General features: G+C 39.0%; 4 protein-coding genes across 10 annotated transcripts in view; 1 reads left to right on the top strand and 3 right to left on the bottom strand.

The window, feature by feature from the left end:
- Positions 1-2,778: 2,778 nt before the first annotated feature.
- FBXL22 (F-box and leucine rich repeat protein 22) lies at positions 2,779-10,138 on the bottom strand. The gene is made up of 2 exons (XM_072613413.1): positions 7,381-10,138; positions 2,779-5,467 (listed from the first exon to the last, which is right to left on the bottom strand). Exons 1-2 carry the CDS (start codon positions 7,713-7,715, stop codon positions 5,131-5,133), a joined length of 672 nt encoding a protein of 223 aa, XP_072469514.1. The 5' UTR covers positions 7,716-10,138; the 3' UTR covers positions 2,779-5,130.
- Positions 10,139-10,238: 100 nt separating this feature from the next.
- Positions 10,239-124,790, bottom strand: USP3 (ubiquitin specific peptidase 3). Of its 6 annotated transcripts, none has more exons than XM_072613292.1 (15): positions 124,409-124,790; positions 74,457-74,517; positions 65,195-65,326; positions 56,643-56,726; positions 52,371-52,452; positions 46,793-46,875; positions 45,747-45,860; positions 45,115-45,228; positions 32,937-33,083; positions 30,252-30,358; positions 30,029-30,109; positions 23,237-23,355; positions 19,569-19,682; positions 19,323-19,390; positions 10,239-13,634 (listed from the first exon to the last, which is right to left on the bottom strand). In XM_072613292.1, exons 1-15 carry the CDS (start codon positions 124,497-124,499, stop codon positions 13,469-13,471), a joined length of 1,563 nt encoding a protein of 520 aa, XP_072469393.1. In that variant the 5' UTR covers positions 124,500-124,790; the 3' UTR covers positions 10,239-13,468. The 6 variants fall into 6 exon arrangements, with proteins under 6 accessions (XP_072469393.1, XP_072469399.1, XP_072469389.1 ...); XM_072613298.1 differs by lacking the exon at positions 124,409-124,790 and adding an exon at positions 120,805-123,722; XM_072613288.1 differs by lacking the exon at positions 124,409-124,790 and adding an exon at positions 89,120-99,068.
- A 14,211-nt stretch (positions 124,791-139,001) lies between these two features.
- The window catches only part of CA12 (carbonic anhydrase 12), a 250,157-nt gene continuing 145,365 nt past the window's right edge, over positions 139,002-243,793 (top strand). The window contains exons 1-2 of the mRNA XM_072613395.1: positions 139,002-143,162; positions 146,953-147,053. The gene's annotated coding sequence lies outside the window, so the exon portion shown is untranslated. The remainder of the gene's footprint in view (positions 143,163-146,952; positions 147,054-243,793) is intronic.
- LOC140506336 (inter-alpha-trypsin inhibitor-like) overlaps positions 150,893-243,793 on the bottom strand; it is a 98,778-nt gene continuing 5,877 nt past the window's right edge. Inside the window, exons 2-5 of one of the 2 annotated variants that reach the window (XM_072613438.1) lie at positions 209,376-209,567; positions 174,536-174,709; positions 160,377-160,422; positions 150,893-152,388 (exon numbers count right to left, since the gene is read on the bottom strand). In XM_072613438.1, the coding sequence (XP_072469539.1) occupies positions 160,382-160,422; positions 174,536-174,709; positions 209,376-209,567 (407 nt within the window). In that variant the 3' untranslated portion in view covers positions 150,893-152,388; positions 160,377-160,381. Of the gene's footprint in view, positions 152,389-158,162; positions 158,251-160,376; positions 160,423-174,535; positions 174,710-209,375; positions 209,568-243,793 lie in introns of those variants that run through there. The other variant, XM_072613427.1, reaches the window with a different exon arrangement.

The raw sequence follows: 243,793 nt of genomic DNA, 5'->3' as shown, positions 1-243,793 counted from the left end.
ACTGTCTTTATCTCACAAACAGATTCTGGCTGGGTACTTTACAATTATTTGTGAAGTAGGGGTGCTTAACGATTCTTCATAAGTTTGGTTAAATTTTCCTGTGAAGCCATTAAGACCAGGAGTTGTTGGTGTGTGTTTCATTTTTCTTGGATACTTCCTTTTTAGCTGGATGTACTTCCTTTTCTGAGATTGGGTTGTTTCTATTTGAGATCTCTGTGTGGTCTTCTGATAGTTTGGTATTTTATATTTTTGGAAACGTTCCTCTATTTCTTTCGTGTTCTCTGTTTTGTTGGGATATACTTGGGCATAACATGTTCGGGTTATTCTCTTTATTCCGGTTCGGCTGTGATCTCGCCTTGCACGTTTGCTATTTATTGACTTAAGGGCTATCAATTTTATTAGTCTTTTCAAAGCACTAGCTTTTAGTTTTATTTATTATTTGTTATTTCTGTGGCTTGTTTTGTTCCCCTACATTTAACTTTTCCTCTTCTGTGTTTATAATATAAGCTTTCAGGGCCTTTTTAGGGAAGGGCCACTACCACCCTGGAGAAAAAACAATAGAGGTTTTCTTTTTCTTGAATAAGCAATGTTTTTAAAAAGTGATAAGTGTAAATGAAAAGGATGCTGGACTTGATCACGATGCTTAAATCAGCAAATTTTTATAGTCAGAAGTTCTGAATCTTTAAAAAATGGCTCTCCTAGTTATCTGGGTGATTTTAAGTCATTTTCTAAAAATGGAATTTAGGTCCATTTTTTTAAACTTGGTTATCTATCTCCTATTTGCAGAGCACATAGTAGGTGCTTAATATTCATTTAGTGAATTGAGGGGTACACTGGGCAGCATCGTTGAGTGAATTTATTGAAGGTGGCATAAGTGAGTTACATCATGGATTAAAATAGAGCCACTGGGTAATGACACTGCCTTACGGAAACAGCAGGTCAAAGTTCCGAACAATGAATTGGCTGCTAAATGAGGCCTACATGCAAAGTGAAATGTTTAAAAAAAAAAAGATGCTTTTCCTGTTGTTTGAAAAAGCGCTGGGGCCAGAGACCGTCAACACTAAGCAGCCTCCAGGCTGCATGGTTGGGGGTGCTTGGTTGCAGTTGTTTTTGATGGCGGTTAAATGTTTAACAAGAAGAACACCTCCTGGAATGTCTGTTTGAAGCAGCAGGAGAAAATGAAATACTTGCAAGTCATCTCTCCAGGGCACTGAAGTGTGAACCGTGGAAAACGCAAACAGGAAGACTCCGTAATACTGGCTGGAACGGAGTCAGCCCCTCCCCTGATCCAGGCCCAGGAACCAGTGAGGCTTAGTTTGTGGGGCAGCAGCATCCAGAAAACTGTCCTGTCCTGTTGGAGGAGGCTGATGAGTCAGGCTTCCTGAGCAGGAGAACCCAGCAGAGGTGTGGGCAGCAGGCCAGGGAGAGAGGCCATCTGGCCATGCTGGAGCAGCTAGGAGAGATGCTCCCAGGAGCACCTGGCCGGGCTGGGCCTCTGGGGAGGGGAGAGGAGTCTGGGAAGCTGCACATTCGCTGGAAGTTGTAGAAAACTGTTTAAATCTGGGGTGGCAGGGATGATGCCATAAGAAAACGGCATAGTGGCATTCAAAGGCAAATGTAATTGGTTTGGTTTTTTTGAAATCTGACGTGGCCCTTACTTCTGTTTGCTCAGAGGATTCTGGCCTCAGATTTCCTCAGCTGTATAATGACGGGGTCAGAGCCCTAGCGTTATTTTTTCATAAGATGTGACATAATGCATTATGAACAGTAGTTGTTTAACACGGTCTGCATACATACCGTTGTGTAACATACTAAACTTGTTTGCCTTTAAATACCACTTATGCAACACCCTCCCCCATGTGTGTAATTAAAGTTTAAAATTACACAAGGACCTTAGAAAGGTCCTGTAATTATTATCTATATTTATAGATCATACTTTTGTAGCTACATAATTATATGTGTGCAAACATTCAGACCAGTCACTGGGAACTAATGATTTTATGTCATTTGCTGACTCCAAATAGCCCAGAGGAAGCTTAAAGCCTTGCAAGTCGTCAGTGAATGAAGGTGGGGTGTCCTTTGGTAGCCAAATATCCTTTCCAAAATTTATGGTTGTGCTTTTTTCCCCTTTGATTCTGGTCTCACCTGTTAGTATGAATTTGTGGATGATGTAATAAGTCTCTGCTAATGTGGAATAATTCCACTGCAGATGATTTCACAATCCATTGTGTGCTTGCCCTCCCCCATCTTCAGTTGCCCCAAACTAGGTGAAGACGAGGTTGGGGGTGAGGGGTGATTGAAACCAGTCCCAATGCCAGCTACTGCTAACTGCTTGTTAAATGCATGTTGCTACCTCTGAGTGAAACAGGTAGGTTAGTGATACTGCCAGGCTAAAAGCATGGTTATGTTCCCTAGAGCTCAGTGATCTATATCCTAGTAATGAAATTCATATCTATCCATGTGTATAAGGTGTCCCAAAAGTCTTAGTGTAGTTGTGAGTTAAGACTTAAAATTGCGCTAAGACTTTTGGGACATTGCATTTACACACCTACAGTATATATTTATGTACGTGTGCAGCATATAACAAACATTATGAAAGTACCATAGAAAGATAGAAGTGGTATAATCTTTTTTAATCGGTGGGGGAAATGACAACGAGAGAGTCTTAGAGATTGGCTCCTGATTTTGGAATTGAAATAGGTGTGCGCCCCACCCCACCCCCCACTGATATATGAAAATCCAGGTTTACAGGAAAGAGAAATGAGATCAGATTGCACAAAGAGTTGCCAAAGGATTTATTTTTAAACTGGACCCCCTTCATGTGTTTAAAGATGATTTTCAATTTATAAAACTAGGAAAGAACATGGTTTTTATATAGAGTAAGCTCCAGAAGGAGAAGGGAGAATGGATGTAGCCCAGAAATACATAACCTATAGTACTGGAGGGTAGGTTGGATAGGGGAACCAGATTAAAATATAAGTGGGAAATAATTAACAAAGTAAATACAGTAAAACACGAGTAACATTACATTTTACAACTAAGTTAGTATGTGTGGTCAGCAAGGGGCCTTGTGTAAGGGCTGGTGGCCTCTGTTTCTATTGGACTTGAGCACCATGGCTGTGGCTCCATCACCTTTGCAGGATCATTAAGAAAATCTGACCAGCTCAAGTCCTCAGAAATGGGCAAGGTGAATCCATCTTGAATCACTTATCAGTGGAAGAAGGAAGCTGGATGCTTATGTCACCTAGGTTCCCTTTTGAACCCATCACCAAATTGGTCCCATTCTTTATAGTGGGAGTAAGGAAAAAATGGGGAGAAACAACGTGTGTTCCCTCTAGGCTCCTGGGCTTTGCCAGACTCCCTAAACTGTCTGTGTGGATCAGTTGGTTTCCTTGGTCACTAAACAACTTGAGGAGAAAGCCCCTACCACATGTCAGGAACTGTGCTAAGTGCTTTGTACAGATATCTCATTCCATCCTCACAACAATCGTAGCAGGGAAGGTGCTGTTACTGTCTTCACTTTACAACTGAGAAAACTGAAGCAAGCCGAGGTTGAGTGAGTGACTCAGGACCACAGCTAATAAGTATGTGAAGTCACATCTGAACTCAGAGCTTCCTCACGTCAGCACAGCTGATCTTTCCAGTGTGTCACCAGCTGTCTCTACAGGAAGGACAGAAAGCAGTTCAATGCAGAACACACAGAAGATATTACTGATTCAAATTTGATTAAATTTAGGGATCCATCAGCTGCTGTCATTAGGATTTTTTTTTTCCCCTACAGAGCTTGTGAACTGATTCCTGGACTAATCATTTGTAAAGAGAATCTTTGTAAAAGAAGCACTCCCAGACTTCTGAAACTTAAGAAAACGAGTTGATGTTTTTTAGGGGGTCAAGCAGAGTTTCTGAATCTGTAACCATAGCAGCCATTTAAAAATCTCATTTAGTTGGTCTGGGGCTGGATTCCTGCTGATTGTCTAATAGCACTTTGCTACTACAGCGTGATCCAGCAGAGCCGGAGGGGACACAGGTTAAGAGTAACAACAGGAAATCTGTACAGCTGAGGTGTAGATCTCCCTTTCCCCACTGCCACCCCCATCCCACCCCCAGCCTTGGAAATGATGAGCAGGAATTTCTGTTGATGGCCAGTGAAGGGCACCCATAAGGTTTGGGCTTTGGAACTGGCAGGCTGCTTAGAGTTGCATTCTCCTGCCTGTCCAAGATTCCTGAAAGCTAGATACATGGTACCATCATCTGCACCAGCGGGGGGAGTGGGGTTGGGTTCTGGTGAATTGAGACATGGGGTAGTTTTAAGAAATAATTGTGGGATGACCTTGAGAATTATGGATAGTATTAGTACTTGACTGGTCAGGAAACATGTATTATAATTCCAGCCTCACCAAAATGTGGTGGAAGCTTTAGGCCTTCACTCTGGGTCAATTTTCTTATCTCTATAATCTCTTCCTCCTACCTCATGTGGACGGGTCATTCTAAACTGTCTCAGTTTCTTCCTCTGTAAAAGGGGATACTGATACCTTGAGATGATAGGTAAAGCTTTGCAAGTTTTAAAATGCCGTGCATGCTGATTTTTATGGGAAATGGCACTTTTCATCTTGGAATTGCTCTGGAAAAGAAATCAGATCAGAGTATAAAACTGAGCAGCCAAGCACAGCACTTTCATAACCCTCATACACAATTAATCTTAGGGTGCAAATTAAGAAGGAAATCGCACTGTTCAAGTTGGAAGGGACCTCAGAGACCATCTAGTTGAAAAGTCTTGCTTTATAGATGAAAGAATTTCAGGACTCTGAGGTTAGGACTTGCCAGCTAGTGTGGTGTCATGGGAGGGAATGTGCCATCTTCTAGCACCTCCAGCAGCGTTCTGAGCCGGGTTCAGGTGGATCTGCTCTTGGCTCCAGCTAAGTAAGCCATCACAGCAAAAGGGATGCCTTTTGGCATCATTTTCTCACTTCTTATTCCACATGGAAAATGTCACAGCTGTTCTGGCAGAAACTTGCCTAGAACATGACTTCAGAACTGCCAATAAGAACATAGAGGCCAGGGTCAGAGGTCACCACTCAACACACTTGTATCCTGAAGGGGAGTTGAACTCCAGCCTTGTGCCTCCAGTTGTCAGAGTTTTCTGGCTGCCCTGTTCTGGGTTAGCTTTCCCCCAGGGAGCATGTCTGGGATCATGTCTGCACTCCTCTCTGCTTTCAGAACCAGCCAAGGGCATTGGTCTCGGACCCGTCGCAGCCCTGCTCGGCTCACGTTTCGACAGAAGTCTACGTGAAGGGTCCTCAGTGAACGCCCATGAGCAGTCACGGCAGCCAGTGTTCGGTTGGTGATGCGAACACAGTTTTCCAGTTTAAGGGTCTGGAGGTTGGGACAGCTCTGGAGCAGCAGTGCCATGCATTCGTCGGTGACGTGGCCACAGCCCGAGAGCGTCAAGGACAGGAGGTTGGGGCACCTGAAAGACAGTGAAAGCTTGGTTGGGGAAAGCGAAAACAAGTCAGATCAGACGGCCTTCTGCACCGCACTGAACAACTGGAACTACTTGTTTTTGCCAGAAAGTGGAGGGTGCTCCCCTCCAACCTGGGAAAGACAAAGTTACTGAAGCAGCTAGCAGGACCCTAGGCCTCCTTCGCTGAGGCTTTCTTGCATTTGTTGGTTTATGCTGCTTTAAAACCGGTTCTTTCTGAACAATGGGAAGTAATTTCTCCCTTAATAAAATGAGATTTATCAGTTATCCTCACTCAGAATGTTCCTGGACCCACCAGTAGGAACAAAATTGTAAAACACAAAGTTATTTCCCCTCTCTCTATAGGGTCCTTCCCTGTCCCCTTAAATCCGTATGGAAGGATCAGATGGTGTAGGGGAGAGAATTAATATCACCCCCCAGCTTGGCTCGCCAGGTGTACTGGTTGGAGAATGAGCTGTTGCACCGGAAGGCGCTTCCTTCCAGAGAACTCGTCCAGCTGCTCGCCTGCACATGGCATTGTTTCTGACAGGGCCTGCTGAGTTCTGCTGCCTGCATCCTGATCCGCTTCCATGTGTAGATAAAATGGATCAGGCTTTGTTCCTTCATGCTAACCCTAAGAATGCAGCAAACTGCAGATACACCCCCTGCCTCGAACCCATTTTTTTTTAAATAGGTAGAGTTTGTCTGTTCCTTGTTTACTGCTAAACATTTTAAAAGGTGGCGCTCATACATGCCCATCTGTGTCCTCATCAGCTGAAGTTGCTGACCAGAGATGGATTCAGGACATGTTCTGCTTCTCCTCTCCCTTTCTAGACTGATTTAATGTTTTCAAGGAGAAAGGCACAGGAGCTGACATTTTCTCATCCTGTAATTTAGCTAGGACAAACAGTAAATTTAACCTGCATGACAACAATACAGTCTCCCCTGCAATGAACAGCTGGGTTAAGTTTTTTAAAACAAGGTTAAAGGTTTTATTTTGCCTCTGGGTGGAGGGAAATGGGCAAGCCCATGGCTGCTTTGGTCAGATACATAACTTGGTGATCTCCAGGCTCTTGGAGGTGTTTGAATTTCCACACGGGCATTTGCCACATGAGACAAATTGCTTTGAGATGATCCCTTTAGTCTCAAAATCAGTAAAGGTTTGTATTTTTCAGGCTGTCTATAGCCCAAACGGTAAGGGGAGAGTTAGCTGGTTACATGCTGCGTTTGTCAAGCTTTTTCTTCATATAGGAAACGTAACATGTCCCAAGTGAGTAAAAGCAGCCCAGGTTTATTTGAAGGCACTTGGTTTCATGCTAGTTTTCTCTCATCTGACTCTCTGGATGCCACACTGGGCTAACTTGATTGACGGTGACATTTGAGGGTCATAGTTCTCCCTAGAACATAAGCCCAGTGCGTAACACAGGCTTGCCCATCTTTATGTGCAGTTGATTTCTCAAGTGTATCCTATCCACAAAGCTGTTTTTCCATAGTTACTTATGCTGTCTGTGCCCATTTTCTGATTTCGCCCCTGTAATATTGGCCTTGTTACTTTTTACCAAATGGTAGCTGAGGGTTTCCTTTAAGTCCCCCTTTTTAGAAAGAGAAAGTCTGATAGTTCTTGGTATGGAAAAACATATGTTCACAATTTATGACAGCTGCAACCCAAGTCTGCCCTGTATGTCTGAGGCCGCTTGCCCTGGTTGTTGAGGCCTAACCAGCAACAGGCCAGATGCTTTTCCTGTAGAATTGGAGATTTTTCATTAATTTTAAACAAAAAAACCACCTCAACCAATCTCTCTAGGTCACTTTGGAAGGTGATGGTGGCCCTCGAGGTCTCTTCTGCAAGCTCTTAGAGATTTGTTGCCAACATTTAAGGTTAGAGTTACCAGCAGACAAGTGATCAACCACACTCCACCTACCTGCTGCAAACTTTCACTAAAAAGTCAGTGGCAAGGTGCTCGTGAGTGCTGCAAACACCTTTCTGCAAGGCATTTTTCATCCAGTCTTCTACGTTGCACACCTTTACTTGGCTCGAATGCCAGCAGATCGATAAGCATCTCAAAGCAGGGCTCAAGAGGAAGTTGTCTTTTTTCAGTTCCATGAGAGAATTAAAATGTAGCAGCGGCCAGAGCAAAGGATCAAGAAACACATCCCACAAGTGAGAGCAAGTCTTTGCTAAATTCTTCCTGCTGTCCTTGTCCAGGAAGGAAAATAAATGTAAAAGACATTCCCGGTTGAGCTGAGTTATGTGCATGGTAGGAACAAATGCACTGTTAGGGAAGAGAAGCCTGTGTCTGCCCAGCCGTGCTAAAACGAGTCTGGGGGGCCTGACCTACCTCCTTCTGGGGCCAGGGCTGGTGGACATATATGGTTGAGGAATGGTGTTTATTTTTGGCCAACAACTGGTGTTGAAGGGAGGGTGTGTGTGTGTGTGTGTGTGTGTGTGTGTGTGTGTGTGTGGTGTGTGGTGAGTGCGTGTAAGTAAGCAACAGGGAAAACCCAGACTTCATCAGACAACCTGTGAGAGCAGTTTGCATTCAAAAAGCCTAGCAGATCTGCTAAATAAAGCTAAAGTATTTTTTTTCCTTAAAAGGGATTTTTTTTTTTTAACCAACAATCATGTAACAGAGATCAATCTTTGTTACATCAGCGCTCCGGTAAGAAGCTCTCGATAGATGGGGCTCTCCAAATGCACTCTGATTAGCTCTGAAATGGCCAGGGTTGTATTTATAAATATTAAGAATGCTTGGAGGCTGGGAATATCGGGTAGCGCTTAAATAATTTCATTCACATCCTTAAAAGGAAAAAGTTTGTCCTACGCAGAACAGAGCAGAAGATTTCTATTTTTAGAACTGTTGCCCCAATCTGTTAAAGAACCAGTAATTGTTTCCCCTCCTTTCCATCCTGCTTTTACAGAGACTGACAGGTTCCAGGTCAGTTCCAGACTGCTCCTATTAACACTCCATTACAGCAAACAGGTTGTCTTTGGTTTTTAGGTTTATTTTTAGCCCAACTGATACAGAAAAGTGGCTCGTCTCTTGACACATACACTGCATTAGCTTGAGAACACTGGATTTTCTCTCGTGTTTATAAATAGTTGGTGTGACCCGGCACACTGTCATTTCCCAGGGGCCACATCCAGTACAGTGGGGGGTTTCGTGGCACACATTTGTTCAGTGAACGAATGTTATGATCATTTCGCTCTTTCTGATGTGAACAAGCGACAGATTAGTGACTGTACTATTGGATTTGAGGACAGGAACAATATTCAGATCTTACGTACAGGATGACTGCGTCTCATAGGTAAGTCATTCACTTCTCCGATCCCAAGTTCTCCACTCTGTCAAATGAGGAGCATACATCTTGAGGTGTTACCCCAAGAGCCACTGAAGCATTTTGGTGCATGGTGCAGTTCAAGGGGAAAGGATTTGAGTAAAGAAAGGCCTTCCCTATCTTGTTAGCTTGGGCCTCAGGAATCTTGCCTGAGTCCTGAGCAGCAAGGAAGGCGGTAATGATGGCCATTAAGTGTCAGATAAACAGAACTCTAGTTATCTAGTCTCTTATCTAACTGGACTTCTTCCCCTTGGAAAGTAGGCTGTGAGGCCACCAGCTTGATGGAGTCATACTGTGCTAAGTGCTTTACAATGTGGAATTCTCACAACCCCCCTTGAGGTAGGGGCTGTTATCATCCCCATTTTACAGTTGAGGAAACTGAGGCAAGCAAAGGTTAATTGACTTGGACAGGGTCACCTGGCCAAGCGTCTGAGGTCAGATTTGAACTCTGCTCTTCCTGATCCAAGGCCAGTAGACATTTACGGTACAGGTAAAGCTATAAGTTTATTTAGACACACACATCCAAAACTATCATAAATAGTGTTTAAATGTCAAATTTTACTTTATGTCCTTACATGGCTTATCCTCTAGAACTAACTAGGAATGTCTGTCTTCTGTCCCCAGCCCAGTGTATCTGAGTACTATGTTAAACAGAACAAAAGGACTCTCTCAGAAGCCCTTTTCTGCTAACCTTTCCTCTCTCTAGTCACTTGATGAATAACTTACTGTACATCCCCAGCCCCTTCTGTGAACACATCTGTGGTTGGCTCTTGCATAGTAAAGGCTTAGGATTCAATGTAAAATGACTGAAAGGGGTCAGAAAGAAGCAGAACTATTCCCAAGTATTTCTCTGTGATGGGGGAGGGTAAGGTAGGAAGACAGTGAGTTTATTTTTACCATTCTCCAAAAACGAAGGCAATTGTGCTCCCCTACCTGGAGAGCTGACACAAACTGACCTTGAAAAAGGCATTTTTCAGTTTGAGAGAAGAAAAATTATTTTGCTTATTAGTAAATAACCATACAGCAAGCCGGGATGCTGACGGCTCAATACAAGGTTTAAATACATCTTAACAGGTAGTTGTCACCACAGTGCAGAGCACTGCACTTGGGAGTTAGGAAGACCTGAGTTCAAGTCCAGCCTCAGACACTTACTGTGTGAACCCTGGGCAAGTCACTGAAATTGTCTGCTGTGGTCCCCTCACCTCCAAAATGGGGATGATGAAAGCACCCACCTTTCCAGGGTGGATCCTTGTCAAGCCCTAGAGAAAAGCTTACTCTTAACGAGGCACCTCTCTTCTCCCTCCATACTGGGTACGTTGTCCCAGCAGAGCTGTAACTGCACAGGGAGCCAGCATCATGGAAGGCATTCAAAGAGCAGAGTAATTATGAGCAAAATATCATAGCTGGTTCCACTCAAAGGTGCTAAAAATTATTAAAAGTCAAAGAAAAGAGACCAGATCTTTAATGATACTTTTCCATAAAACATCTCAAGTTGGCAAAGAAGAAAAAGAATCAAAGTACAACTTAAAAGGAGAGATTATTCACACAGTGAAATGATTTTTTTTTCTGCATTACACAAGCTAGATTTGAATGGCAAACAATGACCACAGCACCACATGACTGGAGGGCTTCTAGCGTGTCAGCAGTAGAGCTGACAAGACAAGCCCACTTGGTGAGATACAGAGACGCTGGAATGAAGCATGACCATGGCATAGAAGTCTTCGCCTTCCTGGGCTGTGTGTGGCCGCTCCCAGCACCAGCAGCACACTGTAGGGACACACCTTGCCCTGGGGATGGGCTGACCAGAGAGGTTCCATCCTTCCTGGGTGCACCTGGCTGCCTCAGCTGGTCAGGGCATCTGCACATGTGGCATCCGCCACCAGAGCTGTGAAAGCCAGTCCCACGCAACCCTTAAGTAGTTTAGGGGAAGGAGGAGGGATGAGGAATACGGAAAAGGGAGATATGTACATTAGAACAATGAGACCAAAAGGACACATAGGTTCAAGAAATGAATACGCCCCAATGCCAGGCCCAGAGGCGACTTAGGCTTTAACACTCAGAGAGGGACAGGACACTTTACTGGTTCAATCGTCAGTTACATCTGTCATCGCTACACACTGAGCAGAATACAGTGGATAAGTAAAGTTTTCTCCATCATGGAGAGAGATCTGTGCTGCCACCAACAGACTGTTGGTTTCATACGTCTGTGATTGCAGTGGGAGGATGTTGGCGTTTTCTTCTCCAAAGGAGGCATGTATCTCGATGCATCAGGCCCTGTGGGTAGCGGGTGTTTTCTAGCCAGAGGCCATGTATACATAGAGGAGACAACATGGCACCAAAAGAGAAAAAAAAGTCCAGAAGGAGAACAGAAAACAGAATCAGCTTTTCAAATAATGGTGACAAAGATTACAAGTACAAAGCAGGCACATTTACATCACTGGTGTGTTCGACTGTGCAGCTCAATCTGCTGTCTGATTAACCCCGAATGTTTCGATCCCCCTTTCCGAAAAGCCTTCATGATAAAATCTAAAATGTGTGAAGAGACATTAAACAGCAGCAGCCTCCCGCCAACACTGTTACACACCTTGCCACAGAATCGTGTGTGATTTACGGCTGCTTTCCTCCGGCAGAAGGAAGGCTGCCGAAGCCCTTACGTTCAGTTTGAGTGATTAGAAACAGCTATTTTAATGACAAACAACAAGAAAGCAAGTATCTAATTCAAAGCCACAGACGACTTTATTCATCGTCCCACTGGTGAAGCACAATAAAGTCACTCTGCTTTTTCTGTCTCCAAAGGGGCCCGAAGGTTCAGCCAGGGGTATCTCGTATTTATGCACAATTAAGCCACAATGTGAAAGAGCTGCATTTCTCCACAAACCACCATTTTCCCTTTTTTCCTTCCAAACTCCACCTAAGTTTCAGGGAGGCCGGCCATGGGATCTCTTTCAGGAACGACATTTTTATACGTTGGATTAAGGTTTGCTGCTTTTATTTTTAAGTGTTTATCTGGCAAATGTGGTTAAACTAGGACAAGAAGTGTTAATACTGAAACGGGAATGTTGTCCCAGTGTCTGTTTCTGGCAGTTTCAAATACATGACTGGAACAAGCTCACTGCATAGTGACATCTTCGCAACATTTCAAAGGCTCCTTTTATTTATCAGACATCATTCCTAAGGAGTCTGTTTGGCTGGAATTATGTTCAATCCTTCATTACAACCTTTAGAAATGAAAAAAATAAAGCAAAAAAAGCACTAGAACAAGGGATGAAAAAACTGATACGATGTTAACATATACGAGCTCGTTTCCGATTCTCCCTTCTCCGCGTACTCAAGCGGCCTCCTCTCTTCCAGCCTCTAAATTATCTAGTAATAGAAATAATGCCCTTGAATTGCAGGGGATACCTATAGAATTGGCATAGCTACTGTTGGAACTGGAATCTAAAATTCAATTCCAAAGAGTTAAGATCTAAGGGCCTCCATTTCCTCTTCTTCCCCCCTAGAAAACAATTTTAAACAAGAGCTGTTGACCTTGGGAACAGAATTTCTCTTCCTATACAATCCAATAAAGAAGCACATTTCCAATTTGACCACAAAGGTCTTGATACGATGTCAACGAGAGCTATTAAAGTTCTGGGTTCTAAAAATCATAATACCCTTTTCCACACTTCAATAAGTGATATGCAAAGCCTCAGAAGCTCAGCTTTGATAATCAGCATTTCAACCCAACTATCACATATAAGCACAGATATTGGAAAATAGGACTGAACCACGAGTCCTGTTCCTAGAAGGATCGGAGGACAGCTTGAGCAGGCAGAGGGCTGGCTAGCTCTTTACCTAAATGCCAACGACAAGACTCACTCTGCGCATCCCAAATTAACCTGGAGGACTTCTTCAAATATTAACTGAGAAAGGACGATTCACTTCCAAGGCAACTGAACTTAGTTTCTAATGCCTCGCTACCTGAATCTGCAGGCCAGATTCGAAACCAGCAATTATTTAAAGTTAATGCTAAAAAACAGCAGCCTTCGTATTCACTGATGCCAGCATTATCTTTGTTAATGATGCAACCTTTTTCCTCTTCTGTAGGCAAAGAATGACTGTTCAGGTCGCTGGTGGATTCATGGGACAGAGGAATATATGCAAGCACAGTCCTTGATTTACAGGGTCCAGCTGATCTACATGACAGCTGTGAAAAGGCAGCAGGAATTTCCATTGCTCTTCAAAAAAATGAACACGTTTCTCTTGCCTGCTACATATGATGATAATAAAAATGCCTGATGTAAATGTGCCTTACGAAAGTGAGAATTGAAAACATTAATATCAAAAGTCCAATATAACTAAAATTCATAAAACTATATGTATATGTATACATATACATATGTATATATAAACACACACACATACATTATATACATACATATATGTATGTATATAATGTATGTGTGTGTGTTACCACAACTAAAGCAGCAAATCAAAATGTCTGCTGGGGTTTTCTGGTAAAACTAAAAAAAAGTTAGTTTGTGTCCAAGTCAAACGCTACCACTGACAATGAAATGAAACCCACGATAGGAAGCTGAAAAGTGCACAATGAAATAAAGTCTTGGATCAAGTATTTGTGGAAAATTGGAAATGTTTTGTCCGATGGACGTGGTAAAGGGCGCTGAAGGAGGAGGATCAGAGCTTCTCGGAGCCAGAGCGGGCCTGGCGCTCCACGTAGAAGAGGATGTAGGCCTTGGCCTTCACCACGGTCTCCTCATCGGTCAGCGTTACAGTGCTGTCATTGAAATGGAACCAGCGACCTTCATGAGTTGCATAAGCCGTGTAATGTCCAGAACCGACACTGTAAACAAGAGGAAGAAGGAGGATTAGTGGAAGTACACAAAATGGAAATCCAGTCCAACTCTCATTTTATTGAGAGTGCCCACTACATGGCAAGTGCTATTCATACAATAAAAACGAAATAGCTCCTGCCCTCACAAAGCTTATTCTCTGAAAAGAAACAAGTATGCAGATTAAACAACACAGGCACAGACACCCAAAAGTCATTTTTGGAGGGAAGAGGGGAGAACCCTGTGCTTTGAAGAAAGCGAGGAAATAGCAGAGGTGGCAGTGCCTGAGAAAAGCATCCCTCATACTGTAGGAGAGGAGAGAGAGCCTGTGCCAGTACAGATATCATGGAGGGGGAAGTAGGCCAGTTTGACTGAAATGTGGAGCGTGCGAGGGTAATAAAGTGCAATTGGTTTGAGAAAATAGATTGGAATCAGATTTTTGAAGGCTTTAAATGCCAGAGGAGTTTGCATTTTATCCTACAGGCAACAGGGAGTCAGCTTATAGCTGTGCAGAAGATAGATCAGGGAGCAGACATGAGAGGCATGAAAGACCCTTAGGATGTCTTCGCAATGGTCAAGCTGGGAGAGTGAAGGGAACAGGGACAGATAAAAGAGAGATTATGAAAGTAGAATCTCCAGGGCCAGGACTCGATGAGCTCAGGAGAGTGAAGAAGTTGAAGAGCTGAGAATGGCTACAAGGCTGTGAACCCAGATGACCTAAAGGTGCTGCCCTCAATGGAAACAAGAAATGACGAGAATGAAGTCGACTGTGAGGAGAAGGGAATGGTTTTGGACATGGTAAGTAGAAGAGGTCTACAAAACATTCAGCCTCTGAATGTCTGAATGATAGCTCTGTCCAGAGCTATCCTTTACTCATGTGACCAGCACATCTTTTTTTTGCTCATACATTTCTTTAATGACATACTCGATGCTGTTCCCCTTCTAATTTGCTTGTTTGTAATGTGCTATATAGCCTGCATGTAAACATGGCTGTCCATTTTTCCAGGTCCCTTGGGTGATTCTCAGTTTCAATTCAGAAATTACAGTTCCCCAGAGCTAGCCACACAATGCCATCAGAAAAATAATGTTATAGAAAAGATGGGTCTTTGTTTTAAGGAAGAAGTCTGAGATCATTAAATCTAGCAATTTCCTGAAAGCAAACCAGCTCATTCCCCTTTTCATGTTCAGTTCTGGGACTAATTTGTGTATATGTAGTTTCTCCAAATACACATATTTGTGTGTGTGTGTGTGTGTGTTCATCCTTCGTTGCAAAGAAGACCATGCCATCAGAGAAATAATGACATGACTCTTGCACTTGACTTTGTTTTGAGTGAGGGAGGGCTGTGCAAGGTCATCCATCAGCCTCACTTCTCCTCCAGAGCCATCTGAATCCAGTGACCAGATATTCATCAGGATGACTGGAGATGACCCAGGATGAGGCAAGTGGGGTTAAGTGACTTGCCCAAGGTCACACAGCTAGTGAGTGTCAAGTGTCTGAGGTGAGATTTGAACTCAGGCCTCCTGACTCCTGCACTGGTGCTCTATCCACTGCACCACCTAGCTGCCCCAACAATAACAAGAACAGCAGCCGCCACTCATATTCATATAATGCTTTAAATTTTACCAAACTGCTTTCCTCAAAACCATCCTCTTTTGAAGTTTGAATACCATACTACATAGAGTATACATAAAATAGAGATCAGAGAGATGAACTTTCCAAAGGACACATCAAATAAAGCTGGAACTTGAATCCAAGTCTCCTGACTTTTAAAACAATGCTATTTCCTATCTTTTTAAAAAAATTAACTGACATCTATTTTCTCTCCTCACTACTCACTGGGTAAAAAGAAGAAAACCACAAATTTTTGTAACAAATAAGCATAGTCAATTAAAACAAACTCCCTCAGTGTATTATTTTGTAAAGGGGGATCTCATTCTGCGCCCTGAGTCCATCCCTTGTGTCAGCATGATTCATCACTGATATTTTGCAATCATGGATGGTCATTATATCTTCAAAATTATGAACATATACACACACACATGCAGATATATACATTTATAACTGCATCTCATTGCCTGGACCATGTCGTTCTCCATTCACTTGACGTTTTCTAGGGGGAGAGGTCAGTCAAATGGTTCAGGGTGATTACAGATCTCATCTGTCAGGTTCTGCGGCAGTACACTGTTTGATGTGACCAACATCGTATGTCACACCTCAACAGGAGCACCCGGGAGAGTTAATGGTGGACTGCCTCCATGATAACAGCGAACTTGCTCTTAGCAAGCAGATGTTTCTTTATTTCTTACTGGATATGTTAAAATTGAGACACTAATAATCAGAGGATCAAACAAATTTATCACTGTTGTATATTTCAAGGAATCTTACATTTGAACAGTTCCACATGCAACATTTTGTTGCGAGAGCATTTAAAGCAGTATGATGCTGTAATGACTCCATTTTTTTTGGTGAATAAACAATAAGCACAGAAGGAACTCCTGTATTGACTAGTTTTTTCAGTCAGTTACGTGATGGCAGATGTATGGTCTAGTATGTTTGATCCCTGGCAAAAGCCTGCCTCCTCCCATTCAGAAATCTCATCCAGGATGCACCTGCTGTGTGCGTAGGGTCTCATAAATAATTTTACACAGAGAAGAAAAGGATGATTTGTAGTTTTTGATCTCTTAGTAACTTTTTTCATAATAAGGAGGTCTAAGATTCTTTCCACACTTTTTGGTATCATTCTCTCCTTCAGAGACCTTAGGAATTGTATTGTACCCTCAAAATTCTCATAATTGTGTCCCATCTGCAAGGACTTCATCTGAGTAGATTTGGCTTAGCCCAACTGCTTTTTCCATCTTTGTTTTCTTTGGTGCCATTTTCATTTCCTTTAGAAGTGTAACTGGGGCTGGGATGTTAGAGTCTAAATGGGATGATTCTACTATTTTTTAGTTCCTTATTGAAATCTTGGCACTTCTTTTCCACCTTTTGCCTGTTTTTCTCTCCTTTCATTTTCATCTTTCAATGCCCTTGGGACAAGTGTGTTCAGCTGCATTCTTGCTGTGCTTTCTTTACACTAGTTTTCACCTCTACTGCTTCTATCTTATGAAATGTTACTATCTGCTCTCTCTTCCACCATCCTTCATAAGATTTTTTAAACAAATTTATAAATTAAACTAATGTTGTCTTTGGGTGCCTTGCCTTTCTGGTTGGCCAAGAAATACAGTATTTGCTAACAGGCTCTTTTAAAGCTCTTCTGGTCTCTCAAATGATTTATATTTGTTAAATATCCTTATAAAATGGTAATCTCTGTCAGTATCCTTTCTTCCAACCACTTTTTATCACCAATATAACCTGCTGAAATAGGTCAGGTTTTGACTATTTTAACTGCATGCCATAGCTTCTCTCCCTCTGATTTTTATTCCTTCTTCCAAATATTTTCATTTTTGCTCTAAACAATTGAGTTGTTTGAGTGTAAAAAGATTATAGGGCAGCTAGATGGCATGGTGGAACGAGTGCCAGGCCAGAATCAGGATTCAGACACTAGCTGTGTGTGACCCTGGGCAAGCCACTTAATCCTGTTTGCCTCAGTTTTCTCATCTGTCAAGAGAGCTGGAGAAGGAAAAAGCAAATAACTCAAGTGTCTCCGCCAACAAATGAGATCATGAATAATCAGACATGACAGAAAAATTACTGAACGACAAGCAGATTCAGCGACCCCCATATAATTTATAATTTCTTATCTGTTAAAATGTAATTGGTTTCCTTTTTTTCAGTTACTTGCTGCTCTCCACGTCTAGTACGTTCACAATGTACAGACGGTCAAAGAAGTTTCAGTAAAAAGTTGTATTGGCTTAAAGAACGAGGACCTCTGGGAGGACTTGCATTACACACAAAGCAGATTCTACGTCTTTGGCCTTCCTTGGTCCGTACTCTTGAATGTAAAGTAGGGAGAAGTGTGGTACAATGGAAAGGGAATTTAAAGGTAATACTCTACAGAAGACATACTTCTGAAAGAAACTTACGCCTATTTTAAAATCTGAACTTCACCAACCCTCCCCTCAAAATGAGCGTTTCTATATACAAAAGAGAACAAAAAAAAGTCTTTTATGTGAAATCATCAATTTATCATGTATAGCTTTTTCAAAAGAATATAACAAGTTTGACATTACCTTTAAGGCTGCCTGCTAGTCTGTTTTCCTTTTGGAATTTTCTTCTGTACTCTTAGGCATTTTTTTAAAAAAAGCTTCCATGATCCTTTTTTTTTTTTCTTTTTTGGCATCACTACCCCAAACTTTTCTCTACCTTCAAATACCCTCCCCAAATGGAAGAACAACAAAGCCTCTGTGGCAAATAAAAACAGGCAAGCAAATGTACATGTGGGTCAGGTTCAAAAACGTGTCTCATTCTACAACTGGTGTTTGTTTATATAACATGACTGACTGAAAGAGGTAGAGAACACAAGATCTCACTATGCTATATTTTTATTATTAAATTTTTTTTATTTGGTAGCACAAAATGGCACCTTGAAGGCTCTCTTTCCCACTTATACATCAAAGTGCATATTTTTTTAATGTGAAAGGTATTATCAAGTTCTTTGTAGAATTTCTGATCCCCTCATCGTCTCTTAGCACATTAGCTACAAGTATTTTCTTTTCTCAAATACTTATCATTAGGTAATAGTTTCTGAATAAAATATAAGAAATGAAAAACACAAGGGGACTAAATAGCCTATGAGTGGTCTCTCACATCCCTGGATGATGCTCAGTAGAACCTGTCATGCCTTATTTCCCTCTCGCAGGACTTGGGAGCCGTTCTTCCATTTAGCTACAGCTGCCTGCTGTCTTTGGCTTCCTTCCTAGCAAGGATGCCATGATTATTACAGTTTGATTCCTCCAGTAATTTACCCTTGTGTTGGTCACTGGACAAAGCTGTGGAGAGATGATTTAAAGGTATCTGACTCTTAGTACCCTTTGTCAGTTTTCTGTCACTGCAGAAGTGGAATGTTCTGCACAGGACTGAGGATCATGCTAAAGGATGTTTGTTGGTTACAAACATTGCAATGGACAAAGGGTTCATCACAAGTGGTCAGCAAGCTGGTGAGGAGCTACTAAGTCCGTAGCTTGGCTGAAAGCAAACATAGTCTGTCAGGACTATATTTTTTAAAAATCTAAACCAAAACAGAGATGGAAAGGAATTTCAGAAAAGTGAAGCTGTCAGAGAGGCCATCTTCTATCACAAGTAACTTTTATAGTTTTCCAGCTGCAATTTAAGGGGAAAGTAAATTCTATTTTGATGAAGCAAAGAATAATGCAAGCTACAAAACCAAACCTGTTCTGAGTCTACTCTTCATTTCTTGTTAGAGAACACTGCAAGCTGTAACGTCCTTTCACTGTAAGCTGGTAAGGTGGGAAATTATAACTTTGACTCAATCAGTAAGCATTTTATTTAGCATCTACTATGTGCCAGGCACTGTTAGGCCCTAGGGATACGAAGACACAAGATGCTTACGGACGCCTGGGGAAGTCCATGTACATGTACAAAATAAATAAGAGGTGGTTTAAGAAGGGAAGGTAATTAGAATTGGGGAGCATCAGAAAAGGCTGCAAAGTGGGGGAAAAATCGACATTCATGTAACACAAACTTTTCATGTGTCTAAGTTCTGTGGGCATATCCAATAACAAAAAGTCCCAAAACTCACCCTGAACCATGATGCACAACAACCGCAGCAAGGTCATAAAGGCAGCTTTCTGGGCCACTATTCTCAGGCTTTAAAACAAGGGAGAGAAAACACATGCTTAGGACTCAACTGCCATCAGTAATAAAACAATATGATAGCTATCAACCTCAACCCCAACTTTAGAGTGAGATCACTGCTGTAAAAACAAACAGACAAACAAACCTAGTGGTATTTTAACATAGGTCTTTCTGAAGTTAGTCATCTTACCTCTAATAAGTAGCATTTCATATCTAGGCCTCTCAGAGGAAATTCTACATAGGTATCGACCTTGTTTCTTAGATACGCTGTCCAATGAAATCTTTTCAAGTGTAAGCATAGCACCTGAATGACAAAATGGGAGGAAAAAATGACATATTTGTCCATGAACATTTCATTCACCTTTCTTGAAAAATCCATTGCCTAGTGCTGATATTATAAGAGCTAAGAAGCTTTATTGGGGGTGGAGCCAAGATGGCAGAGTAAAACACCTGTAAAAAATGACAAAACAAATTCTAGAGCAGCAGAAGCCACAAAATGACAGAGTGAAACAGATTTCCAGCCCAGACATCCTGAAAGGCCAACAGGAAAGGTCTACTGCACCAGGCTCAGAGTGGAACGTAGCCCACCCTGGGCCCCACACCATGGAGAGGACTGGAGCGGGCTTCAGGGTGCCGCATCACAGGTGGCAGCTGCAGTTCCCAGATTTCTCACCCCACAAACGCCAACGACAGCTTCAAAGATCTGTAAGAAAGCTCTTTCACCTGGGTGAGAGAGGAGCTTGGTCAGGCCCCAGCTCTGGCCCCAGGGCAGTATGTCCACTTTTGGAGCCCTCTGCCTAAAGACCCTAGGAGAATCGAGCTGCTGATCTGGCTGGCAGTCCTGGGGTGAAGAGCAGCATTGATGCTGGCATGGTGGAGCTGGTGGTGTCTGTGGAGAGGGAGCCCTACTCGCAGTTCCAGGGCAGAAAAGATGCCTGTGGTTTCTCACAGACAAGAGCACAGGCCAACTCTTCTCCTTTGATTGTGCCACCTTGGAGAAACTGAGAACTTACAGGTCCCTAGAGGTATCTCATAGAACAGCTGAACAAAACCTCTGAAACCTAGTGTAGTATAACCTACACTTGACAAAGGACTCAAAAGTCAAGTAACTGGCTGGGAAAATGGCCAAAAAAGAGAAAAAAATAAGACTACATAAAGAGAAAAAAAATAAAACTATATAAGACTACTTTCTTGGTGAAAAGGTATTTTCTTCCATCCTTCTAGATGAGGAAGAACAAAGCATTCCATCTGAGGAAGACATAAAAGACAAGGTTTCTACAGCCAAAACCTCCCCCCAAAAAATATGCAATGGTCTCAGGCCATGGAAGAACTCAAAAAGGATTTTGAAAATCAAGCAAGGGAGATGGAAGAAAAATTGGGAAGAGAAATGAGAGAGATGCAAGAAAAGCATGAAAAGCAAGTCAACAGCTTGCTAAAGAAGACCCCAAAAAATACTGAAGAAAATAACACCTTTAAAAATAGGCTAATAACCCAAATGGCAAAAGAGGTCCAAAAAGCCAATGAGGAGAAGAATGCTTTAAAAAGCAGAATTGGTCACATGGAAAAGGAGGTCCAAAAGCTCACTGAAGAAAACAGTTCTTTAAAAATTACAATGGAACAGATGGAGGCTAATGACTTTATGAGGAACCAAGAAATAATAATACAAAACCAAACGAATGAAAAAATAGAAGACAATGTGAAATATCTCACTGAAAAACAACTGACCTGGAAAATAGATTCAGGAGAGACAACTTAAAAATTATTGGTCTACCTGAAAACCATGATCAAAAAAAGAGCCTAGACATCATCTTCCAAGAAATTATCAAGGCAAACTGCCCTGATAGTCTAGACCCAGGGGGTAAAATAGAAGTGGAAAGAATTCACCTACCACCTTCTGAAAGAGATCACAAAAGGAAAACTCCTGGGAACATTGTGGCCAAATTCCAGAGTTCCCAGGTCAAGGAGAAAATATTACAAGCAGCCAGAAAGACACAATTCAAGTACTGGGGAAATATAATCGGGATAACACAGGATTTAGCAACTTCTACACTAGGTGATCGAAGGGCTTGGAATACGATATTCCAGAGGTCAAAGGAGATAGGATTAAAACCAAGAATGACCTATCCAGCAAAACTGAGTATAATACTTCAGGGGAAAAAAATGGAACTTCAATGAAATAGAGGACTTCCAAACATTCTTGTTGAAAAGACCAGAGCTGAAGAGACAATTTGACTTTCAAATACAAGAATCAAGAGAAACAAGAAAGAGAAGCCTTAAGGAACTCATTAAAGTTGAACTGTTTACTTTCCTACATAGAAAGAGGCTATTTGTAACTCATGAGACCTTTCTCAGTATTAGGGAGTCAGAGGAAACATATATGTGTGTGTGTGTGTGTAGGTGTATATGTATATGTACGTATGTGTATGTTATATACGTGTAGGTATGTATATGTACATGAGTGTATGTGTATATACACACACACACAGACAGAGGACACAGGGTGAGCTGAATATGAAAGGAGAATCCCTAAAAAAAATAAAATTTACTGTTGAATGGAATGTGTGTATGTTCATCCTTCATTGCCAAGGAAGACCATGCCATCAGAGAAATAACGACATGACTTGCACTTGACTTTGTTTTGAATGAGGGAGGGCTGTGCAGGTCACCACTCCTCCTCCAGAGCCATCTGAATCCAGTGACCAGACATTCATCAGGATGACTGGAGATGACCCTGGATGAGGTGACTGGGGTTAAGTGACTTGCCCAAGGTCACATAGCTAGTGAGTGTCAAGTGTCTGAGGTGAGATTTGAACTCAGGTCCTCCTAACTCCTGCACTGGTGCTCTATCCACTGCACCACCTAGCTGTTGAATGGAATGTACTAGGAGTAAGAGAAAGGAACAGGTAGAATGTAGCAGATCATCTCACATAAAAGAGGGAAGAAAGAGCTTTTACAATGGAGGGGAGGAGGGCAGAGATGAAAGGAAATAATTGAGCCTTACTCTCATGGAATTTGGCTTAAGGAGGAATAACACACACTCCATTGGATATTGAAATCTATTTTACTCTGCAGGAAGGCAAGAGGGAAGTGGATAGGAGTGGGAAGATAAAAGAAGGGACAGCAAACTGGGGAAAGGGATAATCAGAAGCAAACACTATTGTGGGAGGACAGGACAAGGGAGAGAATGGAATAAATGGAGAGGAGGACAGGACAGAGGGAAATGTGGTTAGTTTTTTACAACATAACTACTATGGAAGTGCTTTGCATTGTTACACATGTATGACCTATATTGAATTGCTTGTTTTCTCAATGACAGTGGGTGGGGAGGGAGGGAGAGAATATGGAACTCAAAGCTTTGATAATAAATGTTAAAATTTGTTTTAGCATGCAACTGGAAATTAAGCTATACAGGCAATGGAGTACAGAAATCTAGTTTGCCCTACAGAAAAACAGAGGGGAAGGGGGATGGAAGAAGGGTGGGTAATAGAAGGGAGGACATACTGGAGGAAGGGGTAGATGAGGTACATGCTGTCTCGAGGTGGGGGTGGGGAGAGATGGGGAGAAAATTTTGAATTCAAATTCTTGTGGATGTGAATGCTGAGAAGTGAAAAATAAATTACATATTAAACACAAAACAAAAAGCTTTATCTACGACTCTCATCAGTTTCTTTCTGCCAGTTTTTAGTATTTCCTGCACATGCTGTGGGGGTGCATAGCTTTGACTGAAAACTCTGAAGGCCAATTCTGAACATCTTCCAAAACTGAGCTTATGTTAAAAGCAAGATATTTTAAAATTAACTTTGGGCTGACAGTTTGAGTGCTCTCCTTTGTGAAATTTCATGAAACACTAGTATTCACCTTTGGTAATTTCTGAATCCAAAATTTTTTGGTAGATTTCTGCTTCTTTTTGCATTTGTGGCACATATAAAGTTCTGTCTCATCAAGTTCTTCCAAATCTGTAAAACTACGAAGACAATCTAAAAAGAAATTGATTTTAAAAATGTTAAAATGTTAAAACATTTTGGTGCTTTTCACAAAGACAATATCTGCACATTTCTAAAAACAATTAGTCATGCCTTGAGCCTAAGTTCCCCTTTATTTTTATGGTAAACTCCAAGTTTAATTCCATTAATAAGCTGTATTATTGAAGGAGATAGCTATCACCCCATTTTATCACCCCTGGAGGACAAGGGTGCTTGGTCCCATGCCTTTACGCAGCGGAGTGGTGTAGAATTCAAACTGGGGGCCACATGCTGATTCAGAAAACCTTAAGGGAACATTATTTATGTTAAACATTTCCCAATTACTTCTTTGCGTGGCGTGAGCCTGACTAAGGACTTTTACGGGTTGATGAGTTGGACACAACTAACTTAAGGTCACAGTTTGTCCAAGTAGCACAGAGAGGTTTGTCAATTTTTAAAAATGTAAAAATTTTTTTTGTAAAAATCTTTTTTCTATTGACCCCTTTTGATTTTCAATATCACTTTTGTTTCTTTTTTATCTCTGACTTTGTTTTTCAACTGACAAGCATTTTTTCCTCTTCCTCCCAACCTCTGCCTCACCAATTTGAAGAGAAAACAGGACAAAAACACCTATCGAACAAATATGCATAGTCAAGAAAAACAAATTCCCACACTGTCCATGTCCAAAAATGTATGTCTTATTCTCCATCCTGAATCCATCACTGCACTGACGGGAGGTGGACGGCATAGATTATCGTTAGCTCTCCGGAAATACTCATGTTTGGATATTACTGACAAATGACACCTGGGACCTACAGTTCTTGCTTAGGGGAACTCCTTACAGAAATCACTGAATAGGCATATTCAAATTTCCTGAAGCTGTATTTCATCTCTTCAAAATTATAAACAAGACGTCTTAATTTTAAAAGCCCCCCCTTCCTACTTCTCCTGCCTACCTTTTGCCCACCCTGCTAGGTAAAGCTCAGTTCAATTCTCACTTCTTCATAAAGCTTTCAGAACAACAGTGTTTTTCCTCCTTCTAAATGTACTTGTTGTCAGTGCCATTCATACTTTAGTTTTTCTTTTTTTTACTACATTATGGTGTCTCCTGGTATTAATCTGAAGCTATTTCACATCAGGGTGTGCGTGACTTGTCTCTCTAATTTTATAATCTCCACCTAGGTAAGAATTTGGTGTTATTTCTTTGATACTTAGTTAGCACCACACTAAATACTATTTGAACACATAGTAGATGCTCAACAAATTTTAAATATTCTTGAATACAGTTACTTTCCTCATTAGGGGAGCTTCAGAAATGCTAACTATCCCTCTTCAGAATGAATGACAACCACCACCACTAACAACAACACAAGCCCACTTAACCTACTCCAATCCCTGTTCTTCCTCTGTTAACTCGTTATCTAAACGCTGCGGCCTCGTACCTACGGCAAGGTACAAAAAAGGGCAGACAGCAAAAAGGAGCACATTGGTTACAATTACCTTAAGTGGGAAGTCTGGCACAGAACTTAGATGGATGGAAAACTGAGGCAAAAGGAAAAGGAACACACCTTTCCAAAATTCCTTTACAGTAGTGGAAACCAACTGATGGATTTTAAAGAATCCTCCTAACACTCACTGTTCCTTTTCCCATCTCAAACATTTGTCCTTCAAACATAATGTAAAACTAGTTTTCAAAAAACAAGAATATTTTCACAGGAAATTTAAGCGATTATTTTCGAATTCAATGGCATTATAAATTTTAACTGCTTAATTTTTTTCTGACCCTAAATAGTACTAAGTTTTTCATGTGAAGGCTGATGCATATGTTGTAAAGAATAAGCAAACTGCAACTTCTGATCTCACAGGTCAAGTCAAGTCATTATCAATAAATGATACTGGACAATGCCGTGGTTTCATTTTTCTTTTCTCGTGTCACGAATTAATAGTATGTGAATTGGGTGGAGGGAGGGAGGAAAAAAGATTTTGGGTAATTGGAGAAAAAATTAAGAATACAGATTAACAATAATTAACAATATTAAAAAGAAAAGAAAATGCCCGGCACTCTAATATGAATAAAGTGGTTTTCAGCTGCTGGAGACCAGGGGTCATGGGTTACACTTTCTTTGTACAAACTCAAAATGTCATAGGTACAATAACTGCAGATCTTGTGCTGCCTTGCGACATTTCAAAATTGTCTGGTATTGTTATTTAAATCTTCTCAATGAAACTGTAAAGTTCTTTGGGGGGGCAGAAACAATTTTTCTTTCTCTCTCATCTAACCTACTGCTTTATATACACAGTAGGTGCTAAATAAATATTTGTTGATTTCTGGGCACACAGTAGGTTCTCTCCATGCTTCTTTCCTCTGGGTTCAACCCCAAGGATTTTCTGAAGACTGCCTTTAGAAAAATTAGAAATACTGGCTCCTGCATTTCTATTGGGATGGTAACATTGAATGTACATTTATTGGCTCTAAATTCAGCATTTAACTAGACAATTTTAAAAATATCTTATTTTTAGTGCTACAGTTTTAACATAACCAGCATTCCCAAATATCTCTCTCCTCCTTCCCATTCCTTTGTAATAAGAACTAAATCAAGGATACAAATTTAAAGACATAAAATCAGATAAAGTTCCCCATAAGCCAAATGTTGATAATCTATACTGACAGACTTCTATGGGACAAAACTAATTTAAAAAGTCCTACTTTTCTTTGGAATTAATTATGTAACTTTGGAAAGATATATCTGCTTTTTAAATTTCACTTTGCTTAATACTAAAATGAGTTTGCAATTTCTGAGCATACTGACTAGCCTTTTATGGCAAAATGGCAGAAAAACCCATTTGCTACAGTTAATCCACAAAATGGATAATTCAGCTTCAGATAGTCAAGAGATGACTGTGTTTAATTAAATCCCATTTGAAAATTATTATAAGACTAGCATTCAGGGCTTCACTCCTACTCTTAAAAAAAAAAAAAAGGAAAGAAATGTGTGCGAACTCATATCTGTGCATATGCGCTGCATTTTAAGATTTACAAAATGTTTTCTTCACCACAGCCCTGAGAGCTACGGCGTCTAAGCAACACTACTCGTCTCATTTTACAGATGAGAAACCCAAAGGCCAACCTGAAGGTCAGAGAAGTGACTTGCCCTAGATAAAGAATTCTAATCAAATAAAAAAGTGAATAAAATTCTGACTCCAAGTTCAGTCCTTTTCCTATTATTCCACATATTACTCATCTCCTAATAAACCTTCATTTAGCCAATTTACATCTGCTAGCCTACAAACTTCCTGAAGCAGCTCTCAATGAGACAGCATTCTTGGCGACAACGTAAATCTCAGATTTCTTGTTTTCTCTTTTGTCTCGGGGCATAAACAGCGATGATGACGTAACACTGGCTTCTCAGACGAGTCCCTAACCACTTTTATGCTTTGTGTACTGAGGCTGAGATCAGATGAGTAACTGTTGCATCATGTACAAAGTTGGGCCTTGGGGGAGGGAGGAAATTATGTAAGGATAAAAACAGAATTCTGCAAGTCAATATTGACTATATCCCAAAAATTGTGCCATGAGTTGAGGACAGAACAAAAGTTCCATATTTGAAACAACTTTCTCTTGAATTTCTTTCCCCAGACAAATACAAGGGGAATGACTGCTACATGACACAAGTTTCATTAAGATTCCAATCTGATGATCAATGTTGATGATTATCAACAGCATAAAATCAACCAGCACAAGAATGGACAAGGGAATTAGCATTTCTAAAACACCTACTGTGCGCCAGGCACTATGCTAAGCATTTTAGAAGTATTACCTCATGTGATCCTCACAATCATCCTGCCAGGCAGATGCTGCTGTTATCCCCACTTTACAATTGAGGGAACTAAGGCAAGCAGAGTTTAAGTCACTTGCCAAGGGTCACACAGCTACTAAGTATCTGAGGTTAAATATGAGCTTCTGTCTTCTTGATTTAGGGCAGTACTCTGTGCCATCTAACTGAAAATTATTTTCCCAGGTCTTCTCAGGCCATATCAAGGATCGCAGATTTGGACCTTGAAGGAAACTTCTAGGTCTTTTAGTCCAACCTCCCAGAACTGAGGAAACAGGTGGCAGGTTCTCTTGTTGCACCACATGACGTCCCAACAAAAGCTACCCACATAACCTGGGGCAGGTCACTAAATTTCGATGGCCCTTAGTTTTCTTAAATGTAAAAAAAGGGCTTGTTTCAGAGAAACTGTAAGGTCCTTTCCAGCTCTAATCTATGATCTGTTCCATTTTTCCTTTTATTGACCTATTATTTCTATCTGTTGTGTAAAATCTGTGAAGAAGGTCATTCATATGCCTAATCAATTAGCAAATAATTATTGGACACATGGGGACCATCTAGACATATGTATATATATATTATATATAATATATACACATATATGTCTATATGTATGCACATATAGACATATATATGAGAAATAGTTCCTTTTTTACAAAGTACTTAAGATCTCTTTTGGGGATAGATGATACACACACACGCAGTATTAGAACGAATGAACAAACTGATTTATCAATGGCACTGCCAGTTGGGTGGTACCAGAACGCTCATCCCTTCCCTACTGAGAACACTTAAGAACTTTTCCCTTCCTCATCCACCTTGTTGCTTCCTCTGGAACCTCAGCAATCTTGGATGCATTGCTATGCCAAAGAAAGGAGAAGAGAGAGACCATCCACACTTGTAATGCACTGGAGTACTGCTGAAGTCTCATGGTGGAACTCTGCTGTTACATGCGGTAGTCATGTTCCATGGTACTATAAGGTATGATACCTTAAGATCACAACCACCATTTAGGAAATGGTTGCCATATGGAAGATGCATTTCAAGTTCCCAACTGATCATATGACCCTTCTGGTTAACTGGGGGCTGCCCATATATAATAAAACCCTAAACTGCAATCTTACATAGAAAACTGCATTACTTAAAATCTTCAGCCAAATTTATCACTGAAGTCCTAAATTTTGTTTTTTATCTGCTTTAAGATAGAATCAAACAAAGCTTGTGCTAGATCACGGAAAGACCTAGAAATCACTTTTTTGTTCTACATCAGGGAATAAAAACCTGAAATGTGATTTAAATGAGTTTTGTGAAATTTGTTTCCTTTAAAATACCCTTACCACCCACCTCCCCAAAAACAGAAACGAAAGATTTTTTCCACGGTACATATATTCAGTATACATAAGAATATTTTAAACTAAAGCTCTTTTTCCCCTCTTCTGCTAGGCAGAGGTGTACCCTGCAGATGGTGATATAAGGAATAAGGGTAAAACACCAATTAAACATGGTTACATATGTAGCTGTTTTGGCTTCAGTTCTCATACTAGTCAGGCACTGAAATAGTCTTAGGAAATTACCTTAGTAATATTTTGCTACTTAGTTAGCAGCATGACTAAAAGTTTTTCTTTCTTTTAAAAAGTGTCTGAACTACCTTCTCTCCCCTCCTTGCACTGGTATAGGACCAGAGGTGTGGAACATTGCCCCTACTGTCAAGAAACAATTTACACACTGGTTCGTTTTTCTCAGGGGCCTCTGAGCTGTTCTTTCTTTTATACTCTGTTACAAGGAAAGGCTCTCTAGGGAGGGAAGACAAGAGGGACATACTTGGAAATAAGCGACACAAAAACAAAAGATCAAACTTTACGTATGCGTGTCCTGTAACACAGGGGCAGGTAGGTGGCACAGTGGATAGAGTGCCAGGCCCGGAGACAGGAAGACCATATTCAAATCTGGCCTCAGACATTAGTTGTGTGACCCTGGGCAAGTCACTTAACCCTGCTTGCCTCAGGTCCCTTATCTGTAAAACAAGCTCGAGAAGGAAATGGCAAACCACTACAGTACCTCTGCCCAGAAAACCCCAAATGGGGTCACCCAGAGTCAGACAACTGAAACAACTGAACAACGACATCCTATAACATGTGGAAGTAAATAAATAATGTGTTCTCTAATTTCCTTCCTACAAAGGAAAATAAAAATTTTCACTCTCAATTTCTAGGCAAGTTGGACTGAATTCTGTTTTCTCAAAACGACCTGCATTCTAGGATTTGTGTTCATTCTGTCTTTACTCATGCCATCCCCTAGAGCTATGCTGTCATCTCCTCCTAAACTGTTCAATCCCCACCTAACCTTATTACAGGAAACTATCCCTCTCTCAAGTACTGATGCTGCCGTACTGAACCTCCCCCTCACGAGTCTCTTTTTGGCTATCTAGTATACTTATCTGTTATTGTGTATTATAACTTTCTATGTATGTATCTTCTCCTTGTACTATATGTAAGCTCAATGAGGCTGGCATTCTTACCTATATTTTGTAACTTTCCCAGCATACAAAACAGGCATTTTAAAATGTTTCCTGAATATATATTGTTACATTTTAGCTGGAAAACCAGTTTGGTTACTAACCTTAAATTTTAAAGGCTGTGTCTTCTCAGTAACAAGAAGAGAAGGGAAAATATTTCAGGATATGGTAAAATAAACATATAAATTGGGCTTTGTGGAGGCACAAGAACCTGGCTCTGAAAACAGTCATATTAACCAAGAAGCCCCAAAGGTTAAAAGAATGCAAGAAACAAAACACATTTTAGCATGGTCATACACAATACAAATCCAGGGAGACTTCCAAACAACAGAAGAGTCCTTACCTCGGAGTGAACACAATGGCCCATTTTCTTGGTTCTTAGTACGCTTGTTTCTAAACTGACTGGGAATATCTAATGAAAGGTCTTAAAACAGGGAAAAATTAGTTAAAATCACATTGGCTTAATCACTATTTTAAAAAAAAAATCATCATTTTGATGGTTTCTTTGAAAATATTTCAACATTTTTATCACAAAAATAAAGCATAAATACCCAAATATATCTTACCAAGAAATGGATCAAACTTTCTAGATTCTGTCCCACATATTAAGCAGTTAACTTCATTTTGAAGAATGCCTCCAAATATAGCTGTGACAACAGTAGATGCTCCATTTCTAAAGAAAATCACCATGTGGGAAAATATTTTAATCACAATGTCTATATTTTTTTTGATAGCACTAAACCATTAATAAACATTTTTTTAAAGATTCTTTTAAAACAAGTTTTTCCACTGATGATGGTTGTGTATTTTTTTTAAAGTTCTAGAAGAGGAATGAAGGGAGCAAAGTTCCATGAAAGATTTTCATTAGGCACAATCAAGGCTAAGCCATTCTTACTGATGTCACAAACTAAACTTTAATTCTGGGGAGTATTGTCTATAAAAAGTTTGTTTCCCTTTCTGTTTTGAGGACAATAATGAGTGACTTCAGACATGGTAAAGCCTACAAAAAGAACCTTTAAGAGTCTTCAGTTCTGACATTAAAAATTGCAAATTGTATTTTAAAAAACTAACCGTTTTTGATACTTCAAAATCTGAGATATATGAGAGAATCTAGAAGGTATAATGTTCATTCTGCCTTACGGTTTAATTTCTGTAAGATTCAGAGTGAGGATTTAAAAAAATAAATTCTTAACTATTAATAAAGATATTAGAAAAGGAGAAATAGAAAAAATTTAAATCATCATCCTTTTCTGTTGCTACTATAACACCATGTTTGCTTTAAGAATCAAGTCAATTGTATTTTACTGTCAATTTAAACTAGCTACTGTTCTTCCCCTTCAAAGACTCTTCAGAGGTTAGAATAATATCTACATTCTAGCTCCAAATTATATTAGATTCATGTAGCGTCACTAAGTTTTAGTTCACCACGATTTCAGACACCATTCAAACAGAAAAATCAGGATATGCTCTTCATACAAATGAGCGCAAAAATGTGATTTTAAAAACGACTACTTTTAAGTAGCGCTCCTTCCACCCGTAGGAGGACACAACAGATCATGGCTTCTGCGCACAAAGTGTGTCCTATTGACTTAAAATAAATGCGTGTTAATGAGCGATGCATTCCTTAATCAGTAATAAGGCCGTGCCTTACAGCTGTGTGTTTAAATGCACTATACGGTGTACTATTACGAAGTAAAAGAGCTATGTCCACTTTCAAGACAGCTGTAGCAACCTCAGGGAATAGTACAACAAGCAGATTCAGCTTCTTGCACATTTTATGTGCCATGTTTTAATGTATTTTAGTTAATATTAAAAAAAACTACAACATGAAACATAAAAAGCATCAGGAGAATGCAACAGAAAAGCAGCACTGTTTTGTGAGAGAATTTATTGGAGAATGGTTCGTCCACTGCAAAATTATTATATTCAGTGAGGTGACAGGATAGAGGTCCTTCACTGTCTGCTCATCTGTGCCTCAGGTAGCTGACTGAATAACACTATACTGAAGTTTCATGATGTCAGCCAGGAGTTTCTTGAAAGAAATATATTAACAGTTATAAATTACAACAGTTCAGGCAACAATATGAAAGCAGGACGTATCTACAGGTTTCCTATGTAAAATAAACATACTATATTGTATGTAAAACACATGAGCTATATTATATGTCATATCATTGTTCTTTGTACACAAATATGCTGCTTTAAAATATATCGTTCATTTTTCCACACTCAACAAAACTCTGAATGTAATATCGTTGGGAGTAGATAAGTCACCGGCACCTTCTTTTCTAAACTAGAATCTGAGTTGGGGGAACAGTGCACCTATGTATAACAGACTATAAAGATCTATACTGGATCCATTCCTACAGGACAGGTGGCCACAGGAGGGTGAAAGTGGACAGAGGAACCCTACTTTAACATTAAAAACAAACAAACAAACAAAAAAACAACCTAGCTACACTCACTAATAAGATCCAGAGAACGCTAAGTGGGCAAGACTACAGTCACACCTATATACAACTTACCTTTCTTTCTCTGACGAGTTTAACTTGTAATCCCCTTTCCTGCACAGATCAGGACTGACAAAAGTCTCAAAAATTACAACATAAGAGGAGACTGCACATTGACCAAAATCCAGGCTGAAATGACTGTAAACATCCCTGCCTAAAGCAAAATAAATGTTTTGGTCTCAGTGCAGGTTTCAGTCTATTAGAAATTACATGGGAAAACAATTCAAAATTTTTTCATGTTATGGGGCAAGAAACACTTCTGAAAACTTACTGATGCTTCAAGGTTAATTAGGGAATGAACAAAAACGTTTTAGGCAAATTCAAGTTCCAAAATTGCTCAAGCTCATGTTTCAAGTAGAAGTACAACTGGTTTGGGTAGACTAAAAAAAAAAAAAAATCCATCCCCCCCAATTATCTTCACTATCATTTGAGAACTATTTATAAAAGATCAACAAAAACTGAATATATCCTATACTTTTTCTAATTTTCAAACAATTTTTTACTGAATTTCATTTAAAACTCTCAGAATAACTAAGGACAAATCCAATATTATTGTGTTCAAATGCAAGAAAAAGCATGATTACTTTGGTATGTTACTTGTAAAGAATTTAAATAAGAAATATGTGTAAAGTTTAAGCTAAACATTAACATTTTGAAATATAAAATACCACCAGCATCGTATTAACATAAAGCCCTCCCATGAAACCACATAAAAAAACCATAAACAAATAAAAGTCTTACATGCAACATTTGTTACTTGCAGAAAGACTAGAATTCTCTTGCAGAATTACTGATCGAGAAACTCCATTGAAGCCTCCCTGGAGTTCCAAGTGTAGATGGTCCAAAAGATAACGCATAAATTCATGGGCATCCTGCTGCTGATAACCCCTTAAAGGAAACAAAAATGTCTGATGAATGTGGGGACTTCACATGCCCTCATCAGTCAAGTGATGGGCAAAGCAGGTTCTACATCCCAAATCAAAATGGTTTCACTACAAGAGTAAATTTTTTTGTCTCAATTTCATATCTTATCCTATCACATTAAATTCTAAAACACTACCATGGGTGACAGGGAATTTTTAAACTAATGGCTAAAAGTGAAGGAGGCTGGTTTAACCTTTAAATTCTGACAACAGAATCTTTAAAAAATGCTAGAGCCAAGAGTTTCTCTAAGTCTGTAAAGACATCCCAAATAATGATACAGAAAACCTTAAAACTGCTTTCACTCATACAATGAAATCTTCCTCTGATGATATGTATTAATACATGACTAAAAAGACATACACAACGCCTTTCATACATGCTCTCTCACCGTAGTAAAGAAAATGTTCTTACACTAAAAAAGATCGCTTGGCAACTAATGAATACTGGTGGCAAATAAAAATAATAATAAAATGAAAATTAGAAAGCAATAAAATTTTAGAAAGCTATCTGAGTTAGAAACCACTATGTCTCTAATGTATATAATATTTTAATGAATTCTGGAGAGTAAAGACTTAGTGTAGCATATTACCTGATTCACTTTGTAACACAGAATTTTGTTTGGTCTGGTTCTAAATGTCTTAAATGATAAAACTTTCAGTAGTTTTCTTATTTTAAAAATTTTAAAGTTATCTATTCTATATTCTATATAAATATATCTACTAATATATATAAAGATACCTATTAAATTCCATAACCAATATTTCTTTTTTTTTTTACGTAACTTTTAACATTTATTTTCACAAAGTTTTGGGTTACAAATTTTCTCCCCTTTTATCCTCTCCCCCCCCCAAACCCAAGCATTCTAATTGCCCCTGTGACCAATCTGCTCTCCCTTCTATCCTCCCTCTCTGCCCTTGTCTCCGTCTTCTCTTTTGTCCTGTAGGGCCAGATAGCTTTCTTTACCCCTTAACCTGTATTTCTTATTTCCTAGTGGTAAGAACATTACAGTTGATCCTAACACTTTGAGTTTCAACTTCTTTAGCTCCCTCCCTCTCCACCCCTTCCCTCTGGAGGACAAGCAATTCAATATAGGCCAAATCTGTGTAGTTTTGCAAATGATTTCCATACTAGTTGTGTTGTATAGGACTAATTATATTTCCCTCCATCCTATCCTGTCCCCCATTACTTCTATTCTCTTATGATCCTTTCCCTCCCCATGAGTGTCGACCTCGGATTGCATTCTCCTCCCCATGCCCTCCCCTCTATCGTCCCCCCCACCCTGCTTGTGCCCTTGTCCCCCACTCTCCTGTATTGTGAGATAGATTTTCCTGTCAAAATGAGTGTGCATTTTGTTCTTTCCTTTAGTGGAATGTGATGAGAGTAGACCTCATGATTTTCTCTCGCCTCCCCTCTTTATCCCTCCACTAATAAGTCTTTTCTTGCCTCTTTTATGAGAGATAATTTGCCCCATTCAATTTCTCCCTTTCTCCTCCCAATATTTCTCTCTCACTGCTTGATTTCATTTTTTTTTTTTTAAGATATGATCCCATCCTCTTCAATTCACTCTGTGCACTCTGTCTCTATGTATGTGTGTGTGTGTGCATGTGTGTGTGTGTACTCCCACCAAGTACCCAGATACTGAAATGTTTCAAGAGTTACAAATATCGTCTTTCCATGTAGGAATGTAAACAGTTCAACTTTAGTAAGTCCCTTATGACTTCTCTTTGCTGTTCACCTTTTCATGGTTCTCTTCATTCTTGTGTTTGAAAGTCAAATTTTCTTTTCAGCTCTGGTCTTTTCATCAAGAAAACCTGAAAATCCTCCATTTCATTGAAAGACCATTTTTTCTCCTGAAGTATTATACTCAGTTTTGCTGGGTAGGTGATTCTTGGTTTTAGTCCTAGTTCCTTTGACTTCTGGAATATCCTATTCCGTTCCCTTCGATCCCTTAATGTAGAGGGTGCTAGATCTTGTGTTATCCTGATTGTATTTCCACAATACTTGAATTGTTTCTTTCTAGCTGCTTGCAATATTTTCTCTTTGACCTGGGAATTCTGGAATTTGGCCACAATGCTCCTAGGAGTTTCTCTTTTTGGATCTCTTTCATGCGGTGTTCTGTGGATTCCTTGAATATTTATTTTCCCCTCTGGTTCTAGAATCTCAGGGCAGTTTTCCTTGATAATTTCATGGAAGATGATGTCTAGGCTCTTCTTTTGATCATGGTTTTCAGGTAGTCCCAGAATTTTTACATTGTCTCTCCTGAATCTATTTTCCAGGTCAGTTGTTTTTCCAATAAGATATTTCACATTATCTTCCATTTTTCCAATCTTCTCGCTATGTTCTATGATATCTGTCTTTCTCACAAAGTCCTTAGCGTCCATCTGTGCCATTCTAGTTTTGAAAGAACTATTTTCTTCAGTGAGCTTTTGCATCTCCTTTTCCATTTGGCTAATTCTGCTTTTGAAAGCATTCTTCTCCTCATTGGCCTTTTGAACCTCTTTTGCCAATTGAGTTAGGCTAGTTTTCAAGGTGTTAATTTCTTCAACATTTTTTTGGTTCTCCTTTAGCAGGGAGCTGATCTGCTTTTCATGCTTCTCTTTCATCCCTCTCATTTCTCTTCCCAGTTTTTCCTCCACCTCTCTAACTTGATTTTCAAAATTCTTTTTGAGCTCTTCCATGGCCTGAGCCCATTGGGTGGGCTGGGACACAGAATCCTTGATTTCTGTGTCTTTGTCTGATGGTAAGCATTGTTCTTCCTCATCAGAAAGGAAGGGAGGAAATGTCTGTTCTCCAAGAAAGTATCCATTAATAGTTTTATTTCTTTTCCCTTTTCTGGGCATTCTCCCCAGCCAGTGACTTGACCTCTGAATATTCTCCTCACACCCACCTCACCTCCTGGTCCTCCCAGCCAGCGTTTGGGGACTGGGATTCAAATGCTGCTTCCCGCCTTAGGGCTTTTGGCGGGGGCAGGGCTGCTATTCAGCGTGAGAATTAAGTTCAGATGGTCAGGTCGGGGCAGGGCCGCCTCTCAGGCTCAGTTCCCTCAGGGGGTTTATGTACAGACCTTCCACAATGGATCCAGGCTCCTGCCTGCTTGGGGAGCCCCTGTCCACAGCCGCCTCTCAGCTTCTATCTCCCGGGGGGGCCCAAGCCATGGGGGCACCCCACTCCCCTCTCGACCCGCCAAAGAGACTCTCTCACCGATCCCCGTCACCTGTGGGTGGAGGGGCTTGTGCCGCCGCTGGAGATCCCGTCCCTGAAGCCTGCTCGGATCTGTACCTCTCGGAGCCGCGGCCGCTGCAGGTCTGGGCTGGGCTCCGCGTCTGCAGCGCGACGGACCTTTTGCGAGAGAGGTTTCCAGGTCCCTCTGTGGGTGGAGGGACCCGCGTGGCCGCTGGAGATCCCGTCCCCGAAGCCCGCTCGGATCTTTTCCTCTCGGTGCCGCGGCCGCTGCAGGGCTGCCCTGTGCTCCCAGACCCGGCGCCCAGTCCGCAGCGCGAAGGACCCCCTGAGAGAGGTTTGCAGGTCTCTCCGGAACAGAAATCTCCCTCGCTCCAATATTCTGTGGCCTCTGGGTGCAGAATTCACCGTGAGTTGATCCCCTCTAGCCGTTCTGTGGGTTGTGGGTTCGGAGCTATGTGTATGTGCGTCTTTCTACTCCGCCATCTTGGCTCCGCCCCCCATAACCAATATTTCTTACCAAAAAATTTCTGAGTATTTATTTTCCCCACTCAATTCCTAAATTCCATGTTTAATTTTGTTAATTACGCTAAATAAGTTCCCTATTCCATAATCAGTCATCATTATTCATTTGCCAACTGTTACCTTGACACTTCCCCTAAACTTTTTCATTTACAGTTAATTCACTCTGAACTTATGAGGAAATAGAAAAAAATTATAAAAAAGTAAACTCTGTATACTCTACTGATGTGCTTGTTAGCTGATTAAGTGGAAGGCAGTCTAATGTTTGTACTACCTAAAAAGCTCAAATGGCTGTATAAAAAAACTGTTCTGTGCTATTTTAAGAACACACCTCAGTTACCATCTGCTAAGACTCATCATACTATCAACCATATTTTAATTTTATTTTGTCTTTAGATCAATTTGCATTTATTATTTATAAATGTTCTTTCTTTTAAATAGTGTAAAGTTGCTCTTAAAAGCATAATGTGTTTTTTATACAGTTTTCCCATTAAATTTCCTTTCCTCACATAAAAATCATTTATATTTTACTTTTTTTCCTTGTCATCTAAAAGGTGATAGCATTGGAGAACAGAACCACTCTGTTCTTCTATAAAAGTCAATTAATACTTGAGTTTACTTTAGTTTATGTAATTTCATCAGAATATACAAACATTACCCATTTTTCTCTAGGTGTTGTTGAACTACGCTAGTAACTTTGGGGGGATGTGGTGACAATCCAAGGAGCCATTTACAGTAATATAATATTGATAAGCGAAAATCTGAATAAGACCCCTAGCACACTGGGGAGATTCAACCAGTATCTCTTAAAATACTATACCAACAAACCTCCCAATTCCACCTGGGTAATTTTCTAATTAGGTTTCTGTCAAGACTTTCCAAATGCTCAATTACATTTTCAGAAGGGGAAAGGAAGGAAGGGAAGGGACATAAGGAAGGCTTACAATAAGAGGAAAGGGAAAGTTTTCCTTCTTCAATGATAATGTTTCCTATGTAAACAGTCGTTGCTATGTCATCCATGGAACTACTTGTCAACCACTGATAGAATGGATTTTGAGGAAAACAACAGATATCTTTAAAATAAAACCAGAATTCAGGCCCACAGGAAACAAAGAGGATGGAAACTCAGTGGGGTTGGAGTTTTAATCACTTTACTACTTCTAATTGTTTTCAGCTTCCAAGTCTCATGCTCTATAGGCCTCACAGTTTCCTCACTGACAATAAGAATTCAATCAGTAAATCTATCTCATGAGAGACACTAAAAATAGTCACTATAAAAAACTTCACACCTAAATAAGGCTAGAATAGCAATAACACTATTATGTTCCTCCTGAGGAGGAAAAGCTAAGTGTAAGAGGTATATAGCTGAAATGTGTGGGAGAAGGAAGGGCAAAAGTATTGTCTTTTCACATCTGATTCTTGAAACAGAAAGAATCCACTTAAGACAAAGAACTTTGCTGATACCAAAAACTATTAACTTTTATTTTCTAGAATGTGACAGGTAAATTAAAGTATCAAGACAAACACCATGAAGTCTAGACACACACAGGCACTTGTGTGACATCACAACATGCACAACAGTGGCATGTACCTGTGCACTATTCTCCATGTGTTACAATATCAGTACATAATCTGTAAAATGGCAAAGACCGACAAGGACAATGATATGCCTGTGTAAGAGCAAGCTGTCACTCTAGAACAAACGTTCCGAAATATCTGGGATGTGCTCAGAATTTCAGTTTTGTTAAAGGTACGAGAAAGCTTTAACATTTACAAAACAGTTCTGATTACTTTGAAAACAGTGACAAAACCAACATGGCTTAGCTCATTTTTTCCAAGGAACACAAAATTCAAAGTGAACTTGGTTCACACATATGGAAAAATAGTGAATTAAAGTGTTTAAGTTGAAAATGTCTAAAAATCTAAGCTACCAGAATCTTGTATAATTATATTTTTAAAATTCCTTTTTCTAACAGAGAGCAGTATCCAAAAAAAGCCTTCTGGATAAAAAATATACATGATACACCTAATAATGGCCTACGTAACATCCTACACAAAAAATAATTAGCAAACATATGGATTAGATTTCAACCACTCAACTGGTTGAATTCATTCACTTATATTCCATTTTACGTGCTGGCATGCTTTTCATTAAACAGCATGGTCAAGATAGTGTAGAAGGAAGTAATACAGTGAGACTCTCTCCAAACAGAGCTAGAAAGCGAACCAAATTGAATCATGATGGGGAAATCCAAGACAAAGTCACAGTAAGTCCTTTTTCTGGCTCTATTCTGCAAAGAAAAACAGAAGTCTTCACAGACACTGAGGACAGTTCTGGCCAGAGCAGAAGTCCTAGATTCCTCATATCAGGGAACTTCAACAAGCACAGGTACCAACTGGCAGCTTGGATGCCCATTACCCAGCTGTAGGTCATAAATCCTGGGCCAACTAACAAAAGGACCTGGTTCCTTGGAAAGGAGGCCCAGGATGGTGTACTGAGAAAGAAGCAAGCAGCAGTGGTGTGCCTCTGAAGCCTTGAGAGGAACAGCCAAAGTAGGAATCCCAGACACAAAGGCATCTTATGGTTCTGCCCCTCTGAACCAGCAGTTTCCTAGCTGACTGACAAGGGCTGAGCCCAGCAGCAGTCTACTGCTGTTCAGACCAGTGGGGGCATCAATCGGGCTTTAGACCCCTTTGGAAGTGCTACACACTTACAGGTCCAGTTTCCCAGCCTGAGCTATCCCTGAGATCCTGGAATAACACAACATTCAATACAGCAAGAAAGCAGCAACAGAACCAGTCTAGACTTTCCCTCTAGAAGTGAACATCCAAGCTCTAACAGCAAGTTAGAAAATAATTTTTAAGAATGAGCAAAAAAAAAAAAGAAGAAGAAGAAGAAGAAGAATCTCACCATGAAAAGCTATTATTGAGACAGGGATGCTCAAAACACAAACACACAAGGAAAAAATTGCTCCAAAACATCTATAAGCAAAGCTTCAAGGAAAACACAGCATGAACACAAATTTAACTGGAATTCCTAAAAGAGATGAAGAGTTAAAAAATACTTTAAAATGTTTCTGTCATTGAAATGAGAGCACAAAAAGGTCACCTTCTGAAGGAACTCAACCCAAGTGAAAACATCCAGCTACATATATGATAGCCCAAATCCAGACCTTCCACGCCAAAGAAAAAAATGCTGCATGAAGCCAGAAAAAGAAGAATTCAAACATCCAATTTATATAATTTAGCAGCCACCACTATCAGGAAATGGAGAATTTGGGATATCATGCTGCCAGAAACGCAAAGAATATGGACTTATGGCCAAGAATAACTTAACGAGGAAACCCAAATGTAATCTTAAAGGGGGGGGGGGGGGGGGGAGAATTGACAAAGTAAAAGAAGAGCATTCTAAGCATTCCTCCTGATGAAAATTTAAGAGATATGCAGGAACTCTGAAGTTTAAACATAGGAGTTTTGAGAAACATAAAAAAGTAAATCTGAATGATCAATGATAAAGAACTAAGCAGGGATAAACTGCTTACAGTCTAATACAGAGAAACAATACTTTGTCCCCACTGAACTCTCTCATCATCAGAGGTCAAAGACAGAGTCTAATTTGAAAATTCAAGAACGATTTTATTATATCTTGATGCTCTTAAGAAAAAAAATGGATCCCAATTGATAAATGGTCAAAGGATATGAACAGGCAATTTTCAGAGGAAGAAATTAAAGATATCTATCTATAGTCATGAAAATATACTCTAAATCACTTTTGATTAGAGAGACACAAATCAAAACAACTCTGAGGTACCACATCACCCCTATAAGATTGGCAAACATGACAGAACGGGAAAATGCTAAATGTTGGAGAGAATGTGGGAGAGTTGGAACACTAATTCATTGTTGGTGGAGCTGTGAGCTCATCTAACCATTCTGGAGACTGGTCTGGAACTATGCCCAAAGGACTACAAAAATGTACACACCCTTTGACCCAGCAATATTGCTATTAGGACTGTATCCCCGATCATAAAAATGGGAAAGGGTCCCACATGTACAAAAATATTTATAGCAGCTCTCTTTGTAGTTGCCAAAAAACTGGAAGTCAAGGGGATGCCCATCAATTGGGGAATAGCTGAATAAATTATGGTATATGAATGTAATGGAGTACTATTGCACCATAAGAAATGATGAACAAGAAGACTTCAGAGAGGCCTGGAAGGACTTATGTGATCTGATGCTGAGTGAAAGGAGCAGAACCAGGAGAACTTTGTACACAGCAAAGACCACAGTGAGCGAGAGTCTTTTCTGGTAGACTTGGAACTTCGTAATAATGCAAGAATTAAAAAAAAAAAAATCCCAATGGTTTTCTAAGGCAAAATGCCTTCCACACTCAGAGAAAGAAATATGGAAGTCATTCACAGAATGTAGCAGATCATTTGTGTGTGTGTGTATTATGTTTTGATTTGTTATATGATTTCTTCCATTTATTTTAGTTCATCTACATAGCATGACTACAGTGAAAGTGTATTCAATAGGAAAGTATATGTAGATCCTATATAGAACTGTATGCCGTTTTGGGGAGGGGGGGTGGGGGGTAGGTGTGGGGGGGGTTAAAATCTAAATTTTATGGTAGTGACTGTAGAACATTAAAAAAAATAAATAAAATTAAAAAAAAAAGAATGGAAAGAGAGAAGAATACACTTGGGAAAGAGGAGGGGCAGGTGGGGAGTGACTGATGCTTGAATCTCATACTTATCTGAACTGATCAAAGGAGGGAAGAATGCATGATTACAGCCAAGTAAGAAAAGACATAGGACGGGGAAACAGGAGAAGGAAGAACTGGTCAGTCAGCCAATGAACATTTATTAAGGGCCTGCCCTGTGCCAGGCACTGTGTTAAGCACTAGTCCTTGACCTTCAAGAAGAAGAGAAAACACAGAATAAGGAAGGAGAATGAAGGGGACAGGGTGGAGTGGAGGGAAAAAGCTGACTGGGGTGTGGTGAAGTCCAGGAGAGGGGCCTCAAGAAAGGAGATGCCTGAGCTGTTCTCTCCCCTTAAATGGAGGTTTGGAGTTGGTGGGAGGGTAGTTTAAGAGGGAGATTAATCCAAAGCAAAACAGACTCTAAAGAAAATCAAAAAATATTTATTGCTCTTCTTGAGGTAGCAAAGAATGGGAATCTTGGGGTGCCCACAGATTAGGGAATGGCTGAACAAGTTATGGTAGGTAAATGTGATGGGGTACTACTGCGCCATAAGAAATGATAAGAGAGAAGTTTCAGAGAAAACGGGAAAGATTTCTATGAACTGATGCAGGAGTGAACAAAACTGGAGGAAGTTTATGCAGTGTGAAGAAAATGGTAAAGACAAACATCTGTGAAAGAACCAACCACGATGTCAAGAGGGTCACAGACGGAACCTGCTGCCCACCTCCAGACAGAGATGAAGGGCTAAGTGCAGAGTAAGAGGTATTGTTTTTTTTGGACAAGATCAATGTGGAAATTTGTTTTACTTGATTAGACATGTCTGTATACATGTTCTTTCTCTCTTAGTTGGGGGTGAGAAAGAGAAGGCCGACTTTTGCTCATTTAGAAAACAAAATGTCATTGTAATGCAAAAACAAACTCCTGAGCAAAAATACAAGTTAGAAATAATGAAGTACAAGTGGTAATAGAAAGTATTCCCTAAGTCAATGCAGGGTTAAGCTATTGAAACTTAAAACCTGCATTAAGATTGGGAAAACTCCATACAGGTGCTGAGGGCTGGATTTTTTGTCGTTGCTGTTAAAGTGGATCTTGAAGGAAAGTAAGGACCTGAGTTGGGAGACTGGAGGTGTGAATTTAAAACAAGGCAAACAGAATAAGCTAAGACACTGAGGCAGAAAATATGGGTTAAGAACTAGTAAGAAGCTCAGTTTAGAGCAGCAAAGGGACCCAAATAATGAGAAATGTGAATGGACAGACACTGGGGAAGGGCTTAGGGGCGGAAGGGTGAGGAGGAGTGACCTCAGAGGTCCTTAAAAACACCAGCCTGAAAAATTCTGGTGTCATTCAAACAATGACAAGGAAACTCAAGTAGATTCTTGAGCAGTGAACTGATGCGATAAAAACCTTGGGAGAAAATTACCCAGGGAGCTGGATATTAGTGACTGATGAGATACTAGAGAGACACCAACCGGATAATCATTTTGGTGGCTCTTATTTCTAAAGCTGTTGGCATTTCAAAGTGAAGAGTGTTTATTTTAAATAAAACTGTTTTCATTTTTCTACACATATGTTGGATTTTGTAGACTTTGCAAATTAAACCAAGGCATCAACTTCCCCAAACATTTCATATGCTAATTGAGGCAAAAGCTACTACTTATTGTCCAGAGGGAAATGTAAGTAGAAATATAATTCATTAATAACTTGTTACTTGTGTTTCCTTCTGTAGAGACTAACGACATCCCTAAAATTCTTCTGGGACAAATGTGGCGAGATCTTTTTAGAAAACCCTACTACATTAAAGATAAAGTTTCACCAAGCTTTCTCCAAGGACAACTGAAAAAGAGATAACAGATAGGACCAGGAGAACCAAGTAAAAACCTGGCTCAGAAAACATAAGCTTTCTGCTTTCACCAGGCATTAAGGAAATTCACCAACTTTACCCTAGCATGCACAGAGCTCTCTTATCAAATGTTTCTCTTTACCTTCACATAGCTAAGTCATGTTCATACACTGGAACTATACAAACAAATATCAATCTTGAAAACCATATCCACCAAGCTTTTTCTCACCTGAAGAGCTGAGCCACAGGAAGATGCAGGGGGGAAGCAAGTTTCTACAGAAGACACCAGGCTGTGTCAGTTCCACGGCTGGTGGCCCTCACTCAATGAATATGAACACATTTTTGTTGGAATATATGGTGTAAAACAACACACGGTTAACATATGGAGAAAATGCTAACCTTTGGGGCAAATTATTTAGATGATTCCAATAATCTGTGTGTAAATTCCTTTAGAGACGACAGGCTTTGGAATCTTGGTACAAAGATGACAGCAAATCTAAAACAGCAAGTTTCTACTCTCAGTCTGTCGTTTATTAAGTAGGAAATCTGTACAAAATTAAGTTCTCTCAGATTAAAGTTCAAGAAGCATGATATCTGAAAGATTTCCCATAAAAACAAAGACCTAATAGTTGCTAATAAATTCAGCGGTCGCTAAGTAAAACTGGTACCAGACATTTGGGTCATGTAGAATCAAGGCAAGGATTTCAATATTCAACAACTTATATTTAGCCCACAGTGAGGAAATGAGGCAGAATGTGTGAAGAAGTTTCCCAACAATGTCTGTTTTTTTAGGAAGGAGGAAGACACACTATTCATTAAAAACCTAAAGAGTAATGTGTCTTCAAAATAAGATGAATAAATCCAGGAGAAAATGGCCATACTTTGTGAATAACAAACATGAAGTACTGAAAATGTCAGTCCAAATCTATTCTTGAATACTTCTGGGAAAAAGAGGTTGGATTTATCTGTGACAGTGAAAATATAAATTCTGAGTGTATTGGACTGTGCAATACTATACTAATGCTTTTTGCCCATTGTTTGAATCTGATGAATGAAAATTCCTTCATTCTCAGATTTCACCTGAAACACATGCTATGTCTGCCAAGAAATACATACAGGCAACCTCCACAGGTTCCCTTTCTCAAAAGTAGTGCAAGCACAAGTATTGTGCCACATTGTAGAGTTTCAATACTACATACACAATGCAATACAACTTAATAAATTCTAACTGATTTCCAGTAAAGACCAAATTTTATAAAATTTACTGACAGCATTTCTTTTGGTTCTGGACTCATAAAATAATTGAAGATCATTTATAATGTATAGACCTCTCATTATCATTTAACAAATGCTACGTTAAAGCACTGAGTTTCATCCAATGTATTTCTTCTCAGTTGAAGACTGTTTTAAAAAATAGCCCCTATTTATAAATACCCAAATTCAATAAAATGTTTGCCCTTAAAAAAAAAAAAATCAGTGCTTCCCTGCAACAAACACAAATCATGTTTAACTATGTTACTGAATCAGATAAAATTTGTTCTTTTAAGTAAATTTAATTTTTGCTTACATCGAGAAATAAAAGTACACTCCTAAAAATGGATTAACTTCTTGACTGAGGACACCACTTAGACTTACGTTATTTCTTCAGGTTACATGAAGGTTTTAGGAACTAATAACTTCCAAAAGTGACAGATGCACATGACTGGTTTTTATAATGGTTTAATTCTTACTTTTATTAAGCAGCACTTACCTAAAATTCGGCATGATTTTCCAAACAACATAAAATAAGGATTCTGGGCTGAATGCAGTCTGGCTACCTTGCCACAAAGCACACAATGTTTTTCTGAACTCCTCTACCAAGGAACTAGAAAAGCAGGAAAGAAAAAGAAACGATATCATTACCTCTAAAAACACTGTTTTTCATCTAAAATTTCTACAAAAACAACAGGGAAATAAAAACAATAAAACCAAAACCTCCACATCCTACCTGTTTTCCTTTAACTATACTGGGTATGGGGTGCTTTCTCATATCTCTACTTTAGGGCCAAGTTTGGTCATAATTTCACAGCATTAAGTTTTGATTATTTTTTAAAGCCATGAGCTTTCTATTTATTACAATTGCCAATTTATAATTCAAATATTGCCAAACCCTCTGCAGAGTGGGAAATCCATTTTGCCTAAAAATAATGAAAGCATCACCCACTGAACAGTTGTTAAATGTTGTAAAATACATGTGACTGCTTGCTCTTTGGACACACTGAGCAGCGACACTTTGAACATTTCAATTGCGCCTATTAGTTTATACACTACACAAAAAGCATTACTACAAGTCATTTTTTCCTCTCTGCTAAAGCCAGAAAGAACATATTCCTATTAACTCACACATTGTTATCCCCTTGGCTCCTGGTGTGATAAGTCCGCCTCCCTGCTGTTTTCCCATTTCGTAATTCCACAGCTGGAAGTTCTTTGAAATAACAGCAAAACTGCTGAATATTACTGTTTTAAAAGCAAAGGCAAGGAGAAAAAACTGGTATGAGAAAAGAAACAACAAAAGCCTGAGCAAAAAAGCAAGTAGTGCACAATTTATACTTGACATTTGGAAATGTCTCTCCCCACCTCAGAAATGCATATAATGCAACTATTTTTCAATCAAAGCTTTACGTTTCTTTTTTAACAGTACGAAACAAAGAGCAGTGGGAGGAGTATTTCCCTGAGATGAACACACAAACTAAAAGGAAACAAAGTTTTAAAACACTTTTCTTCTATTTTTAAAATATCATCACCTATTCGATCACTCTTCAGTTTTTCCATCACAGAAACAATCACATTTTATCTTCTACTTTGCTTTTTTAAAAAAAGCTTTAATAACGGTACTTTTCAACCTCTGGAGTGGATGTTCAGCACAGCAGCACAGAGCATCCGCAAGGCTCCTTCCATGAAACTACATTTTATGTGCAACTGATTTAAACAGAGTAATTTCTTCAGCGTCTGACCCCCTAAGGTTAAAGGCCCGTCGGCCAGCAGTGTTAGAGTACCGTAAGTAATTATGTTTACGTCACACACCCGTCAGAGAGGGGAGCAGAGTGGTGAACACGATTTCTTCCCCAGTGGGATTATACACAGTGGGCTATCCTAGGGGAAGTTGAGATCATTTTTAAAGTTAGAGGTTTAAAATTCCTCAAACATCAAATGATTTCTTCCCATGTTCTCAGCATGATGCTTACTGGTTTCCTTTTGTCACTATATTCCTTCTAATTTAGGACAGAAAGCACTGCTCTGGCAATTCTCTACATATTCATGAGACACATATGGGCCAACAAGATACTAAAGCCTGCCACCTGCACACAACTTCTCCAAGTTCCTGTTGGACACAATGGGGAGATACAGGATTGTTAAGGCACCAGGTCAGACTCTGACTTTGATGTTACCTGAGTGACTGAAGAATAGCGTTCATAAAGCACGTGTTCCCCAGATTCCGAAGGCCCGTAGCACAAAGGGCGGTGGTGCTTCCCTGCAAATTGGAAGTGAATGGCGCACAGTCAGTGGGAGAGAGCAGTAACTGCAAGTGATGACCAACTGTTCCACACCACAATCCTCTCATTTAAAATAATGATCAGAAATTAACTTTCCTGTCCAGGAAATTTTTGTCAAGGCAAACTTTTTTCTCTCTTCTCATGTAAGCAGTACTGTATTTTTCCAAATTACCAATTAAAACTATGGAAAAACACTTTCCATAGTTTGGAGAGATTCTCTAAGATGAATCTGTTCAACTTCACAGACAAAAAGACCTTAATATTAAACTATTTACAGTTCCTCTGAATTATCCCCTGCTCTTTGCTTTTGTACGTACATGATTACATAGTTGTAAATCAGGCTATACTACTACTGCATGTTGTTTTTTCCTAGCATTATTTCATACATACATCTCTAGGCATCCCCATACCTGTCAATTTTAATAGCCATACAACATCCCATAGTACTATTTTATCATTGTCAATTTAATCAATCTCAATTGTTGGATAGTGTTTTTTTCATAATTTTAAGCAACAATACATACATCTGTACAAATCACCTGGCTTGCTTTTAAAACACAACATAACCAAAAGCAGAATTGCCAGGTCTAAGGCTATGACCTTTTTTTTTTTTTTTTAACAACTATTTCATATCACAAAATTTCTCTCCTAAAATAAACATCTACTACCACTCATGATATGTAACTATCTATTTCTTCATATCATTAATATTTTGTTTTTATTACTTTGATATATTTTCTCTCCACAAAATTCAACTCCAATGTTTTATCATAGTACTGGAGGTCACTCTGTGTTTTCAAAGCCTATACCGTGATGCACAAGCTCTAGTAAGTCTACTATGCTGAAAAAACTTTGGGGATGGTCCCAGTGACTCTGTACTTTCTGAGAATCAGTCTAGGTAAGGTGAGGCATTATCAGCTGTAGGTATAATGAATCTTTTGGCTTTTAACCCTTAACCACAAAGTAACCACATGGCCCATTCTAGAAAATGTCATACTTAATCTTAATGATCACCTCCTTCCCTTTATAAATGCTCACAAACTAGCTCTTGGTAATATGTAACCAAAATGTCAGGTGGCATTCCTGAAACCCTCTACTCTTGGTAACAGAACCAGGTTTGACCTTGGGAAATGTCTCTCTAATAATAACACAGTTTGTGTTTTGTCCTCACTTAGATAAAGATGGACACAACTGAATTTGGTTCATTTCTGTATTTGAATCAGTTCATATGAAAGCATACACAACTCATAAATGTTTGATTATAATGAGAATGGAACTGATTTCTGAGTCATAAGCAAGGTAATAGGTTACTGTGTTTCATTAGCCTAGCCTGTTTCCCATATATGACATTCTATCTCCCACCTGTTTTTGAATGTTCTCCTCCTTGCATTTGTGTCTTGGAATCTCCCTAGTTCTGTTCAGGGTTCAAATCCTATGCCACCTTCAATATGAGGATTTTCCAAATCACATCAGTTTTTAATGTTATTCTTCTGCCAATCACTCTGCATTTACTTATTAGTATATCTACTGCTTCCTGCCAGTAGGATGAAAGCTCCTTAATGGCTGAAGATCTTTTAGTAATCTCAGTGCCAAGTGGAGAGTCTTAATAAATGCTTATTGAATTGAGTTGAATTCCTTATTACAGGGTGGGTGGAGGAGGAGAGGGTAGTAGTAGAGGAAAGTCTCTACCAATGCAAATGAGCTAACGTTCTGCAACTTATAGACTTAAAGAGTTGCCTGGGGCTTTGAAATGTTAAGTGACTTGCCCAAGGACACCCATTCAGTATTTATCTACCAGGATTGGAATCCTGGTCTTAATGACTTGAGGCTAGCTATCTAATGATTATATGATACAGCATCAGGCAATCACATAAGTATAAGGAAAAAAAAAAGACTGGGAGTCAGAAGACACAGGTTTGAATCCTGACTCTTATTTAGAAGCACAGGGTTTTAGAGCTGGAAGGGCCCCAAAAGCCATCTGGGCCAGTCCCTTACTCTAGAGAGAACCTTTCAAGTACCAAAACAATGTGGTCATCTTTATTATAATTCAACTTTCCAACAGGAACCAAAGCATAGCTTTCTATTTAGTCATGTTCCCTTTATTTGTCCTACTGTGCTTTTTAAATTGCCCTTAAATACACTTAATTTGTCCTAAATTAACCAAGTATTTAACATTTTTGCCACTATTACAAATAAAATCTTTTTTCATTCCACTTGTGGGACTATACCATAATAATATAATTGACTTTATGGGCTTTTCTCTAAGACTCTAAAATCTACGAAGGCAAGGTTATGTTTGATTTTTCCACTTATCTCTTGGCATTAGCAGGTACTCAATATATTGTGCTGAATGAATGAATTCAATCAAAATCTTCTATCTTAGAACACTGCAAAGATCACAAATTACTACTAGCAAACTTTCTGGTTGATTTCTAAGTACAAAATAATATCAGAAAAAAAGGTTAATGGAAATATAATATTACCTAAGTGCAGAAGGGTAATATAGCAAAGAGGTGCTGGATAGCTTCTTGCAGTACTATGGTCTTTGGAAATGAATGTTTTACAATCCAAAAGGGCAGGGAAGGCGTCACAAGCAAAGAGAAGATCATGCTTCAAGGCACAGTGCTTAGGCTGCTTGAGAGATTACCAACATCAGTGTTTCAGTCCCTAAGGATTAAGGCAGGGAATGAAGGGTAGAGAAAATCTAGGAACTAATTACTGAAGTCACTGAGCAAGTTAAGGGGAAGTGCCAACAGCTGGTAAAAGAGAGCCGCAAGGATAATGAAAGAAGAATATGGAGGTATGGGGACAGAGAACCTATCTAGGTAAGCAGAAGGATCTGTAGAAAAAAGAGTGGCCTCTAGTCAATAGGGTTACAAAGGACCTAGTATCATGAGAGAAAAGCCAAACTTCCACTAAACAGAGGTAGGAGAATTGTTCACAATAAGCGCAAGGGTTCCCAAGGCCACAATGGAATTGGCTGAGCTGAACTAGAATAAAACTAGGAAGAGTAGAAGTGATAAATGATGAGGATAGGTTGAGGATTTTAAAGGCTATCATATAAGCATGCTGCTTAAAACTTAAACAGTGAGACGATATGGACCATATGGACCAAAACTGGAGAACTAGCACAACAGAAACAGATGCTCTTGAAAGAATAAGCTGATAAAACTTTGCAGAAATGTTCAGAGAATTGGCTGACTTTATTTCTGTAAAGAGTTTTTGGTGGCTGAATTCATACAGTTCCTCTATGTATCTTGATAAGTGGATTTCCAAGTATTTTATGCAGTCCATAATCTTTTAAATGGAATTTATCTATTCCTATTGAATCTTGCTGGTAATATGTGCGTATTTATTTTACATCCTGCAACCGTAATTGATTCAAATAATTTTAAGTTGATTCCCTAGGGTTCTCTAAGCAAACTATTATATAACCTACAATAAGAAACTTTTTTCTTTGCCTATGCTTATTTCTCATTTTCTACTTATTATCTTATTAATGTGGCTGCCATTTCTAGTCTGTATCAAACAGCAGTGGTGACAAAAGACAGTCTTATTTTACCTCTTGCTCCTACTGAAAAGGTCACAGGTTTACTGTTATTACATATAAACAGAGTCAATAGTCAAGGGCTCTTGGTTTTAGATATATACTACTATGTTAAGGGAAAGGTTAATTTATTCCTGTTTTTTAGTTTGTTTTCTTTCCTTTAAAAAAGCCAAACAGAATTGGTTGTAGTTTGTCAAAAGTTTACTCTGTATTTATTGATATTATCATGACTTTTGACCAGCCCTGAATTCCTAGTATACATCCAACCTCATCATAGTTTATATCTGTGATATTTTGTTAATGTCATTTTGCTAATATTTTATTTAGAAGTTTTGCATCAGTGTCAATTAGAAATACTGGTTCATAGTTTTCTTTGATTGTCCTTGTTTTAGGTAAAAAAGACCATAATTGTTTTATAGAGGATATTTAGTAGGGTCTCTTCTTTTTCTATTTTTGCAAACAGTTTGTATAATACTGAAATAAGATTTTCTTCAAATATTTCATAGAATTCACTTGTAAATCCACTTGATTTTTTATTTCCTTTTGGAGTTAATTTGTGGCTTACTCAATTTATTTCCCCAGATCAAGGTGTTTAGATTCTGTTTCTTCTTCTGTTAATCTGGGTATTTTATGTCTTTGTGAGTAATCATTTATTTCACTTAAAGTGTTGGTTTTATTGACATGCAGTTGGGCAAATAATGCTCTTTCCATTAAACAAATCTACATTCACTTTAGAGCATAACACTGGGGGAAAATTATTATTAATCTGAGTTTTCTGAAGAATTATAATACTTAGTTTTTTTCTACCATCAATGGAAGGTCCTGAAATAATAAAGTTAAAGAACTAAGCTAAAACTTTGAAGAATTGTATCCAAACTCAAAATCTTATAAAAGTGAATGTTGAAAACTATCTTTACATGTAATTGGAAAAAATAAATTACTATTCAGTGGGGGAAAAATAAAATTATGGTATTTCCACCTTACAAAAAAGCCTTGTAAGAAGTGTTTTTAATAGTATCTCATTTTTCAGAGCACCACTGTAAAAAGATAGCGTTGAAGCAGGCCACTTGAACTTCAACTGACTGAGAAATACAAGAAAGGAGGTGCTTAGAACACTTATGACCTCGAAGTGAATCTGGAACATTGTAATTTAAGTTTAACTCCAAATCAAGTTCATTTCCTACTAAACTACAGCTTCTTGCTACTCAGATCCCTTAATATAAGTAATCAAGTATAATAAGTTTTCATTTAAGTATGACTGTCAGCACTCCACAAATTTTGGAAATTTGTTATGCATAGTTACTATGGTGTGGATAACCTTCCTGATCCAGACTTTGAGAGGTAAGGTAAAGAATAGGGAAAACAAAGGTCTGTAACAACAATGCTATACGAATGTATAGCATAGAACCATACAACATACAAACAAGTTTTCAAGCTTCTTTGGGTCGCAAACATTTTATGGAGTGAGTTAGGGCAAACTTATGCCCTATGAGACAAGGAAACAAGACTCAATGACATTAAATGACTTTCCCAAAAGTTTTAGGTTATTAAATGGTGAAGTTACTACAACTAGATTTCCTGACTCAAATGTTCTTCCACTTACTTGTCTTTCTAGTTTGGGTAAGTACATAGTTAGTGAGAACCTTGATTTGCAGATTCCACTCTGTCCTCTCAGGGAGGTTCTAGGGCCCCTGGATCTCACATCTATGGGTAGAATCTCACTTCCTTAGCCTCTCCTCAACTTCTTACTCTTCTTCATTAGCATTTGCATAGCTCCAAAGAGCCTTGTTGGAATGAACTAAAAATCCAGCCTTGGATTTTTACAGGAATCTTCAAGAAGTAAATTGCAATTTTAGAACTGTATCAAAGTAACAGCTAAATTATACCAACTAACTCTGATTTCAGAACAAAGTTTTAACTACTTACGTTTACTTTTAACAACTTGCTGTTTAGAGATGAGTTTTCCAAAAGTTTCCTTTTCCTATGTCTGTCCGCTGTAAAAGCTGAACTATAGAGAAATAAATTAAATATTACTATAAAACCTAAACAAAATGGATTAAAGTTTTTTAAATAATTATTTTATTTGTTTTCAGTGTTCTATAATCACCTACATATAGCTTAGATTTTTTTCTCCTCCCTCCCCCTTATTTCCCCTCCCTCCAGGAGACGACTTGCAATCTTATATAGGTTCTACATATACATTCCTATTAAATACAATTTCACCCAGTCATGTTGAATATAAGAATTAAAATGAATGGGAGAAACCATAAAACAAAACGTAACACAAAAGAAAATGGTCTGCTTCATTCTGCAATCCAATTCCACAGTTCTTTCTCTGGATGTGGAAGGCATTTTGCCTCAAAAGTCCATTGAGAATTTTTTAGGTCCTTGCATTGCTATGAAGGAATAAGTCAACCAGAAAAATTCCTCGTACACTGTGGTTGTTACTGTGTACAAAGATCTCCTGGTTCTGCTCCTTTCACTCACCATCAGTTCATATGAGTCTTTCCAGGCCTCTTTGAAGTTTTCCTGTTCATCATTTCTTATAGCACAATAGTATTAAAATGGATTAAGGTTTTAAAGACACCCAAGTACTTGACTGGCACTCCAGAGTTGGGTCTACATTTCCACATCCACCCAACCTCGGAGTATGAAATAACTCCAGAGCTACATTTAGCTTGAAATTCTTCTCTCCTGATCCTCTTCCCCTACCCCTTTTCCCTGTACCCCACTGAATGTCACAGACTTCCATCTCCCACAATATTCACTCTTCTTGCATTGGAGGGATCTGAACATAAAAAGGTTGGGGTACACTAGGCTAATATTTTTCAGGAGTCTTAAGTTTTTAGTCCAGAATATGCTACTCCTTGCTTTAACAGATGGGTTTGAAACTGATAGTAAATATTTGTCTTAAAACAAATAATACCTTCCTGAAGAATTTATGCAAAATGAAGTGGGGGTTATCCTAAAGTAAATATAAATTAGCATCAAAGTTCTCAGCTAAGCTAACTCAACTTTTTGCTAGATAAAAGGAATGGTTTACATGGAATTTATCCAAGAGCGATTCCTCATCTTTGAAGGTATTCAAATGTCAAAAATCACTTTTAAGTTACTATGTACATGGCTTACCAACTTTCAGAAATAAGCTAGAGTAAGCTAACGCTGACTACTGGTGTACAATTGTCCCTTCTCTCTTAAAAAAGTCGATACTATTTGTTATTCTGTATCCAGTCAATTTCTGTAGAATAACTACATAAATAATAATATTATAGATTCTAGTGATATCTAGGCAAGTACTACAGGGCTTAAAAACATGACCAGAAAGGATTATATCAGAATTGTGGGGATTCTTTGCCTCTTTTTGTTTTGTCTTTTTAAATATAAGATCTATTTCCACTTTATCATACAGGATAAAGTGACTATTATTATTGACCACATTTTTTAAAAATATGGATCAATGGAGAATAAGATAAAAATAAGAATTCATTGTGTTTATACATAAACTATATGCATTAGGAAAGCTATAATTCTATAACTAGTTCATAAGAATTATGTGACCCTAAATGTTTAAAACAAGAGACACTATGCCACCCCCCAAACATCTTTTAAAATATGCAGTTATACCCACCGTGCAGTGTCAGGTTTTTAACCACTAATTATATGGTGTGTGTGCGTGTGTATGCACGTGTGTGTGTGCGCGTGCATGTGTGTGTGCGCGTGCATGTGTGTGTGTGCACGTATGTGTGTGTGTGTAAATCACTGCCATAATTCTCACATATAAAAATGGAAGATTAGTAGACAAGGAAGTGCATCAGCAACATGATACTGAAGTTCGTTTTTTTTTTTAAGGTAAATAAAACATATCTGTCTAAAATGTTAAGAACAACTTGGTAACTCTCTAACAAAAAATGTTCATAATCTTTACTGGTTGAATTTTGGGATCTAAAACTAAGAAACAGAAAGATTACTCAAGCTTACATATAAAAATATTTTAAAAGACAGGAGCTTGATCCACATAAAGAACAAAGGAGATACTATTTAATACACCTAAAAACAGACTATAAACTCCTTGAGTCTAGGGCTTATTTCCCTTCTGTTGTGGTATCCTCAGTTTTAAGTTTCTGGCATGTAGTGGGTGTTTAATAAATGCCTATTGACTGACCTTGTTTTATTTCGCTTATTTAAAATGACCTACACTCTAATGCTAGCGTAAGTGACTCCTGAATGTTGTTCAAAGACTTCTTTGACCTCTAAGGCTGTTTCTACAAGGAGGGAACAAACAATGAAGCGAATGACCAATGCAGCTGAAGTAATCGAACGGTGGACTTCACGGGTGACCGTATCAGACTGCAGGCTGGCTGGGCTTTCTAAGGCACTTCTAATATTTACATCTATTTTTTTGGGGGGTCAAAGTTTCTTTGCTTTTACAGTGTCACACAGATTCTACTTGATTCTCTTTCCTCTCAAAAAGATCACTAAAAATGTAAAAGTCATCCCGCATTTCACAACAATCCTGCGGAACAGATACCGTAAGTATTACTTACAAGAGGATGGTAAGAGAGGCAGGTTTATACCCAGACCCCACCTGCAGCCAAGCTGAAAACTTTCCACTAAGCCATGCCACCTTTCTGAGCTGCAGAACCAATCTAAAATTTCATTTTTAAAAATTCAGTTAGATTTTATTTTCCACTGCAGATGCGAATCTATCTTGATAAAGTTCAAGTATCATAGTACAGTCGAAAGAGCAATAAACTTGGGAGTTAGTTTGAATTCCATCTTTGCCACTTATTACTTGTGCCTTTCTAGCTTCCCTGGGCTGTAGTTTCCTCATTTGTAGGGTTGGGAGTGAAGAGAGGATCTTCTAGATCTACATTTTTTACAACCCCCCAATACAACACACCTACAATAATGGTTATCTACCCTTGCGAAAAAAGCCCCTGAGACTTTTTTCATCTTCTAAAGTGGGGGGGGGGGGGGGGGAAATGACAATCCAATCCAACAAGCACTTATTAAGCACTTGAAAGGTACTGCTAGGCTCTAACAAAGGGTATTGAGGAAGTCCATGGGACTGTTCACTTGCTGAAATAATCTTGAAGTGAAAAGAAAAAGTGATCTTTCCACTGACATTTTTAACACTTTAATCAGGTTACATTTGTTTCACTTTTCTTTTCCTTCAAGAAAAATAACATAAAAAGATTATGATATAATAGCTATCCGCTAATTTCAGAAAGAATAACGGCAAAGCAAAATATTTATCGTGCCGTTAACTCCTCCAGAAAATTCTAAAACAAAAACAGTAACATTATCCATCACCCAGGTCTCACAGTTATCTTGCACAGAATAAACTGTAGGAAAAGCCAATGATTTTGGTGTATGCGTGTGGTGTAGGGTACGTAGGCTCCGTAGGCTCCACGTTCTTGAAAACAGAGCTTATTGCTAAATTCCCTATAAACTAAATACTGAACCATCTAAAAAGTGACAGTTGTGTCTATCACACCGTAAACATCAATGTAACGTATTCCTTGGAAGAAAGACTCCAAAGAGAACAAATCAGTGAATACATTTTAATGCCAAAATTTGAGTTTTAAGGTTTTGTTTTTGTTCATCTATTTTAGAAAACAACAAAAAAAATACTGAAAAGTATCGGCCTGAACCACTTGCACAAAGATAATTCCAGTTTACATATTCTCTGTCAGTGGTTTTGTAAAACCCTCTTCAGGGGTGTCCTTTCCTTTACCCACCCTCCTTGACCTGCTCCTCTGAAATAACTGTCTGCAGTGGTTGCCCACAGCTGGATAAGCAATAAGACAATGTGAACTAACAGATGTATAACTTACACACCAATGAACACCATTATAGAGATAAGAATCTTGGCTTCTAGAAATTTTCAGAGATTTAAATATTTTAATTACCCTGAAATATATTCGTGATATTCAAAAATGGAAAAAAGCCATTTTAAATTAAATTCCTCTACATCAGTGGGTGTCAAACTCGAAAAGAAACGGGGGTCACTAAATAAAATGTGGATTCCTAAAGGTCACATGTTGGCTTTGAAAACTACATATTAACATTATCTATGTTCTGTTGTATTTTTACTCATTTTGTTAAATTTTTCCCAATTACATTTTAATCTCATTCAGACCCATTAAGGGTCAGTTTTTCACCATTCAATTTTTCCCCCGTTTGTATATTACTTACTTTTCCAAGTTCTGTAAGTGTTCTCTGACTTTCTGTACCAGTCCTAGCTTGGTATCATTTACCACAAAATCATCACAGCGATAACTGCAAGGAAAAATATTAATCAGTGTATGTTAGAAACCCATAATAATGAAATCATTCAAAGGTTTAGCTACTGCCAAGATGATCACGTTTTTGTGGGTACTTACTGTGAGTGGTCAGTTATCAGAGCAGAATTGGAACCTAATGGAATGCTTTATGAATACTAAATACACAGCTATCTTACGGAGGTCCCCTCACATTTTTCTACATATATAGGCCACAGTTTTGTTACAGTGCCTACAATTCCTCTTTCTAAAATGAAACATGACATGTTTTTAATTTTTTTTTAAAATTCTCTTAATAAAAGAAAAATGTAGCAAAAAGCACAAGTCCTATTCAAGTTACTTCAAACCTAAAGTTACCAAATGTGATTATATTGTATATAATTTAAATAAAGAGATGGAAGAGTCCTTAAATGAACAAGGAAGGAATCACACATTTTAATAACTTCCAGTAAGATTTAAATAGAAAAGTATAATTAGAACATGCACAAAAAGTTTTCAAATAAATTTTAACTGAAAAAATTAATGTTTCTGGGGGAAAGAGGAGTTATACCAATAACTAGGAATTATCTTTCTCTCTGAAGTATTAACCCTTAGAAGAAATGTGTGAAAAAATGTCTGTCACTCTAAGAAATGGATAACTACCTTGAAAGAAGGAAATGTTTTTGCAAAGTCATTCTATAAGCAAATAATGTGAGAAATCATATATAACAATTTCATCACTAATGCTGTAATAACGAACAAATTTTTGTTCCAGGACAAAGCCAATATGAACAAAAATAACTTTCAAAGTGATACCAAAACATCTTTCCAAGTACACAGGAATCACGTATAATCAACCATTTATTATAACCAGTGCAGAATAACGAATAACCCTGTCATTCCTAGCTAACAAACTTTGGAAGCATTATAGTTTTACAGAACTCTAAGAACCTTTCAAAGTCAATAAATAATTATTGAACACCTACTGCCCTGCACTGTACTAAGTGCTCGAGCCAACTACAATGACAACTGCCAAAGGAAGCCTTTTCTACCTTCTTCCCCTTCTCTCCCCCTCATCAGCAATGACTTTTCCAGCCATATCACTGTATTTGGACCTTTCGAATGCACTTACGTCTTACTCTGCATTACAAGTACTTTGTATGTGTAATATTTGTCACTAGACTGAAAATTCCATGAAGGCAGAATGAGATCTGATCTTATCTAAACTTTGTCTTTTCCAAGGCTGAACATAAAATGCAGGTGTTTAATAAATGTCAGTGAATTCAAATGTATCTCATGTTCCTGAAATTGGTCAAAATAAAAGGAGACACAATAGTGGGGCAGGGATAGGAAATGGACCTGTGCTTTCATTGATATAAGGAACTCCTGGAAAAAATTCCCTCCAGAATTTCAAGCTGACACTACTGGCAGAAATATCCAACAAATGTAACTAATCTATTAATAAAGAATCATTAAATATTTTCTTCTGAAATATTCAAGAAATAAGATGGTGTTTTTTTTAAACAAACTTTTGTAGTGTGGGACTATAGTCCCAATACAAACTATGTATTTACAAGCAGTAACCTTAGGCAAATTATTCAACACTTTAATTTCTAGACCTTTGAAATGGAAATTATGATATTTGCCCTTTTAAAAAAATGCCTATTCTTATTGATAATTATGCTTAGATTCAACTGATGCTATCCAACAACCTTTTAAAATCTTTTTTATATTTTCTTTTTATTAAAATAATATTTTTTCCAATTGTATGTAAAAACAAATTTAAACATTTGTTTTTAAAATTTTGAATTGCAAAGTCTTTCCCTCCCCTGGACTTTAACCCCTCCCTGGGACAGCAAGCAATTTTGTATAAGTTACACATGTGCAATCTTAGAAAACATATTTCCGTATTAGTCATGTTGTGAAAGAAAACACAGGATTCCCCCCCCCCAAAAAAGTGAAAAATAGCATGCTTTGATCTGCATTCAGATTTCATCAGTCCTTTTTCTGGATGTGGATATTATTTTGGAGTTACATGTCTTTGATCGCTGTACTGCTGAGAATAGTTAAGACTAAGTTGTTCACAGACAATCATCATACATTATTGCTTTTACTATGTACAATGTTCTCCTGCTACGGCTCACTTCACTTCGCATCAGTTTATGTACGTCTTCTCAAGTTTTTCTGAAAACATCCTGCCTCTTTACCTGTCTCAAGGGAAAAACAATCATTTTTTCTTATTTTTTTGTCATTCTACTGGGTATATGGTGTCATCTTAGGTTCATCCTGATGCGCATTTTTCTAATCACTAAAGAATTTGACAACTTTTTAATGTGGTTATTAACAGTCTGCATTTTCTCCTTCAAATACTACTTTTTCCTAATCCTTGATCACAACACTGGCGAGTACAGATTAGATTTATAGATATGTATGAATTATTGCTTAATTTTTGCTGATATATTGTTTCAACATAACAGATTTTCCAATAATCACACAAATCTTCAAAGAACTTTCACTCAAGACAAATTAAGTAAAAACCATAACTGGATAATTAGAACTGAGAATACCTGTCATTCTCCAACATGCAGAGTGCATGTGCTTTAACTTTAATAGTGCAATATGTGTCCTTCTGTTTCACCTGAGTTCTGTTGTTTTCAGCATTATGTTTTTTTACGCTGCTGTAGAGGCAGAAAGTAGGGACATGTAGAATTTAAGATGCCTCCCAGACTCCAGGCTGAAATATTCAGTAAGTAGTTTGGTGATCTGGGATTAGAATTTGGGAGACTAGGAATGAGTGAACATTTATGAGGCACTTACCATGTGTCAAGTATCGTGTTAACTGCTGTGGAAACAAATGCAAAAAGCAGGAACTTCCTAACAACTTATCTACCTCATTGAGAGGTAGATCATCATCCAGCTCCCACATACCTACTCCAGTAAAACCCTGAGCTGAAGTTCATTTCAGACTAAATAATGATCAAGAAATCCCATGAGAAAATGTGTTAAGTTACTTCTTCCAATCCAGTACTCTAAAAGTCAGCCAGAAGGCCACAGACAACAGGAAAAAGGAGGTCCCACTAACAAAGCCAATACACAAGGCAGAATCCAAGCAAGACTACAGACAGACATGGGTAACCAAGGGGAAAGGATTCCTCTAAGAAGGCCTCAGGATGGTCAGAAAGCCTGGAAAGGTGGGCAAGAGGCTGAGGGGTGAAGAGAGTGGCTAACACTGAGCAGTATGGTGCTGTAGTGCTAAGAACAACACCCCACAAGTCCAGGGGCTCTGAGGACCTTAACGCTGTTCACATAGACCAAAACAAGGCCCCAAAAACCTAGTCTTTTATAAACCCTGACCACATAAAGGTTATTATTGTATTCCATCCTCTAACTAGACCATTCACCATCCCTTGTATATGCCCAATGCTTTGTTTCCTTTATGCCTAATCTCCCACTAAAACCTGTTTTTGAAAGCCTAGTTATCCTAGATACCCCCATTGCTATCTACAGGAAAACTGTGATACTGTATTTGTCTTTGCAATCCAAACGTACAACTTTCTATTCAGATTCCACTCATATCCTCTGAGGTGGAATCCAGAATACCTCTCCGTCTTCTCAAGTTCAGCCTCACTTGCAGTAGGATGCCTTTGCTACAGATACATCTCCTCCTTAGGAACCCGTGTCATCTTTCTGGGATATTTAGACACAAGACATGAATATTTTCAGTAGAAAAATTCTAGAAATTACTGAAAATGTCCATCCTTCATGATTATAAAAAAAAGGAGGTGAACATTTCCCTGGTGCTTCTTTATTTGTGACATCAGAGATAAAGAAGCAATTAAATATGCCTAAGAAAGCCTGTCCCACTTTACAAACCCACAGCCTTTGCCTTTCTCATTGAGCTGGCCTGGTGGGCAACTGATGGCTAGGAGGAACGAGGGAGCTGGCCTTTTTATAGAACCAGCATGGAGATTATGGTCTAGTTACGTTATGTTCCCTAGTTCTACATTTCTTCTCTGCACCACACTGGAAGTCCTGGTTCACTGATGTACCCTCTCTGTCCCAGAATATCAATTCAACTGGCAATAAATACGTATCAGTATTTGAAGTATGGCAGACACACATATGAAAACAAAACAGTTCCTTCCCTTCAGCAGCTTATATTCTACTAGAGGAAAGTAATATACATACAAGTTAATACAAATTTGCAGAAGGTAATTATGGGATCTGTGGTAGGAGTGGACTAACTTAAAGCTTTCCGTTTTGTGACTATAAGGTAGTAAAAGCCTACTGTTTTATAAAAGAATTTACTGGCCATTCTGACTTTTTTTTTTTTAACGAAACCTCCTTTTTGATCTCAAAGCTAGAACAAAGTAGAACATATCTCCTAGCAGGAAAAAATTTTAAAATCTCTTTGCTTTGAACATAAGCCCTTATACCTCTCTTAAGCTACTATGTTCCAGTCTGTATTATAATTATCACATAGCTATTTGTAGAATATTACACATTTTTACATGTCTTTTTTTTCTCCCCTGTTGTAGTCTCAACCTCATAAAGACAGAGAGATCTTAATTATTTTTGTGTTCTCCCCAGCACCTAATAATGCTAAACATATAGTAAGCACTTAGTAAGTGGTTGTTCAAAAGTCTACTTCTTGCTCTCTATCCCTACCAATGTTATTCTATCCTTAGGTTATTTCCCATTAACCATTTCATCCTTTCTCCCCTTCAGTCCAATACTCAAATTCCTGCCTTAATCACCCGCTGCCACCTACAGCAAAATTATGGGGCTAATAATACAGAGAGCGAACACTTATTAATAAATGCTTGTTTAATTGAAATGAAAGGTCTCCACTACTCTTTATTCTTTCATCTCCATTCATCATTACTTTCAGTTACATATATCTTCTGCTTTGTTCTATTTGTTCTCAGACTTTTCTCTAACATAACACCCTTTACACATGTCACAGAGCATACTGACAAATCCATGGCCAAACGTACACAAAAATCATACAACCACAATCTGATAAACCATTTTCCTCCCATTTGTTTCAGGTTCAGCGTTAAACAATCTATTACGCCAAAATTACCTGACCATATAAAAAAAATCATCAGTTTTACTGGTCTACATTATACGTCCCTCTAGTCTCTATTTGTCTATCTGCCTTTTTTCATTATTTTGTTTATTCCTTAGACCTACCATTCGTAGGTCAGTGGTCACCCATGGGCATTCTTAACCTTAGAAACACTAACACTGAGCTCTGTCAGACTGACTGCCTTTGAAACCTTTATCGCTCACTTCCAATTTGGGTTATTAGATTCTATTCATTCCATTTAAGAACATTTCAATTCAAAACTATTTAAACTAGTTTCAAGTAGATTTCACTAGAAAATGTCTTTACAATGTTCTCCCCTGTATTATCCTCTATCCTTAACTCAAAAAATATATTGAGATAATAGCTCTCACATAAATTTGATTTAACTCCAAAATAAGGGCAGTTTTGATAGAAGAGTCTCCTAACCAGGGTGCCAGGCAAGTAGCTGGGCTTCTACCTCAGACCTGCTAGTAGAAGCTTATTAATGAGTAAATTTTTTCAATTCAATAAGCATTTATGAAGTTCCTCCTATGCGGCAGGCTCTATGCTAGGGGCAGAGGATATAAAGAAAAAAAAATCAAACTGTTCCTAGAGTAAGGGATTCCAAGAGAAGGTAACGAGGGGACATTCCAGGCATCAGGACAGCCTGTGAACAGGAACAGAAGTGAGAGAAAGAATGTCATGTCAGTCAGTCTACCTGGAACACATAGCATATAATGAAGAGTAATATGAAATCAGTCTGGAAAAAGAGGCATTATTGTAAATGGCTTTAAATGGCAAACTCGAGGGGAAAGGGAGCCACCAAAGTTTCTTGAGCAAGGGAATGAGAGAATCTCTGAATTGGAAAGGACCTTAAAGACCATCGAATCTGGTCTGAACTCGAACAGGAAGAACCTCTATAACAGCTGCCATTAGTAGCTATCCATGCAGGCTTGCGAGCAGATTCACTGTCTCTTGAGGCAGCCTACTCCACTTCTGGCTCTCTGTAATCATTAGAGAATTTCTCCTTACAACAAGTTATTCCGCCTCTCTGACCTCCACCCATTGCTCCTCATTCTGCCTTCTGGCACCAAGGACAAGTCTGCTTCTTAGGTACAACATGAATTAGACTGAGTCTCTGAGTTCCGTAAAAGCTTTAAAAATAAAATGAAATTTTTTTATGATAGAAAAGTTTCTTTTAAATAAATTTTAAATATATACCATCTTTGCTGGCTGAGTTTTAATAAGTTGAGGTAGTTTTCTTTACTTTTTTACAAGTAGACAGATTTGCTATATATGTCTGTTTAGTATTTGTAAGGTGTAAGTATATACATATATATGTGTATATATATATATACATATACACATATATAAGTATATAGGGATACCAAAGCACACAGAATAGAAGAAAAGGTTTTCTAAATCATCCCAAGACATGTTCAGTTAGTGCCAAATTCTCATTTAAAATAGAGTAAACAACTGGTGACTTTCCCAGCCCTTCTCTGCTTCAGGAAACATCTGAGAGACACAGATCTTTTGTGATTCTCCCGATTTCTATATATTAAAATCTGTAGAAGTTCTAGCTAACTAACTCAAGCAGATGAAAGGGAGCAATTTTTCCTGTTTTAAATTTTTACACAGTGAAAATTTGTTTCATTAAAAACATCATTAAATGTAGGGCGGGGGAAAGGTCTTAATATTCCCTGAAAAATCTCAGAAACCTAAGAAATGTTTGACTTTACTGCTTGTCAATTCTGTTAGAATAGGGAACTTTCAAAACAGAGAAATTTCTTTTTCTGGGTCACACAGTGAGAAGCTAAAAAATATTCCCAAATGATCTTTCTATTTATTAAAAATAAGGAATAATAATCACCCTTGGCCTGAAATTATATTTTAGTAAAGTTGTTTTTAAAAAATATATTGTCTATCAAATTCAGTTTGATTGGCTTTAGTCAGCATGTTAGATAGAACTGTATAGCACACTTCCAAAAAGAAGACAATTGTGGGTACTGATTCTTATATTCTAATGGCTTCATAATAGACCTGGAAATGTGAATTTGGTAAGTTAGAAAGGAAATTGTTAAAGTGTAAAATTCCCAAACAAATTTAAGAGGATTTTTCAATGCTGAAAGAAGACAAAATGTCCTGTTTGTATTTTAGATTGCAGAACACATAATGCTAAAAAAATAGGTTACTCTATGTATAACAAATAGAGAAAAGTTTAAAATTTCAAAGTACTTTTTTTCAGGCAGCAGAGGTGTTTAAAATTTAAAGAAGAATGTCCTGGTTACAAATTAGGCAACTAAGAAAAATTAGGAATATACCTCTGCAGGAAAAAAAAAAAACTATATCCTTTATTAAAGATGCTAAGAACTAGATCACTAGCTGAAAATGAAAGTTATTTATATAAGTGGACCACCTGTGTTGCAAAATGTGCTTAAAAGAAGTCCAAACAAACCAAAAATACTTATAAACTACTGTTTTGGTTTTTAAATTAAAGGATTCTACATCTATAGCGGTTTATCTGTTTTATCACTGAAACAGTAGGTCAGGAGTCGGTAAATAAAAATTTACTACAGTTGTTCTTAAAAAGTTTTATTTCTTTCACTTTTTAAAATGGTTTCATAAAATAACTATTTGGAGTCTCAACAACAACTTTCTTCCTACTAAACTTAATGGAAGATGATCCCATTACACAGATGTTGTAAACTCTAAAAAGGTGTTTAAATTTTTTTTAAAGAATAGCCTTTGAGAACTCTATCAACTTAAGGTTTCTATGATTCTAAAGGAATAAATTTACTCACATCCCAAAATACTTCTCATTCCATGAAGGAAAGACCAACTGAACTTGGGAGTCCAAAGATCCGACATTTCAGTGCCACATACGAAGGTTAAGTAACACAAAACTTTAATTACTTGAAATTACACCTAGTAGACGTAGACCGTTACACATAACTTGTGTTCTAAACCACCTGGCGAGATGAGCAGATGGTCGTTTTTGAAGAAACAGCTCTACATTACATGAGCAAAGCAAGTATTTACTGTAAGCTCCCTGAGGGCAGAAAATGAAAGTAGTTAGTCTCAGCATCTTCAGGCACAGACTGATGTTCCAAAACTTGGGGAGGATATGTGACTTTCTTAATGTTACCAAAGCTTTGAGAGCAATAAAGAAAATCAAGTCCAATCAACAGTAAAGTTTGTATGTGCTGGAGTGGGGCGAGGAATGGGGAGGAAGGAAGAGAATGGGTGAAATGGACCTTTACTGGCTACGTATTCCTTAGCAAAAATGCTAGAGGAAGCATGATTTTGGCAGCAGCTGGTTCGGTCCAGTACTGGTGGATCCATGGCTGAGAACCCTTGAACTTTTATATGTATACACAGACAAGTACATGTTGTGCTAAGAAACACTGACTTACCAGTATGTGCTGTAACTACTGCAATCCATGCACACAGTGTGTTGAACTTTCTCTTGCTTTTCTGTTTTCTTGTGGTTGGTTAAGGGAATCTGTGCATCTTCATAATGTTTTTTTGCATGACCATTGACATACCTTAAAAAATATAGTAATGAGAATGCACTTTAATCTAAGTATGCCCTTAAAAAGTTTATGTATTTATCTCTCCTAATAAAATTAAACCACACTAATCAAAACATTACGAAGAGAAATAAAGCAGTTGTCCAAGTATAAAATAAGTTTTATATATACTACTTCTTGTATTTATCTATTGCAATAATAAACAATCATCTACAATTAAGGACAGGTTATTTAACAAGGCATTACCTTTAAGATAGTGCCACAGATATCAATTATTCATTTTTTGACAAGATTAGCAAAGATGACATTATTGTTTATTAATACCCTGAATTTTGACTTCTACATCCAAGACAGACTGTTACTAGGAAAGACTCTGTCAAATGAAATAACTTAGTTACCTCACTAGGAAAATGTAAAACAAATGGCATTCAGGAAAAGAGAAACAGAACAACACAAGAAACAATGAAGGATGAAAGAAAAGGAAGAAAGGGAGGAAAAAAGTGCCTTATGTGCACGACAACAGTCAACGTAAGCAGCAGCTTGTGAGAGACGGAGTAAATAAATAAGGGCCAGACTAGGAGGGGGGACGGCGTTCCCACTCTTCTTGATGGCTATGTACCACGCAGTTTCAATTCTTTAATTTGAAGGCTGTGGATTCTCAGAAATATCTATATTCTAATACATTTTTAAAAAGCATTACAAAACTAAATACAAATTAATTTAGGAAAAGCTTCAGTAAATTTAATGCCTTACATGAGTGAATGGACAAGACAGTGTAACGGAAAGAGTGGCTAGATGAAATGGAGAGGCCTTAACACCTGTGACCACAGGCAAGTCACAAGTTCTCTGAGCTTTAATTTTTCTCCTCTCCAGAATGAGAAAATACCTGTAGTCATCATCTTCAATAATGTTTTGATGATCAAATGATATGCACATAAAACACAAACTCTGCAGTGCCACATAAATGGGACTATAACATTGATAACCACACATTAATTACATTCATACACTATTTCAGTTCTTCAACACAGGTTTAGCGGTTTTCAGCTTGTATAACTACCATAATAAACACAGTAGAATGGATACGGTTAAGACTTATATGTAAACAGTCAATAATAAATGACCACGTTCACTCATGACTTGATCTCAAAAAGGGCACAATTTGAAACAACAAAAAAGTTCAAAAAATTCAATCACTGACATCAGTGGAATTGTGGCGATCCTTAAAAATGAATTTCTTGTGTGTGAAAACAAACTAGATTGTACCAAAATTAGGCCTATTTGAAAAGTGAAGAGTTCCAGGCACACACATTTCATGCTGAGGATAAGCATGTGCGTGCACGCTCATATATCTCTTTTAAAAAATCACCAGAAATCAGGCCCAGCTCTTAATCTGGGGATTTTGAAAACCATACTCAACAGACAGGCCACAGGAAGAGGGAAAGAACAGTTTCTTCCCTGGTTTTGAACTACCAAGATTTCCAAGCCTGCCAGAGAAAAAAGGGAAGAAGCAGCTCCTCTTTTCATAGTGGTAAACGCAAACAATATCTAAGGTTGAAAAGACCATCTGAGGACATAACTTTTTCTGTTCACATAATCTTCAAAATGCATTAATTTACCCCAAATTAAATGACATAAATGACCCAATGACCAGTCATCTTTTCTCAGGGGTGGGGGAGAGGGATGTACACACATGTATCCTACACTCTATAAAAAAGAAACTAACAATTATTACATAATCACTCAACATTCAAATGCATCTGTGATCTCATCAATTTACAGGTTCCCTCCAAAAATCTGCGATGCAGATTGCAACCCATCCTTTATGACTTTCATCCATGACCTCTTAAAAGTTCACAGACGCTGAGACTCTTCTTGCTGTCTGTCATCCTCTCTCACCGCACAAACAACTGTGTCCTCTCTTTCTGCCATCCAATTCTTTGACGACGTTCATTCACCTGTGCTTTCGTTCAGTCACTCACTGGTAACATGCTGCGGCCTGCTCACACCCACCATGCACCGTACACTGCCCTTTGTGAGACACTCATCTTTAGTTCTCCAGAGGAATGGTGTTACAAAGATGAAAAAATGTTTGTACTAAAAAGGTGGACCTCTGCGTTACTGGAACGTTGAGGTCAGTAAAGAGGTTTTGTAATGTCCAGTAATTCATCCTACTCTCCGCCTCCTATTAATCCATTAATTCCCCAGATCTACATAATTATTGGACAAAGTCTATAAGGTATCTATTCATGTGTATGTTAAAAGCTGGGCAATAGACATCCACTCCTCCATTTGGTCTTTCCTGTATGTAGAGACAAGTCGAAATTCTTTCAGTGAAAGCAAATCTCTTCCAAAAAGCTTGGGGCACAGCCACAAGATCTCACCACTCACAGGGAATCCCTTCTTGAGCTGAATTTTGAACCGGATCTTGTACTTCACAGAAACAAACATTTTTTGGCAAGCATATATCTTGTTTTATGTCTCATCAATGAATACTATCTATCAGAGTCATTATACAGCATTATTTCTACTGTTAAAGTCTTCCATGGAATCTCAAAATATCTAGATACACGAAAGGAAGACAACAAGCTGTAAAAGATGGCTTGCTCTGAAAGAAAGATTGTAACGAGGCATTTTCTACTGAGGCAATGCTTTTTTTTTTTTTTCCAACAATCAAACAATAAGAACTATGGGATCTTATATTCTCTACAATTCAGTCAAGTGTAAAATGGTAAATATGGAGCCTCCTGCTGAACATCATTTTTGAAAGTCTGATTGTTCACCACCCTCTTTAAGGACGCCCTCAATTCATGCACAGATAAGAGAGCAGGCATATAGGTTAGTAACTGATGTTTCCTAGATCACCTTTTCTTAGAATCAACAAGGTCTGAGACTTTCTCCATGTTTTTGGTATCCCTTACCTTACAATGCTTTCAGAATTCATCTCCAGCACTGATGTCCTCTATATAGACTTGATTCAATTCAGCTACTTTGCTTTGCTTTCACTGAAAGACCAATTTTCCCCTGAAGTATTATACTCAGTTTTGCTGGGTAGGTGATTCTTGGTTTTAGTCCTAGTTCCTTTGACTTCTGGAATATCCTATTCCATGCCCTTCGATCCCTTAACGTAGAGGCTGCTAGATCTTGTGTTATCCTGATTGTATTTCCACAATACTTGAATTGTTTCTTTCTAGCTGCTTGCAATATTTTCTCCTTGACCTGGGAACTCTGGAATTTGGCCACAATGTTCCTAGGAGTTTCTCTTTTTGGATCTCTTTCAGGTGGTGTTCTGTGGATTCCTTGAATATTTATTTTGCCCTCTGGTTCTAGAATCTCAGGGCAGTTTTCCTTGATAATTTCATGAAAGATGATGTCTAGGCTCTTTTTTTGATCATGGCTTTCAGGCAGTCCCATAATTTTTAAATTGTCTTCTCCTGGATCTATTATCCAGGTCAGTTGTTTTTCCAATGAGATATTTCACATTATCTTCCATTTTTCCATTCTTTTGGTTTTGTTTTGTGATATCTTGCTTTCTCACAAAGTCATTAGCCTCCATCTGTGCCATTATAATTTTGAAAGAACTATTTTCTTCAGTGAGCTTTTGAATCTCCTTTTCCATCAGGCTAATCCTGCTTTTGAAAGCATTCTTCTCCTCATTGGCTTCTTGAACCTCTTTTGCCAATTGAGTTATCCTATTTTTCAAGGTGTTATTTTCTTCAGCATTTTTTTGGGTCTCCTTTAGCAGGGAGCTGATCTGCTTTTCATGCTTCTCCCTCATCCCTCTCATTTCTCTTCCCAGCTTTTCCTCTACCTCTCTAACTTGATTTTCAAAATTCTTTTTGAGCTCTTCCATGGCCTGAGCCCATTGGGTGGGCTGGGACACAGAAGCCTTGCCTTCTGTGTCTTTGCCTGATGGTAAGCATTGTTCTTCCTCATCAGAAAGGCAGGGAGGAAATGCCTGTTCACCTAGAAAGTAACCTTCTATAGTCTTATTTCTTTTCCCTTTTCTGGGCATTTTCCCAGCCAGTGACTTGACCTCTGAATATTCTCCTCACACCCACCTCGCCTCCTGATCCTCCCAGCCAGTACTTGGGGTCTGAGATTCAAATGCTGCTTCCAGCCTCAGGGCTTTTGGCGGGGGCAGGGCTGCTATTCAGTGTGAGATTAAGTTCAGGTGGTCAGGTCGGGGCAGGGCTGCCTCTCAGGCTCAGTTCCCTCAAGGGGTTTATGCACAGACCTTCAACAATGGATCCAGGCTCCCGCCTGCTTGGGGAGCCCCAGTCTGCCACCTTCCCTCAGCTTCTGCCTCCCGAGGGGGCTCGAGCCATGGGGGCACCCCACTTCCCTCTCGACCCGCCAAAGAGACTCTCTCACCGACCCCCATCACCTGTGGATGGAGGGACTTGTGCGGCCACTGGAGATCCCGTCCCTGAAGCCTGCTCGGGTCTGTTCCTCTTGGTGCCGTGGCCGCAGCAGGTCTGGGCTGGGCTGGGCTCCGCGTCTGCAGCGCGACGGACCTTTTGCGAGAGGTTTGCAGATCCCTCTGGAACAGAAATCTCCTTTGCTCCACTGTTCTGTGGCCTCACTGCTCCAGAATTCGCCGTGAGTTACTTTATACCGATGTTGTATGGGTTGTGGGTTCTGAGCTACGTGTATTTGTGTTTTTCTACTCCGCCATCTTGGCTCCGCCCCTTTTGCTTTGCTTTCAATGAAGCTACATCTTCATTCTCTTTAGTGCCATTTATACTTGCTGTAAAGACCTTAGTTATTGTGATATTGGGGTCAAAATGTAGTGGTTTCACTATCCTTGCTGGAGAAAAGTTTGCTGTTATTTTGGAGAACCTGGGTTCCCATTTTGAAAAATATTTTAGATTTTCTTCTCATTTTCATCCTTGCATGCTCTTAAAAGGTCATTACTTATCTAGATATTTTGCAAAATTTTCTTCACACAAGTTTTACCTCCACTGCTTCTCTGATTTGAGATGAAATTTCTCATAACTATTTTTCATCATTCTTTATAAAATTTTGTAGTTGAGGGGATATTCTAACCTAAAACTGCTTTGACAATCATCTCTACATTTAGAAAGTCAAATGGATACTGAATATGCCATTTGATGGGTTTGTTCATTTTGGCTTATTAATTTCTGGATGAAATTATTTTCAAAAGCTTCCTTAAATAATTCAAGGTTAAATCTTTTTAACTATATGCAATATTTTTTCTCATACTATTCTATCATCTTATTTATTATAAATGCTAATCTAAGTTCTTAGCACAGACAGCTGTCTCAGAGTTAATTCTGACATCCATAAATAAACTTTTCTGTTAAAACGTAGCTGATTTCATTCTTTGTGGTGAGGTCTGACGCTCAAAAATGTTCAGTGTCTACCAATTACTTTTCCTTTTTAATAAATTTATTATTTATTTTAAATGTCTATTTAAAAAAACTTTTGAGCTCTTAGTTCTCCCTCCTTTCCTTTTCCACCTATTGAGAAAGCAAGCAATGTGATATCAGTTATAACATGGGAAATCATGCAAAACATATTTCCATAACAGCCACATTGCCAAAAAAACAGAAGTGAAAAAATAATGCTTCCATTTTTACTTCGACTTCATCAATTCTCTCTTTGGAGGTCGACGGCATTTTTCATCATTGGTCCTTTGGAATTGCCAAATCTTACTGGAGTCGTTTTTGGTATAGATGCATATGACCTCTGTATAATCTGAAGGTCTTTGCTTCTGTCATTTCTTCCCCCTGATCACACTTGCCCTCATATTTCTCTCAATACTCAACTTTTCCCAACTTTGCATGGAAGTTGCCAAGTACTAGGGTGAAGATTGATTTGATCTGGAGGATCTAATTAAGTTCTAGAATTATTTTCCATTTCATCTTCAGCAGTTGCTGATGGAATATAAATTGTAATTAATATTATGTTTGACTTTTTGCAAATACTAATCATTGTTAAGGCAACATGTAATGCTCAAATGTTCCAAGAAATAATATTGCTTGCTGCTTTGGACATTTAATAAAACCCACTCCACTGACTCATTTATTTGACTTTCCAAAGAGTTAACTGTGAGGTATCCTTCCTTCTGGTTTCATTTATAAGAATGTAAAGACTAATCTAACAGCCAATAGTAATAGCTACTATTTAGATACCACTGCAAGATTTTCAAAATCCTTCACATGTATTTCTATCCTATATCAGATATCTTTCTATCCTCATGACAACCCTCGGAGGGCAGGTCCTTTTATTATCCCCATTTTACAGAAGACAAAAGTGGGTAAGTGGCTAGACCAAGGTGACGTACCTGGTATCTGAAGCTGGATTTGAACTCAGATTTTCTGAGTTTAGGTCCAATACTTTATACATTGAGCCTCCTAGCTGCCTCTTGTGGTATAATAATTCAGTTTCCACAGCAGCACATAAACACATTAACAGACAAGGAATTCTTGAGTACCAAGGGTCAAATTGATGCTTACTGGCCAACTAAGAACTGTGATTCTTAGCACCCTATGCCTCATTTCCTATACTCTGTCACTGAGGAATAAGAAGAAAGAGGCCACATAGACTAAATGCTATTTTTAAAATATTTTCCTTGTTTCATGAAAGCCAAAAAACTTGCATTAATCAGGTGGCTAGTCTATTAGTGATGTACCTCCCTGTGTAATTAGGCTGGTCCTCAGAAAACAGTCTGTTCCTGGGACCATATTACATAAATATTGACACAAATAACCCAAAGATTCATTCCAGGAAGCAACTTCCAAAGCTTATAGAGTTGGTATTGGATCTAGCCCAATCTCTTATATTTACCATATTTCACAGTACAGTAATATAATGAAAATTGATATTCATAATAATGGATCTTAGGCACCACAAGATGCTAAAGTTACCTCTTGAACTGAAAGAGAAAAATGTGTTATGGTTTCATAAATTTTTTTATATTTGAAAACTGATTGCTCATTCATTTGTGTACCTGTATCTAATTCAATTAATACCCCATTCCCCAACTGTTCTGAATAGAAAATTAGTCAAAATAATAACAACATGAGCACCATTCTTGCTTCAACAACTAACATATCTGGCAAGTCAGGGGAGTTTAAAATGACCGAATATTTAGAAGACATCTTTTCTAACTTTCCCCCCTACATCACAGAATAGATCACCTCCTCCAATTTCTTCATTCACAGATGTATAAACTAAGACCTAGAAAGGTAAAGTGACTTCCTGAATGAGCCGGGAGAACTAAACTTGACCTGGGGAATCCAAATCCAAGATTCTTTCCACTACACCTAACCCATTATTTCAATTATTAGTAACTTTTTTTTTGCCTTGAACCATACCATGAAACCAGATTAAAAAACCCTCAACACTCCTCTCCCATTAAATCAATACATACATAACCTTATGTACAAGATCACACAAATACTAATACTAAAATCTCCTAATGACTCCCAGTAGAAAGTCTGTTCTAAGTCTTCATATACTTTATGTTCTTTATAATGTATCAGCTTAACGTGCTCTATATTTTAACAACTTCTAAGCATAAAAAGCACAGTATGGGGGCTTGCACAATGAAAGACAAGGAAGCAATCAGTTGTTCAAAATGATGATTGTGAATAGTCATTTTACCAATATGGAATAACCTTCTTAATTTAATTAATCAAACATCTCTGTAATAATGTAGTTTCTAAATTGTTAAGCTGTGTATAAACTGAAGGAGCCCACCTGCAGAGACCAGAAGTTTTCAAATTAATTCTTCCATATCTTACTTATGGAATGTGTTGCCACTTGCTTTAAGAACTTTAATCTCTCCGATTTGGGATCCAAATGGGGCTTGTCTGGCTTTTCACTGGAATATGAATTCCATGATTCAAGATTTTAAATTGCTGAGCACTATGAGACAACTGAACAAAACTATATAAATTTTAGAGTATTATAATTCTCACCTCTCAAAATCTAGGAAAGAGAGGAAGCTGTCTCTTCAAGTGCAGAATTTAAATGCTTCTACTTTTCTTCTTTTTTGTATTAAATGTTATCTGTACAAAGTATTTGCAGATTTCCCAAATCCTAAAGATTTCAAAATCACAACAGCCAGTTAAGAGATGCATTAATATTTTCAAATGTACTCCAAATGTACATTTTAAAAATGTTTATTTCCAGGTTGACATTTTTAAAAGCAAAACCAAACTCAATAAAACTACTGCTTGTGTATTATAAGGATTTTATGACAACAGCAAGCCTATTACTAACAGCGTAAAAATACGATTTCTCATCTCCTGAAGCAATTAGCTTCCCAAATAAATTTAAAGTTGATTTTCTAAGCTATAGTATTACATGCAAAAATAGCAGTACCACACTGTTACAATGCTAAAAAAGAAAAATAGCATTTAATAGAGTCTGATGGGGAGAAATGCTATTTAAGTAGTTGCCATGTTTACAGCTGGAATTTGAGGCCAAAAATCCCTGGAAAAATCCAGGGAGAATGGCTGTGATTAGGGCTTGAAACTTTTTAAATTGAACCAACTGGAAACAGTTATCCATAGAGCAATATTTGGGAAATCTCTGACAAGGACTCATTACGTTCTTCATAGTAAGATATTATGCTCAAGAATGTGCATGTAAAATATTTTGTAAATCTAAAAGAATCATCTAGAGAAGTGTCCAACCAGGGTTATTACCAGATTTCTTCCTGAAATGACTAATACAAAGCAGTTTTAGACATCCAAATTTCTCAATCCTCCTTCTATTTTTCCACAGTAAGACATCAGGATCTAAAGCAAAAATATATGTGAAGAGCTTCAAAAACCTAAAGTGACTATCTAAATGTCCACTACGATCACTACTAAATGTTTCTTCAGATGCCTTAACAGAAATCAAACTTTAAACATTTACATTTCTCTCTTTTTTCTAGTTTTATTAAAAATAAAACACTGCTAATTAGCCTTTATGATCAAAGAACATTTCAGAATGAAGCCATATTCTCTCACCACTTTTCAACTACTTACAATAGTGAAGAATTTTATTTTGGGAAAAAATTGGAAGGTTATTATACATTGAGATTAAACTGTACAAAACAGCACAATACACATAAAACCTTGACAAAAAGGAAAAAACGGTGTAGTAGTAACAGTTTAGTACCTACCTTCCACAATGAACACTTGAACAAGTTAAACAGACCCATGGGCTTTTGTTGGACCGGCACACTATTAAAAGACAAAAAAAGAAAAACATACAAATATACCAACTGAAACATGTATTTTTCAAATTCCTGACTTATTTACAAAATATACTCTATGACTGTGGGCAGCTAGAAGGTGCAGATGAAGTAGCAGTCTTGCAGTCAGGAGGACCTGAGCTCAAAGGCAGCGTCAGACAGTTGTGCGATCCTGGAGAAGTCACTTACCCCTCTTTGCCTCAGTCCCTCATCTGTAAAATGAGCTAGAGAAGGAAATGGTAAAGCACTCCAGTATCTTTGCCATGAAAACCTAACAATTTGATCCCAGGAACCCAAATTTAATATTCTTTGGAATGAGGTAACAAAGAGTTGGACACAACGGATTGACTAAACAACAAATTCTATGATTGAATTACATGAATACAGAATGGCCACTTAATTTTACAGTAGCATAAAATGGTCACTTAAATTAAGGTATGTGGAAAGGAAGTCCATTTCAGCTACCGAGTCAAGCAAAAAAGAAGTTTCGTTAACATGGTTTTATCCCTCATTAACTCTTTCAATTGTTCCTTGCAGCAGAGCCCTGAAGACAAAATCATGTGATACTGATCTTGGGTCAGAGAACATGAGTTTGACTCTAACTTCAGTCAAGATGACTGACAGCACAGAAGCTCGTTTTCTTACATGTAAAAGAGAGGAGGGATTCTAATGCCACTTGGCTTTAAATCCCACCATCCTCACATTCTATCATTCTATTTGTGGTTTCCCCCCCACAGACAGAGTCATTTCTCTTCAAGGAAGGAAGGGGGTGGCAGCGGGGTAAAAAAAAGAAGTCAGAGATAGAGGCATAAGAAAAAGATTGAAGATTTCTGTCATATTTTCAAAGGTTATTTAAAGGCAGTACTCCATGATGACACAAGCTATCAGGTAGGAAATTAAGGCACAATGCTAAAGTTATTCCAATTTATTTATCTTTTGAACTGCACACTAAAAAAAAATGTAAAAAGTTCAAGATTCTATTTTGCTAAGAACATGATCAGTGTTAAGATAATCAAGGTTTTAGTGCAAAGTAAGGTGTGAAAATGATTCTGGAAGTCGGTAAAGACTTTTTTTTCTCAGCATTTAATTGTTCATTGCCAAAATACCTTCACCTATAGAGGCAGATGCAAGTGGTGCAGGAGATGGAGCGCTGGGCCTGGAGTCAGGAAGACTTGTATTCACGTGTGACCCTGGGCAAGTCCCTTGACCGGTTTGCCTCCGTTCCTTTGGCTATAAAATGAAGATGATACCAGCACATGCCTCCCAGGGCTGTTGTGAGGACCAAATGTGATCATATTTACCAAGCGCCTCACGGTGTCTGCCACATAGTAAGGGCTCACGAGATGCTCACTTTGTGCATTCTCTGCAGAAGGATCCTTCAAGACCAAGGATAGAAACTGAATACTACCAAAATGAGACTTACCTTATTCCTCTTTAAACAAGACTGGCCAAGGCCCACCTGATCGAGTTCTGTCTGGGACTTAGAAAGTCTTCTAGCACTTCAGTTGGTTCATTCTCATAGGAACATATTCACAGATGGAAACAATCCTCAGTTATTTTTCATTGCTACCTTCTACCTTGCTTGCACAAATATTGAAAGTTCCTCAAAACATACCAGAATAATAAAATTTTATCAAACAATGTTGCCCAAGTCCCTGCAAAAAATAACTCAAAACTAAGAGGGTGCCCATCGATTTCAGAATATCTAAACAAATAAGGGTATATGAATATAATGGAATATTATTATACTGTAAGAAATAATGAAAGTGAGGGGTTCAGATAAATCCAAGAGGACTTTTGAACTAATGTACTAGAAGAACAATTTATACAACGAATACCATACTATAAAATAAAACAGCCCTGATGAATTCACGACTCTGTGAAACTTGCTTCCTACCTCTTGACAGAGGTGTGAGGGTCTGGAAAATGAGAAATACATGTTTGGACAGATTTCATGTGTTTTTGCTTTTCCAGAGGTAAGCTTATTATTGGGGAGAACAACGACAGTGAGAATGATACCAAAAAGAGAAAAGAATGCCAGTGAAACATTAAAGAAATGCTGACTTCCTGCCAAGATCAGAAGGCAGACTGACCAGCTCTCACCTGTCTATTTCAACAAAATCTTAAATTTTTCACCAGACCACAACACAAGAGAGCAGCCAGAAGTCTTAAAGCAACAGGCAAAGGGAGGCTGACAGAAAAGCAAGGTGGCCTCTCAGTGTAACCAAGGTCTGCTCAGAGACACCTAAAGACTGCAAGACACTGTGTCCAGGATCCGTAAGAACAGAGTGCTCTCCCAACAAAGTCTCAGCGTGGGGGACCTTCAAACTTTAAGAAGCAATGGCAGCAGCAGGGCTCAGAAGAAATGCTAGACACAGGGGCTCTGAAGTGCTTAACATGATTCTGAGGTGCCACAGAGGACCTTAAAGAGGTAACACTCTGAAACTCAAAGATACAAAAGGGTCTAACCCCAGAAGGTGTGGAGTCCAGTCCTGGCATAAAGCCCCAATTCACAAAGCACAGTTGGAGAGATGAGTAAAGAAAGTATGATGTCAAAAATATTCCCAAGTTAAAGAGCCCCCCAAAGAAGGAGTGGGTAAAAATGTAACAATTGCAGATTCAAAGGAAAAATGGATTTTTTACAAAAACTATATGAATGCCCAAAGAAAGGAAGCAAAAGATACTTAAAATGACATCAAAGCTCTAGAGGAAAGAATCAGGACAATAAAGAGTTTAGAACAAAAAGTAGTCAATCTGATTCACCTAACAGACGAAACATAATCTATAACTCCATGACACTACAAGAAATATTAAAATAGGGAGGAGCCAAGATGGCGGAGTACAAAGACACACATACGCCAGATCCAAACCCTGTGAAGAAGAACTCCCAGCAAATTCTGGAGCAGCAGAAGCCACAGAACAACAGAGCAGAGGAGATTCTGTTCCAGAGAGACCTGAAGAACTGACACGAAAGGTCCATTGCACACTGGACCCGGAGCTAAGCCCAGCCCAGCCTTGGCCACGCGGTACCGAGAGGAGCAGATCCGAGCAGGCTTCAGGGACAGAATCTCCAGCAGCTGCACAGGTCCCTCCACCCACAGGTGTCAAAGGCCAGTGAGAGGGTCTTTTCAGCTAGCTGAGAGGGAAGCAGGGTGCGCCCATGACTCAGGCCCCCTCGGGAGGCAGCAGCAGAGGCAGCAGCAGACAGGAGCTCAGATCTATTGTTGAAGGTCTCTGCATAAACCCCCTGAGGGAACTAAGCCCCATGTGGTGGCCCTGCCCCCACCCCAGCAGCTGAACTTAATCTCACACTGAATAGTTCTCTTCATTCTTGTGTTTGAAAGTCAAATTTTCTTTTCAGCTCTGGTCTTTTCATCAAGAATGCTTGAAAGTCCTCTATTTCACTGAAAGACCATTTTTTCCCCTGAAGTATTATACTCAGTTTTGCTGGGTGGGTGATTCTTGGTTTTAGTCCTAGTTCCTTTGACTTCTGGAATATCCTATTCCACACCCTTCGATCCCTTAATGTAGAAGCTGCTAGATCTTGTGTTATCCTGATTGTATTTCCACAATACTTGAATTGATTCTTTCTAGCTGCTTGCAGTATTTTCTCCTTGACCTGGGAACTCTGGAATTTGGCCACAATGTTCCTAGGAGTTTCTCTTTTTGGATCTCTTTCAGGAGGTGATTGGTGAATTCTTTCAATATTTATTTTGCCCCCTGGGTCTAGAATCTCAGGGCAGTTTTCCTTGATAATTTCATGAAAGATGATGTCTAGGCTCTTTTTTTGATCATGGCTTTCAGGCAGTCCCATAATTTTTAAATTATCTCTCTTGGATCTATTTTCCAGGTCAGTTGTTTTTCCAATGAGATATTTCACATTATCTTCCATTTTTTCATTCTTTTGGTTTTGTTTTGTGATTTCTTGGTTTCTCATAAAGTCATTAGCCTCCATCTGTTCCATTCTAATTTTGAAAGAACTATTTTCTTCAGTGAGCTTTTGAACCTGCTTTTCCATTTGGCTAATTCTGCTTTTTAAAGCATTCTTCTCCTCATTGGCTTTTTGAACCTCTTTTGTCAATTGAGTTAGCCTATTTTTCAAGGTGCTATTTTCTTCAGCATTTTTTTGGGTCTCCTTTAGCAAGGTGTTGACCTGCTTCTCATGCTTTTCTTGCATCTCTCTCATTTCTCTTCCCAGTTTTTCCTCCACCTCTCTAACTTGATTTTCAAAATCTTTTTTGAGCTCTTCCATGGCCTGAGCCCATTGAATATTTATTCTGGATGTTTGGGATACAGAAGCCTTGATTTCTGTGTCTTCCCCTGATGGTAAGCCTTGTTCTTCCTCATCTGAAAGGATGGGAGGAGACATCTGTTCACCAAGAAAGCAACCTTCTATGGTCTTAATTTTTTTCCCTTTTCTGGGCATTTTCCCAGCCAGTGACTTGCCTTCTGAGTTTTCTTTCCACACCCACCACCCTAAATGCCCAGCCAGTGCTTGGGGTCTGAGATTCAAATGCTGCTTCCCAGCCTCAGGGCTTTCAGTGGGGGCAGGGCTGCTATTCAGTGTGAGATTAAGTTCAGGTGCTGGGGGGGGGGGGGCGGGGCGGGGCCGCCACAAGGGGCTTAGTTCCCTCAGGGGTTTTACGTGGAGACCTTCAACAATGGATCCAAGCTCCTGCCTGCTGTGGGAGCCCCTGTCCACTGCTGCCCCACTGCTGCCTCCTGAGGGGGCCTGAGTCATGGGCGCACCCTGCTTCCCTCTCGGCTAGCTGAAAAGACCCTCTCACTGGCCTTTGGCACCTGTGGGTGGAGGGACCTGTGCAGCTGCTGGAGATTCTGTCTCTGAAGCCTGCTCGGATCTGCTCCTTTCGGTGCCCCACGGCCAAGGCAGGGCTGGGCTCTGCTCCGGGTCTGGTGTGCGACAGATCTTTGGTGTCGGTTTTTCAGGGCTCTCTGGAACAGAAATTTCCTCCGCTCTGTTATTCTGTGGGCTTCTGCTGCTCCAGAATTTGTTGGAAATTCTTTACAGGTATTTTATGGGCTGTGGGTTTCAGAGCTAGCATATGTGTGTCTTTCTACTCCGCCATCTTGGCTCCTCCCCCCACTTTCAAGCATTCTTGATGAAAAGACCAGAGCTGAAAAGAAAATCTGACTTTCAAACACAAGAATGAAGAGAAGCATGAAAAGGTGAACAGCAAAGAGAAGTCATAAGGGACTTACCAAAGTTGAACTGTTTACATTCCTACATGGAAAGACAATATTTGTAACTCTTGAAACTTTTCAGTATCTGGGTAGTTGGTGGGATTACACACACACACACACAGACACACAGACACACAGACACACACACACACCACACAGAGTGAATTGAATAGGATGGGATCATATCTTTAAAAAATGAAATTAAGGGGTGAGAGAGAAATATATTGGGAGGAGAAAGGGAGAAACAGAATGGGGCAAATTATCTCTCATAAAAGAAGTAAGTAAAAGACTTTTTAGTGGAGAGAAGAAGAGGGGAGGTGAAAGAAAAACATGAAGTTTACTCTCATCACATTCCACTAAAGGAAGGAATAAAATGCACACTTATTTTGGTATAAAAACCTATCTTACAATACAGTAAAGTGGGAGAGAAGGATAAGCAGGGTCGGGGGGAGGATGGAAGGGAGGGCAATGGGAGGAGGGAGCAATCTGAAGTCAACACTCATGGAGAGGGACAGGATCAAAAGAGAATAGAAGTAATGGGGGACAGGATAGGATGGAGGGAAATATAGTTAGTCTTATACAACACAACTATTATGGAAGTCATTTGCAAAACTACACAGATTTGGCCTATATTGAATTGCTTGCCTTCCAAAGAGAATGGGTGGGGAGGGAGGGATGAAGAGAAGTTGGAACTCAAAGTTATAGGAACAACTGTCGAGTACTGTTCTTGCTACTAGGAAATAAGAAATACGGGTAATGGGGTACAGAAAGTTATATGGCCCTACAGGACAAAAGAAAAGATGGAGTCAAGGACAGAGAGGGATGATAGAAGAGAGGGCAGATTGGTGATAGGGGCAATTAGAATGCTTGGTGTTTTGGGGTGGGGGGAGGGGACAAATGGGGAGAAAATTTGGAACCCAAAATTTTGTGAAAATGAATGTTAAAAGTTAAATAAATAAATTGAAATAAAAAAAAAAGGAGAGTTCAAATAACAAGAATAGTTTTGGATAACAAAAAAAAACCTGGCAGGTTCTTTCATAAATAAGAAATCTTGGAATACAATATTCTAAAGAGATAGCTTACAACCAAGAATAACTTTCCCATGCAAAAGCTAAGTATAATGTTATAGAAAAGTGGACCTTGAATGGAATAAAAGCTTTTCAAATATTTCTAATAAAAAAATACATGAGCTGAGCTGGAATTTTTAAATGCAAACACAAGAATCCTGAGAAACCTAGAATGGTGAACTTATGGGAGCAATAAAAGGAGCTGCATGATGATGTGGTGCTAACATTCCCTTTGGAACCTTAATGTCTTCAAGAATGTTGAGGGAATCAAATAAAAAGAGGTTAGGTGTGTGGGAAGATTTCATTTTAGGGCCTGAAGAGGGAAAAAAATAGAAAATAAAAGGAATACACTAGTACAGTAAGGAGGAAGGAAAGGATACAATTTGTTGTTTCTCATAACTGGAGAGCATGAGAATATATGAACGTGGAGGACGGAGAGATAAGGAACCTCATTACTATGAATGTGAACAGGAGCACACACATACAGTTTAAATGTGGAAATGATCAAGGACATGGAGCTTAAAAGGGAGTAGTGATAGTTACAAGTAAAACAAACTTCCTGATCCTGAAGAAGGATTAAGAAGGAGGAAAAAAAGAGCTAGAATCCTAAAAGGTGGGGGAAGGAGTTGCCTCTTGAACAAACTGGGGAATGGCTGGGAAAACCTTGATATAGGAATGTAACATTATTGGGCTAACAAATAGCAAAAGATAACTTCCAAGAATCTTTGATAGCATGACCTGACATAGAATGAAGTGAGCATGACCAGGTGAATAATACAAAGACAGCAACGTCGTACAGAAGAACAACTTTGAAACAGACTTCAGAGTTTTGATCAATGCAAATACCAACCCCTGTCTCCCAGGAACCTATGAGGAGTCATGTCACCCATTTCCTGGTAAGTGATGGACACAAGGTACAGAAAGAGAAATGTGTTTTTGGATATGGTCACTGAGTCGGCTCATGCTGCATATTCCTTACAAGCTCATATTGGATCAGTCATAGTTGGACACACTGAAACCTGACTAGCACAGTGATGTCATTCTGGTCCTCTGAGAAGAAAGGACAACAACCATGTATGTTTACCTTTCTTTTTCTAAAACCATAAGCTCCCTGAGGGCAAGGACTGTCTTGCTTGCCTATATTAAGTATCCTCGGATCCTCTTCACAGTGCCTGCCATATAGTAAACAATAAATAAATGCCTTTTCATTCATTAATCAAAAAATAATAGCTGATTTTTAAATAGCATTCAATATTGTGCAAAGCACTTATAGATGCTTATAAATATTATCCCCATTTTACAGATTAAGAACACAAAATTCATCGAGACTGACTTGTCAATTCAGTCTTGAAACTAATAAAAAACCAAGGAGGGATTTGAATTCAGGTGTCCCTGAATCCATGTTTGCCTTTCAGTTGAAAATTGGATCAAAGCTTTAACCTAAAGGAATGAAGTCCCTACCATAAAAATTCAGGAATCAAAAAGACAAAAATGTGTTTTGCTTTTTGAAGAGTAAGAGGAGAGAATCTTAGGATCACAGATTTAGAGAAAAGTAAGGAAACTCAAACGTCAGTTAGCCCAGAGGCTTCTTAAACTTTTTTCCAATTGGGACCCCTGCAGGCACCCCATATGGGGTTGCAACCTACAGTTTAAGAAGCAGCGATCTACTAGCCCAGTCCCCTAATTTAGTAGATGAGGAGAGTAAGGCTCGGACAGGTGAAGTACCTTGCCTAAAAATCACTCAAGTATAAACTAGTGAGCGAAGGCCCTATGATTCTGGGTCCAGGTTGAGTCTATGACATCACCAGATGCACTGGCTATCATCCCTAAAATTACATCCCAACCCAACTTCCAGCACAGCGCTCTGCTGGCACCTAAAAAAGATTTTCTAAGTAAATGCTGTGTAGGGAAAGACCTCTTTTCACTTCTCTTTTCATATGAAGCCACACTTGGATCCAAAACCAGTTCCTTTGACTCAAAATCCAATGTTCTTTCCACTGACCAATGCTACTCCTTTCACCACCTCAGTACATAACTGTCCTTTCCTTTGAGTCACTCTCATTTCCCTTCTTGAATTGTCATTTTCCTGCAAGTGCAAAACTAGAACTCAATGCCCCATATAATGAAAAAGAAAGGGCATAAAACTCTTTGTAAGCCATAAAGGACTTTATAAAAGTCAGCTCTCTGTAGCTTAGAGGGAAATATACAGAGTTATCCTAGACACAAGAGGCAGATCTCACTTTCCCTTCAGAGTATTACAGGATCTTAGAGCTGGAAAAAGCTTTAGAGGTACAAGTTTTTCAATAATATCTTATCTATCTTTCCAGTCGCAAGGCCAAACTAAAACTAAAAATGTCACAAATGGATTCAAACACTCATGAAAGCTATTAGAAACACTGAATATGGTCAATGGTCAGCAATAAATTGTAATATGTAGGTAGAAGCTTTGGTACTGTGTCTTGAATGCTGATTCTGGAAACCCAGGCTGGCTCTACCCTGTGTAGAGAACATTAAACTGTCTCCTTTCTTTTAATCTGACCATTATTTTTATCCTTGGTTCTATTTCCCTCAAATCTCAAAACCTTCATCAGGGGTGGAGCCAAGATGGCGGAGTAGAAAGACGCACATACACATAGCTCCGAACCCACAACTCACAGAACGGCTAGAGGGGACCAACCCACCGTGAATTCTGCACCCAGAGGCCACGGAATATTGGAGCGAGGGAGATTTCTGTTCCGGAGAGACCTACAAACCTCACGCGGGGGGTCCTTCGCGCTGCGGACTGGGTGCTGGGACTGGGAGCTGAGTGCAGCCCTGCAGCGGCCGCGACACCGTGAGGAAAAGATCCGAGCGGGCTTCGGGGACGGGACCTCCAGCGACCATGCGGGTCCCTCCACCCACAGAGGGACCTGCAAACCTCTCGCAAAAGGTCCGTCGCGCTGCGGACGCGGAGCCCAGCCCAGACCTGCAGCGGCCGCGGCTCTGAGAGGTACAGATCCGAGCAGGCTTCAGAGACGGGAATCTCCAGTGGCGGCACAAGCCCCCCCACTCACAGGTGACGAGGGTCGGTGAGAGAGTCTCTTTGGTGGGTCGAGAGGGGAGTGGGGTGCCCCCATGGCTCGGGCCCCCCCGGGAGATAGAAGCTGAGAGGCGGCTGTGGACAGGGGCTCCCCAAGCAGGCGGGAGCCTGGATCCATTGTGGAAGGTCTGTGCATAAACCCCCTGAGGGACCTGGGCCTGAGAGGCAGCCCTGGCCCGACCTGACCACCTGAACTTAATTCTCACACTGAATAGCAGCCCTGCCCCCACCAAAAGCCCTAAGGCGGGAAACAGCATTTGAATCTCAGTCCCCAAACACTGGCTGGGAGGACCAGGAGGTGAGGTGGGTGTGAGGAGAATATTCAGAGGTCAAGCCACTGGCTGGGGAGAATGCCCAGGAAAGGGAAAAGAAATAAAACTATTGAAGGGTACTTTCTTGGAGAAAAGACACCTCCTCCCTTCCTTTCTGATGAGGAAGAACAATGCTTACCATCAGGCAAAGACACAGAAATCAAGGATTCTGTGTCCCAGCCCACCCAATGGGCTCAGGCCATGGAAGAGCTCAAAAAGAATTTTGAAAATCAAGTTAGAGAGGTGGAGGAAAAACTGGGAAGAGAAATGAGAGGGATGAAAGAGAAGCATGAAAAGCAGATCAGCTCCCTGCTAAAGGAGAACCAAAAAAATGTTGAAGAAATTAACACCTTGAAAACTAGCCTAACTCAATTGGCAAAAGAGGTTCAAAAGGCCAATGAGGAGAAGAATGCTTTCAAAAGCAGAATTAGCCAAATGGAAAAGGAGATGCAAAAGCTCACTGAAGAAAATAAGATCTTTCAAAACTGGAATGGCACAGATGGACGCTAAGGACTTTATGAGAAAGACAGATATCACAGAACATAGCGAGCAGATTCGAAAAATGGAAGATAATGTGAAATATCTTATTGGAAAAACAACTGACCTGGAAAATAGAATCAGGAGAGACAATGTAAAAATTCTGGGACTACCTGAAAACCATGATCAAAAGAAGAGCCTAGACATCATCTTCCATGAAATTATCAAGGAAAACTGCCCTGAGATTCTAGAACCAGAGGGGAAAATAAATATTCAAGGAATCCACAGAACACCACCTGAAAGAGATCCAAAAAGAGAAACTCCTAGGAGCATTGTGGCCAAATTCCAGAATTCCCAGGTGAAAGAGAAAATATTGCAAGCAGCTAGAAAGAAACAATTCAAGTATTGTGGAAATACAATCAGGATAACACAAGATCTAGCACCCTCTACATTAAGGGATCGAAGGGAATGGAATAGGATATTCCAGAAGTCAAAGGAACTAGGACTAAAACCAAGAATCACCTACCCAGCAAAACTGAGTATAATACTTCAGGAGAAAAAATGGTCTTTCAATGAAATAGAGGATTTTCAAATTTTCTTGATGAAAAGACCAGAGCTGAAAAGAAAATTTGACTTTCTAACACAAGAATGAAGAGAACCATGAAAAGGTGAACAGCAAAGAGAAGTCATAAGGGACTTACTAAAGTTGAACTGTTTACATTCCTACATGGAAAGACAATATTTGTAACTCTTGAAACATTTCAGTATCTGGGTACTGGGTGGGAGTACACACACACACACATGCACACACGCAAACATACATAGAGACAGAGTGCACAGAGGGAACTGAAGAGGATGGGATCATATCTCAAAAAAAAAAAAATGAAATCAAGCAGTGAGAGAGAAATATTGGGAGGAGAAAGGGAGAAGTTGAATGGGGCAAATTATCTCTCATAAAAGAGGCAAGCAAAAGACTTATTAGTGGAGGGATAAAGAGGGGAGGAAAGAGAAAAACATGAGGTCTACTCTCATCACATTCCACCAAAGGAAAGAATAAAATGCACACTCATTTTGATAGGAAAACCTATCTCATAATACAGGAGAGTGGGGGACAGGGGCACAAGCAGGCTGGGGGGGAGGATGGAGGGGAGGGCACGGGGAGGAGAATGCAATCCGAGGTTGACACTCATGAGGAGGGAAAGGATCATATGAGAATAGAAGTAATGGGGGACAGGATAGGATGGAGGGAAATATAGTTAGTCCTATACAATACAACTAGTATGGAAATCATTTGCAAAACTACACAGATTTGGCCTATATTGAATTGCTTGTCTTCCAAGGGGAAGGGGTGGAGAGGGAGGGAGCTAAAGATGTTGGAACTCAAAGTGTTAGGATCAAATGTAATGTTCTTACCACTGGGAAATAAGAAATACAGGTTAAGGGGTCAAGAAAGCTATCTGGCCCTACAGGACAAAAGAGAAGACGGAGACAAGGGCAGGGAGGGAGGATAGAGGGGAGAGCAGATTGGTCACAGGGGCAATTAGAATGCTTGGGATTGGGGGGGGGAGGGGATAAAAGGGGAGAAAATTTGTAACCCAAAATTTTGTGAAAATAAATGTTAAAAAACAAAACAAAACAAAAAAAACCTTCATCAGCCTTATCTCAATGTCCCCATTCCTAACTACTTCTAAGCCAGGTTATTCCAGTGGATATTGCTATTACCAGCAAGAAATGAAATTCTGGACTTTAGCTGAACCAGAACTGGAAGAACTGCCCTTATAGAAACACCAACAAAAGGTGATCGTTAGAAGGTGATTCCTTCCTGCTCTTAAAAAAAAATCACAGTCCTTCCTCAGAAGCTCCAAAATATATTCATGTTTCTTCTTTCTAAACTCCCATAGGTACACCCAATCACTCACTTAATATCAATAACTTGTAGAGTAATGGCTAGATGATTCATTAGACCTATCTCTCTCACCTTAAAGAACCTGATGCCAGCTGGGGAAAGGATATATAGATTTTAGTCAGGGTTTCTTAACCCTGGGTACAAGTCCACCCCTACAGTCTTTTTATAGACTTCAGGAGGAGTCCGTGAACTTGAATGGGAAAAAATACTTTTGTATTTCAATATATTTGGTTTCCTGTGTATTTTACACATTAAAACTTACTCTTAAAAGGGGTCCACGCAGGCTTTACCAGATTACCAAAATTAAGACTCCCTGATTTAAACTATACCAGACTAACAACAACAGGGTGTGTGTGTTCATCCTTCATTGCCAAAGAAGACCATGTCATCAGAGAAATAATGACATGACTTGCACTTGACTTTGTTTTGAGTGAGGGAGGGCTGTGCAGGTCACCAGCCTCACTTCTCCTCCAGAGTCATCTGAATCCAGCAACCAGATATTCATCAGGATGACTGGAGATGACCTAGGATGAGGCAATTAGGCTTAAGTGACTTGCCCAAGGTCACAAAGCTAGTGAGCGTGAAGTGTGTGAGGTGAGATTTGAACTCAGGCCTCCTGACTCCTGCACTGGTGCTCTACCCACTGCACCACCTAGCTGCCCCAACAATAACAAGTACAGCAGCCGCCATCCATATTGGTATAATGCTTTAAGTTTTATCAAACTGCTTTCCTCAAAACCATCCTCTTTTGAAGTTTGAATTCCATGCTACATGGAGTATAAATAAAACAGATCAGAGAGATGAACTTTCCAAAGGGCATAGCAAATAAAGCTGGAACTTGAATTCAGGTCTGCCTGACTTCCAAACCAATGTTATCTCTTATCTCTTAAAAAAAAAAATTAACTGAAATCTATTTTCTCTCTTTCCTACTACCCTACTCACTAGGTAAAAAGAAAAGAAAAAAAAACACAAATTTTTGTAACAAATAAGCATAGTCAATTAAAACAAACTCAGTGGTTGTATTTTGTAAAGGGGGATCTCATTCTGCACCCTGAGTCCATCACTTCTGTCAGCATGATTCATCACTGATATTTTGGAATCATGGATGGTCATTATATCTTCAAAATTATTCATATAATATTATTGTTACAAGCTGTTCTGTTGTTTTGCTCCCTTCTCTATCACTTAACAGAAGTCTATCTATACCTCTGAAATCATCTTTCCTTACTTCTTACAGTACAAAAAAGCTTTCCAGTACATTCATATATCATAGCCATTCTCAAATAGACAATCATCCCCTTAATTTCCAGTTTTTTGACACCACAAAAAGCTGGTATACCTTTGTACATATAAGACCTTTTCCTATTTCTTTAATATATTTCCTATTTCTTTAATTTTGGACATAAATGGTAATCTAAGTGTTATAGCTAGCTTAAAGGGCATATACTATTTGATAACTTTCTGTATCTAACTCCAAATTGTTTTCTAGAAGTTGTACTACTCACAAGTCCACCAAAGGTGTACTGATGTGCCTGTTTTCCCACAGCCTCTCCAATATTTGGTCAGATGACCAAAAAAAATGTTAAATATTGGCAATCTGATGGATAGGAGGCAGAACCTCAGAATTACCTTAATTTGCATTTTTCTGATTACTAGTGATTTGGAAGGTTTTTTTTATATGGCTGGGTAAAAGAAACCCATAGATAACCTGGGTTTCTTGCCTTGAAAACTATTTATATCCTTAGCCCATTTATCAGTTGCAGAATGACTCTCATTCTTGTAAATTTGACTCAACTCCTTATATATCTTAGAAAAAAGATTTTTATCAAAGAAATGTGCTGTAAAAACTTTCTCCCAGTTGTTTCCTTTTTACCCTTAGTTCTACTGTATTTATTTGTGCAAACATTTTTATATATTATGCAATTAAAATTATCCATTTTATATGATCAACATTATCCATTTTCTCTAATGTGATTTTCTTTATCCCTTATTTGGTCATGGACTTTTCTTACATACAAAGATCGGTAATTTTTTCCATGTTTCTCTAGTTAGTTTATGGTGTGACCTTTTCTGTCTGTCATATGTCCACGTCTTGCAGAAGGTATGATAAGGGGTCCAAATTTCCCAGCAATTTTTGTCAAACAGTGAATCTGCTCAATTTACTGCATCACACTCTCATCCTATAAAGGAGCAGTCTCTAAATTTTTTGATTGTACTCCTCTATTAGTGAAAAATTTGGGGAGTGCATCTTCAAGATAGTTTTATCTATAAATTATACATTGTACCAACATACTAAAATGTTATATGCATTACCAAATATACACAAAAAGGACAAGATAAAAATGAAATGAACAATATTTTATGTATCAAATTTTTTATTAATAGTTCAAAACCATTTTTGATTCAACTTAATTGAATGATAAAATATTGTTATCAATAATATTTTTAGAGAAAATAATATGATAATGCTTAATTATTTTTTAAGCATCACAGTGTATGTCTAGGAACGAGAGGAATCTGTAAATATTGTTAGTAATCATTCAGTTAACCTGATTGATGTGGCCAGCCAAGGAGGTGAATTCCTTCCTTCCTTTCTTTTTTCGAAGGTACTCTTCTGCTAACAGACGGCTGCAAGGGGAACAAACACTTATTAAGTGCCCTGTGTGCCAGACACTGTGCTAAATACTTTGCAAATAACATTGGATTTGGTCCTCACCACAACCCTGGAAGGTAGATGCCTATTACTGTCCCCATTTTACAGCAGAAGAAATGAAAGTGGTGAAAAGTTAAATGCCCACTAAGCGTCTGAGGCACAATCTGAGCTAGGGTCTTCCTGACTACAGGCCTAGACTCTATCTACTGCAAACACTAAATGACTCAAAAGATACATGATACAATAGATCGTAACAGTTCACATAACAGATTTTTGGCAAGATTCATATTTCTGAGTACTCACTACCACAATGCAAAAATGAATCGCCTCTTTCAACTTACCCTGATAGATGGTATCATGTTCAATTCATTTTTGAGTATTTTTGTCATATTTTTATATGGAACAGCAAGAAGGAACAAAGGGGAACGTTATAAGGAAACCAAGAAAGTCAGTTTGAATGGACTCTAGAGAATAAGAAGGAAAATAATGTGTAACAAGAACAATGTTCTGCAGCTAGTGCAGAAATGCCTTTTTTAAAATCACCTATTTAAAAAACCCTAAGTCACAGATTCTAAACATATTTGCTTTAAAAATTACTTCAAATTTTAATTAATTCAATTTTAAAAATTATTTTATAACAAAATATTTTTCATTAATAGATCACTGGGAGCTGGGGCAGACCACTGGATTATCTGCTTTAATAAATTTCACACATCACTCCATTAGTAGAAAGGCCTACATTATCATACCCTCATGTACACCTGGAAAACCTCTATGGAATACTTAAAGAAGGTAAAAGGGAGTGAGAAATAGAAGGAGGAGATAAGGACAAAATTAATATGAGTAGCAATATTGCTTTAAAGTTTAAAAAGCTATTTTATATCCTTTATCTCATTTGATCCCCACATTAATAATAGCTAGTTACTTATATAGCACTTGGAGGCTTGGGAAGCACTTTACGAATATTATCTTTTTTTATTCTCACAACAACCTTGGGAGGTAGGTACAATTATTTCCCCCGTTTTACAGATGAGAAAACAGAGATATATCATCAGCGTCTGAGACCACATCTGAACATCAATCCCATGAAGTAGATGAGGGAGTGGGGGACAGAGGGAGAGGGAGATTTTCAGTTCAACTATGGGAAGAATACTATCATGTGGTTTCTTCATTTCCCTCCGGCTCTCCCCACCTCACCCCCAGCCATCAGGCCTTCCCAAGGCTATCCTAGAACCCATCACAGATAGCCAGGTAGGAAGGCCTCACCATCAGGGAATACAGTACGTACTTGCCTGAACTGCTCAACAGCTCAGAAGGTCTGAATAAGACAGAGGTCAATGACTTCATTCCTTCTGATGAGTTGGCAAGGTCTATTTAGTATCTCCTGCCTCCTAAAACACCTTAGACCCCACCTTCTGCCCTGCCTCTGCATCCTACAGCCCCATGCACTATTACTTTAATTACTTAAGTAACATAAAGACCTCCAGGCCTTGGTATCCACCTGCAGGTGCACCCTTAAGACTTCCACGCCTTTACATCTAGCCCAGAAAAGATGAACTTTATTTTCTGTTACTTTCCCCAGCTATAGCATTAGATTCTTGAAAGTAAAGACTGTTTAACTTTTTCTATTTTTATCCCCATGGCTTAGGACAGCATTTAGTAAGTGCTTGATAAATACTTTTTCATTTATATTCACTAATATACACTCCCATAGGAACAAGTGGTAAGTTTATATGCTGATTAAAAAGTAAAAGTTTCAAAGTGAGTGCCATTATCATGATAAAAAAAATAAATAGGTTATAGGCATGATAGTTTTTGTTTAAAACTAAATAATTTTATGTGGCCCAGTCAATATCTCTAGCATTAAATAATAAATTAATTTTTTCTTTATTTGTCCCTAGGGCTTTGTGAACAGAGTATCACTTAGCTAAAAGCAAGCAGTGTATCTTACAGTCAAGTTTTACTATTTTGTTTAAATTTCAAATGACAATTTCAGATGCTACTTCATTTCTCCATCAGGTTTTGTTGGGTGCCCAAACTGATATTCACTGTGATATATGCAATACAATTTCTATCTGAATTATAGAGGTCCTGATTTTAAGAATTAATTTCTAACTTTGTATATCCGAATTAAAACTTTAAAATTTTTCCATTTCTCTATAATAACACAACTCAGACTTATATCACACTTTGATGTTTACAAAATAAATTATATGCTGTGAACAACATATGGTTTAGGACAGTGGTGCCAAACTCAAATAGAAATGAATCTCTGTGGGCTACTGACTTAGAAAATCACAAAGTAACCTTTATAACAATATAGAAAGAAGGTCCCTTAGGTGTGCTGGGTCTTGAAGGAGATGACTGACATGGGCAGTTCACTCAAACTAATGAGGAAACCAATATGGACAGTTTTGTTGGGTTGTTTTGTTTTGTTTTTAACACAAAATAATCCTCTTTAACTCCCATGCAATCAAGGAATTACTTAGGTTCTTCATATCAAACAAATGATTTTAGGGGCCAGAAGTGAATTACAGACAATATGAAGAACTGATGCACTCCTGTAAAATAATGCTAACAAAAAACAAATTATTCCAAAATGTGAATTTTCCCATTAACTTTTGTTAAAAAAGTGGACTGATAGTCCTACCAGAAAAAACCCCCCACAGCATTTTCATTAGATATTGTGGTTAAAGAATGAAGTAAAACCTTTTGAAAAACTCACAAAAATACACAGCTTTTTCTAGTAAAATATTATTAGCTGGTACATGAATGTAATGGAATACAATTATGCTGTAAGAAATGATGCAAAGTAAGCAGAGGTAAGAAAACAATATACAAAGAAGCTCCAATGGATATGGAAATGGACAACAAAACCACACAAAAAATTAAAAGTAAATATAACAAAACTATGAAAACCAAGTGGACTTGAAGGAAGAGATGTGAAAAACCATTTTTAATCTACCCTTCCATGGAGGTGGGAGGTTCGTGTTTTGGACTGTTTCAATCCATCAATCAGTGGTGCTGACTCTAAAAAACAGTACTTGTGGTATGAGATTGGTCTGGGAGGGAGGATGAAAGTGACACAGGGATGTTACAGTGATGAAATTATCAATAAGACAAAGTTAGGTGGTTCCCATGCCTCAGAACCCCTTATTTTCTCCCTCATCCTTTTTATGTTGAAATTTCTTACTGCTGCCTTCAAGATCAGATGGAAGTATCCCATCCTCCAAGATCTTTCCATCCCCCAAGCTGAATATGAACTCCCTTTCTCAAATTTTCCATTACCACAATGCCTAGACATCACTATATTTACCACAATCTTCCTCGTACCATAGTTCTTTGTATTACTAGCTTTTCCCTACTACTAGACTGTAAACTCCTTGAGGACAGGTTAACTGTAGTATTAAGAGTCAAAAAGACCTCTCTATAAAATGAGGGGTTGAAAATGACTGTGATGTGATAGTAAAGGATATCAATAAAACATATTACTTAAAAAACCAAAATGGTATAATAATGCTATACCAGTTAGGATGGAGGTGAGAGATACACTTGAGATAATCTATGTAAAGCATTTTGCAAAACTTTAATGCACTCTCTAGGTAGTTGCAGTAGTACAGCAAGAGCTGCAGCAGCAGCAGCGCTCAGTCCCAACAGAATTGCCAGAGGAGAGGAACGCTGCTGAGCAGTCACAAGGGAACAGCCGCCTTGGGGACAGTTTCAAGACAAAAAGCAATGCTAGCACTTGCAGCTGCATGGGACCATCCTACTTTTGAACAGATCTAAATGTTGGCCAGTTTTCCATGATATCAGGCCTAAATTTGCCTCCTTGCAATTTTTACTCATTTGTTCCTGTTTCTCTCTTCTAGGGCCAACAGGGGTTGAGGGGAGGGGTGTCAATCAAGCATTCCATCAACAAGTACTGCTTAATCATAATTCCATCTCTTCTCTTTCACAATGACTTGAAGACAGTTCTCCCGTTCCTCCAGAATCTTCTCTTCTCCAGGCTAAACGCTTCCCACAGTCTGGCTACTCACTTACATATGCTCCAGCTTATCAACGTATGTCTTAAATCGTGACACATAGTAGATAATACTCCAGATGAATTCTGATAACGGCAGAGGACAGTGAAACTACCACTTCACTATTACTGGAAGCTATTCCGATGTTATAACGCACCCCATTACAAGCTCATGTTTTTTTTCAGCTCTCACAACACAACGCTGATTCGGTTTCTTGATGTTTAGTCCTTTTTAGTTGTGTCCAACTCTTTGTAACCCATTGTTTGGAATTTTTTGGGGCAAAGACATTGGAGTGGTTCACCATTTCCTTCTCCAGCTCATTTTACTGAGGAGGAAATTGAGGCAAACAGAATCCTAAGTGACTTGCCCAAGGTTACACAGTTAGTAAGTCTCTGGGGACGTATTTGAATCCAGGTCTCCCTGACTCTGGGCCCCAACTCCATCCACTGATCTAAGCACAGAGGGTGATTGACAGTCTGCAGTCACCATGTCTCCCTCAACTTGTACTCGTGAAGTTTTTTTGCTTCCTAGTGCTTATAATACATCTATAAATTCGACAAGTACACTTTCTAGGCCTTTATTCAAGTCACTGATACACATGTTAAACTGCATAAGCCAGGTATAGATCCCTGAGGTATCTCACTGGAGCTCTCAAGCCAAACTGGCACTAAACCATCAACAACTACTCTTTCATTTTGGTCATCCAACCAGTTATGTCCATCTAACCTATCTGAATTTTCACCTAATCTATCTCTCTCCATCTTTACCATGTGAATAATGAGATATAATGTCAAAAATTTTCCTAAAATCGAGGATAAATACTATCTACGAATTTCCACTCATCTAGACTAGTAATTCTGTGAAAAAAAGAAATGGAATTAAGTCTTGCTGTAATAGGCAGGAACATTAGCCTTAAGTCAGAAAACTATTTTAGTTACACCTGCCACTAATTAATTAGCTCCCAAACTTCTTTGGGTTTCAGATTTTCTCTCTCATCTCTAAAATGAGGTCTTTAGACTAAAAGAACAAAATCAGGTGAAACTTCCAGTTCTGAAATTCTATGATTCTAACTTAGAATATAGATTCAAGAGAGAAGGGTAAAACCTGAACAAGAAAATCATATAAACTATTCTCCCAAACAGATTAAATTCTTCAGAGAATACTAAAACTTTTTTTTTAAGAGAGGGGTGGGTTATCCAGTTAGACTGAAGAATGTTTCATAAATTCCATACATAGACTTTATATCCCCACACAACAATTAATCTTACATTTTAATATTGTAAATAAGAAAACATGCTACAATAGTAAAACAGGAACAGTGAGAAACAGAACTTAAAAAATAGGGATACTCATTATATTACGAATAAACTCAAAGACACTAACAAAAAAGTACTAAAACAACCATCTTATTTAAAATGACATCATAATGGTAGTATAAATCAACATTAAATATTATAGCTCCATGGCTTTAAAAAGGCAAGGTTAATAATAAGGTTATGTTTTATAAAAGGGTTATTCAAGTGGCACTTCAAATGAGAAGTGATAAAATTGCTTTTCGCCATGAAATCTTTACAATTCTAAAAACGGCAACATGAACCTAAGAAGGGATACCTGCATTTCAAGAACAATGAAATTGCTTCACCCTCTAAACTGCTCATGACAAGAATTCATAAGTTTCACAGCCAAATCTACACATGAATAACAATTGTTGTTCCCAACCACAGGTGGTCAATAAGCAAAGATTTGGCAGGTCACTTTGGAACTGTTACTAATCCTTGGACTAGATATTCCAATATTTCCATCCATAATGGCTCAACTAAAAACTAAGACTGAGGACCTAATTTTGTTATCATCAACACCATAATGGATAAAAGACAGTGATATAATGGATGTTTCTCAAATCATATTCACCAGAATCTTAGGGTTTCCACCAAAATGTAACATTGGTAAGCAGATGAACAAGCATGTGTAGCACACTTGTCTACATTGTATTCCATGTAGGTAGGTAGTAATGTGCGCATTCAACTGATAGAGAACCACTAGTTGGATTTAGGGTGAAATTAATAATATAATAAAAAGCTAGCTTCTTACTGATCTAGAATCAATCACTGAATGTGACCAACAAAATAGGGCAAGTGACTGTACTTCTGGACAATTTGTTTGTGTTCTTAAGAATTCTGTAATTTTTTTTGTACCAATGTTCATAATAATTAGGTAGAAAAGAAAGATAGGAGAATAGGAGAAATTAGAAAGCCAAAATATATTTAATACCAAATTATTTCCAATTTCTTATTCTTATTTTTCCATCCAGTTAAACTCAGTGTGAATAAAAATAGTCACCAACTATCCTCCTAAACCTATTCACTCTTTCAACTTCACAATTTTATCAGTTGTATCTACACTGTTGACTCTTCAATTCAAACACTTATTAGGCACCTACTCTATGCAAAACAACTGTACTGATAAAGAACCATCAATTAAAATATTTGCCTGGGAGATCTTACAGTTGGGTGAAACAATAGAGGAAACCCCCCCCACACACACACACACCCCACACTGATGAGAGTAAAGGAACAATCCAGAAGAGCTGGTAACCTGAGGTGGACCTCAAAAGATGGTGATTCTTAAAAGACAGGGTGATTAACAATTGCATTTTCACCACTCTGATGAATACAATGACCAGTTGTACCTGTGATAGTGAAGCATGTCTCACATCTAAAGCAGGGTAAACAAATGTGAAATGAAGCAAACACTTGCAGAGATGGCTAACGGTTGATGTTTTGTTTGATAATCATCTGTCAAAAGGCAGAGTTTTTATTGAAAAGATGCGGTTACATGCATAGAAAAAAGCATCAGTAAATTTTTTTTTTGACTTTTAAAGAGTGAAGTATAAAAATAAAAAATTTTGGGTGGGTAGTGGTGGTGGTGCTTTGTGCTAATGTAGAAATAGGAGTCAGGAAGTCTTGTTCAAAGTTAGGAGACCAGTTTACTTGGAACACAAAGTACATGAATGGGAATAAACATGAAATGAAGTTAGGAAGGTAGGTTAGAGACAGAGAGAAACAGCATCATTTCTGAATTCCCATTCAGACATAAAAAATATTAGAGACAAATGTAGGAAAATATAAACCTAGCTCTCATAATTTTAAATGTGAATGGATTAAACAAGTCAACAAAAACACTGGATAAGAACACAAAACTCCACAATCCGTTGCTTGTAAGAAACACACCTAAAAAGATATACACAGAATAAAAATGATAGGCTAGAACAAGATTTACAATGCATCAGGTAAATTAAAAAACAAAACAAAACACCCAGGAAATTCAATCATGACATCAGACAGGCAAGATCAAAATACAAACTAAGAAAAAGACCACAAACTCAAAACTACTCCATTCAAAACTTCAAAAAAAAAAAAAAAGTGAACTAATATCAGGTCCAAAAAAGAATTCCTATTAGAATGCAAAAAGGATTTTAAAAACCAAATACGAGATGGAGAGAAAAAATTGGGGAAAGAAATGAAAGTGCTGCAAGAAAATCATGAAAAAAGAATCAACAACTTGGTAAAAGAGGCACAAGAAAAATACTGAAGAATATTAAAGAATAGAATAGGCCAAACGGCAAAAGAGGCAAAAAAAATCCACTGAAGAGTAGAACCCCTTAAAAAGGAGAATTGGAAAAAGATTAACAAAAATTCACTGAAGAATTCCTTTAAAAGCAAAATTGGTCCCCAAACTGATAAATGGTCAAAGGATATGAACAGGCAGTTTTCAGAGGAAGAAATGAAAGCTATCTATAGTCATATGAAAAAATGTTCTAAATCACTACTGATTAGAGAGAGGCAAACCAAAATAACTCTGAGATACCACATCACACCTACCAGATTGGCTAACATGACAAAACAGGAAAATGATGAATGCTGGAGAAGATGTGGGAGGAGAGTTGGAACATTAATTCATTGTTGGTGGAAAGCTGTGAGCTGATCCAACCATTCTGGACAGCAATCTGGAACTACGCCCAAAGGGCTACAAAAATATGCATACCCTTTGACCCAGTAATATCGCTTCTAGGACTGAATACCCAAGAGATCATAAAAATGGGAAAGGGTCCCACATGTACAAAAATATTTATAGCAGCTCTCTTTGTGATGGCCAAAAACTGGAAATCAAGGGGATGCCCATTAATTGGGGAATGGCTAAATAAATTGTGGTATTTGAATGTAATGGAATACTATTGTGCTATAAGAAATGATGAACAGGAAGACTTCAGAGAGACCTGGAAAGACTTATATGAACTGATGCTGAGCGAAAGGAGCAGAACCAGGAGAGCTATGTACATAGCGACAACCATAGTGTGTGAGGATTTTTTCTGGTAGAGTTAGAACTTCATTGCCTTGCAAGGACTTAAAAAATTCCCAATGACCTTTTAAGGCAAAATGCCTTCCACATCCAGAGAAAGAACTATGGAATTCAATTGCAGATTGTAGCAGATCATTTTCTTTTGTATTAACGTTTTGGTTTGTTATATGATTTCTCCCATTCATTTTAATTCTTCTATACAATATGACTATGGTGAAAATGTATTTAATAGGAATGTATGTGTAAGAACCTATATAAAACTGTAGGCTGTCTGGGGAGGAAGAGGGTAGGGAGGGGGAGAGAGAGAAAGAAAAAATCTGGGTTGTATGGTAGTGATTGTGGAACACTGAAAATAAATCAATTTTTAAAAATAAATTTACGAGAATAAAAACAGAATTGGCCAAATAGAAAAGGAGATACAAAAACTCACTGAAGAAAGTAATTCATTAAAAACAGAATTGGGCAAGTAGAAGCTAATGACTCCTTGAAACATCAAAAAACAATAAAAATCAAAAAAGAACGAAAAAATAAAAGAAAATGTGAAACATCTCACTGGAAAAACTACCCTGAAAAATAGACTGAGGGGAGATAATTTAAGAATATTCCTATTCAGCTGGACCAGCTGAAAGCCATGATCACAAAAAGAGCCTAAACATCATCTTTCAAGAAATTATCAAGGAAAAACTCCCTGATATCCTACAATCAAAGGGTAAAATGGAAACTGAAAGAATCCAATGATCACCTCTTGCAAGAGACTCCAAAATGACAACTCCCAGGAATGTTTTACTTTTTGTCATATTAGCCAATCTGATAGGTGGAGGTGGTGGTACCTACCTCAGACTTGTTTTAATTTGCATTTCTCTAATCAACAGTGATTTAGAGCATTTTTTCATATTACTGTTGATAACCTTAATTTCTTTGTCTGAAAACTACCTGTTCGTATTATACCATTTACCAATTGGGGAATTACTTGTATTCTTATAAATTTAACTCAGTTCTCTATATAGTTGAGAAATGAGGCCTTTATCAAGAAACTTGTTGGAGAAATTTTTTTTCAGCTATGACTACCGTGTATTTCCCTCCATTCTATTTTACTCATTTATCCTTCTCTTTCTGTCTCTCTGTCTCTTTCTGTCTCTCAGTCTCTTTCTGTCTCTCACCTTTTACCCTGTCCATCCTCAAAAGTGTTTTGTTTCTGCCTACAGTCTTCCCCAATTCACCCTCCCTTCTATCAGCATTCCCCACAGCTTCTCTTAGACCCTTACTCTCATACTTTCCTGCAGGGTAAGACAGACTTCTATATCCAGTTGAGTGTATATTCCCTCTTTGATCCAATTTTGATGAGAGTAAGTTTCGAGTGTTCCCCTCCTCACTTTTCCATCTTCCCCTACACTGTAAAAGCTTTTTCATGCCTCTTTATGGGGGATAATTTCCCCTATTTAACCTTTCCCTTCCTCCTTTTCCTAGTGCATCCCACTCCCCCCCCCCCTTCTTTTTTTTGGAGATGATTCCAACATAATTCATATCCATGCCCTCTCTCCATGTAAACTCCTTTTACTGCCATAATAATGATAAAATTCTTAGAAATTCCAAGTATCTGTACATCTTTAATATGGAAGCTGTTAAATCTTGGGTTACCCTGACAGTGGCTGCACAATATTTGAACTTTCTTTCTGACTGCTTCAAGAATTCATTTTGATCTAGGAGCTCTGGAATTTGTGATGACAAATATAGGAGCTGGTTTCTTGGGGAATAGTAAAATTGATAAATCATTAGGCACAGCTGATTTTTTCAAAAGGGAAAGGAAAACCAAATAATCAATAATGCAATGATAAAGACCAAGAGAGAGCATTCTAAACACGGAGAATGGCCAGGAAAAAAAACCCAAACAAACAAAAAACAAAACCTCTGAGTAGGGAGAATGAATATCATGTCCAAGGAACAGCAAATATATTAGTGTGGCCACAGTAAATGAAAGGGAACAAAGGGTAAGACTAGAAAGACAGAAAAGGGAAAGACTGAGAAATGCTTTAAATGACAAAGGGAGTTCATACTTGATCATGAAGGTTAAAGGTAGTTTTCTGAGTAGGGGGAAAACTGCTTTTTTAAAATAATCACTCTGGAAGTTAAACAGAGAATGGATTGGAATGAGGAGAGATTTGAGGTAGGAAGGCCAATCAGAGGCTACTGCAACAGTCCAGGCAAGAGGCTTTCACCAGGGTGGCAGCTGAGTTAAGTGTCAAGAAAGGAACATATATGGGAGACGCTATCAAGGTAGAAATGCAAGACTTGACAACAGATTGGATATGCAGGGTATGACTGGTATCAAAGATGAAAGGAAAGCTGCAAACCTGGCTGACTTTGGACAGAAATGGGAAAGTTGGAAAGAGGGGAGAGGACAATTGATAAGCATTTATCAGGTACCTACTATGTGCCAGCTATTGTGCTAAGCACTTTACAAATTATCCCATTTGATCTTCATAATAACTCAGCAGGGTAGATAGATGCTATTACTTTTCCATGTTACAGTTGAGGAAACTAGAGTAACTTGTCCAAGGTCACACAGGTAAAGTATCTGAGGTCACATTTTAATTCAAGTGTTTCTGACTCTAGGCCCAGTGCTACTATGCCACCTAGCTGCCTGCACGATTAAGTGGAGGAGTTGGGGTGAAAGATAGTAAATTTTGCTTCTGACATCTTAAGTGTGCTTACAGACATCTGATGTGAAATATGCAAAATGTAATTACTAATATGAGAGTGGAACTCAGGAGATTTTACAAGCGGATATATAGACTCTGCAATCATCTGCATAGAGATGATAACTGAATCACAAGAGCTGATGAAATCCCCAAGTGAGACAGTGTAGGGGAAGAAGAGAAAAGTATCCCCAGGATAGTAATTTAGTAAATCCACAGTCAGTGAACCCAACCTGAATGGTTCTCAAAAAAAGAACTGCAAATATTAACAAACATATCAAAGAACGTTCCAAGTCACTAATAAGAAGAAAAATGCAAATCAAAACAATGTTGAGGTTTCATCTCATACCAAGTAAATTGGCACAGACAACAAAATATGAAAATAATTAATGTTGGAGGGATTATGCAGAGACAGACACGCTAATCCATTGCTGATACAGCTCTGAAGTGGTCCGAACAATATAGAAAGCAATTTGGAATTATGCAAATACAGCGACTAAAGTGTCTATACCCTTTGACCCAGAAATTCCATTGCTGAGTATATTCCAAGGTGGTCACTAACAAAATGGAAGGTTCCATATATGGCAATAAGCATAAAAAAATGGATGTCCATCAATTTGAAGAATGACTAAATAAAATGTATATTTTAAGATAATAGAATATTATTGTGTTGTAAGAAATAATGAACATAGTGAATACAGAGAAACCTGGAAAGGTTACCATGAACTGATACAAAGTGAAGTAACAAGGCCAGGAAAACAACTATCACAATGACTTCAATCATATAAATGGAAAGAACCCCCACTCCAAAACAAGCAAAACTGAATACTGCAAAAGTATCAACAAACTTGGCCCCAAAGAGATGTGAAAAGCCACTCCCACACACACACACACCTTTGTATAGGTCATGAAGGTTGTGGAACACTATGTATAATTAAAACCTGGATTTGGTTTTTTTGATGGGCTGATTAAATTTTGCTTAATTTATCTCTCCTTTTATTTTTTAAATTCTTTGTTACATGGATGGCTTTCTGAGGGAAGAAAGGAAGAATACAGAGGGAGATTCAGATGATTAAAAAATAAAAGATATCAATAAATATCCATTATTTAAATTTTTTTTTTAAAGTATGGACACTCATTTAGAATAAGCAAAAGTCCAGGTTAATTTTTAGATAGCTGCTACAGTTTGTCACAAAACCTCAGCATGAGAAACTAGGAACCAGGTATGGAACTTCATTTCTTTCCAAAACTATAAGGTTAAAGTTTATTCTTGTTTCGTTCTACTTCCAATCCCACCCCTTAGCATACATAGCTAGAACTGGGATCTCTAGCCTATGAGGCCCTGTCTATGGGCCTCAACTCTAGATCTATGATCTTAGCCTCTAAGACCTCTTAAATCTCAAACTAGACATAATTTAATGGTCAGAAGCAAATGTTCCCGAAGATTTTAGATAGCTAAGGGTGCTCTTTGAATGATTAAATTTTGCTACTTATTAAAAAATAATGATCAAGACTAGATTTGTGATTTAATTGATATAGGGAATTTCCAAGTGAGGAAACTCCACCTACCAATGAAGGGTCAGCACCATCTCTGCATCTTAAAGACTTGGAGCACTGCCTAGAACACTTAGAAGTTATGACTTACCCGGGACCACAAAATCAGTACATGTCAGAGGTAGCACTTCTTGGGTAGAACTTAGCACACATGGGAAATCCCAAGTATTCCTTGATTTCAAGGGCTGTAAAAGCTACCTCCCCTGGACAAAAAAAACCAAAACTCAACAACCCAGTGTTTGATAAACTCAAAAATTAAAATTAACTACAAAATAAATCCCTATTTGATAAGAATTGCTGCAATAACTGGAAAGAAGATTGGCAAAAATTAGGCCTAGACCTACATATTATACTATATTCCACAATAAATTCAAAATGGATAAATGACATGAATATTAAAAATCATGCCATTAAAAAAAGAGAAGCAAATAATATAAATTTTACAATAGGTAGAGGATGAATTCTTAATCAAACATGAGATGATTACAAAGATAAAACAGACATTTCCAATTACATAAAACTGAAAAGCTTTCATGTAAAAAAAAATGCAACTAGAATAAGAAAAGCATTAAACTAAGAATCTTTTTTATCAAGTATCTGTGATAAATATTTGATATCCAAGATACGTATAGATACCTATCAAAAATAGAAGACCAAATGGATAAGTAGTCAAAGAATTTGAAAAAACAGCTCTCAAAAAAGAATTGTAAACTGTTAACAACCACAAGGAAGAAAGCTCCAAGTCACTAATAATGATAAATGCCAATCAAAACAAGCCTAAGGCCACGCTGTACCTCAGGCCACACTGAAGGGAGTTTATGAAAAATGGGCACATTAATGCATTGTTGGTGACGTATGAAATTAGTCCAACTCTTTGGAGAATGCAATTCGGAATTATGCAAATAAAATGACTAAAATGTTTCCTCTGACTCAAAAATTCATAGTTAAGCATACACAAGATCAATGACAAATATAAACCAAAACATTTTTAGCAATGTTTTTTGTATTAGTAAAGAAATGGAAACAAAGTGGATGTCCATCAATTGGAGAATAAACAAGCCATGGTTGTGTGATGGAATATTACTGCACTTTAAGAAAAGATAAAAATAATGAATACAGAGAAGCATATGAAGACATATGAATTCAAGAAAAGTGAAATAAGCAGAATCAGTAAGATATTCAAAATGACTACACTGTAAATGAGGGCAGAACAAAACAAATCAAAACAATACTATGAAATAATAATGACCAAGCACGGCCCCACAGAGAGAAACAAGAAGATACTTTCTGGCCTTCTTTGTACAAGTAGCAGATCAGGTTGGGGAATACTAGATTTTAAATATCAGTTGTGCTTAACTTTTTTTTCTTCCTCTTATTTTCTTTTCTATTGTAAAGGATAGATGTCAGGAAGAGAGGGGTTAACAGCTAAGATAATAAATAATGAGAACTGTAAGTTATATGGAAACAAAAGATATTGATAAAAAAAATTTTAAAGAGAAAAAAATACGATCAAAGATTCTGTTAGTGATTTTTACCTCTTTACACAGATTGCTCTACAACTCTCCATGACTCTTATACCTCTCAGAGAGCATAGACTGTTGTTTCTAAAACACTGTTACTGGATGGTCTGTTACTCTCATCATAAACCAAAAATTTCTGGGAAAGGTTCATATACCTCACAGGTCCTTAAAAAAGCCTCTCCATAGCAGGTCTTTGGCCAAAAAGAGTTTCAAAACTGTTCCAGAGTTTTGGCAGAAAACACTGAGTTTGGTGACCCTAGGAAAACCAAAAGCCTTGGTTACACCACATCTTTGTCTCCAACGCCTTCCACTTTTATTTAAAAAAAAAAGACAATCATTCACATACATAAGGTTTGCCCTCCTCAGAAGAGACAAAAGCACATGTGCCTCAGTCTGGCACAGAAAGCACACCTGAGCGTCGGGGAGGCCTGAGTTTAAATCTTCCTTCAGATACTCACCAGCACTCCAGGGAAGTCCCTTAACCTCCCAGTGTCTCATCTATAAAGTGTGTACAATAACAGCACCTACCTCTCAGGGTGCTGCCAGGACCAAACTGGACCACAGACGCAAAGCATTCTGCTAGCTTTAAAGTGCTATATAAATGCAGTTACTATGATTAGACCGTTAGAATTTCAAATGCATACACGTAAAGAAAAATACAAACCAGTCCAGCAGAACTGTAAATTCCTTTGGGGCACAGACTAATCTCTGTCTTCGTATACTCAAGTGTTTTAATCACAATGATTTGTATACAGTAAATGCATTTAATGTTTACTGAATTAAACATACCAGGAAAGAAAACGATTGCTGAGTTATAGTACTCTAGTTTTTCTTCTCATAGTTCTTTTGAAAAGGAATCTATAGCTAACTATTCCATATCACTATCTTTAATGCACTCTTGGTTCTAACTGAACTGGCTTTGATATTCCTAAATGCAACACTCAATTTTCTATCTCTGTCCTTTTACACTGGTTGTCACCCAACCCTAGAATGCACTCTAACTCCACCTTCAAAACTCAAGCACCACCTTCTACATGATGCCTTTTCTAACCTCCTCTAGCTGCTAGTTTTTCCCTTTTCCCCCGCCTACTGCACTGAAAAATCTTTCCTCTACGTTGTATATATGTTGTGTGTTTTGTATATGTGCATGTTTGCCTTCCTCAATAGAATCTGAGCTGCTTCTGAGCAGGGATTATTTTCACTTTTGCTTTGTAACCATAGTGCCTAACCTGGTGCCTAGCATATGGAAAGTATTTAATAAAAGCCTGATTGATTTTCACAGTAAAAGAAATAAATACACCTAAAAAATATACAGTAATACTAAATGTGGTAAAATACCAAATATTTTTAAGATTAGCCTAAATGAGTTAAGAAACGAATATGTTTAATTCTAGCAACTTAAGTATAAATTAAAATATACAAAAATAAGTGTACTTTTAAAGACAATTAATTTTAATATATCTAAAGGAAAAAGAAATATTTGAGGAAGAAAAAAAAGCATATTTGGGGTAGCCCTGAGCAATTTTCAGCAATTTGGCTGCTACTGAGTTAAAATATTGAAAAACTAAAAGTCAACAGGGTATGTAAACATATCTAAACTTCAGGAGATATTTCTAACAAAGGTGGATCTTAACTATTGTTTGCCAGTGTTAAGTCTCAAAATACACCATTGTAGTGCATCTTGTCCTTCTGGTACTCTATGGTGATTTTATATAACTACTGTTCAGTGTGTATACACAGAGTAACCCAAAAGTCTTAGTGAGCCTTTCAGGTATAAAGCTTATACGTCATAAAGCTGAAAGCCACACTGACTTTTGGAACATTCTGTACTTCATGGCACCTAAGGTCCACCTTACCTATGAACCATTAACCCTGGCCCCCACCCAGAGTCCCCAAAAAGCTCTTCTATATTCTAGGAACTATATTCTATTGGAACCCTCTCCAAATCATAGCTCATGAGTTGCCAATGATGTGTTTCCTTTTTACCAATTTTCCAGAGGAGACACAGGTTCAAAACAAAGGTATTCAATGAAATAGCATAAAAAATAAAATAACAGAACACACACACAAACAGACACACGTGCACACAATCTAAGTAGAAAAAGTGAGAATATGTTGGAATTATACAAATACACGCAGAATACACATATGGAGAATATATTTGTCAAGGAATTCACACAGGGACTTACACAAACAGGTAACACAAGTGATCAGAGCAGCGAGGGGCAATTCACACCTCTGAAGTTATTACTATGTTCTGGTGATGCTCCCACACGCTCACTGGTGAGCCTGCTTCCTGCTGCCCATGTTGCATGATGCAGATGGTCTTCAGCTAGTCAACCAAGAAATCAACAAGCTATTACTAAGTGCTCACTGTGTCAGGTACCGTGCTGACTACTGAGACACTAACACAAAAGTACAAGCTTCTGTCTTCAAAGTGCTTACATTCTACTTGGGAGATCCTAAGTGCATCTACACAAGTCGGTAAGTTGGGGAGAAAGTGCACTTGCACTTGGGGAGAAAAGGAGCCAAAAGAATCAGGAAAAACTGAAAGTAGCACGCCCACCATGCTAAGTTTTGAAGAAAATCGATTCCAAAAGGTGTAGTAAGGACTACACAGCACTTCCTGGAATACTGACTTGTTACTTACAGGCAGCATGGGTCAAAGGAGGATACAGAGAACAAGACCATCACAATTCTTCAGGGACTTTATTTTTCTTTAGGAAATCATGCTGTGCAAGCTCTTTCTTTATAATATTTTTGAATGTACTTGGTAGTTTGCTCAGATTGACAACTCTTTTCTTTAGTCACAGAGTTTTGCAGGAAAGTTTTTCTTTTGACTCAACTTCCTGATTTTCCTGGTATTGGGGTCCTGAAATGTCTGAGCTTTTGTCTTTTTATAGGGTGACAGCAGCATCTAAATTGAGCAGCAGAACTAACTCTTCATTCGAATGGTCCACAGTTGGCTGTGGGGGAGGATTTTCTGACAAACCTCCAAAGAGCATTGCCTGGGTCCATTTTTACCTGAAGGCAAAGGACAACTGGGAGGACCCAAGATCACCACTACAAAGGGCTGTCTCATTCCATACCCTTGCCCTCTTCCATTTTCTTTAGTTTCAGCTATGGGAACTCTAAAAGGGGTACAGCCTAGACTGACTCAGCAGCCACCTTTATCTAGAACGAGAGAAGCTCAGACCAATGACTGCATTAAAGGCTCCCAAGATCATTGACTGTCTCCTGGGTCATCCCAAGCCATCTTGACGTTTGTCCTGCAACTAGACCTGGATGACTCAGGAGGAGAGAACAAGGCTAACACTTCAATCCAATTCAAGGTATCACTTGAGATGCCATTGCTCCTCTTTGAAAATGAAGGACAAAGCAAGAGCAGATCAGACCACAGCCACTAGGCCACCCCTATAAGTTTTGTATTGTTGTAAAAAGTAAAATTATTGTAAAAAAGAGTTGTAAAATAGAATGACACCTAATCATTGTATTTTTACTTGCTTTGTTAAATATTTCCCAATTCAACGTATAATCTGGTTCAGCCCCACTGACACTTGGTGTGTTTGACACCTATGGTTCAGAACCTTCACCAAACCCGACTTTCTTTCCTCTTTACAAAAAAACTGTGAGAAGTCATCTCCAGAGCGAAGCAGAACAATTTCACTCCGCTGATTTTCCACCTTCAGTTTCTACTTCTTTGTCCACATCTTGATAGATATCCATCCATCTCAGCTCAAGACGGTATTCGTAAGCCTTAAAATGAGGTAATTAGACTATGGAGTGTGTAAGGGATCTTCCAGTTCTAAACTGATGCTACCATGATCTTCCTCTTACAGTCACTTCCTCATGCATTACAGTCTTCATAGGTTTCTGAATCACCGTCTTCCATTTGGCATCTAAAGCTTCTCACAAAAGTGATACCAATGCATTACTTCCTTTCACAAGCTCTTCCCTCCAGCCGGGTTAGTCCTCTTACTCTTCTTCATATATTATAACTCCATCTCCCTTCTCTGGGGCCTTTGCGATGGCTGTTCCTTATGCCCAGAATGAATTGTCTCACCTCTGCCTCTTTAGTTACCTTCAAGGTTCAGCTCCAGCACAGGTCCTTTTTTTTTACAAGAAGCCCTTCCTAATCTCTCTAGCTCCTACTGACTTACAATCAAATTATCTCCCATCTACTTTGTATAAACCTGTAGATGCATATATTGTCCCCCTTAACAGAATATAAATTCCTTGAGGGCATAGATTTCTTTTACATGTCTTTGTATTCTCAGTCCTAGGCACAAAGCAGATGATTAATAAGTATTTGTTTATTGATTCTTCTCCTCAAGGTTAACTATTTTTCAAGTGCTTATTTCATAAAGTAATCTCAATTTTTACCTCTTTATTTAGCACAGTTGTTAAAAAATTATTTTTCATTTGTTGATTCAAATTTTACTCTTTTACAGAGAGAATGATTATTCCTCCCAGGGACTTCTCCACATGCAAACACGAACATCTTGTAGCATTCCATCATTCTACTTTTCACCCAGCCACCTTTCCCATCTATCTGATCCTAGGCTGAGATGGCAAGGGCAAGCATGGTTGCCTCAGGCCCTTCCTCCAAACTCTCAGTCACTACAGCAGCCCAGCACTCAGAAGGAGTTGGAGAGAAGGACCTCCCTGGTTGCTCAATGGACTCTATGCATCCCATCTCCTCCACGGTTCCCACAGCGGCTTTGCCTCGCTTACCTCCAGTGCTCTTGCTGGATGCTGCCCCAACCCCTAGTTCATCTGTCCTTGCTGCCAGCAACAGTAGTGCCAGGCTTTTGAAGGGAGAGAGGGAAAATGAACTAGCTAGTAGTATTTGCTGTTGTAACAGACCTACCATCAGCAGCAACCTATTGTGTTGGGAGCAGGGATTATTTTCTTCCCATACCCCCACAGATGCACAGTTCTGAACCAATCTGATCCCTTCTTATCAAGAAATGCAAAACAGCTCTCACATTCTCCCACCCACTTAGTAGCAAATGCCCAGAAGTCACCCATCATCTGATAGATATGGTCTACAGAAGTGAGACACAAAGTTCTAATCCTATGGTGGAATGGAGCATATCACCAAAACAAGCTGTGCCTTTCCATAAGAAAGCACCCAACAGTGTTATGGAACCTAGAGAGTGCTCCAAAATGGTTGGGTTTCTTTTCGTGTCCTATTAATAATCATCCATTCCCGCTGCAACTCCAAATTCAATTTCTACTGTAGACAGAATCATTAGTATTCACTGAAGGTGTTTAATCCCACTAGAACTAAAGCAAAGTTGGAAAACAGTATCATTAACAGCTGTATCTGATGTAAGAAACTGGGATATATGCATAGGTTGCTAAGAATGCCTCTGACTTTGAGGTGCTTAGACATTCACCTCCCAGAAATGAGCCTTAATCTGAGAACACATGATCACTATGTCCCTTGGCAATCCTCAATAAAATGAGCTCTTAAGGACACACACAGTCACACTCATGCTGGACTCCTTCAAGAATTACTATAAAGTAGTCACTTTCAGCAGTCCTGTATAGATTTATGTAGAGTTTGGCAGAAGGGGATGTAGGGGTAGATAGGCAAAAAGACTATAATACCTATAATGACTATTCAGATAGTTATGATGCTACACAGAATTTTAAGTTTTTCTAAATTAGTTAAAGTTGTTCAATTTTACTTTACTTTTTTTTTTAGGGGGATAGGGAGGCAAGGTAATTGAGGTTAAGTGACTTGCCCAAGGTCACACAGTTAGTAAGTGTCAAGTGTCAGAGGTGACATTTGAACTCGGGTCCTCCTGTCTCCAGGGCCAGTGCTCTGCTCACTGTGCCACCTAGCTGCCCCAAGTTGTTCAATTTTTTAAAAAAATTAAGTTACCCGAGCATAAGTCAAGCACTTCAATAAACCTAGCACTAGGTTGGTTATGTCAATGGAAGATGAACCAAAAGGGAAAGCAAGCCAGTTAAAAAAAAAAAAGTTGCAGCACATTAACTGCAGCAATTCAAATGATCTTATAATTCTGTTTCTTTCATGTGCATACAAATCTAATTCAATTGACCACTTGTGGTTTGGTTCCCAGAGCTGAGTCAGACCCCACTGGCTTGCTTCCTTTCTGTTTACTCTGATAACAGTAACAATATTTTGCTCTGTTCATAAGAGAAGCTGAATCTGAGTAAGAATTTTTATTCAAGTAGTTTGATGCAAACAAGGATCCAGTGATGGTGAATCAATCTTTCAATCAAGAAATAAAGTACATTTTGGAGGGCACAGATATGCTATTAGAAAAGTGTCCTAAAATCTAGTGCAGAGCTAAATTTTTAGGATTTAAATCCTAATCTATCTAAACTATCGTGATTTTTCATAAGAAAAAACCAGCTAATATATTCATGATTTATTAACAAAGTTAATTCAAGTAAACTTATTTTAAAAATTCAAATTCCAATGTATGTGTTCCCCTGTAATATTTAAAACTGTAATATTCTGAGCCCAGTACCTGCCCACTCTTTGATCTCTATATGCAAAGAAATTAATTCTACAGAATGACTCACGTTTCTTTTTGGTGCTAGTCACTTAAAAATAAACCAAAAAGCTTGAATGGCTTATGGCCCAAAATGTGTCATCGTGTAGAACATAGCAAGTTCAAATGTCTACAAAGCAAAAAAGAGGGGGCATCTGGCCCTGCTGGCTTCCCACATGGTCATATATTTTAGTCCATGAGGTCTCCTATTGAGATGTTATTTTATTTTAAAATGTGAATAAACCAGTTTCTTCCCTCCCTCTCCCCCTAAAAAATAAAAAATTCCATCTGTCAATATTAAGAAATCTGACTCTTTAGTTACAGCTCAGGTACCACACAAGAGCTTGGTAGGTAGGACAAGAAGAAATGAAAGGTATCTATATTCCAATGCTTCTACCAAATAAATGCTTAGTAGTAAAGTTAGATAGGCTCACAAAAGAACTCAGATTGCAAATATATAAAGGCGCTGTAAGTACAAATCTAATTTAATCACTCCCACTTTAATCCTGGAGCAATATCCCTATTTCTTTAGCTTTGGTGTGATTAAACATCTGCAATAAATCTTAACGATTTTTTCAACTCTGGAAACTGAACATGGAGTTGCAGCAGAGATTATTATTAATAAGATAGAAAAGATTTTGAAGCACCCTATTCTAAATGTCCCATATCACTGCTGGGCATTATAGAAGGCACAGTTACTATTTTAGCAGTGTTCTCCATTTAAGTAAGACTTAGCCAGCTTAGAATTAATGTAAGGTTATTTCTGATATCCTCTTCCCTTTAGGAGACTAGTCACAGAGCCACAAGTAACCGGAAAAAGGGCCAGAAGTTTGAACAATTCTCAAGATTTCAAAAACTATTTCTCTACTACTCATAACACTGAATTTCCTGACTCCATGCCTTTGCCCAGACCATCCTCCATACCTGGAATGTAGTTCCTTCTCCCCTCCAATTCTTAGAATTCTTAAGTACCTCCTTCTATACGAAGCCTCTTCTGATACCCCAAGATGCCAGTACACTTCCCCAAATAACCTTAGATTCCTTCTGTATATACTTAATATGTTTTCTCCCTAAAGGAATTTAAATTCCTTGAGGACAGGATTGTTTCCCAGCACATAACAGTGTCAGACACATAACGGGTACTTAATAAAATTCTTGTTGACTGTTTCACCACCTATCATAAATAAAATGAATAAAGGTCTAATTTTACTCACAGATAGAAAAAGAAAGATGCAAGAGAGAGTGGGAGAAAATGGATCACTTTTAAAATGTATTTTCTTTGCAATATTGCCAACATCAAATATGATCCACCCCCTGCTGAGATAGTGCATGACATAAAGACAAACTACACCATATCTTTAATACTTCAAAGTAGTAACTGAGAACACAGTAAAAAAAAAAAAATAGCATTAAGGAAGTGCTCCTCCTAAATATCAGAGGTAAAGGTCTTAAGATAATCCCACTAATATCAGAAAATAACAGATTAATTGCTGCTATCTATAATTTAATTTCTGAATAATTTAAGGTATAATAAAAGCATATGTAAGGAAACAAAAATCAGACACTGCAGCACATTTACTGCATTTGTTGGCTTACTAGGAAATCTCAACCCTTTATAACCAGAAGTATTATTTCTTGAGAAAATGGAAACAAGTCATATATTTCAAACTCTACCCATAAAAGGTAATATATTCAACACTCCAGTGAAAATAGGCTCAAAGAACTGTTTTTGTTCCTTCTGTTGTTTCAATAAAATACTGAAATATAAGTTGTCATCATCAAAAATTACTATTTTCAAAAGTCGCAAATTTGTAATACTAGATAAAAATCATATACCTGAAGACATATTGAAAAAATAATGGTTCAGCAAAAAAACAAAAAAAACTAAAATGAAGCTGGTGGCACTGAAGTCCTCAGAGCTCAATGTTCATGGCATGAACACTGTCCTTTGGCAGATGTTGAAGAAACATTACATGATGTTCAAATTCAAATTCGCCAATATATCTGCCAAAATATTTCATTAACATACAGAGTAGTTTAAACAAAGTCAGTACACAAATCTGTTAAGTGAAAGGGTACTTTACGGTATAAAATAAAAATAAGTCAAACAATTAAGAAAATATACTACTTTCTTCTTCACGTTTTTTAAAAAGAATGTTACTACAAATAATAATCATCTATTATAAAACTAAAACTTTTTTCAAAAAGGAATTAATACATAATAATAAGTATTTTTAAAACCAAGGTAATACCTTAATGCATGACATCCAGTGAAATCTAGGGTAGAATTTCTAAATTCTTAGAAATCCCTTTAAAAATACTAAGACTTAAGATTCCCCAATCCAAACAATCAGAAATATACAAAGGAAAAGAAACAAGCAGCTATGATTTAAAAAGACACAATCTCAGCTATGAATAGTAGATTATGAAAAATAATGAAGAAAGCTTAATTAACATAAAAATAGTTCATATTTACATAGACCTTTAGTTTTACAAAGCAGCATTTTCCTCACAAGAGTCCCGTGATGATGGTTGTTTAAATATCATATTCATTTTGGAAATAAGTTCACTGAGCCTTAGTCCTCAAGTTAGTTGTCCACAATCATACTAACTATTAACTAGCAGAGTCAAGACTCAAATCTAAGGCTGCTGAGTGTTAAGTTCACTGTAATTCCCACTAAATGATGCTGCCTCTCAAATACAGGTGCCATGCATCTTGGAATTACTTTCAAGTATGTATCTTATCCTTTTCTCAGTAAGAAATTCAATAAATGAACTGTCTTTACTACTTACCTAGCATTAATTTTCAAACAAATATCTACAAAAACATCCTAAAAGACAAAACAAAAATCCTAGACAAAGTTTATTAAGCTAAAGCATTTTTAAAATACATACATACCAACCCATCTTAAAAATTAACTTTTAATTACCCACCTCAAGAGGATCTTGTAAAGTTTAACTAAAATCCAAGAAGTGTGTGTCTAGTTCAAAGACAAAGAATTAACACAGAGCTCAAATGAATGTTTCAATGACTAATTTTCAGCTTAATATTTTCCAAATTCTAAAATAAGCATTCATACCCTAAATTTTAGTGTAAATAACATATTACGCCATTTATTACATCATATAAAATTGTCATATTCTTTACTATTTAAGTACTATAATGAACTATTACAGGAAATACAATTGTAATAACTATACAGAAGCAGAGTGTCTTTTAGAAGCAAGGATTCAAAAGAGATTCTAGATCGCTGCAGGCAAAAGCCACATTTCTTCCTTTTTAGTGTTAGGACTCACTGAAGAGGAGAAACCTATCAATGAGGAAGAAGTTACCAGATAAAAGATCTCACAGCACAAAGAAAGAATTCAACTTCTTAAGTGGAAGGCAAAAGAAAAAATAGCTGACTAAACTCTATGCTCTTCTTACACAGGTGTAGTAAGGAGCCCCGTGTATCATGTACACACCACACTTGCCTGCAAGTCGGTAAACACAAACAAAATATACCTGAGACGGTGAAAAATGACTTACATAATGTTTCTATATCATCTACATTTCATAATATATTTTGTCTCTTACCCCTCCCTGAGAGTCACCCCCTATAACAAACAAAAAAGAGTAAGGGACAAAAACCAGTCCTTCAAACCTAAACAACACAAACGCCAAGCCTGGCATCATATGCAATGCTCCATGCAGACAGGTTTCCCAGCTCTCCAAGAGGGAGGAGGTGCATGAGCTCCGTAGCACAAGTTTTTGTTTTATTATTTTGTTGTTCTTTTCATTTACAATTTTGTTGTCCTTGGCTATATTGTTTTCCTGGCTCAATTTGTTTCACTTTGTATCAGCTTACATAAAGCTTCCTATGCTTTTCTGTATTCATCATATTCATCTTTCATTACAATCAAAAAGCCAACAAATATTTTAAGTACACACAAAAGTCATATAGTCAACATAAGGTAAGCTCAGAAGAGAGGTTACTATCAGCTAGAACGGAAGGGGATGAGTAAAGGCATCCTGCAGAAAAAGGTATTGCTTAAATTAAGTCCTGAAGGAAGCCTGGAAATTTCCAGGGGTGAGAAGAAAAAGAGTATTTTAGGCACAGAAGCCAGCCTGTACAAAAGCTCAGAGGCAGGAGATAACAGCATCATGTGCAAGAAACACAAGTGAGATTACAGCTAGAGAGCTGCAAGGTACCTCAGAGGCCATCGACTCCAACTCCCTCATTCTACCGAGGAGGTAAAGATAACTATGGGAGGCCGGCACAGCTTGACCACAAAGTACACTGGAGGAGCAAGATGCAAGAAAATTGGAAATGCAGGAAGAAGCTAGGTTGTGAAGAGTTTTAAATACCAGAGGGTTTTATATTGAATCCCAGAGGTAATGAAGAGCCAATGGAATTTCCTTAGCCAAGGAGTGACTAGGTAGAATTCTGTTGTAGGAAAATCCCTTTGGAAGCTCTGTGGAGAATGGAATGGGGAAAGCTTAGCAAGAGGGATTACAATAAAAACACTATGAAAATAGTCAAGGGGAGAAATGATGAAGACCTGATGATGGTGACCATATTAATGGAGAGAAATGGAATACAGGAAAGACATTGTGAAGGTAGAAATGACAAGATCTGGCAAGTGACTAGACATAAAGAGTGAATGGAGAACTCAAGGATGATACAGACTGCAAAGATGGATGACTGGAAGGAGGGTGATGTCCTAGATATAACAGCAAAGCTCTAAAGAGAGATTGGTTTGGGAAAGATGAGTTCTGTTCTTGTCATGTTAAGTTTAAGATCCCTATGAAACATCCAGTTTAAAATGTCCATTAGTCTGCTGGTGATGCAGGAATAATAGTCCACAATATCTATGTGCCACAGTTTGTTTAGCCATATCCAATGAAATAGAGTATCTATTGTTTCCAATTCTTTACTATTATTCTGTGATGCTGAAAATAATTTGGTTCAATGTACATGGGACCTTATTTTTATCAATGACATATTATGCCAAGTAGTGAAATCTATGAGTCAAAAGCTAATGTTATTTGTGATTTTTTTCAGCATAATTCCAAATTGCTTTCTAAAATGGCTGGACCATTTTAAAGCTCTATCAACAGACAATTTGGTTGCCTGTCTTTTTACAGTTCTTCCAAACATTAACTATTTCCATCTTTTGTCAAATTTGGCAGTGTGCTGGCTATGAAATAAAATCTCAGAGTTGTTTTGATTTGCATGTCTCTAATCTGTGATTTGGAGAAAAAAAACTTTCATATGGTTGCTAACAACATCCAATTCATTTGAGAACTAATTATTCATATACTTTGACCTCTTATCTATTAGAATAGCTTTTGGTCTTCTATATTTCTGTTAGCTATCTACATTATCTTGGATAAAAAAGCATTTAAAGCTTTACATGTTATCTGATTTGATCTTTATCAGAGAGATGATACAAAGATTTTCCCCCCAGCTTCCTTTTTTACAGCACTGATTTTGTTTATGCAAGCCTTTCCATTTCAGGTGACTGAAGTTATCTTTCTTTTGTGATGATGCCTTATCCCTTTTCTGGTTAAGGATTTGTCTCCATAGCTGTGAAAATTATGTGATCTGGTTCTTTACTAATTTTTCAATGGTATGACTGTTAATATTCAGAGCACATACCCATTTGGGGTTTATTGTAGTATATGATGTAAGAGGTTGGTCTAAGGCAGGTGTATTTAATCTTTTTTGTGCGTCATGGACACTTTTAAAAGACAGGTGAAGCTAACAGACCCCTTTTAAGACTAATGTTCTGTAATGGTTGTTGAAAATAAGGATGTAAATCTTTTTCCATCCAAATTCACAGGACCTCCCCTCCCCCCGAAATACATCAAAGCTCAGATTTAGAGCCCCTGGCTTAAGCTTAACTTTTTCCCCAAATGATTTCCAGTTTTTCCAGTAACTCCTGTAAAACAGAAGGTTCTTTTGTGAAATAATAGTCCTAATACCCAAACCGAGAAAGGATAAAGCAAAAAAAAAAAAAATCATACATCAATATTAGTGAAAATCAATTTTAAAATTTAAAACAAAACCTTGGCAAAAACACTATATACAGTATATCCAAAAATAGACTGCATATAAAACAAATTAATACCAGGGATTCAAGTATCATTCAACATTAGGATGAAAATCAACAATCATTTTAAAAACAAAAACATTCAAAACCATACGGTTGTAATAGATGCAGAAAAAGATTTCACCAAAGTACAATATTCAATTATACTAAAAACCTTACAAACAGAAGCACAGGATTTTTTTAAAAATAGACTAAAATATGCTATCTAAGTCTCCTACAATATGCAATTTGGAAACACAACAAGTTTTCCTAATAATATGAGAATAAAAGCAAGGATGCCTCCTTTCCTCAAAATTATTTAACACAATGCTAGAATTCTAACAGTAGCAATCAAGGAAAGAGGGTAAAGAATAGGCAAAAAGGCGAGAAAACCATCCCTATTTGCTGATGCCATGATGAATTACTTAGAAAATGCTGAAAAATAAGAAAATAATTGAGATGATATCTTCAGTAAAGTTAACAGGAAAAAGGAAAAAATCACTTGCATTCCTGTACATCAATAACAAAATCTAGGAAGAAGCAAAAGAAAGAAAACCCCCATTCAAAATAATCTTGTAATTATATACTAAAAATATCTGAGTGTCAAACATAACAAGACATATTCAAAACTTGTATAGATACAACTACAAAACTCTCTAAAGAAATAAAAAACAAATTAACTAGAGGAAAACATAGGGCTCATGTCTGGGCTGCACCAATGCAAGAAAAATGAAAACACTACCTAAATTTAGAAATTTAATGCTATTTCAAATTATCAAGAGTTATGGAGTTAAAACAACATAAAATCAGTAAATCTAGATATCAAGGGAAACGACAGTAATAAAGTAGAAATAATGAATAGGGCTCATTAGGTATCCAATACAAAGCAATCATGATCAAAACCATTTAGTAATGATTAAAAAATAGGTAGTGATGAAATGTTATACAGAAGCTAGAAAGCCAACCTTGAAGCCAGCAAGACTTGGCTGTGTGATCCTGGGCCAAGTCACTTATCTTTTTAATGCTCTAGACAATGAGAGACCATAAATTACAGAAAAGGTGCTGACCTCTACTGGGAAAGGGAGTTTTCTCACCTAGGAATTCCATACCAATGAAAACACTAGGTTTAGTCTATTTAAAAATAGAAAAGTATATCAATGAAACAGGATGGATGAGAAATCAGAAACAACGGAGCTGAATAAATTGGAAAGCAAAGTATTTTTAAATGAATTACTCTTTGCAAGAGGTTTCATACTCAAATAGAAGGAGATCTACACATCAAATTAGAAAACCACAAATTAACTTTATCTATATTGCACTATATTTTTATTTATTTTGTTAAACACTTTCCAATGACATTTTAATCTGGTTTGGGCTGCCCCCCTGAGTTTTGCAGATGCCTGCTGCAAAAACCTGCACGTTTGACACCTGTTTTAAAGTGTTAGAAGTTCAGTGTTTGATTTAATCATTTGCATTAGGTTCTTTTGACTTGCTACCACATTACCTGAAGTACACAATCTTTGACTAGCTTGTATTATCTTGATCTACTTTGAAAGCAGGAACTGGTTTTTGGCTTTCTTTGTATTCCCAACATTCAGCACAGGGCCTAGCACATATGTGTTTTTTAATATATGCTTATCAACTTAACTATAACTTGTCCATTTTAGCCTGTACATTTTAGCCTCATATCCATCTTAAAAATTTACTGGTGTTATTAATCAATAAAATGGGAAGGGGACTACAAAAAAAAGGAGACAATTGAAAATTTTACAATAACTTTACAATAATTGACTTCAAAGGTATTTTTTCTGTATGATTCCAAATACAGTACTTTAAATTCATAAAAAGGATAAGCACTGTTATTAAATGAACAAAGATTATTTTTCTTAAAGTCTCACAAAACTATAATTAAAATGAAATTATAAGTTAAGATCCAAGAGTTTTAAACCTTTAATTACTTTCACTGCCTAAGAAGGTTAGATAAATTTGACCTTTGTCTCAGTTTCACAATCTATAAAACAGGAAAAACTACAAGGGCAATAGTCAATTACATTACAGTGCTTTGAAGTTTTATGTTTTCCTCAGTTCTCTTCCTAACCTGTAAAATACTTTAACTGGAATGAGAAAAGCAATAAATATTGTAGATATCTATATGTTCAGAATCTATCTTTAAATTTTTGTTAGGAAGTCAAAGTTCATGTCATGTCCCAGAATTAAAAGACACCAGAATTCAAATGAAATGGATAATAGTTCTGGGCTAAAATGACATTTAAAGCAAACACAAAGGCTGTCAAATGGCACTGTTTATTGCATCCCAGAGCATCCTGAATGATGTGAAGATAAGCCAACCTACAGGTAAGATGAACAAACTGTTACTACTTGTTTTTAAGTACAGTTTCAGGATTCTCAAGCATAAATCAAAGTAAATGTCACTCATTCAAGAGAAACTCCAAAGCTATCAAGTCCCAGCTTGACAGCCTATCAAAGTACTTCCTTGCAAACTATGGAAATGTATTTATTACAAACTAAATTTTTTTCACCTCAAACAGCTACCTTATCCAAAGTCCATCCTACTGCCAAATGGAGTACAATACTTCATAAGAAAGCAATAAATTTATCAAAGGGGGTTAATAAAAAAAAGGAGAATATAAAAGAAAAGCTCTCAGAAAAACTTAAGAGGATTGGAAAATGACTATGTATTTCAAATAAATTGAAATTACTGACATTTGCTCTTCCTCAATGATCTAAACATCATGAAAAACGAAAAATCTCAAGCAAGTCAATTAACTCCTCTCTTTAAGTTTCCTGAACAAGTCAGTTTTTCATCTGTAAACTGATGGATTTGAAGAGGGTGATTTTAAACATTCCTTCCTGCTCCAAATATTATGATTCTGATGTTACTTATCAAGATTCATTCATAATATCCTTATAACTTACATAACAGCAGAATATGACATTTTGTTAATTTCAGCCTCATTCATGTGGCAATGGTTAAAATAAATTACATGTCACATGAACATAATGGATTATTTACTATGCTGTAAGAAAGAATGAAGAGAAACATGGGAAAATTTACATGTACTCATCCAAAATAAACTGAGCAGAACCATCAAAACAATACAGAAAGAACAAAACAAAACAAAAAAAGAACAAACACTGTATAATTATGATGATCAAGTCTGGCCCCCCAAAACAGAAAACTCAAGTCCCTTCCTTTTAGGATAAGCATGATAGTTCCCACTATGTTTGAGGCATTGTGGTAAGTGCTTTTTACAAATATTATCTCACTTGATCCTCACAACAACTCTTCCAGGCAGGAACTATTATCATCCCCATTTCACAGCAGAAGAAAACTGAAGGAGAGCCTGACTTGTGTAGGGTCACCCAGCTAACAATGTGTGAGGCCAGATTTGACCTCAAGTCTTACTGCCTCTAGGCCCATTCTCTATTCATTGCATCATCTAGCTGCTTCTTTGCAGAGGCAACTGTCTATCTAGAGGTGTGGAAAATTTCATATAATGTTAGATTTTTTTCTATGTATTGACTGATTTTGCTTATTTTTGCTCTCTTTCTCTTTTTTTTTTTTTTTTGGTGTTGTTATAAGGGATGGCTCTCTGGGAGGGGCATGATAAGGGACAGGAAGATATCTAAGTAACTTTTTTAAAAAAATCAATTTAAAACCTTCCTAATCTGTAAAATGGGCTAATAATACTTGTACTACTTACCTCACAAGGATGTTGAAAGGAAAAAGTTTCCTGAACCTTAATAAGTGTTATGGAAATGCAAGTTACTGTTATTCCTCTGGAAAATTTAAAAAAAAACAACAACATAGAAAATGTACTCAGCGATTTAAAAAAAAGTTACTAGCTTTCTGGTATTTTTTCTGTTTAGACTATATTGAACAGTTCAGTTAGAACATCATTTAGAAAATAATTTCTAACAAGTTTTCAACAGTTTTTTAAAGCAACAGAAACAGAGGCCTGGTACCTATTGTTGTTGAGTCATTAACAATTGTGTCCGACTCTCTGTGACCCATTCGGGATTTTCTTGGCAAAGCTACTAGAATGGTTTGCCATTTCCTTCTCTAGCTCTTTTTACATAGTGAGGAACTGAGGAAAACAGAGTAAAGTGGCTTGCCAGTTGGCTAAAGTCACTTGGCTAGTCACTGAGCTAATATGTGCCTGAGGCCAGATCTGAACGCACAAAAAAGAGTCTTCCTGATTCCAAAAGTGGTGCTCTATCCACTAAGTCATCTAGCTACCTTGCTACTTCTATCTTTTTCAAAGATGAAATGGGTATTTTGAAGGTAAGTTGGATAAGGCTTAAATATTTAAGATGAACAAAAATGCAAACAGCTTTAATGTAAAGCTAAAAAGACAATACTTAAGTTTTATTTTCTTAATTTTACATAAAGCAGGTCTCCAAAAAAGATCACCCATCTAGTTTTCCATGTCTTCATTCACATTTACCATATTTATCAAGCCCATCAACCCCCTTCATATTGCTGCATATAATAATGCATCAAATAAAAACAAAACAGATGACTTCAACAGGTCAAAAGGAATATATTTCATGCAAATGCCATAAACAGGTAAAAGGAACAATTTATTAAATTCCTTTTATACCCATTATCTTTTCAGCTCTAGACACGAGGGTTATTTGCCGAGCTGATTGGTGAATTAACAGCTTTGCAGATGGTCACTTGCTCACTGGCATGTCGAAGAATTTTAATTCACTTTACCCTTTATAGTACTGGCAGTGTCACACTAGGGGAAAAAGACAGGTGCAATATTTTGCAAGGAATTAGTTCTTTTGTAATTACCTGCAAGATAACGTCCATGTCAGCTCCAGAGGCAGTGATTCTGAACAACAGACTTGGAATCCGTCAAGGTCACAACTTGCTGGGTGACTTTAAACAAGTCATGTAACTTCTATGAAGCCCAGTTTTCTCAGCAGTAAAAGTGTAACAACAATACCTGACGTGAAAAGACTTGGACCTAGGTTCTGATTCCTGTTCTTCTCTACTGCCTGGGGAATTCTGGGCAAGTCACTTCCTCCAATCTTGCCTGAATCAGAAGATTTCTCAATCTCTTCTAAATCCCATGACGTTATTATGTAAGGTATTATTATTCCACCCAAAGTCTAGAGTCTTCAGCATAAATGATTGGTTTAAAATTAGAGCAAGACAGTGACATTTCATCTATGATGCATAAATAATTAATCCTATTATTTAGGATAGCAAGAAGGAAAAAAATTCTGCCCTACCTTCTGGAAGATGGGAAAACAGATGCTTTTCAACAGATTAAGTACTAAAACCTGAGGGGCAAATACAATGCAAAATAATCCATTATTCCATCGAGGTGATTTCTCATCTTGTTACCACCAAAAAAGCAAGAGTTGGCACTGTTTCTTCACATGAATGTCCTTTTCTAACACCGGCCACCAAAAAAACATATTACAGAATCTAAAGAATATACCTGATCAAAAGATGTCCCCAAAATCTCAAATTCAAGGAGAATAAGAAGCCACAAGTGTACTATATCACACCTTCTAACATTCTTCTTAAAAGTTACCTCTGTCAGGATACTTTAAAGTTCCTGCAATATAAAAAGTCCCCTCAGTTTTAACAGTCTTCATGACTTACACGTTTCAAAAGCTTTGCAAATTTCTATAAAGATACTATTGATATTATTAGCTACCAATCTCTGAACCTTGAACATTTCTCTGGGTCAAATATCTGACAAAAGGAAATTAAGTGTCCCTCAAATAATAAAAAGTATTGCATAATTACAGTCTAGCACTGTTTTACAGGGTGTGGCAAAAAGAATAATCCTTGGTTTTGAAGTATATACCCTAAAGATAATTACTATTTATATCATCCAACCCTGCAGAATTCAACAAAGTAGGTCTTGGGCCCTATTTAAAGTCTAAGAGGACATTTTTAAGAGTTTCCTTTATGAGACACTTCTCCTGCATGACCTCCAACGGTAATTTAATAGTAAGGCTCTGGGATAATATTACCTCTTATTGTTCCCATCCTATAAAAAAGGATTTTTCTTTCAATAAAGGCATAATTAGACACTCATCCAGCAATGGTACCTCAACGCATCAGGCAGCATGCACTCTACTCTCTCACTCTGACAGCTTACAAAGCAGAGAAATCCAAGATTTCTTATGTACAAATACAGTATCAAGATCTGACCATCTTAAAATAGTGAGATACTTAAGAATCCTATGATTCTATGACTCAAGGATTTCCTGAATTTAATTATTAATTTAACTGCTAATCACTGAAACAGGCAGAATCTTGTTAAAAACAACCAGATCAAGCTACAGCACCACTCTAGAACAACTAAAAGACAGAATGCTTGGGTGGGAAGCCTTAATTCGTTATTACAAAACAGTATGAGGAGCCATTTTTAAAGACAAAACATTTCATGGATCCCCATGTAGTATTCACTGTGTATAGGCTTTTTCTAAATGACAAAAAGCGATGCTAATTTCAATTCATTTTTTAAAACATAACAGCTAAAATACACATTTGGAAATGATATACATAATGTATTTTTTTTTACAGCCCTGCTATGTAGTCTAGAAATGATGTTTATTTTATTTTATAGATTTCCATGCCTCTTGTAATAAGTCCAATGGCTCAATGTTAAGAAACATTCGAATAGGAAAAAAAAAAATCCTAAAGTACTAACTTGCCAGGTTGGTTCTCCAGATCCAAGTAACAAGCAACACCATCAACAGTCTTTAAAACAGATGGAAGCAGATCCTGAGGCAAGATGTGAAGATGCTGTCCTACCTGGTGGCTAGAAACTACCCCTACTGCTCAACGTGCCTGCCAAATGTTACAAGTTTAGTCTTGTCCCAGCAAAAGAACACTTCCATTGAACACCTCTCTAAAGTTACATGACTTAGATACAGTGTTGCGATTTTGTTGCCCTCTCAAGAGAGGCTGCATTTTCTCTCTCTTTTCTATCCGCAAATTGAAATTTGGCTGGTCGAGATGCCACGGGCTCACTACGGCATTATCCGCTCCCTTCCACAATATCTCCCTTTTCAGGACTGAGTCTGTATTAAAATGCATTATTCGTCCTCACACTTGGTATGATTTCTTTGAAAAAAGGGTGACAAGTGTGAAAACTCTGTCCCCTTGGGTTAAGACTGTCTGAGCAAAGGTTGGTGTTCCTCAGGTTTGAATCCCAGGCTGGCAGTGTGACGTATGACAGGAGGGTGCTGGCCACCCGGGTCCGGATTCGGCCTCGGACACAGCCAAGGCACTGGGCCCGGCACGAGCGCCTCAGGGGGTCCTCTCAGCTCGGAGCCTAAGGAGGCTGAGCCCCCAGGTTTCAAGGCTAAATCTACATGTGTCCCCTTTTGTAAGCCCTAAAACACGCTAACCTGGGATCTTTACAGGGAAATCGGGTTTAACAAGAGCAAGCAGACTTGGGGCAAACAATGGGCTCCTCGGACCACGACGGTTCTCCTGCGCGGTGTGAGCAAGCCAACATTTTAAAATACAGTGTTTCGGAAGAAAAATAAACTTTAGGAAGGACTCTGCGTCCTCCACGACCGCGTCTCGTCAGAAATAAGGCCACTCCATTTAAGCTTCGCCGTTCTTCTGTGAACGCACCATCTCCTAAAGCGCACTCGGCGGTTTTGTTCCGAATCCGTCTTTTACACCTCGATGGCACACAAAGGCTGGAGCGGCACCGCCAGTGCCCTCCGCCAGGAAGCGGCCGGAGCAGACAATGAGGAAGGACCGCGGGCCCCCCACGTTTACAAAGCTGCCCCCCCCCCCCCCCCCCCCCGAGAAGAGACCAGGAGAAAGCGCCCGCCGGTTCTGAACTTCGGGGACGGTGCCCCTGGCCCCGGGCTGGGGCGGAAGCAGGCGAGCTCGGGGGGGGCCCTCACCCCAAGCGCCCGACAACACGGACCGTCCCACTGGCCGCTGCCACCAGGGCCGAGACAAAGCTGGGCTGGGGGAGGGGAAGGGGAGAGAGGAGAGAGGCGCCGGCCCCTCCTGCACGGGTCCGAGCGGCGCACGTGCGGTGCTCCCGCGGGGAGCGGGGAACAAGGGGGGACGGGAGGAGCCCGACGGACCGGGGTGGCGCAGGAAGGGCTCTGTCCAAACTCTGCAACCGGGGCCGGGGGGCCCAGCTACAAAGGAAAGGGGGGCCACGCGAGCACACGCCCCGACAGTCGGCTCCCCAGTCCGAGGGAGCGCCCCCAAGGCGAGTCCCCGCGCCTCCTCCCGCGGGCCGGGCCGAAACAAAGGAGGCTCGGCCTGGCCTGGGCCTGGCCGGGCTCCCCGCACCCACGCACCCACTTCCCCCACCCCGCGCGGGCCAGGCCCGGCCGAGCCGCGGCCTCGGGTGAAGGGAGAGCGAGCGGCCCGGGGCCGGCGGGGCGGCACTCACCGCTGCAGCACCAGGACGACGGGGAGCCGTTGGGGAACTTGGCCGAGTCCGGGACGATGCAGACGCTGGAGCCGAGGTGAGGGCACTCCATGGCCGGGGGAGGAAGCGGAGGCTCCGGGAGCTGGAGGGCCGGGGGCGGGGGAGGGGGCAGCGGCCGCGGGGCGGGCTCCGTTCCCTCTCCACCCGGCGCTCCGGAGGCGGTGGCGGCTGCGTCCCGCAGCTCTCCGCGTCAAAGACAACTGCGCGATCCGTCGCCGGGTTTTCCCACGCGCCCCGCTTGTCTTTCCGACGGCCCGCTCCGGAGGACGGGGAACTCCGAGCTCCGGGTTCTGGGAGCCGCTCCCACGGGGGCGGGGGCGGACGTGGACGGCGGGGCGGGCGAGGGGCCTCCACCCACTGCGCCCCGCCCTCCCTCCGCCCCACCCAGCTCCGCCCCTGCCCTGGCGTGAGCCCCCCCCGCGTACGTCAGAGTGCCGGGGGGCGGGGCTTGGGAGAGAGCTGCGGAAAAGTTATCCCCGCTCAGATCTCCTGGACCGGGGCTGTCGGGGCCCGACGTGGGCCCCACCTTGTCCCTCCTGTCGGGGCAGCGACCTGGCGTCCGGGTATCACCGCCCTGCCCATCGCGCCGGGACCGTGTTGGGGCCAAACTGCCGGGTCCTCGGGGGTCCCACCTCCTTATCCACGTACCCCGCCTTGGACCCTGGCCCGGCCCGGGCCTGTCCTCGAGCGGGGCGCCCCTTGGCACCTGCCCACCTGGCCCCCCTGGCTCGCCCGCCCCCCCCCGGTCCTCCTCCGTCTGTTCCCGTGTTGTCTCGGGTCTGGGCAGTGAGCCCGCTGGGAGCCGGAACCGCCTGGCCCCTCTTTGCACCCTCCCCCGCGCTGTCTGCGGTAGGCGCCCCTTAGAAGCGTAGGGACCTGGCCCAGAAGTCTCCCCAGCCGGGTGACAGCCCGATGCCATCCGGAGGCGCCCCCTAGAACTCCCGGATCCGCCAGGGCTGTGCGGCCCAGAGCGCTGACCCTGAGGAGGCTGCAGCGGGGTAGGTAGGTGGCAGCTGGGCCCAGGACCCTCAGGGGGGGAGAGGGCCTGGCTTTGCCACCAGGCTTGGCTGTGAGGTTAGGCTCTCCGTCCCAGGAGCGACGCTATTAAGCGATCCTCTTTAAATAGAGAGAGTCGCTGAAGTCTGTGGTGGACTCTAGTAACAGACGGAAAAGAAAAGAAGACCTGGAGGGTCTTAGAATCAGCAGAGACTGAAGTCCAGCTCCAGGGCCTTGAGGTGGCCACTCTTCCTGGTCTTATGTCCTCACCTGTGGGCTCTTCCAGGTACAAAGCTGTGAGAGGGAGCTCACTGTAAGGTGACAGGATAACTTTCCCCAAGGCCCCATGATTTTGGGGCCTGATGGATGGTGGTAGAATGTGGGTAGGTGGGGAAGAGGGAGGGAGGGGCGGTTAAGAGTACGAATGAGGGTAATCCAATGAGGGTAGCTCCTGTTATAGGAATGGTGAGGATGATACTTTCACGTGGATCTGTGGTTTGCAAAATGCTTTCCTCACAGAAATTCCCAAGGCAGGTTAGGCAGCTATCAATACTTATGTATTGCAGGTGAAAAAACTGAGGCCCAGAGAAATGACTTGCTTGTGGTCAGATGGCCAATTAAAAAGCATTTATGAATCATTTACTATGTGCCAAGCCCTGTGATCGATAGAAATGCACTGGAGCTAAGATTTGTTGGTAACTAGGAATTCTCTCTGGCAGAAGTAAGGAGGGGATGTATTTCAGGCATGAGGGGAAAGCCTATGCAAAGAGAGAGAGAAGGAATTTTCTGTGAAGAACATCCAGAAGGCCGGGTTTAGCTGGGCAGTAGAATGCACGAAGAAGAGTGAGAAGTAATTAGTTCGGAAAAGTATGTTGGAGAAAGGTGAGGAAAGGCTTTAAATGCCCAATAAAAGAGTTTGTATTTAAGTGCCGGGACAATGTGGAAACAACCAGTGGAGCTTATCAGACAGGGGAGTAGCATGATGAGAATGGAGCTTTAGGGATATGCACATAGGCTGCAGTGTGAAAAAAGAGAAGTAAAAAGTGGAAAGAGAGAAACTTAAGCATTGAAATGAGTTAAAAAGTGGTGGAAAAGAAATTCAGAGCTTTGAATGTTGATTCCAAGTCTAGTTAGTACACTTTCTATACAGTGGCGGTGTTTAAATTCTAGGCCAAGACAAATTATGCAAGGGTGTCGTTGTACACAATGAGGCTGGGCCCTCTGGGAGTGGCTATCAAAGTAGGAAGCTAATCCCACGAGGGCTTCTTAGACAGGACCAGAAGTGTAACTCCTTTGGGTAAGTAGTACATTTTTTTTTTTTTAAAAATCTTAATTTTTAGACTCAAAGACTTGGCTAGTTGTAAAAATAAGATTGACACATGAAACTAGAGGGAGGAGGGAGAAGGGAACAGATCTCGTGAAGACGGCAAGGGTGGGGGATTGGGTTGGTTGATTTACTGACTAATGTTGCAATCCTTTGGGTAAAAGGAGAAGAGGAAGAAAGGACAGGAAATGATTAACTAGAAGGGGGCTGTACACTAGTTAGAGTTGGGAATCTCCTTGGGGCTGCTGTTCCTGACTGCTCTTGACCTCTGAGCTGTGAATCCCCACCCCACTATGGCTTGCTTTAAGCCCCCTTCCTTCCCTCCCACCCCCTGATGAACATGGTGTGCGGCATTGATTCCTTCTCACATTTTTGTGACTGTTACTTGCCCTCTCTCTCCTCTCCCTCCCTCCCAAGTTCCTTGGGTTCTCAAAGTTAACCATATCTACTCAATAACTTGCCAGATTTTATCTTGCTTGTTAGAGGAAGTCATGGTTCTGTAGCAATAATGACAGAAAGTAAATGAACCACCCAGTACAGAGAGGGGGAGAAAGTAATAGAATATGTGACCTTTGCTGTCAATGTAGCATTCCCAAAGCAAGCTCCTTCACAGAGTGATCTCATGTACTCTGAATTCCTATTGCATGTATTTCCCCCTGAAGATTCACAGAATTTCAGAGTTGGAAGGAACCTCAGAGGACATAAAGTCTAACCTATATTTGAATTCTACAGTGTACCCCAAGGGGTCATTTAGTCTTTGCATGAAGATTTCCAACGTGTAGGAAGCCACTACTTCCAGAATTAGCCCATCCGACTCTTGGGTAGCACTTGTTGTGAGGAAAAAACAAAATTCACCTCTTTACAGCCGCCGTTCCCTCTGGGACCAAGCAGATCAAGTCTAATCTTATAAGAGCCCTTCAGATATGGGGATAGCTATTACTTCCCTCTTCCCCCCTCAAGCCTTTTCTAGGTAAATAACCCCAGTTCCTTCAAGCAGTTCTCATGTGGTAAGAACTCAAGCCTCCTTTCCATCCTGCTTGCCCTCTTTTGGATCCTCTCCAGCTTATCAATATCTTTTTTCAAAGTTGGTGCCTGAGACCCAGGTCTTCTACAAAAATAGTCACTTTCCTGTAATACTGTGGAGCCACAGTGAGTACGCAGAAAGTAGAAATTCTGAAGGGATGAACCACGTGGAGGACAAAGAAGTTTCCAGGGAGGAGGCAGAAAAGAGGAAGGTGAGCCAGCTGCAACAGTTGGAGGCCACTCAAGACTCCTGGCCAGAAGTGCCTGAGGCAAGCTGGAAGCAATGGAATGGCTTAAACCCCAGGGAGGGGGCCATGGGAAGCTCACAAGGCATGGGGTGATCTGGAGCAGTGAATGTCCTTGGGTTACTGGAGCTTCCCTTGTTGGTGCTGTGAGTCTCATGAAGGGACTGTGACCTAAACCACAGAGGAAGTGATGAAAATGATGGGATGCTCCACATAAGAGTTATTACTTGTAATCATTCCCTTTTCCCTCATACCTTGTAATAAAGTTGCTTTAAGTGTGGATGCCTAGGTAGCCTCTGTTGCTTACAGACAGTAAATTGAAAACTCCTAAGGGAGAGCTAAAGTGAACCGAATTCAGATGCTTCCACAAGTGACCGCTGCTTTGGGGGGTAAGGGAGGTGCCGTAAGAGGGTAATAATTATTGAGAAATTGCTCAGGTTGAACTCAGCTTCTTGTGAATCCAGAGCTACTTTCACAGTGGTATGGGCCATGGGTCCATCTACATATTCTCCTGCTAGAATAGAAGTTCCATAAGGATTCAGGGAACGTGTCTTAATAATTATTTTTAATCTCTGTTGACATTTAGCACAAAGTTTTGTCCACATCAGGATGCTGTTTGTTTAGGATGTTGAATGCTACTTTCCACACCATTCATTAGATAGTTAATCCTGGGTATTGCTTTGTGATATCTCTTCAATTGAATTGTTATTGAATTTTTTTATGTCCACAGAATCACCTATTTGAAACCAGAAAGGACCTCAAAACTAAACTAGCCCATCCCCTTCATTTTATACAAGAGGAAAATGAGACCACATGAGATGAAGGGGCTTCTTTAAATCACATTGCTATTAAATAGAAGAGCCAAGAGTTGAATCCATAGCCTCTGACTCTAGAGTCAGCACACTTCCTTTTGTTGTCTGGTTTTACCAAATGGGTTAAAAAATCCTGGAAGTCAGAACCAGATCTCCACATCTTGGTATCTCTATAATACTAGAGTAATATTTCATATTAATAGATTAAATGTCTATTTTTGATTGGTTGTTCTTCCAAAAAGCAGGTGAGCAGGTAGAAAACACTCTTGTGCCTTTCCTCCCTTACTCACCACCCTCCCCCTAAAAAAAAAAAAAAAAAAGACTTTACAGATACATTACACATTGTCATAAGAAAGGCTTAGGGTTACATTAAGAGAAGAATTCATTAGAACAATGGGTGAGCTAACGTGTAAAACCAGAGGTAGGTCAGGCAAGAGCACTCTGGGAAATCCTTTTTTCAGCAAGTAGCGTCTTTGGCGAGTTTAATCCAATGTTTGTTGTTCTTGGTCCAAATCCCTTTGGCCCTGAGAATTGCTAGCAAACATCGTGGTGCTCTCTGGTGGTGAGGAGTCAACCTCAAACCAAGTATAACGAAACTGCATAGCAGAAATGATTGACTCATCATGCCTGGGGGAAGAGTCTTGGAACACACGGCCTATCATTTACAACTGTGGAGGGGGAGGAGAGGAGGAATGGTTCTGGGCTGCAGACTTTGGCAGGGGCTTTGGGCTTTGTCTGTTTGTTTTAGTGGTTGGGTTGCACCAGTTAAGAGGGTAGGAATATGCATTTTAAACAAACAAACAAAAAGAGGGGGAAATTTCTATCATCAAGTATTTTAAGAATTTGGGGTAAGCCCTGTGTAATGGATGGGGGTAGAGAGAAGGGTAATGATGAAAAAGGGAGACCTGGAGTTTTCTATTTCTTCTCTGCACTCCTTGGCTTGCAGGTGTGCAGCCTCAAACTCTAGCCTTGCTTGGGCTGAGGGGGAAACTGAGTCACAGCAGCATTAAACTCGTGCAAGATTGATTGTTGCTACAAGCCAATTAAATCATTTGCAGTGAGAAATCTTTCTTCCCAACAGAGAAGCCAATTGGGAAAATAAATTTTGGTACCTAACTCAGTGCCTGGCCCAAAGTCATCAATTGATAACCTAATCCATTGTGCCTGGCACTGTGCTGGATGGGGATGCAAAGACAACAAATTAAATGATCCTTACATTCTAGCAGGGGAGACAACAAAGAGGCATTTATTAAATGTCTATTGAATGGAAGCATAGAGTGGATTGGTGAGCATATATCACTGCAGAGGTCTGATCATGTCACTCTCAGGTGCTCCTGACATCTGGTCTAAGTCCTCTCTATCTTCAGCCAGTCCTGGAAACAGATGAAACCAAAGTTATCTTCAAATTCCCAATTTTCATTGGTCAGTATTTACATCCAACGATCCTTCATGACTTTGGGAATTTACTTTGAATTCCCAGATGCCCGAGAGCCTTGGCCCAATTTACTAGAAAATACCCTACACTTAGAGCAATCCCTCAGAGCAGTCCCTCTTCTTTCTTTTCACATGGCCTTACTTTTTAATCCAGAATCCAGTTAGAGTCATCAAGTGGTGATGGTGGTTTGTTCAGTGCTGTACTATAACACCTGAAGAGCACAGGGACCTTGGAATGATTTCTGAATTATCAAAGAAATAATCCATTATGATTAGTGTAGGTGGTTTGTTTTGGTTTTTATTTTAAAGGTTCACTTGCCCATAAATTATCTCATTTGATCCTCAGAGCAATTCTGTGAGGTTGGTAGGACAGATATTATTTCCCTATTTTACTGATTGAAAAATAGTAGCTCAGGGAACTTATGAAAAGCAGTGTTACACAGTGACAGAAACATTCTTCTCATAGGGAGATTCCAGAGTGATGGCTTTCTGAATTTCAACAGGCTCTTTATCCAGGTTATAGACGTATATGGATTTAGACCTGGGAGGATGCTTAAAAGTGATGATGGTACAGTGGATAGGGAGCTAGTCCTAGAGTCAGGAAGACCTGGGTTTAAATCTGGCCTCAAACACTCACTAGCTGTGTGACCCTTGGCAAGTCACTTACCCTTGCTTGCCTCAGTTTCCTCATCTGTCAAATGAGCTGGAGAAGGAAATGACAAATCTCTTCTTTGCCATGAAGACCCCAAATGGAATCATGAAGTGTTAAACACAACTGAAGACTTGGTCTTACTTCCTACTCTGGTCAACTTCTCACTAACGGCATTGATGTGTGTTCGTCTTTCATTGCTGAAGAAGACCATGCCATCAGAGAAATGATGACATGACTTGCACTTGACTTTGTTTTGTTTTTTTTTTTGAGTCAGGGATGACTGTGCAGGTCACCAGCCTCACTTCTCCTCCAGAGCCATCTGAATCCAGTGACCAGATATTCATCAGGATGACTGGAGATGACCCAGGATGAGGCAAGTGGGGTTAACTGACTTGCCCAAGGTTACACAGCTAGTGAGTGTCAAGTGTCTGAGGTGAGATTTGAACTCGGGTCCTCCTGACTCCTGCACTGCTGCTCTATCCACTGCACCACCTAGCCGCCCCCAACTGCATTGATAACACTTTCTAAAATCACACCCTTACCCCACTTCCAGTTCTGGAACCATAATCAAATTCATTCTGCAACTTGAGAGGATGTCATTCTAATCACCTATAACTCCACGCAACTTCTCAACTTCTCAAATCAAAATCCTCCTCTCTGGCCACCACTCCCTTATATATGTTGTCTCCCTAGATTAAAATATAAGGGCCCTGAGGGTAGGGATTGTATTTGTTCTTGTATTTTATCCTCAGAACTTAGCATCATGCTTGGCACATAGTAATCACTTAATAAATGCTTTTAAATTTATTTTGTTCATTCATCATAGATTAGAGTTGGGAGGGACATTCAAGGTCATCTAAATCTTCATTCTACAGATGAGGAAACTGAGGTCCAAAAAAGATTAAGTGACTTGGCTAAGATCACACAGGTAATGTGACGGAGTCACAATCTGAACTGAGCTCCTCTGACTTCAAACATCTCATTTTACATATGGGGAAACTGAGACTCAGAGATTAAGTGACTTGTCCAAGTTGTATAATTGATGTGGATACAAAAGTGCTCTAAAGGTTGAGTTACCCTTTGCCTGGTTTATTCTCTAAAAAGACCCTAAAGTCTCTTGTTACAAAGGTGCCCTGAGGGTTGAGTTGCTCTTTCCCTGGTGCCCTAGTCTCCTCCCCTTGTCTTGAAATACCACAAAACTTCCCCTTATCCTGGACCATAAAATTCCTTGTCTCTTCTCCCCCCCTCCCATTCTGGCTCATAAGATTCCCTTTTCTCCCTTATCTTGGGTTATTCATTGTCCTCATCCCGTGTCCTTATCTTGCAAGACTTATCCAGTCCCTAAATCTCCAACCCCCATAAGAAACCCTAAAGTCGTCCTAGATGATTTTATGTCTGTGTAAGTCTGGTTCTTCTGGTATATCCAGGCCTTTGTTTAGCTCCTTGCTAAATCTCAGGCCCACTGCTTTTGCATCAATAAAGCTCCCATTGGCTACAGAGAAGGTCTAAGGGAATTCTTTCAAATCTGAACCAACTCTCCCAACTCTGACTTCAACACAATTATTAAACCAAACTAGAATTCAAACCCAAGTCCTCTAACTCCAAATTCCATGCTCTTTCCTCCATACTATGTTATCTTCCATGTCTAACAGGAGGGATTTGGATGAGATGACTTCCTAGGTCTCTTCCAGCCTCAAAGACTTATTCTTTGAGTCTCTGAATCTCTTAAATTTACTCAGTGAGTAAGTAGTGGGTCAGCTTAAACTAGAACCTCGGTCTCCTGAGCTCCCAGTTATTCCTGAGACTATCAGCCTTGAGGAATTGTCTTCAAGTCCCAGCTCTTCCCTTTACTAGACTTGGGCAAAGCATTTTGTAGTATGAATGTAAGTCTCCTTTCTGGGTACTATGAAGAATCTGTCCATGGGCCAATGTTCAGGCTCCTCTAGTTGGAACTACTCCTGGGAACCTTTACGTTTACTCCTCTCACTGTTTTCTAAATTTCCCTCATGACTCAACTCCGTAGAGGTTAGGGTATGTTGAAGAAGCAGACACTTGCATGAGTAAGAAGTTATGGCAATATGACTAATATGGAAATGGATTTTACATGATTGCACGTACTTAAACTACATCAAATTCCTTACTGTTTAGGGGGAAGAGTTGAGAGGAAGGGAGAGAATTTGGAATTCAAAATTTTATATAAAAAAAGAATGTTAAAAGTTGTCTTTACATTGCCACCAAGATAATTTTCTGTATTTAAACCACATTCCTAGCAAGTATAAGATGCACTTCTCAGCCTCTTCCCTCATGCTAATCTTTTCATTCTCCCCAATGATGAGCAAACATGACAGAATGTACTGTAGGAAACAAGGAAGTTCTGTTTCCACAGTTCTGGGCGATCCAGGGTTGTGACCTAGCCTGGTCAGGTTAGAGGTCAGTAACTTATGTGCACAGGCTTGATGAGCTGTTTGAGGAAAAACCTATGGGAGAGGAGAACGTGAAGTCATGTGGCACTGGATGGTAGGGCAGGAGGTTCAAAATTCAGGACACTATAAGAAGCTTCCACTATTCTGAATGCATTGCAGTCTTCCTATAACCTTTCTGGGAGGCTACCTGTCCACTCAGAGGGAATGGATGTGAAGATTAATAAAAGATTTCCCAAGTATTGTTCTTGTCTAAAGTGAGCGTATTTCTTGCAGTTGGGGGCTTGGTAGAGGGGCTCATTTCTCACATGTGCCATCTGAACAATTTGGGTCATTTCATAAAAACTTGTCAAAAATTCTTTCCACATAAGTAAATATCATAAAAAAACCTGTCTTTACATGTAATTGGAAAAAATAAAATACTATTTAAAAGAAGAAGAACTTATGGCAGTAGAGGCAACAAGAGGAGAAAGGGAGTAAATACTAAAGAACCTGGAACGTGGGGAGCCTCCTGGACAGTCTTGGCCCCTGAGCCAATTGATTTCCCAGGCTCAGAGTTGTAGCACTTAGCCCTTGCCCATCCTTCCTTCTCTGTACTTCAGTAGCAACCTTTTTCTCTATATGTCCTTATCCCTAAAATAAAAAAAAATAAATAAAATAAAAAAGAAGCCTCTCAATCCCAAAACTGCATGGTATCAACTCTGACTACTCACCTCCTTAGCTTCCTTTATGTCCCAATTCAAATCCCACCTTTTAGAGGAAATGTTACCCAACCACTCTTAATTCATGTACTTTTCCTCTGTTAATCATTTCATATTATTCTGCAAATCCTGTTGTCAAATGCTTTCAATGAGGATGAACGCTGCATCAAGGTCAAGTACCATACTAATAGTAAGTTCTTCAGTTTGAAAAGGTGACAAGCCAAGACCAAAGTGCAGGGAGAGTTGGTGCATGATTTTCTGTTTCAGATGATTGTGCACTCGATACAGCCTCTGAAACTGAGGTGAAACAAAGTATGGATCAATTCCCTGCTGCCTGTGCTAATTTTGGCCTAATGATCAACACTAAGAAAACACAGGTGCTCCATCAGCCACCACCACACCATCCATATGTGGAACCATCAGTTACAACAAATGGAGAAGTTTCGAATAAGTGAATAAGTTCGCTTACCTTGGTAGTGTACTTTCCAGCGATGTACACATTGACAATGACTAGCTCAGTGTTTGGGAGACTCCGAAGAAAAGTTTGGGAGAGCAGAGGTATTAGACTGACTACCAGACTGAAGGTCTACAGAGCCGTTGTGCTTACCTCATCGTTGTATGCTTTGAAACATGGACAGTCTACCAGCGCCATGCCAGGAAACTGAATCGCTTCCATTTGAACTGTCTTAGCAAGATTCTAAGGACCACCTGACAGGATAAGGTATCAAACACTGAGGTTCTTACTTGGACTAAACTTCCAAACACTCAAACTATGCTTCGGAGAACGCTTCTCTGATGGATTGGCCACGTTTGAATGCAAAATGTATGCTTGCCAAAAAGACTATTTTATGGAGAACTCACATGGGGCAGGCGATCACATGTTGTCAGAAGAAGTGATACAAGGACATTCTCAAGGTCTCTCTCAAGAACTTTGGATTTGATTGTGGGACATGGGAGACACTGTCATAGGACCACTCAGGATGGTGGGTCCACATCAGAAAAGGTACTGTGCTCTCTGAGTAAAGTAGAATTGAAACAGTCCAAAGGAAACATAGGATGTGCAGATTTGGAGTAACCACACCAAGTGTTCACATAGACTATCTGTGCCCAATCTGTGGTAGAGCATTCTGAGCTCATATTGGTCTGATCAGCCGCAGACATATACATCGAAACTTCACTGTATCATGGTGATGTCATTTTGGTCTTCTTCGAGAACCAAGGACTACAACCATTTATCCTGCATATATATTTGTATATATTTGTTTGCATGTTGTCTCCCCCATTAAATTGTAAGAAACTTGAGGGCAGGGACTGTCTTTTGTCTCTTTTTGTACCCCCTGAACTTAACACAGTGCCTGGCTGTGCTGAGTGTTTATTGAATTGAATTGAATGTTGAATCAACTTCTAAACCATTCTTTCAAACTATAGTTCCCCAGCCTTAGTGTTGCTTGTCATGATTTTATACCTGGAACCTAACTAAACTCAACCAAATATTAGCTCACTGGTCGATTTTTACAATCGCCATCCTTAAACTATTGGGAAGCCTGACTATATGCATATAAAAAAACTGCAATTTGACCCTAAGGCAAGGATTCTTAATTTTTTGTCTCCAGTGGATACCTTTGATAGTCTGGTAAAGCTTCTGGACCTCTTCTCAGAATAATGGTTGTTTTTGTTTTTTTTTAAACCATCATAATTAAAGTAAATACTAAATTTCATTTAGAGGGTAGAGAATATAAATAAGGATGTTATGTTTTTTCCATTCAAGTCCCTTGGGGTTCCATGGACTGTATGTTAAGAATCTCTGTCTCAAAGGGATTTGTGAGGCCCAAGAGAGGATTTTTAGAAAACTGAGGTGTTTTGCCAACTTTTAGATCTATAGGAAAAGTCAACAGGTGAGAAATACCCCTACTGGATGTTGTAGAACAGATAACACTAGATTGTGGATTTACCCTGACCCTACTTGGTGACATTAATAGAGATCTGCCTGAAGCTGAGAGGAATAGCTTTTGTCCCAGGATCTCATGCAAACTTTTATGTGAGGCCAGAAGTTCATGGGAACTGCACTGTAAAAGGGAGGCTTCAGAGTGGAGGCAACACAGGGAAATTGAACCACCATTTCTGCCCTACCCAGACTGGCCCCATGTCAGAAGAGAAACTTTTCCATTGGCTGAAGGGCTAGCTAGCCACATTACCTGGGAGCTGTGGGAAACTGCAGGCAGAGGCTATCTATTGGAGGTACGTAGCTAGAAAACATCAACTGGAAGATGAACCACACAAATGGCAGGGAGCAGTGGCCATGCCTGACTGGAAGCTGCAGTTGATACACAAGGCACCAACTGCTGACAGCCCTACCTAATGCAGGATTATAAATGACTGAAGCTGTAGAGATCTCTGATGCAGACTTGTTCTTGGGCAGTTCGCAAATCATCTTCCTCCTTGAATTTTGTGCAGTGTAGGCTTGCAAGCGGAGCTAGTGACAACATACTGGTTAATATCATTTACTGAAGTTCTCAGATTTTCTAGATAGGGATAATGAAGTGGAAAATCCCTTACAGGGTGCTGGGGCCCTTGTGCCTCTAGCATAAGGAGTAATTGTAGCCGTTTTGGGCTATCTCGATCAGATAAGTTTTCTAGATAGTTTCCTTCATTCTCCCAAAAGTGGGGGAGGAGATAAAAAGAAATATCACATATAATTAAAGTCTAAAGGGTAGCACAGGATAGAGAACCCATCTTAGAGGGAGAAAGACATTTGCCTATAGTTCTTACTACAAAACACTTAACCCCCCATGAACCTGTTTCCTCATGTATAAAATGGCTAAACTGAAAGAACTAAGTCAGTCCTAGGCAAGTCATTCCCCAAATGATAAATGATTGTCAGAGGATATGAAGAGGCAGTTTCCGAAAAAGAAATCAAAACTATCTATAGTCATGTGGAAAAAATTGATTAGAGAAATGCAAATTAAAACAACTGCGGTACTACCTCACAACCCTCAGATTGACTAATGTGATAGAAAAGGAAAATGACAAATGCTGGAGGGGATGCTCGAAAATTGGGACACTAAGCACTGTTTGTGGAGTTGTGAACTGATACAAACATTCTAGAGAGCAATTTGAAAAAAATGCCTAAAGAACTATAAGACTAACACACACACACACACACACACACACACACACACACACACACACACACACACACACACACACACACACACACACACACTGTGACCCAGCAATACCACTACTAGGTCTGTATCCTAAAGAGGCTTGGAAAGAAGGAAAAAGGACCTATATATACAGAAATATTAATAGCAGCTCTTTTTGTGTTGGCAATAAAAGAAAATGGAAATCAAGGGGATGCTTTTCAATTCAGGAATGACTGAACAAGTTGTGGTATATGATTGTGATGAAATACTGTTGTGCTTTATGAAATGACAAACAGGACTGTTTCAGAAAAACCTGGGAAAATTTACATGAACTAATACAAGGTGAAGGGAGCAGAACCAGCAGAACATTGTACATAGTAACAGGAATATTGTACAAAGGTGAATGATGTAACTGTTCTTGGTAATACAGTGATCCAACATAGTTGAGAAGGACCTAGGATGAAAGATGCTATCCATCTCCAGAGAAAGAACTGAAGGAGTCTGACTGCAGACTGATGTATACTTTTTAAATTTCCTTTATTTTTCTTGGGGTTTTTTTGGTGTGTTTCCTTTTGCAACATAACAAATACGGAAATATGTTTTGTGTGGTTGCACCTGGATAACCAATAGCAATTGCTTACCATCTCAGGGAGGAGGGAGGTGAAGGAGAGAACTGGGACTTAAAATTTTTTAAAGTGAATGTTAAAAATTGTTTTTACGTATAATTGGAAAAAATTTAAAAAAATTTAAATGGTTAGACTGGATGGTCTCTGAAATCCCTTCCAACTATAGAGCAAAGATCTTTCTAGAAGAAGTAGGCTCAAGTCCTGCCTCTGTCACATCCTAGCTGAGTGACCATAGGCAAATCACCTCATCTCTCCATGCCCTAGGCATCTTTCTGTAAGTTTTTGGGTGAGTTGTTAATTGGCATATGTGGAAAGAGCTTCCTGCATGAAAGAAATCCTAGATACTATATCACACCTATCAGATTGGCTAACATGACAAAACAGGAAAATGATAAATGCTGGAGAAGGTGTGGGAAAATTGGAACCCTAATGTATTGTTGGTGGAGTTGTGAACTGATCCAAACATGCTGGAGAGCAATTTGGAACCATGCCCAAAGGGTTATAAAACTGTGCATACCCTTTGACCCAGCACTAACACTTCTAGGTCCATATCCCAAAGAGATCTTACAAATAGGAAAAGGACCCACATGTACAAGAATATTTATAGCAGCTCTTTTTTGTGGAGCCCAAGAATTGGAAATTGAGGGGATGCCGGTTAGTTGGGGAATGGCTGAACAAGTTGTAGTATAGAAATGTAATGTGCCATGAGAAATGATGAGAAAAAACTGGAAATACTTATATGAACTGATGCTGAGTGAAATGAGCAGAACCAGGAGAACATTGTATACAGCAACAACAACAGTATATGGTGATGAACTTTGATAGACTTAGCTCTTCTCAGCAATGCAAGGATCTAAGACAATTCCGAAAGACTCACGATAGAAAATGCTGTCCACATCCAGAATAAGAACTATGGAATCTGAATACAGATTGAAGCATATTATTTGCTCTCTTTTTTGTTGTTGTTGTTTCTCTTTCTCATGGTTTCTCCCATTGGTTCTAATTCTTCTGTACAACATGGCTAATATAAAAGTAAGTTTGATATGAATGTACATGTTGAACCCATATCAATTTACATACCATCTTGGGGGAGAGGGAGGGCACAGATGGGGAGAAAATTTGGAACTCAATCTTATGGAGGAGACTGTTGAAAACTAAAACTAAATAAATAAAATTATATATAAAAAAATAAATCCTAGATCTGGACTTCTCTGACCTTCCCATCCCCCAGTAAAATGTATTATCTTAATACCTGTAATACAATGGCTCTTCCAAACTATACTCTTTGTATAGTCATTCCTTTCCATCATAGTCATTCTTTCTCATGTTCAAGTTATTTTTTTCTGGTAGCTAGCTCCCTCCATTAACAAATCCTTTGGGAACAAACCTCCTTTACAAGGAAACGGGCCTCCTGAGTCAGGTTTCAGTGGCGGTGTTCCCACTAGATACGCTAATGGCCCAGCAGCCATACAAGGCCGTACATGACAAAAATACTTCTGTGCACCGCTGGTCTTTGTTGGAGCAGAACTATAAGCAAATAGGGCGAGCCCTAGGCAAGATTGTGAAATCAGAAAATTTCTCTCTGACTCTTCCCTGTTTTCCTGTTCTGTAACCATTTCTCCTTTCAGGTGTTTGACCTTTCCCCAAATTTGACCTTGCCTTATTAAAACAAGAAAGACCCTGATGTCAGTCATTCCCACTTGTTGGTTGTGGGACTGACTTTAACCTTCCTTGATAAAACACACTTTTGGTATGGAGCACTTTATTCCTGCTGTTACTTTTCTTGAATTTCCCTTTAAGGGTTCTGTTTCTAATTTTGAAATTTGAGGCACCATCAAGGAAGACTGGTTAGGGTAAAAGGGCTTCTGAAATGGCAACGGACAACTTTATGGGTTAAATAAATTGGGTTTTATTAGGTTAACTGCAGTGGGGATGAGGGAAGGAGATAGAAGGGACTGACTGAAGTTTCTGCCCTGAGAAGGCTTTCTGTTCTTGACTGGGCCCAGTTTGGCTCCTTTCTCACATCATCTCCATCAATCCAACTCCACTCTTTTTCTCTCTTCCTCTTTTTTTTCTTACTTTCTCAAGACTGTCAGATCCTTATTTTATGTTTCCTAACGCCAATTTCATGAAAAGGTATTTTGCTGTACTCTAATTCTGAGAAAATCAATTGATCCACATAAGGTGACATTCAGATTAGCCAGAAATTTTCATTCCCCAAATATACTGAACTAAGAATTTCCAGAACTCATCAAATTCTACTATATTTCAAACGTGTTCTCCATTTGGGGGGAGGGGAATTCCCGTGCTGCATTTCCTGCCATCATTAGGAGCCAGAGAAAGCTGTGAAGTATGTAAGTAAATTGCCTGGGGTGGTTAACATAAAAGCATTTTACTTTAGCTACAGAAGCATCATCAAGCCCAAATGAAATGAAGGATGTAAAGTACTTTGCAAACCTTCAATCACTATATATAAATGTCAGTTATTATTTTTGTTACTGTTAGCCTTTAGTCACCAGGTCTTCTGTCTGGTGATGACTTCACTCTCTGAGCCTCCTACTGCATCCCTGCTGAGCTCAAATAAAGTTTATAGAGCAGTGCAGGGGGATGCTGGGAAATATTTAACAACTTCCCTGTCCAGAAAAAAAAATTATGTGGTCGGCATTATTAACACCTTCTTAAGTCTAGACAACCGATGAAACAAATAATCAAACAAAAAAATAAATCAAGCCCTGATTTTTTGAGATTGCCAGTTTCCCAGGTAAGTTTCTCAGTAATTGCCCATACCGAGTATTTAGCAATCTCTGTTTAGAGTTATGCCCCAGCACACCCTTGCTTAGGGTAGTCATTCTGTGAGGGGCACATTTGCAAAGTGAGCCATTGTGTTTTTTGGAGAAGACACCAGAATATGCCAAAGGGTGGCTGAAAAACCCTCTGAAAGAGATATTGAAAAAGCACCTGGTCCCTGGCCTTGCAATGACCAGGCTGTGAGGCATCTAGGAGAGACTGATCCAGCTGCCAACTAAAAGTCACTGAAAAAGCCTATAAATTTAGCAAGGGATAGTTGTTATAATCTCATGTGGTGGGAGTCTGATGTGGTAAGGAAAGAGGAGAAAATCCACCTGTTGGCAGTAAGGGTAGGAATCTCCTGATACTTGTTTTGGGTATGATTGGTTCACACTCAGAAGATTGAGTGGGTGAAGTTGAGATTTCAGACCAACCTGCCGCGGTAGAGTTTTAAAACGGACACTGTTAATTTCCTTTCTCCAGTAGTAAAAAGGCCATTTAACCCATGTAAATGAATGATCCTTTTGCAAGGTTGGGAAAGAGGTTAAAAACCTGCATGAATGAGGCCTTGGGCCTAACTAGTTATGAATCATAATGGTATTAAATCACACCCTTAGATAAAAATCCTAGGCAGAAACCCAAGAAAGCAACTCCAGGATTGTTTTCTAAGAATACACAGAGGATTGTGAGCAAATTGCCCAAGACTAGACCTTGGAGCTGTTTCTGCATACACAGTGGGAATGAACTATTCAGAATAACTCAAACTTGGAAGGCCACCTGGTGATTTTGACAGATAATGCACCACAAGTAAATGATCTAGCCTTACTCCAGAAGAGCACAGGAAGCACTGGTATTGCCTATGTCAGGGGCAAGCACGGTACTTCATAAATAAAGAGGTAAAACCATTTTCTACTTATAGAGGCAGCATAGTATAATTGAATGTACTTAGGTCTGGATGTCAGAGAAGCCCCAATCTGCTACTAAAAATATGACCCAGAGCAAGTCAATTAACTTCCTTCCCTGAGACTCAAGTTTCTTCATCCATAAAATTTAAAAGTTGGACCAGAGGATCTCGAAGGCATGTTTTTCCTTTAAACCTACAAATCTTCAGAGACATACAAGTTTACTTTGTGTAATAGGTAAGCCCACCCCCACAAACTTAGGCTGATTCTTTTCCTGTGACTGAAGGAAGCTGTCTCCCCAGGACTTGATTGACCCAGGAGGCTAAGGCTCAAACCACCTGCCTAGCCTATTGACTTAGCCTCCTGGTGTCCTCAGACAGTAAAGATGTAGCTTCCTGTTCACCTAAGGCATTAAAAAGTCTGGTCCACAGGGAGTTGGAGCCCTTTTGACTTGGCAGACATCCCAAGGACTCAGGAATCACCACACCCTGCCCTGCTAACCATATACGTTTCCATGTGGAGACGTGGGGGAAGCATCCACTTGGGCAGAGTGTTATGTCCTCGTCGAAAATCCTTTCTAACTAACTAAACCTTTTTTTTTTATTAGTTACATGAGTCACTAGTGGACCTAGGGTCCATGAACTTTTTTTTTTTAAGGTACTTTGGTCACTGGATTTCAATATAATTGCCTGACTTCCATTATTTTCTTAAGTATTGTATTTTTTAAGCATTAGAATTTTTTTCCTGAGGAGTCCATAGGTTTCACCAGAGTGCCAAAGGGGTCCATGATACCAAAATGGTTAAGAACCCCTATAATAGCGTTTCATTTCTCTAATACAGAATCTAAACTCTCAACGCACCTGCATTCATCCAGCCCTGCCCACTACACCTTTTAAGGGAAAAGAAGAAGGGAAATTAGCATGGTGTGATTATAATTTTAAAGCCATCAACACTAATAATCAATGTATTTATGGAATCAGAGGGATAATTACAAACATGTGTTGCAATTAAGTCATCAAGAAAATTCTAATGAGGCTGGTTGAAACTGTAAGTAGCAGGAAAAAATGCAATTTAATGCCATTGTCACCTAAAGAACAATAGCCGGAAAAGATATAAAAAAATCAAAACATCCATCTGCCTTTAGAGCCAAACAGCTGAGACTTGAACGTTTAAAATGGAGAATGTTTTACAATTCGCTTATAACAAAACCTCTACAAAGGAAATCTACATTTCCTAGAAGCATTTACCCATGTCTATGATGATCTCTGTTAGATTAAGATTTTCCCAATCTGCTCAAACTGATCTTTTCTATAATGTTAACGGTGCTGGGAATTCAGTGGAATGAACACAACATTAGCAGTCAGGAAACCTGGGTTGAAGTCTTTGTCCTGCTCTCTGGCATCAAGTTAAGTAGAAAGAGACCATTGGGCCAGATGGCTTTTGAAAGCTTTAACAAACATGTTCCTGGTCTTTTCTCTGATTAACTAGTGGTTACTGCTGCTGACCATTAGAGGGCAGAACTAGCTGCCTGATTTCTTCAAGGATGAAGACGCATTGATTTGTATTCCACGAATTCAGAATTCCATAGAATTTGGATATGGGCTAGACTGAAGTTTGCATTTGCACCAACTCCGAAAAAAGAATGTGGTAAGGAAACTGATAGTGTAAACAAAATTGCAGAAGGAGTATTTAGCCAATTTAAGAGAATCAGCTCTTTTCTAGGACCTCAGCAGCATCTGTTCCTATATTAGCAAGTAGTATGTTAATTATAAATGAATCTTCTTTATTTAGGCAAGCACTTTATTAGCTGTTAGTTCACATGACTGTATATGCAGCAAAATGTAGATTCACTGGGTTTGTACTCATCCTCATAATAGCTTGTATTTATAAAGAGCTTTAACTATGATATATGGGGAAACTGATTGGGGAATACAAAGTTTTAGTTAACAGTGAGTTTCAAAATAAAACCAAATCCTCTCATTTTGACCTTTGTTGTTTTCTTAAAATCTTTCCAAAATATGAGTCTACTTTCCTTCCAGGAAATGTAGGTTTTAGTCTTGGAATTCATTCAATATGTGACCTTAGGAAAGTCATCCTTTCTGGATTTTTGTGAAATAATGGTTGGATTGCATGATCTCTAAGGTCCAGTTCTGACATTGAATGAGATGTTGATTATACGAATCTTTATTTGATGACTGGAGTTCATTTAGTGCGTCAGTGTTACTACTCAGACATCTTTTATGAGTAGACAGTAGAGACATGGATGTAGAAGGTACAGGAAGTTTGGCATGTTGGGTACTGATTCAAGTGCCAGCCCTGGGCCAAAGTGGCAAGTGTCATGGGACATGGAGTTAGAAGTGGAATTGCCCTGAGAGGCCATCTAGAACAAACCTCTCACGTTACGGAGGAGGAAACAGAAACACAGAAGTTAAATAACTTACCCAAGGTCATACAGATAATGACAAGATCAGATTTGAACACAGTTCCTCTGATTCCAAATGTAGTCCTTAAGCCACTATTACTGTCATGGACTGCCATGCAAAAGGGAGCATGCACGATGGAATTTTGGAATGCAAGGTAAACAGTGAGTTTCTCTTGGAGGATGGGGAAGATGTTGGCTCAGGTAAACCTTACCCTACTGGCAACTCCCTTGGTTCTAATTCTATATACTTACTCTAATACAACAAACGTTTATTATGTGCAATAAGCTGGGAGCAGTATAAAGGTTGGATGAGACAGTTTCTATCCTCAGAGAATTTAGCCTCATTCAGAGATACAATCCCAATTTTGTTATAAGGCACATTACATGAAAACCTTCCTCTCTCTCCATACATTCTTCATACTACTGTCCACCAGTCAGTAAGAAAGCATTTATGAAGTACTTACTATGTGCCAGGCACCATGTGAAGCATGGGCAATTCAAACATGGTCCTTACCCTCAGGGAGCTAACATTTTGATGGGGAGACAACATGCAAATAATTATGTAAATGTGAGACATTTGCAGAGTACACATTCCTCTTAGAAGAAAGACACTGTTCACCCTACTGCCAGAATTATCTTTCTTACACATCGATCAGTCATTAATGTTTTTTGAATAAATGAATAAATTATGAGTGTATTCATGAGTTATAAATGCAAAGTGCTTTGTGAAGTCTGAGGAGTATTCCTAAACGTAACTTGGCTTCTTACTAGCAAGAGAAGAGAACACATGATATAGTTTTTGTTGCAGGTTATCAAATTGAACTTATGATGCAAATCAGTTTTGTGTGAATTTGGATGGTGTAAGCCTTTCCTAACTAGTTGGATTCTGGTTAACCAAAGACAGATTGGAAGCTATAAACTCTTTCCCCACAGGTAAGCAAGTGATGATTCAGGTAGGACTTAATTAGGCAAAAGATATCTTAGCAGAGACTTTTCTCAGCACTTAACACCAGGCCTGGCTCATAGTAAGTGCTAAGTAAATGCTTGTTGATTGATTGAATTAAAAGAAAGAACCTTCTGTGAATTATTCTAATATTCCTAGAGAAATGAACTGATTTGTCCAGAGTCATAAAGTCAGCTAGTGGCAAGGCAAAGACTTCCTTACTCACAAACATGTTCTTTTGCCACAATATCACATTGCCTTCCATATGTCCTATAGAAAGTTTGATACAGGAGTTGAAATTTGGGTGAATAAAAAAAGAAATCCAGTCCTCACTAAATCTATAAATTTTATCTTTGTTGTTTTTCAGTTTCAGTCATGTTTGACTCTTTGTGAACCCATTTGAGGTTCATCTTGGCAAGATGAAAAAACCAAGTCAAACAGGGTTAACTGACCTGCCCAGGGTCATGTCTGATATCTGATTTGAACTAAATAAATGTCAGATTTGAATTCAGTAAGAGGAATCTTCCTGATTCCAGGCTTGGCATTCGATCCGCTGTGCCACCTAGCTGTGCCATAAATTCTATCTAGACAAGGCTTAAGTTAGCTCATGAGACTGTCTTCCTAACTCTTAGAGTATAATTTCTCATTTCTCGTGTGGGTCTCTAGGAGGAGTATATCTGGAATTTTACACTTCAGGATACTAGGGTCTTGGCTTCATGAACCTGCTTTATTAAAGCAAAGCAGCCATTCTCCTAACTCTCCACCTTTATCACCTTACCCTCTCCTTGAAGGGATCAGTGTCTTTTTAAGTGCAGGAGAATGGGGTGAGATGAACAGTCCTAGAAGGTCAGATCTAGAAGAAAGAAGCCCTAACAATCTCCTTGTCAGATATGATGGTGTAAGATCTTTCATAGAGCTGGGATTGGATGGCGCTTTAAATATCATGTAGTCCAACCCATCCTCATTTTATAGATGAGGAAAGTAAGGCCAGAGAAGGTGACTTGTCCAAGGTCACACATAATGAGGGCAGAGCTCACACTTGAACCTGGGTCCTGTAGCTCCAAATGCACTCTTTCCATGGCACTGCACTGATTCTCAAGTTTGATAGTAATGCATTCCACCATATAGCCAGGGGTAGATCTCCTAAGAGGAATTTTTCAGGAAAAATTTGCCTGACTCAGGAGTTGAGAGGCAGGACTAATTGTGGTGAAAACGAGAGTGGGTCAGAGAAAGATTTTCACCAATGAGCAAAGAAGGGTGAAGACCAATGAGATAATAATAGATTATCAAATGATATATTGTTAAAATGGGGAGCCAAATGAGGGTGAAAGTTGAAATGTATACAAGTAACTCAGGGAAGATGAATGGTGTGACAGAGAGTGGGTCTTTAGGACAAGGGAGCTGCCGGGTGTCTGTGTGTGTTTAAGGTCTGCTAAACCCTTCGAATTGGTATTCATTCATCCATCCATCCATTCATTCATTCAGAAATTATTTATTGAGTACCTGAGACACTTTTCTCCAGACCTCAGTTTTCTGATATATAAAATAAGGAAGATTCTTCTAGATCAGAAATTCTTAAGCTGAGGTTCACAGACTAGCAGGGTATCCATGGATAGATTTCAGGGGATCTATGACCTAGGATGGGAAAATAATTCCATCTTTTTATTCCATTAACTTCTAATTGATATTTAACATTCTCTTTACTTATTTAACAATATTATTGAGAAGGAGTCCACAGGCTTCACCAGACTACCAAAGGAGTTCAGGACACAAAAAAGTTTAGATGATCTCTGATGTGTCTCTGTCTCTGTCTCTGGTTTCATGATTTTGTAGCATAGCTTTTCCTCTCCTGTCACTATTTCTGCCGAGGTTCTTAAATTTTCACTGGACAAATTCTCAGGAGTAAGAAATCCTTCCCAAGTCCTTCCTTCAGAGGAAATGGAAACAAAGACTGATAGGTCTTTACCATGCCCTTAGTGACTTTAGGAGAAAGGAAATTATCATCGCAAACAGTTCACATTTTAAACCTCTTCAATGACAGTCAACTTTTTGTTTGTTTGTTTTTTGACTAGCCTTCAAGACATTTTTCCAATCCTTCTCATACTTACCAGGGCAAGAGGGATGGACCATCTGATCACAGAGAGAATCAGCAGCCGTATGAAGTCCAACTTTTGTAAGGCGTATGTTTAATTTGTATTGATACATATTGTATTCATTTACTTCCTTCCCCCCAGGTCTGACCACTCTAATCTGGTAACAGAGGCTAATTTTCAGTGCTAGCAGACTGGGTGTGACTGTAAAAGTAAAAAAATGGCTATTTCTAGAATAAACACACCAAAAGTAACTAGAATGACAACAGACACATATAGTAGTTTAAGGATCACAGAGAGCATTACGTAGGTTGTCTCATGGAGGCCTCATAACCTCTCTGGGAGGGAGATACTTAAGTATTTTAGGTGATAATATTCATATTTTTAAAAATGAGGAAACTGGGGCTCCAAGAAATTAAATGACTTTCCCAGGGTTGCACAGCTAGGAAGTACCACAGGCAGGACTTGAAGCTGCAGCTCCTCAACTCCTTATCTAGCATTGTTAAACCTCAAAAGTAGTCACCTAGGGAGGCCGTATGTTCATGCCAGTGAGATATCTGGAAATTTCTTTTTGATACAACCTTCTGATTTGCAGATGTTCTTAACTTGGGGTCTGTAGGCAGATTTCAGAGGGTTGTGAATTTGGATGGGAAAAAAATTCCATTTTTATTTTTACTAATTCCTAATTGAAATATAGCATTTACTTTCATTGTAACTATTGTTGTGATACTGCTGACAGACTGTCAAAGAGGGCCATGAGACAAAAAAGGTTAAGAATCCTTGATTTAGCCTAGTTGATGAGTTGGCTTGCCACAGTCCTACAGCTAAGTAGGGAAAGAGGAGACCCTAGATCTCAGGTCTCCTCCTAGTACAGTGTTCTTTCCATGAAACAATGTAGCCTTCTCATGACATGGCATTTTGAACACACAGAGTAAGTGGTCTGCTCAATTTGGTGGAAATAACCTTGTTTAATCAAAAACAAATTTTCAGATTGATCACTTTCCTTTTTCTTACTTGGTTTACAATGTGTTAGGAGACAACAGATAAGAATAGGACTTGGGAAAATAAGATGCAAAGACAGGGACAGTCCAGCCCCAATTTTTTTATATAACCTTAAAAAATAATTTTTACATGAGTCATTTCTAGATATAGATTTAGTCACCCACCCAGATTCTTCAATGCAGTATGCTTTCTCTTATAACAAAAAAGAAGGAAAGCACTTAAGTAAAACCAGTTGACATAGTGGCCTTGTCTGACAGACTACGTGGCCACACCCATGCCCTACCTCTGAAAGGAAAGTGGGGTTGCATATTTCTTTTCTCTGACAGCCACAGTACATTTGATAGTTCCCTCACCAGCTCCTCAAGCCACATTTTTGCAGAGGAAATGAACAATGCTGACAACTACGGGTAACTGAGACTTCAGTATTCTTAATAATAATTGCTAATACTAATTTTTCATATATCACAGTCTTATTTTTTTCAAAGTTTGACCACATGCATCTTTTCATTTGATCCTCACCTCAACCCAAAGAGCTAGTAGAGACAGGTATTATTAACTTCATTTGATAGATAAGGAAACTGAGGCACAGAAAGATGAACTGACTCGCCAGAAGTGATGCTGTTAACAGCAGAGCCAGGACTAGGGGTCAGATCTCACCTGGTTTTCTCTAAAATATAGTAACAGACTCCAGGGTTTGAGACTAGTCCACCATCTTTCCCCTGCCCCTCACCCCACTATTTCCAAGACACTACTACCTCTTGAAACTGAGATATTAAGAGGTGACAGTCTAGATTATAAGTTAACTTATGAGTTTCTAACTTATTTATAATTTAAATTATAACTTAATTATAAGTTTCATGAAGGTAAGGACAGTATTTTATGCCCCTTGGTTTCACCCACAGGACCTATGAAGGTACTATATCCATAATACTTCAATATTTTGATGGACTGGTAATCTCAATGTGGGTATTCCTTCAAGTATAGTGCAGATCATAACCAATCTGCATCTTCTTATTTAATTTTTCAATGTATAAGAATTTATTTTCTCTCCTTTCCCCCAGCTTAAAAGAAAAACAAGACAAAACTATTATAACAAATCTCATGCCTTTTTCTGTACAATTTTAATCCATATCTTCCCATAGATCCTTTCCAGAGGGACTGCCCAACATACTTTGCCCAACTTTCCTCCAGAACCCTTGACTTCCCATAGATACAGTGTTGGATGCAGACTGTCTGACCGTTATCCTTTGTTCTCACTACATGACTGACCTTCATCCTTACTGATCCCCCATACTTAAATTTAAAAAAGTCTGACTTTTTTATTTGTGTATCATACTTCTTTTCTCATTCAGATTATGCTCCTTCTCCCACCCGATGGCCCTTCTGTAGTAATAAAGAAAAAAAATACTGCTCTTAAAAATATATATTCCATAAAAAAGCAAAAGCAGCCTATAAACTGATCACACACAGCAGTGGAGATAACATTCCATATACATAGACCCATGTCTCCAGCAAAAGGAGGGAGATGCAATTCCTTATCTCTCATCTGGGGTCAAAGTTGGCTATTATAATGGCAATAGAACTCAGTTCATCTCCTTTTCCAGTCATATCTGTCTTCTTTCTAATGACATCATACATAAATTCTCACAGGTAATATGCTGCTCCCTACCCACAAATTCCATGTGTCCCTTCATTGCCCCTTGAGAATTTTAAAGACATATAAAAGAAGTGCCTTGGAGAGACTAGAACATTTTTAGGCATCCTGTAACTGCTTTTAATTGGCTAACCCTGTGTTGAAGAGGAGGCTCTCTGATTGGTTGTAACGCCATTTAAAAAGACTCTTAGTTTCACCTATGTCATCTTTGCCTCAGTGCTCTTGAGTGACCTTGGCAAGCAGTGAAAGGAGTTGAGTCCATAGTCATGTAAGTACATCCTTCTAGACTTCAAATCTGTAGTCAACACAGCATCAGTGCCCTGAGGAGCAAGGAGTAACCCTTGGGAATGAACTCTGGGGTTCAAGCTTAGGAGTGGCCAGGATTCAGGTTCATCTTACAGTCATACCAACCACTTCTGGACATGAACTTCATAGGACTGATGCTATATAGAAAGTGAACTAAATTTTGTACCTGCTGCCTCAGAGACTGTGGTGCTTTAGGGAGAATTATGCCCCTGGAATGTTGGTGAAAATGCTTATACATTCGTTCTTGTTATATCTTTGAAGTAAATATCACTTGGTAGAAGCCAATTGACGTTAAATACTGAAGTGGAACTGGATGCCAGTTAGCAACCACAAAAAATGGAGAGAAGAGCCTGTGGGAATTTGAGCCGCTATATAGAAAAGAGACCTTTCCAGCCCTCTGAATCCCCTAGAGTCCTGATGGGGAGGTGAAGCAGCCTGGCCCCGAGAAAAGGGGACCAGAGCAACCCTATTACAAAGGTACTAAGGGACAGTCAAACATTTATTAAACATTTAATGCTAAGCACTTGGGATAAAAAGAAAGGCAAAAATTGTCCCTGCCCACAAGGAACATATGTTATAATGGCAGAGAAAACACATGCTCTTGCAAGGTGTTATCTTTTCCATGAAGCATTCCTGTCCTAGCAAGGGGATCTTCCTGAAGTATAGCTGCCATCCACTAAAGACCCAGCAGCTTTCAACCTCTTGGACTTGTACGATTTCCTGGAAGACCAAAATGTCCATGTTAGGCTCACCAGTCAGACATGTATGCTTAGGAAAGAAACTCAACACAGCAGCTGCAGCTGGGGCACTGGAATCCTTTCTCCAGCATCCCTAAGCTAGCGCATGGGGAGATCAGCCTCATTTCAGCAGTTTGCCATTTCTACCACCAGGAGGAGGCAGTAAAGAGTTCTGACATGCCAACAGGAGGAGAGAGGACAGAGAATGGACAGAAGGTAGGACTTCTTTTCTCCAAAATTTATTAATTTATTTGTTTTCAGTTTTCAACATTCACTTCCATAAGTTTTAAATTTTCTCCTCTTCCTCCCCAAGATGGCATGCAATCTTATATGGTCTCTACACATACATTCCTGTTAAATACATTTACATACCAGTCTTGTTGCATAGAAGAATTATAATGAATGAGAGAAACCATGAGAAAAACAAAACACAACACAACGAACCATAACAAAAAAGAGAACAGTCTGCTACATTCTGCATTCTGACTCCATAGTTCTTTCTCTGGATATGGAAGGCATTTTGCATCATGAGTCCTTTGGAAATGTTCTAGGTCCTTGCCTTGCTGCAGGTCAGAACCCTTATCTTTCCTCAGGGTTCACAGATACCAGTGTGCTTTTCCTCTTTAAATGCTTTGTATTTACTCATCTGTATGTATTAAAGGTTGTATACCATGACTAGCTAGGTGGGTCCTGAACTGCATGGTACTGATACTGTGTTAAATAGGAAGAATCTCCTGATTCTCCCATCATGTACTGTGATTTCTTGAGGCAAGACACTCCAACCCTCAGGTCTGGGCTTTTCTTTCCAGCTGCCCTCCATGCTTGGAATGCTCTTTCCCCTGGGCTCTGACTGTAGACCTTCCTGGCTTCCTTTAAGTCCCAATTAAAATTGCACCTTCTGTAGGAAACCTTCCCTAATCCTTCTTAAGGGGATTGCCTTCCCTCTGTTGGTTATTTCCTATTTATCACACACACACACATATGCATATGTATGTATACATGTGTGTATATATCTATTCATCTTGCTTTGCATATACTTATTTGCATGTTGTCTCCCTCATTAGACTGCAGGTTCTTTGAGCATAAGGACTGTCTTTTACCCTTTTGTTGCTTCTCCACTTAGCACAGTGCCTGGCACACAGTAGGTGCTTAATAAATGTTTGTTCATTAATTGATTTTGTGCTATGAACAAGAGAAAGTTTGAGAACTACTGGTAGATATTTTGTATCTCCCAAGGAGAGTACAAGCCTGTTTCTTTTTTGCCTTTGTATCCTCAACACCTAGTACATCCTAGGACACCTAATGACCTGTGCACAAGTAAATAGTTAATAAATGCTTTTTAAAATAAATGTTGTGAACTGAAGTTGTAGGGCTAGGACTTCTGGACCCAGATCTGACTCCAAGTCCAGCACTTCTAAACCATATGAAAGACTGATAAAAACTGAACTTCAATGCACATTTCAAAGGAAAAACTAGAAAAAATTATTTTAAAGAGAACATATAATGTATATTAGTGGTATCCAGGTATTTTGAATAATCAGCAAGGATTTAGTAAACACAATATGCAAAAATGTTCTCTGAAGCAAAATCTGGCACTCATAAAAATCTGAAAGAGCAGTATATTCACGTGTGATTAGCCTGAATACAAATTGCTTCTTTTTTCAGGTCAATTCAGCATACAGTAGTTGGATTTCTTTTCCTTGTCCATTCCTCTTCTCCCTTGGGGGAAAACAGATTACCCATTGATCATTGATATTGATTGCCCCATCATATTTTAATTTTTAGTCAGAGGTACCTTTTTTAAAAATGCTCAGGTCTCAATCATATTGGCCATTTTACATAAATGTCCCCAAAGCCAATAAATAACAGGAAATAAGATGATTCCTTCTTCAGGAGGAGTAAAAAATTCATAGATAGGATCATAGATCTAGAGTAGAGAGGAAATTTCAGAGATCATCTAGTCCAACCCCCCTCATTTTACAGAGAAAGAAACTGATGCCCATTGGGGTAAAGTGATTTGCCCAAGACTACACAGACAGTAAGTTTTGGAAGTGGACTTGAACCCAGGAAGTATGATTCTAGAGCCAGTGCTCCTGTTCCACACATAAGAGGGAATATTGTTAAAATGAAAGAGAGGAAACCTCTCTTTCTCTCCCTTCCTCCCTCTCTCTGTTTCTCTCTCTTTTCCTCCTTCCCTCCCTCTCTTGCTCTCTTTCTCTTTCCGTATTTCTCTTCCCTCTTTCAGTCTCTCTCTTACTCTATCTCAATCTCTCTCTCTTTCAAAAAAAAAAGCATTTTGTGGAGAAAACCTAATGGAGCCATAAAGCAAGGCTGAGTTTAACAGAAAGTCGTCTCCTGAGGATGCTTGTGTGAATAAAGCATCAGAGTTTGAATCGCGTGACTGCTGTGTTCAATTCTCTATTATTTGCTTCCTTTCATTTCTAATGGAGTTTTGCTTATATTTATGAAAATATATGAACTGCAAGGAAGGAGTCACTTATTCTGATCATATGTTTTTGCTTTCACACATCTCAGCAGATGACTTTGCTGCTGCTGACCAAAGATTTTTATGGCCTCTTTTCTTATCTATAATGAGGTAGCTGGAATGAAGGCAGACAGGCATAATTTTTTCCTAGAGAATTCCTACCAATATACTCTAGACAACAGTCTAGTGACTACTACTAATAATAGAGTACTAATCTCTTTATTCCTTGCCACTTATTGGTCTTTTTGTTTCAAGAATAGGGGGTTCACCAAGGGGCACAATGAACCCCCTCAGACTGAATTGTCACCAATGTTCTCTCCATACAAAGAGAAAAATGGCATTCCCCAAGCCTGGACAAACTACCTGAGAACGATTAGGACTTAACTTCAGATCAGATGAAAGAAAAGTCAACAGAGAGGAATTAGAGCAGGGAATTTCTGACTCCTTTACCTCAGGGGATTTATTTGAATCCTTTTTTCTGAGGTTCAAAGCTCACCAACACTCCAGATAGTGCAATATATGTATTAAAATATATAATAATATTGTATATATGTATAATAATATCTGGTATATATATATATATATATATATGTATATGTATAGGCTTTTAGTTTGCAGAACACTTTATAAACATCATGTCTTTTTGTCCTCGCAGTGGCCCTGGTGGGTAGTTGCCCTTATCATCCCCATTTTACAGATGGAGAAACGGAGGGACAAAGATGTTATTAAATGACTTGCCCAGGATCCCACAGCAGCAAATGTCTGAGGCTGGATTTGAACCCAGTTCTGCCTGAGTCTAGGTCAGTGCTGTGGTAGAACCAGTTCTAACTGGCTGGTGAGAGCACATTGTTAAATTCTCAACGTGAACATTTACACTTGGAGAAAACAGCAAATTCTGCAACTCTAGGCTAGATTTATTGTTTATTAATTATCTGGACTTAAGAAAGTGATAGAGGAAATATTAATACTACAGATTCAGTTTAAAGGTGTGTCCTGTCTTCATAGTTTTCTTTTTCTCTTCACAGAGCTGGTTTTTAAGCACTTACTCACATTTCTTCTAGCTCCCACATTCTATCCAGTGCACCTCTTAGCCAACATGTACAATAATAAATATAGAGTAGTAATGCTTACAAAGCATTACACATATTCTATCTCCTTATAACCCCTTGAGTTAGCTGTGACAGTTATTATTGTCCTCATTTGTAAATAAAACAACAGACTACAAGCTGTTTAGTGACTTGTCTATGGTTACACCATGAATGTGGGTTCAGAAATGAGCTTCAAATCCAGATTTTTCCTGAAACTAAATCCAGTGCATTTCCCGTTACCCCATGCTGCTATTCACATTTTTATATTCACAGTGTAAGACTGGATGCTTTTTCATTCTAGCATCTTCAGGTAACCAAAGATTCCACATCAATTACTTTTCTAGAGGCAAAGCTTTTGTCTTCAAGTGTAAACATCTTTTAAAAAATTTATTCATTGTGGCAGCAAGGTTCCTTACGTATAGGACAACTTCTTTGCCTTCTTAAATAGACTATATTGAATATAATTTAACGTTCAGGACTCAAGACCATCATTATGGATACCCATTATGTACTGTGATGTTCTCAGGAGTCATTGCCTTACGTAGGGCTGTTTGCCATCTGGGATAATGTAGTCCCAGATGACTTTCTGAGTTCTTGCACCCCTTTTAAAATGGAGATTCAGTTTTTTGCAGACACACTGCCAGCTATCCCCTATACCCAATTGCTTTCTAATTTCCTGCTTCAATTTGATTCCATAAATTTTTATAGAGCATCTACCTCATACAAAACACTTTGATAAAGCTGCTGCTTATCTACCAAGGGCTCATTAGACTTGTGTTTAAAATAAGAGTAAAAAAGTTTGGAATAAGCTTACTGCTCTTCTATGAGGAGACTCTATTCTATCTATTTTGGCTACTTAAGGGGCCTCAACATTTTTTCTTGCTTCTTAGTTTTCCCTTGTTTTTTGGATGGCTGAGTTTTGTTAGGTAGGTACTCTTCAGAAAAACCAGGTTCAGATTTGAAGCCTGTGTTTTTTAATACAACTATTCTAAGCCCCACCTATCCTTAGTCACTATCATCCTACCATCTGGGATTGTACCCTTAACGGTTCCATAAAAAAGGGAAATGAGTACAGACCAAAGGCAACCATTTGTTATGTAAATCTCCCTGTAGGGATTGTGGGTGCAGAGGTGCTAGGAATTATGGGGAGGGGGAAACCTCTTTTCTCTTCCCTCTTCATATTCCCATCACCTCCTTAGTTTTGCAATATCATTGTCTTACTATTTCCTAGGGCCCAACCTTTCTTTGTCCCGCAGTCCTCACTAGGGTACAGACTAGCAGAGGATTTTCAGGATATAGGGGTAGTATCTATACTTTGGGGCAGGGAGAGGGAGTACTTCAGTCCCTAAGATGTCTGTACCTGGTGCAAAGCCCATGAGACCTTGGGCTCTGGGTGTTAATAAATGAATTAAGCATAGTTTGTCAGTTTCCCAGCTTTCTCGGTTAGTCTTTTCCATCTAGGCTTTTCCTAATCAGTCAGTCAGTCAACTAGCAATTATTAATTATCTCCTTACTGTGTCAGGCATTGTGCTAATCCCACAGGATATAAAGAGAGGCAGAGTAATCCTTGTTCTCCAGGTGCTTATTTGGAAAATATTTTCATTTTAAGAATAAAGGTTCTATTTTAAAATGAAAAAGCATGTTTGTATTTGGCTAACTCTGCATTGCCACATATTAAAAGCAAAGCGTCGGCTTTTTACACATCTTTGTGAGCATTATTATCTTAATACTAAGGCTAATTTTTTTAAACACACAAGAGAAAAAGATACATACAGAAGATATTTCACATATGAGAAAATGAAAGTGCTTCAACCAGATGAAGATGTAAGCTGGCACTAGCTAATGCAGAAAGGAAATTGAAACTATTATCAGATGCAGGTTTAAATTGATTCCCTATTTTCTCAAGATGATAACTGGATAATCATAATGAGCTTTATTTACTACATATTTTCAAGTAGCTACATAAGCTTTTTAAAAAAGAATCAAACATGATAGTAATGACTTACATGTGCATAGCAGTTCTGGGTTTTCACATACAGTATCACATTTGATTCTTTCAAGAAGTATGTGAGGTAAGTAGGATGGGTAAAATTGTCCCCATTTTCCAGGGAAGTAAATTGAGGCTCAAGTTTTGATTACTTGGCTAGAAGTAGTGTAAGAGGCACTAGAACCTTTAGGTCAAGATGATGGGGGACGAACAGAGGCATTGTTAGACTATAGCAAATAGCACAGTGACCTGGAAAGTGTGTAGTAAGTTTGGAGCACAGAAAGCCATTGCTTATCTCTACTCCCAGAATCTCAGACTAACTTAGATCTAGCCTGGACATCAGGAGAAGGGTCATGCTGACTTTCCTCCTGCTTCTTAGAAGCTTCCAGGGTTCTGGATTCCAGTGCCTGGGAGGCACAGAATGGTAGCACTCAGCAGTCTTATATTGGGAACAAGATTTCCAGATTGGTTACTAGAGAAAATCAATAGGTATAATGCATGCTAAGACTTATAGGATCTTGGATTCAGTCTCAGGCTGCTTGGCATTGAAAAGCAGGTACATCCCCATGAGTGTTTGTACCCTAGTTACTGCCCCCACATTACTTCCATAATAAATGGTGATTCACAGGCATGTGGATGGAGCACAAGCTCTTTCTCTCTCAAAATCTCTTTGTTTCTGGATCTAATCAAAGTCTCTGTGTTAGGAACTGAGGATTCAGAAAAGAAAAAGATACAGTTCCTTCTCTCAAGGAGTTTATAGTCTATAGAAAAAAAATGTCAGACTTACAAGTAAGTGTGATACAAGGTATATAACAATAGGAGCAAAGGAGAGACACAGAAGGGGGGGACGAGGAAGAACATTTATTAAAGCCCTACATGTGCCAACACTGAGCCAACTGCTTTATGAATATTATTTCATTTGAGCCAGACAATGCATCTGGAGAAAATCTGAGGAATGGGGGACTACTTTTAACGTAAAAATCAGGAAGGCTTCATGTAAGAGAGCGCACCTGAGCTGGACCTTGAAAGCAGAGAGTTTCAACATGCAGAGACAAAGAGGGATAATGTAGTCCTAGGAAAATGCATGGAGACATGGAGATTGGGGAATGCAAGAGAGAATGGAGAAACAGCTAGTGTGTGCGTGTGTGTGTGTGTGTGTGTGTGTGTGTGTGTGTGTGAAATAAGGACAGAAAGATTAGGCAGGAAGAAAGATTATGGAAGACCTAAAATTCCAGTCTAGGGAGTTTGTATCTTATCCAGTAGTTAATAAGGACCCACTGAAGTTTTTTGAACAAGGGAGAGAAATGGTCAGATCTATTCATTGGAAGAACTACCTTGACACTGATGTGAAAGATATGTTAGAGAGGGAGGAGAATGGAGGTGGGGAGGCTACCCAGGAGGCTATTGCAATAGTCTAGGCCAGAGGTGATGAGGACCTGATCCGGTTTGGTGCCAGTGCAAATGGAAAGGAAAGAGGAGAGGGAAAAGTTGTGAGTAGAGAAAATGAAGGGAAGGACATTTTAGCTGTCATTCCTATCTCACCTCTGTTCTGTAATCATCAAGAAGATTCACCCTTAAGAGTCACACAATTCGTATATGACTGTATGAATAAAATGACATTGGATTTTGCAACATAGGGATCAAAGGTTGATTGGGGACATTGGAAGTTTAAGAGTGAAAGGGGATATCATGTTTTCAGAATGGACTGAAATCATCTCACTATTTTTTTTAAATATAGAATTGTTTTATAATTTTATGCCTTTGGACAACTTATTTTGTTTTTCATTTCTTCACCTGAAATGACAGATACCATGTCTCTTTTTTCTCCAAGCACTGAGCATACCTAGAATGCTACCTTCTCCTCTTCCCCTCCACAGTCAAGTCCTACCCAACCCCCCAGTGCTTTGTGGAATGACACTTTCCTTACTTTTTCTCCTTCTTTTTCTTCACGAAGACCATGGTCAGGGTCATAAGCAAAACAATCATTGACACACATCCTATGATGATTCCCACAATAAGTCCTATGGGAGGAAAGAAAGCACAATCAGTAGAAGGTGGCATAAATCTGACTACTCTTTGGTCTTTCAAGGGGTTGGGTCAGAACAGCTGGTTCTGGCTTCCTGAGGGAGCAGCTCTATTGATACTGATGTTGTAATTAAGATTGTAATTAAGCAAACCTGCCAGATTCAGAAGCATTGCAGGAGTGTTTGGTCTAAATTAGCAAGAAATGACGGAATGTTTCTTTGAGGAAATGAATTTGTAGTATTTCAAAGCACATATTACAATGACTCAGTTTAAGCTAATGAAGCATTATTTTGCAAAGGTCTTCTGGCAACCTGTGTTAATGAATAGCTTATTATGGCTCCACTTCTCTGAGTGTCATTTCCTTCTCTATTGTATGAGGGGAGGAGGTAAAACTAAATGATATCTGAGGTCCCTCCCAGTTCCAGTGTCCAAGATGTTTTTGTAATTTGCATGCTGATAGTTTTATTTAAATAGCTGCCTGAAGCAACTGAATTGGATTTGATCTATAAGGTTCTTTTCAGCTCTGGATGCAATAACCTTTAGAGCAGAGAGGGACCTTAGAAATTAGTACAACTCCCTGGGTATCAAAAAATAGAGGCAATTAGTACATATAATGGCAAAGAGCATTGAATTCTGAGCCACAGAAGCTCGGAGTTAAAAGGGACCTCAGACACCATCTTGTCTAACCTATTATCTAGACAAGAATCTCTAATATGTCAAAGCAGACAAGTGTTCATCCAGTTTTTGCTTGAAAACTTCTGGTAAATGGTACCCCAAACCTCCCCAGGCAGTTCAATTTACTTTGGATTCTCATTTGTTAAGGCTTTTTCTTTCTATCAAGCCTAAATTTACCTTTTTGTACCTTCCACCCACTGCTCCAACTTCTGCCAAACAAAACAAGTCAAATTGCTTTTTCCAATACCTGAACACATGCCTTTTCCTAGAACTTTTTTTTCTAGGCTAAGCATTCCTAGTTTCTTCAGCCAATATTGTGATCCTGTGCCATCCTCATTTCCCTTGCTCTCCAGCTTATCAACATTCTTCCTAAAATGTGGTACCTACAACCGAGCTCAAGACCCAGGTGTGATCTGACTAGAGAAGAATACAACTAGATTATCATCTGCCTAATGCCAACAGTATGCTTCTTTCGTGCAGTCTGGGGTCCCTTTAGCTTTTTTAGCTCAGCAGATAAATTGTGTGATTATGAAGACCTGCTTATTTTATTGTTGATACAGAACAAAACATGTACTTGAAGTCTTTGGGCAGGGAACCATTTCTAATTCAAGACGTTAATCATGGATTCTTCTGATACTAAACTAGAACAAAAATCCTTCACCAAAATAATATTTAAATTATTTTACAAAACTAGGCAGTTTATGTAGTCTGTTTTTATTTAGTGAAGATTACATAATATAATATATAATAATTGTTTACAAATAATTGACTCCTCTACCTTTTGAAGAATTTATGAATATCCTGTATCGAACAGTAGACCATAACATCTTGAGATGTTCCTCCTCCTTTTCTAGCTCAAAGCTTTCTTCTTCATCACTTATTCCTGGTGTAATACTGATTTTCCCTTCCTTCAATTCGATTTCTGCCTTTCCTATTATTCCCCAGATCTCCAGAGTTTCCTTCTTCATAAGCCCTTTTCCCTTTCTGCTTTTCATGTACAGCCTCCTCAGAGGGCAGTGGCTTTCTAGATAAAGAGAATGTGACTTTCCCAAGATCTCTGTGTGACTGAGTGGCAGAGGGAGAACCTGAACCCAGGTTTTCTGGTTCCAAGCCCATCACCATATCGTGAGGCCATGTTCAAAGTTAACTCTTCTTTCCCTCCATTTCCTCAGTCCTCATTCTCAACCCTGAGGACCCTGGCTTCTTAGCCCACACTCTGTTTAAACTATTCTATCTTTTAAATAGACCACACTTCTCTCCCCTAGTTTTCATGCTGTATTTTTCATTGACCCAGACTAAAACTTTCTTTCCCAATAAGAATGAGAATAATAACATGACACATTTCAACTGCCTTTGTGTTTCACTTACCTTTTGACCATCTTTTATTCTCTGGGTAATAGCCACTGGTAGGAGAAAGGAAAGAAATTAAAAAGCTATATTTCCTTACCAATGTTAATTTTTTTCATCCTCATCCCAGAACAGGCTGTTGTCAGCTGAAAGCAGACAAGCACACGTTAGTTGGGTTGTACAGTAAATGTCTCAAATTTTTGCTTGTTTCTTTGGGGAGACAGCAAAGCTTTATATGCGAACAGTCTAAAAACACTGAGATTCTTGAGTCTAGAGAGGTAGAGGCTAAGAAACGTCAGGACTGAAACAGCTAGACCATGGGGAGCATGGGAAAGACTGCTGGATTTGTAGTCCAAAAAACTGTCATTTCAAAGCTCAGCTCTGTTACCTATTACCTTGTGTGGTTGTGGAAAAGTCATTTAATCTCTTGGAGGCCTCAGTTTTGTCATCTATGGAATAAATGGGTTGGACTAGATCTTTGGTGCTAAACTCAAATAGAAGTAGGGGCCACTAATTCATATGTCTCTGGATGTCTCTGGACATAGTATACTGACAGTTTAAAAATGTAATATTACCTATATTTTATTGTATTTTTATTTATTTTGTTAAATACTTCTAAATCACATTTTAATCAGGCTCAAGCATTATTCAGGAATGTTGTGTTTGACATGTCTGGACTTCATAACCTCCTAAGTCCTGTGAATGGTCAAGGTAAAGTGAATCCAGGCTTGTTCAGTGTTCGCCAGAGAAACCTATTGAAACATGTAAGTTCCATAAAAGGAAGTAATTCACCCCCCCCACACCCCCTACTCCCATAAGAAGCTTATGGAACCAGTTACCCATAAGTGTTGGTAGATGTGAGAAATGTAAAAAAAAATTCAAAAAACATAATGCATTTACTATATGCAAGATACTTTGCTAAACCTAGGGATACAAAGACAACAACAGTCTTTGGGTCTCAAAAGGGTTTGGAGCCATTTCTCACTGAGAGTCATAAATGGTTCCTAAAAGAAGCTAGGGTACAGCAACCTTTGTGAATGAGTTCAGGGAGGGTTGTTGTACCCTCCTACAAAGTGGACTTTCAGGCTTCTGTTGGCAATAGTATCCTGGACTGGAAGGGAGGTTAAACTGGCTTTCCTACATCAAAATTCTTCCTTTCCTAGGGCAGCTAGATGGTGCAGTGGATAGAGCACCAGTGCAGGAGTCAGAAGGACCTGAGTTCAAATCTCACCTCAGACACTTGACACTCACTAGCTGTGTGACCTTGGGCAAGTCAGTTAACCCCACTTGCCTCATCCTGGGTCATCTCCAGTCATCCTGATGAATATCTGGTCACTGGATTCAGATGGCTCTGGAGGAGAAGTGAGGCTGGTGACCTGCACAGATTTCCCTCACTCAAAACAAAGATAAGTGCAAGTCATGTCATCATTTCTCTGATGGCGTGGTCTTTTTTGGCAACGAAGGATGAACACAGTTCTACCACGATTCTCATTGGCATTTAAAGCCCTTCAAAACCTGACCCCATTCTCCCTTTCTAGTCTTCTTACACTTGATTCCTCTTCTCATTCCTTATCATCCTGCTACATTGGCCTACTTACTATGGGTCATATGTGACTGTGAACATCTCCTTCGTCCTTCTGCACTGGCTGTCTCTGGAGCCTGGAATGCCCTACCTCTGCCCTTCCCCCTTCCTGCTTCCTTGGCCTCCTTCCTACCTTCTGTCTCTGCCCCCCACCCCCCCACTCCCATTGCTAGTGCCTTCTTTCTGAGATTAACTTCATTTACACTGTATGTATTTTAGATGTATATCACCCTATGATAATAATTAGCTTGTTTAAGCCTATAGAGAACATAATGGCCCCCAAGGTCCACATGGTTGTCTCCTCCACAGCTTTAGGGAGTTTCAGGTGAAAAGCTGTAAGTTCAGCCACAGTCCCTTTCAGTCTCTAGTTAGAAAAATTGCCAACTTTTAGGCTGAAGATGGGCCCTGTGCCTAAACTGACATTTATTTCTATCTCTAGTTAACCCCAGGCCTCTTTATGACTGAAGTGAAATTCAAATTACTGATACCTTTTGTTTTTATAACTTTTGATAAATTATAGTAGAGTATTTATGTTCACACACTCACACGCATATTTATTGATATATACCAGGAGGGGAAATTGAGGAAATAACAGATCTTTTTCTTTTTTCCAATATTTCCCTAAGTCTTCATGTTGGTTGGTGTACTGCTAGAATCATCCCAATTCTTCTGCTTCCAGATACTTCTTGAGCTAATGAATCCTCCTTGGTACCTTCTTTCTCTGCATAGCTCAGTCCTACCTTCACTTTGGTTTTTTATTGGTTGTCCCAGGGCTACTGGTTCTTGGCCCTGCTCTGTAGGATCCTGTTTCTTCGTCTCTATTTCTAATTCTTAGAATCTTTATCTGGTTCTGAGACACCACCTTCCTTTTGTACAAATACCTTAGGGCACAATGAACATGAATACAGACATGCATGGGAAGGCTCGTGAACTGATGCAAACTGAAGTAAACAGAAGCAGAAAAAACAGTATACACCATAGCTAAAACAGTGTAAATGGAAAGCACAATTATAACAGTCAGTCGGCAGGTATCTATTAGCTTCTTCTGTTATCCCGTCCACATTGTGACTTTCCCCATTTCCCCACTGCAGGTTTGATATGTCAGGGATCAGAAAAAGAAATTAAATCAGAATTTTGGGGGAGTTTTGTGGAAGCCACAGATGACATGCAAAAGCCAGCAAATGACACAGAACCTCTGACCAAATACTTAACCCAAATTTTACACTAAGGTACCGTAAATACCCCATAAAAGAACAAAAAATTAGATTTCTTATCTGGTATGAAGGAAGGGCCAAAAAATTTTGTGAGTGTTTTTCAGATCACGGGGGCACATTGTCACACCCCTAACATTTGAGATATGGAAAGGATAACTATATTATGTGTCAGGTATTGGAGATGCAAATATAATAAAGGAAACAATCCCTGCTCCCAAGGAAAAAAACAATCAAAAATACAAACTGAATAGTTGGAAGTTATAATGAAGGGAGGGGAGAAAAGGAAAAGGATTTATTAAATGCCCACCGTGTGCCAGGCTCTGTGCTAAGCACTTACCAAATATTAACAAATATTGTCTTATTTGGTGAAGCCTGGCTCCACAGAAGGAATAGGAGAAAACATCCCTTTCCCCAGCTCCTTTGCAGAAGTGCGGAGACTACAGGTATGGAACGATTTTCTTTCTCTTTTGTGTTATAGAAGATGGGCACTCTGAGAAGGGAGGATGAGGGACACATTGGGAAACGTAGGTGATATAAAAGCAAAAGATATCAATAAAATTGATTTAAAAAGGAATTGGGTACAAAAAGTGGGTAGAACATTTCTGGGGGGGATAATGACATGAACAAGGGACAAAGTATGTTCAGGGGAACAAAGAGTTATGAGGTGTTTTTTTTTAAATTTTCATCTATCTTATGCAATTAACTAGGCTGTTTAATTTATTCTAATGACAAGATTTTCACATTCTCACATGGGCATTGGGCCAAAAATTACCCAGAATGGCTGTTAATCCTTTTGCACGTGAATATGCAAATTTTTATATCCTCATTGGCAATTATTCAAGAAGCATCCGATTGTGTCTATTATGTGTGTTTGTGCATATGTGTGTGCATATAGGGACATATATGTGCCTATATATACTTACATACATTCTACATCTGATACATTTGTATTTCTAGCTTTATCACACATATCACGCTCAAGCACATCACCTCCTTTTTGTGAATAACACCCTAGGTTTCTTATCTATGGTGATTTCCAATAGAAGGGATTCATTTTATAGGCCCATAAAACATTGTTGTAAGACTCTGCCCTTTATTTCCTGATTCCCTTTGTTCTGACTTTGGTTTAGCTAAAGCCTACAGGCAAGAAAAAGAGACAGTGAGGAACAGAGAAGAAAAATCAGATGGGCTTATTTATTATTGAAAATTTGCTGAATTTTAAAGAAAAGTATATTTTTGTGAGTACTTAAAAATGTATTTGATTTGGAGAGAGCTATTATTTTAGAAAAATCTAATGATGTTTTAGGTCCAAGAAAAAATAAAAGGTTTCTTTAATTAAATATGGTAGAAGTTTCATTGGGGAGATAGCTTGGCATGGATGAAAGTGTACTGAATCTGGGGTCAAGACCAGGGTTCAAAAATCTATTTGTGATACTTGTTAGTCCAGTGATCATGGACAAGTCATGATAACTGGCATGTATATAGTGTTTTAAAATTTACAAAACACTTTACATATTTATATATGATATATAAATTATATAAAAATATCTCATTTACTTTGCACAAGGTGAAACAGGCACAATATTGTCCTCGTTTTACAAATGAAACTGAGGCTGAGAGATATAAAATGACTTGCCTACGATTTAGGCAGGATTTAAACTCAGAACTTTAAAAGTCCAGCACTGTAATTGTGCTATCTAGTGTCTTAAAGAATCATTTTTCTTCTCTGTTAAGGGGAGATGACTCACAGTACCTACCTCACAGTGTTATCTGAGAACCTTGAAAGTTACAAATCTGAACGACGTTTATGACAGGGTTTGTAATCATGTGAGTTTAGATAGGCGTTGGATCACATCCTGTGCCTTTACATGTAACCATACATGGTAAAAGCTTTCCCCAACATGGTTAGTTTACCAGATGGGATGAGGGCCAGTTATCCACATCAGCAGGCAGTTTGTTGGTTTCTTATTTCAACTGATTTAAACAGGTCCCACTTTAGACAAAAAGTACAACTTTGATAAGTAAAGATGAGATTTCTCAAGTGACTTATTTAAAAAGATATGCCCTATGTATATTTTAATAAATGATATTAACAGCTGACATTTATTTAGCCCTCATTTTCTGAGGTGCAGATTCTCCAAATACATAGCTTTGAGGAAAAGTATAGAAGCTGTGTGTGTGTGTGTTTGTGTTTGTGTGTGTTTGTGTGTGTGTGTGTGTGTGTGTGTGTGTGTGTGAGAGAGAGAGAGAGAGAGAGAGAGAGAGAGAGAGAGAGAGAGAGAGAGAGAAAGAGAGAGACAGAGAGAGAGAGAGAGATTGAGATTGTTTTGGGGAACATTCTAGGAAAGAGAAGGAAGATGGCCCAACTTTTTGGCACAAAGTTGGAGAAGGACAGATTTGTTCGCCATCTTGAGGGAGAAAAACATGAGGTCACCGTTTTCCTCCTCAGAACTTGTACTCAAAAAGACGATGAGAAACATTGGCAGCTACAGGAGGTAGCCCCCTCTGCTACAGACTGAACCTGGTTCAGATGAGGTATCCCTCAGAGAGCTTCTCTTCTAGGACTGAGCAGATGAGGAAGTACCACTGTCCAGCATTTGAGCAGGAAACCCCTCCCTCCTCCTGGCAGTCAGAATGTCACTGACTACTGTGATTGCCCTGTTTGTAACAATCAACTCTTCCTCCCCACCAAGTGTTTTGTCTTCCTTCTTTTGTTTTGATTCTCCCTGATACAGTAAAAGAAAAAAAAACTTATTTAGTGACCCATCTTGGGTAAATGATCATGGGAGGAGTGCTGGAGATGGGATGGGGGAGGCAAAGCTGGTCTGGAATCATTGCAATAGACTCAGTGCTCTGGTGGGGAAATAGCCCCTGGAGCTGCAGAAGCTGGGCTAAAAGATGGTCTGGGGAAAGGGCACTCACCCCCAGGGCCAGAGCCCATAGGGTTTTAAGCTGGCACAAGGTAGAAGGAAGAGAAAACAGTGACCCAGATAGTAATCTAAGCATCCAGCCCTCGATGGAACAGGAGTGATTGATAACCATACAGATGCAGGGATTGGCAGCAAATGACTCAGTTGTAAACTCCTGTATTCCGCTCTGGGCTCCACTTCTGACTCGTAGGCTTCTCTCTCCACCATTCACCACCAGCCTTCTCATGATAGGAGATCCCTCTGTCCCCGTGTCTGCTTCTTCTGGTCAGTTCCTCCCGGTTACCTCCATTTTAAGGAAGTACCCAGGCCAGCTATGGTCATGCCTTCATTTCTCTTCGGGCTCAGTTCCTGACTCTCTGGACTTCTTTCTCCACCATACCCCTCCTAGGCCAACAAGGTACCTCCTGCTCCATCCTTTTTAGGTTCTTTCTTCCCCCTTTAGGAGGTGAGCTCCTTAAGGGAAGGGACTGTCTTTTTTTTTGCTCCTGTTTATATGTTAGCTTAGCTCAGGTCTAGCACATTTTAAGTGGTTAATTATTGCTTGGGGCTTCCTGATCTGATTAAACTCCTTAGAGACAGGGACTTTACTTTTTCTTGTTTGTTTGTTTTTATTATTAGGGCCTTAGAAGCAGCTATGTAGGAGTGGGTAGAAAACAGAGTTCGTGTTCAGGAAGTTCTGAGTTCACTTTAAACATTACGTGCTTCAGGCAGCTTCCTAAGATTTGTCTACCAAGTCACAGAAGGATTGTTGACTTGCACTGGAGGGGAAATTCCTATCTTACATTTACTCCTCTGTGAATTCAGAGATCTTTTAAAAATTCCTGTATTCCAGTGTCTTGAACCCAGGAGGCTCTTAAGTAAAACATGTTTAATTGAATCAAATTAAAATGGAGGAGTCCTTTGGTGTCCAGGTCTTGGAATGAAGCCTGTAGTTTTCTAATTTAGAATCTTAATAAAACAGATTTAGAAGGCATATGGAGAAGCAGGCAAGGGCCAGATCCCAAATTTTCTTGCTGTTATTCACTCATTCAAGAGATGCAGTCTGGCTCTTCCAGACCCCATGGATCAGAGTATAGTAGGCTTGTCCAAGCTCATGTTCATTGTTTCCATGCCGCTATTTGTCCATCTCATCATCTGCTGTCCTCTTTTCCTTTTACCTTCCGTCTTTCCCAGTATCAGTCTTTTCTAATGAGTCTTGCCTTCTCATGTGACCAGAGTATTTAAGCTTCATCTTCAGTATTTGACCTTCCAATGAAGAGTCTGGATTAATTTCTTTAAGTATTGACTGACTGGATTTCCTTGCTGTCCAAAGGATTCTCAAAAGTCTTCTCCAGCACCACAATTCAAAAGCAATGATTCTACCTTGCTCAGCTTTCTTTATAGTCCAACTCTCACAGCCATACATTGCCACTGGAAAAACCATAACTTTGAACTATACAGACCTTTGTCAACAAGGGGATGTCTCAGTTTTTTAGCATGCTGTTCAGATTTGTTATAACTTTCCTTCCAAGGAGCAAGCATCTTTTAATTTCATGGCTACAGTCTCCATCCGCAGTGATCTTTGAAGCACAAGGATATAAAAATCTGACACTGCTTCCTTTTTTTTATCCCTCTATTTGCCAGGAAGTAATGGAACCAGTGGCCAAGGTTTTTTCAAGCCTCACAGAAGAAATGGAGTGTCAGGAGAAGTAAAATGTTACTAACCAACATTTAGTTAGAGTAAATTCCATTTACCTAGAATTTCTTCATGTTTAAAGTGCCTGGAACACTGCCATGTATCTGAGTGAGTGGGCATAGTGAATGTCAGCTGGGGAAGATGATGCATTTGGGTAATCAAGCTACATATGGCCATTCCAGCTGTAGTCTTTAAAATACCGTTGGGGCAGCACATTACGTTACTTATCCCCTAGTAACAACCATATTAGGCTGAAAATATGTTTTAGAATAAAATTAACTTCTTGTATTTTATTTAAATTGAATTTATGGTTGTAGTTAGGATTTTTTTTGTTAGCTTTTTGGGGTTGGAGTGGGGCGGGGTGGTGCAGATGTGACAGCTTATATGCTTTTGTATTCCACTTACCCTCAGACCAGGAGGCTAAACTGATTACTCTCATTTAAAAAAATGAATAATTTAATTTAAAATGTATTATTAAATACTAATACAGCCAACTAAGCTGGTTTATAAGTATTTACATTTGGGTTAATTAATTTCAACACATAAAATATCACCCTGACCATCTTCCTGGCATCTGCCTTGCCAACCTAGGGGCTCTCTGTCTTTATTGGTAGGTAAACTTACATAGCCCATGAAATCTACCTGACTCAGCCTAGCCCAGATCAGAGCATACTTCCTCACCCTAAAAGACCATTCTACCTGTGTAGCCCTTTCCACACTATTGGACAGCACCTTCTACAATTTCCATTTTAAGGAAGCCAGTTATATTCACTCCTTCATATGCATCAGGGCTATGCCCCTGACTCTCTAGGCTCCTTTTTTCCCCCACTATGTCCCTGAGCAAGTGCCTCTTTACAAGCTCTTCCCGGAGCACCACCTCTCCCCCCCTCAAGGTGATGCAGTAAATAAAGTGCCCAGCCTGGAGTTAGGAAGAGCTGGATTCAAATTTTACCTCTGATACTAGCTGTTTGACCCTGGGCAAGTCACTTAACCTCTGTTTCCCTCAGTATCCTCATCTGTAAAATTGGGAAAATAAGAACACCTCCCTCCCAGGGTTTCTGTGCGGATCAAATGAGATAATAATTATAAGGCACTTAGTTCCTAGAACATTCTTATTATTTCTAGCTTCCTTTTATGAGTTATCTTCTCTCAGAATATAAGCCTCTTGAGGGCAAAGACTATCTTTTTACTTGGATTTGTATTTCCAGTGCTGAGCGTAATAGTAGCTGTTAATAACTAACATAAAACACTTTACAGTTATTATCACTTTTGTTCCTCATGAGTCTGGGAGGTAGGAAATATCATTATCTCCCTTCACAGATGAGGAAACTGAGGTATACAGTGAGTAGTTAAGTGACTTGCCCAGTGTCACACCACTGGTAAGTATCTGAGGTTGGATTTGAACTTAGGTCTTCCTGACTCCAGGCCCAGCACTCAGTAGCACCTATTAGTCCTAGCATAGTTAGTAATTAATAAATGCTTGTTGATTTAACCTGACTATGCTTTCAAGCTAGCCATCTCCTTGCCATCCTCCCTGTATGCCATACACCTGCCCGATGCTTTTCTACCTCCTACTCTGAGAATTGTAACCATAATTATTCCCCAGCTCCCATTCACCTATATGTATTACTTCCCCTTATTAAAATATAATTGCCTTGAGACATAGTCTCACTTTTAAATTCACATTTCCAGTGCTTAGCAAAGGACTTGGAATATAGCAAATGCTTTGTGAATGGTTTTTCATATATTCACTTATTCCCAATAACTTCTCAGACATTCCCTCTTAAGTCCCTAGGAGGATTCCTTATCTATTCATTGTCATGCACTCTTCCTCCTGGGTCTTCCTCTTTCACAAAGGTTCTTCCAGATTTCTTTGTGTTCCTCACAGATCTGCCTGTTTGTAATCTCATTAGACCATTATTTTACATTACATTGATGCACGTGCCTGTTTTTGATCATTTAGGTTTCCGGTTATTTTTTAAATTATATACAACACTCGTGAAAGTCTTGACCTAGGTAACCTCCTTGTTCTTGAAAATGCTCTTCATTGTACATTCCCAATAACTTCATTATTGGGTTAAATGATACTATTCTTGTTTATACTTTTACTGCTTACAATCGTAGATCTCGAGCTAAAAGGGAAATTAGGGGCCGTATAGGCTAACTCCCTGGGCAGCTTCGTGGTGCAGTGTACAGAGCAAGAAGGCTGGAGTTAGGAAGACACAGGAATTCAGATCCAGCCTCAGACACTTCCTAGCTGTGTGACCCTGGGCAAGTCACTATACTCTTTCTCAGTCTCCTCATCTGTAAAATGAGTCAGAGAAGGAGATGACAAATCACTCCAGTATCATTACCAAGAAAACCCCAAATGGGGTCACAGTGAGTCATATATGACTGAAACAGTAACACACTTCTCTAGAGAAAGAACATTAAGGCAATTGGCAAATACCCTTCATTTCATGAGATAGATATCTCCCTCATTATCTCTCACTAAATTCTCCGGTCTCTAATATGTAGCTCTGTAGTCCAAAGATAAGGGACATCTTTAAAAAATTTTTTTTTAAGCTTAGAATATGTCCTTGCTCTTTTATTGATCTAGCTTTATGGTTAGCTCTTATTGAAGGAGTATGGCAGAGACATGGAGTGGAAGTCTGTAAGAAGTGAGTTCCAGTTCTGCCCGACTCTTACTATCTGTGTGACTGACCAAATCACTTAACCTTTCTGAGCCTTAGTCAACACTCCAAGACAAGGACTCTTGACTTTTTCTGTGTCATGGAGCCCTTTGGCAATCAAATGAAACCAGTGGACCTCCTTTCAGAATCATTTTCTTAAGTGTATAATAAAAAATATATAGGACCACAAAGGCAGCCAATTATATTGAAATATCGTTATCAAAATACATGTTTAAAAGGAAAACAGAAATTTCCTGGCTTAAGCACCCCTGTTCTAGGACCCTGCAGTGTCATAGGTAGGTTGTGGCCTGTAGGGAGAAAGAGTCTCCACACTGAAAAGACCATATAGAGCCTTAAACAGCTCTAAAAGCTAGATGCCACTTTTAGTCTTAGTCAGGGGCCACAGTCCCAGGCTCTGTTCCCTCAGCACAGTCCCAGGTTCTTGTTCCCTGGATGGATCCCTTGAGGATGTGCTTTGATCATCTGCCTTAACCATCAGAAGAGGCAATAGCGTCTATAGTTATCACACTTGAAGGAAGCAGGGAGACCACTACCTTCTGTTGCAAAAAACCCAGAGCCAAAACTAGATGACAGATGGGGCAAAACAATGCCAGCCTTGCCATTTGTGAAGCCTGTGCCATGTTTGAGAGAGGAGTCAAGTTATTCTCACAGATAAGGAAATAATCTGAGTGAAAGTGCATTCATAATAACTAGGGGGGAAATGAAAAAAGTATCAATAACCTCTTGCCCCAGTCCTTTATCAGCTCTGAGATCCTGGGCAAGTCGTGTAACCTTGTGAACCTCAGTTTCCTCATTAATAAAATGAGCAGATTGGATTTGATGGCCTCTTAAGTCCCTTCTAGCTCCGAAGCTCTACTTCTGTTGTCCTTAGCACAGCAAAATCTCCGAGGGTAGAGAACAGCATGGCCTGGAGAAACCATATCCAGATGCAACAAGTGTGTCTTCCTTTAGTCTGACCACATCAGGTTAGGCTTGTCAGACCTCAACATGTCATGTCCCCTGTGTGAGGGACAGCCCTGAGGTATTTGAAAAGAAAGATCATTTCTGCCTGGTGAAAACCTCTGAGGGATGAAAAATGCTGGAGTGTTTGCCAAACAAGACACATTAAAAAAGAAAAAACCTTAGTGTGCTTGAAAAATAGATTTCAGAAAAAAAAAAAAGCAAAACCAGCAAGAAAGAAAAGCCTAGCCAAAAAAACCCCAAAACTAGACCTTTGTAAGAAAAGGAAGCCTTGATAAGTATTTTAATAAATCCTGTCAAGTGAGGATTATGACAGCACAGTTTGAGGTCTGGCATGTGTTTGGAATTTTGAACAGGGCACATGTTTGATGTCTGTTCTTGGGCTGGAGAAAAGACATTAACATTGTGCATGATTAAAGCACAGTGAGTCACAGCCATTCTGCATTTTCATTGTTTAACTAGGCTCACTGGAAAGTGAGACAGCCTCCTGGTCAGGAAAACCTGGGTTTTAAACCACGACTGCCTAACGCTGCATCAGTTGGCTTACATATCGGCTGCCTGATCCTGGGCAAAGACGTTTATGCCCAAGACAGCTCTTAATTGGGAAATAGTTCGTCCTCTGTATTAATTCAGGGAGTTTCCCTATGGAAAGATTCTTATACTAGTGAAATCATAGTTCTGGACCAAAAAACCCCCCAAAACTAACAACTCCCCCACCAACAAACAAATAAAACCCTACCCACCTCCTCAAACAAAAATAAACGAGAGATGTAACATATTACATATGAGAAGGGGATTAAATGATTTGATCAAAGATCAGAAAAGGAAAAGGGCCAATCATTGATCAAGGCCTGGCTCCAGATGGTCAGCCTACTACTCTTTGGTACCCATGTAACATTGAGAGATTGAGGAAGATCCCTGGCATATAAAGTGGATCTCCTGTGGAGCTTTTATAGAAAGACATGGACAAGAGACTTAGACAATGAAGTATGAATGAGGTAGGGGCAACTAGGTGGATAGAGTGTGGACCTGGAATCCAAAGGACCTGAGTTCAAATCCAACCTAAGATTAGCTTACTGGCTGTGTGACCCTGAGCAAATCACTTAACTTCTCTTTGCCTCAGTTTTCTCATCTGTAGAACAGGGGAAATAATAGTACCTACCTTCCAGGGTTGTGGTGAGGATCCAATGAGATAATAATTGTGAAGTGCCTAGCATATAGTAAGTGCTGTATAAACACTGAAAGTCACATAAATTTTAGAGCCAAAAGGAGCTTGACAGATTCTTTAGTGCTGAGGTGTAAAACGCATGGTGGCATGCAGCCCAGAACACTCCTGAGTGCTGACCTAATCAGATTAAAATGTAACTGGGAAATGTCTTACAAAATGAATAAAAATGCAATACAACATAGATAATGTTAATATATGGTTTTCTAAGTCAGTATGCAGCCTGCAGAGGCTGTATACTAGCCCCTGCTTCTGTTTGAGCTTGACACCACTGCTCTGGCACATCCTCTTCACTTTACAGATGGATGAAATAGAACATTGATTTCTAAAATTCCAATTCAGTGCTCTGCCTATTACGATCACCCCCTCCCTTTGATGCCACAAGGATCTTACATTACATCACACACATAGTAAGTGCTTAATAAATGTTTGTTGCATTGAATTGGATCCTGGATAAATCTGACTCTAAATAAGCATCAAATGACATTCTTTGTTTTTACATTCGTCTCTGTTAACTAATCTGCTATTTCCTTCTTCTTAAAATTATGTTGCCTTTTCCCCATACAAAGCAGGAAATAATTTATTCCAAAAAGAGACAGAAATTTAATTTAAAATTATTTGGAAAATAGAGTCTATCGTGTATATGCGTTGGCCAAGGATAGTATTGCTAGGGCCATATCCCCAGGAGATCAAAGAAAGAGGGAAGGCCCTGGATGTATGAAAATATTTATAGCAGCTCTTTTTGTGGTGTCAAAAAAAAAAGGAAACCAATGGGGTGGAACATCATGGGCAGAACAAATTATGATACATGGATAGAATGGAATTCCATTGTGCTGGAAGAGACGTGAAATAGCTTCAGAGAAGCTCAGGAAGAATTGTGTGAATGAATGGATGAAGAGTGCAGTGAGCAGAACCAGAGCAACTTAGACTGTAACATCAACACTGTAAAAACAAACATTTCCAAGAATTTAAGGACTGGGAAACGCAATGACTAACCGTGATTCCAGAGGACAGATGAAGGAGAGCACTGACCGCTCATGACTAAAAGATGAAAAACTAACCCAGAAAGCAAGAAACACATTTTGTAATGTTCCAATGCAGTCATCTTCTCGACCCTCCTCTGAACTAATCTACTGGTGATGATGAAAATACAGTCATGCATCCTGCTGTAGGAATCGTCCATCTATCATTTGTTTTTAATGCAGTGAATGGGGGAAACAATTTTCAAGAGCTTAGATTCCCAAGAGGAAAGAAAATAATCACTTCACTAGTCATAATCTTCTTTATCCAAAGAGCCCATACTCCTGTCATGTGTTTGGTATATACTTGGGGTCAAATGGGCACACCTTTTGACTAAAGGTAATTTTTTTAAGTGTATAAAAGAAAAAAAAATCCTGAACTTTAGAATAAAGCAAAAATTCAAGTATAGTGTAACTGTTTAAGGCAACTGGTCTCCAAACAGATGAGTTAAGGCAGTCTTTTAAGAAATGCTTTAATAAATAGAAGACTTGTCTTCTTTACTTAGATGCTAGAGAATTGTACAGATTATCATTTTTCTCAAGGCCAACGATATGTGAAATGACAGGTGGTTTCATTTTTAATTTGTGGTCCAAAGAGGGGGTTGAACTTCATCAGAATAATAGTTACCCAAAAGAAATGGTAAAAAACCACACAGGTTACCAACTGCTGATGATGCTACAACTGAGACTAAGATGTCACTGACCCCTCCCTTACCTTCTACTCCCTAGAACGTTAGTTCATGCAGTGATGAACTCAGGAGGGGTCACTGCAATGGGTCTTCCCTGGCCTGGCATCACTCACCAACCTTACTCCTGTTTCTTTGAATTGTTCAGGCTTTTTTTGTTATCATGTTAAGCACATCTATGCTGTCCTTTTGTTTGCTGAATTGAATAGAAAAGTCATTTCTCCTCTCTGACTCATCTATCTTAATGTGAAGCTCCCCACATCCTTCCTCCTTACCTGCTTCTGGGGCACATCTCTGATAACACTCCCTTCTGGTGAGAAATCTGTTTCCATTTCCTACACACCCTCCATACAAGAACTTGAGACATTTCATCTTCAGGGGATCAAAGTACCACATTGTATAGGATGCCCTGCAGGATCCTGGATCTTTTTCCATTAGGCAAACTCTTTCTGTTCAAAGAAAAAAAAAGCATATATTAGAAGTTAGTTTGTGTGAAAATGAGGAAATTTAGAATCTACAGACACTATGAAGTTTTTCTAGTCTAATCCTCTCATTTTACAGATGAAAAAAATCAAAGCCCAGAATGAAGTAACTTGCCCATGGGGAATGGGAGAGTCAGGATTTGAATCCAGGCCCTCTGACCTTTTTTGGGGGGGAGGAAGAAATTGGGGTTAAATGACTTGTCCAGGGTTACACAGCAGGTATCTGAGGTCGGATTTTTGAACTCAGGTCCTCTTGACTCCAGGGCTGGTGCTCTATCCACTGTGCAACATAGCTGCCCCAAACATGAATGATCAGATTAGTGTGTTATGAAGCCGAGTAGGAGATAGGTAGAGATGGAGTTGGGGATGATCCAAGACAATATGGTCAAAATACTAAGTGGGCATTGGTTGATTTTGGAACTGTCAGTCCTTTTGAAATCACTTAACTTTCTCTTGCAAAATCCTTACCCTTGTCTGGGGGCCTATGGCCCCATAAATTGTATAACTCCTCCCACTCCCCCCATACACATTTTCTAACCTTTCCATTGAAATGCTCCCACCCAAGTCTGTCTTCCTCAACTGTCACGCATACTCTTTCCATCCCACTTATAAATGTACCTATCCTGCCACCTCTGTTCTCATAGGGTCCTGCTCGTGTTTGGCTATTTTGACAGACTAAATTTTCAATAGGGTAGTAGGAATCGTTAACAATGTCACAGTTACCTTCCCCAGTTAATTAGACTACATTTTGAAAAAGAGCTTTTATGTTTTAACCCAAAAGTGAAATTTTAATGATAAAAATTTGAATCATTGTGGCAAATCTGGCTGATGGATAATTTGGGGCAAAGGTCGTAACAAACAGTCAGCCATCTACTCTAATTGTGGCTGTTGCTACTTATTCCTGACACCACTGCAAAGTTGTGTTTACGAATGTATCCTGACATGAATCAGACATACATCTACCCTCATGATTCCCCAAATTACCTGTGACACTAAAATTATTTCACCTACAGAACTGCAAACTGAAATTCAAGGACACCCTTCAAAAGACCAAGCCCTGAAGCGTGACTCCCTTTTTCCTCTCTCTTGAATTCTGAGAGATGGAGATGGCACAAGTAATATAATTTTAGGAATAGTGACATTTGAAAATTTCCTTAGAAAAAGAATGTTCGCTTGCTGATTTTCTCAAGCTGCTTGATATCCTCTGACTGGGAAGTTCTGTCTAGATGAGAAGGCTAGAATGGAGAGAACTTCCCCCCACTAGCCTTTGTTAATGCTAAAACATTGAATGCGTGTCTGTGTCTCATGGAAGTCTCTTCTTCCACCTTCCTTACTCTGCTCACCACCTTCCTGCCATGCTCATTGATCCAGGGACAATGGCCTCCTAGCAGTTTCTTGAGCACAAAGCTCCTTAGCAGACTCCAGGCGGGTTCTCTCTCCTCAACTCTGCTTCCCAACTTCCCTCTATCTTCAAGTCACAGTTAAAATTCCAGGTGCCTTCTCATGTATTTGTTTGCTATTTATCATGCATATATCTTATTTGTATATAGTCATTTGCATTGTCTCCTCCTTTGGATGGTGAGCTCCTTAAAGACAGGGACTGTCTTTTGTCTTCATTTGCACCCCCAGGACATAGCACAGTTCCAGGCACACAGTTGGCACTTCATGAACTTATACTGACTGACTGATTAGGAAGAGACTAGATAAACTCAGAAGGCAGGACACTGGTATTATATTAAAAGTGGCTTCATAATATTAAAACCTTACTGGTTCTTTCTCTTTTTTCTTAATCATACTTAGAAATACACTTAGTAGTGGTTAGGGTGGAGTATGGAGGGGAGGGAGGGAAAGGGAGAAAAAAGAAATTTACATGATAACTTTGTTATACATTTTAAAGGAACAGCAAATTGTACATAACAGATCTGCAGTTTCATATGCAATCATCTTTTTCATTATACTGTGGTATAGAAATGGTTGTTTTATTCCATAAATTAAAAATAAAAAATATAACCGTTATTGATGGAGCTGTGAGTTGGTTCATCCATTCTGGAAAATTTTGAACTGTACTAGAAAAGTTGCTCAATTGTATATACCCTTTGACCCAGTGAACTCAGTGTTGGGCATAGATCTCAAGGACATCAAAGACAAGGGGGAAGGAATATGTAAAAAATATTTATAGTAGCAAAGAACTGGGAGGAAACTGGTGTCCATTGACTGGGGAAATGGCTGAACAAGCTTTGGAAAAAATGTTGAAAAAAAATGTAAGTAAGATCAATGCAATGACCAATCTTGGCTTCAGAGGACTGGAAACAGAACCTGCCCCTCTCTTGTCATGGAGGTGACGGACAGTACGGTATGGAGTGAGGTATATGTTGCCAGACATGGAAGATGTATTTTTTTTGTTTTTTGTTTTTGCTTAACTGTCCTTTTTACTACAAGGGAGGATTTTAGGAGGTGGGAGATTATTGGGAAATGACAGTGATTTTTAAAAAAAGCATTTGTTATGGGAACTGGCGTAAGCAGAGAGGGCCTCTGAAAACATCCCTCCACAAGGAGAGAGCTGGAGAACGTGCTTCCAGGAGAGTATGACGATATATAGTGGAAGTACCCTGGAGAAACTTGAGTTTACGTGGCAGAGATTCTATAACTGGTCCCAGCCCACTCACCTTGTGGTTAGGGGAACCATTTTTCAATTGGCTATTGAGGCATTCAGAAAAGCACTAGCAATCAGAACTGTGATCCTGTGAAAACAGGCCTCTGTCTTTCTCCTTCACCATTTTTTTCCTCTCTAGTTTTAAGTGAAGGTGATTAATTTGAATCCTATGAGTTTCCAAAGGTCAGAAGAATGAGCCCTGCCATCCCTGCACTAAGGTTTTATAGCCAACCCCGTCTTCATTTCCCAAGGAGCAAGGAGTGATTTTTCAGGAGTGACTTACTAGACTCAGGTGAGGAACAGCAGAGACAAGGATTTGGCTGGCAGTGGTGGATGCTTCATCTGGATGCAAACTTGGTGGGATCAGTGCTATGTGGGAACCATGCTAAGAGCGAATCTATTCCCCCTCTACGAACCCACTCCCCACACCCCACTGAGACTGACGTGGGACAAGGGAAAGTGAGTCCCTGAAGTATCAGAGGGAGGAAGAAATGTCTGTACTTTTGCTCTTGATTTATCTTTGAAATTAATACCCCTATGTGTAGAAGCTAATTTCAGTGAAGTGTACAAATGAAACTGCAAGGCCAGGCATCACAGGGACACACAGCCTGTGGAGACTTGAGCCGATGTAGTTGGGGAAATAATGCCCTCGGACCTCTTAGGGTACCCGAAGGACTCCAAGAAGAAATGTAGCAGTTTGGATCTAGAATACTGGGCCAGAAAGTGCTCACTTCATGTCAATGAGATACTCATTTTTAAAAAGGGAAGATTTCCTATTGTGTTTGTTCTACTGAAAACACTGAGTCAATGAAAAGATGAGTTTAGCTCCAAGTTTATTAAATATTATTTCGTTTCCTCAATAGATGATACAGAAAAGAGGAATAGATGTCTATGGCGACTGGACCACTAAGATTCAAATTTCAGGAACCTTATAACCAAGATGAACAGACAAGAGGTGAAGATAAATCTTTGCCTGCAGCTGGGGATGAGATGTAAGGTGCACTTGAGTGTTCCCTGGAGGAGCAGTAGCGATTATTGTTATAGGTAAGAAGACGACGAAACCCAAGAAGGATGGATGGTCAGAGAGCTGGCCTGCTTGGTGCTGGGACCAATAGTGAAACTGGCTAGGCAGGTAGAAATAGAAGAAACAGCCTCATTTTCTATTACTCTCGTTTATATTCTCTATTTGACAAACTGAACTTTGAGCTCTTCCCTGAATTCGATATGCCCCCTTCCATTTCCATGAACTTATAAAATTATCCTCCATGCCTGGAAGCCATTGCTGCCCATTTGCTTCTTAAATTCCTTATCTTTCTTCAGGGCTCACCTCCTTCATCCTCCTACTTTTTAGTATCTTCTCCATTTTCAAATATTGCTTGAGCTCTCTGTCTTGTCTCTTCTTTGCCTCTTTCATACCTTATCTCTCAATGAGATGAGATAATGTTATGTGTGGTGTTTTGTAAACCTTAAAGGCTATATAAATGCTAGATACTGCCACTGTAATCATGGGGGTTGGAGGTGTATGTGACTGGCCAGTGAGGGGCCAGTCCTGAGAGCATGCTGAAATTCACCCTTCCTGGTGGCTTAGAATAGAACATTCATAGATATTCCTTGCTTGGTTTCAATCCTTACATGGAACTTTGGGGAGTCAATTTCTGGCCATTTGTAACTGAGGGCCTAGAGGGCCTAGTACTGTGTGATGGCAAAGATTCCTCTGGTTATCTGAAAAGCTGGAAACACAGATAACTCAGGAACTACAGTGTTTATACAAAAGATTTAACCAATCTATTCTTCACCCTCTTCCTTGGAGGCTTTCACTTAAGGGGGACTTTTGTGAGCAGCAAGGTCACGAGGTGACCAGTGAGTTCAGGATGTCCTGAGTTCTTCAGAGGTTTCACTGGTAGTAAGAGCTGAATGGTGGCCCAAGAGTCCCTCGGAGCTGCCAAGGCAGAGTCTACAGTGGGACGATAGGTCTCTAAGAACAGATAGTGGAAAAATAGTACCAAGGAAAGTGGAAGCTTCAGGGATCATGATCCTTTGTGCTGAAGAGAAATTCTGGCTAATGGCACTGATCCACCGAACCCAGCAGAAAGTTATGCCTATAGGGAAGAACCTCACGAGGACTCCACAAGTGGGGAGAAGGAATTCTGGGTCAGGAGTCTGGAAGTGCCCGTGGCTACACGTATGCTTCACTCCCATTGGACTTTAGGTTTGAGTCCATTTTTCCCAGAGACCTTGACTGTTCAAGGGAAGACTGCACCCCCGCTTTGGGGAATGTTATATAATTTCTGTCTTCGTGATAGTTTCTTAGTAAATATCCATTTTGTAAAAACTAAATGATGCGAGTTGGTGGATTGATACTGAGGAAAATACCACCTAGCTCAGGAACTACAGTGTTAGAAATTATAACTGTCAAGGTTACTTCTCTAGGAAGGAATAATGTCTGCCAATCCAGGGATCTAACACGACAGTTTAAGTGAGAGTTGGGTGGGTAGCTCAAGAGGGGGTACTAAATTATTCTATGTCAATAGGCCATAGCCTACCAGTGAAATCTATGCTCCTTGAAGACAAAGAATGTTCAGGTTTGTTTGTTTTTATGTCCTTGTATTTCCAGTGTCTAACATAGTATCTTGTACGTAGTATGTGCTCAACAAGTGTTTGTAGAAATAAATTTAATGGAAAGGTTGTGGAGCAAGTAACATCTTAGATTTGCAGCTTGAAGAGGTCCAACTCTCAGTTTTACAGTTGAGGAAGAAGAGGCCCAGAAGGCTAAACAACTTATGAAGTAGTCACTGGGAGAACCAGGATTTGAATCCAGGTTCTCTGACTCCAAATCCAGTACTATTTTTTTTTTTTGGAGGAGGGAAGGCAAGGCAATTGGGGGTTAAGTGACTTGCCCAAGGTCACACAGCTAGTTAGTGTGTCAAATGTCTGAGGCTGAATTTGAATTCAGATCCTCCTGACTTGAGGGCTAACACTCTACTCACTGTGCCACCTAACTGCCCCTAAATCCAGCATTATTTGACTTTCTCTTGCTGACCTATCTTTGTCTCTGTTTCCCCCTATCCCCCAAAGGAAAGGGAGAAAAATAATGAGGAGGAGAGAAGGGGAACAGGACACAGTAGTGAAGAACATTGTATTGAGGAACGTTTAAGAGGAGGTATGTTGCAAGGTTGATGTAAGATAGCTGGTCACCTTGATACTAAACAGATACTTTCTTTGTCCTTTGCAACATTTTATCAGTCATTTAGCATCTTATGCTACCGCACTGCCAAACAGCTGGAATTAATTTTAGCTACTGAGAATATCAATCTTTTGTGGGGTCTTCTAGATACACTTTAAAATTCTATTATTTTTATGAATGGATAAAAAAATGAAAAAATTATTAAGCACTCATTATATGCCAAATGCAAGCAGAAAGAAAAACTGTCCTTGTTCTCAAATAGCTCACACTCCAAAAGGGAGACGCAACACATTCAGCCACGTTGTGAGTGGCAAAGCTCAGGAATCCTAAGGATGCGTAAGGTCGTCTGCCCACAGGAATGACCCACTACTGCTGGGCGTCAGAGGAGAAGAGCTAAGGATCATGGTGGGGGTGAGGTAAATGGGGACCAGTGTCCAGCCAGGAGGGGAAAAGGGGAAGGGGCCATTGATCAGAACTATGAGGGTAGGCTGTGGGATATGGAAGGGCAAAGGTGACCCCCTTATTATACTAATCACTGACCTGAATCTTTTCATAAAACCAAATGCTTTAGAAAGAAAGAGGCTTTCTCAGCCAAGAAACATGGCTATTTCAAGTTGATTAAAGGCTCCCTAAGTTATTTATACATTCTGGGACATCATCTCATCTCTGAATGCTTTTCATTTAGAGAATGAAAGGTGAAAGGAAAGAAAAAACCCACAAGAGTGACTCAAAGTTTATGGAATCAACAAGAGGTAACTCTTTTAAAGAAATGAACAGTGGGCCCATTGTGGATTTGTTCTCCCTAGTGATCCACCTCTAGGAGGCACCCTGACATAACGTACCATGCCATTTTCCTAAAGGCCTGTGGGAGGCCAGTTCACAACTCAGAGCCTGATAGAACTAGTAGAGTTGGAAGCACCCTTAGAAATCTAATCCAGCAGCCGTGTTTTCCAGATAAGAAAACTGAAGCCCAGAGAGGTTACGTGACTTTTCCAAGGTCATATCACTAGCTAAAAAAGCACTCAGGCTCTATACTGTCCCAGGTTTTATCGTGAGGCTTTCTTATTTGCTCTCCAGTTGGCACTCCCAGTTCTGGGGAAAATTCTGGAGAGGTATGGGCATAATGTGCCCTTAGCTGCCATTTTCTTTCTGTCTTCCTTACTTCTAACCAGGTGCATGTTCTCACACGTTCTTGCCTATAGGCTCTGTTCCATTCATACCCTGGAATTGGTTTCTGTCCTAGCAAGAAGCATATAAAAGGCTCCTGAGTGGCTTAGACTCTTGCCTCAGAATCTAAATCACCTTGGTTGCTGGTGTCTCAGTTCTCTCTCTCACCTTGGTCTGTGCCTTTATTTTCTATGAATCTCTTATTTCATGACCTGGCTGAGCTCTTGTTGGCTGCCATGTCTTTCACTTCATTATTGACATCCACTACTCCAGTATGAATAACTGATGCCCTTTCCTTGAACTCCAGTACTCAGAGGCACCCTGGACTTGTCTGGCCTACCAGTTTCTCGCTTGTTCCTTTGTCCAGTTTTGCGAATGAACCTTTACTAACCCAATCTCACTGCCATATCTCAGTGTCAGATGTTTACCCCATATCTACTCCTTATCCTCCCTTCCTCCAACCCAAGGCTGACACGTAGACCTTGAGTGTTTTTAAAAATTGCTTTTGACTCTCTATCTCAGAGGCAGGACCAAAGGTTAGGAAACCCATTTGACCTATCTACCAAAGCAGACCACACTGTCATTGGTGTACCCCTTTCTATGTAGCTCACAGGAACAGGCTACTGTGCTCATTCTTGTCTCTAAATATTCCCTTCCTACTTGGAATAGCTGTCTCTGTTCCTTACACTTAGCTAAAATCTACTCATTTTTTATAGTTCAGACCAAGTTTCCCCTTCACTGTGAAGCCTTCCCTGTGAAAAAAGTATCGAACAGGGAGTCAGAACATCTGCTTTTGTTTTTCCTCTGCCAGTAACTAGCTTTGTGACTTTGGGCGAGCCATTTAACTCTTGGGGTTTTCAGTTCCTCGTTTCTTCCAGTAACCAGAATCCTGGCCCAGATTAGAAATCCTCTTATTGTGTCTAGCCTTTGCTTTTTGCAATGCCACCAAGGGAGGACCAGTTTTCCTATTGATCTGTAGAATAATAGGATCTTAGAACCCAAAGAAAGCCTTTTGAGGTCAAACCCCAGTTAGGAATTGGTCAACTTGATCCCAGGACCTCTGTAGGGGCTAGGGCCCCAGGTCATATATGGGTGAGCAACATGAGGCCCAGAGAAATGAAGGGACTTACACAAGGTCACTGAGTTAGTAAGTAGAAGAGACAGCATTCAGACTCGTTGCTTTTGATCCTGCATCCTGTATCCTTTCTCCTGTATCATCTTCAGACCTCAGGTGTCCTTGAGAATTTTTGAGAGAACAGGTCATTTTAGTTTCAATAGGGGAAATGTCAGAAATCTCTGACTCCCTAAGGGAAGGCAAGGAATAGGTTACTAACAGTAGAAGCTTTGAGTGAAACAGGGAAGAAGGCAACTCTGCTGCTTTCACTCTTCTACCTGATTGGAATCCTGACAAACCACAAAGAGGGGAATGAGGCAAAGGGAGGTTCCATGTGCTGACTGCATCCGACTTGGCAGTTTACCAAGCAAATGTTTACCAGCACACCCTGATCCACTGGTTAATCTTTTCTGTATTTAGTTTAAATACCAAACAACTCTCTTAGGTAGGGTAGGGTACTTTGTCACCTTTAAGATCTGTCTAATAATTGTTGGACTGACTTTGACATTTCAAATAATGTTCAACCATTAGCTAGATTGGACAGACCCTGAAGTTGAGGGAGGGGAAAAATTAGAAGTGTTGAACTGCTTGTCTCAATGCCTACAGTTGCTAAATGACCTCGGAGGGAGAGCCGGGTGTGTTATTTCATCGTGGACAAGATCTTGTACTTGAAGTCAGACCAATTTAGGTCAAACATACTGGCAACGTTAACTAGCTGCATTGCTCTGGGCATGCCATTTAACCTCTTTGAGACTCTGTTTCTTCCCCTGTAATACATTTGGCACCTATCTGACAGAATTGTTGTGAGACTCAAATAATATAATGTGTATGAAAAGCCCTTTATAGTGCTAAAAATAGTAACTATGATGATGATTGTGGTGCAAGCAAGATATAATATCATGAATGAACTTTGGAGAAAAGGAGTAAAAGATGTCATTAAGGAATTATATGATAGGAAGAGAAGGTAGATTGATCCCTTGGCAAGAATGACAGGTGGTGGACAATCAGAGGGCTCCACCCTCCCTCTAGCGATGACAGAGGAAAGCAAAGAAGGCACCCAGTATGGTGGGCAGATCCACCAGAGGGAGAAGTATGGGAGGACTTGGGCAAGAGTTATATAGCATGGCTCAGGCACAACTGAACTACAGTCTACATCAATGGAGGAAATCCCTAAATATCATCAAGAGATCACACATCTATTGAGGTCATTGAAGATGAGGATGAGGATATATAGACTGAGTATTACTATATTAAATATTGTATCCTATATGTGATATGTGTATATGATAGTTTCTTCCTTGGTCCCCATGCACAGATGAAGGCCGTCCACTAGGGCTGCTGTTTGGCTGTGGGTCCAAGTATTGACAGATGTCCATGACATGTGATGTAGTGTTTCCAGAGAAGCAACTGGTGAGAAAAGGCAATGTAGAAGAAGTTAAAAGAAAGGGAAATCTGAAGGGAAAAATGCTCCAAGTGGTAAAAAATGTTAGTGTAGTTTTGACCTATGATTCAAACAGATGACAAGTTAAGAGTGGTTGATCATTGGGCTAGTTACAGGGTGACGTTTTCTTTTGGCCCCAGATATACTTAAAGACCGTTGAATAAATTACAGAGCTTTCTCCATCTTGTTAGTGGAAGAAGCCCCTTTTGCTGGCAAAATTACAAATTCTTAAAGTGCTGAAGTATGTTCATTTCATTCTTAACCTTACCATGGTACAACGGAAAAACACTGACTCTGAAGTTAGAGGACCTGGGTTCAGATCCTGTCTGCCTGTGTGATCTTTGGCCACTTCACCTTGGGTCACATTACTTCCCTTAGCTTCAGTTTCCACATAGGTAAAATGGAGAGGCTGGATTAGACAACCTCTTGCATCTTTGACTCTGCACAACAACAGCCTGAGAGGAATGATAGAGCATGGTGGGACACATGGATGCTGTTGAATTGTCCTTAGAAATTGAGACTCCAAAGCAGCAGTAGCCTAACTATGATAACGAAGGGTTCCTTCTAGAACAATTGTTCAATTTGCTTTTTAATCCCACGACTCTCCCATATACCTCTCGTCTGTCCTTCTATCTTTCTTCTTCTTCCTCTTTTTTCCTCTCCAAATTCCATTTTCTTCTCCTTTATTTTCCTCTTTTCTATTCTTTCCCCATGTGTTCCTAACCTGTCATCTAGTCAGAGCCCTCCTGGAGGGTACAGGTAATAGGGGCAACGATCTCCATCTGGTAATGAAAGAAAGATTTAAACATTTCAACAAAGGCAAAATGTTTGGGGGCAGTGACCCATTTGGAGATGTCTGAGCCTGAGCTTGGTAATTTTATCATCACAAAGATGTTTAGCAGCTATTGGGGGGCAGGTATACATTACTACAAAATTCCCACGTGTGGGCTGTTTATTTTATTTTTTAAATTTCGTTTTTTCTTTTGTTTTTACATTACTTTCATTTCATCACATATCTCTCTTAGTCCTCTTTCAGGAAGGTATCTCTTATAATAAAGAATTTAAGAGAGAAGGAGAAAATAAACAGTCCAGCAAAACTAACTGACAAGTCAGCTAAATGCACCATCATATGCTACGTTCCACATTCCTAGTCCCCTACCTTTGATCAAAAAGTGAGGAAAGTGCATTCTCATATATCAGCTTTGAGACCAAGCTTAGTCACTATAATTTCAAAGCATTTGGTTTCAATTTTGTTCTTGTTTCTTCTAGTGTAGACATTCTATAGACTGTTTTCCTCATTCTGCTTACTTTGTTTTGCATCAGTTCATGTAGATCTTTCCATACTTTTCTGTATTCTTCATATTCATTATTTCTTAATGAATAGTAACTTTCCATTACATTCATGTAACAACTTGTTTAATCATTTCCAAATCAATGGGTATCTTTACTTTGTTTCTAGTACTTTGACTACTTTGATATGACAAAAAGAGCTACTAGATATATCTTGGTATATGTGAGACCTTTATTCTTTAAAATAAATTTTTATTGGTACATTTTGTTTCACATCACCTAAATTTTCTCCTATATCCCTCTTTTTTACCTTTTCCAGAGAGCTACCCCATACAACAAAGAATTTATTTATAAGAAAAAGCGAAAAAATATTAGCTAAATTGATCAATTGTTCAGGAAAAAATCTGAGAACACATGGAAGTGTTCCATACCTTCGAATTCCCTCCCTCTACAAAGGAGTAGGGATGAGGTGTCTTTTCATTTCTCTTCTCTGAGACCACACTTGTTCTTTGTAATTTCACAACGTTTATTTTCTATTGTTCCATAGTCATTCTTTATCATCACTGTATATATTATTTTCTTGGCTCCACTTACTTTACTCTGTATCATGTAAGTCCTTCCATGCTTCTCTGGATTTATCATATTTGTTGATTCTTAAAGCACAGTAATGTTCCATTACATTCATGTATCAGAGTTTGTTTAGCCCTTTCCCAATAAATAGGAATCAACTTTAGTTCTAGTTCTTTGATTTGGCAAAAAGTGCTGCTATAACTATTTTGGTGTATAGGAGGCCTTTCTTTTTACCACTGACATCCATGAATACTTGCAATGGAGTCTTTAGGTCAAAGTATGTGAGCATTTTAGTCTATTTCTTTTTATTAATTCAATAGCTTTCTTAATTTCAATTTTATTAATCTCTCCTTTGGTTTTCAGTATTTCTAATTTGGTATTTACTTGGGGATTTTCAATTTGTTCTTTTTCTAGCTTTTTCAACTGCAAGCCTAAGTCATTGATCTCCTCTTTCTCTATTTTATTTATGTAAGCATTCAAAGATATAAAACTTCCCCTAATAACTGCTTTTGCAGTATCCCATAAGTTTTGGTATGTTGTCTCACTATTGTCATTCTCTTGAATGAAATTGTTGATTGTTTCTATGATTTCTTCTTTAACCCAACCCTTCTTTAGAATTAGATTATTTAGTTTCCAATTGATTTTTGGTTTCTCTTTCCATGGCCTTTTATTACATGTAATTTTTAATGCATTATGATCTGAAAAGGATGCATTGATTATCTCTACCTTTCTGCACTGGATTGTGAGATTTTTATGTCCTAGTACATGGTCAATTTTTGTAAATGTTCCATGTACTGCTGAGAAAAAGGTATATTCCTTTCTATTCCCATTTAATTTTCTCCAAAGATCTATCATATCTACCTTATCCAGAGTTTTATTTACCTCCTTAACCTCTTTCTTGTTTATTTTGAGGTTAGATTTATCGAGTTCAGAGAGGGGGAGGTTGAGGTCCCCCACTAGTATAGTTTTGCTATCAATTTCTTCCTTCAACTCCCCTGACCTCTCCTCTAAGAATTTGGATACTATACCACTTGGAGCATACATGTTTAGTAATGATATTGCTTCATTGTCTATGGTACCTTTTAGCAGGATATAGTTTCCATCCTTATCCCTTTTGATTAGATCTATTTCTGCTTTTGCTTTGTCTGAGATTAGGATTGCTACTCCTGCCTTTCTTACATGAGCTGAAGCACAATATATTCTGCTCCATCCTTTGACCTTTATCCTATGTGTATCCCCCCATTTCAAATGTGTTTCTTGTAAGCAGCATATTGTTGGATTATGGCTTTTAATCCATTCTGCTATCCGTCTCCGTTTTATGGGAGAGTTCATTCCATTCACATTCACAGTTATGATTACAATCTGTGTATTTCCCTCCAGCCTCTTTCCCACCATTTGTGCTTTTAGCTCTCCTGTCTCCCTTCCCCTCCTCAATAGTATTCACTTTTCTCCCCCTCCTCCTGCAGCCTTCCCATCCTTCTTTTAGCCCCCCTCCCTTTTACTCCCCTTTACTCTTATTGCTTCTTTCCTCCCTTTTAGCCACCCTCCCCTTTCTTCCCCCTTCCCCTCCTACTACCTATAGAGCTAGTTAGGATTATCTACTTAAGATTATTGTTCCCTCCTTTAAACAAATCAGATGAGAGTACCTCTCAAACAATGCTCATCTCCCTCCCCTCCTTCCCTCTACTATAGTTTTGTACTTCTTCCTGTGATATAATTTGCCATTTTCTGCTTCCCCCTTTTCACACCTCCTATTACAATCCCTTCTCATACTTAAATCATATTTTTGACATGACATCATTTACTTTATACCTGTTCCCTCTACATATATCCCTTTTATCATAATAGCTGCACAGTTCTCAAGATTAACAGGTATCATCTTCCCTTATAGGGAGGTAAACAGTTTGCCCTAATTGAGTAGCAAGTTTTTGTTTTTGTTTTTTCCCCCCTGTTTACCTTTTTATGATTCTCTGGAGACCTGCATTTGAAGATCAAATTGTCTATTGAGTTCTGGTGTTTTGATCAGGAAGCTCTGGAAATCCCTTATTTCGTTGAATGACTTTCTCCTTGCCTGAAATGTTATGCTGAACTTTGCTGGGTAGTTGATCCTTGGTTGAAGTCCCAACTCCTTTGCCTTATGGAATATTGGGTTCCAATTCTTTCGATCTTTTAATGTAGAAGCTGCAAGGTCCTGTGTGATCCTGACTGTATGTCCTTGATATTTGAATTGTTTCTTTCTGGCTTCTTGTAGTATTTTCTCCTTCACTTGATAGCTCTGGAATTTGGCAACTATATTTCTTGGGGTTTTGAGTTTGGGATCCCTTTCGGGAGGGGAACGGTGGATTCTTTAGATGACTGTTTTGCCCTCTGGGTCTAGTACTTCTGGGCAGTTTTCCTTGATGATTTCCTGGAAGATATTGTCCAGACTCTTTTCTTCATCATGGGTTTCTGGCAGGCCAATAATTCTTAAATTTTCTCTCCTGGATCTATTTTCCAGGTCAGTTGTTTTTCCAATTAAATATTTTACATTTTCTTCTATCTTTTCATTCTTTAGATTTTGTTTGACTGATTCTTGTTGCCTCATTGAGTCATTAGTTTCTACTTGCCCAATTCTAATCTTCATCGTATTGTTTTCTTCAGTTAACTTTTGCATCTCCTTTTCCATCTGACCAATTTTTCCCTTTAAGGAGCTATTTTCTCCATTTAATTTTTGTACTTCTTTTTCCATTCGACCAATTTTCCCAGTTAGGTTTTGTGTTTCCTTTTCCATTTGATCAATTTTCCCAATTAGGTTTTGGGTTTCCTTTTCCATTTGATTAACTCTTCCTTTTAGGGAATTATTCTCTCCAGTTAATTTTTGAACTTCCTTTTCCATTTGTTCAATTTTCCTTTTCAGAGTGATGTTCTCATCAGTGAATTCTTTTTTTATAGTTTTAAAATCATTGGCCAGTTTTTCTTTTATTTCCTTCTTCAGCTGTTCCAGGTAATCTAGTTGAGCTTGCGAGAAATTCATAGTCCCTTCTAAGGTTTCACATGGAAGTACAGTCCCAGCTCTGACCTCTTTGGTGTTTGTGTTTTGGTCCTTATCCCCATAGAAAGATTCTATGGTTTTTTCACTTTTCGTCTGCTTTTTCCGATTCATGATGTTGGCTGAGTGTTGTAGCTTCTGATTCTTTCGGTCCAAAGGTACAGCTCTTTGTGTTTAGCTGATGTGTGTCGAGGCTAAAAGCAGGTTTTTGTTTTTTGTTTCCCAGATCAACCCTGGGGTTAGCTTGTTAGGTGTGTGGGAGGGGTGGTCTGGTCTCAGATCTCCTCAGGTGACCAGAGGCAAAGGCAAGGTCAGGGGATGGTGATCCCAGCTTCCCTATTGTCTTCCCTTTTCCCCTGAAGGGCTGGGGCACGCCTAGATGCTAATGCGTGTTTCCGCCCCTCCTGGGGCTCGTCTCTGGCGCTGAGGCTTGCCTGGGTCTCAGTGCGAATTTTCTCTAGCCTGGGTCATCTGTCCTTCCAAATCGCCTCCACCACAGTAGGAAGAATCCCCCTTTGCTATTTTTCTAGCCTCTGGTGTTATGAGACTATTTGCCCCCTTCTGCTGTTCCCGCTGATCCAGGATTTATCTGGGGAAGAATTTTATGGTTCTTTCACGGTCATCAGGGGGGAGGAGAGAGCATTTACTGATCACTCCGCCATCCTGGCTCCTGGAAGTTCAAGTAGGTGACTTACTGAAGTTTAGTCTTCAGGCTGAAGGTTTCAAGGGCTGTTGCGCTGATATCTGGCGCTCAGCGGCTCTCACCGGCTTGGTTTGGCTTGTCTCCTGCTCCGCTGGTCTCGCCCGCCACTCTCGGGCTTCTCAGGTCCCTTCTGCCCTGCTGTGCTGACCGCACTGCGCTGTGCGCTGGGGGCTTACCCCTGCGGGACAGATCCTTCCCGTGGACCTTCCAGTCTAACCTGGGCTCCGAATCTGTCAAAGTCTGTCACCCACTGGATTCCACACCTCCAAAGTTTGGTCAGATTCTCCTTTCAGAGATATCCAGAGGAGTTTGTCCAGGAGCTTAGGTGAGTTGTTGCTTTCACTCCGCCATCTTGGCTCCGCCTGCTAGTCTATTTCTTTTTAACTGATTTCACTTGCATCAAGATGTTCAATGAGAAGAAAAAGGTGGGTCAGGGTATGATATGGTTTTTCCTGACTTGAACCATAGGGATGGGCCTGGGACTTGGAGTTTCTTAGGAATGGCCTTATCCCCAAGAGTACCCTAGTATTCCTACAGTCATGGAGGTAAGGCAGTTTAACCGTGAGGGCAGAAGGGCATCAGCTTCTGCCAATAACACCAAGATCACCATCACTCTCTTCCTCGCTTTGTGGCTGTAGGAAAGCTTATAAAAGGATAGTTAGACTAAGCTTTGGAGCTAGTATTCCTTAAACTGGCCTTCTCACTGTTGTTAGAGAACTGATTGTGTTGAAGTGTGAGAGAGCAAGAGAAAACCCGGTGAGAACTCACTGTGCCAAAGGACTTCAGTTCTGAAAATCTGGTTTCCTGAGTGACTTTTTCCCTAAGTGTCTATGTTTGTATTTCCCTATATTGCATGTAATTATGGGGAAAGTTTCCAACATTAGTCTATACTGTAAAGTTTTGGAAATCTCAAGCACAAGCTACATCTATGGGTTTGGGTAGGGATGCCTCTGAGTCACTTCTTTAATTTCCTGGGTGTGTCTCTATATCAGAGGTTATGGGACCCTGTTAATAGACTTCTAGGACCCTAAAGCATAACTCTTGCTAAGATCTTCTGGCTAACTCCAGGCTAACACTGAAAATCCCAATACCCCAAGCAATTTTTATTGAGCTTGTGTCAAATCTATATTGCTTCCTACTATAGGTCACTCACCATTCATTCAATGAATATAGAGTCAGGAAGATCTGAGTTCAAATCCAGTCACAGACACTTACTAGCTGTGTGACTTGGGCAAGTCACTTAACCCCTATTTGCCTCAGTTTCCTTTTCTGTAAAGTGGGGATAATAATAGGATCTACCTCTCAGTATTTTTGGGAGGAACAAATGAAACAATATTTGTAAAAAAAAAAGAAGCTTCTGGCACAGTACGTGGCACATGGTACATACTATATAAAAGTTATTATTATTATTAATTAATGGGAGATATAGCAGGAGATGCAAGGTGGAAGTAGATTGTGGAAGGCTAGGCTAAGGACTGTGAGTTTCCTGAAATAGACGTGATAACTTCATGTCAATGATAAACCTTCAACCTTCAAGGCTTGGCAGGCATTTTGGGGGAGTGTTGCTGTTTTCCTCTTTCTGCAGAAGTGAGCTTGCTTGCCTCCCAAGTTCATAATAACCAAGGATTGCTGCTCACTTAGGGACCAGCGACAGTTAAGTACCATCTGTCATTGCGCTGGCAGAGTAGGTCTTCCACTGAACAGCTGATTTGAAAAATCTCCATTACAGAGTGTAATCATTCCTGACAGGAAGCAATACGTTTCTGAGGATACAGTTACGGAGGCGTAGGAGGAATTGTATAAGTAAGCTCTCTTCCCTGTATCACCCATAACAAATGTTTCTGGTCAAGAAAATTAATCCAGTGATGTGGAAGTAAGAGGTAGCAGGCCCGGGGGAAAGCCTAGGGTAGCTTCTTATGCAAAGATTGCCAGAGCAGCGTTGATGGCACACAGCCCACTTAGCAGTTGCAAGGCAGATCTCTATCACTTGGAGTTGGCAAACCTTTTGGTATCATGTGATCTTTGCTTTAACATTTCAATACTTTAAAAATCTGTGGGACAGTAGAGAGAATACAGGGTTTGGAATAAGAGGGTCTGAGTTTAAATCCTGACTCTCTCATTTGCTGCCTATGTAATTTTGGGCAAAAGCTCACTTTGTTTCTCTAAGCCACATTTTTCTCATCTGTAAAATGGGAGAGAGGGTTGTACCAATGGGCCTCCAAGGTCCCTTTCCACTCTGTATCTGTGATTCTTTGATCCATGTGGGTATTCTCTCCACCAATGGATATGGCAACTCCTTGTATGCCTTAGATCATTTCACAAGTTATCTATCAAAGACAGATAGAATCAAAGATAGATCAAATAGTCGATCGGATGGCCAACCCTCTGATGATAGACTTCTCCAGAGTTAACTGGGCAATAACATAACAGACAGTAAATATATAGTCCACCTCTGTGTCTATATTGGAAACCTATCCATATTGGTAGGAACCTTTTTGTTTAAAAAAAGTCATTAAGCAATTCTCAAGCAAAGTGCTTTACACACACTTTTGCTTTAGATCCTCATAACAACCAAGTGAGGTAAATACTATAAGTGCTATTATCCTCATTTTACAAATGAAGCTCAGTGAGATTAAGTGCCTTGCCAAGGGTCACATAGCTACTGTGTCAAAAGCAGGATTCAAACTCATGTCTTCCATGTGCTCAGGCACATTCCCCACCTCATAGGATAGGTTCTTCAGAGGATGACTGCCCCAGATTCAAGGCATTCTCTGGGTTGGTACTCCTAAAAATATAACTCATGTGGTCCTTGACAGGAATATCAGATACATTAAATATATTTTTATTTAATAGTCAACCAGAGGACACAATTAGGCCAGAGCAAAAGCATTTAATAAAATGAAAGGGTAAGAAAAGTTCAGCATTCTACTTACTGTACCATTGCTACATTATACACACGTGCATATACGTATATATATTATATACATACAGACACACATACGTATATATAATACATATACAAATTTATAACGAATGGCAATACGGCAAACCTTGCTTGGCGCATAGTGTTTAATACATGTTTGTTGCCTGGCTGGCTGACTTTAGGCTGCTCCATATTCAGTGAGCCATGTGGAGGTAGTATCTAAAATGAATAATAAGGATAATAATACACATATTAAGAACACTGAGGTTAGAGATAAAGGTGATCAGAGTTGTATTAACATTTTTTCTCTTTAGAATCATAGAATTCTAGAAATAAGAGGGACCATCATTTTTTTTCATGTTCTTCCTTATCAAGGCCATGATAAATTAGTTGAAGATGGAAAGTGAATCTTCTTTGAATTCCTGCCTAGCACAAGGCCTAGTATTCTTGTGAGTACTCTGCAAATAATTTGTTACTGATTGGTTTATCAGCTTAATTAGCTAAAACTTTGGACGAGGGAATGAGATATAGGACAGAAATAAGTTATAGGAATAAAAGATATGGCTATGAGCATCCATGGGTGTAAGGCTTAACAACAAGGTGTCAGGTCAGAGGTATGTGTGTTCTAAAAAATTTTAATTGTGGAGTGAAGGGAAAGAAGGAACCAAGGAAGATTTCATGTATTTAGTTAGTTTGGTTAGGAACAAATCTGATTAAATTTAGAGTTGGATTATGTAACAAGCTCACCAGGAATATGTCTAAGAGCCCTCAAGATTAGTGGAAAAGAAAAGACTGCTCTTGATCCCGCTCCTTTAGGGTGATAATTTTCCTTTTTTTTTTTTTATGGCAAGAGTCTCTCCCCTCTCCAATCTATTTTCCACAGAGCTACCAAACTGATATTCCTGAAACACATTCCTAATTATATCATTCCCTACCCTTCCCCATCCCCAACTTCAGGCTCTTCATTAGTTCTTTATTATCTCCAAGATCCAATGTAAATCATCAGCCCCATGAGCTGGCTTCCTTCTGCCTTTCCAGTCTTATTTCACATTATTTCCCTTTACATAATCTTCTATTTCACACACACAAAGGATCATAGATAGCTCCTAGCACATGGCATTTCCTCTCTTAGCTGCATGTCTTTGTACAATTGATCCCTCATATCTGGAATGCACTTGCCTGGTCATCTTTGTTCCTGATTTCCTTCAAAGCATAGTTTATCTGTCACTTCTTACACAAGGACTTTCCTAATTCTCCAGTTATTAACACTTTTTTCCTTTGGAAATTATTTTGCATTAGTTATATGCAAACAGATTATATAATTATTATATAATGTTAAAATATATATTAATTATATTATATAATTATAATTCCATAATTGGATTATAATTTGATAATATAATGATATCATATATAATTATATAATATTGCATTCATGTAAAATAATAAATATGTTGGTATTTACTTCCTTTTTCATAGGACCAATCTCTACCAGTGTTCCTCCTGCCCCCACCTTTCCTGAGCATAGCTTAGACTAGAGTTTCCTTAAAGGATGACAAAGACCAGGACATGATTGACCCAGGTGGGGTGGGGATGGGCTTGGGTAAGGCTCAAACCTTGCCTCCGTCGACATAGCTTCCTGGTAGCTTCTGGCTGTGTGGATGTGACTTCCTGGTCACAACGCACATGGGGGTCAGTGCCTTGTGGATTTGGTGGATGTCTGAAGACAGAGCAAGTTACCACATCTGGCTCTCCTAAAAAGAAGTACTTCTGTATGGAGAGGGAATAATGGGATTTGCACATTTGCTGAAGCTAAATTGCATTGTATCCTTGTGGCATATCCTTGCCATGTTAGGGCTAAGTAAACTTCCTTTGGTTGACTGCTCAGTGACTTAGTAATGCCTCACTGAACCTGAACTAATAGGATGCCAGTGTGAGACCCACCCCCAATACTTGTATAATATGTTATCACTCCTCCACTCCCCCCCGCCCCGTCCCCATAGAATGTAACCTCTTTGAAGGCAGGGATTGTTTCATTTTTCATCTCTGTATCTCAAACACTTCAAAAATCTGGTGAATTGAACTTCAATAAGTTCATGAATTCTTCATGACCTAGAAATCTCTGAGGGGACTGAGACCTGGGAACCAGAGTCCTTTTCTATTCCCTCATCAGGAGAGAGAGACAATGGACCCATGGGATAGGATTAGAGGAGGGACATGGGACAGGAGTAAAGATTAATAGCAAGTAACATATTTCCTTCTACTGTAGGGCACAGTTCTGGTGACCTGAGGAAACAGGAAGACTTCCTCATTTTCCTAAGCCTGTTAACTTAGTTCAGTTAGTGTAGGGTGTGGAGGTGATGGTACCTGGACCAGAATCTTGGTTCCTAGGGGTCCCCACGACTCTAAATCTGCCACTGAATAGGATAAAACTCCTTCCTGATCCCCAATAACTCCTCCAGAAAAATGTAAGTTCCATGAAATCAGTCATTTAAGCACTTATTAAGCACCTATAAATTAGAGACTTTTTATCATTTAGTATTTGTATCCTCAGTGCTTGGCACAGTGCCTTCCACATGGTAGGTGCTCAACAAATTTTTCATGGTGTGAATTGGATTAGACAGCCACCCTTAAGGTTAAATGACAATTTAACATCAGCAGTCTCTGGAAACTGTAGGTACAGAGCTTATGGTAGGGAGTCTGTTTCTACTACTTTCCCACTGAGATGGCTCATGGGAGTCTATTTCTCTCAGTAGTATCAGTTATTTGTACAAAACCACAGATACTGAGATGGCTCATGGGAGTCTATTTCTCTCAGTAGTATCAGTTATTTGTACAAAACCACAGACACAAAACCTGCCAACGTGACAGGCTGCTAATCAAGTCTCTGGCTTTGAGTAACTCAAATTGCTATAAATCTTGTCACTCATCATTGATGGTGAAACAAAGTAGCTATAAATTTAGAACATGGCCCCTGCATCTGATGTTCAGTAACAGCAACAATGCTAAAGTATGTCACATAATATCTGTCGTGGAACTTGTGATAGAAAATGAAACAAAACCTCAAAAAGCAAACTTTTTTTAAACCCCTTTTGGTTATTCTAACATCAAAATCTAGCATTTCAATTTGAAAAATAACCGTGACCATAGCATCAAATCTAGAACTAGAAGGGACTTTGGGGGTCATCTAGTTCAACTCCCTTATTTTGTAGATGGAGGCCAGAGAAATTCAGTGACTTAAAGTCACAGTCAGCAGGTGGCAGTTTAAGATTCAGACTCAGATCCTGTGATTTCCAAGTTTGGCTCCCTTTCACCTCTTCAGTCATAATACTTTGTACTTAAAATGTTTATAGTGCTTCCACACTGATTCTGATCCTTCTGATAGCTCCATAGGGTGGATAGGAAAATTGTTGAATATAAAATTCCATCTTCATTTTACAGATGAGGAACAAACTGAGATTCAGGTGAAGTTTCCCATCAGGTCACATAGTAAATGACTATCCTGGACAAGAAGCTAGGTCTATCAACACCTAGTCCTTTGTTCTTTCCTTGGAAACTAATGTTTGACATGGCACATTCTTGAATACAAAATTATGGCAGCAGCATCCTTCTGATTTCTTTCTTATGAATTCAAACAAGGCAATCTTATAGAGCGCTGGACCGAAGACAAAATGCACAGTGAATGCGCATACCCAGATGTGGATGCTAACACATATAATTAGGTTTATGCCTTTTCCCCCTCTAGACATGGGATTCACCAAATGTCACATTCTTGCCTACACTAAACAATGGTGTTTGAAACCCAAACACCCACCTCGCTATTTTGCCACACTCCTCTGTTTGCAGTAAATCATGAAACTCTGGCCTCTGAGCTGCATGGAACCAAACTGGACCCCCTCATCATGAGGCACATGATAAATCACATCTGATGCTGTTGCCTCTGATTCCCCCAGGGAGTGTGGGAGACAGCAAACAGAAGCAAGTGTGCTGTTTGTGGCCAATTAACTCAGTTGGTAAGAGTGTGCTGATGAGGCCAAATTTCTGGGATCAATTCCATCCCCATTGGGTTGGCTACATTCATTTTGCTCCATGAACCCACACTGTGTGCATACCTAATCAGGGAGGTGTGCCACTGGTCCTGAGGAGGACTGTGGTAGTGGTGATTGTGGTTGGAAAAATACAAAACTAGCACACAAAGAGAAACATAATTCAAAGAATATGTAGATAGAAGGTAAACTTCTTTTTCATTTTTGTTTTTGGAGATACAGAATTTGCCACAGTACCTGGTTCGTAATAAGCATTTAATAATACTTAATGAATGAACATTGTGGGAATTTATTTTGCTGGACTATGCCTATTTGTAAGAAAAGTTTTATTTTTTTTTAGGTATTTAAAAAAATTGTTCTGTATGTGGGAGGTTTGAGAGGTACAGATTATAAATGCTAACAATTTTAGGCAAATACATTTATTTTTAAAAATTAAAAATGTTATTGATTGATGCCATTAGATAAGTAGTATTTCCTATGAATAAGAAGATGGTATTCTAATAAGGAGGTGGTATGTCTCATGTGTATTCTCCCCTAGTTTACATTGTCTGGAGTAGTACGTTCAGTTCTAGACACTGATAAGCTGGAAAGAGTTCAGAGAAGGGAAGCCAGGATGGTGAAGACACTGAAATTCATGCCTCATAAAAAGCACAAGGACGACTTGAAGGAATGGGATGTTTGGCTTAGAAAAGAGAAGATATGGGAAGGGAAGGACATGATGGCTGACTTAAAAAATTATTATCTGTTACATGGAAAAGGAGTTAGAGCAATGGGTATAAATTGCAAAGAGACAAATTTAAAACTGATGTGAGGGATAACCTGTTAATGATGAGAGCTGTCCAAAGATTGATTGGTGGTGGGTTCCCCCTTGTGGGAGGTCTTTAGACAAAGGCTGGATCATACTTTGTCAGTTATGTTGTATGTATGTCGGGGGAGTCAAGGGTACTGGTTGAACTCAATGGCCATGCAGGTCCTTTCCAGACAATGGTGTGTTGGAGTCAGCTGATACCTCTCAGGAGAGCTGACTTTTCAATTTTCATTGTGAGCATTCACACCTTGGAAATATGTAAATGCCACAAATCAGGACTTGTTTGGTGACTGTTCGGACTTAAGAAAGTGATGGAAAAAAAGGTAATGCAGATTAAACTTAAAAGTATACTGTGTATGATTTTTTTGTGAGGTTGATTAAATCTTGATTTTCTTTATTTATTAAATTCCATTAATTTATCTATTTATTAAATTTTTATCAGTACACTCCTATTTTCAATTCTGTGATTCTGGGAAGATAGACCACTTTGTGTTGTTGCTGGTTAGCCATGGTTAGACACTTTAAGGACAACAATTCCTTTTATTTTTTTTTTTTTGCCAGAGTCACTTCTTACTTTGGAGATGATAGGTTGATGTGGTGGTGTTTTTTCAAAACCATTTTAAGACACTTATCCTCTCTTACCAAGTTACTTTTCCTCTGAGGGCCTCACTTTCTCCAGATGTAAAATGTAGAGGTTGAGATAAGATGATCCCTAAGTTCTCTTCCAGCTCAGATCATCCATCAAGTGAATTTCCATATCTCACCCAGGAGAAGAGAGAGGTAAAAGGCATTCGAAGTGCCAGCAATTGCTTTTTAATGTCACTTTTTGAAGTGCTACCAAGGAGAAGTTTTCCTGTTAATCCATAGAACTAAAGAATTCTGAAGGACAAAGGGAGTTTAGAAATTATCTACTCCAAATCCCTTACTTTCCAGATGAGAAAACTGAGGCTCATAGAGGATAAGAGATGTACCCATAGGCCTAAAACTATTTAGCTGCAGTTGGAACTAGTATCCAGGTTTTCTGATTCCCAGTACAAAATATTCCTTTTATCATACTACAAATTCAGTTCAAGTGAATGCATTTTTTTAGTTTGCCAGTAATAAAAATCCAAGAATCTCTTGAATGTATTCAGAAGGAAGCAAATGTCTCCAAAAAGCTAGTGGCAGGCAGAGGTCTAGTTTCTGTTTCTCATACTGACCAGACTGGGCAAAGTAAGCTACAATTCTACTTGGAATCTGCCAATGTTAAGTTCCCTGGCCCCCAGGGAAGCCAAATAGAGATGCCTCACATTTCTTTAATATTAGTTACAGAACATCAAGGTGAATAGGGGTTCAATCAAACTGCTGCCTTTGTAGAATGTTTTTCAAAGACAGTCTCATGAAATAAGATAGGAGATGAGAAGAACTTAATGAATAAGACTTTGAAAGAGAACTTTTCCCCAATGAGAGCTGTATTCTAGGTTATATAACAGACTCCCAGAATGCTATTTCTTAAAATACCTTAAAAAACACCTTGCAGACAATGGAAGAATATCTGTCAGGGCAATGAAGCACAGTTACTGTGATTCCTTTCAGTTTTAACCATACAGGAAGAGACAAACATTCTACCCCCTAATGAGATCACATGGCAGAAATGGGACTGCTTCCTGGTTTTTCCTCTCCTCCATCACCAATTCTGAAAAGGGCTTCTGACTCTAACCATAATGTTTTCTTTTCTTCTCCCACACCATAATGTTGGGGGTGGGCTTTTTCCTGAAAGAACCAATTTCCCAAATCAACATTCATCTGGAGTGGTCTGGTTTGATTTCATTTCTGGATCAGGTGTTTGCCTTGGGGAAGTTCATCACCTGCCTGACACCATATTGCAAGTTATACCGGTGATATGGACCACACTACACCTCTGGATGCAAAAGAGTCATGCAGATAGTATTAGAATATAAAGTTATAAAGGACTGATTCCAAGGAAAACCTAATGCTATTCATGAAAATGGAATATTAAATTATACTACAAAGCAGTCACATCATGAAGCAGTAAGAGTTGTTTACCTTGAAGGGTGGCCTGTACTACGTTATCAAATGTTAATATTAAGCACCTAGGAGAATGGAGGAAAGATTTCCTTTGCTACAATATTGTTCATTGTCTGTTTGATAGCAATACTGGATGCAATTCTGATTCACAGAGGGTTTTTTATATTTTAAAGATCATTCATGTGTCTAAATATCTTGTGAAAATATTTTTTTCCACCTCTGACTTGTTTTTTTCTTTTACTTTTTTTCTAGACTCTAGTATTATGGGAGTTTTATCACTATAAATTAAATCTACTGCAGCACAAGGGCAGCTAGGGGGTACAGTGGATAGAGCATCAGTGCAGGAGTCAGGATGACCTGAGTTCAAATCTCACCTCAGACATTTGACACTAGCTGTGTCACCTTGGGCAAGTCACTTAACCCCAACTGCCTCATCCTGGGCCATCTCCAGTCATCCTGATGCATACCTGGTCACTGGATTCAGATGGCTCTGGAGGAGAAGTGAGGCTGGTGACCTGCACAGTCCTCCCTCACTCAAAACAAAGATAAGTGCAAGTCATGTCATTATTTCTCTGATGGCATGGTCTTCTTTGGCAACAAAGGACACAACACCGTAGCACAGTTTAGACGTTGTAAATGACTAAGAATTGTTTTATGAGCACATCTTTTGAACACTGCACATGAATGAGTATACTTTTTTTCATATCAGTAAAAGTACTGTACCAATGCTAGCTGGATATATTTAGTTGGATTACTAAGAGGATATTTACTTAGTAGTGAAATTGTTTTTGTATTTACAAAATTTTACCTGCAAAAAGTTCCTTACATTTAAAAAATTACTGTTTTTATTTATTTCTTTAACTTTTCAATAAGAAATGATAATTCTAAGTAACAGCTTAAAAAAAGACAGAATGCTCTCAGTTTCCCAGTAGGAACTACTAGCTGAGAGCCATAGTGTGGCATCCAGTTCTGCTATACAAGGAAGAGAATTATGAAAGCATCTTGTTTAGCGGCTTTTTTCCCTCTGTAGGCAGCTGGTAGCTCAGTAAACAGAGCACTGGGCCAGGATTCAGGAAGACTTGAGCTCCAAGGTCTCAGACACTAGCTGTGCGATCCCAGGCAAGTGACTTAATCTGTTTGCCTCAGTTTCTTCAACTATAAAATGGAAATAATAACAGCACCTAGCTCTTGGGTGCCCAGAGTCTCTTGACAAACTGTTTTTGCCAATTTATAGGAGACTCAGGTATACAAAGAGCCCTAACACTCTGCTGGGTTGTCTGAGTACCCTCTGCCCCATTCACTAGAGCTTGGAGCAAAAAATTGCTCCTCAAATCTCCATTGAAGGATAGCACTCAAACCAGCCATCCCTCCCATTTCCCTTAGGCTGCCCTCCTTCAGACTTCTCCATCATGTCCCCTTTCTCCGCCTTTCAGCTTCTTCTTTTTTTGTGTTGTCTTCCATGTTAGATTGTAAACTCTTTCAGGGCTCCTGTCTTTGTTCATATCATGTGCCAACTTTCACGAGTCCCCTGTCCTTATATTAGAAGTAGGCTTGACTAACAAATCCTATGAGTGACTTGTTATTCAGGTTCAATGTTAGGATGCAATGGGGCATTTGGAGGTCCTTCAACAGTCAATGGAAGGAACATTACTCGGCCACACAGGGAAAGGATCTTTAACAAAGAAACTCTAGCACTTGGCTCAGGTAGACAAGGCCCCCCTCATCTCTCGCTATAGATGCATCTGGTCAGAAGGCAAGGTCTTGGAACATCCTCAAATTTGGAGGGCCCCAGTTTCACATGGCTGTGCCTTTTATGCCCTTAGTTGAACAAGAATTCACATTAATACTGCCAGATGCTTTTGGGAAGCTGATGAAGGGAGGTGGAGCTTGTAATTTAGTCCTCTGTGCCAATCAAGCTCTGGTTACAGCTCTGTCTCTTTTCAGGTAAAAACTAAGCTAATTTGCTGGGGGTCAGAGTTAAAGATATTGCTCCCACAATTCCTTCTAACCCACACAAGTAGGTAACTATGACAATTAATCCTATGCCAGCTTTTGGTCACTGTCAGCCTTCAAGATAAAAGAATACGTGTAGGTTCTCTTAGGATGTGTATAAACTGTGTGCATGGAATCACTGTAAAAATGTGAAATGGTAGACAAAGTATTTTCCATTATCCCTTTAGGATACATCTTGGTGGTTATAAAAATGGTATAACTAAAATACAGGCTAAGTTGACATAAAGAATAAATGTCAAGTGTAGTCATTTAAAAAGTTACTCAACTTCCTGGACAGTATGCAAGGAGAAAAAAGCATATGACCAGAACAGCTTCAGAAGCTCTGTCAAACATTTATTGAGGGGCTACTGAATATTCAGTGTGCTGGGCAAGATGGGAGAGATCCAAGAGGCAGTATGGTGGAGTACTCAGCTTGAAGTCAAGAGACCGACTTACTCCCTGGGCAGTGTGACTAGGCAAACAATTTAACCTCTTCTGACCTCAGTTTTCTGATCTATAAGACAAAGATAATAATAACTGTATTTTACAAGACTGACTTGACCACATATTTGAGGGTCTAAGAAGATGCTGAAATCTGGGACAGATTGAGTGAAAGTTAACCCAGAGATTGTTATGGAGAATACTGTTAACCCAAGGATAGTTACAGGGAAGACATTATGTTGCCATAGATGGAGAAACCAATGCTTGGCGATAAGCAGATGCCAACGGGCCAGAAGTCTTTTGTTGCTGTGGTGGTGTAGGACCACCACAAGCAGACAGCTGTCCACTGATGTAGCTTAGCAACCTATCTCTTAGAGAGTTGTCTGGGGCAGTGAAGATTTAAGTGATTTGCCGATGGTCACAGAGTAGGTTTGTGGCAGAGGTAGATGGAGCATGGTTCTGGCACATCCTAAGTGGTGCTTATTAAATATTTGTTAGTGGTGTGATGAAATTGTGCCCAGATCTTGCTGACCCCAAGGCCAGTCCCCTACCCACTGAGCAACTGGCTCCCCCTAAAACCATAACTGCTGTCAAAGATAACTGCCTCCTCAGATTGAGGCCAAAGGTCAACGACAGTTTAATGGCAGAACTGGAGAAAAGTGCTCATAATTCCTGGGTTCGTTCTTGTGATGCAGCCATTAAGTTGTATTTCTAGCACACAATGTTTACAGAAATTTCATTCAGAGAGATCCCAGGCACACTAAGAAAGAGCCTGCAGCTATTTGATTTTCAGTGTGACAGGCACAAAGAGTTGGCATGTGATTAATTGCACCCACAGCTCTCTGCTTGCAGATGTCACCAGCCATGAGGATTGTATTTGGGAAGAACTGTATAATTACATACAGCTGTGGAAACAATCCAAGTACAATTGCCACATAGGAAGAAAGGCACCATAGTAAGTAAAGGTAGCTCTCTCCCATTAGAATGCGGACCCCTTGAGAGTAGAGATCTGCAACTCGGCACAGTGTCTAGAACAGGGTAAGAGTCTAATAAATGCTTGTTGACTGACTGACTGCTCCTTATCTTTATTATCATCAGACAAGGCGCGAATAAAGGACAATCAATATTCTTCCTACTGTTATTAGAATTTACATATCACAGCATTTCAGATGAAATTCAGACCTTAAGAGGAGAAAAGACACTGTGCCTGGACTCAGGTGGCCCTGCTATTCACTAGCTGTGCGACCTTAGATAAATCACCTTGGTCTTCTTATCTGTAAAATGGTGGTAGGATTGGTAATTGAACTGGATCATCCTTAACTCTTCTAGTCTGTGATTATGTGAAATAATAGGCGTGGATCCAACTCCAGAAAGGAATACATACATATACTTGTCTATATTTTTCTTTGTTTTGGGCCAGTCTTTTTCAGACTAGTAGACACAGCATCTAGTTAATGACACAACTTTATTGTCCATTATGACACCACTGGCTTTTCCTTTACTTTGTGGGATCCCATATTTAAGCCCTGACTTTGTTGCAAATAAGCATAAGGAAGTTGCTAACAATACCCATGAAGAAACAAGCCTGCACTGGCCTTGGCAGAGTGGGTTATGAAACAGATTTCAGTTTTTCTCCATATCCTTTTGACTGTCCTCCAAATGTCTAGTGATTATAAGCAAATAGGCATCACAGCAGATAGAATGCTGGATCTGAAGTCAAGAAGACTGAGTTCAAATGCAGGCTAAGATACTTGTTAGCTGTGTTCAGTCATTTTCCGTCATGTCTGACTCTTCATGAACCCACTTGGGTTTTGTTTTTTTTGTCAAAGATTCAGGAATGGTCTGTTATTTCCTTCTTCTGCTCATTTTACGGAAAAGAAAACCAAGACGAATAGGGTTAAGTGACTTGCCCAGGGTCACACAGCTAGTAAGTGTCTGAGACCAGATTTCAACTCAGGAAAATGAGTCTTCACTACTCCAGGCTTAGCACTTTATCCACTGTACCATCTAACTGCATCCTTGGGAAAATCATTTAAGTTTTATCTGCCTCAATTTCCTCAACTGTAAAATGGGGATGATTATAATAATAGCACATCTCTTCCCTTATTGCTTTAAGGCTCAAATGAGATAATAATTTTAAAGTGCTTTATAAATCTTTAAACTCTATAGAAATGTTAGCTATTATTATTGTGGGACAACCTAGTCTGGCCTGTCTTGTTCCACACTACTTTCCATCCTGTCTCCTGTCTTTCTCATGAAAACTTACTTATCTTTTGTCTTATTCCTTCAAGGCTCTCCTCTGTTACTTCATCAGATGAACAAGTTCATTCCAAGAGGGAGATAATAGCTTAATGTATGAACTCTCTCAGATAATCAGTCAGCAGTATTTATTAAGTGCTAAGTACTGGGGATACAGAGCTCTCTCTCTTCTCCTTCTTCTTCTTCTTCCTCCTCTATCTCTCTCTCCCCTTCCCCCTCTCTCATTCTCTCTCTCTTTTTCTGTCTCTCTCTCTCCCCTTCCTCTCTCTTTTTCTCTCTCTCTCCCCCTCTTTCTCTCCCCCCTCTCTCTCTTTCTTCCTCTCTCTCTCTCCCTCCTTCTCTCTCTCTCTCTCTCTCTCCCCCTCTCTCTCTTTCTTCCTCTCTCTCCCTCCTTCTCTCTCTCTCTCTCTCTCTCTCTCTCTCTCTCTCTCTCTCTCTCTCTCTCTCTCTCCCTCTCTCTCTTTCTTCCTCTCTCTCTCTCTCTCTCTCTCTCTCTCTCTCTCTCTCTCTCTCTCTCTCTCTCTCTCCTTTCCCCCCTCCTGCTCTCAAGGAATTTACACTTTATACTATGAGGCAACATGTACATATGTAAGTAAGCACAAAGTAATTATTTGCAAAATAAATATAAGATAAGGGAGGGGCCCAAGTAGCTGGTGTGGGAATAAGAAACCCTAGCATTGTGACAGGAGCCTTCATTGTCTTCAATCAAAGCAGTGACTAATGGAGGCAATTTTAGGTATGTTTTTGTTCAGCCATGTCCGACTCTTTGTGATCCCATTTGGGGTTTTCTTGGCAAAGATACTCAAGTGATTTGCCATCTCCTTCTCCACATCATTTTACAGATGAGGAAACTGAGGTAAAGTTAAGTGACTTGCCCAGGGTCATACATGTAGCAAGTGTCTAAGGCCAGCTTTGAACTGAGTGAAATGAGCCTTCCTGACTCAAGGCTAGCATTCTCCCTATTATGCTACCTAGTTGCCCCAACTTTAGGTATAATGTTATGCTATTAGAGAAGATGCTTTTGAGCTGGGGGCCTCTTTGGTCCTCTTCAAACACAGGCAACTGCCTATTCTGCCCATGAATATGGCCAGCCCAACTCTGGTATATTTAGTTTGAGAGAGTTAACCTACCGAGTTTCTGAGTAGGTGCATTCCAGCAGGAGTTCTTAAACTTTTTTTGTGTCATGGACTCCTTTTCCAGTCTAGTAAAGTCTAGGGACTCCATTTCAGGAAAATGTTTTTAAATGAATAAAACAAAATACATTGGATCTCCAAGGAAACCAATTATACTGAAATAGGTTTATCAATCAATCTATCTATCTATCTATCTATCTATCTATCTATCTATTTTAGAAAACAAGCTCATGGATCCCAGGTTAAGAACTCCTGCATTATAGCATCAAGCTTACGAATCTACTTTTTTCACTCCATCTCACTTCCTTGGTCTCCCTCCCTCTCACTCCAGCTACTAATAAAAAAGGGTTGAATTTTAAATGCCAACCTTTATGACAGCTGTGTACTTAAAAACCTTTGAAAACTCCTGTTTATAAGCACATCAACAATATACTTAAATGCTTAATAAGTGCATTATGCATTTAACCTCAGGTTAGATATGGACCTGTTATCATAAGCACATATTGCATTGTAATTGTGGGTTTTTATAAGATCACTTTGTGCTCATTCAAGCTGGGCATCCAACACTGTTGTTTCCAAGCCTGCATTTGCATAATTGGGGCCTGGGAATTTAAAGGAAACGTTGTATTTATTTTATGTTCTTACTTGGAGGGGTTTGGAATGTCTGTAATTCAGTTATTCTGTCTTTGGAAATGGGTAAGCTGATATTCCTTCCTTTGCAAATGGACAGTGAGGTGTTCTCTAACTAGGATGGTAGGATGCATGTTAAGTTCTCAGGGAAGGGCAGAAAGAAGACAGGGGCAGCAGCCCGTGTGATTAGTGGGAAAGGCAGCTAGAACTGGAGTGAGAGGACCTCAGTTCAAATCCCAACTAGCTCCTTAAGAGACCTCAGGCAAGATTAGTGAAGTCATTTATTAAGCATTTATTAAATAAACACCAGTGTGTGCCAGGCACTGATCTAAGTGATGGGGACACAAAGGACAGTAGAAGATAATCTTTGCTCTCAAGGAGTTCACCAGGCAGTGGGGAAGACACTATGCAAATAACTACGTATAAATAAGATATAGACAGGACAAATTGGAGATAATCTGAGAAAAGGCACTAGCATTAGTGGAGACAGGGAAGGCTTCTTACAGAAGATAGAACTGTAGGTGAGAAGGAAAGCAGCAAAGTCAGGAGGCAGAGAAGAGGAGAGAGAATTCCAGGCATGGGGAATCACCAATGAAAATGCATGGAGTCTTGTGAAAAGAACAGCAAGGAGGCCAGTATCACTAGATTAGTGAGTACGAGGAGGGTTTGAAGGTGTAAGAAGACTGGAAAGACAGGAGGGAGCCTGGTTATGAAGAGTTTTGAATGCCAAACAAGGATTTTATATTTGATCCCAGAAGTAATAGGGAACCACTGGAGTTTATTAAATGGGGATGGTCTCGGTGGGTGACATGGTCAGATCTGGGTTTTTGGAAGATCACTCTGATAGAATAGGGAAAGATTCAAAAGTAAAAGGGAAGTTTAGAAGAGGGACAGATTTTGAGGAGATGTAACAAGTTTGGTTTTGGACATGTTGAGTTTAAGATGTCTATGGAACATCCAATTTGAGATATCCAGTGAGACTGGAAGTCAGGACAGAGATTAGAGCTGGATAAAGAGATCTGAGAATCATTTACTTAGGGATGATAAGTGGATCCTTGGGAGCTGATGAGATCACCAAATACAACAGTATAGAGGGAAAAAGCAAGCGTGTCCAGGATGGAGTCTTTGAGAGATTCCCATGGTTAGCAGATGCAGCCTAGAGGAAGATCAAGTAAAAGAAACTGAGAAGGCATGGTCCAACAGGTAGGAGATGAACCAAGATTGAGCAGTGACATGAAAATCTAGAGAGATGAGAGTGCAGAGTAGGAGAAGGCTGCAGAGAAGTGAATACGAATGAGGATTGAGAAAGGCTGTTTGATTTGACATTTAAGAGGTCACTGGTAACTTTAGAGAGAGCAGTTTCATTTGAATGATAAGGTCCAGTCCAGACTTCAGGATTAAGAAGAGAATGAGAAGAAAGGAAGCAGAGGCATTGATTACTGATGGCCTTCTTGAGGAAATTAGCCTGGAAGGGGTGAAGAGACATAAATCTTTAGGATGATAACTAGTAGAAATGGATGGTTTACACCAAGTCACTTATTTTCTCTGGACCTCAATTACTCATCAGTAAAATAAGGAGGTTGCATTAAATGACTTTTAAAGTCCCTTCCAAATCAAAGTCTTTATAAATAGACATGAAGATTTAAGGGTCCTGACTTCTAATGACTTGCTCTCAGAATTTGACCACATCCTCTCTCTTGCTAGAAATCATTCTTTGATTCCCACGCCCAAGCCCAAATGTCTGGCTGACATGATACAAGGAAAAGAGTGCTGGATTTGAGTATGAATTCTGGCTCCACCGTTTATCACCAACATGAATTTGAGCAAGTCACCTTACCTTTCCTGTGACTCAGTTTTCTCATTTGTAATATTAAGGAAATTATACTAGATAATCACTAAAGTCTATTCTACTTCTATGCTCCTGCACTTCACAGTTTGGTATGGGAGCCACAAAGAGGTCCATTAGAATATCATCTTGTAAGAAGAGAAATTGCTTATGGCTAATATGGAAATCTAAATCTGTTTTGCATAACTTCACAGCTATAATCAATATCATATTGCTCGTCTTTTCAAGGGGTGGAGGAGAGGTGGGAGGGAGGGAAAGAGTTTGGAAATCAAAATTTTAAAAAATAAATGCTACATGTAATTGGGAATTATTTAGCAAAAATAAATAAAAATATATTGTAAAAATTAAAGAAGAAGAAAAGTTGCTGTTAGAATTAAAAGCCTCTTAAAATGCCTTGCCTCCTCCCTTCTATCTGTCTGAATCCTGCCCATCTTTCAAGAGCTTATTCAAGTTCTGCCCCCTCAGTTGAGACTTTTACATGAATTCCAGTCCACACTGAGCTCTCTTTTCTCTAAAGGCAAATGCCAGTGGCAGTTGGAGGTGACTCCTCCAGGCCTGTGAGAGCAAATTATTTAATTTTCACTGTTAGTATTTATACCCTAGGAATCAGCAAACCCTACAAGTTAGGGCTTAATTGATTGGGTTTTTTTCTGGTCTAGACTTAAGAAAATGATGGGAAACATAATAATGCAGATTAAACTTAAAAAGTGTATTGTGCCTATGCTTTTTTCAGTCAGTTGTAAAACATACCCCTCCCTATAGCCACACCCTCTTCTTTGCTTTTGACATATCACATACTACCTTGTAATATTTGCTTTGTATCATTTACACACACATGTACATATCCTATGCCCCCAAGGAGATTTCAAATTCCTTTAAAGTTTTCATTTATATTCTCTAGATCATGGCACAATTGCTGAGTTCATAGTAGGTGGTCAGTACATTAATGCCAAACTGAACTATGCCTAGATGACAATCAGGTGTTTACTTGCCCTATGATCTGAGAGGTGGGGACAAAGAAAGAGAACCTGTATTCTTTGTGTATTTTCAATAGATGAGGAAGGAACAGCAGTGCTGCCTGTCTGGAAATGATGAGTGCCTTGGAATCATGGGAATTTGTGTAATCTCCTTTATGGGAGTCATGCAGCCTGAGAGGAGCAATGAATTCTGCCAAGCCATCATAGGATTTAGAGGCAGAATGGACCTGGGAAATACTTTTGTCGAACAATTTTACATCCCAAATGAGGAAACTGAGCCCAAAGAGGTGGCCTGTGTAACATCATCAGAGCTGTAATTTGCATACCTGGACTTAGAAAACTGAGACCTCGATGTACCAAGGAAGAAGAAAAGAGATGCTAGATAACATGCTCAGCTTACCATCGTCAGGGTAGAGCACTTCCCCTAACGTAGAACAGTGCCTCATACACTGCATATCATTTAGAAAGCGGTTCTCATTCCCCCCTGAACCCTTGTACACGAATGGATGACATTGGTCTGTTGTTCGATTGTAGTAGAGTCGATATTCCGGCATAACTCCCATTTCTCCTTCATCCTTTGGGAGACTGCACTCTGTGAGAGACACACAGAAGACACATGATGATTTAAAGCTGGTCAATTTCATAAAATTATAGAATTTTTAATCCTAGAAAGGACCTCAGCACTCATCTGAAAGGCAGCATGACATAATTGATAGGACACTGTACTTAAGAGTCAGGAGACTTAGGTTTGAATCCTGCCTCAGACACTTGCTAGACACTATGGGAACATGTAAAAAGCTCTTAACTCTTTAAAACCCCAGAGTCCGTATTTTTAAAATTAGGATAATGCTTCAACCTCTTACAGGGTTGTAAAAACCACGCTTTACAGACCTTAAAGTACTATACAAATGTGAGTTATTATTATCTCATCCAGCCACTCATTTGGCAGATGAGGAAACAGGAGGAGAGAGCTATAACCTGAGGTTGCACAGCTTTCCTTGGGAGGGGATGTTGTCATCATTAGAGCAGGCTGAAGATTGCTACATTGGACAGTGCTCCAATACTTGGTCTTCAATAAAGCTGCTCAATAATTTATACTTTGTCAATCATTCAGTCACTCAAATATGACATCACCCTTTTCAAAGAATGGATATGTTCCTGTGGTGGAAAAAACTCTGATGACTAAGGGAGAGGCTATAATAATATAATACTTAAAAGCTTACAAGTATTTCATACATATTATCTCATTTGATTCAGGCAAAAACCCTATGAAGTAGGTACAGAAAGTATCCTCATTCTTAGAAAACAGATTGAAAGAGATGAAGTTCCTGAAAGACCATCTGAATCCAACAAAGCCAAAGGCAAATTCCATTGAAAAATGCCAGGTCATCTCTAAACACTTGCTTTTCCTTCCCATTCTTTAAAAGACTATTTTGCACACGACAGTTCATTAATAGTACAATGTTATCATCCTGGCTAGATACCATATTGTAATATGAGACACAATTCTTTCCTTTAAGGAGTTTACACTCTAGCCTACAAAATCATTTTTTGCAAATCTCTCATAGAATTAAAGAAATCTCAGAGTTGGAAAGGAGAGATATAACAGATATAAGAACAGATATAAGCCAGTCACAGAGAGTTCTTAGAGTTTCAGGAAAGATAGGAGAAGGGCAGCCAGTGTAGCCAGGCCATAGAGGGCTGATTCCAGAGCCACAGTGAGAGTCTAGCATCAGTTTGCCATGAGGTATCAGTTCTAATCCATTGTTATTAGAACAAAAGACAGGAATGTAAACAGTTCAACTTTTGTAAAGTCCCTTATGACTTCTCTTTGCTATTTACTTTTTCATGCTTCTCTTCATTCTTGTGTTTGAACGTCAAATTTTCTTTTCAGCTCTGGTCTTTTCATCAAGAATGCTTGAAAGTCCTCTATTTCATTGAAAGACCAATTTTTCCCCTGAAGTATTATACTCAGTTTTGCTGGGTGGGTGATTCTTGGTTTTAGTCCTAGTTCCTTTGACTTCTGGAATATCCTATTCCACGCCCTTTGATCTCTTAATGTGGAAGCTGCTAGATCTTGTGTTATCCTGATTGTATTTCCACAATACTTGAATTGTTTCTTTCTAGCTGCTTGCAATATTTTCTCCTTGATCTGGGAACTCTGGAATTTGGCCACAATGTTCCTAGGAGTTTCTCTTTTTGGATCTCTTTCAGGAGGTGATATGTGGATTCCTTGAATACTTATTTTGCCCTCTGGTTCTAGAATCTCAGGGCAGTTTTCCTTGATAATTTCATGAAAGATGATGTCTAGGCTCTTTTTTTGATCCTGGCTTTCAGGTAGGCCCATAATTTTTAAATTGTCTCTCCTGGATCTATTCTCCAGGTCAGTTGTTTTTCCAATGAGATATTTCACATTATCTTCCATTTTTTCATTCTTTTGGTTTTGTTTTGTTTCTCTCCTGGTGCTGTGGCTTTCTCCCACTATGGTACAGCAACAGAATGCTTATTACCTGTTTAAATTCCTTGTCATTTGTCTGTTTTAATTAAATTATTATGAGTGGGAACCTTACTCATTCCTAATTTAATGCCCTGATTAAAGTGTTCTCTCTTGTCCTTCTGACTGTAAGGAAGCTCTATGCTACAGCATGTGATTCCCACCTAGAATAAAAGTTACAGTGTAAAAAACTCCAAAGAACTGCTTTGGCTTATTAGACTAGACTGGCAGCCCACAGCCTTATGGAACTGGATTCAGATCAGTCTATAGGTTTGTTTAAAAGGAAATGTTTAGGCAGCCTCACTGCACGACACCTTTCATGTCCTAGATCCGTGGTGGGTTGTAGACCAAGGCCAGGATCCAGAGGCCAGAAACAACCTCCTTCACTTTCCATTCCAAAGCTAACAGAAGTGGTTTCTTAGGCTTAGCATGTCCATAACCACTGCTAGCTTTAGGACTCTCGGTCCCAGGTTCTGGCAACCTCTGCATGTCAGGTGTTTGGTGGTAGAGGTGGGAGCGTAGGAGGTGGTAGAAGAAGTTATTTTGTCATTTTACAGTGACTCTAAACACTAGTTACTTTTGTGTCATATTTAGATGAACTTAAAACAGTCAAAACTGTGACTCACTTTAGATCCTGAATAGCTCTAAATGCTCTGGGCCCCTGTCTGGGGCTATTTTGAATAGTATCTTTACATGATGAGAGGTAAAGACTGTGTTGGTGGATCACTCCAAACAAGCATTTTGGGAATCACCTCTCTTCCTGTGACTCTTGTTCAAAACTGCAGTGTTAAATGTCAGGGCTTTTTTCTCTTTTTAATTTCAAACAGGGGAAGGGAGAACAATGGGAGATACTGAGAAGATTTTTGTCTTATCTTCTTCATTCATTGATGTTCAATGATGAAATGGGAAGGAAAAGGGAAGGGAAAGTTGCAAGTGAGCAAAGATTTCCTGCAGGAAATAAGAAAACAAAGTGAAGTCAGATTGTCCCCTGGGAACCTCATATGCCATATGCATCAAGGAGACATGACTTTGCCTGAGGGCATACTCAGTTGCAAACTATTTCCTTCCCAATCTCGGTTTCACCATCAGGGCCAGCCCTGGGCGGGCCTGGGAAGCTGAAGTCTGGTGCTCTATCATGTCCCCTTTCTCCATCCCTCTACTCATTCCCAGGGGTTTCTTTTTCCTACTCATTCACTATTTTTCCATCATGCTGCCCGATATCCTCCACTGTAATATCGTTATGTATATCATTATACTACTCTTTACATGTTCGTGTATTCTATCCCATTGATGTAGTCTAGCCTGTTTCCACATGCCATTATTCTCCTTCTCCTCTTTCCCCATTCCTTGTTATATTCTGTTTTTAGCTAGATGTTATGAAAAATGGATCTCTAAGTTCTCTTCTGACTTTAAGGTCTATAATTTTGTGGAAAATCTTATGAGCTCAATAAATGAGTTCATACAGATGTGTGAATAATGACTGGACAATTGCATGTTGGGGATATAAATAGGGGAGGGATCCATAATTTTAATGGTATAAAGAGCTCTCAGGTGAGGAAACTCTTTTCAATGCAGGTCAGTACCTTCTCCACAACTTATAGGCTTCAAGAATTAGTTAATAGCATTCAACAGCTTAATTGAATGTTACTTGCTGAGAAACATGCTTGGTAACTCCAAGGAATGAAACTCTAATGATGGAATTTCAGAAAGTGTAACAAAATAGTTGGGAGAGATATTTTGGGGAAGATGGTTTTTTCCCATTCCTTAATTATTGCTAGTTGGCGTATACATAAGGACAGATCTGATCAAACTTGTAAGTAGTATTTGCTGTAACTCAGGTAATTTCAACAAACATTTATTAAGTGCTTCCTATATACAAGGTACTATGCTAATCTGCTGGCAATATAAGAGGAAAAAGGAAAACAGTTCATGTCCTCAATGAGCTTTTATTCTTCTGGTATATTGGGAGAATGCTGCAGATACAATTTATTTAGATCTTATCAGAACACTTGATAAAGTCTCTCATGTTATTGATGTATAAAAGACAGAAAGATGTGGGCTCTGTGGCAGTATAATTAAGTATAATTGGAAGTGGTTGAATATATGGACATGAAGAATACTTCTTAAAGGTTTGCTTACAACTGGGATGGAGGTCTCTATTGCAGAACCCCAGGGATGTGTGCTTGTGACTGTGTTGTCTAACATTTCTGTCAATGATTTGGATAAAAGAATAGATAGCATGCCTATCAACTTAGCCAATGACATGAAACTTAGAGGGAGGATTAACACTAGATGCCAGAGTCAAGTTCCAAAAAGACTGACTGCACAGAATGGTGAGTCAGTTCTAGTCAGATGAAATTTAAAAGAGAATAAGTATAGACTTATACTTGTGTTAAAAAAAATCTGCTGGGGGGAGAGAGAGCTAAACAGAGCTGCATTTGGAAAAGATCAAAAGGTTTTGGTGGGCTAAAAGCTCATTGAATCTAGAAGATATGGTATCTCCTCCTCCCCAGATAATGCCATTTTAGGCTACATTAGCTGAAGTATTGTTTCCAGGCATAAGGGAGGTGATAATTGTGCTACATCCTGTTCTATTTGGACCTTGTCTATAGTACTGTATTCACTGGGTATCACATTTCAGAAGGGACTTTGATAAGCTTCCGAGTATCCAAAAAGGGCAACCAAGATGGTGAAGGGCCCTGAAATCATGCCGTATGAGAACTGGTTGAAGGAGCTGGGGATGATTCATGCAGAGAAGAAGAAACTAAACAAGGATATGAGGACTGTGGTCAAGTATATGAAGGGTAATAAAGAATCGGACTTACTCAGATTGGCCCTCAGAGCCCAGAATTAGGCACCACATGAAAGTTAGAAAGAGGCAAGTTTAGGTTTGATGTAAGAAAAAGCTTGCTAGCAATTAGAACTGTCCTGAAGTGGAATGGGCTACGTGGGTAGTGGGTTCTCCTGGATGACAACATATCAAGGAGGTTTGCATTCTGGTACAGGGTAGAGCAGATGGGCCTCTGAGGTCTCTTCTAGCTCAGATTCTATAATACCATAACCTTCAAAAGGAGTTCTTTGTTTAGAGGAAGGGGAGGGAAACTTTTTTTTCCTGAATCACTGATCACTGACTTGTATGTGGGGAAATTAAAACATGGGCTATGCACAAATAAAAAGCGATGATCAAGAGTTGTGGTTGAGGTTTGGAAATTTACGTCCAATTATTCTGCCAAAGTAAATGTTGATCTGTTTTCTGCTTCCTCCACTATCAATACTCTCCCAGTACGTGACAGTAATAATACACTGCCTGGTCTGAAAGCATTATTAAAACAATTAAATCTGCTGTTATCAGAGATCTGTTGCCAAATACTTGCGAAAGATTGAATACAATTAAACAATGACCCATACACACTTCTTGGGGTCTGTGTTCCCTGTCTTGGTTTGAGAAGGTACAAGATCTGCAATATAGAGAGGGTATCTGGCAGATGAACAGCTTTTTTCCAAAGCTACAGAAGAACCTGCCTCTTTTAAGGAACAGTTAGGTTAGCCTATCTTAAAGCAGGTATATTGTGTTTAATCCAGGGAGACATGGTAATGTAGTGGAAAGGACCCTTGTTCTGGCATCGGTGCGCCTGGATTCAAATTCAAAAACTACTTATGTGACCTTTGGCAAATCCATTTCCCTGGACCTCAGTATCCTCATCTGTAAAATGGGGAGGGGGCCAGTGTTGAACTAGATGGCTCTGGGGTCCCTTCCAGCTTGAAATCTCTGATCCTTTCTGATCTCTGGGGCTCTTCATTTGAATCTGGCTTCTCTTAATAAATGCCCACTTGAAAAAAGTCCTCAGTTTTGGATAAAGATAGAATTCAATATTCAGTTGTCTAAAATAGACTCAGAAAATTCATAGGTATAAATACAACAACCAGAATATTCTGTCCAAAAAGGGGGAAAGAATGGAAACACTGATGGGAAAGCAAAGGGTAGTGTTCCCCTTGAGGACACGAGAGTTATTTGTGGGTACACCAAACATTCAGCATTAGAGACATCTGGGGAGAGTGGCTGCTAGCTCCTATCCTCAGCTGAAAACCTGGCTATAAACAGTAGCATTGGCTTTTTGGTTTTCTCCCTCTGTCCCTTTATAACCATGCCAAAGTACTCAGACGTGGCAAGTATAGTGATTTTCTGATGTATGACTATTATTTTGTTTCCATATACAGACCACCTGAATTCCTTGCATTTAATTTTCAGGCACCACTGGACGCTCTTCATTGTTTCTCAGAAATTGTACAGTCCTGGGATTACCTCTTGGAGCCTCTCTCTACCACATGTTTGGAATACCCACTTTTCTCTATGTAAACCAAACTCTATGACTCCTTCCCAGCTCTAAACAACCAATAGCTCTTCTCCTTGTCATACTATCATTTTTTAGCATGTGAACATTGGCTGCCTGTGACTAAAAGCTATTAGGTACCTGGAAGGCTGGCTCTCTAACTCTTCCCGTAATGTGTGCCCTGTGGTATTGGGAAGGAGGATTCGATAACATGCTTGGACCCTTGAGTTCTGCTCTCAGCTCTGACAAGAGACCTCTGGAAAGGTGGTTCTTGTTTTTCTGTTTTATCTTCCTCATTAATCGTGATACTGATACTTAAGTTGTTTTGAGGATCAAGTGAGATAGCCAATCCTCAAACAGCATGAATTCAAGGCACTTCAACATCCTGTTTGAGTATCCTCTGGATACTCTGCAGTTTGTCGGGTGGCTAGATAACAAAGTACTGGACTTGAAGCCAGGAAAACCTGGGTTTTAATCCTGCCTCAGACACTTATTAACTACAGGAGGTCATGTGATCTCTTTCCACCTTAGAGTTTCTTGAGCTACATCCTGGGTGAGGATTGTCAGGATCCAAGACCACCCTTCTCTTTTTACTATTAGGAGATACCCTGTTTTCCAGAGCTAAGACCCAACAAGCAAGCTGTGCCCTGAGCTTGGCGTAACAACAATCCTTTGTGCTCTCTTTCTGGATGAATGCTGTTGCAACTAAACCACAGAACTGATGGTCCCTGACCTTGGGCAAGCACCAACAGGCCCAGACGTGAATCCCTACTATGAAAGGACTTTTTGCTACTAGACAACCTTGCCTCATTGTTACTACACTATACCGTTTAATTCTTTATCTGGCCATGAATATACAGATCAAGGTTTAGCCCCACTGCCTCAGGTCTCCTACTAGAGGAGACCCTGACACATGTGCCTAATTTCTCTGCCCTAATAGAATAAAGAAAGTTTTTTTGCTTTTAACCTGTATAAGTTCATTGGTATTTTTGGAGTTAACAGCAGTTGTAAAATCTCTGTGAATCTTCAGTCATTTGTTACCAGAGTTAACAGGATCAAACAAGCTAACATACAGAACACTTCACAAACTTTAAAGCCCTATGCTAGCTATAACTATCCATTTTTTTTTCCTGAATTTCGGCCCCTAAAATTGAATACAATATTTCAGGTGTGGTCTGACGAGGGAATAATATAACAATCTTCTCATCTCCCTAGACCTGTTTGGTTTTAGGAATATTAAGTTAATAGTTATGTGCAATGCAGGTACCCTCCCTTCTACCTTTCCATATCCCTTTTATGTATTATCACCTTCCTTCATTAGAAGGTAAGCCCTTGGGACTTTAAAGAAAGTTACCCTTAAGGTGAGAGATCAAGATCCAGCAAAGGGGATTTAAAAGGATCAACTAGATCAGCAGGAGGAAAACCAGGAAAGAACAGCTTTATGAAAGACAAAGGAGGGGGAAGTAGCTAGTAGGAGGAGATAAACTGATTGTATCAGCAGGTGCAGAGAGATTAATGAGGATGAAGATGGAGAAAAAGTCATTGAATTTAGCCATTCAGAGATCATTGGTAACCTTAGAGAAATCAATTGTGGTAGAATGAAAACCAAGAAGCTAGGCTGAAAACAAAATGGTGGCATTGAGTGTAAAAAGGTATAAAAGATACAAGATAGCTTTAGGGTAAGTGGAAATGTCTTTGAAGGATGATTTGTAATCAGCAAGGAAGTAGCCAATGATAAGAGATAAGAGAGACAGATAGACATGTAGACAGAGACAGAGATAATGACAGAGACAGAGAGGTTCCAGAGAGGATTCCTGTTAGGGTCATGTTGGAGAAGATGGCCTCTGTGGTTCCTTCCAAATTAGAAATTCTGATTTTGAAAGAACTTTCACTTTTCACAAAGAACCTTGTATTAATTATAATTACTATCATATATATTTTGCCTCCTCTACAAAGCTTCTTAAGGGCAGAGACTATATCTTTTTTGTATCACCCATAACATGGTCAACTTCAAAAAGCCTTGGCTTTGGAATCAAAGGAACTGGGTTCGAATTATGGCTTTGTCACTTACTACCTGTGTCATTTCCCTCCCCTCAACCTGTGATTTTTTAATGTGATTCTCTAAAGCCCCAAATTCATCTGTGGCTTTGTCCAAAACCAGAATGGGAGATTTTAAGCATTAATGACAGTTGTTTGACCTTGAAATTAAGGCAGATATTTCTACAAATCTGGTGTCTGCTTATTTCACGTCAGCTCAAGATGACAAGACAACAGTTTTCACAGAGAATGATCATGAATTACTGGCAGGGGTGAGTGGCCAGAAGGTGGCCACTAGATCTTTCCCTATTTTGTTCTTTTCTTTTTTTTAATGATTAAATTTATTTATTCATTTTCAGTTTTCACCATTCACTTTTACAAGATGTTGAGTTCTAAAGTTTTTCCCTCTCCCTCCCTCCCCCCTTCCCCAAGATGGCCTACAATCTGATATTGGCTATACATGTACAGTCATATTACCTGTATAATCTTGAAGTGACTTAAGTTCTTTGGGCATTAGTTTGCTCATATGTTAAAGGAGGTGGTTGGACTACATGGCCTCTAAGGCCTCTTTCAGCTTTAAATGTATAATCCTTTCTCAGTATGTCATATACAGTAGGCATTCATCACATATTCATTGAATGAATGAGTTTGACAGAATGATCCTCCATCTATTCTTTTGGTTCCTACAGTTTGGAGACAGTTCTGCCTAGAAACAAATACTGGTTCTCGATATTACTTTTTTCAAGTGTCTGTGATTCGCAGAGCGGGTAGGGGTGGGGTGGAGTTTACTTTATATAGAATTCTTTCAGTCAGTCTTACACATATTAATTTAACATCAAATGACCATTTCAGCTCACCACATATTTCAAGCACAGGTTACAGGTGGTAATTTAACTGGAAAGCCAGAGACATTCTCATGATCATTCAGATCCATGCTAACCCTGAAATATTGTTTGCTGAAAACATGTGAGTAGTCAGTAATTTTATTTCAGACCAGAGTGATGATGACTAATGTGACTAGGCCTCAGCCTCTTCTTCTTGAAAATGAGGGGTTTATATTAAATGGATCACCAAGAACCATTTTAACTTCAAATTTTATATTCTATCCTATCTCAGCCTAGCCTAACCTAGCCTCTTCCCTCATTTTATTGGGAATTCCTGAGAATCATTTTGTTGGGTCAGGGTACCTAGAGACCAAGTGAAAAAATACTAAACAAATCAATCCATCTTTCTGGGTCTCAGCACCATGGTGGACTGATGAACAAGGAAGAATCTTTCATAGGGTCTAGGTGGACCAGCTTAATGGTTTTAATATAATATTAAAAGCTCTGTATTCTTGCACAAATTGGTGCTGATGCAGTTGAGTGAACAGGTAAGTGTGATAGATATTTTGTGTGAGACAAGCTTCTGTCATGTTCCTACACCCATTCTTCTCCTTCTTTTGGACTGCTACGTCTGCCTCCATTCCATGAGTCCTTTTGGTCCTCTGGACATTTTTGACCTATAAGCTTTTTGGCTTGACCCCAGCGTTACCTTCTCTTTATTCTATCATATCATCACTTGGAACACATCCCTTTACCCCTAAGCAAGCTCTGTCCTTCTAGGTCTGTTGATTTCTAGTAACCATTGCCATGTGCCTGCCTTATCACTGTAACTGGACACTGACTGCTTCTCTCTCGGTGACCTTGGCAAGTCACTTCCTGCTACTCTCTGACCTTGCACAATTCCTTGATTCTGCTACTATTGGAACTTGAGCAAGGCCCACCTGTTTTAAGTCTCAGTTTTGGAATCTGTAAAACAAGGGGGTTGATCTGAATTATGTTTAAGATTCCTTCTAATGTCTAGGGGATCCAATAATTTTGCCACATTCAAACACACAAACAAAACCAAAGTCCTGTCCTTGGTGCAGATTATAGCAGAGATAATTATCACCCTGTGGACCTTTATGCTGGGGGTTCTGGAATTATAGGCCCAGATGGATATGTCTCACCAAAGAATTGCCAGTCCTCTGCAGAGCTTTCAGGGCCTTGTGGGAGACAAATATTTTACAAAGTCAAGGTAGAAATATGACCTATAATCTCTGCCACATAAGCATTACAATGGTCCAATAAATCACAGTACCAATTCTAGTAGGCCAGATCTACTCATTGAGTTTTGAAATAGTTTCTGGAAAGGCACCATCTATAATGGTTCATTTGGTCCTCTGTCACTCCTCTTGGAGCCCTGATACTAGGAAGGGTGAGAAGTGGTGGCCCTGTCAACCCTGCAGAGCCCTGAAAGCCATTAGTATTTGTGACTTATATTCCTTACCCTTCATACTCAATTCACTGGACCAGCTAGACAGGCAACAGAAGGTTATACTCATCAAACTAGAGATCCAAAGCACATACAATCTAATCTAGATATAGAAAGATGACAAAGGAAAGACAACTTTCTCTACTCAGTGCAGGTTGTAGGAATACTAGATTAGGCCATTTGGTTTGTATGATGCTTTTCTAAGGTTTTCAGACATTCATGGAATTCCATATTTCAAGAGTTTCTGAACAAGAAAGTAGCAGTTTATTTTGATAATATTCTCATCTATTCCTTGCACCTTGTCTAATATTTGGAATTGGTCTAGGTGTTAGGACCTATATCTTCTAGGACATTTATGATCACTGGATATCTGGCAAGTCAAAAAAAGTGTCCATCTGAGAAGGAAGAAATGGAATTTCTGGAGCGTTGAAAAGGACAACTAGGAATATGCATTAATCCCTATAAGGCAGATACAATTATGTCTTCTCAAAGACATGTACTTTTGGCGCAGAGCCAAAATGACAGAGTAAAAGGATGGACCTGCACTAGCTCTCCCCATAACCCATAAAATACCTGTAAAAAATGACTCTAAGCAAATTCTAGAGCAGCAGAAGCCACAAAATGACAGTGAAAGAGATTTCCAGCCCAAGAGAGCCTGGAAGGCCGACAGAAAAGGTCTGTTGCACCAGGCTAGGAGCAGAGCACAGCCCAGCCTGGGCCATGCTGCATGGACAGGACTGGAGCAGGCTTCAGGGTGTGAAATCATGGCCCACAAATGTTAGTAAGAAAGTTCTTTCACCTGGGTGAGAGGGGAGTGTGGTCTAGCCCCAGCCCGAGCCCCAGAGCCAGCATTCGCTTTTAGAGCCCGTGGCCTAAACACCCTGGGGGAATTGAGCAGCTGATCTGAGTCTTGGAGTGAGGAAGAGTGTTGGCATGGTGGAGCTGGTGGTGGCTGTGGAGAGGGAATCCTACTCGCAGATCCTGGACAGAAGAGAATGATTTTGTTTGCTCACAGACCAAAGCACAGGCCACGACAGGAGTAAATTTATCTCCCTTGATTGTGCCACCTTGGAAGAACTGAGAACTTACAGGTCCCTAGAGTATACCCTCCACTTGACAAAGGACTCAAAAGTCAAGTAACTGGCTGGGAAAATGCCCAAAAAAGGAAATATAATAAGACTATAGAAGGTTACTTTCTTGATGAAAAGATATTTTCTTCCATCCTTTTGGATGAGGAACAACAAAGACACAGAGGAAGACACAAAAGTCAAGACTTCTACATCTAAAACCTCCAAAAATATACGCAATGGTCTCAGGTCATGGAAGAGCTCAAAAAGGATTTTGAAAATCACGTAAGAGAGGTGGAGGAAAAATTGGGAAGAGAAATGAGAGTGATGCAAGAAAATTATGAAAATCAAGTCAACAGCTTGCTAAAGGAGACCCAAAAAATGCTGAAGAAAATAACACCTTAAAAATAGATTAACCCAAATGCAAAAGAGGTCCAAAAAGCTAATGAGGGGAAGAATGCTTTATAAAGCAGAACTGGCCAAATGAAAAAGGATGTTCAAAAGTTCACTGAAGAAAATAGGTCTTTAAAAATTAGAATGGAGAAAATGGAAGCTAATGACTTTATGAGAAACCAAGAAATGATAAAACAAAACCAAAAGAATGAAAAAATAGAAGACAATGTGAAATGTCTCATTGGAAAAACAACTGACCTGGAAAATAGATCCAGGAGAGATAATTTAAAAATTATTGATCTACCTGAAAACCATGATCAAAAAAAGAGCTTAGACATCATCCAAAAAGTTATCAAGAAAAACTGCCCTGATATTCTAGACCCAGAGGGGAAAATAGAAATGGAAAGAATTCACCTATCAACTCCTGAAAGAGATCCCAAAAGAAAAACTCCTAGGAATATTGTAGCCAAATTCCAGAGTTCCCAGGTCAAGGAGAAAATATTACAAGCAGCCAGAAAGAAACAATTCAAGTATTGTGGAAATACAATCAGGATAACACAGAACTTAGAAGCTTCTACACTAAGGGATCAAAAAACTTGGAATATAATATTCTAGAGGTCAAAGGAGATAGGATTAAAACAAAGAATCACCTACCCAGCAAAACTGAGTATAATACTTCAGGGGAAAAATGGAATTTCAGTGAAATAGAGGAATTCTAAGTATTTCTTGTTGAAAAGACCAGAGCTGAATAGAAAATTTGACTTTCAAATACAAGAATCAAGAGAAACATGAAAAGGTAAACAGGAAAGAGAAAACATAAGGAACTCATTAAAGTTGAGCTGTTTACATTCCTACATGGAAAGTATGGGTATGTATGTATGTATACATTATATATGTGTAGGTATGTATATGTACATGGGCATATGTGTATATGTATATATTTATACATAGACAGAGGGTACAAGGTGAGCTGGATTTGAAGGAAGAATCCCTAAAAAAATAAAATTTACTGTTGAATGAAATGTACTGGGAGTAAGAGAAAGAGAGAGAGATAGGATGTAGCGAATCATCTCACATAAAAGAGGGAACAGAGAGGTTTTACAATGGAGGGGAAGAGGGGGGAAGATGAAAAGAAATAATTGAACTTTACTCTCATGGGATTTGGCTTAAGGAGGGAATAACACATACTCCATTGAATATGGAAATCTATTTACCCTGCAGAAACACAAAGGCAAATGGGATAAGAGAAGAAAGATAATAGAAGGGACAGAAAATTGGAGAAAGGGATAATCAGAAGCAAACACTATTATGGGAGGACAGGTCAAGAGAAAGAATAGAATAAGTGAAGGGCAGGATAGGGCAGAAGGAAATGTGGTTAGTCTTTTACAGCTTAACTATTATGGAAAGGCTTTGCATTGTTACACTGTATGACCTATATTGAATTGCTTGTTATCTCAATGAAGGTGGGTGGGGAGGGAGGGAGAGAATATGGAACTCAAAGTTTTAAGAATGAATGTTAAAAATTGTTTTAGTATGCAACAGGAAATTAAGCTATATAGGCAATGGAGTGTAGAAATTTATTTTGCCCTACAGGAAAATAGAGGGGAAGGGGGATGGAAGAAGGGTGAGTAATAGAAGGGAGGACAGACTGGAGGAAGGGGTAGATGGAATGCATGCTGTTCTGAGGTGAGTGGTGGAGAGAGATGGGGAGAAAATTTTGAATTCAAACTCTTGTGGAAGTGAATATTATGAACTGAAAAATAAATAAATTGTAGATTGAAAAAAAGCATGTACTTTTGCATGAACCATGTTTTCCACTCCCTGGATCTTCCCTGAAGTTACCCCAGGAACCACAGCTCCTGCTGTCAGTGACTACCTGGGAGGGTTCCAAGCTGACTTGTAATATGCCCTGGTAGCCAAAGTGGCATAGAAATATAAAAGCAACCATCATCATTTGGGGAGCCCTTAGGTTTAGAGGATTCAGGTCTGGCTGTCCTCCCCATTCCTATACATTTGTTGTCTCATCCATTAGACTGTAAACTCCTTAAGATGAGGGACTGCAGTGCTTTTCTATTTGTATCTTTAGCCCTTAAAACAGTGCTTTGAACATATTAAGTGTGTAATAAGTGCTTTTCTGTTCATTCATTCACTCACTGTGGCGAGACCATTGCATCAATAAAGTGTCTACAAGTAGTGCCTTGGCTTTGTAGAACACTGCTATTCCATCCCTAGGTTTTCTGCTCTGACAATGCCTCTCATCAACCTACTGCAAGATCCCAAGATATTTCCATTGGTCAATGAAAGCAAAAAGTACTGTTTAGTTCATCCAGTGTCCTATCTACTTGCTATTATGTTTTAGTTGGTTTCACTTTATCATTTCCTAGGTTCTGGGACACCTCAATCAGTGTGGCAAAGATCCTATTGTGAATATTGGGATTTGGAAGCTCAACGGATCAGCCAATATAAAAGGCCTTACTTCAGACCATACACTTTGCAGCCACTTGGACTCATTTGAACCCATTCAGATTGGATCTGATTGGAGCAGGCACAGTAATGCCTATACCAAGATTTTATTTTCTGCACTCCAAATTGACATATAACTCCCTCTTGAAAAAGGTCAGTTTCCAATAGGTTCATGTATGCTGCCCATCCTTGCCTCCCCCTTTCCTCCCCTACCCTCTCTCTCTGTTTCTGTCTCTCTTTCTCTAATCTTAAATTTCCTTCCATCAAGATGATTAGGTCATTCTACAGCCCACTGAGTAATTTTCATAAAAATATAAATCCCTGTCTACCCAAAACATGTCCTTTTGCATGAACCATGGTTTTTACTCCCTGGTTCTTTCTTGAAGTCTTCCTATGTGTGATAGGACCAATATTTACCAGAGTTCTCTCTTCCTCTCTGCCCCCCTTCCCCATATGTGTTAAGCTAGGTTTTCCCTAAAAGTCTACAAAGCTAAAACTTGATTGGCCTGGAGTGGGGCAAAGTTCAAGCAGTACTTCCTTCAACATAGCTTCCTGGTAGGCTTTAGCTGTATGACATGGCTTTCTGGTTACTTAAGGGCATAAAAGGTCCACCCGTATGGAATTGGGACCTGCAGACTTGGTAGATGTCCCAAGACCACATGAGTCACCAACCCTGCCCTACTGGCCAGATGTGTTTTCATTTGTAAACAAGAAGTGATACATCTATCTGAGCTAAACACTATTATATCTTGGTTGAATATCCTCTCTGTGTTGGGACTAAGGGTACCTCTACTCATTCAAACACTGAACTTGAACCTGAACTTGGACCAGACTGAGTAAAACCTGCCTCTAGCACCATGAACCATAATTTCTGCTGTCAGCTACCTCGGAAAGTTATAAATTTTCCAAGATGATTTGTAACACAGACCATAGGCAAACAAAGTGGCATAGAACCATGAAATCAATCATTATCACACTCTTGGGGATCCCTTAGGTTTGGAAGATTATAGTTTGGCTTTCTTCCCCAAGCCTATGTATCAAAAGATCTTAGAAATTTGTGAAGCAATCAATAGGCCCCTTATCCATCAATCAGGTGGTGAGCTCCATGGGTTAATTGTTGGTATCAATATTTCACTGACCTGTGACCTCAAATTCAAGAGAGGTGACTTAAGGCGGGGGTTTTTAACCTTTTTTGTGTGTAATGGACGCCTTTGGCAGTCTAGTGAAACTTTTGAACTCAAAATGAGGCTTTTCAATGTGTAAAATACATTAAATTACAAAAGAGACCAATTATCTAGAAATATAGTTATTGAAGTATGTATAAAAAACCCGAGCATGTGTGCTCCTGGTCTTGGGGGAGAGCTGGCATACAGGCCTACAGCTAGCATAGCTGAAGGAAGAGGCTCTCAGACTCTTTCCACTCAAGGATGCGGTCTCTCTGTAGGAGAAAAACTGTCATTTCCCAATGTCTGGTGCTTTGCCCTCTATGACATTCCCTAACCATACTGACTTTTTTTGCAGTTTCTCTGGCTTCTAGATTTGTTTATTTCAAGACATCTCTGAGTTGAACCCAGCAGGACACCCCTTTTGGAAAAACTCCCTTTCCTCTGTTAATGGTCTTAATCACTATTATACAGTATAGTGATTATAGAGTCAACTCCATGTGTTCAGTGGGTTGGGACCCTACACACTCAGTGGGAAACTTCTTTATTATCATAAAAAAGGAAGTATCCAATTGTTATTTGTGTGTAGCCATGCTAGATGTTGTACAGCTTAGATGGCTACAGTTGTTATCCTCCTCAGGATGTGCAATCTAAAACAAATCACAGTACTTCCTTTTTTGCTGATTCTCGTCAACTTTTTTTTGTTTGTTTTATCTGTTTTGTTCTTTTGTTTGTTTATTTTGAAAACTAGGTTCTAGGTCTTGTTCAGGCTAGAAGTTCAGCTGCCACTCATGAGTCTGACCCACTGCTGACTGACAAGGAAACTTTGACCTACTCTAGATCCAAGCTGGGCTCTTTGTCCACCTAAGGCTGTGTAGACTATACTCACCTCCTACCCTGGAGGCTTACCATATTTTTACTGACTTAGGGCAGAAACCTGATTGGGGTTTAGCCCCACTTCTGCTCAAAACTCCTGAAATCAAGTGATCCAACAGCTTCCCTCTCTCTAGAAGCACGAATTACAGGTCTGCAATACCAGGCGTGACCTCATGAACTCCTAATATTTAATTCTATGTCATTTTAACTCCACAAAAGGTCTCTGTATACCTATTTCATCTTGAACAAAAAGTTCACGTGTTTGGGTGTCTGTATTGTAAGCATTAAGTTCTTTGGGCCTTTTCCCTATAACATATCAGAGCCCTGGGATCATCTTCATGCTGAAGTGACCTGCTTTTTTCTTTTTTAATTAAAGAATATACAGCCTACAGAATAGGTCATGGTTAAATAATGGATTATTAAAATAACAGTCCATTAGACATCAGTGCCCAATGACTGCATTTTTTCAGTTTAATAAGATCTTTTAAAAATATACATATTGTAGGTATATAAAATTTATTACATTTAAGAACCAAAAGTCTAGAAAGAACCCATATACCTCTTGGAGACTATATATTGCTACTAGAGCATATCTTGGGCCCTGAGGAGAATTTGTCTCATTTAGTTTTTACTTAAATAGTTGGTGGACCTTGTAACTTGTACCTTCCATCTCTCACATTTGTCCCCTTCTCTGCACTCACATAGCCATCACCCTATTTCAAGCATTTCTCATTTCTCACCTAGACGCAATCATCTTCTAACTAGTCTCTTTGCCTCAAGTTTCTATAGACTCTAGTTCATCCTCCAGTCAGTACACAAGGATTGGCCATGTCACTCCTCTGCTCAGTGATTTCCACAGGTTACCTAATAGCCTCAGGATCAAATATAAAGTCCTTGGTCATTTAAAGATGTCCCAACCTGGCCCTGCCCTACATTTCCAGTTTTCTTATAGTTTATTTCTCTTTAATGGACACTACAATTCAGCAACACTGACATATGTGTTATCTGCACACACAAACCTCTGTCTCCCTTCTTGTTGCATTTTGTACCATCTGTCTCCCATGCCTGAACTCCATCCACCTCTTAGCTTTCCTGACTTCCTTCAAGATTTATCTCAGATCATCATTGTTGTGTTTGTCCTTTGTTCTCAAAGAGGACCATGACATCCAGATGATGACATGACTTGCAGTTGACTTTGATTTGAGTGACGGAAGATTGTGTAAGGTCACCAACCTCACCTTCTTCTCCTGAGCCATCTGGGTCCAGTGGCCTGATATTCATCAGGATGACTGGAGATGGCCCAGGATGCAATGGGAGATCTTGGCCCTTTCAGGCTAAGGTCTTATCACATTCTCACTTTGAGTGAGATACACGCATTCAATGAATAAGTTTCTCATAGGATGGCCCTTTTAATATAAAAGAAAAATATCAAACTGGGAGGAGAAGGCCCTCAGGGTTCCTGGGTAAAAGAGAAACAATTACTATTTAGAAAATAAAACTATACTAGTGAAGAAGGAACAACTTTGTCCTCTCAGAGCCAGACAAATCTAATAATAAAATAAATGAAGAAAGAAGTCAAGTAGATGAACAGAATCTTAGAAGACTCAGATATATAATAGACCTCTGGAGATGGAAAGAAGTATACTTTTTTCTCACGGCACCTTCTCAAAAAGTGACCATGCATTATGGCATAAAAACTTTACCATCAAAATCAGAAAATCAGAAACAGTAAATGCATCCTTCTCAGACCATAGTGCAATAAAAATTACATCTAATAAACAGCTGTGGAAGCATGGATTAAAAGCTAATTAGAAATTAAATAATCTAAGCCCATTCCTGGTCTTCCTTAGCTGCTCCAGTGCCTTTCTCTCTCAGATTAAATAAGATAATGATAACATTATTAATACTAGCTTTTGTGGTTACAAGAAATAATGATGAAAGAATAAAGAGTTCGATACAAAAATCCATTTCATTTCATAGGAAAATAGAAAGGAAAGGGGGAATTAGAAAGTGGGGAATTTGAGGAGTCAGGGATGAATCCTAAGTAAAACCAACTCTCTCTGAATGTATCTGGTATGTACTTAGTTATCCGCATGTCTCCCTCATTGACAGTGGGAACTACTTTGGCTTTTCATTGAACGCCTGCCTTTAGCACAGTGCCGAGCTTATAGTGCTTGATAAATGCTTAATTGACTGATTAAAATAGTATCCATAAAGGATTTGTGTATTTTCCTAATGAATCAGTCAATTACCATTTATTAGATACTATGTACCAGGCACTTTGCTAAGTGCTAAGGGGTGGAAATAAGGGCAAAGACAGCTCCTCAAAGGGCTTGCATTTTAATATATGTGACCTTAGGGGATACAATATGCATGCATCTAACTTGAAATCAGATAATAAAAGAATTTTTTACTTTGGAGATCCTTGTAAACTTTCGCTGTCTATTGCACTACCTAGTTTCCCTATTCCCTCAAATCAAAGTTACAAATACCAATGAAATCAAAGGTATTCCTCTCCCTTCCCAAGGAGATTATGAATTCCTTGAGGGCTGAAATCCTGTCATATTTAAAATGTAGGACCCAGAATATGGGTTGTAAATCAGCAGATCATTTAAACTGATTCACAAGCCAACGGTAAGGCAGATTCAACTGGCAAATCAATCAGTCGTTTACTAAGTGATTGCTACATGCCTAGACACTGTACCGTGGGAACATAACAAAAACAAAATTGTCACTCCCTTAAAGGAGTCTGCAGGCTTTTGAAGAAAATAATACATACATATATAAGTATATAAATACAAAGTTATTTTGGCAGTTGGGAGAGGGGATAGTCAGGAAAGGCCTCAAGTGGAAGATAATATTAATAATGGCCAAACCAACAACAACATTTATATGGTATTTTAAGGTTTGCAAAATGTCTTCCTGGAGCCCTGGAATATTATCTTCAGGGGGTAAACTTGATGATGTGTCTGCTTCAACCCAAACGAGCTTTGATCCGAATTCAGACTCCTTGGATGGAGCTGTCGAACGTACAAAGAAGCAGTTGTGATGGTACAAGCTGTTTGGCCAGGACTCTAGACTCTGCTGGAAAGTACAGTGTAGCTGCATTGTTGTTGCTAGGTGGGGTCACTGGTGTACAGGTGTCATCTTCCATAGTGTTAGAACATCCGTAGCCACTGCAAAAGCAGGTGGGTAGTAGAGTTTTCCTCCTATGTATATCGCAAACCATTCTGATACATCAAAGTAAACTGGCAGTGAATGGAGAGGGATGTCAAGAAAGACAAAGAGTAGCTGAACATTCTAAGGCTCTAACTACAGAAGTTAAAGTCAAAGTTCAGAAGAGAGAGTTGAGAGCTGAGAGTTCTATCATTTGTGAAGAAGAAAGTTCTTGTGACTAGAGGATTATGAGGAAGCTTTCTTCTTGGCATGGTGTCTTAAGGAGGTAGACCTTGATGACCATGCCATGTAAGTTGTACTGTTCCACTTAATCTGGTTTCAGTCATTGACCACCTAATGTCTTTCCTCAGGTTTTATTGGGCTTTACTTCTTTCTATCACAGGCACTCTGCCAAGGGGGAAGAGTATGAACTGTGAGATCATAACCCAAGCACTAGGTTGACTAATTTACATTTGTGTAGTCTTACTTCTCTTAGTACACACTTTTCACTGTCCTTGTTTGCTATTTCAGAAGCTGCTTTGTAATTCAAGACCCTTTCTTCCTTATAAATACCTAACTGTAGAAAGTGTAGGAAGATTTATTTTAAAATGTTGTCTAACTCTTTATCTGACAAGAAAAGGGCTGTCAATGTGTCCTCCATTAGGAGATGGTGAATATACTTGTTCATTGATCACCCCCTCCCCCCGCACATGCACACATGACCGTTATCATAGCAAGTGGTCGACGTAACAATGTGATGAATGTCAAATATGATATACTATCTTGTTTTATCTTACTAGTTTTTAAAAGGTATATATTATGTCTCTCCAAGCTGATTACAAAGTCTTTGAAGGTAGAAATCTTTTGTTGTGAGATCAGTGTCCTAATCCCTATTTCATGAAGGCTAGGCTATGCTGTCCTTAAAAGGCATATAACCTATAATAGCTTCAGCAAAGTTGAAGGCTACAAAATGAATTCTCAAAAATCAGCTGCAGTTCTCTGTAATGGTAACAAGACAAGAAAAGCAATAACATAAATGGAAACCCTATTCCAAATAGCTACAGAATGCATGAAATCCTTGGGGACCAAACTACCAACAACACACAAAAGTTTTATATAGATTCAATTACAAAATGCTCTTTAAAGAAGAGTATCTTAAAGAGCTGGACAAATATTCTGTGTTCATGGCTAAGCTATTGATAGAATAAAAATGGTAATGCTACCAAAATTAATTTATACTTTGAATGGTGTGCCAATCCAGTTGCCAAGGGGATACATTATAGAACTTGGTGAAATAATACTGAAATTTATTTGGAAAAATAAAAGATCTAGAATGCCAAAGGAAAATCATGAAAAGAATTAAAAATGAAGTATGCCATAACACTTCCAGACCCCAAACTATATTTTAAGATCAAAGTCATCTGATTTTGGTTTAAAAGTAGAGAGATAGGTCATGGAACAGACTAGACAAGAGAGATTCAGAAACAATAGAACTCAATAACCCATTGTTTGATAACATAAAAAATATGAATCACAAAGAAAAAATCCTCTTATTTGATAAAAATGTCTGGAAAACCTGGAAAATGTGGCAGAAATTAGGCTTAGACCAACACCTTACACCACATTCCACAACACACTCTAAATAGATATGCAACATTAATATGAAAGATTATACTCTAAATATTTAGAAGAGAAACATATCATGTAATTCTCACAGCTATAGGTATTTTAAAATTTTTTTAAACATTTTTATTTAAAGTTTGAGTTCCAAATTCTATCCCTCCCTCTCTGCTTTCCCCACTCCCTGAGATAGTAAGCAATCAGATATAGATTTTACATGTGCAATTATGTGAAACATTTTCATATTAGTAATTTTGTACAAGAAGATACAAAGAAAAGAAAAAATGAAAGTGAAAAATAGGATGCTTCAATCTATATTCAATCAATATCGGTTCTTTCTCTGGAAGTGGATGGTATGCTTTATCATTAGTCCTTCAGGATTTTCTTGTCATTGAACAATACTGCTGTTACTCTGTATAAGTGTTCACCTCACTATGTATCACTTCATGTAAGTCTTTCCAGGTTTTTCTGAAATCATTCTACTTGTCGTTTCTTTTTTTTCTACTTGTCATTTCTTATAGCACTATAATATTCCATTACAATCATATGCCACAGTTTGTTTAGCCATTCCCCAATTGATGGGCATTTCCTTGATTCCCAATTCTTAGCCACCAAAAAAAGAGTTGTTATAAATATTTTTGTAAAAATATATAGTTTTCATTTTTAAAAAAAATCTCTTTGGGATATAGATCTAGTAGAGATATTACTGGGTCAAAGGGTATACACAGTTTTATAGCCCTTTGGGCATAGTTCCAAATTGTTCTCCAGATTCACAACTCCACCAACAATTCATTAGTGTCCCAGTTTTCCCACATCCCCTAGGAGATGTGTTTTTAACCAAACAAGAGATGGAGGCAATTTCAAAAGATAAAACAGATAACTTTGATTGTTTGAAACTAAAAAAATTCTGCACAGACAAAATGAATGCACCCAAGATAAGTAGGGAAGTGGTCAAGAGGAAAAAAAAATCTGATGAGGGTTTGTTATCCAAGATATATAAACAATATATCAACATATGTGTGTCTGTCTGTCTATCTATCTATCTATCTATCTATCTATCTATCTATCTATCTGTCTGTCTGTCTGTCTGTCTATCTATCTGTCTATCTATCTATCTATCTATCTATCTATCTATCTATCTATCTATCTATCTATCTACCTCTCTGTCATAGCCTTTCCTCATCAGAGAAATGATCAAAGGATATGGATACTTCTCAAAAAAAAAAAAAGAATTGCAAAGTATTCTGAACCACATGAATGAATGCTTTAAATAACTAATAATAAAAGAAATGCAAATCAAAGAAATTCACTCAGGTTTTACTTTATAGTCTGAAAACTGACAAAAATGGTAATAGTCAATGTTGGAGGACCTGTGGAATGATAGGCATATTAATGCATTACTGGTGAAGCTGTGAAATAGTACAACCATTTTGGAAAGCAATTGGGAATTATGAAAATAAAGTGACCAAAATGCCCATAACCAGAAAACCTATTAGTGAGCTTATGCCTCAAGCAAACTATTATAAAAAGAAAGTCTCCATATACTCCAGTATTTTTATGGCAACACTTTTTGTGACAGATAAGAATTGGAAACAAAGTAAATGTCCATCAGTTGGAAAATTTCTTAACAAATTCCGGTACTGAATGTAATGGAATATTACTGTTACGTAAGAAATGATGCTTGATGAAAACAAAGACGCATGGAAAGATATTTCATATATATTGATATATATGTATGCATGTATATATTAGTATATACATAGCATACCCACACATCTATATACTAATATTATATGTATATATATTATATATATAGTATATCAGTATATGAATATATACGTAGAGAGATATACTGGTATGCTACATATACTGACATACACATGGACATACTGATGCAGAGTGAAGTAACCAGAGCCAAAAAAACAATATCCAAAGAAACCGTAACAATGTAAATGGAAAGAACTACACACCAAAGAATCAAAAGTAACAAAATTATAAAGATTCAGCAGAATTCAGAGATATGAGAGCATACCCTCAACCCACCCTTTCATGAAGATGGGCAATCTACAAATATTACACATGGCACACATTTTCAGACTTTTTCATTATGTCCATCAGTTGTGCTGATTTTTCTTCTCTAAAAAAGTCCTATTTGTTATGTGGGCTAGCTCTCTGAGAGGGGGAGGGAAGAGATAACTATGATTTTGTAAGAAAAGGAAAATATCAACAAAAACTCATTTTTTAAAAATGGTATATAATTTGTCATCTAGATATAATTGACTCAGAGGACTAATGACTTTGACCATTGATGTGGCTTCATGGTCTCCTATGCAGAAAAGTCAGGGCATGAGTAATTACCTCATTCCTTCCTCAGAATTCTGACCATGTAGACCAGGTAATGATCATGTCACTGGTCTACATTCTATGCTGTTTCCTCAGTGACTGTCCTTTCCCTGCTCTGAATCTCCTTCCTCTATTATGGCCAACTAAGTCTTTTGTTCTATGAATCCCTTGCTCTATTCTGGAATCTGAGGTATCAAACTAACCTGAAAAAGGTCAAGACCTATTATATAATCTATCATGTTTCTAAGTATCCATGGTACTTGCCATAGAGCCCTGAGCATGATCAATAATGAGTACATATCCATGGCTGATAATGTTACTCCATAGTCAAGCTGAAAATGTGACCCAGTTATAAGACTTTTCTATTGAAATCAGACACTACGGAAATCTTTTCTAAAGATTAGGAAATTTGAGCAACATTTCCTTTGGTTTAAGTCTTATTGGCAAAATATCTACATGTTCCCAATATAAAAGAACTTTTTTTTTGGGGGGGGGGGGTGTGGTGATCAACCGCTGTACTTGAAGACCAGATACTAGATAAGGAAGAAATTAGGTGCCTCAACCAGCTTCCAATGCCAGGACTGAATCTTCTGAGCTAATCATTGATACTACACTATAACTGATCACTTTGACCTTTGAACAGCAAAAGTCTAACTACAAAACATTCATTCAGGAGAGGTTCCTAGTCACCAAGGATTGTCATGTTTATTGGGGGAATAAATTGTTCTTGTGGAGCTGCTAGAACAAACCAGAACATCTATTAGCAACTTACTCTAATGGGCGAAGCAGCATCTACTTCAGCAGTTGTCATCATTTCAACTCTCTACTGTAGTCCCCAGATAACAATGTGAGTCTAGGAGCACTAATACAAAGCAATAAACTCTATAAGCAAGCCCAATATGAGTGTTATTTTGTTCCCTGGATTATCTCTAGGCAACTGTCTCTGTGAAACTTAATGTATACAAGTATCTAACTGATAAATGGACAAAATATATGAACAGGCAGTGTTCAACTGAAGAAATCAAAGCTATCTATAGTCATGAAAAAAATGCTCTGAATCACTATTGATTAGAGAAATGCTAATTAAAACAACTCTGAGACACCACCTCACACCTACAGATTGTCTAACATGATAGAAAAGGAAAATAATAAATGTTGGAGGGGATGTGGGAAAATTGGGGCACTAAAGCACTATTGATGGAGTTGTAAACTGATCCAGCCATTCTGGAGAGCAATTTGGAATTATGCCCAAAGGGCTTTAAAACTATACTCTGTGACCTGGTAATATTTCTTCTAGGTCTATACCTCAAAGAGATTTTTTCTTTTTTTTCATATAAATTTATTTATTTTCAGTTTTCAACATTCACTTCCACAAAATTTTGAATTTCAAATTTTCTCCCCCATCCCCGCCTACCCGCAGCCCAGGACAGCATATATTCTGAGTGCCCTTTCCTCCAATCTGCCCTCCCTTCTATCACTCATCTCCCTTTTTTCCCTTCACTTTTATTTTCCTGCAGGGTAGAATAGATTTCTATACCTTATTGCCTATATACTTTATTTTCTAGTTGCATGCAAAAACAACCTCTAACATTTATTTTTAAAGCTTTGAGTTCCACGTTCTCTCCTTTTCCCCCTTCCCATCCACCCTCATTGAGAAGGCAAGCAATTTGATGAAGGAAATACATGTGTGGTCATGCAAAACACTTCCATAACAGTCGTGCTGTGAAAGACTATATTTCCTTCTATCCTGTCCCACTCTCTATTTATTCTATTCTCTCCTTTGACCCCATCCCTCTACCACGGTGTTTGCTTCTGACTACCCCTTCCCCCAATCTGCCATCCCTTCTATTACTCTCCCTCTCTTATCCCCTTCCTCCCTGCTTTCCTATAAGGTAAGATAAACTTCTATACCTAATTGGGTGTGTATGTTATTCCCTCCTGAAGTCAAATCTGATGAAATGAAGGCTCATTTATTCCCTCTCACCTTCCCCTTCTTCCCCTCCATTATAAAAGCTTTTTCTTGCCTCTTTTATGTGAGATGATTCACAACATTCTACCTCTTCCTTTCTCTTTCTTCTAGTACCTTCCTCTCAACATTTAATTTTCTTTTTTAGATATCATTCCTTCACATTCAGCTCGCCCTGTGCCCTCTGTCTCTCTCTCTCTATACATATATATATACACACATACATATATATGCATACACACACACACATATATTCCCTCCAACTAAGCTATTACTGAAAAAGTTCTCAGGAGTTACAAATATCATTTTTCTGTGTAGGAATGTAAATAGTCCAACTTTAATAGTCCCCTTTGTTTTCTCTTTCCTGTTTACCTTTTTCTGTTTCTCTTGATTATTGTATTTGAAAGTCAAATTTTCTATTCAGCTCTGGTTTTTTCAACAAGAATGTTTGGAAGTCCTCTATTTCATTGAAGTTCCATTTTTTGCCCTGCAGTATGATATTCAGTTTTGCTGGGTAGGTGACTCTTGGTTTTAATCTTATTTCCTTTGACCTCTGGAATATCATATTCCAAGCCCTTCAGTCTCTTAGTGTAAAAGCTTCTAAGTCTTGTGTTATCCTGAGTATGTTTCCATAATACTTGAATTGTTTTTTTCTGGCTGCTTGTAATATTTTCTCCTTGACCTGGGAACTCTGGAATTTGGTTACAACATTCCTAGGAGTTTTACTTTTGGAATCTCTTTTAGGAGGTGATTCATGAATTCTTTGTATTTCTACTTTATCCTCTGGTTCTAAAATATCAAGGCAGTTTTCCTTGATAATTTCTTGAAAGATGATGCCTAGGTTCTTTTTTTGATCATGGCTTTCAGGTAGTCCCATAATTTTAAAATTATCTCTCCTGGATCCATTTTCTAGGTCAATTGCTTTCCCAGTAAGATAGTTCACATTGCCTTCTATTTTTCCATTATTTTGGTTTTGTTTTATAATTTCTTGATTTCTCATAGAGTCACTAGTTTCCATTTACTCCATTCTCATTTTTAAAGAATTATTTTCTTCAGTGAGCTTTTTGACCTCTTTTTCCATTTGACCCATTCTGCTTTTTAGGGCTTTCTTCTCCTCATTGGCTTTTCAGACCTCTTTTGCCATTTGAGTTAGTCTAATTTTAAAGGTGTTATTTTCTTCAGCATTTTGGGGTTTCCTTTAGCAAGCTGTTGACTCATCTTTCATGATTTTCTTGCATTGCGCTCATTTCTCTTCCCAATTTTTCCTCTACCTCTCTTACTTGATTTTCAAAATTTGTTTTGAGCTCTTCCATGGTCTGAGACCAATTCATATTTTTCTTAGAGGCTTTGGATGCAGGAGCTTTGGCTTTGTTGTCTTTCTCTGGCTATATGTTTTGATGTTCCTTCTCACCAAAGATGTAAGAAAATATCTCTTCACTGAGAAAGTAGGAATCTGTAGTCTGTTTCTTTTCCCTCTATTTACTCATTTTCCCAGACAATTACTTGACTTCTGAGCTTTGTTAAGTGGAGGGCTCCAGAAGCAGCTTGTACTTCAGCACTGGCTACTGCCACCCTGGGACTGGGGCTGGGGCTAGACCATGCTCCCCTCTTAACCAGGTGAGAGACCCTTCCCACTGACCTTTGAAGCTGTCTTTAGCGTTTGTAGGTTGAGAAGTGTGGAATCCACAGCAGCCACCAGCAATTCAGTCCCTTAAGGCCTGCTCCTGCTCTGTCCACACTGATGTGGCCCAGACTGTGCTCTGCTCCTAGCCTGGTGTGATAGACCCTTCCCATTGACCTTCTAGATTGTCTTGGGCTGCATATTTGCTTCAGTCTGTCATTTTGTGGCTTCTGCTGCTCTAGAATTTGTTTAGAGTCATTTTTAAAGGTTTTTTGAGGGGTTTTGGGGGAGAGCTATAACAGGTCCCAGCTTCTATTCTGTCATCTTGGCTCCACCCTGCCCAAAGAGATTTTTTAAAAAGGAAAACTGCATATCTCTTAAAAAATATTTATAGCAGCTCTTTTTGAAGTGACAAAGAATCAGAAATTAAAGGGATGCCCATCAACTGGGGAGTAGCTGAACAAGTAGTGGTATATGATGGCAATGGAATACTATTGGGCTATTAGAAATGAGGACCAATCTGACTTCAGAAAAAACCTTCAGTGACTTATATGAACTCAAGGAAAATGAAGTGAACAGAACCACGAGAACACTGTACACAGTTACACCAATATTGTATTGATGATCAACTGTGAAAATACAAAGATCCAAGACAATTCCAAAGGACTCATGATGAAAATGCTATTGACCTCTAGAGAAAAATCTGATCGTCTAAATGTAGATCAAAGCATACTATTTTTCACTTCCTGTATTTTTTATGAGTGTTTTTTCCCCTTTAGGTCTATGTCTTCTTTTACAACATGACTAATATGATAATATATTTTACGTGATTGAACATGTGTAACCTATGTCGCTTACTGTCTCAGAGAGGGGTGAGGCAAAGGAGGGAGGGAGACAATTTGGAACTCAAAGTTAAAAAAAGAATGTTAAAAATTCTTTTAGCATGTAATTAGGGAAAAATATTTTTGATAATAATAAAAAAGAAACAATATGGTAAAGGCAGAAGGAAAACTTGGTCTTAGGACTAAAAATTATTCACTAACTGATGAAGTTTCTTTCAATTGTGGGAAAAAAACCCCTTAGGTCCCTTCTTCTTACTCATCCTCTTAGAATGTAGCAGGTTAGAGAGAGTTAGACTATTGTCTAGACTGTTGCACCAGAATTGTGCCAGAATGAATGAGTGAATGAATGAAAAAATTTATTAAGCACTTATTATGTGCAAAGTAGAGATAGTCTGCTCTCAAAGTGATTAAATGCTAAAGATGGAGACAACACATATAGGAGGTTTCAGCTGCTAATCAAATAAAAAGGTCTCATGATTCATAAGGTACAACAGCAAAACAGATGGTAGTTCTTTAGGAGGAAGCTTTAAAATCACTTTATTCAACCTTGTCATTCTACATTTGAGAGAATTCAAGTCAAGAGAAGCAAAATAATTTGTGTAAAGGCACAAAACTCTTTTCTTTGTTATATTTCATTTCATTCACATTGGACAAGGCATAGCAAACACAAAGGACTCCTTCTGCCCAAAGAGGTAGAATCAAAGGTCTGGCTCTCTAGAGTTTGCAAAGTAAGGTATTTAAATTCAATGAACCTATAACTATGGTTGCACTAAAAGTGGCATAGATTCCTAGGAAGCCCCAAAAGGGATAATTTCTTTCTTTTGGAGTTTTACCCTCACTTATTTTTTAAATTTTTTTAAAAAATGTATATATTTTCAGTTTTTGTTTTTTTTTTTATGATTTTATGAATTTATTTTTATATTCTCTTTTTGAAAGTATATTTTTTTTATTAATTTTTTTATTTTTTTTAATGTTTAACAATCACTGCCATACAATTGCGATTTTATCCCTCCCCACCCACCCCCCACTACCTCCCTCCCTCCCCACGACTGCATACAATTCTGTATAGATTCTACATATACTTTCCTATTGAGTATATTTTCACTATCGTCATGCTATGTAGTCAGACTAAGATAAATGAAAGAATCCGTATAACAAATCAGAACATGATACACAAACAGATACACATACACAAACATGATCTGCTACATTATGTGAGTGACTTCCATATTTCTCTCTCTGAGTGTGGAAGGCTTTTTGCCTTGAGGTCCACCATTGGGATTTTTTTTTTTTTTTCAGAAGTTCTTGTGTTATTACAAAAATCTAAGTCTACCAGAAAAAACTCTCACACACTGTGGTTGTTGCTGTGCATAAAGTTCTCCTGGTTCTGCTCCTTTCACTCAGCATCAGGTCATATAAGTCCTTCCAGGCCTCTCTGAAGTCTTCTTGTTCATCATTTCTTATGGCACAATAGTACTCCATTACATTCATATACCATAATTTATTCAGCCATTCCCCAATTGATGGACATCCCCTTGACTTCCAGTTTTTGGCAACTACATAGAGTGCTGCTATAAATATTTTTGTACATGTGGGACCCTTTCCCATTTTTATGATCTCTTGGGGATATAGTCCTAGTAGCGATATTGCTGGGTCAAAGGGTATGCTCATTTTTGTAGCCCTTTGGGCATAGTTCCAAATTGCTCTCCAGAGTGGTTGGATGCGCTCGCAGCTCCACCAACAATGAATTAGTGTTCCAACTCTCCCACATCCTCTCCAGCATTTATCATTTTCTTGTTCTGTCATGTTTGCCAATCTTATAGGTGTGATGTGGTACCTCAGAGTTGTTTTGATTTGCATCTCTCTAACCAATAGTGATTTAGAGCATTTTTTCATATGATTATAGATAGCTTTAATTTCTTCCTCTGAAAATTGCCTGTTCATATCCTTTGACCATTTATCAATTGGGGAATGACTTGTATGATTATACATTTGGGTCAGTTCTCTATATATTCTAGAAATGAGGCCTTTATCCCCGAGCTTAGCTGTAAAAATTTTTTCCCAATTTACTACATCCCTCCGGATTTTGGTTGCATTGGGTTTGGTTGTGCAAAAACTTCTCAGTTTAATGTACTCAAAGTTATCCATTTTGCATTTCATAATGCATTCTATCTCTTCTTTAGTAAAGAATTCTTCCCTTCTCCATAGATCTGATAAATACACTATTCCTTGCTTCTCCAGTTTATTCATGGTATCAATCTTTATACCTAAATCATGTACCCATTTGGACTTTATTCTTGTGTACGGTGTCAGGTATGGGTCTATGCCTAATTTCCGCCACACTGTTATCCAGTTTTCCCAGCAATTTTTGTCAAACAATGAGTTCTTATCCCAGAAGCTGGGGTCCTTGGGTTTATCAAACAGAAGGTTGCTATATTCCTTGCCTACTGCATCTTGAGTGCCAAGTCTATTCCACTTGTCTACCTCTCTGTTTCTTAGCCAATACCAAGTGGTTTTGATAATTGCTGCTTTATAGTACAGTTTAAGGTCTGGTAGCGCTAGGCCACCTTCCCAAGCATTTCTTTTCATTAGTCCCTTTGATATTCTGGACCTTTTGTTTTTCCAAATGAATTTTGATATTATTTTATCCAGCTCTAGAAAGTAATTGTCTGATAGTTTAATTGGTATGGCACTAAATAAGTATATTAATTTGGGTAGAATTGTCATTTTTATTATATTAGCACGGCCTACCCATGAGCAACTAATGTTTTTCCACTTACTTAAATCTGAGTTTATTTGTGCAAAAAGTGTCTTGTAATTGTGTTCATATAGTCCCTGGGTTTGTTTTGGCAGGTAGACTCCTAAGTATTTTATACTGTCTACCCTAACTTTAAATGGGATTTCTCTTTCTATCTCTTGCTGTTGAACTTTGTTGCTAATATATAGGAATGCAGAGGATTTGTGTGGGTTTATTTTGTACCCTGCAACTTTGCCAAAGTTGTTTATTAATTCAAGTAATTTTTTACTTGAATCTCTGGGATTCTCTAGGTAAATCATCATATCATCTGCAAAGAGTGATAACTTAGTTTCTTCTTTGGCTATTCTAATTCCTTGAATATCTTTATCTTGTCTAATTGCTACAGCTAACATTTCTAGTACCATATTGAATAATAGTGGTGATAATGGACAACCTTGTTTCACCCCTGATCTTATTGGGAATGCATCTAGCTTATCCCCATTGCATATAATGCTTGCTGAAGGTTTTAGATAGATACTGCTTATTATTTTATGGAAAGTTCCCTTTATTCCTACGTTCTCCAATGTTTTTAGTAGGAATGGATGTTGTATTTTGTCAAAAGCTTTTTCTGCATCTATTGAGATAATCATGTGGTTTTTGTTAGCTTTGTTGTTGATGTGGTCGATAATGCTAATAGTTTTCCTAATATTGAACCAGCCCTGTAGTCCTGGTATGAATCCTACCTGATCATAATGTATTAATCTCGTGATTAGATGCTGTATTCGTTTTGCTAAAATCTTATTTAAAATTTTTGCATCTATATTCATTAAGGAAATTGGTCTATAATTTTCTTTCTCTGTTTTGTCTCTTCCTGGTTTGGGTATCAAAACCATATTTGTATCATAGAAAGAATTTGGGAGGACTCCTTCTTCCCCAATTTTCAAGAATAGTGTATGTAGTATTGGAATTAACTGTTCTTTAAATGTTTGATAGAATTCACTTGTGAATCCATCTGGCCCTGGAGATTTTTTCCTAGGGAGTTCATTGATGGCTTGTTCAATTTCTTTTTCTGAGATGGGGTTGTTTAAGTATTCAACTTCCTCTTCTGTTAATCTGGGCAATTTGTATTTTTTAAAATATTCATCCATCTCGTTTAGATTATCGAATTTGTGGGCATAAAGTTGGGCAAAGTAGTTTCTAATTATTGTTTTAATTTCCTCCTCATTGGAGGTGAGTTCACCCCTTTCATTTTTAATGTTAGTAATTTGGTTTTCTTCTTTCTTTTTTTTGATCAGATTAACCAAAGGTTTATCAATTTTATTAGTTTTTTCATAAAACCAACTATTGGTTTTATTTATTAATTCAATAGTTTTCTTTATTTCAATTTTATTAATCTCTCCTTTGGTTTTCAGTATTTCTAATTTGGTATTTACTTGGGGATTTTCAATTTGTTCTTTTTCTAGCTTTTTCAACTGCAAGCCTAAGTCATTGATCTCCTCTTTCTCTATTTTATTTATGTAAGCATTCAGAGATATAAAACTTCCCCTAATAACTGCTTTTGCAGTGTCCCATAAGTTTTGGTACGTTGTCTCACTATTGTCATTCTCTTGAATGAAGTTGTTGATTGTTTCTATGATTTCTTCTTTAACCCAATCCTTCTTCAGAATTAGATTATTTAGTTTCCAATTGATTTTTGGTTTCTCTTTCCATGGCCTTTTATTACATGTAATTTTTAATGCATTATGATCTGAAAAGGATGCATTGATTATCTCTACCTTTCTGCACTGGATTGTGAGATTTTTATGTCCTAGTACATGGTCAATTTTTGTAAATGTTCCATGTACCGCTGAGAAAAAGGTATATTCCTTTCTATTCCCATTTAATTTTCTCCAAAGATCTATCATATCTACCTTATCCAGAGTTTTATTTACCTCCTTAACCTCTTTCTTGTTTATTTTAAGGTTGGATTTATCTAGTTCAGAGAGGGGGAGGTTGAGGTCCCCCACTAGTATAGTTTTGCTATCAATTTCTTCCTTCAACTCCCCCAACCTCTCCTCTAAGAATCTGGATGCTATACCACTTGGAGCATACATGTTTAGTAATGATATTGCTTCATTGTCTATGGTGCCTTTTAGTAGGATATAGTTTCCATCCTTATCCCTTTTGATTAGATCTATTTCTGCTTTTGCTTTGTCTGAGATTAGGATTGCTACTCCTGCCTTTCTTACATGAGCTGAAGCACAATATATTCTGCTCCATCCTTTGACCTTTATCCTATGTGTATCCCCCCGTTTCAAATGTGTTTCTTGTAAGCAGCATATTGTTGGATTATGGCTTTTAATCCATTCTGCTATCCGTCTCCGTTTTATGGGAGAGTTCATTCCATTCACATTCACAGTTATGATTACAATCTGTGTATTTCCCTCCACCCTCTTTCCCACCATTTGTGCTTTTAACTCTCCCGTCTCCCTTCCCCTCCTCAATAGTATTCACTTTTCTCCCCCTCCTCCTGCAGCCTTTCCCTCCTTCTTTTAGCCCCCCTCCCTTTTAGTCCCCTTTACTCTTATTGCTTCTTTCCTCCCTTTTAGCCACCCTCCCCTTTCTTCCCCCTTCCCCTCCTACTACCTATAGAGCTAGTTAGGATTATCTGCTTAAGGTTATTGTTCCCTCCTTTGAACAAATCAGATGAGAGTACCTCTCAAACAATGCTCATCTCCCTCCCCTCCTTCCCTCTACTATGGTTTTGTACTTCTTCCTGTGATATAATTTGCCATTTTCTGCTTCCCCCTTTCCACACCTCCTATTACATTCCCTTCTCATACTTAAATCATATTTTTGCCATGACATCATTTACTTTATGCCCGTTCCCTCTACATATATCCCTTTTATCATAATAGCTGCACAGTTCTCAAGATTAACAGGTATCATCTTCCCTTACAGGGAGGTAAACAGATTGCCCTAATTGGGTTGCAAGTTTTTGTTTTTGTTTTTTCCCCTCTGTTTACCTTTTTATGATTCTCTGGAGACCTGCATTTGAAGATCAAATTGTCTATTGAGTTCTGGTGTTTTGGTCAGGAAGCTCTGGAAATCCCTTATTTCGTTGAATGACTTTCTCCTTGCCTGAAATGTTATGCTGAACTTTGCTGGGTAGTTGATCCTCGGTTGGAGTCCCAACTCCTTTGCCTTACGGAATATTGGGTTCCAATTCTTTCGATCTTTTAATGTAGAAGCTGCAAGGTCCTGTGTGATCCTGACTGTGTGACCTTGATATTTAAATTGTTTCTTTCTGGCTGCTTGTAGTATTTTCTCCTTCACTTGATAGCTCTGGAATTTGGCAACTATATTTCTTGGGGTTTTGAGTTTGGGATCCCTTTCCGGTGGGGAACGGTGGATTCTTTCGATGACTATTTTGCC

This window comes from Notamacropus eugenii, chromosome 1 (genome assembly GCF_028372415.1).
Source record: "Notamacropus eugenii isolate mMacEug1 chromosome 1, mMacEug1.pri_v2, whole genome shotgun sequence".
NCBI classification, from domain to species: domain Eukaryota; kingdom Metazoa; phylum Chordata; class Mammalia; order Diprotodontia; family Macropodidae; genus Notamacropus; species Notamacropus eugenii.
This window is presented reverse-complemented; position numbering and strand designations above follow the sequence as displayed.

What these genes read in the sequence shown, in the direction of transcription:
- FBXL22 (XM_072613413.1), bottom strand. Translation starts at nt 7,715, where the DNA reads ATGCACATAACTCAGCTCAACCGGGAATGTCTTTTACATTTATTTTCC. An exon ending in TTAGTGAAAGTTTGCAGCAG is followed by an intron (nt 5,468 to 7,380) that starts GTAGGTGGAGTG and finishes ACTGTCTTTCAG; the next exon opens with GTGCCCCAACCTCCTGTCCT.
- USP3 (XM_072613288.1), bottom strand. Translation starts at nt 89,270, where the DNA reads ATGTTATTTGCAAAGTATTTAGCACAGTGTCTGGCACACAGGGCACTT. An exon ending in GCTATTCTTCAGTCACTCAG is followed by an intron (nt 45,861 to 46,792) that starts GTAACATCAAAG and finishes CTTTTAAAACAG; the next exon opens with TAATATTCAGCAGTTTTGCT. An exon ending in TGAAATGCTACTTATTAGAG is followed by an intron (nt 19,391 to 19,568) that starts GTAAGATGACTA and finishes CTTGTTTTAAAG; the next exon opens with CCTGAGAATAGTGGCCCAGA.